The sequence below is a fragment of the Mesoplodon bidens genome, assembly GCF_964165515.1.
Source record: "Mesoplodon bidens genome assembly, chromosome: 12".
NCBI lineage: Eukaryota > Metazoa > Chordata > Mammalia > Artiodactyla > Ziphiidae > Mesoplodon > Mesoplodon bidens.
In genome coordinates, this window is record NC_138168.1 from 44,450,389 (window position 1) to 44,738,746 (window position 288,358).

General features: G+C 41.2%; 3 protein-coding genes across 3 annotated transcripts in view; 2 read left to right on the plus strand and 1 right to left on the minus strand.

The window, feature by feature from the left end:
* The window catches only part of AK9 (adenylate kinase 9), a 105,371-nt gene extending 84,510 nt beyond the window's left edge, over window positions 1–20,861 (minus strand). The window contains exons 1-8 of the mRNA XM_081251566.1: window positions 20,627–20,861; window positions 19,295–19,358; window positions 17,686–17,738; window positions 17,489–17,585; window positions 12,343–12,455; window positions 8,952–9,134; window positions 6,535–6,663; window positions 2,616–2,690 (exon numbers count right to left, since the gene is read on the minus strand). Of these exons, the coding sequence (XP_081107692.1) occupies window positions 2,616–2,690; window positions 6,535–6,663; window positions 8,952–9,134; window positions 12,343–12,455; window positions 17,489–17,585; window positions 17,686–17,738; window positions 19,295–19,358; window positions 20,627–20,743 (831 nt within the window). The 5' untranslated portion in view covers window positions 20,744–20,861. The remainder of the gene's footprint in view (window positions 1–2,615; window positions 2,691–6,534; window positions 6,664–8,951; window positions 9,135–12,342; window positions 12,456–17,488; window positions 17,586–17,685; window positions 17,739–19,294; window positions 19,359–20,626) is intronic.
* An 8,012-nt stretch (window positions 20,862–28,873) lies between these two features.
* Window positions 28,874–166,979, plus strand: FIG4 (FIG4 phosphoinositide 5-phosphatase). The gene is made up of 23 exons (XM_081251195.1): window positions 28,874–29,108; window positions 55,513–55,611; window positions 57,379–57,502; window positions 63,230–63,386; window positions 66,723–66,773; window positions 71,558–71,706; window positions 74,901–75,029; window positions 77,284–77,384; window positions 78,644–78,806; window positions 79,486–79,583; window positions 88,146–88,279; window positions 89,546–89,662; window positions 91,432–91,477; window positions 92,566–92,714; window positions 93,699–93,865; window positions 110,839–110,977; window positions 117,501–117,559; window positions 119,531–119,678; window positions 122,256–122,339; window positions 124,106–124,301; window positions 125,299–125,381; window positions 127,451–127,537; window positions 166,617–166,979. The coding sequence occupies exons 1-23, from the start codon at window positions 29,043–29,045 to the stop codon at window positions 166,792–166,794; spliced, it is 2,724 nt and encodes a 907-aa protein (XP_081107321.1). The 5' UTR covers window positions 28,874–29,042; the 3' UTR covers window positions 166,795–166,979.
* Window positions 166,980–283,144: 116,165 nt separating this feature from the next.
* GPR6 (G protein-coupled receptor 6) lies at window positions 283,145–284,242 on the plus strand (the record flags this gene model as incomplete). Its single annotated transcript, XM_081251487.1, has 1 exon — window positions 283,145–284,242. The coding sequence occupies one exon, from the start codon at window positions 283,145–283,147 to the stop codon at window positions 284,240–284,242; it is 1,098 nt and encodes a 365-aa protein (XP_081107613.1).
* Between the last annotated feature and the right edge of the window lie 4,116 nt (window positions 284,243–288,358).

A 288,358-nucleotide genomic window follows, 5' to 3' on the forward strand; every position in this document is an offset into this window, starting at 1 on the left:
GCCATGAGCTCCTATAGTACCTTGTACCTCCCAGATGATAACACAAACTGCCCTTTAAATATTTATTTTCCCCCAACATATTGGATACTGTGTGAGGGGAGGGACTCATCTGACCCCTTCCCATCTGTATCCCTAGAGCTTATCATAATGCTGCACACCTGTTAGGTGTTTAAGACATAGGTAATGTATTTTTGTATTATTTTGTATTGGACTGTATATTTTTTGCTTTTATTTTTTTATGTACTGTATATTTTTGTATTTTGTAATTTTTATGATGCATATTATTTTGTATTATTTTTCTATTTTGTACTTTTGTGTTTTCCGGTTATTTTAAAACCATGAGTGTGTATAACTTTTAAATCAGAATGCAGATATTTTTTTAAAAAGGCACAAGCTTATAGATACAGAAAGCAGATTGGTGGCTGCCAGAGGTGGGGGGTGGAGGATGGGAGGTGGACAAAATGGTTGAAGGAATTCAAAAGTATAAACTTTCAGTTATAAAATAAATAAGTCCTGGGGATGTAGTGTACAGCATGGTGATTATAGTTGATAGTACTGTATTGCCTATTTGAAAGTTGCTAAGAGAATACATCTTAAAAGTTCTCATCATAAGAAAAAAAATTCTTTATGTATGATGTCAGACGTTAGCTAGACTTATTGTGGTGATCATTTCACAGTATATACAAATATTGAACCGTTATGTTGTATACCTGAAACTAATATAATGTTGTATGTCAGTTATACCTCAGTTTAAAAAAAAAGAATGAAGATATTTACATTTTGGGGAAAAAAATGTACCTTCTCTTCCTTACATTCTAAGTGGGAAGTTATCACATGAAATATATTTAAATGATGTATTTAGTATGGTTACCATAAACAGAAGAATTACTATTATGTTTTCACCAAAAATCATGCATTAGTCTTTCAAATTCACACATTTAAAAAACCCCCTTTCCCAAACATTTTTTGCTTTTTTTCTGATCATAAACATCTTGAAAAAAATCTTTCTGTATATCTCCATGTATTTCCTTAGAATAAATTACTAGAAATTGAGCCTCTTTGGACAGATGATAGACATTTTAAAAAATCTTTTGGATACATATATATGCCCTATTATTTTCTGGAGGATTGTGCCCTGTATGCTCCTACTGAAAGGGTATAAGAGCATTTCGCAAACCCTCCCCACAATCCTGGATGTTGGATAAATTTGTTAAATCTGCTAAGAAAATGGTGCTTTATTCTTTGTGCTGTTTGCATTTCTTTGACTAATAATATGATTATAGAAGTTTAAAAAATATATTATTAGACATTTCTTGCTAAATTACCTGCTCATGCCCTTTGCCTGTTTTTTTCTATCGGGATATTTGCTTTTTTCCTATTGAAATATCAGAAGTTTAAAAATATTTATAAAAGATACTCAGCATTTGTTTATAATAAGTATGGAAACTATTTCCCCTCATTGTTATTTGTTTAATAGTGAAAATAATATTGTATTTTCAAATATGCATATATTCTGTTTTAAAAAAGCTTTATTGAGATATAATTCATATACCGTATAATTCATCCATTTAAAGTGTACAATTAAATGGTTTTTAGAATATTCAGAATTGTGCAACCATCACCACAATTAATCCTAGAACATTTTCATCACCCCCAAAACATACCCTTTACCTGTTAGTAGTCACTCCACATTTATCCTGGGATCTCCCACAGTGGTAAACCCATGCCTCCCACCCCCTGCCACTAAGGAACCACTTATCCATTTTTTGTCTTTATAGATTTGCCTATTTTGGACATTTCATGTAAATGGAATCATATGATATGTGATCTTTTGTAACTTTTCTTCTACTTAGCCTGTGTTCAAGATTCATCCATGTTGTAGCATGTGTCAATACTTCATTCCTTTTTATTGCTGAATAATATTCCATCGTATGAGTATATCACATTTTATTTATCCATTCATCAGTTAATGGACATTTGGGTTGTTTCTACCTTTTAGCTATTGTGAGTAGTGCTGCTATGAATACTCATACACAAATTTTCATTTGAACACCTATTTTCAATTCTTTTGGGTATATACCTAGGACATGAATTGCTGAGTCAGGTGGTAACTCCATGTTTAACCTTTTGAGGAACTGCCAAACTGTTTTCCAAAGTGGGCACACCATTTACAATCCTACCAACTATGTATGGGTGTTCCAATTTTTCTACATCCTCACCAACACTTGTTATTTATTGTCTGTTTTGTTTTTTGTTTTTAATTTTAGCCATCTTAGTGGATTTGAAGTGGTATCTCTTTATGGCTTTGGTTTGCATTTCCCTATGGCTCATGTTAAGCATCGTGTCCTGTGTCTCTTGGCTGTTATCTGCTTTTCCTTTTCTTTGAGGCACTTTTGGTCATACAGAGATTTTAAATTCAAATGCAGTTTTGATTTAAATATGGACAGATGAATAAATACCGCATCAAAATTTTAAGTGTCAAGATGAATTTTTCAAAAATAAATGGCATTAAAAAAGTAAATCTATTAATGATATTTATTAAAATGAGTATAATCCAGTCGATACTTTTTTGATTTTCCAAACTGTGGCATATTCTTACTGAGCATTGCACTTACCGTGAAGAGCTCCTCTGGGGGCTTATTTCCATCTAGCTCAATGAGATACTGGGAATCGTGTTCAGCCATTACTTCCTGCAGATAGTGGAAAAAGAAGCCTCATCATTCAAGATCATTGGCAAAAGATCAGAATCTTAATATACCATGAAGAAATATTTAAAGCTAAATTATGTGCTTTATACTTGACATAATAGATGTTATTTTCAGGAGAGCTTTTACAAAAGCCTAAACTAGTCTTCTTACCATGAATTTTACTCTCTTTCTGTTTTTTCCATTTTTCTCTACAGTGAAGTCTTAGAGTCTTTCCCAACAGAAGTGTTTTGGGGCATCTATCTCTCTGTATATATTCATAGAATAATTTCTACCAAACTGCTAGCTGAAGGATGGGGTTGGTTCATTTCACTTTTTATTCCCCTGGCTGTGGGTGATGTTCAGTATCCAGATATCCATCTCTGTAAACTGCCAAACCATAACCTCTGTGCAATTTTCCTTTAGACTCTTTCTTCTGCTTAACATTCATGGAGAATCTTTGGCCCTTATCTGCCATATGGTTTGTAAATGTTTTACCTTGCTATGATTTATCTTTTGACTTTGTTTATCGTATCTTTTGCAATATAAAATATTTTTATGATGAAATCTGTTCTCATTGTTTCTGGATTTCCTTCCTTGTTTAAATTAGATTTTCTCTATCTCAAGGATATATTAATATTCTTATAAATTTTCTTCCACTTTTTTTTTTACTATTAAAATCTAAAATCCAAAGGATTTTATTTTTTTACATTGGCAATGTTGAACTCTATCTGAGTCTTGTGTTCCCAGAAAGTAGGGATGGTGGGGAGATAAGTCCCACCTCCACCTTTCCTCAAAGACTCGGATAAGATCCATCTTCATCTTTCTTCATGATTCCCATAGGACCTGAGGATGGCTCCCTTGTTTACCTGCCTCCATAAAACCCCAGCCCCCTTACTTTTCTTTGAGAAAGTCCTCCTGAATGAACATTCTCCCTGTTGCAATGGTCTGAACAAAATCATCTCCTTAAACGTCCAGTACATTTTGTCTTTCATAATACTGCACAAGGTTAGGTTCTAAGTATTTCTTTTCTTCTAGACAGAAGGCTCATTATGCCTGCATTATTTATTTAACCATAAATAACCATGTTCTGAACAAGGAAGTACATTATGCTTTTCTGCATTTCATATACTTTGCTTAAGCTAGATTCTTAAGAATGGACTTACTAAGTCTAAGGGTAGGAACAATCCTAAGGCTAAAGATCCTATACCAGGTCCGACCGGGAGTCAAGCTGGGATTTGAAGACAGGCGAGAATGAGGACTTAGCCTTGGATTACTCCTGAAGTAGGATATAAGCCAGAAAATGATGCAGGTTACTTTGCTCCCACTTGCTTTCCTCATGTCTTTTGAAGGAACACTGAAGTTTGGTGGTATTGGCCTTGCAAGTGAATTGACATCTCAGCCAGGTCAGAGGAGACTGGAATTGCAGGCTCCTATCTTTGAAGGCTCTCCCACCTCCCTCCACACACACCAGCACCTTGGAATTACCTTACAAGGCAAGCTATATACTATTCAGCTAGCATCACCTAGGCCTAACGTCTAGGTTCTTGGCTTTGAAATTCTTGCTCTGCTGGCACCAGGGCACTCGATTCTTATCTATGCTTTGCTGCAGGGTTTAGAATTTTTCCACTTCTGGGCTTTTTTCAGACAAGCTTTCTAAAAACCACCATACTAATTTCTATTCCTTTCAGCAGGGTATGAGAGTGTGTGCTTTACCATATATACTTGCTAGAATTAGTAATTCTTATTCCTTCTTCATCTTTTAAAGTTTAATCATGGAAATATCTCTTAATTTAGATTAGCCTTTCTTTATTATCAGTAAAGCTGGACATTTTTCTACAGGCCTGTTACTCTTGTCTTTCATTTTTGTGAATTGTCTGCTCATGTTTCTTGCCCATTTATCATCAGGAGGGTAAGACCTTACAGGTTTTAGAAAAATCATTTCTATGACCTTTTTTTCCACATTTTTAAAATTGAAGAAGAGTTGATTTACAGTGTTGTGTTAATTTCTGCTGTACAGCAAAGTGATTCAGTTATACACATATATACATTTTTTTATATTCTTTTCCATTGTAGTTTATCACAGGATATTGGATATAATTCCCTGTGCTATATAGTAGGACCTTGTTATTTATCCATTCTGTATACACTGGTTTGAATCTGCTAACCCCAAACTCCCACTCCATCCCTCCCCCACCCACCCTCCCCTTTGTTAACCCTGTCTGTTCTCTATGTCTGTGAGTCTATGACCTTTTAGTATATCAAAGCTTTAAATCTTTTATCATAGTTGATGTGGATATTTTTAAGTTTGTTGTCTTTTAATTTGAGTGAGGTGTTTTTAAAAAAATTATTTCCAGAAGCTTTACATGTAATGAAACAGAAGCTGTCATTCTTTTTCCTTTGTGATCTCATCACTTGTTCAGCTGACCATCTGTTAAGCATTTACCATTCACCAGAATTTGGGCACTGCATTGGGCATTAGTGATGCTAGGATGTGAGACCTGGTCCCTATCCAACCCCCTGCCCATGAATATAGTTTTCTAATCTTCTGAATCTGATATTAATTATGCTTTATTTGATACCCAGTGCCAGCCACTTAAGGAATATGTAGAATATTTTTGTTGAAGGAGAAAGAATATTATAGATAGACATGTAAATTACACTTAAGAAGCTATGTTTAAAGGCCAGGGATGGAAGAAGAAGAAGGGAGGAATCAAAGTTATACATAAGAAAACAAAAGTACTGAATCATTATGCTGTATACCTGAAACTAACACAATACTGTAAATCAACTATATTTCAATAAAAAAAGTAACCAGGGCTTCCCTGGTGGCGCAGTGGTTGAGAGTCCGCCTGCCGATGCAGGGGACACGGGTTCGTGCCCCGATCCCGGAAGATCCCACATGCCGCGGAGCGGCTGGGCCCGCGAGCCATGGCCGCGGAGCCTGTGTGTCCGGAGCCTGTGCTCCGCAACGGGAGAGGCCACAGCAGTGAGAGGCCCGCGTACCGCAAAAAAAAAAAAAAAGTAACCAGTTTGGTTCTCATTTTTTGGCGGGGCAGGGTGGGCAATGGTGATGAAAATGATCCACTCATTTGTCTCTAAAAATATATAAACATTATAAAACAGCATGAAACAAATTCTTTTAGTTTCTCTACCAGATGGGAAGAGGTAATTTGAGGACTGTTTTTTATTTTCTTTGTATTTCCATTGCTTAGCATGGTATCTGGCCAAATACCAGACAATAAATGTTTGTTGAATAAATCTCCAACATAAATTGGGCAGAGTCTGCCCTGAATTTGTAACCATAAAAATATGCTTTTCAATAATCATAATTTCAGTAATCATACTTTTAAAATGCTAATTATTTTAATTAAAAATTTCCTATTATAATATATATGGCCTTATCATGTTTACAAATAATCATCTTTGAATGGGATAAACAGAGAAACCAGTCTGGGATAGCTCTTCTTTAGACTGCAATTTAACTAAATTAACAATTCCTTTTAGAATAAAAGATACACCTTAAGTGTACATTTGTTTTGATAAACCCATAAAAGCTTTCACAAAACAATCTCTTGACATGGACTTTCCAACCTCCAACCATAAATAAATTCCCCTAATGACTTTTGAAAAATGCAATTTTCAGCAACATTCCTGCTTTGTAAGAGTAAAATAATATTGTTCTGTGAAACAGCTTTTGGAATGCAACCTTATTCTGATAGCATTTTACCAAGCTCAAGAGGAGGAGAATCAGGCAGATAACACATGAAGTGAAGAAATGTGAAAGTTATTTCAGGGATAAAACACAAATATCAACATTCCCATTTTCAGCAATATATCTTGTTCTTACTTCTAAAGGGTGAAGAATTATTTCCTTATAAAGTTTAACAATGTGTTCGATATTTTCCAAATAATCCTCAGGCCTCTGAACTAGATGTTGAAGAATTTCAGCCACCACCTGCATTTCAGCAATAAATGCCTAAATGGAAAAGATGTTAAATATCTTTATGTTAATTGTTACTTTATTTACAAGTCATATCCCTCCCTCCTTATACCTAGATGCCCTTTTGGGATGAGAAGAAGGGAGAATGGGAGATTAGAAACAGGATTTTCATTTTAGAGAGATAGAACACCCCTGAAGTTCCTTTATCAGATGGAATAAAGCTTTAAATTGACTTGGATACTTACTAATTTCTTTTTGCTCCCCAATAAGTAGGGAAGAGTAAAGGAATAACATCAGATTTTTAGAGACAAAGAAATTAGATCTTTTATGAATACCTGAGCTTGTAGCTCATTCATTCATTGATTCATTCATTTAGTAAAGCTTAAGTGCCTACTCTGTGCCAGACACTGTTCTAGGAGCTTGAGAGATGACAGAGAACAAAACTGGGGAACAGAACAGAACTGAGCCCTTGGGTTCAGAGAGCACATGTCCCAATTGAGGAAGACAGAGTATAAACAAGTAGACGACTAAATACATCACAGGTTAGGCTGTGGTGGTAAGAGCTAAGAAGAAAGATGATGCAAGGGAGAGGGGATGGAGAGTGATGGGAGAAGGTGGTCATGAAAGGGTTCTCTGAAGAAGTGACATTTGAGTAGAGCCACACAGATTTCTGGAGAAAGAATATTTCAAGGCAGAGGAAATAGTATGTGTAAAAGTTCTCAGCCCAAGACCTGGTAGGCATTCAATATCATATTTATTATCTTATTATCATATTTATTATCTTAATTACAATGGTATACTTTATTCAGGCTAAAATGACACACTTTTATTCCTATTTGCTGTGAGGTTTACCTTTTTAAAAAAATCTGGTATATAGATGCTGACTATTATCTAATGCCTTATTTGCACAGGGAAGATTATTTTATATTTTTTAATGGGCTGTCTTATATTAACAGTTTTTTAAAAATTGAGATGTAATTGACATATAACATTACATTAGTTTCAGGTGTACAGTATAATGATTTAATACAGTTGATCTTTGGGCAGCGTGAATTTGAACTGCATGGGTCCACTTATAGGAGGATATTTTTCAATAGTAAATACCATACTACTACATGATCTGTGGTTGTCAGGATGTAGAACCGTGGATATGGAGGTCGGATTGTAAAGTTAACTTGGATTTTTAACCGCATGGAGGGTCAGTGCCCCAACCCTGGAGTTGTTCCAGGGTCAACTGTATTTGTACATGTTGTGCGATGATCACAATAAGTCTAGTTAACCTCCATCATCATACATAATTACAATTTTTTTCTTGTGATGAGAACTTTTAAGATCTACTCTTAAGTGAAAGAACGAATGTCAAAAATTCATTTAACCTATTAGTGAGGGAACCAGCAGGATGACAAAGCTGAAGTATCTATAATAACTGAAATCAGAGTGCAAAGTTTGATATCCTGCTTAATATCCTACAGGGCAATAAAACTGTAGCCTTTGGGGCTTATCTTTTCCACTAGACAAATGATTTGTGATGTAGCCATATACAAATTAACATCTGACTTCACAGAGTCTAGGCCCTAATAGAAATAGTATTTATTCATAATAATTTACAAATTATAGAAATTATTTTAAATTATTAAACATTATAAATAAATAAATTTATAATAGAAATCACAGGTATATTTCAGTAGGGCAAGGACTGGCAAACTATGACCTGTCCCACCCCAGTGGGCTAAATCCAACCCATCACCTATTAACAGATTTCTTTATATCAATTTTCCTCATTAAGTCATGGTAGAAGATTCTTTTGAGGCCCTATTGCATTATGCTTACTAGTACTGAATTTAGGATTGTTGTATCAACATTATATGTGCAATTGGGCTATAGCTTTCTTTTCATGTGCTCTCTCTGTCAGAGTTTGAAATCGGGGTTATGCTAACTTCATAAATTGGATTCTCACTGGGCTACCTTCTTCTCCATATTACACTTGTCTTATATTGCTCTAACTCCTCACTCTAGCTTACATAGTGCTTGACACATAGTAGGTGACCAGTAACTCTCTGTTGCTATGAAATGAAGCAGATTAGCTGTCAGGATATGGAGGGACTTCCATACTGACAAGAAGGATGACCTTAAACTTGATGACCTCTACATTATGATCTAATGGTTCTTGAAAACATGAAATATTTTTGCTATTTCCTCCAGACTAAATGAAAACTTAAAGAAAGTGTAATTTTCTCTAGTAGCTGCTATTTTTTATTATTTATACTGTCATTTAATTTAATTATAGCAGTTTAAAAGTGTAGTATCTGGTATGGGGATATTACCTCTTCTTCTTGCTCTTCTTCCTCTTCCCTTTCCTCTTCTCCTTTTCCTTCCTTTTGGGCTTCTTTCTTTTTCCTCCGACTCTCAATGACTTCAGGATCCCACTGATCTCTTGTGAATATGTATCCTGTACTACTGTGCTGCCTTTGCCCCGAAATTCTTTGGCATAAATCATAGTCAGGACACTAAGGGACAACATTAGTAATTACAGAAAACATTTTGAATATGCCTTTACTTCCTATTCACATATTATGCAGTATATAAACTCCCAAATTCCTCAAAACCCTGAGCAAATTCAATAATGTAAATGGCATTTTGAATCAGATTTTATATACCAAGAGAGGCACAAGATACAACTTTTATGCTATGACAACAGTTTTCTTTACCCAAAAGTTATACATGTGAGAAAGTATCAGAAGCTTTAAGATTAAAAAAAAAAGAGGGTTAAAATAACAGTAGAAAGAGCCAGAGAAATAGAATAGAAAATCAGTTTAGTCAGCAAAGGTACACAGGAGGATTCTGTCAGATTAGTTTGAAAAAACTGAGAATGGATGAAAATGGGGGAATAGCCACAGTCTTCTGACAAAAAATATATATCGTGTATTTATAGTATTTACTATCATTTACAGCTTTATGGATGAAGTATTTCATAAAATAGCATCAATGAGTGGGACCTGAAAGGTCATCTAGTTTAGTCTAATCTTTTCATTTTGTAAATGAGAAAACTGAATCTGGATAGTAAAAAAGGACAAAACCAAAGTCTATGAGTAATGTTCTCATTGCAAGCGCTTCCACGTGTGTAATATTTTACTCAATTCTTAAACTAACCCTGTAAGAGAAGTAATACAATATTATGATTAAAGCCATTTTGCAGATCAGAGAAGGACTGCTCTGGCAGGGTAAGGTCACAGTGTCATGAAGGGAAACTACAACTCGGGACCAGGCCTTCTGATCTGTAGCCCACGCTCTGTGACACATTATTAATGATAAACTAAGGTTTTGAGCTGTAAATCCTGCTCTGAATATTTTTCACGATAAACTCTGGATGACATTCTATAGTAGTGGTTCTCAAACATTAGAGTGTAACTGTATACAGAGGACCGTAAAAAAAAGATTTCTGCTTCCCCTGTGATTTATTAAGTCTGGAGTGAGGCTCAGACATTTTAACAAACATTGTCAGTGATTCTGATGCCAACAGTTCATGCATCACACTTCTGAGAAACAAAGGAAGCAAGAAACTTTAGAACTTTTCGTGCTCATTTTCTGATTTCTTCAGACTACTTCTATATGGAGATGGGATGGGTATTTACTGAGGCAAGACTTTTATTTAGGGTTTCTAATTTTTTCACAAAAAAAGATCTCAACCCATTCTGGTAATTTAAAAAACCACACGTATATTTGCCCTCATTCGGCAACCCAGAATACCCACATTGTGGGTCCTTGACAAAGACTATTGTCTCCTGTTTTCACTTATAGGAAGTGATTTATTAATCTTAAGGTGAATCTGAAGGTATGCCTGGGAGCAGTGATCCTCAAACTTCAGTAGCGTCCGTGTAAACTGGAGGGCTTCTCAACACAGACAGCTGGATGCTACCCCAACAGTTTCTGCAGTTCTGGGGTGCTCCCTGAGAATCTGCATTTCCAACAAGCTTCTTGAGTGCTACTAATGCAGTTGGCTCTCAGACCAAATTCTGAGAACCACTGCTGTAGTAGATCACTGGCCCTTAATGGTTTTTTTTTTTTTTTTTTTTTTTTTTTTAGTATACAGACTTCTTTAGAATATGATGAAAGCCACAGGCTTTTGCTTCAGAAAAATGTCCATACACATAAAATTTGCAGATAGTTTCAGAATGTTCATGGATGCTTAAGGATTCATGGATCCCAGGCTAAAAACTTCTGGTCTAGAAATACCAGACTCTATCCCCAAATAAGGCCAAACCATCAGAGAAGTGTGTGCTGTACTGAAGTTCTATCTCACATGAGGCCCTCTGATTATGCCCCAGCTACCTGTGGAAACTGCTGTGGACACCCACCATCACACAATATCAATGGGGTTAAGGACTTCATTCTCTACGTTAACAATCCTTATGTTGAGACCCATGTAAGATATATCTCTCATTTTGTTTTTCCTGAGGAATGGCTTGTCTTTTCATGGGCAATGTGGATTTTATATAACTGGTCACATTTCCCCTTCTGCTTTGGTTCATCAAACTTAGAACCAAATTTATGACCCAAATTTAGTGAGCATTTGGAGCCTTATGGCCTGTATATCTCTGTGTTCTTATTCCACCCAGTCTTAATTTCTTATATAATCTCTGTGTTCCATGGCCTAGACTTTATATTTGGTTTCAGTTAATTGTTTGAGATTTTTTTTTCTCTCCATTATACATATGTTCACATGGGTGACATTCTGAAGGTCACACAGGGATTTTGATTGGCCTCTGACCATGACATTGGGCTGGGGCTGCAGATGACACCACACCCATCACTGAATGCCACCTGTCTCTCACAGCTGGCCCAAACACACCACTGAGTCCCTGCGCTTGAGCTGAGGACCATCTAATTTATTTTGAGTTATCAAACCCTTTGGGGAATCAGGCAGGGTATTGTTATAAACGGTTATCATTCATGTTCATATAAACAAGTGGTCCTCACCTCACTGTATTCTTACCACAACCCTATGAAGCAGCTATCTTTGTATCATCTTTGTGAAGAGGAAATTGAGGCTCCTAAATGTGATTTACCATATTCTACAGTTGGTAAAGGAGAGAAATGGGAACAGGACCAACCCATCAGTGTTCTTTAACATTCGTACATCCAAATCATTTGTTCATTCTTTCATTTTATTTAACTGGCAGACGTATTAGGTACCACTTATTGTGCTAGTTGAGGTTTACAGGAGTGAGACATGGTTCCTGCCTCCAAGTAAGGCAGAGTCTAGAAGAAAATGGACAATTACAATACAGTGAGGTAATATGATAGAAAAGAGCAACATGAATGGTCATCAGAGAAGTATTTAACTTTCCTGTGATGAAGCAGCTGTGGGGAAGAGAGAGAGAGGGAGAGAGAGGGAGAGACAATGAGAGTTAGTTAATATTTGTGTTGTTGCAGAGGGGTTGGTTGTTGGGGAAAGTTCTGCAGAGATGATGCCTGAACTGGCGTTCAAAGGATAACTGTGATGAAGCCTGGTGAAGAGGCAAGGAGGTGTTTCCCGTGGATGGAGCTACAGGTGCAAAAGCACAGAGGTATGACAAAGTATACTTCAGACCCTATAACTGATGCATAAATTATTATTTTCTTAACTCCTTAAAACAATTAAGACCATTCCTTGAATTTAACTATCAAAAAGAATGGTTATGTATACCATACTAGAAACACAACTAATATTCTTACCTTAATATTGATTATAATATCAGGTTTCAAATTTAAATTTCTAATTAATTCTATTTGCTGAAAAACAGTCATGGCATCCTGTGAAAGTGATGGTATTTCAGTGATAATATAGCCTGTAGAGTAAAACATAATTTTAAAAGTTTTATAATATTATCAATGTCTGAGAGCATGGATTTATTATTATTTATAAAAATATCATTTAGTTATTGATGAATACTAATGCTGGTCTTAAAATCATCTGTCAACATTTAAAAATTAATAGTTAAGGTTATTGCCACATGAAGTATAACTCTGAATAATGTTTTTCTGACAATAAATAAAACCATTGGGCTAGGAGGAGACATCTTTAAAAATTCCAAATCAATTTATTTTAGGCACATGAGGTGCCTAGAGAAGGAAATTCCATGCCAATAATTCTTTAACTCATGTTAGGAAAGCTCGTATGATGAATGGTAAAGGTATATTATAGTGGGTTGCATGGCATATTATTTTTATTTCTTGAATTAATATTTCATAATACAATGGAATATATATGTATATGTTTATATAAGTTACAGAGAGTAATAAAATACCCATGTAACCCTCATACATTTTAAGAAACAACATTATCAATATGATTTTGGCTTAGTACATTTATTGGCTTGCATCCCTACCCAGAAACCTATATCTTCTCATTGAAATTCACCCTGGATACCATCATCATATTAGTTTCCTTAATATATTTCTTTAATTATGTCACTCTCTTGCTTGAGAAACCTTTCTCTTGTTAATAAATTCTTAACTCTGTCGCTGGGAATTAAAGGCCTTCGAACAATTTTTCTGCTGTTTTATAGAATATTTTTTTCTTGAAGGAACAACTGACAGACAAATTATGGTTATTAAGCTTTGATTTTTGGCAGACATTTTATAAAAACTGAATGGAGTGAGGCTGTCAAGACTGACCAGTGTCTCCTCTGGGACATGATGGCTGGCATTAACCCCTTGGTCTGACACATTGCAATTGTGGGTGCTGTGGTGAAGGGACTGCATGACTTAGCCCTAGATTGAATTCAACCTTGGATAATTCCAGAGACCAGTCAGTCCCCAGAGTTCATGCCCTCCCCTTCTAAGAAACAAGGGATTACACAAGACCTTCCTCCCATTCCCTCTGCTGCCAGCACTGCCCACATTTGTCTATTTTAAGTGGATGACAGAAAGATGCTTGGCAGTCTGTTTCCTGTGCTCTGCATCACCCTGCCCATTACTACAACCACTGCCACTGCCCTGCGAGCTTATCAGGCATTCCAAGTGCGACTGTTTGCAGGCATGCCAAACCTTGGGTGCACATGTATATTTGAATGAGTTTCATACTTGATCTCTTCCCTGGTGGAGGCAGCAGAAGAGTGGGTTGTTTCCATGGGGTCTGGCTGTCTCCTGATAGGCCATTATCTGGGTTGCCTTAATGTTCTGAGCAATGGATCTGGGGGCTCTACCCATTGAGAGGTGGCCAGTATCATCATATCCAGACCCTGGAAATCTGTCTATGGAAGAGTTGCGGCAGAGACGGTTACATCGCTTGTTTATCTCACCTTTGAAGATTTACAGTGGAATAACTTAGTTCTCTGGATCCAATTCTGGGAAGATCTCAGGGGGATACTTCTTAGAGCTGCTGAGCCCACTGTCAACCTCTCTAATCCCAGAGACATGTTGTGAAGATGGAAGCATAGGTGAGGATTCCACCCTCCGTCCCACTTCTCCTTGACACAATTACCAAGCCCTTGCACTCCATGCTGAAAACAGAGGAATGGTAGACCCCACGCCACTCCTTGCTGGAAGGCTCTGCATATACCATCATAGGCAGAATAGGCACTTGGCAGGCTAATGCCCAGCCTGCATCACCCCCACCAAGGGAAAACTCAAAGACTGTTCACACCACAGCCCAGAGGAAACCAACAGGCCCATACCGTCACTTTGTCCCCGCTTCCTGGCACAGTGAGAAGAAGAAGGTATTCCCTATAGCCACAAAACTGAAGATGGTATGCTACTGCTTTTAGATTGAAGTGTTGAGAGATTCATGGACATTGGGTAGCTTAGCGTCCAGCCTGCCCTGATAGTCATCTCACCTCAGCCCAGCCTGGCATGAGTGGCCATATTGGTGACCAGTGACTTACAGTACCATCCACAATGTGCTATACCTGGGGCAAGGACTGCCCTGACCAGGGCTGTCCATCAGTCACTGAGGAAAATGACTTTTTCTGGAATTTAGAAGGAGGATGCAGAGCAGGGCTTCTCAGGGTGCCCAGGAATTGACTCTGCCATTTTCTCTTTGGTGAGGATGCAGTTCATGGAAGCTGATTTTGGCTCAAGGCCAACACAACATGACAGGTTGTGAATGAAGGGATTATAACTGTAGATTGTGTAACTTTTTTCTAAATAGTGACAGAACCTCCAAGTATAAAAGGGCTCTGGTACAGAAAAAAATTAAGATTGGATCTGGCAATACTTTACTGACAGCACATTATCTGTCTTTAGGAATCTTGGAGTCATCAATTACCCAGCCTTACCCAGCCGCTGACACAAGTTAATATCTCTATTTTGAAAGCCCTTCACTTCCAATATTGCTTCTACCATCTACCAGGCTGCTGGGTAAGACCAAACATCAGAAAGAATCCTTGCTTAGCAGAGAGTTTCAAACTGTGTTTAGCAAAGTGCTAGGTTCCAAAGAAATTCCTTTGGGGCTGCTGTAGGACAGGTGAGGGGAGGCTGGGCAGAAGGGGCTCAAGGTCCCGCCTTCACTATAGCCTTTAAATGAGCCCAGTTGTGCATGACTAGACCGTGGCCATGCAGTTGCATGCTGATAGTGTGGCCCTCAGACTCAAGAAATCATCTATAGGGACTTCCCTGGTGGCACAGTGGTTAAGAATCCGCCTGCCAACGCAGGGGACACGGGTTCGAGCCCTGATCCGGGAAGATCCCACATGCCACGGAGCAACTAAGCCCATGAGCCACAACTACTGAGCCTGCACTCTAGAGCCCGCGAGCCATAACTACTGAAGCCCGCGTGCCTAGAGCCCGTGCTCCGCAACAAGAGAAGTCACTGCAATGAGAAGCCCGCGCACTGCAATGAAGAGTAGCCCCCGCTTGCTGCAACTAGAGAAAGCCCGCGCGCAGCAACAAAGACCTAACGCAGCCAAAAATAAATAAATAAATGTATATTAAAGAAGTCATTTATAGCGCTCTTCCTCTGCTAGCTCTCAGGATAAGTACCAGTGTACAGGAAGTCTAGGGGAAAGAGGAATACATTAAATGATAGCAGGAGGTGCAATCAGCAAAATCCAGAAGGTAGGAAACTCTAAAAGACAAACAACCAGTTTCTTCAGCATAGAAAACACAAGATGATGGAAAGAGGTAGGGGCAACTTACAGATTAAAAGGGACTTGTGACATACTGATCAGTAGCAATATGTGAAACCTGGTTGGTTGGATCCTGCTTCCAAAATCAAACAAACAAACAACACCAACTAGAAAAAAAATATGAGGTACATAGTGAAATTTGACAATAGACTGATTTAGTAGATGATTTATTATTAATTTTTTAGGTATGATAATGGTAATGTGATAAGTTTTAAAAGAGTCCTTATCTTTCTGAGATACAGACTAAAACATTTACAGATGAACTGATATGATATGGATTAGCTTCAAAATAAAGTAGGTTGTGGGGGAATGTATGCAGAGGCATAGATGAAATAAGATGAAACAACGGTTGTCATTGTTGAAGTTGGGTTTTTGACACATGGGGGGATTTTATATCATTCTCTACTTTTACTTGAAATTTTCTGTAATAAGAAGTTAAAAGGGTTATGAACACTGTGAATGGCATAGCTGAGTAGATTTATTTTTCTCATGTTTTTTGCTTTCTCTTTTTGCCAATACTTATAATTTATGCCATTTTTTGTTGCCATGTAAGTCACTCTAAATTTTCTCAAGAGGTAATGTGAGGTAAAGAATAAACAAAAAGATATTTGCCTGTCTACCTTTACATATGCATTTTCAGTTTCAATCATTATACTTTTTGAGGTCATTTATTGACCTATGTTGGAATTCCGTGATTGTCCTTTTTACCTTTTTATTCATTTTACTTCCCACATTCTGGGTGTTTTTCCCAAGTTCATCCTCTTTATTACTGATCAGTAGATAGATAAATGGATAGCGTATTTATATGAAATAAAGGAGATGATATCAGGATATATATCTATATATGTATGAATAGATATAGTTCATTCTGTACATAATCTATATATAGATCTTTCTACCTGTAGACATAGATGATATACATATACATATATATATGGTCTTCAGTGACAAGTCTGCTGTTGCTATTTCCACTATTGATTTTCATTGTACTGCACTTTATTTGTATTCCTGTATTCTTAATAGTGACAATGTCCTCTCTTAATTTACTGAGAATATAAAGCAGATCTCTAAATTTTTCTTCTCTTGTTCAATACATCCATTTCAGGTGGATGATTTTCTCCCAAACACATTTTGATTCTTCTTCCTTCTTTTGCAAATGCCATAGAGTTTGCTTTTTTCTTTTTAGTCATTCCAAACTTCAGTAGTCTTTCCTGAGAAATTATATCCAAAGCCCCTGCTCAGCATCCGTTTGAGGGCAGGGAGATTTCTTGGGTCCAGAGTCAGAGGGTAGACAGGCTACAGCCTGCCAATATCTGGAGCCAGAGGGTAAGCTGGTGTCATTCTAGTTCCCATTTCCAGCTTTATTAGTGTGGATTAATGCAGAGAAACCTAATCATTGTCAGGACTTAGTAATAAAACTCAGGGTGAATAGGAAAGCAATCAGCAGAGGCTGTCAGCACTGCATCAAGGACCACAGCAGATTTTTGATGCTTTTGCTGGATAACACATTACTAAAAGAAGATTGAATCATATAAACTTAAAATTTGAAAACAAATGTAGATTCTGAAGAATAAAAACAAGTGAACAAGCAAATAAAACTATTGGAGTTGCTCAACTGAATTCGGACTCTGGGATTCCTTTCCTATGCCAGGGCAAAAAAAAAAAAATGCAATTTCAGAAATTACTTATGCCTCAGATAAACCACGAATTTTAAGGTTGCATTGATAGCCACTGCTGTATAAAAATAAGCATACCAAAGTGAGAGACTTCTGGGGAGTTGAGCTTCTCCAACATTAGCTTTGTGACAAGTTCATCTGGAATGCTTTGGCCACTGATCAGCATCGACTGCAACTAAGAACAAACACAGATATTGTACAGTGATTGTATAATGTACCTGTGACACACAGCTTTTAAGGAAATCGTAACAATTTTGAAAGTTAGATTTGCTTACCATAGCTCCTGATTCAGTGTCACTGGCAATCTGTTCTTCCAAAATGGGTAAAGCTAAAATATGAATTCAAAATATTAGCACAAATTGTTATTAGAATTTCCAAGTTAAGAAACATATTTGTGTGTTTTTTAACTAGTAACAAAGATTAATATTTGTGTCACTTTAGAGTTTACAAAGCACATTTATACACATTATGTCATTTAAGCCTAACTAAAGTATAAGGTAGCAGAATGTATTCCACAGAAAACTTGTCTCTGACACTCACTAGCTAAAGGATCTTGGGGAAGCTAACTTCCCAAACACCTTTGCACCTTGCATGCTTGTGCCCTGTGTAGTATGCAAGGGAATACGAGGATGAAATGAGGTTGTATATGACAATGATTTGGAAATTACAAAGTATCATACAAAGTATACAGTAGCATTACCAGTCCAGATACTTTTATAATCATACGTAGTTACATCTACAGCCCATTAATTTTGCACATTGATTGTATAAAAGGAAAATATCCATCAAGAAATGTTAAAAATAGATGAATACTGAAATTTATCTAGCAAAAAGGGGTCCTGAGGCTGAAATTCTAATAACTTGGTTCCTTTTTAAGAGGAGATATTTCATTCCATGATGGAAGATATCCTGGGACAGAAATGACAGGGGTATAACTTAGGGGAGGACCCAGGAGCTGATTATGTCCCTAGCTGCTAATAATCTATGGAAAGTTTGGTACGTTTTAAGATTTCCTACAAGTGAATTTTATTTTGATTAAAAAAAGGGAAATTTTTTAAGTTGTGTGTGTGTGTGTGTGTGTTACGTGTTGCAGAATTATTCTCTCCCCCAAGTTGTACCAGATCACAATTTCACTAATGGCATGTGAAATCCTCATTTGATAACATTCTTGCCAACAATGATGGTAGAAACTTTAAAGATTCACTGCCAGTTTATTAGGCAAATATAGATCAGCATTATTTTAATTAGCATTGCTTTGAGTAACAGTGAAGTTAAACTCTTTTCTTATATTTGTCCATTTTTATTTCCACTTTTATGAATTACAGATTCATTCTTTTGCTTATTTTTCTATTAAGGCATAAATGGTTTTATTGATTAAAAGAATATTTATATACAAAGACATCAACCCCTGTCATATATATTGCAAAGAATGCAAAGCAAATTATAAAGAATAAAGAATAAAATTTATCATTAAAGATAATTAAGTCCTGGAAAATCTCCCCAAGAGCAGCTGTGAGAGTTCCATCTCTTTTCATATTTCACAGGGAGACACCCAAAACACACATATCCCCAATAGTTCTAAATTATGGAATTAGAGAATGGGAAGTAGTAGAATGGAGTCAAAGATGTTTCATAAACCTCCTAAATTCTATGACCAAAACTAAGACTAACAGAAGGGCAAAACATGTTTGATGCTATTTTAAAGATAATGTTCACTGGGTTGATAGTGATGTGTGACAAAGCAAATATAGCAAATGTTAATCATAGACTCTAATAGATAGTAAGTAGATGAGCATATGGGTGTTCACTGTACAATGCTTTACATTTTAATGCATATTTGAAAGTTTTCATAATAAAATATTTGGGAAAAAAGATAAAATTTACCTTCTACACGAATACACTTCCATGCCTGTGTTATCTGTTGGGCTAATGTTGTCTTACCAACCCCCTTAAAAAGAAAGATATTATTTAAAACCCAATAGAATAGCTATTTGCCAACAAAACAGATATTTTTAAAGATTCTATTGATGGTTACTATAATTACATAATATTATCAAGTAAAATTTTTTCCATACAATAAATAAAGAATAGACCCTAGATATTTATAGCTCCATTTTTCTCTATTAACTGTCCCATTTGCCACATTTTATGAAGCGATTTTTTTTTAATTAAGAAAATAGCCCTGAAAGCAGGAAGCTGTACCATAATGGTATTCTAGGTATTGCACTCCTCCGATTGTTAAATTTTGTAATTTTGAGTACAAATCATTTTGATTATATTGAGATTCATCATTTTATTTCCTGCCTAAAGTTTATAATTGTGAATGTCATGACAGACTTCCATTTAGTAACTTTCAAGAGCAAAAATTCCTTCTTAATGGACATCTTTGAAAAGTATCATAGTTTAAAGATAAAAGTTCACTTTAATGAAGTAACACTTGCATCTGATTGTTTCCACTGTTGACTTTTAAAATTCTATTCTGTTTTTTGAAACATAATAGAAGTTATTGGAACCATTTCTTGATCCTGTCCCGGAGTCTCTAGAAAATCAAGTCAGCCCTTAGACTCTGCTGTTTCGGAGAGGCTTTTATATTAACCACCTTAGGCCCTCTAATGGTAACTACCAACTAAGCTCAGAGGCTGAAAAAAGCTCTCATCTAGAGGTCCTTACTAGAACTGCCTAGGAAGGCGAGCTATCTTATGACAGCCATTCTTGGTTTCTTCCTGTTTTGCAGAAAGATAATACATAGGTCCACTAACACACTGTGGGTAAAGATGAAGCACATCCCCTCTCATGAGCTTTAGACACTGATGAGAGTATCCTCCATTTGTCTCTTTAGTGTCCTGTCTTCACATATCCAGAGAGCCTCACAACAAATTTCACAGAAAGTTTTATATGAAAATTGAGTGTGAACTAACCTTGGATCACATATTACTAACAATTGTCATGGTGCAGTGCTTTGATGAGTTAATTTATTCATAATATAAAGCAAAGATAAATACAATCTAGGTTCCTTTTCAATAATAGTGTACAAGAGGAGAGAAAGTTATAATTTACAACCAATACTATATCAGAGCTTGTCATACAGTGAAAGTCTAACAAACACTCAAAAAAAATTAGCACACGATGTGGTTTTCAATCTTGTATGGTAACATGAGATTATGACTTTAAAAATTAAAAAATATATTAAATAATAAGTTAGAAGAGATAACTTACTGGTTTCCCAAATACAACAAAGCAAACAGGTTTAGACAACATAAAGTTTTTGTCAGCTTCATCTTCATTAAATATATCCACAAAAGGATGCTCTTCTGTCTTCTCTTGAGAAGTCATAATACAAAATACTACAGTAAGAAAGAGTAAGATTGTTAAAGTGCCTAGTTTAGGAGGAATGGGCAGGCAGGTTAGGGAGAACTAGAATATTCTGTGAATTTACTTAGCCCAGAAGCTGTTCCATGCCACTAAGAGATGGATTTTGCCAATAATGGCAAATAAGTTAAACTGATCTATTAAAACAATAATAGGTTTATAGTTTGAGACAGAAAGCAAAAGCCAGCTATATGCTATATAAGACAGCTAAAATAAAGTATCTTTGAGAGACTAAAGGAAAAAATACATACATGTATATATCCACATGTATGTTTTGATGTGTATATTCTATTAAAGATCAAATTAGTGTACACACAACCAGCCAAACAAAAACCCAATAGCAAATGCTTTAAAAAATCAAACTAAATATGTTATATGTGTATACACATATAAATTTGTCAATGGGTATGTGTGTAGGGCCTACTAATGGCTCTAATTAGAAATCCTAATGGAAATGAGAAAATATGTAGAACTGAAAAATAATGAACATAATATATATCAAAATATATAAGCTCACAATTTAAGAAGTTAGAAAAAGAAAAATAGAAAAATATGTATTAAAAATTAATAAAATAGAAAAACATTATATAAAGAAGGGCAACAAAGCTAAATAGCGGTATTTTGAAGAGATTTACAAATAGAAAACTGTCAAGATTGATCAAGAACAGAAGATAGAAGGCACAATTAAATAATATGAAACATTGGTTTTTTAGAGGTATGTTTTCTCACATCTCAAAACTAAGATTTTCCTGCGTTTTCGTTGTTGTTGATTTCTTTCATTAATCAGAGACTGTTCTCCATATTATATTAATTATTTGAAATTTGTTGAGTCTTGCCTTATGGCCTACCACATGATAATTTTCAAAAAAATTGTCTACATCCTTGAAAAGGATACACAATTTATATTTGTTTGATGTAGTGTTCTTTAAATGTTGTTTACATAAAGTTTGTGAATTTTATTGGTTAAATCTTCCATAATGCTTACTGATTTACTGTCTACTTGATCAAACAATATTAGACATAGGAGGAAGGACCACAGAGAAAATAATGCTGCAGATATATAGATAATAAGAGGCTATCATAAAGTTATCCCAAATAAATTTGAAAACTTAGGCAAAATTGACAAATTACTAGAAAAATCAGCTTCTTAAGAAACAGAGAAAACTTGAGTGGTTCTATAACAATTAAGGAAACAATCAGTAACTAAAAATCTTCCCATAAGGAAACCAGATGGTTTTATTGAAGTGCTCCAAGTCTTGCAATCTTATAGACGCTCTTTCAGAAAAAGGATAAAGTGGAGACTTCTTACTTAATTTATGGCTCTCATATAACCTCCATACCTATACCAGAGAATAGTCCAAAAAAGCAAAATTATATGCCAACTTCATTCATGAACAAGATTTTTAAAAATCCTAATCAAAGTATTAGCAAGTTGAATCTAGCAATATATTAAGAAGATAATAACATCATGGCCAAGTTGGGTTTCCCCAGGAATTCAAGGATGGTTAGTATGAGAAAATTAATTTATCATATTAAAATAAATTTAAGGAGAAAAACTATATGATTATCTTAATAGATGTAGAAATAATATGAGACAATTCAACACCCTTTAATGTTCAATAAAAGATAAACCTCTTAGCAACTAAGAATAGAAGGGAACTTCTTTTATTGATAAAGGGTATGAATGAAAGACACCCTTATATTTAATGATCAAATATTTAAAATGTTCTTTTTAAGACAAAAGAAAAGTGTAATTATTCCCAGTTGATATGACTGTCTACGTAGAAAACCCAAATATGTCACAGATAAATTTTAAGAATTAATAAGATAATCCAATTTGCTGAATTCAAAACCATTAAACAAAATTCAGTTGCATTTCTATATATCAAAAATAGCTAGAACATGTAACCAAATATAAATATGACTTAGCAGCAAAAATATAAAATAAACAGGATTAAATAGTACAAAAGATATACAAGCCTTTTATGGAAAAGTTACAAAACCTTATGAAAATACTTTAATGAATAGACTTGAAAAATGAAACAAAACTTTGTCCCAGTGGTCTGGGACATTGTTCACAGAATAATGAAAAATGGATTGGAGGGGGCTATATACTTCCAGGTAAATGAGATATGATTACATTTCTCTGTGGAAGTTAATATTCAAATGGGCTTAATATACCAATATTATTTTAAGATGACAATATGAAATGAGATGTAGTAAGAAGTATTACTAGTATATTAAAAAGATTTGAGATGAAAACTTCAGGAACTAAAGGGCTGAAATTTCAAGGTTTTAAAAAATACCATCGGGCTTCCCTGGTGGTGCAGTGGTTGAGAGTCCGCCTGCCGATGCAGGGGACACGGGTTCGTGCCCCGGTCCGGGAGGATCCCGCATGCCGCGGAGCGGCTGGGCCCGTGAGCCATGGCCGCTGGGCCTGCACGTCTGGAGCCTGTGCTCCGCAGCGGGAGAGGCCACAACAGTGAGAGGCCCGCGTATCGCAAAAAAAAAAAAAAAAAAAAAAAAAAATACCATCAAAATAAGTAATGCTAGTATAAAATGTAGTTGTAAAGGAGAAAATGCATCTAAACCTCTTAGAGAGATCATGCATTTATTAAGGAGTCTCCATAAAGCACACTAAAACAAGGGCGATAAGGCCTGGGATGGGGATATCTAGTTGGATGTCTAAGTACCTTGAGTTTTGAACCCCAAGATTACCCCCAAATGCTCTGTATTAACAGAAGTAACCTTCTCATTTATGGAAGAGAGCAGCCTCTCCGTGCCTCACCTGAGGCAGATGCCTCAGAAGACAATGCTCGACTTTTACAAGCTTATTTCCCCTCATAGCTTCTAGAGCAGTAACTGGGGTCAAGTGTCAGCCCAGCCCAACTGGGGAGGCACTGGACAGGAAGAAAGGTGTTATGCACCTAAAGAGCTCCAGGGCCTGGCTATGAGTGTACCAACAGGAACCAGGAGAACACGCCTGGGAAAGATCTTGAGGGTGTCAGGTAAGGGGAATGCAGACTGGATAGGGGTTTATTGATAGTGGGCTGTCTCCCATGACTCATAGTTTAACATCCTAGCTAGGACACCTGGAGCAAATCCTAATTCACTGCTGGTAATGATACTTGAAGCTTGGAAAAAAACAATGAGGTGTAAATTCCAGAACTGCCTTGACAGGGCACAGAGGCAGGTGTTAAATACTCACAGAAGTGTCATGTTAAATGGATTTATTATGTTAGGCCAGAGAACCATCAGCCTACTCTGCTCTTTGGGATGGACAGAGGGCACTCTTTTCATTAAGATGTTAAGGAATGAGCTAGTAAGGGGGCACTGGCATCATTAAGAAGCTCAGTGGTGGCTGTCCTTTTTTGGGCCAGGATTTAAAGTAAGGGAGAGGCTGCTCTGATACTGGGTTCTCATGTGTCAGTGGGGATGACAGGGTCTGGAAGAGCAGAGGCCAGGTGGCAGCCCTTAACTGTCAGAAACAAAGTAGGTATAATTACTATAATGGGCAGCAAGCCCAGAATGGCCACAAGCAAGACCCACAGAGATCTGCGGTGATAGTGATAAACCATGGGCTCCCTAGGGGTGAGACAGATGAGCAGTCGATGAAAGTGTTGATTAACTTACATTTCTAAAAACGAAAAAGGGTAAGTGAACCAAAGGCTGATGTCAGCAGCCACAGTGGAAGTCATGACTCCTTGTTCATGATTCCAGAGCCCATTGAAGGGACGGCAAGGAGTCCTCGAGGATCTAGCCTACAACTCCATAGCAAGTATTTATAATAGGGATTCCCCAATCCTTCCCCAAGAGGACCTACAACAATTAACCAGAGAAATAGACACTGTGGAAACAGGAATATTCTCCTCTTTCAACAGTTATAGGACACAGGGTCTCAGCTGACATCAATACCAGCAGATCCAAAATGCCATCATAGCCTTGTATTAGAGCGAGGGCAAGTGGAGAACCAGTGACAAATGGAACCTTGGCTCAAGTCTGTCTTACAGTGCATCCAAAGGGTCTGAAGGATCACTCGGTGGTTATTTTCCTGGTCCTTGAGTGCATAATAGGGATTGCAGCTGGAAAAACCTTCACAGGGATTCCTTAACTGTGGAATAAGGGCCTCTGTGGTTGAAAAGGCCAAGTGGAAGCTCATGAAACTGCACACCTGCTCCTTAGCCTTTGCCCTAGATAAACAATAGTAAATCATCCTGAACGAAATGGAAGAGTGCTACCCCAAAACTATTTAAAAGATGCATTGTCCTGTTTAATTCTCTAGTCTGAGTTTCTGCAAAAACCAGATCATGACAGATGATACTGGACCACTGTAAATGTAACTAGGGGCAGTCCCAATTGCAACTGCTGTGCAGAGAACTTTACTAGAGGGACACAGCTTCTTATACTTGATATGTAGCTACTCAGCTGGAAAATGCATTTTTTTTCAATACACATCAAGGAGGAGGATCAGAAGCAGTCTGTATTTACTTAGAACAGTCAGCAATGGACATTTAGTCTTACCCCGGGACTCTACTGCTCTTTGTAACAAATATAGAACAAAGGGGTCTTGTTGATCCACAATATTGACAATATCAGACTTGGTGAGCGGGAAGTAGCAAGTGTTCTGGATGCCCTCATAAGACGTATGGGCAGCAGAAAGTGGGAAATAAACCTACAAAGATTCGAGGACCTGTTATATTGGTGAAGTTTTAAAAGGCCAGTGGTCTGGGACATTCTGAGACCTTCTCTCCAAGGTAAAGGACAAGTTACTGTACCTTACACCTTCTACCTCTAAAAAAGAGGTGCAATATTTTGTAAGTCTCTTTAGTTTTTGGAGACAGCATGTAGCACATTTGGGAATATTGCTCTGATCCATTTAAGGGGTGACTTGGAAAGCTGTCAGTTTTGAGTAAGGCCGAGAGCAAGAGAGAGCTCTGCAGCAGTTTCAGGCTACGGTGCCGAGGCCTTGCTTCATGGGCCGTATACCTGGCCAGATCCCACGATGCTAGAGGTAGCTGTGCTGGGTAGGATACCTTTTGGAATCTTAGAATGCCTGGCCATGGGACGTCACACAGAAGTGCCCATCGTGAGCTGGGTATGTCAGACAATCAAGTCCTCAAGTTGGGCAGGCACAGCAGTAATCCACTGAACGAGAAAAATGCAACACTGGGATCAGGCCAAATACATTTCATAAGCAAGCAGCCTAGACACCCCCATGTCACCTATCTCTGGCTCACCAGTGTCTCTTGGCTCATACCTCATATGGAATTCCCTAGGAACAGCTGATAAAAAAAACGAAAAAAAAATCATGGATGAATCATGATATATTGGTGCAAGCTGTAAATGGAATGCTTTCAGGCTTTAGTCCCACTCAGGTGTAGCCCTGAGAGATGGTGATTAGGGGAAATCCTTCTGGTGGGTAGGGCTTTAAGCAGTACTCCTAGGTCCTCAATTTGGAGAACAGTGCTGAATGGCTTGGTGCAGGGCCTGGAAGGAGCAAGACTGGATGATAAGAGAAAAAAGAGCTCTGGGGAAGAAGCATGTGAATGGGGCTATGAGAGTGGTGTAACAAACATGATATATGGTGATCCCCAATGAGTCACACCCTTGTATAAGGAGTTACTGCACTGGCAGGTGGAGGTAGTTGCTGCTGCATAATTGGGGGCAGGGAGATATCTGTATTTTTGTGCTTTTCTTTTAGAAACTGGGACCAGACACCACCTTGAAGAACCAGTGACAAGGTGCTGGAAATTTAATGTGTGGGGAGGGGAGTGACTATGAGTGGCACAGAGAGTGGAACGTAGCAGATGTTATTAGTGCCCTGCCCCTATCCACTTGATATGTGCCTTTTCCAGGGATGGCCAGCCCAACTTCCAAGGGCTGGCATGTGTGATTCTTTGTCTAAGGACTCTTTGTCTAAGGACTCTTTCTAGCTGCCAGAACTTATTCTGCCTGAGCACAGGGCAGACTAGAAGTTACAGGGAATTAATGTTCTGCCATAGCAGCCCTCAACCAATAACTGATGGGAGTTGGTGAATAAATACCCCAGCTCCCTTTCCCCTTACAAGGACTAACTGGGACAGACATCCAAGCATTCCCCAGTGAATTCAGCCCACGGAGAAATTTGCTTGATAATATTGCCTTTATTAGCTTCCTTCCCTTTCCTGCTGTTGTTCGCTAGATTATTGCCCATGTAAACGATTTGTCCTCAAATTTTGTCTCAGGATCTACTTCTGGGTGAACAAAACTAAGACCAGGTTCGAATGAAAGTGCTTAATTATAGTATAACATAATAACTGAAAACTAAATATTGGAAAACCAGAGTTCTACAGTTATTTCGAGTTGTTATCCTAAATAAAAACATTGTGCAAATACTTAACTCATGTTCAGAAGAGTTGGTTTCCATTATGAAGTGGAACAGAACTAAATATTTTTCCCAGTTAAAAGATCTAAGTCAATGCAAAATGCCAGAACTGACATGGCCATCTTTCTAGTTCTTAATAAAAAGGGTCCCAAACTATGAAAGAAAATGTAAAATAAATAATTAAATGTTAATTTAAAAATTTTGTAATTTCTCAATTTTGAATTTACAATATAATCCCTAATGTCACATTATGGATTTTAAATTTTAAAGTTTCCTTACACTTATAGCAGTTGAAAAATCCTCTAGCAGTGGGTTCTGCGGTTAACAGGGGGCCCATCTCCTGGGAAACCTAGCACTTCTACCTAGGCTGGGTTAGCTGTCACTAGAGTACATCTTACATCTCACAGTAGGTGCTCAGTAAGTATCTGTGGAATGAAGACATTGATACTTGAAAAGGGAAGTGGGTTTAAAAAGCGGAATTTACGGAGATCCCGAAGTTTTGCATGAAAAGGAACTGGTCTGGGGTCCACGCAGGAGGTGGGATTCCATTCGTGCGACACCAAAATGCATCCGAGCGGTGGACTCCGACCCCTACGTACCTGGCCGCAGCGGACCCCAGCGGACCCCACCAGCAGGCCGTAGCCGCCTCCCGGGACTCTCTGTGGAGCGGTTGGCAAGGGATCTGCTGAGCGGTTACCAAGGGAACCCAGAGCTGAGAAGAGCGCAAAACCTCTCGGGGGGCGGGGCCTCGGGAGGTGGGGCTGTGATTTATTTTCTCATTTTCAATATTCACTTTTGTACCTAATTTTGTATTCATAATTATAATACACTCCTTTTCACAAAAATGGAAGGTGATGATCAAAGAGGGTACATGCATTGTCTATTTATGTTCACGCACATCCAAAGGAAGAAACCTTTTTTTTTTTTTTTTTTTGCGGTACGCGGGAGAGGTCCCGTTGCGGAGCACAGGCTCCGGACGCGCAGGCTCAGCGGCCATGGCTCACGGGCCTAGGCGCTCCGCGGCATGTGGGATCTTCCCGGACCGGAGCACGAACCTGTGTCCCCTGCATCGGCAGGGGGACTCAACCACTGCGCCACCAGGGAAGCCCCGAAAACTTATTTTAACGCAAAACTACAAAGCCAGTGCTACACTGCACTGCATTACACTCGGCAGCTCATTTTTAGAATTTACAGATGGTTAACCTCGTGCACAAGTATGTGGCAGTTGGAAATTTCCAACTTTAGATGATTCAAAATAAATTGCTTGAACCACACACCCTCTGGACGATGTGGGTTTTGTTGACTCTTCTAAGGGTAAAATAGACAACAAAGAGAGCGAGGGCGGCGGGGGAAACACTCAGTGAAAGAACATTGTAGGTTTCCAAGAACACAAGGGCAGAAGTAGGCAGGGAAAAACAGACCAACTTGGGAATGGCTCTATCTGCAACTCGGAGAACCTCTTCAAAAGAAGCAATCCAGTCCCCAAATATCCACTTTTCTAAAGAGAAGGACCAAATAAACGAGAGATTCAACTAAATAAACCAACAGCTCTTTTCCCCGCCCACTTTTTCTCTTGCCAGTACCAAAGATGGCGCTCTTTGCTTCCTCCCTCGGCAGTACGCAGGTTCTGAGAACCTCTACACGACCTCTCTATGGTGCACCCTCCAGCCCCGCCCCCTCCGTGCCTGGGGCTGGGCTTGCCTGGAGGTGGGGCGTAGGATCCGGAAACACTTAAGCCGTATTAGCTGGTCACTATATATTTATCGCCCAGGCGGTGTTTTTTCCGGCTGAAGCTGGGGGCCAGGGTCTGAGACGTCTTCTCTACGAGTCTCCTGGGGCAGTCCACAACCTGGGCCGCGGCGTGGGGCCCTGCCGTGGGGGCCCCCATTAGCTCGGGCCATGCCCACGGCCGCCGCCCCCATTATCAGCTCGGTTCAGAAACTGGTCCTGTACGAGACTAGAGCTGTGAGTACCCTGCGCAGTGGAGCGCGGGCGGGAGGATGGCGGCCGAGTAGGTGTGGGGCAGAGGCAGCATTTCCACCCGACCCCCCGCCACCCCTATTTTCCCAGTTCCCTAATCCCAACGGCGGGGAATATGCTCGAGGAGGCTTCGCCCAGTTACCGCATCCAGGGCTTTTGCACGTAAACATTTCCACTTAAAAGCCGCTGTCGGAACACACTGGCAACAGGTGTTTGTGGTATTTCAGTAACTGTTAATGAGGTTTTATACGAGTTACTGAATTCTTTGCAACTTTCAGAAAGTCTTAAGAGTTCTACAGTTCACTGGTTACAATACAGGCAGGGGTATGGAGAATGTTTTTGACCTGTGAATCGGTAACTTGTCTGTTTTCCTATTCCATGGCATAGCATCGCTATGATTTATGTTAATTACATGCGCTTTTATTGCTGACATTTTTGGTTCTCTTTATTTGAAGGAAAGAAGAACTTATTCTGTTTAAAGACAGTTGATTTGTTGGGGTAACATTATTGTGCTTTTCACTTGACTTTTTTCCAACACATTTTATTTTGTTTTATTACTTCAAATTGCCATGAAAATAGTTGCTAGTAGAATAAGCAGATTCGTTTTTATGTTTAGGTTACTAGTTCCCTAAAATTTAGGGAATGGTGTTTATAGAAATATGTACTTTGTCATTTGTGTGGTTGGAAAATAAAGTATACTTTTTAAAATTGGGGTAACAGTGATATTAGGGTCTGTGTTTAAATTACGCTTTATGGTAACAAGATTGCATGTGCTGGAAACCTGCACAGTACTCTTCCTTGTGCTATAGAGTGTCTTACAAGGCACAGTCAGTGGAACTTGGGTTGTCTCTACTAGGTAGAAGAGTATAAGAAGGTACTTATCCTAACAGCTTCTCGGTTATAACAGGGTCCTAATAGCTTGTCTGCCTCAGGTCATCATTAGTGTAGAAACACTGTTGACCCTAAATTAGTTTTGGTGACAATTTCATTTGATTAGATCCAGACCAGAAGATGAAATTACCTAATATACTGTATTTGCAAATATCTTCAGTTGTCCTCTGAGGAGAGCTCTACAGAAGTATCATTTTGAAACAAAACCTTCTGCTTTCTGTACAAGTGCTGATAAATGTCCCTAGGTAGAAACATACATACTATATTTAAAACACAGAAATTTCAGCCCATTAATAAGCTGAACATTCATGAGGACTGGCTGAGATGCGAGTGTTCTTTCTAAAGCACAATTCGTATTATAGGGCTTTTCTGCTCAGAACCCTTCAGTGGCTCCCATTCTGAGGAGAGTAAACTCTGTATCTCGTAGTTGACTGTTTAGTTACTGGCAACTAAATAGATCCTAGGAATTAAAAAAAAATGGTAGCAGGTTGTATTAATGAGACTAATAGCTAATGCTTTTGGAAGAGTTCTATGCCAGGCACTGGTCAAGGCACTCTACATACTTTATTATTTAATCCTCATAAAACTTCTAAGGGGCAAATGTTGTTGCTATTCCTGTTATTATTTGGTGAAGAAGAAAAATGAGGCAAAACAGGTTAGCACAGTGCTGTTGAATAGTGTGGGCTGGCAGCTGGTGCCAGGCATAGATAGTTTGTAACTGGATGGCAACAAATTGCATATAGAAATTGAGAGTGATTAGAAACTTTTACAGCAATTTGACAGAGTAATTGTATTTCAGATGAATCAGCTAAACATTGGGTTTATGGTTTATGTCTTTGGCTTTCTGCTTTTAGCTTTGTTATGGAAATTTCAAGCAAATACAAAGTAAACAGAATAGTATAATAAACTCCCATGTAGCCATCACCCAGCTCCAAAATTACCAACATTCTATCATCCTCTATTATCTGTAACTTGTTCCACTTCCCACCCACAACTTATTATTTTATATGGTTCTTTTTCTTTAAAATTTATGTAAATCAAAATGCACAAATCTAAGCTATAGAATTTGGACAGAAGTATACATGTGTTAACCACACGCTTATGTTGCTGTGGAAAGTTCCCTTGTGTCCCTATCCAGTCAACTGCCCCCTTTCCCTTCCTGGCAACTAATATTCTGTTTTTTAAATGTTAGATTAGATATGCCTGTTCAAGAATTTTATATGAATGGAATTGTACAGTACACACTCAAGTCTAGTGTCTTTTGCTCAGCATAATGTCTTTGAGGTTCACCCATGTTGTTGTGTGTATCTGTAGTTTGTTTCTTCTTATTATTGAATAGTTGTCCATTGTATACATATTCCACAATTTGTTTATACGTTTTCCCTATTGACTTGACTGTTTCCACATTTAGACTGTTGTTAATAAGCCAGCTGTGAACATTCTTGAACAGTTATATTTGTAGACATATGTTTTCACTTCTCCTGGGTAAATACCTCTTAATGAAATTGCTGGTCACAGGGTTGATGTTAGGTGGTTGTGCCATTTCACACTCCCATCAGCAAGGTATAAAAGTCTCCATTGCTCCATATCACTGCTGGCATTTAGTGTTGTCAGTCTTTTTAGTTTTTCTAGCGGTGTATAATGGCATCTTATTATGGTTTTAATTTGCATTCCTCTAATGACTAGTGATGTTGAGCATCATTTCATGTACCTATTGGCCATTTTTATATCTTCCTTTTTGAAGTGTCTGTTCAAGTCTTTTGCCCACTTTAAAAAATTAGACTGTTTGCCTTTTTATTATTGATTTGTAGGAGTTCTTTATATATTATAGAATCAAGTCCTTCATGATATATGTATTGTGAATATTTTCTTTCAGTCAGTGGCTTGCCTATACATTTTATTAATGATCTTTTTTCAGCTTTATTAAGGTATAATTGACAAACAAAATTGTAAGATATTTAAGGTGTGCAATGTGCTGATTTTATGTATATATATAAAATTTTATATACATATATACACATTGTGTTAGCAATCTTTTGACGAAGAGAAGTTTTTAATTTCAATGAAGTATAATTTATCAGTTTTTTCTTTCATAGTTATTGCTTTCTGTGTCCTATCTAAGAAACCTTTGCCTACTCCCTGAGCACAAAGATATTTTCCTATGTTTCCTCTAAAAGATTTATACTTTTAATTTTACTTTTAGGGGTGTGTTTCATATTAAATTACTTTTGTGTATGGTGTGATGCAGGGATTGCATTGCTTATCTATTGTGGTGTAACAAATTACCTCCAAACTTAATGGCTTTAAACATTTCGATATTTCACAGTTTCAGTAGATTGGGAATCTGGGTGTGACTTAACTGAGAGCTTCTTACTCAGGATCTCATGAAGTTGCAGATGTCAGGTGGGCTACAGTCCTCTAGACTGGGCTGGAGGATTTACTTCCAATATGGCTCACTCACATGCTTGGCAGTTGAGCTGGTTGTTGACAAGAGGCTTCAGTTCCTCACCTAATGGACATTTCCATAGGACTCCTTGAGTGTCCTTATGATGTGGTAGCTGGATTTGTCCTGAAAGAATTATCCAAGAGAAACAAGGGCGAAGCTGCAATGTCTTTTGTGACCTAGCCTCAGAAGTCACACGCCATCATTTCTGCAATATCCTATTGTTCATGCAGACCAGCCCTGTTCTGTGGTAGGGGACTATACGAGGGCATGAATACCAAGAGATGAGAGTCTTTAAGGGTTCTTGGAGGCTGGCAACCACAGGGATTGAGGTTCACGTCTTTCCATACATCAGTTGTCCAGCCTCATTTGTTGAAAAAATTATCCTTTATTTTATTGAATTTTTTGGTATTCTTGTGAAAACTTAGTTGAAGAAATGTGAATTGATTCCTAAACTCTCTATTTTGTTCCATTGATCCATTTGTTCTTCTTTATGGCATTTCCACATTGTCTTGCTTATTATGGTTTTATAATTAGTGTTGAGATCAGGAAGTGTAAGTTTTCCAACTTTATTTTTTTCCAAAGTTGTTTTGCCTATTCTAGACCCTATGCATTTCCATATGAATTTTATAATCAGCTTGTCAATATATAATAAAAAGCCTGTTGGGATTGTGATTTGGATTTCATTGAATCTATAGATCAAATCTGGGGAGAACTGAATCTTGATGATATTGAATCTTTCAATCCATGGTGTATTTCTCCATTTAATAGGTCTTTACTTTTTCTCAGCAATATGTTATAGTTTTCAGTAGAAATTTTATATGTCTTTAAAAAACCTATTCCTGGGCTTCCCTGGTGGCACAGTGGTTGAGAATCTGCCTGCTAATGCAGGGGTTCGAGCCCTGGTCTGGGAGGATCCCACATGCCGTGGAGCAACTGGGCCCGTGAGCCACAACTACTGAGCCTGCGCGTCTGGAGCCTGTGCTCTGCAACAAGAGAGGCCGTGATAGTGAGAGGCCCACGCACCGCGATGAAGAGTGGCCCCCGCTTGCCACAACTAGAGAAAGCCCTCGCACAGAAAGGAAGACCCAACACAGCAAAAAAAAAATAAATAAATAAATAAATAAACTCCTATCCCCAACATCTTCAAAAAAAAAACCTATTCCTAAGTATTTTATGAACTTTTATACTATTGAAAATGGAATTTTAAATTTGATTTAACAATTGATCATTGCTAGTATATAGAAATTGATTTTTATATATTGATCTTATATCCTGAAACCTTGCTAAACTCACTGTGTTGAGAAGCTGGAGCTGGTGTATTGAATTAAGAATATGCAGATTATGACTTGCTGAATGAGGGGGCACAAGCTATCCACAGGGGTTTGGCAGGTAGCTCCCTCAGTATCTGAGCTCTCACTTTGGGGACGTGAAGCCATGAGCTTGTTTTGATTGAAGGCATAGTTCGATTACATCCACACAAAGGAAGTAGGGTCACAAAATTTATTACTTATATATCTCAGAAATGTGGGGGGAGGCACAATGAACCAGGGGAAGGGCAGTCCTCCATCTCAGTTCACAAGCAAACAGGAGATAGAAAGAGTAGCAAGCACCTAGTACGTTTAAGGTGGTTGGGGTAGAGGTCACTAACTTTTTGAGGGCTTAGCTCTAAGTGACTGTTTTAAAAGGTGCCCCGGGAAAAGCAAAGCAGGAATTTATGGCAGGACTCCGAAGCTTGGTGTTTATCTAAATGTCCGCACTGTTGGTATGAGCAGGGTAGAACACTGTAAAATGCCTAGGCAGCAACTCAAAATAGTGTTTTGTCTCATCACACTCACTTATTCTAGTAGCTTCTTTGTCATTTCCTTAGCATTTTTTTTTTTTTTTTTTTTTTTTTTTTGTTACGTGGGCCTCTCACTGTTGTGGCCTCTCCCCTTGCGGAGCACAGGCTCCGGACGCACAGGCTCAGCAGCCATGGCTCACGGGCCTAGCCGCTCTGCGGCATGTGGGATCTTCCCGGACCGGGGCACGAACCCGTGTCCCCTGCATCGGCAGGCGGACTCTCAACCACTGCGCCACCAGGGAAGCCCCTTAGCATTTTCTACATGAATATTTCTATCATTTAGGAAGAGGAACACTTCTTCCTTCCCAGTCTGGATGCTTTTTATTTATTTTTTTTCTTGTCTTATGACCCTGGCTAGGACTTCTCGTACAAAGTTGAATAGAAGTGGTGAGAGCAGACATTTTCTTGCTTTGTTCCTGATCTTAGAGGAAAAGTATTCAGTCTTTCACCATTAAGTGTGATGTTAGCTGTAGATTTTCATAGCTGCCCTTTATCAGGTTGAGGAAGATTTCTTTCCATTACTAGTTCGCTGAGAGGTTTTTTAAAAATTTTATTTTATTAAAAAATTTTTTTAATGAGTATACTATTTTGTTGACATTTAAATTTCACCAACAATGAGCTCAAGTATATGCTGGCCATATGTTCAGATTTTTGAAATAAAGATAAAGGAACAGACAGCTTTAAGGATGCAATGTATTTAACACTGCACAGTATATTCAACAATTAGAGACAATCTGGTGGGGGTGGTTTAACTATATAACTATACACTTAGGAGCACAAGTATAGGGACAAGCTCTGCTATTGGAGGAAAAACCCACCATGCAGGACTGAACAGAGGTCCTTGGTTGCTGGCAGAATCTCCCCTTGACTTCAGACTTGAGACAAACCAAGGAGTCTGTCAGTATACAAAAACCACTGAATTCAGGACAAACAGGATAGATTGGCAAGAGCCAGTTAGGATTGTGAGCAGGGTTAGCTGGAGGCTGGACATGTTGCAGGTGAAGTCCAGGATCTGTAGATTAGAGTAGCAGTCTTCTCAAAAATGCTTGTTTCCAAACAAGTTCCTAAGATGCTTTTCCCAAACAGGAGGAGGTCTTTTTTTTTTTTTTTAATCATGAATAGACGTTGAAATTTGTTACATGTTTTTTCTGCATCTGTATATGGCATTTCCTTTCTTTGCTTAGTATGGTGGGTTACATTAATTCATTTTCAAATGTTAAAAAAAAAAACCTTGAGTTTTTTTTGTTTGTTTTGTTTTTTGGTATATATTACTTGGTCATGCTGTGTTATTGTCTTCATATATTGCTAGACTCTATTTGCTAATACTTTGTTAAGGATTTTAACCTTTATGGTCAAGCTTTTGATTTACTGTTTTCTTTAACATCTTTGTCTGATTTTGGTGTCATGGTAACTCTGGCATCATAAAATGGGTTGAAGTGTTCCTTCTGTTTTCTGAAAGTGTTTGTGTAAGATTGGTATAGTCAATTTACAATCTTATATTAGTTTCAGGTGTACAACATAGTTATTCTATATTTTTATAGATTATATTCCATTTAAAGTTATAAAATATTGGCTATATTCCCTGTGCTATACAATATATCCTTGTGGCCTATTTATTTTATATATACTAGTTTGTACTTCTTAATTCCCTACCATTATCTTGCCCCTCCCCCCTTTCCTCTCCCCACTGGTAACCACTAGTCTGTTCTCTATATCTGTTTGAGTCTGTTTCTGTTTTGTAATATTCATTCGTTTGTCTTATTTTTTAGATTCTACGTGTAAGCGATAACATATAGCGTTTGTCTTTCTCTGACTTACTTCACTAAGCATAATACCCTCCAGGTGCATCCATGTTGTTGCAGATGGCAAAATTTCATTCTTTTTTATGGCTGAGTAATATTCCACTTTACACACACACACACACACCACATCTTTATTCATTTATTGATGAACACTTAGGTTGCTTTTGTATCTTGGCTGTTGTAAATAATGCTGCTGTGAACATTGGGGTGCATTATCTTTTCAAATTAGTGTTTTTGTTTTCTTCAGATATATACCCAGGAGTGGAATTGCTGGGTCATATGGTAGTTCTATTTTTAGTTTTCTGAGGAACCTCCAAACTGTTTTCCATAGTAGCTGCACCAATTTATATTCCCACCAACAGTGTAAGAGGGTTCCTTTTTCTCCACATCCTCACCAATTTGTGTTCTTCTTGATGATAGCCATTCTTACAGGTATGAGGTGATATCTCATTGTGGTTTTGATTTGCATTTCTCTCATGATTAGCATCTTTTCCTGTACCTGTTGGCTGTCTGTATATCTTCTTTGGAAAAATGTCTATTCAGGTCTTTTGCCCATTTCTAATCAGGCTGTTTGGTTGTTTAATATTGAGTTGTATGAGGTGTTTGTATATTTTGGATATTAACCCCTTATCAGTCATATCATTGGCAGATATTTCCTTCTATTCAGTAGGTTGTCTTTTCATTTCATTGATAGTTTCCTTTGCTGTGAAAAGCTTTTAAGTTTAAGTAGGTTCCATTTGTTTATTTTTGCTTTTGTTTCCTTTGCCTTAGGATACAGATCCAAAAAAAATATTGCTGCCTATGTTTTCTTCTAGGAATTTTATGGTCTCTGGTCTTATATATAGGTTGAGAATCCATTTTGAGTTTGTTATCATATGTGGTGTGAGAAAATGTTCTAATTTCATTCTTTTTCTTGTAGCTGTCTAGTTTTCCCAGTACCCCTTATTGAAGAAACTATCTTTTCTCCATTTTATATTCTTGCCTCCTTTGTCATAGGTCAGTTGACCATAAGTGCATGGGTTTATTCCTGGGCTCTCTGTTCCATTGATCCATGTGTCTGTTTTGATTATTGTAGCTTTGTAGTATAGTCTGAAGTTAGGGCAACTGATACCTCCAGCTTTGTTCTTTTTTCTCATGATTGCTTTGGCAATCGGGGTCTTTTGTGGTTCCATATAAATTTTAGAATTATTTGTTCTAGTTCTGTGACAAATGTCATGGGTATTTTGATAGGGATTGCATTAAATCTGTAGATTGCTTTCAGTAGTATGGTCACTTTAACAATATTAATTCTTCTAGTCCATGAATAAAAGATACCTTTCCATTACTTTGTATTATCTTTGATTTCCTTCAACAGTATTTATAGTTTTGAGAGTATAGGTCTTTCACCTCCTTGGTTAAGTTTATTTAACCCTAAGTATTTTGTTTTTTTGATGTGAATTTAAACAAGGTTGTTTTCTTGCTTTCTCTTTCTGATAGATCATTATTAGTGTATAGAAAAGTAACAGATTTCTGTGTATTAATCTTGTATCCTGCAACTTTACTGAATTCATTTATTCTAATAGTTTTTTGGTGGAGACATTAGGTTTTCTATATATAGTATCATGTCATCTGCAAATAGTGACAGTTTTACTTTCTCTCTCCCAATTTGGATGCCTTTTATTTATTATTCTTGTATAATTGCTGTGGCTAGGACTTCCAATACTATGTGGCAAGAGTGGGCATCTTTGTCTTGTTTCTGATCTAAGAGGAAAAATTTCAGCTTTTCACTGTGAGTATGAAGTTAGCTGTGGGTTTGTCATAAATTGCTTTTCTATGTTGAGATATGTTCCATCTATATGAACTTTGATTAGAGTTATTACCATGAAAAAGTGTTGAATTTTGTCAGATGCTTTTTTGCATCTATTAAGATGATCAGGTGATTTTTATCCTTTGTTTTGTTAATGTGATGTATCACATGGATTGATTTGTGGATATTGAACCACCTTGCATCCCTGGAATAAATTTCACTTGATCATGTGTCTGATCCTCTTTATGTATTGTTGAATTCGGTATTTTGTTGAGGATTTTTGCATCTATATTCATCAGACATATTAGCCTGTAATCTTCTTTCCTTTTTTTTTTTCTTGTAGTGTTGCTGTCTGATTTCAGTATCATAGAATGAATTTGGGAGTATTCCGTTCTCTTCAATTTTTTGAATCATGGAGAATGCTAGGTATTAGCTCTTTATATATTTGGTAGAATTCCCTTGTAGAGCCATCCAGCCCTGGACTTTTGTCTCCTTGGAGGTTTTTCTTTTATTACAAATTCATTTTCACTACTGTGATCCATCTTTTCAGATTGCCTATTTATTCCTGATTCGGTCTTGGAAGAGTGTACGTTTTTAGAAATTTAACCATTTCTTCTAGGCTGTCCAAGTTGTTAACATATGAATGTTTGTAGTAATATTCTCCTAAGATTTTTTGTATCTCTGTGATATTGGTTGTTATTTCTCATCTTTCATTTCTAATTTTGTTTGTTTGGGTCCTGTGTTTTTTTTTTTCTTGATGAGCCTGGCTAAAGGCTTATCAATTCTGTTTATCTTTTCAAAGAAACAGCTCTTGTTTTCATTGATCTTTTCTTCTTTTTTTTTCTTTGTCTCTATTTCACCTCTGATCTTTATTATTTCCTTCCTTCTGCTGACTTTGAGCTTTGCTCTTTTTTCCCTTATTCCTTTAGATGGTAGGTTAGGTTGTTTATTTGAGATTTTTCTTGTTTCTTAGGTAGACCTGTATTGCTGTAAACTTACCTCTTAGGACTGCTTTTGCTGCGTGCTATAGATCTTGGAAAGTTGTGTTTTTATTTTCATTTGTCTCGGGGTACTTTCTGATTTCCTCTTTGATTTCTTCGTAGACTCATTGACTCATTGGTTTTTTAGTAGCAGGTTGTTTAGTCTCCACATGTTTATGTTTTTCCCATTTTTCTTCCTGTACTTCATTTCTAGTTTCCTACTCTTGTGTCTGGGAAAAATGCTTGATATAATTTTTGTCCACTTAAATTTGTTGAGACTTGTTTTGTGGCCTAGAATGTGGTCTGTCCTGGAGAATGTTCCATGTGCACTTGAAAAGACTGTATTTTGCTAGCTTTGGATGAAAATTCCTGTGGATATCTATTAATTTCAAATGGTCTAATGTGTCATTTAAGACTGCTGTTTCCTTATTGATTTTTTTGTCTGGATGATCTGTCCATTGATGTAAGTGGGGTGTTAAAGTCCCCTACAACTAGTATATTATTGTCAACTTCTCCTTTTATGTCTGTTAATATTTGCTTTATATATTTAAGTGCTCCTATATTAGGTGAATGTATGTTAATGAATGTTATATTCTCCCTTGTGTTGATCCCTTTATCGTTATATAATGCCCTTCTTTGTCTTTTGTTATAGACTGTTTCAAAGTCTATTTTGTCTGATACGAGTATTACTACCCCAGCTTTCTTGTTTTCATTTGCATGAAATATTTTTCCAGCTGTTTATTTTCAATCTGTGTGTTTGTTTAGCTCTGAAGTGAGTCTCTTATGGGCCTCATATGGATGGGTCTTGTTTTTTAATCTGATCAGGCACCCTGTGTCTTTTGATTGGAGCATTTAGTCCATTGACTTTTTTTTTTTTTTGGCTGTGTTGGGTCTTTGTTGCTGCGCACGGGCTTTCTCTAGTTGCGGTGAGTGGGGGCTACTCTTCATTGCGGTGTATGGGCTTCTCATTGAGGTGGCTTCTCTTGTTGTGGAGCACAGGCTCTAGGTGCACAGGCTTCAGTAGTTGTGGCACACAGTCTCAGTAGTTGTGGCTCGCAGGCTCTAGAGCGCAGGCTAGGTAGCTGTGGTGCTTGGGCTTAGTTGCTCCACGGCATGTGGAATCTTCCCAGACCAGGGCTCAAACCCAGGTCCCCTGCCTTAGCAGGCAGATTCTTTTTTTTTTTTTTTTTTTTTGCGGTATGTGGGCCTCTCACTCTTGTGGCCTCTCCCGTTGTGGAGCACAGGCTCCGGACACACAGGCTCAATGGCCATGGCTCACGGGCCCAGCCGCTCTGCGGCAGGTGGGATCTTCCCAGACCGGGGCACGAACCCACGTCCCCTGCATCAGCAGGCGGACTCTCAACCACTGCGCCACCAGAGAAGCCCAGAAGGTGGATTCTTAACCACTGCGCCACCAGGGAAGTCCAATCCATTGACATTTAAAGTGATTATTGATAGATTTGTACTTACTGCCATTTTGTTGCTCGTTTCTGGTTGTTTTTGTAGTTCTTCTCTCTTTTTTTCTTTTAGTTACTTCCCTTGTGGTTTGATAGTTTCTTTAGTGGTATGCTTGTGTTTCTTTCTTTCTTTCTTTTTTTTTTTTTTTTTGCGGTATGCGGACCTCTCACTGTTGTGGCCTCTCCCATTGCGGAGCACAGGCCCCGGACGCGCAGGCCCAGCGGCCATGGCTCACGGGCCTAGCCGCTCCGCGGCATGTGGGATCTTCCCGGACTGGGGCACGAACCCGTGTCCCCTGCATCAGCAGGCTGACTCTCAACCACTGCGCCACCAGGGAAGCCCTGTGTTTCTTTCTTCATCGTTTTTGTGTATCTATTGTAGGTTTTTGATTTGTGGTTACCATGTGGTTCATATATGTTGACATATTGACTATATCTACTTGTTTTAAACTGGTAGTCATTTAAGTTCAAACACATTCTAAAGGTCTATATTTTTTTACTCTCCTCCCCACGTTTTGTGTTTTGATGTCACGTTTTATATCTTCATATTTATCCCTTAACTGTTTGTTGTAGTTATAGTTGATTTCACCATTTTTTTGTCTCTTAATCTTTATACTAGCTTATTTAAGTGATTGATCCACAGTCTTTACTATATATTTCTTTCCTATTGTGATTTTTTCCTTTCTTATAGATTCTTATTTGTTGTAGCCTTTTCTTTTCCACTTAGAGAAGACCCTTTAACATTTTTTTAGGGTAGGTTTAGTATTGATGAACTGTTTTAGTTTTTGCTTGCCTAAGAAGTTCTTTATCTCTCCTTTAATTCTGAATGACAATCTTGCTGGGTAGAGTATCCTCAGTTACAGGTTTTTCTTTTTCAGCATTTTAAATATATAATGCAACTCCCTGTGGCCTGCAAAGTTTATGCAGGAAAATCAGCTGATAATCATATCAGAGTTCCTTTGTGTGTGATTCCTTGTTTTCTCTTGCTAGCTTTAGATTTCTCTTTTTTTCTTTAACTTTTGCCATTTTAATTGTGATATGTCTTGGTGTGGGTCTCTTTGGCTTCATCTTTTTGGGGACTCTGTGATTCCTGTGCCTGTATATCTGTTTCTTCTTCAAGTTCAAGAAATTTTCAGTCAATTTCATTAAATACATTTTTTAAAAAAGATTTATTTATTATTTATTTATTTTTTAAAAATTTATTTTTGGCTGCATTGGGTCTTAGTTACAGCATGTGGGATCTTCGTTGAGGCATGTGTGATTTTTCATTGTGGCGCGCGGGCTCTTTGCGGCATGTGGGCTTCTCTCTAGTTGTGGCATGTGGGTTTTCTCTTCTCTAGTTGTGGCACTCAGTCTCCAGAGTGTGTTGGCTCTGTAGTTGTGGTGTGCAGGTTCCAGAGCACATGGGCTCTGTAGTTTGTGGCACGCAGCCTCTCTAGTTGAGGCGTGGCAGCTCAGTAGTTGTGGTGCATGGGCTTAGTGCCCCGCCGCATGTGGGATCTTAGTTCCCTGCCCAGGGATCGAACCCGTGTCCCCTGCATTGTAAGGTGGATTCTTTACCACTGGACCACCAGGGAAGTCCCTCAAATACATTTTTGACCCCTTTCTCTCTTTTCCTCTGGCATCTCTATAATGTGAATATTTGTACACTTGATGTTGTTTCAGAGGTTCCTTAAACTGTTTTCATTTTTTAAATTTGCTTTTTTTTTTTTTTACTTCCTAGATGGGGCGATTTGCATTATACTCTATTCCAGATCACTGTGTGTCCTTCTGCATCATCTAGTCTGCTGTTAATTCCTTTTAGTGTTTTTCAGTTACTGTATTCTTTTGTTCTGACTGGTTCTCTTTTTATATTTTTAGTTCCTTGTTAAAATTCTCAGTTTGTTCATCTATTCTTTTCCCTAGTTCAGTTAGCATTCTTATTACTAAAATGGTTTGAACTCTTTGTCTGGTAAATTACTTACCTGTGTTTCTTTAGTTGTTTTTTGTGTTTTTTTCCTCGTTTTTTTTATTTGAAAGAAATTCCTCTATCTTCTCATTTCACTTAACTTTCTCTGCCCTCTGAAATTAGGTGAGATAGTTACCTAGCCTGGTATTGAATGGTGTCCTTTTGTGGGAGTGTGTCCCTATACAGTCTGCATGTACCCAGTGGCTTTGGTGGGAGAGCTAGATCTGTTGTGAGCATGAGTCATGTCTTCCCCCATGGTGTGCTGGTAGCTATCACCTTGGTAAGAGGTGGGCCTGGGGATGGAGGGGTTGGAGCCACAGCCAAGTGTGAACCAGGGCTTCTCTCTGCTCATTGGCCTACACCACCCTATCGGTAGTGGGGTCAGATCCCGAGTTGCTGGAGGGTCAGGTCTGAGCTGGTTCTGTTGCCTTTAAGTGTGTGCTCTCCCCGCTCCCAGCTTTGGCACCTTCACCCCAGAGGGGAGCAGTGCTGGAGAAAGAGGGGCCAGAGTGGTGCCTGCTGTAGGCCAGGGTGCACTAGGGCAGTCTCAGCACACCGGTCAGAGTTCCATTTTGCTTCCAATCTTTTGCCTCCATGAGCACCAGGAATGGCTGCCTTTGCCCCCTTCAGATGTCCTGCTGGTCCAAGCTGGCTCTGTCCCCCAGAGTTGCAAACTGTCCTCAGTTGCAGCAGCCTTTACCCTAGTGTTCCACAGAGCAAGAGAGTCTGGAGCCAGTGCTTAGCTCAGACCAGCGCACGGTCATGGGAAGCTGGCCAGAATCCTGGTCCGTTTCAATCTGCTTCCTCTGCCTTGTTTCAGAAGTGAGCGTGTGTGTGCTCTGCACAAGTGGAGTCTAGGTTTTTACAGCCCTGCTGTCAGTCCCACTGGTTTTCAAACCAGCTAAGAGGACTTGTCTTCCTGGTGTCTGACCCCAGGGCTGGGGTGCCAAATATGTGGTTCGAACTGCTCACCCCCTGGGGAGGATATCTCCAAGCCCGTGTAACCCCCCTCCTCTTCTGTGTCCCCTCCCAGGGGCCCAGGTCCTAAACTGATTGCTTCTCTTCCCTTCCTACTCAACACCATGTGCTCTTTGGTAGAGTCTTGGCTGTACAAGAGTCTTTCTGCCAGTCTCCAGTTTGTTTTCAGTGAGAATTGTTCCACATGTGGATATATTTTTGGTGTGTTCATGGGGAGAGGTGAGCTCTGCATGCTCCTATTCTGCCATCTTGATCTCCTTCCTGTTCGATTTTTTATAAGTTTGCTAGAATTTACTACTGAAAGCATTTGGACTTGGAGTTGCTTTGTTGGGAAAATTTTGATAATGAATCGTTTTTTTTATAGTAGGTATAGGGCTATGCAGAGTTTCAGTGGGTCTTGAATCACTTCTGATAAGTTGTGTTTTTCAGTAAAATTTTCCATTTCATCTTAGTTGTTGAATTTACTGGCATCAAGTTGTTCATAATATTCCCTTATTAACCTTTTGACCTCTATAGGATTTGTAGTGAAGCTCCTTCTTTCATTCCTGACATTGGTGTTTTGTGTTCTTTATCACTTTTTTGGATCCACCTTGCTAGGCATTTATCAATTTTATTACTCTTTTGAAAGAACCAACTTTTGACGTGGTTAATTTTCTCTATTGTTTGTTTTCTGTATAATCAGTTTTTGCTCTTAGGCTTATAGATAAGCCTCTTCTTCTTATAGATTTTGGGTTGATCAGTTCATTTTTCTTAGCTTCATAAGGTACAAATTTAGATCATTGACTTAATTGTTTTCTTTTCTAATATAAAGCATTTAAAACTATAAGTCTAAGTAGAAAAATAGCCGAAAGACTATGGAAAAAGTATTAGTAGCCTGAACAATAGATAAAGCAGTATATTCTTATGTACAAAATTTTTTTTCAGGTGCTTATTTTTAATTTTTTTTACAACTTTATTGGAGTATAATTGCTTCACAATGGTGTGTTAGTTTCTGCTTTATAACAAAGTGAATCAGTTACACATATACATCTGTTCCCATATCCCTTCCCTCTTGCATCTCCCTCTCTCCCACCCTCCCTATCCCACCCCTCCAGTCGGTCACAAAGCACCGAGCTGATCTCCCTGTGCTATGCGGCTGCTTCCCACTAGCTATCTGCCTTACGTTTGGTAGTGTATATATGTCCATGCCTCTCTCTCGCTTTGTCACAGCTTACCCTTCCCCCTCCCCATATCCTCAAGTCCATTCTCAAGTAGGTCTGTGTCTTTATTCCTGTTTTACCCCTAGGTTCTTCATGACTTTTTTTTTCTTAAATTCCATATATATGTGTTAGCATACGGTATTTGTCTTTCTCTTTCTGACTTACTTCACTCTGTATGACAGACTCTGGGTCTATCCACCTCATTACAAATAGCTCAGTTTTGTTTCTTTTTATGGCTGAGTAATATTCCATTGTATATATGTGCCACATCTTCTTTATCCATTCATCCGATGATGGACACTTAGGTTGTTTCCATCTCCGGGCTATTGTAAATAGGGCTGCAATGAACATTTTGGTACATGACTCTTTTTGAATTATGGTTTTCTCAGGGTATATGCCCAGTAGTGGGATTGCTGGGTCATATGGTAGCTCTATTTGTAGTTTTTTAAGGAACCTCCATACTGTTCTCCATAGTGGCTGTACCAATTCACATTCCCACCAGCAGTGCAAGAGTGTTCCCTTTTCTCTACACCCTCTCCAGCATTTATTGTTTCTAGATTTTTTGATGATGGCCATTCTGACTGGTGTGAGATGATACCTCATTGTAGTTTTGATTTGCATTTCTCTAATGATTAATGATGTTGAGCATTCTTTCATGTGTTTGTTGGTAGTCTGTATATCTTCTTTGGAGAAATGTCTGTTTAGGTCTTCTGCCCATTTTTGGATTGGGTTGTTTGTTTTTTGTTATTGAGCTGCATGAGCTGCTTGTAAATTTTGGAGATTAATCCTTTGTCAGTTGCTTCATTTGCAAATATTTTCTCCCATTCTGAGGGTTGTCTTTTGGTCTTGTTTAAGGTTTCCTTTGCTGTGCAAAAGCTTTTAAGTTTCATTAGGTCCCATGTGTTTATTTATTTATTTATTTATTTATTTATTTATTTATTTATTTTGTGGTACGCGGGCTTCTCACTTTTGCGGCCTCTCTCCCATTGCGGAGCACAGGCTCCGGACGCACAGGCCCAGCGGCCATGGCTCACGGGCCCAGCTGCTCCGCAGCATGTGGGATCCTCCCGGACCGGGGCACGAACCCGTGTCCCCTGCATCGGCAGGCGGACTCTCAACCACTGCGCCACCAGGGAAGCCCTATTTTTGTTTTTATTTCCATTTCTCTAGGAGGTGGGTCAAAAAGGATCTTGCTGTGATTTATGTCATAGAGTGTTCTGCCTATGTTTTCCTCTAAGAGTTTGATAGTTTCTGGCCTTACATTTAGGTCTTTAATCCATTTTGAGCTTATTTTTGTGTATGGTGTTAGGGAGTGATCTAATCTCATACTTTTACATGTCCCTGTCCAGTTTTCCCAGCACCACTTATTGAGGAGGTCAAATTTTTTTTTTTAATAAAACTAAAAAATAAAACACCTGACAAAAAAGGACAAGGACCTGAACAGGTGATTTGCAAAAAAAGTATGAATATGAAATGATGTTCAACTTGCTAATAATTAAAGCAATAATGTGAAAATAGATTCCCATTTTTCACTTGTCAGAATGGCAAAGATTGGAAAGATTGACACGACAATGACGTGTCATTGTCGACACGTGTGTGAAAGAAATGGGCATTCTTGTTTTAGTTGGTGGGGAGGGTGTTAATTGGTTGTGAAGGAGTTAGGGGACACATTGAGGAACAAAAGAGACAGTGAGCAAAATAGGGTGCCTCTTGTACTGAACCTTCATTTAGAAGGGTAATTCGGTAGAATTGCCCCGAGGTGAGGTTCATATTGGCATTGTCACCTTGTGCTTAGAGGTGGATTTTGAGGACTGTTTGGAGAGGAAAGGGAGATGGGTTGCTAGATAGCGTGCAGGAGATACAATTCTGGCCTTGGGAAGGTTCTGCTTCCTCCAAAGCTTTACCTGTTCTCTCTGTCACTCAGCACCTTCATGTTGTCCTTTGGCTCCTGTGACCCAGGCCTACAGATAAACTAAGGCCAGATCCAGCCCTGATGCTCATACACCCCAGTGCAACTAGGAGTTGCCCACAGGTGATTAGCAATCTGAAGTTATCCTGGAAGAAAACTGCAGGTTACCTTAGATGATTTCCAGTTTCTAGCCTTTAATACATGATGCCCTAGGGGTCTTACCATTGCAATAAGTGATCATTGCATAACAAAGAAATGAACACAAAGCAGTTAACTTTAAAATTGGTAGCTGAACAGAACTGTGGCAGATTTTTGTGTCTGCGTGTGTTTTGTGGGAGTGAAGTTGTTAAGATAATTTTTACTTTTGCTAGCTCAGAACTGTTAGTGTGTATGTATGTATCTTTGTGTTTATTTAATTCCTGCCTCGTTCTAAAAAAGATTTAAGGAAGCTTCTCCCTCCTCCCCACCCCATCACACGAAATAGAATAAAATAAGTAAGAACCACTTCATGAGGAATGTAGCTTATTTAATTAGCCCTTGATATTAGTCTTGATTTGGGAATTAGGGGATAGGAGAGGACAGCATAGGATGTGGTTCACTAAGGGACTGTGGAACTGGGAACCAAATGATATAAACGGGAGAGAGAATCATGGTGATGATAGCAGATTTAGAAGATGTGGTTGGAGGTGACAAAGTTTCCACTTGTTTCTGGAGGTGGTTTGACACTTGCCCATCCGTAAAGCCCTGAAGCTGTGAAGAGTGAACTTGGTGACATCCCTCTCTATCCGAGGCTCCTTTCCCTTTCTGGGCTGTGTTACCCATTGTGGGATTGCAGGAATCAGAGAGGTGGCAGGCCTGCAAGATTGTTAAAGATTGTGAGGAAGGGATGTGGGGACAGATGTATATGTATGACTGATTCACTTTGTTATAAAGCAGAAACTAATAAAAAAAATTCTGAAAAAAAAAAGATTGTGAGAAGTAACTTCGTGATGATCTTTAAAAATAATACCTTTATTCTGAAAGTTCAAGGGAAGTTTAGTATTAATTGAAGCTGTCAGACAACCTAAAATGTCTCCTCTTTCAAGGAGGCTGATTTTTCTTCCCTCAGCTGAAAAGTGAGTGATTCATTAGCCTGTCATTATCAAAGGAGATGATAATGTTAGTAGATACCGAATTTCCTGTTAAGTGGATTACCTATTGTATTCCATTTGGAGTTCAGGTATATATTTTAGAAAGACATTCATCTTTAAACCAGGTCACCACTGTTAAAGCTACATATTGAAACTTTAAGCTTTTTCTTGATACTTGCAGAAGAGAGCCAGCTCAGATCATCTTCTATCTTAATAGGCATTTTAAGGTAGCTTTTGTTGGTATCCTGATTTTCCACCCCAGTTCTTGCCAAACCGCCACCCCCAACAAATCTACTAACATACACAGATGTTTTCCCCCGTGGAGTCGATTCATCTCATCCGCGTCTTATGCATGCATTCAGGCAGTCTAGCTGATGTGTGCCTGATTTATGGAAGTCTTGTACACTCGAATTACTGCTCCCTTTTCCTTCCCGGTTGCTTTTGGGCATTTTATTTACCTCCTTTTTCACCTTCACCATTTGAATTTCAGACTGCCAGTACTTGAGATGACCTTTCCTTCTTCCTACAATCTCTAGTTATTACTAAGAATTTACAATGAATTTAACCCCAACTTCCCAGATATGTAAGTCTCTTCTCAGCACTTTCACACATGTTAGGTATTCTTACTGGCTTCATCTTCTTGAAGCAGTGGCTCAAATCTGGACTGGTTGCTCCCAAGGCCTCCAGCACAGCCGCCATCCTGGATCTCCCTTGACCATCATTCAACAACCTCTCTTGTGATGATCTCCTGACTTTCCCAGAGCCTGTATTTTTTTCTCTCTTGATTTATGCCCTCATTTTGGTGGAGCACCTCCTTCAGTTGCTTCATGAGAAAGTGAAACTGTGTGACTCAGATTGGGACTTGAACGCACAGGCCGGGACTCGAATCCAGCCAAAACCCAGGTTGGGACTTGAACCCACAGTCTTTTAACTGAGATCATACCCTGGTCTCAGGACCTAGTGAAGCTCAGGTTCTTGATGTCTCATCGCAGAAAGAATTCAGGGAGAGACAAATTGATAGGTAAGAAGTGGATTTATTTAGAGAGAAACACACTCCACAGACAGAGTGTGGGCCATCTCAGAAGGCAAGTGAGGCCCCAGGGTATGGGGTTGTCAGTTTAGGGGTGGGTAATTTCATAGACTAATGAGTAGGAGGAGTGTTCCAGCTATTTTGGGGAAGGGGAAGGGATTTCCAGGAATTGGCCCACCAGCCACTTTTTGAGCTTTATGGTCGGTCTTGGAACTGTCATGGTGCTTGTGGGTGTGTCATTTAGCTTGCTGATGTGTTACAATGCATGTATACTGAGGCTCAAGTCTAGTGGAAGTTGACTCATCTGCCATCGTGGACCTATTTGGTTCTAATCAGTTTATGTCATGTCCTCGAGCTATGTCATTCTTTTAAAGGTTGTGCCCTACCCCCTTCCCTCCTGTTTCAAAAGGGTTCATGGAGAGGAAGTTTTTTGAGCCCATACATTTCTGAAAATGTCCTTATCCTACCCTCAGGTTTGATTGATAGGTTTAATGTTGAATTAAAGATTGAAATTAATTTTCCCTTAAAAATTTGAAGGCATTATGTCCCTGTCTTCAACCTTCAGTGTTGCTGTGGAGACTTTCTAGTGTTCATTCATTCATTTATTTATTTATGGCTGTGTTGGGTCTTCGTTGCTGTGTGTGGGCTTTCTCTAGTTGCGGCAAGCTGGGGCTACTCTTCGTTGCAGTGCAAAGACTTATTGCGGTGGCTTCTTTTGTTGCAGAGCATGGGCTCTAGGCATGCGGGCTTCAGTAGTGTGGCACGTGGGCTCAGCAGTTGTGCCTCACAGGCTCAATAGTTGTGGCACACAGGCTTATTTTCTCCACGGCATGTGGTATCTTCCTGGACCAGGGCTCGAACCCATGTCTCCTGCATTGGCAGGTGGATTTTTAACCACTGAGCCACCAGGGAAGCCCCAGTGTTGCACTATTCTTGATCTTTAGTTTGAAGCCTTTTTTTTCCTCTTTAGAAGCTGTGCTAGCTCCTTTTTAGCTTCAGTTTTCCGAAATTTTACACTCCTACCTCCAGAGATAAAAGATGCCACAAATTTCCGTGCCTTTGGAGATTCTGTAGTATAAATTAGATTGCTTCTTGACTTCCCACTGCTCTCTTGGGCATGCTTTTCAGTTTCAAATGATTTTTTTTGCTGCTACTTCATTCTTTCTCTTGCCCTTGGGGCTTATGTCTAAAAAAAATGACCATAAAAAACTTTATTATGATTTTCATAAGGCTTCTGGGAGGAATAGAGGTGTTCACTCCTCTGTCTTTAGCCAGAAGGCTACCCATTTGCTCTCCACCCAGCTCTCCTGTGGATTTTGCCCCCACTTCACGGAGACTGCCCCTTGCCCCTGGAACAGCCACTCACAGCTCTTATTGTCAGACCCCCTGGACACTTCTCTGTCCTCATCTCTCTTGACGACTCAGCAGCATCTGATGTGGCAGTGACCGCTCCCTTCTTTTCCAGATCATCCCCCTTTGCTTCGATGACTCCAGCTGCCCTTCCTCTCAGTCTTCCCAGCAGGTTCCTTCTCCATATTCAGCCTCTAAATAATTTTATTTAGATTGCCTCAGGCTAGGGTTTTTTTTGTTTGTTTTTTGTGGGTTTTTTTTTTTTGGCTCTGTCTCTATCTTTACTCTCCCAAGGAGGTTAATCCAGTCCCATGACTTCACTTTAAATGCCATTTATGTGCTGATGACACCCTCTGAGATCTCTCCTCTGAGCTCCACACTCAGTTCCCACTTGATCCCTTTGGGAATGTTGTAAACAGAAATCTTGTTTTTCCTTCAAACCTGCTTCTTCTCCAGTCAAGCCTACATCCGTAAGTGGTACCACCATGTAACTAGTTGCTCATCAAGCAAAAGTAATTGGATTGATTACTCCTTCTTTTCCAATTTAATCCATTAGCAAGTTCTATGCCCAGAATCTATCTTCAATTTATCTTTGCCCTTAGGTGTCTAGCCCAGTGCCTGGCGCATATGAGACATTCACTGGTAAATGGCCAAGTGAATGATATCAATAGGGAACCAGGAAAATTGGTGTTAAAAATGTGAAGTTTTAAAAATGTTCTGAAAGACAGTCTTTGAAAGTAAAGGCAGAGGGACTGTTCTAGTTTAAAAGACATTTTTAAAAAAAGACCTGGGACTTCCCTGGTGGCACAGTGGTTAAGAATCCGCCTGCTGTTACAGGGGACACAGGTTCGAGCCCTGGTCTGGGAAGATCCCACATGCCGCGGAGCAACTAAGCCCAGGTGCCACAGCTACTGAGCCTGCACTCTAGAGCCTGTGAGCCACAACTACTGAGCCTGCGAGCCACAACTACTGAAGCCCGTGTGCCTAGAGCCTGTGCTCCGCAACAAGAAAAGCCACCGCAGTGAGAAGCCCACTTACCGCAACGAAGAGTAGACCCTGCTCTCAGCAACTAGAGAAAGCCCACGTGCAGCAACAAAGACCCAATGCAGCCAAAAATAAAATAAATAAATAAATACATAAATAAAAAAGACCTGGTAACCAGATGCAATGCAGGATCCTTGATTGAATTCCATTTTGTTTTTTAAGCCAGCTATTTGGGGAAATTTGGTGGATTGTATATAGGTAATATTGTATCAATGGTATTATGATTATGTGGGAGTATGTCCTTGTTTTTAGGAAATACAAGTTGAGTTGTTTTTTTTTTAATTTATCTGTGGCTGTGTCAGCTTTTTTTTTTAAATTTATTTATTTATTTTTGGCTGTGTTGGGTCTTCATTTCTGTGCGAGGGCTTTCTCCAGTTGCGGCGAGCAAGGGCCACTCTTCATCACGGTGCGCGGGCCTTTCACTGTCGCGGCCTCTCGTTCTGGAGCACAGGCTCCAGACATGCAGGCTCAGTAATTGTGGCTCACGGGCCCAGTTGCTCCGTGGCATGTGGGATCCTCCCAGACCAGGGCTCGAACCCGTGTCCCCTGCATTGGCAGGCAGACTCTCAACCACTGAGCCACTAGGGAAGCCCCTAAGTTGAGGTTTTTAGGGATGGTGTATTATGATACCTGCAACGGGTTTTTCACGTGGTTCAGCAGGGAAAAAAGCTTAATCTCAAGAAGGAAGGAGGGAGAAAACAAATGTAGCAAAACATTAACAATTGGTGAATCTAGGTGAGTGGTATACGGGTTTTCATTGTACTATTCTGTTCATTTTACTGTAGGTTTGAAAATCTTCAAAATAAAAAAATTAGAAAAAATCAGCAGTGGAGAAGAATTTAAGGAAAAGATATTTCAGGGCAATTTTTAAGCCCCAAAATGCTGAAATTCATTTTGAAGCATAATATTAAATATCATAAAGCCTAAGTATATACATAATTATAGAGCTGATTTATTTAACAAGATGGAAATAAAACCAAGTAGAAATAAGGCCTTTCTGGAAAAGTTACTTCTTAAAAATTTGGTGTGAAGGTCGATGGTGAACCGTCCACCAGAGGGCAGTGCAGGAGAGTGATTCTGTGCACAGCTGAGAGCTCTGGTTTTCTTTCTCACTCAACTGGATCCACAAGAGGTCGCTCCTCTCGGCACAAAACATTTTCAAGATTCTTAGACCACTTTAATAGAGAATGTGGTGCATTTAATGTTGTCCCAGAGGTCCCTTGTCAAGATGTTATATATAAGCTCAAGTTCTGACCACCCCTTTGAGTTACTCATTGTTGAGTTCTCCCACGTGTAGGCACGATGCATGTGTTAATAAACTGTTTTTTTCTCCTTAAAAAAAAAATAGAGAATGTGGATGGTTGCACTGCTTTCCGTTTCTTTCTCCCCACTCTGATCTGCTTCTGAATTCTTTGGATTTTTGCCTTGGCCCCTGTGCTTCGTGGAGTAGGCTTCATGCAAGGGTCTGGGTAAGGGGTGTAGATCTGCCCTCCTGTGTGTGCTCCAAAGGCCAGTAGTGCATTTGCCCACTCGCATCCCAGGAATTATATGTCTTTTTATTCCAAGCTGCCAAATCATAGTCCTACTACAGTTCATCTTTAGATTCCCTAGGATCTATTGAAATTCTAGGAATTTCACTCCGGGGTTTTACCTCTCTTAAAGCTGTGATGTGCCTCCTTTTACTGAGTGGTTGACTTAGAAGGGCTGTCTTTCTGTGTAGGTAACCAAACAAGGTGGGTTAGTATAAATGTTGTAGAAAGTTACCCAGCAGATTAAATGATTAGTCCGTGATGAGTGGTTGTTCTTTCACCTAACATTTACCCAGTGCCTGTGGAACCAGATTGTGCTACTAGACTAGAATTAAAAACCACAGGGGTTAGGGGGTTAGCCCCAGACTCCTGAGCTGTTTATATTTAGGTGAAGGGGGCAGACCTGCCCCAAACAAATTTGGACAAGGTGCTCAGAGGAAGTGCTAAATTCAGATATAAGCAAAAGTTATTTGGTGGGGGCAGGCAGGAGGGGGTGGGGGTCATGTGCCCTATCTTGGCTCAGTACATCAGGTCCTGTCTACAGGTCCTTCAAGGCCAAACTCAGCATCAGGACAATACCAGCCTCTCTGGCTAACTTGCTCTGACCCTCCCCAAATGAGTGAAGTGCCCTTCGTGTGTTGTCATCATGTCCAGTTCAGACGTCTATTACAGCACGGTGTTCATGGTTGTTAATTTGCATGCTCATCTCTCCTGAGGACAAAGCCTGATTACTAATAGATTTGTGCATTTTCCCACTCTGGTTCCATTCTGGTTTTGCATATGCTTTTTTCCCTCTGGGGTATCTCTTTTTTCCTCTTTTTGGGGGATCTTTTTCTCAAATACAATGGCATAGACTCGCGGACATCTTAAAAAATAAAGCAAAGAAAAGGAAGTAACACTCCTTGAGTGCCTTCTTTGTCTTGAACACTGTTCACTGTGTTAGGTGTTTTATGAGCATCTTCTTTAATCTTGTTCCTCTAACAAACTCGCCAAGCTTCTTCCCCTTTCAGGTCTTTGCACTTGCTATTTCCTTTCCTGGGAACTATTTTTCCTCAACTCCTCAAGAAGGTGGCTCCCTTTTCTGCTAACAAACATGTATAGTTTACAAACCATTCTTCTGAGGTTGATTTTGTTAGGCTGGTGACCCTGTTCTCCTCTCAGGGGTGGGTAGGCTCTCAGGGAGGAATTCGCTGAGGTCAGCCCGAGAACGTTGGACGTACTCCCTCTCGCTGTGTCCTTGCCCTTCTAGCTGCTTCCCCAGTGCATCCTGGTCACTGGATGTCTCAAATTATTTTACTAATTTTTATTATAGTTGCTTTATTTCTACCTCATGATAATTGGTGCCGTCATCCAGACTCTACCTCTCCCTAGGAGATGAGGGATTCAGTATTTTGGTTAGCTTTCCCCTTAAGTCTGGGCTAAGCCATCATCTTTTTTTTTTTTTTTTTTTTTTTTGCGGTACGTGGGCCTCTCACTGTTGCGGCCTCTCCCGTTGCGGAGCACAGGCTCCGGACGCAAAAGCTCAGCGGCCATGGCTCACGGGCCCAGCTGCTCCGCGGCATGTGGGACCTTCCCGGACCGGGGCTCGAACCCGTGTCCCCTGCATCGGCAGGCGGACTCTCAACCACTGCGCCACCAGGGAGGCCCCATCATCTTTTAACATAGAGTTTTGTTCTTTATAATCTGGAAGTCTAGGTCAGATCTTTATAAACAGATATATACTTAATAATTTAAAAATCCATCTATTTCTACAGATTTAGCATTAAAACAATATAATCAAGTGCTTATATTCTGTTATACATATCTTCTGTTATAAATTCTTACTTTAAAAAATCTTCCCCATCCTTTGAGGCTTAATTCAAGTCTTAACTCCTCTGACGTTTTCTGCATCTGTAGTACCCAACATTAATCTTTCCTGCTCTGAGATCCTGTGGTCTACATACTTCAGTTTGGCCATTAACCTAGAGAATCTTATTTGTTATTTAATTGTTTTGTGTATCTGTATCTATGTGACCTATGAGATGGTTAGATGCTAGTTGATGGTGGCAATGTGTTCTCAGTTTTTGCAGTGTTTAAAAAGTGTCACTTCAGAGGACTTTTTTGAAGCAAAATATCTTTTTTTTTTTTTTTGCCGTACGCGGGCCTCTCACTGCCGTGGCCCCTCCTCGTCGCGGAGCACAGGCTCCGGACACACAGGCTCCGCGGCCACGGCTCGCGGGCCCAGCCGCTGCGCGGCACGCGGGATCTTCCGGGACCGGGGCACGAACCCGTGTCCCCCGCATCGGCAGGCGGACTCTCAACCACTGCGCCACCAGGGAAGCCCCAAAATATCTTTAAATAATTTATTTTTCCTAATGGAGTTTTACTTATTTTCTTAAGCACAATTCAAAACTTATTCATCTGGTTTAGGTTTTCTTAAAAGCATTTTCTTTGAATGTAGGATGATTATTTTTCTGTATTTTTACACACACTCCAAGGAAGTGTGTCAGAAAAGAAAGAATATTAATTATTTCCTATGGCTTATCTATAAAAAGCCATTTGGGAAAGTATACTCATTTTAATCTTTTATAGGACTTAGGGGTGGATTTTTATAGTTGTTATATTAAAGTCATTTTTAGTCTTCTACAGAAAATTTGTAAAGATTTGATTAAAATATCAATATTTGATATTGATTTATATCTATTAGCTATAATTGTCTAAGCATTCCTAATTATATGTTGAGCTTTCTAATTCTTACCAGAGCTGCTGCTTCCTGGTAAAGTTTAAACATCAGTCTCCAATCAGTTAGGTTAATCTTTGTATAATATAATTAAATTCATCTGACCTGGTTACTGGGTACATTTTAAATATCAGACTGATGCTTATCATGACACCACTACGAATATTTCAATTTTAAAGTTGACCTTTTAGAATCAGCCTTTCTTTAATCTGCCAGTTATACTTAACAGAAATAGTTCTTTTAAAATGTAACCTGACTTTACTGTATTTAATTTAAAAAACTGAAGTGACTATAAAATGTGTATAAGGCAAACTGCCTTAAAAAACTAATGACATTTCTTTTTATTTATAGAGATACTTTCTAGTTGGAAGCAACCATGCAGAAACAAAATATCGTGTTTTGAAAATTGATAGAACAGAGCCAAAAGATTTGGTAATAATTGATGATAGGGTAAGTATCTTGAAAACCTGAATACAAACAGAAACTTTTGTACTTGTTGTTTACAGGGTATGAAATATCCTTACAGCTTCTAGTGATATATACTTTTCTTTATCATACATCTAAAAATTATAATTTTTCATGGTTGGCTAGAATTTGAATCTCTTATCTGGTTTCTAGAAATTACTGATGTCGGAAAGTATGCCAGGATTACACTTTGTCCCTCATTTTGATTTGTTTTACAAAGCAAATTCTTTGGATAAGATAATGAATATATTTTCTTAAAGGGGTGCCATTTTAAGGATTCAATATAACTCTTAATATTTCATCCACCAAAGAGATTATTTATTACTCTGCTTTAATATGAAGCTACTTGAAGTCACAAAGGACTGGTAGGGTCTCTTCTGATCACTTGCTGGAGAAATGTTAAGCTCTTCTTATCCAGATGTTATATTATCCAGAGTTGGAAATACAGACTTAATTCAGGTGGCACAAAAATATAAGGCTTCTAGTCAAAAGAGAAATACAATAAGGTGGAATTGAACAGTTAATTTTAACTCTCAAATGAGAGCACCTAACTAATCCTTTGTATTGAGGTTCCTGTCTGTGAATATTTCTGAATCCATGTAGATTCCTGGTTTTTCAAATATGTTAGTAGCTACAGTTTGGAAGCCATTTTACATAAGCTCTTTGCAAAGCTATTTTCTATGTTATAATAATTTTAGATAAATTGTATTTTGTGACTTCCTGTACTCCTGGGCGTCATGGTTCCTATCCCATCCCCAACACACGCACCATCTGGGAGTTTTTATTAATATAATGTAATGATTCCTGGCTTTCTTTGTGGGTAGGAGTGGTTGATCAGGGATCTCTTTGAGAATCTAAGGAAAGCTATGGGCCTTCTCATAAAAATGCACATATGCACATTTAACCAAAACTTTGCATACAATTTTAAGGGGTTTATAGATTTCTTGAAACTTGTCTGTGGATACGTTAAATCTCTGAATCTCTGTCCAGAAGATAAGGTTTTGATACACCTTTTTAGTACAGCAGCCTGGGATCCAGGAACCACCCTTAACTGCTAACGTTAAAGAATTTGTTGGCTTTAATAAAAAGAAACGAAATTGAGTTATTTGTAGTGAGGTGGATGGACCTAGAGACTGTCATACAGAGTGAAGTCAGTCAGAAAGAGAAAAACAAATACCGTATGCTAACACATATGTATATGGAATCTAAAAAAAAAAGAAAAAAAAATGGTTCTGAAGAACCTAGGGGCGGGACAGGAATAAAGACGCAGAGGTGGAGAATGGACTTGAGAACACGGGGAGGGGGAAGGGTAGGCTGGGACAAAGTGAGAGAGTGGCATGGACATATATACACTACCAAATGTAAGGTAGATAGCTAGTGGGAAGCAGCCCCATAGCACAGGGAGATCAGCTCGGTGCTTTGTGACCACCTAGAGGGGTGGGATAGGGAGGGTGGGAGGGAGACGCAAGACAGAGGAGATATGGGGATATATGTATATGTATAGCTGATTCACTTTGTTATAAAGCAGAAACTAACACACCATTGTAAAGCAAGTATACTCCAATAAAGATGTTAAAAAAATAATAGTTTGTTGGCTTTTTTAAATTGTAGCTTAGTCATGCACTATTTTATATACTTCTCTGAAATAACTAATGATGTAAAGTTGTAGGCAACTTCTAATTTTCAGGGGTAAATAAATAATGAACCTAAAAAGCGAGCACAACCTTACAGATTAAATTTGCTTATTTCTAGCATGTATATACTCAGCAAGAAGTGCGTGAACTTCTTGGCCGCTTGGATCTAGGAAATAGGACAAAGATGGGACAGAAAGGATCATCTGGCTTATTTCGAGCTGTTTCAGCTTTTGGTGTTGTAGGTAAGAAACATGCATCCCTCTTACTACCTCTTTTTTTTTTTTTTTTCCTACATAGACTCCTTGAAGATAGTTTGCAAGGCTTATATTTATATAGGTTTATAAATATGACCCATCTTCTGTGGCTTTGGTTGTTTAAAACTGAATTATCTATCAGCCAAGTATCAAACAGCCCTTATATAGCATCTGCTATGTGCTTAGGACTGTGTTCAGTTTCATGTAGGATAGGAACAAATGTAATGATGGTTTGGACCTTTAAGGAGTCTGTCTTGTCAAGGAATGAAAAAGTAAAAATTGGCTTGGACTGTAAACATCAGCTGGAAAAACAGATACAGGTAAAACCAGCTTTTAAATTAAGAGGAATTTCTCCCAAGGATATGCTACAGTGTAAAGTGTCATAACCCCTTTCTCTGAATGGTAGTTGCTTTCTTACTCACTGAGAAACTTTGTTCTCTAAAATCACAGACTATGAGAAACTTTGCTCTTTAAAATTGTGTCAGTAAGAGAAAACACGTCTCTCTTGCCTGGAAGAGCTAAGTCATTTTGACACAGAGAAGCAGCCTCGATGGACAACTCATGCAGAGTTTCAGATAAGGGGTTTCTGGACACAACAGTCTACAGCTCTGCTAACTTTATTGCTTTCAAAGAAATGAGACCACGAGTCTGCTTCACAATCTAGACTTGATGTTTATCTCTTTACATACAGTCTTGCTTTGGTTTAAGTCTCTTTGTTTAAATTCTACCTAATCGTGTCCCCAAATCCTATAATGCCTTTATTTATTCATGAACAAGTATAGAAATGGCCTTGACCTTTAAGTAGTCTGTGGTCTGGCTTGTGGGGCATTTGTGAGATTCCCCGCAGTTCTTCTGGTGTGTTGTCCTTAGTGGGTCAGTAAACCTGTCTTTGCTCTACCATGGGTTTGTCCCGGGGAGTCTTAAGATGTTTGGACTAGGATGGGGGACAAAACCCAGTGCATATGAAAACAACTCCAGGATTGGAATTAAGAGCCCAGCTGTGTAGTCAAAGGTAAATGGTATTGGAGATTACATAAGAGGTAGACTTCTTGGACCTGGAATGACAAGGAAAGATTTCCTGAAGATGATGGGACTCAGGCTGGACCCTGGAGGAGAGGCAAGATTTGGATGGATGTGGGGAAGGGAGGAGAGAGCTCCAGTAGGGGCAACAGCAGAGGTGCCGGCATGAAGATGCCCATGGGTCCTGGGATGCTGGCAAGTAGTTGGGTGAGGCCAGGTCACTGGGACCTTGGAAGCCAAGCCAGAGGGCAGTTGTATCTCAGCTTCCCTGTTGGCAGAGCCTTATTTTGAGTCTTTTTTTTTTTTTTTTAACACTTACAAAATTCTCTCTCTGCTTCTTAAACCTACTGGACTTTATGCAATATTGACTGAGTGATTGGTGTCTATAGATGTTAACAAAATTAATATGGTCTGAACTATGCTATATAGTTTCATATTCTCTTATGTTCATTTTTCTGATTAGTACTTTCTATTTGGTGACCCTATATTTGTTGAGACTTTGATTATGCATGTTCTGCCGTATTTGAAGTTCATTTTTCTCGGTGTGCTCTCATAGCCCTTCATGTGTAATCCATTTAGGTGCATTTTGTGCCTTAGGTGGCTGCCAGGGAAAGTTGAGAGTGGTAGGTGTGATTGGTTTCCTCTCCATAGGACTGGCCCCTTCTCTGTACATTCTGCTCAGTCTTGACAAATCCCTTGAGGTTTCATGTTTAATGGGTACCTGTTTGTGGGCGTGTGCATGTCGGTGTATGTCATGTGCGTTCATGTGTTTAAATTCCATATATTCCATATGTGTTAAATTCCACTTTAAGTATTACTTATATGTTAAAGAAAAAAAACTTGTAAGTAAAATGTGTCTCAAATTCAGTAGGCTTAATTAGTTACTTAATAGGTTAAATTCACTCCTTTAAATGCTGATACTTTATTACAGCTTTTTAAAATGGAAATTTCCTAAAGTGTATGTAATATTGAATGCCTCATTAGCCAGGGTTAATTATTCAAAATTGAACCTTCCTTGATGATTAAGTATAACGAATTGAAGATCAGTTATTGAACTATGTTTAAAAATAGCTGCCCTTGGGTGTTCTGGAGTTGTATTGGGCAGTTTGCCTTTACACTAAGTGGCCTCTAGATGCTGTACTGTGTTGTTGTAATGGTACTTTCATCATTCTTCATTGTTCTGGGCATGTTTGCTTTTAGCAACATTCCTTGCCTCATTTTATTTTATTTTATTTTGAATTTTATTTTATTTATTTTTATGCAGCATGTTCTTATTAGTTATCTATTTTATACATATTAGTGTACATATGTCAATCCCAATCTCCCAGTTCATCCTTGCCTCATTTTAAATCTGTTGATAACTAAGCTTGTAAAACCAAAGCTTTGTTTTAATCAATTGATGACCAAGTTTATAAACAGATACTCATTTTATACACAAGTATTAGTTAATAAACTTTGGGTAAGGGCTGAAGGTGTCTCCATGTTTCCCTTAGGTGGCATTCTTAGGTATTGTGGTAGCAATTTCTCTCGCAATTTGAGGCCTCTTTGAGACTGTCATTGGATGGTGAAGTCACTAAAAGACTAACCTACCAGTAAAGTGACACAGTAATGTACTAAGTAAGCATTTGTTATTTTCAGGGCAGTGCACTTTATGTATTCTAGTTCAACCATGTAAATAAAGCTTAGAATCTTTAAGAGTAAATAAGGAGTAAATAAAAGGCTATGATTTGTCTAGTACTGCCTTAGAAATAATGAGGGCTACTGAAATAGCAAAACACAAAATGCTTATCTTTGAAAAATGTATAGTCTGGTTGTCAAAATAATACATGTGTGAAAGGACTAGAGTGGTTGTCTTCTGTGACTGAAATATTTTCTCTCAACTTTTTCAGCATGCCTAATTTGTGAATAGTACTTTGGCTGGGATGTTTTGGACTGTTATCGTGGTTAATTTAATTTACAATCTATAAGAATCTAGAGCAGTGCTTCTCAACTATCTGTAGTAAAGGACCAATTTTTTTTCCAGAAATGTGTCACAGACCAACACAGGATCCTACTGTGCATAGCTTGTCTTCAGCTTGGGCCACGTGTGACTCATCACATAAGTTCAGTAATACCCAAACTAGTCCTGCCTGTTCAAGGCAAGTTCGTTGATCATGAACTCAGATGTTTCTAAACCCTTACTTTCAGTTTGTTTACTTGTCTTTTCGTGGGCTGGTACCGAAAGCTCAGGGACCATTACTGGTCCCCAGACATGGATTGATCCTGTCCTGCAGCTACCTTGCCCATTTCTGACCTGCTCCATTGTTATTTGGCAGCCAGCAGGAGGCTTGGGAGACCACTGGATGGGATCTTGAGCATCCCTCACGTAGTTGTCTTATCTGGTCCTGGGGCACTCGGATGGAGTCGGTGGCTGGTGGCCTGTAGTCCTTACTACTCTCAGCTCTGTGACCATCCAGCCCCTTTTGATATATGTCCTTTTCCTGCCTGTGTCACCTGTCAGAAGATACTCTTGTAAGCTGCTACTACAATGTGTCATTATAGCAGACTAAGTGATGGACTCAGTTATTCTTTAAAGCAACACCCTTAGAAATAGATTGCAGATCCAAGGTACAGGGAAAACAACAATAAAGTGTGAGCCTCAGACTAGTAAGGGAACAGTAGATTTGGTGTTAGAGAGTCACTTTGGTCCCTTGTGGTTTTTTTTTTTTTTTTTTTTTTTTTTTGGTATGCGGGCCTCTCACTGTTGTGGCCTCTCCCGTTTCAGAGCACAGGCTCCGGACACGCAGGCTCAGCGGCCATGGCTCACGGGCCCAGCCGCCCCGCGGCATGTGGGATCTTACCGGACCGGGGCATGAACCCGTGTCCCCTGCATCGGCAGGCGGACTCTCAACCACTGCGCCACCAGAGAAGCCTCCTTGTGGTTTTTGATAATTCTCTACCAGAGTGCTGTTCTCCCTGAAGGCTTTTTTTTTTTTTTTTTTTTTTTTTGGCGGTACGCGGGCCTCTCACTGTTGTGGCCTCTCCCGTTGCAGAGCACAGGCTCCGGATGCACAGGCTCAGCGGCCATGGCTCACGGGCCCAGCCCCTCTGCGACATGTGGGATCTTCCCGGACCGGGGCACGAACCCGTGTCCCCTGCATCGGCAGGCGGACTCTCAACCACTGCGCCACCAGAGAACCCCTTTTGGGTGTTTTTATGCTGCTCCCAAGACCCTTAACTTTGTAGGTTTTAGCCTTCTAAAAGGATAACTGCTTCCTAACTTGCTTTTAATGAGATTGACATTAGCTTTTTCTCCTATCTTAAATCCTTTAGCTTTAGTCAGGGAATTTTTAGCTAGTCTCCAAGGGGAGGTGGGGAGGAGCATAAACGAACATTTTTTTAAAATGTGCTTTGTGGATCTCTCAAATATAAGTATTTTTCATGGTTTTAATAGAAGTAGCCAGGTTCATAAAATCCCTGAGGTGTCTTTTATATATTTTGGCTCTTTTATGTTAATATGTTCAATTACTAATTTTCTTTTTTGTCAGTTAAGAATAACAAGACACAGACAATGGGTATTTGCCAATTCTAGAGCAACCATTTATAGCACCAAGATCCTAGCTCAGGCTTTATAGAGTGTAACACTCAGAGAGAGAGAGAGAAAAAGAGAGCGAGTGAGTACACCCACACATGCACATAAGAAAGTTAGTTTTGAAAAATGGTTATGCTGTATATAAGATCCTTGGCTGAGTTTTTCTTTCAGTGCTTTGAATATGTTATCCCACAGCCTTCTGGCCTCTACTGTTTCTGATGGGCAGTCAGCTGTAAGTGACCGTACCTGACTCACCCTGTCAGTGAGTGGGGGTGATGGGATCCAGTATTTGTGCTGGGGTAAAGCCTCCACTCTACAAGTAGGACTGGTTAGAAGAAAGGAGCCCCCAGTTTCAGATGTGCTTGCCTGGAATAGAGCGTCTGCAGCACAGAGCTGGAAGGAATGGGAAATGCTGGTGCCCTGCACCTCCTGAGCAGAAACCAAGGCTCTAGACTGAGAGCTGGGGAGGGAGGAAGCGGTACTGTCTTTTTTGGCGACACCTGCCGGGAGTAGATATTCTGTCCCACTGAATTGGGAGAAGGGTGTAGAAGGGAAACAAATTATGGTTCGTATGTCACAGACTTGCGGTTCTTTCCAAGATCTAGTAGATTTTCTTGAATAAATGTTTCTCCATTTGCTGTATGCCATTAGGAGAATTTCCAGAAACTTTCAATGTTTTGTTTTGTTTTTATAATTTTTACCAGTTGTGGTTGTTTCACTGGGGAGAGGCTCTGCTGAGCTCCTCACGTAACCGGTTCAGAAGTGTTCCCCTCCCTCTCCCCCCAGCCAACAAGAAAGTTAGTTTTAACTCCCAAAGCAAAAGTTCTGGGAGCCAGAACATTTTTAACCAAGACTGTGTGGTTACTAGTGTGTTGCTGAAAACTTAGTGCTGCTGAACATTAATACATATGGTCTTTCTTTAATCAAGTTGTTTAGAGCAATATTTTTAAGTGAGATAAATATTTCTAGAGAATAATTGTAAGACAACCGAAAATTTGTATGGCTGTAAATCATAGAAATAATAAAGTAGGAAATGTGTCAAAAGTCTTTTGCCCTTTAAACATGTATCTAAAAGCATTACTAAGTTTAGGAAATGTATTTATCTTTCTTTTTTTGTTGTGTAGGTTTTGTCAGGTTTTTAGAAGGCTATTATATTGTGTTAATAACCAAAAGGAGGAAGATGGCAGATATTGGAGGTCATGCAATATATAAGATTGAAGATACAAATATGATCTATATACCCAATGATTCTGTACGGATTACTCATCCTGATGAAGCTAGGTATGTACTGGTGGTAACTGCTATTTTTTTTTACCTGGTAGACCAATTAGAAAATAAAACGTAGTCAAAAGATTATAAATGTTATGTTAAAATGTAAAATACTGGCTCAGAATGCTACAGCTTTTGTTCAAGGGCTATTAAAAACCCTCCGTTAAAACAATTGATTTGGGCAAGAATCAACAATGGCTCCTAAAACCACTAGGTGAGAGGTTATTATTGAGGAACAGATATTCACTCAGTCTCAACATACCATACTCCATAACTATCTTTATTATTTACAAAGAGAAAAAAATGACAAACATACTTACCAAATGATCAAACTTAGCATCACCAATAATGAGACAAAACTGACATTATTTGCCTCTTAACGTGAAGCAATGGGAAGGACACCCACTACCTGTGTAGTTTTCTTACTAAAAATATTTAACTTGAATCTAAGCATGAGGAAATAATCAGATAAATCCATATTGTGGGACTTTCTGTAAGACACTGGCCTGGACCCTTCCAAAATGTCAATGTCGTGCAACACAGGAAGAGCCAGAGAGTTGTTCTAGAGTTTAGAATAGACATGACAAGTGCAACACTTGAATTTCTGTTAGATCCTGGATTAAAACATGCGTGCATGCTCATGTACGCTGCGCGCACGCACACACACACAGAGCTATAAGGGACTCTACTGGAACAGTTTGTATATGGACTATATACTAGGGTATATTGGATCAGTATTAAATTTTGGGTGTATAATGATATTGTGGTTACTCAGGAGATTGTCCTTGTTCATAATAGATATATAATAAAATACTTAAGACTGAGGTTTCATCATGTCTGCTACTTACTGTAAATGGTTTAGAAAAATAAAATGTACATGTGTATTTAAGGAGAGAATGTATGTTTGTATAAACGTATAACGAGAAATGTTCAACAGTGAATTTAGGTGAAGGATATCCTGCTGTTTATTACACTATTTTTTCCCCCAATTTTTCTGTGGATTTGAAACCTTTAAAAAGTTTTGGGGGGAAATTACTGGAACCTTGGGCATGTGGGGAAAGGCTATTAATAAATTAATAAAATGATAGAGAAAAGACTAGAATTGGTTTATTTTAATATTATAAAGGTTAAAATGGAACAAAGTTAGGCATGCTTATAAGTTTTTAGGGAAGGTAACAGTTTAGATTTTAATTGCACTCAGTACTTTCATAGTGTTGTTCTAGATACATGAACCGGAATTTAAAGGTGGTGTGGCTCTCTTGTTTAAGACCCTCTTAGATAGTGGTTTTCTGGACCTTTGTGACATTGTCTGTGGTATTTGGAAGTGGAGTATTTAAAAAATAAGTTGTTTACACGAGGGTAAGTAGAGTTTACCGGGTAGAGTGGACTTTTGTCTTACACTAACTGAAAAAAATTATGTCTCTTGTAGCTTATAGGCAGGCATAGTATATTGAATAAAAGTGAATCAGAGAGGAATCCAAAAAAAATCATACAAATGGACTTATTTACAAGACAGAAATAGACTCACAGACATAAGAAACAAATTTATGGTTGCCAGAGGGGAAGGGAAACAAATTTATGGTTACCAGAGGGGAAGGGGGGGCGATAAATTATGAATTTGGGATTAACAGATACACACTACTATATATAAAATAGATAAAAAACAAGGACCTACTGTATAGCACAGGGAACTATATTCAATATCTTGTAGTAACCTATAATGGAAAAGAATCTGAAAGAGTATATATGTACATATATGTGTGTGTGTATATATATAACTGAATCACTTTGCTGTACACTTGAAACATTGTAAATCAACAATACTTCAATAAAAAATAAATTAATTTAAAAAAGTGAATCAGATAGGCCAGTGCATATAAATCCAAGGGATGGGGAAAAATTGAAGAGGTTTATATTATTTATAAGCCTCATCTTTATGATTCTTTAGCTGGCAATAGTAAAACAAATTACGTTCTTCTATATAGTGATATGACTATCTTTAAAGAGTGAACTTATCTTGTGATTAATATTGTGTAGTAAATGGAATAATCCAGAATAAGATACAATTATATTAATAGCTTGTTATAGGTGGACTTATACTATTACTGGATAGGTAAACTTTTACCATACTTACAAAACTATGTAATTCAATAATGCATTTAAGTAAAAATGTTTGGTATGATATTAGGAAATAAAGTACTGTAAAACATTTCATACAAAATGATAAGTAGAGGTTACCCCTCTAATGTATGGTTGTATCAACATTATAAAGTTTGCCAGAGCAGTTCACCATGTTAAAATATTGTTGGGAAAAATTATGATTATCTTAATATATGTAGAAAATATATTTGAGGGAATTCCCTGGCTGTCCAGTGGTTAGGACTCCACGCTTTCACTGCCGAGGGCACAGGTTCGATCCCTGGTTGGGGAACTAAGATCCTGCAAGTCGCACGGTGTGGCCAAAAAATATGTGTGTGTGTGTGTGTGTGTGTGTATTTATATATATTTTTTTCATATATATATATATGACAAATTCAATACCCATTTGTTATCGGTGTCTTTAAAAGGTTGAAATGAATATGAAAAAGTGTTAACATTTATTAATCCTGAGTGGTAGATACATGGACATTTTATTCTGCACTTTTTTTTTTCAGTTAAAAAAAACTTTTCAGCTTAAAAGTATGGTGACCCACAAACATTTGTGCTTGTTTTTGTTCCTCCACTCTCTCCAACCTCAAAGCATATTGTGAAAACAAGAACAGTATTTACTTCTGTCTGGCCCAAAGTCTAAGCGCCCTATGTATGTAAGGGCATGACTTTCTTCCCTCTCTGGCATAATCAGTGATGAGGAAATGGTCAAACTAAAGTTAAGGGTCTCAAGTGATGATCAGGATACTTAGAAATTGCTCCAGATGAAATCTCTTCTCCAGTTATGGATTGAATTTCTCAGTTTCAATGAGTGTATTTATAAATATAAATGTATATATATATGTATATGTTAAGCTATGAACAAATAATGGTGTTGTGTGAATGCAGTATGCTTTGGGGTTTTTTGGTCATTTTTTTCCCCAGCTTTATTGAGATAAAATTGACATACATCACTGTGTTAGTTTAAGGTGTTCAGCATAATGGTTTGACTTAGATATTGTGAAATGATTACCGCAGTAGGTTTAGTTAGCATCTGTCATCTCATATAGATACAATAAAAAGGAAAAGAAAAAAAAGAAGAAAATTTCTTTCCTTGTTATGAGGACTCAGGATCTACTCTCTTAACTTTCATGTATATCATATAGCAGTGGTAACTATAGTCATCAGGTTGTTAACTATAGTCATCATTTTTTTTTTTAGGTATCTACGAATATTTCAAAATGTGGACCTGTCCAGCAATTTTTACTTTAGGTATGTTTGAGCTGAATTTTCCTCCTTATCAGTCTCTTAAATGTTTATATAATTTTCCATAGGGTAAAAACAGAATCAGTAGTACTTAAGTTATTCTTTTTTTTAAAATAGCCAAAAATTTTCATCTAAAATAGTACAAATACAAGTATTTCCTCCTTTTAAATATCTGATATTTGAAATTTTGAATGGATAAATTTTAATTATTCTCACTATAAAAATCATCTTTATTAGGATTTTAAGGAAATATTCTTATTTTTTAGTTTTGAACTACAAAAATGAAATTTACATTCAATCTATATACAGAGTTGTAACAGTTTCACAGTTTTCAATTTAACAATCTAGCAAAATTAGGTAAAAATAAATTCAAAATAGGAAGAACTGTTGAAATACCAACATACCCGCTATTGGCATTGTAAATTACTAATTTTCCTGGAGAGGAACGTAGCATTAAGTATATAGGAAAATATGCCTGAAGGTAATAAATTAGGAGAGAAAATATTAATCCTTATTTGTAAAGGGACATTAATAGCTTCTCTATTTATCATGGCCCAAACAAGCAAACCAACCAACACGGACAACCCAAATATCGATAATTGAAAAATAAGCAAGCAAATTATAGCAGAACATCGTGATAAAATATTATACCACTGATGATGTGACCAATATGTAGGCCAGGTAAACAGAATTTTCCATGTAGCCTAATAACTTTCTATCAGCTATAATGTTCAAAGTAAAAAGTAGAACATAAATAGCATAGAGCAATAAGGACTTGAGTCATGAGACTAGAAGAGGACCCAGAGTGCTGTAGCTATTGGTATTACATACTTTTGGGGTACTTTGCATTATTTTAAATTTATTTTTAAACTGTTAATATAGTTAACCATTTCTTTATGAAATAAAGAAAAACTTGTCTACTGTGTAGAGTGGATTATGTCTTCATTGATGTGAAACCGAAGACAATTAATTTAACCATAGTGAAGGGCTCCTAAAGTAGTTTTTTCTTCCACAATTGTTTATTGAAAGTATATTTCCATTGTATTTGTTTCCATCATTTGCTTTTCAGCCTTTATTGCTTAATTATATTTATAGTCTCTGCGAGTTATTACTGAAGCTCAGTGGTACCGTTAGAAATGGTCTTCTGCTTCACAGTTTTCAACTTCGTCTGCATCCCCATACTGAGTTCTGAACAAGTTATTCCATAAGTAAATATATGAGGTTAAAGACTTCTGAAAAGGTTATACTGCATTGTTATGATTCAGCTAGAATAAAGCAGGAAGAATTGATTGTTAAAAGTAAAAGCGGGCTTCCCTGGTGGCGCAGTGGTTGAGAGTCCGCCTGCCGATGCAGGGGACATGGGTTCGTGCCCCAGTCTGGGAGGATCCCACATGCCGCGGAGCGGCTGGGCCCGTGAGCCATGGCTGTTGAGCCTGTGCGTCCGGAGCCTGTGCTCCGCAACGGGAGAGGCCACAACAGTGAGAGGCCCATGTAACGCAAAAAAAAAAAAAAAAAAAAAAAAAAAAAAAAAAAAAGTAAAAGCCCAGCTTCTCTCCACCCTCCAGCTTTATTGAGATATTATTGACATATCTAAGTTTCAGTTGTACAGTGTGATGATTGATACATATATAGATACATGTATATATTGCAAAATGATTACCACAATAAGGTTAGTTAACACCTTCATCCAATCACAGTTGTGATTGTGTGTCTGTGTGTGTGTGCATGTAGTGATAACATTTAAGATTTACTCCCTTAACAAATTTCAAGTATATAATTTAGTATTGTTAATTATAGTTACCATGCTCTGTACATTAGATATCCAGATCTTATTTATCTTATGGCTAAGAGTTTGTACCCTTTGACCAACATTTCTCTATTCCTCCCCCTGCCACTGGCAACTACTGTTCTACTCTCTCGTTCTGTAAGTTCAGCTTTTTAAGATTCCACATTGTAAGTGAGAACATAGTCTTTGTCTTTGTCTGTCTAACTTACTTCACTCAGCATAATGCCCTCCAGGTCCATCCATGTTGTTGCAAAAGGCAAGATTTCCTTTTTTATGGCCAAATGATACCCCACTATTTATATACGCCACATTTTTTTATCCATTCATCTGTTAATGGACTCAGGTTGTTTCCATGTCTTGGCTGTTGTCATTAATTCTGCAGTGGGCATAGGGGAGCAGATATCTCTTTGAGATAGTGATCTCGTTTCCTTTGGATATGTACCCAGAAATGGGATTGCTGGATCATATGGTAGTTTATTTTTAATTTTTTAAAATTTTATTTATTTAATTTTATTTATTTATTGTTTTTGGCTGCATTGGGTCTTCGTTGCTGTGCGCAGCCTTTTCTCTGGTTGCTGCGAGCGGGGGCTACTCTTCGTTGTGGTGCGCGGGCTTCTCATTGTGGTGGCTTCTCTTGTTACAGAGCACGGTCTCTAGCCACGCAAGCTTCAGTAGTTGTGGCATGGGGCTCAGCAGTTGTGGCTCGTGGGCTCTAGAGCACAGGCTCAGTAGTTGTGGCACACGGGCTTAGTTGCTCCATGGCATATGGGATCTTCCCGGACCAGGGCTTGAACCTGTGCCCCCGGCATTGGCAGGCGGATTCCCAACCACTGAGCCACCAGGGAAGCCCTATTTTTAATTTTTTGAGGAACCTCCATTCTGTTTTCCATAGTGGCTGCACCAGTTTACATTCCCACCAGCAGTGCAAAAGGCTCTCTTTTCTCTACATCCTTGCCAACACTTACTGTTTCTTTGTTTGTTTTATAATAGCCATTCTAATAGGTATGAGGTAATATCTCACTGCGGTTTTGATTTGCATTTCTCTACTGTGATGTTGAGCAACTTTTCATGCACTTCTTGGCCATTTGTATGTCTTCTTTGGAAAAATGTCTATTCAATATCCATTCAAGTCTTAAAATTGGATTATTTGTATGTTTGCTGTTAACTTGTATGAGTTCCTTATGTATTTTGGCTATTAACCCCTTAATAGTTAGATGGTTTGCAAATATTTTCTTCCATAAGTTGCCTTTTTATTTTGCTGACTCTTTTTCTGTGTAGAAGCTTTTTAGTTTGAAGCTTTTTAGTTTGTTTATTTTTGCTTTTGTTGCTTGCTCTTTTGGTGTCATATCCAAAAAACATCTTTGTCAATAACAGTGTCAAGGAAATTTTCTCCTATGTTTTCTTTTAATAGTTTTATAGTGTTGGGTCTTACATTTAAGGCTTTAATCCATTTTGAGTTAATTTTTTGTGAGTGGTGTAATACAGGGGTCCAATTTCATTCTTCTGCTGGTGGTTGTCCAGTTTTCCCAGCACCATTTATTGAAGAGACTATCGTTTCTCCATTAGTCTTTTTGGCTCCCCTGTCAAATATTAGTTGACTATATAGGAGTGGGTTTATTTCTGGGCTCTCAATTCTATCCCATTAGTCTAGGTGTCTTTTTTATGTCAGTAACACACTGTTTTGAATGCTATAGCTTGGCAGTAAGGTTTGAAATCAGGAAGTTTGATGCCTCCAGCTTTGTCCTTCTTTCTTAAGATTGCTTTGGCTATTAAGAGTCCTTTGTAGTTCCATACAAATTTTAGAATTGTTTTTTTCTATTCCTGTGGAAAATGTCATTGGAATTTTGATAGGGATTGTATTGAATCTATAGATGGCCTTGGGTAGTATGGACATTTAAACAATATTAATTCTTCTATTCCATGAACACTGGATATCTTTCCATTTATTTGTGTCTTATTTTTTTCATCCATGTCTTATAATTTTTAGTGTACAGATCTCTTACCTCCTTTGTTAAATTTATTCCTAAGTATTTTTTATGCTCTTGTAAATGCGATTGAAAAACCAACTTTTTAATACAGATTTTACCCCTGTGAGATTAGATGCTAGTAAAACTAATGGCTCTATCAAGCAAATGTGGTAAAATTTAATTTCACAGATGAAATAAATCAATTTCAAACAAATAAATAGTAAACCAATAAATTTGATAATTAATAAATTAATGAAGAAATAATTAAAATATGTGTGTGAGTCTCCAGACAAAATTGTAACCATCTTAAAATATGACTAAAATACTTTCAAATTTGTATAGACCTAAAGAATTCTAGATACTGTCTGAAATTCTGTGCTAAAATATATCTAGGGATATATATATATATATATATATATATATATATATATATATAGCTAGAGATACTTATAAAAATTGTTAATTTTGTGCAAATTTTGTTTGCACAGACTGTTACAATTTTTTGGATGACTATTATGCTTTTCAAACATATTTTACCATGATGGCTTCTGTTATTTGCTTATTCTTGTTTTATTACTAAGTCAGTTATGGTACCACCAGTAATAATTAATAGAATTCTTTTCATTCATAGGTAAACTAGAGTACAGACCATGCACTGTTGCAGTGGATATTGTAACATTTTTAATACTCCATTCAGATATATATGAGAGTGTGACCCCTTTGTACAAAGCCCTGAAGTTAGATTAATTTCAGCGTGAAGCAAAAAATGCACATTGCAAATCAATTAATGTAGGTTACTCACATTGTATTGTATATTTCTAGTTATGCAAATGCCTAAGTCATGCAGTGATTTTTAAATTTCCAATTATATTCATGGTTTACTGTGTTTTAATGTGCTTATTTGTACAGCATTGCTTCCAAGGAAACTAACAGGTGATAAGTAATTTAGTTCATAGGTTTTAATTCCTCCTGGGAGCCAAGACTATGAAATATGTTTTGCTTTTCTAATTCTTATTAAGTTTCAGTTCTTTTCTCAGTTACAGCTATGATTTGTCCCACTCACTTCAATATAATCTCACTGTCTTGCGTATGCCCCTGGAGATGTTAAAGTCAGAAACGACCCAGACTCACCAGGAGAGTTTCGACATCTTTGAAGATGAAGGATTAATTACACAGGGTGGAAGCGGTAGGTGGTTTTCAGCACATCCAATATGTGTTAATGTGGCATCTATGAAACGGCATCTCATTAAATTCACTCATATTTCCCTCATATTTCTCCTTTCCTCTTTGCTCTTTGTCCTTATGTCAGGTTGTTTCAGGTATATGAACTTGACCAATTCATTTTTATAGAGATCATGCATCACCAAATGAATTTCATTTGTGGGCAAGCCAGAAAATTGTATACTGATGTTTTCTAGCAAAATTTCATGCACCTTTTATGGAATACATTCAGTTTAGTCTTTGAATGGAGAATTTTCTTTTTAAATATTGGAGAATACACACCACCGCCATATTTTTCTTCATAGAGACCAATTGTGTATGGGTTGAGTTTTAGAAAACAGTTACCATGGCTTGCCTATTGCATCCTAGACATTTATGTGTCATATCTCTAATCCTCATAAAAACTCTGCTCAGTAGGTATAACGCTAATTTGAAAGAAATAAAGGCTAAGTAGGAAACTGAGGCCTAGAGATTAAGAGCACAAGGCCAGGGCTTCCCTGGTGGCGCAGTGGTTGAGAGTCTGCCTTCCGATGCAGGAGACATGGGTTCGTGCCCCGGTCCGGGAGGATCCCACGTGCCGCGGAGCGGTTGGGCCCGTGAGCCATGGCTGCTGAGCCTGCGCGTCCGGAGCCTGTGCTCCGCAACAGGAGATGCCACAACAGTGAGAGGCCCACGTACTGCCAAAAAAAAAAAAAAAAAGAGCACAAGGCCAATGTCTAGAGGAACCATTGCAATAGGTCAGAGGCTGTTCTGACTTTGATTGGTCTCAACTTGCCCCTCTGGTCCCTCACAAGCCCTGCTTCTGTCAGGACCATTGTGGGATTACTGCAGGACCTGTGTGTGACTAGTCTAGGATGACCCTGGACATCTGGGACTAACCAGTCACAAAATAGAATTGGTACCTTTATCCCTAGATTTGGGCATTGGTCTAGAAATCTAAAGCCAGAGACATTGCTAGAGTTAATGTTGTAAAGGAATAGCTTCAAACTTAAGACAGTTTAGCTGAATTGGGCTTACTATGGAAACATAAAAAGTCAGTAGTGTCTTTGGGTGCCTTCCTCAGTGTGACTTCTATATAGTGATGGAGATGTGAATGCAGAGGTAGAATGTAAGTTCCAGAAGGTCTGTCCTTACAGGACACACAGAAAGAGGCTGTACTCTGTTAGCATTTTGCCAAAGGTTCTGGTCTACTCTAAGAAGACTTAGACTGTTACTTAGACTGAATGCCATCTCTATTATTGCCTTGACTCTTGTTAGTTTATTAGATTGAATGTCTTTTGAGCTAAGGCCAAACCCAGTGCACCCTCCCTACCCCAAAACATCTAGATCACGTAAATTTGCCATGGTTCAGACATCTGGATTGTAACCTGTGCCACTAGAGACAGGTGGAGGGTAAAGTAATGTGTGCCTGAATATTTGTCACATCATTTCTTCTAAATATCATACTTAGTAATAGAAAAGCTAAAAGTATTACTAAATTTGCACTGTGTCTCATCTCACATCTGAATTTGAATATCTGTTCTGGGATCTGAATTAAGCCTCTGAAAGCTACTTAATTTTTTACTATCTGTCAAGCAGTTCTACTTGATAGATATGAATAACTGTGTATTGGGTTTTTATAGCTGCTATAAGAAATTACCACAAACTCAGTGACTTAAAACTGTACAAATGTATTATCTTATGGAAGTCAGAAGTCCAAAAGAGGTCTCAGTGGACTAAAGTTAGAGTGTCAGCAAAGCTGTGTTCCTTTCTTGAGGCCCTAGGGAAAAATCCATTTTCTTGCCCTTTTCATCTTCAAAGCCAGCAATGGCCGGCCGAGGGTTTTCCCACATTCCATCACTCTGACACTCACACTCCTGTTTCCCCCTTTCACTTATAATGACCTGTGATTACATTGGGCCCACTTGGACAATCCAGAATAGTCTCCCCATCTTAAGGTCATCTGATTAGCAACCTTAATTCCATCTGCAACTTTAATTCCTTCTTGCCATTGTAACATAACATATTCACAGGTTCTGGTGATTAGGACATAGACATCTTTTCTGTAGGGGAGGGATGCATTATTCTCCTACTACACAGGGGGAAACTGATAGGAAAGAGAGGGTGAGGGTAATAGGTATCGGGGTAGGTAGAAAAGGAAAATAATACATTTTTAAAAAATCTCTAATGTGTCACGCAGCATGTTAGTCACTTTGCATATATTTTTTTAATCTGAATAATATCTCTGCGGTGAGTAGTACCATCATTTCACAGTTTAGAAAATTGAGGTTCTGAGATGTTAAGTAACTTGCCAAAGGTCACAGAGCTGGTAAGTGACAAAGACGGGACTCCAATCCATTATTCATGCTCAGTGTAATGTCATTGAAGGGGTAGAGAAGGCTTCGTTTTTATGAATAAAACCAAAGTGTTTGTCATAGTGTATAAACACTCTTAACATACATGTTTTGAGAAGAAAAAGAGTATTGACTGCCTCTATCCAGAACTGTTAATGATCTTTTAAGCCATTATCTTTTAAATATACTTGTTTCTTATTTTGTACTTTATGTAAGTTTTGTAAAACTCATTGATGTTTAATAAATTTATTTGGATATCCTGAAATCATGCTTGATGGAATTAGTTTTGTTGTATAGAAAAAGCTTGATATAACAACTACCATTTATGGAAGTATCAGTAAGACACCAGACTTGTTCTGAGCACTTTATGTGCATTATCAACTTACCTCATCTTTATAACAATCCCATGATACAGGCGCAAATGAGGAAACGGGCACTGGGAGTAAGTGACCCTCTTGGTCACACCCGTCACCCTGCTGATGGGGCAGAGCTTGGATTCGGACCCGGGCACTCAGACACCAGAGCCATGCTCCCAGCTGCTGTCCTTGCTGTCTCTCGGCCTTATTCATGTATTTGTACACGTCTCCTTAAGTTCCCAGCTGTTTTCTTCTCTCTTAGGTTAAAAACTCACAAATCAGAAAATGTGTGTTTTCTTTAACTTTGTACAGAATCAGCACAGTGTTCTGGGCAACGAGATGAGTTGTATCTACTGAAAACAGCAATGATATTAATCAGGCATTTTGAAATTAAAAACAAAAGTTTAAGAACTTAAAAACAAATGTCAACCAATTTCCTTATCTTTCTGATACCAACTCTTATTTTTCAGGTGTATTTGGGATCTGTAGTGAGCCTTATATGAAGTACGTGTGGAACGGCGAACTTCTGGATATCATTAAAAATACTGTCCATCGTGACTGGCTGCTGTATATTATTCATGGGTTCTGTGGGCAGTCAAGTATCCTTTTTTAAAAAATTAAGATACATATTATTAAACTTATGCTGTACCAATTTGTAGAAAGCTATGTATGAATTATAAGATTACAATTATCTATGCATCCAACAGAACCTGTGCACTCCACGTAGTTGAAATACAAACAGGAATGCAGATCTACTATGTATACAGACAAATAACAAGGAAGAAAACACTACGTGCATAGGAAGTGATACAGGTAGTAGTATCATTCTTACCGGAGAGAAGGAGCAGAATCCCTGACAGGTGGGGAGGATGGGGCAGGCTCCCAGGGAAAGTTGAACTTGGCCTGGCCTCAGTCAAAAGGCAGGCCTTGGCAGTGAGATTGTGGATTGAGAAAGCACCATGAATGTGGAGATGGAAACGTTCATGGGAGTGTACTTGTGGTTTGTATATATCGATAAAACCCCTGGGAGGTACAGGGTAGTGGGAAGGAGATCGTTTAGGGGGAGTCAGACTGCCAGTCACCAGATTGCTTTGGTAGTCGGACCAAGGACTTTGGGTTTGGTGCTAGAGCTTTTGAAAGTTTTTTTTCCAAGAGGGTAACATACAAATTAGTACTTAGGAAGCTTGAGTGGATAGCTGTTTTCAAGGTGGATTAAGTAAAATGAGACTAGAACAAGGGACACTTGTTAGGAAAAGATTGCAGTGGTTCAGGCATAATGTAATGAAGGTCTGGATTAGGGCATAATAGATTAAATAGACATAGGTTGAGCCTTGGGTTAAGCTGATGAGTTCAATTTTATAAATACCTTTTGTCCTTGTATTTAATTTCACTATGATGAAACCTCTCAAGAATGTGCTATTATGTTATGAGGTTTAGGAAGGCAGTGTCTTCCTTCTAGAAGTGGTGTTTAGGTTTTTCCTGTCCCCTTTTGAGATCATGTAGGGCATTTGTGCACCCAGCCTGCTTTCTAGTTGACATTCTTCCTTGTGTACTAGGTTTTTTAAAAACTTAGAGTGAAAACTTTAAAGGAGTGGTTGTTTTGAGACCATTAAGTGGGTGAATGTGATGAACCAATATTATGCTTTCTTGCATCAGCACTTTTGGGAGGAGTGGAGTCAGGGGGTAGAGCTGGAGAGATTAGCCTTGATGAGGACCTGTGCTGCCTTCTTTGTGGCAAATGAGGGCAAGGAGAGGCTAGATGTAGATGCAGAGGACTTCTGGAATGAAGATGAGTGAGATTTGTGTGCTACACTTGAAATGGCTCATTACTTTATAATCATTTTCAACCAGTGGGTGGTATTATCTGCTTGATCATTCACTGAATAATGAGATTTGGCTCTGAATTACTCTTTCTGCTTCCAAAAGTAAAATCAACCTGTAAAAGCACACAGTTTTCACCACCAAGGACAATAAAAAGAATGTGCTACAGTTTCTAAGGACAGTTTCTAAAAGGTAATTCTAAACTGTTTTGTATTTCTCAAGAGCTAACTCAGGGCCTGGCATATATTAAGTACAATAAATGTTTTTTTTTAAAGTAGTGAATAGCAGCATAGATTATAATTGTAAAGCTCGTTAGTTGAAATGTTGACTCCAGTCTCCCAGTTATCAAGCATTTAATGAATTCTGGAAGTCTATAATGAGATCACAATCATTGCTGTTTACTGAACGTTTGCTATGGGCCAGGCAGTAGTAACCATCATACACATTACCTAACCTAGTCTTCCTAACTTTTTTTAGTACTTACACCATTTTACAGAAGATGAAATGGAGGCTCAGAAAGTTAAATAAGGTGACATAATTAATAAACTATTTTGATTAAACAATTCCCAGTGTTCAGTTTTGCAGTTAGGTGACAAATTTGGGTACTCTCACTGTATTATACTAACTCCATTCCCTCAGAGTTACCTATTGCTTCATAATTCAAACACCCTGTTAAGTGACATTTGCTCACTTCGACAGGTATATGGTCTCTGAAGACTAAGGAAGGATTAGTTGTACCTGTTTACATCCATACTTGGCTATAAGGAGGGACCACAGGTCTTCCCTTGGCCGATAACCCTACATCTGGTTACCATTTCCTCTGAAGTTCATGGAGACCACTCCTTAGTGAGGTTCGTTTTTGCCTTAATACCTGCATAATTGGAAAGAACAGTTAGACCCAATGTTGTTCCATTCTTGGGTGGAGCCTTTTGGTGTTCTTTAACCTACTGGACAAAGTATATTGGGTATAATGATTCTCTTGGTTTGGTGTGACAGTCATGAATGGTAAACAGCTTTAACTTGATTTCCAAGAGCTGTTGATCTATGGACGACCTGTGTATGTCACTTTAATAGCTAGAAGATCCAGTAAGTTTGCTGGGACCCGTTTTCTCAAGAGAGGTGCAAACTGTGAGGTAAGATGGGAAAACAACAACACTGCTGGCAATTTAACTTTTTACATCAGCTTTGCTGGCGGGTGAAGGAAAGTGGAATTTTAGAAAGTGGAATTTCTTAGTTTGGGACATTATCAAGAGAATAATGAATTCTCTAGAGTATCGGAAACTTGTGAGAAATATGACTAATGTACAGATATTTTGAAAAATCAACTGTCTTAGAGTTATGCAATACCTTAGGGGGTTATGAAATGTCTAATGTTTTGGAGGATGAGTCATTTCTGTAATATATGAAAAAATGTAGTACCTATTTAGTGGAGAGACTAAAATAGCAAAGCACCTCCACCCAAGGAATAAATGGAAGGGAGCACTCATTGGGAATGCATCCTTGATCAAAAGACTGAGCAGAGCAAGGCATGGGAGACCCTTTACCCCCTTCCCTCTGCTTTAGTTTGGCTCAAGACAGACTCCTTCTCTACTCATCCCTAGAAAATAACAACAAATTTATCTGTCCTGCCTTCAGTCACGTAATGTCCTTTTGAGTGTTCCATCTCTCTTTGCAATAGACAACTTGAATCTTAGGCAGATGTGTGATTGAGTAGACAGATTGAGCAAGACATTGGGTTTTGATCCTGCCTTAAAATAGCAACATTTGTTCTTAAAATTATATCAACAATGAACATAGTTATAACTGGTGCTTTAAGAAAAAAGCAGAATTTTGCAACTCTATTTTTTACTTTTGAATATTTCAAGGGTAATTAAACAGGTACATTATTAATGCCTCTAAAATTATTCTTTGTCATATCATTCATATACTTTTATAGGTAAAGCTATCTGAAGATTTTTTTTTTCTCTCCGTCAGGCATCTTTTATTTGAATCTCACTCTTTCTTTTGTCCTTTTATTCCTCCTTGGTCTTCAGAATTGAATTTTCATATTTCACTGGTCTTCCTAACCTCCTGGATAATTTCATGTGATTGTTTTTTTTTTGGTCTCCTTCTCTGCCATTTATATCACTCAAGCTGTTCTCTATCTATTTCTTGTATTATTAGCTATTTAATTTGATTTTTCCCTTGTCTATTCTCTGCTATTTTTAATTGCTTCCTTTATTGCATTTTAATGATTTTCCTTTTTTTAATATGCACATTGAATGTTGATCAACATTTACCTCTTTTAAAACATTCTAAGACTAGGAATTATATTTTCATTGTGTACTTGACATTTTTTCCATTAAAAAATTCTAAGGATATAAAATATTTTTAAATGCATGTTTCTTTCCAGGGTGATGTTGCAAATGAAGTGGAAACTGAACAAATACTCTGTGATGCTTCTGTCATGTCTTTTACTGCAGGAAGTTATTCTTCTTATGTGCAAGTTAGAGGATCAGTTCCCTTATACTGGTCTCAGGACATTTCAACTATGATGCCTAAGCCACCTATTACATGTGCGTGGAACAGTCTTTTTTATTTTATTTTATTTTTTTTATTTTATTTTTTTTTGCGGTACGCGGGCCTCTCACTGCTGTGGCCTCTCCCGTTGCGGAGCACAGGCTCTGGACGCGCAGGCTCAGCGGCCATGGCTCACAGGCCCAGCCGCTCCGCGGCATGTGGGATCCTCCCGGACCGGGGCATGAACCCATGTCCCCTGCATCGGCAGGCGGACTCCCAACCACTGCGCCACCAGGGAAGCCCCAGTCTTTTTTAATAGTAACTCTTCTTTACCCAACATTTAGAGATAGTGAACTACTATCACAGAAATCTCATAAATGCTTGGGTTTTAATGAAGTTTTAGTACTGAAAATTAGATCATTTAGAAGAAGGACTACTAATATTTTTATGCAATAACTTATATATGTATTTTAAATTTTGGCCACTAGTAAATTATTTATATTATAAAATATAAATGTAATTATTTATATTCAGAAATGTAAGAATCATTCAAATTCAATAAATACATGAAGAATGATTGATAAGCTCGAGAGGAATTTGAGACATGAAACTACCAGAAGATTAGTAGAATTGCATTTCTTTAAACATTATAATGCAAAACAAAACACTGTACTTCTTTTATTCTTTCCTTACAGTTTTCATTCTGGTACTCACTCATTTTTTTTGTCCCCCCAGTGGATCAGGCAGATCCATTTGCCCATGTGGCTGCCCTTCACTTTGACCAGATGCTTCAGAGATTTGGCTCCCCCATCATCATCTTAAATTTAGTGAAGGTATGACGTGCTGTTTGGTTATGAAATTCGGTTACACTGGACAACATGGAGAGGTTTAACAAGCCTGCTTTGCCTCTCCCCAGAGGAGAGACTTGTGGATTTATCATGCTGTGATGGCTCATGGTGTCTGAACTGTCTGAGCCTCTGTCCTTTGGCCTCTGATTCCATGTGGCCTCTTCCCTGGGTACGTGGGAGAATCCGTGGTGTGTTCCCTAGGGAAGAGAGCAATGAGCATGTCAGTCTCCTGATTTTCTGGGGTGAACTAGGTGCGGGTGAAATTCTGCCTCAGCTTCTAGGACAGCTTGAAGAAGGAAGCATGGAGATGAAACAGCCACAGCCTAGACTTGATACAACCACTTCTGTTGACCATCCACAAGATCTGCTGGGCAAGATAATATGTGGTAATGGGATCTAAAGACTAGATTCAGAAATTGGGTGTGGTTGTAGCTCAAGGATCGGGTTCACAGAGTGGTGGTCTGGCTTCATAATTCTGTGCTTCCTTGTCAGAGTACACTGTCTGGTCAACGTATCTTGTGTATATGAGTAGGCAGTCAGGTCAAAGGCCTGGGGTAGAGGGCAGGGCGACTAGATAAGAAGAAATAAAAGGAATCCAAATCGGAAAAGAAGAAGTAAATCTGTCACTGTTCGCAGATGACATGATACTATACACAGAGAATCCTAAAGATGCTACCAGAAAACTACTAGAGCTAATCAATGAACTTGGTAATGTAGCAGGTTTCAAAATTAATGCACAGAAATCTCTTGCATTCTTATACACTAATGATGAAAAATCTGAAAGAGAAATTAAGGGAACACTCCCATTTACCATTGCAACAAAAAGAATAAAATACCTAGGAATAAACCTACCTAAGGAGACAAGAAATCTATATGCAGAAAACTATAAGACACTGGTGAAAGAAATTAAAGATGATAGAAACAGATGGAGAGATACCATGTTCTTGGATTGGAAGAATCAACATTGTGAAAATGACTATACTACCCAAAGCAATCTACAGATTCAGTGCAATCCCTATCAAACTACCAATGGCATTTTTCACAGAGCTAGAACAAAAAATTTCACAATTTGTATGGAAACACAAAAGACCCCAAACAGCCAAAGCAATCTTGAGAATGAAAATCGGAGCTGGAGGAATCAGGCTCCCAGAGTTCAGACTATACTACAAAGCTACAGTAATCAAGACAGTATGGTACTGGCACAAAAACAGAAATACAGATAAATGGAACAGGATAGAAAGCCCAGAGATAAACCCATACACATGTTGTCACCTTATCTTTGATAAAGAAGGCAAGAGTATACAATGGAGTAAAGATAGCCTCTTCAATAAGTGGTGCTGGGAAAACTGGACAGCTACATGTAAAAGAATGAAATTAGAACACTTCCTAACACCATACACAAAAATAAACTCAAAATGGATTAAAGACCTAAATGTAAGGCCAGACACTATCAAACTCTTAGAGGAAAACATAGGCATGTACACTCTATGACATAAATCACAGCAAGATCCTTTTTGACCCACCTCCTAGAGAAATGGAAATAAAAACAAAAATAAACCAATGGGACCTAATGAAACTTCAAAGCTTTTGCACAGCAAAGGACACCATAAACAAGACCAAAAGACAACCCTCAGAATGGGAGAAAATATTTGCAAATGAAGCAACTGGCAAAGAATTAATCTCCAAAATTTACAAGCAGCTCATGCAGCTCAATAACAAAAAAACAAACAACCCAATCCAAAAATGGGCAGAAGACCTAAATAGATATTTCTCCAGAGAAGACATACAGATTGCCAACAAACACATGGAAGAATGATCAACATCACTAATCATTAGAGAAATGCAAATCAAAACTACAATGAGGTATCACCTCACACCAGTCAGAATGGCCATCATCAAAAAAATCTACAAACAATGAATGCCGGAGAGGGTGTGGAGAAAAGGGAACCCTCTTGCGCTGTTGGTGGGTATGTAAATTGATACAGCCACTATGGAGAACAATATGGAGGTTCCTTAAAAAACTACAAATAGAACTACCATACGACCCAGCAATCCCACTACTGCGCATATACCCTGAGAAAACCATAATTCATAAAGAGTCATGTACCACAATGTTCATTGCAGCTCTGTTTACAATAGCCAGGACATGGAAGCAACCTGTGTCCATTGACAGATGAATGGATAAAGAAGATGTGGCACACATATACAATGGAATATTACTCAGCCATAAAAAGAAATGAAATTGAGTTATTTGTAGTGAGGTGGATGGGCTTAGAGACTGTCATACAGAGTGAAGTAAGTCAGAAAGGGAAAAACAAATACTGTATGCTAACACATATATATGGAACCAAGAAAAAAAAATGGTTCTGAAAAACCTAGGGGCAGGACAGGAATAAAGACACAGACATAGAGAATGGACTTGAGGACCCAGGGAGGGGGAAGGGTAAGCTGGGACGAAGTGAGAGAGCGACATGGACATAGATACACTACCAAACGTAAAATAGATAGCTAGTGGGAAGCAGCAGCATAGCACAGGGAGATCAGCTCCATGCTTTGTGACCACCTAGAGGGGTGGGATAGGGAGCGTGAGAGGGAGACGACACAAGAGGGAGGAGATACGGGGATGTAAGTATACATATAGCTGATCACTTTGTTATAAAGCAGAAACTAACACACCATTGTAAAGCAATTATACTCCAATAAAGATGTTTAAAAAGTCACAAACCAATAATAAAATAATACTGAATTTTGTATTTTAAAAACAAACAAATCATAGCCGTCTCTGTTGCAATGAAATGAAATGGAAGAATCTCATTCTGTGGCCAGGAAAGCTCTGAGTGTATGAAAAGCAAGGGTTTTGTTATATTATGTTTGTGGCAGTTGGCCGACAAACTAGTACTATCTGAGATTATTCTAAGAAGTTGGTTAGTAAGTATAATTCAATTTAATTAAAAACCAAGGAATCCTATATCCATTTAGTCCACCATTTGACAAGCAGTTTTGAAGGTTTCCTTTGTGCCAGGGCAATCATAGAAGCAGTGGCTGCCTTCCCAGGGCTACCAGTCTAACAGAGGAGATGGTGAAGTGATGCAGAGGTACCGACACTGGGTTACGATGCTATGAGAGCTTATAAGGGGAAAGAAGTCTTCCCTGAGGAAGCGATGAGTCAGCTCAGCCTGACCGAAGAGGCATTAACAAGGCCAAGAAGAAAGAGAACAGCAGGTACAAAGGCCCTGAGACAGGAAGGGATTTGGTGGATTTAAGGAAGAAAAGGCTTGTCTGGCTGGGTCCCAGAGGATGAGGGAGTTATGCCAGACATGCAGAGCCTTGTAGGGTGTGTTAATGAGTCTGGTCTTTATCCTGACTTTCCAAAACGATTGAAGGTTTTGTATGGCTGAGAGGATGGTGATCAGATTTCTGTTTTGAAAAGATTGTCCTGACCTCAATCTAGAGAATGAATGGATTGGTACAAGGCTAAAGTCTATGTTGGAAGACCACAGGCTGTTAGAATTTTCCAGAAAAGGGTAACTGGCCTAAACTCGGGTGGTGTGGTAGAGGTGGAGAGAAGTGGACACAGGCAGTAGACTCAGTGATGAGCTGGGTCTGAGATGAGGGAGAGGGAGATGTCAGGCTTGATTCCTAGGTTTCTGGCGAGTATCAGGTGGATGGATGGTGATGCCATTCACTGAGCCAGGGACCATGGACTCAATCTGTGAGGGAAGATGGTGAGTACGGTTTGAATGTGCTGAGGTTTGAGATGGATTGAGTCCTGTCAGAGGAGCTGGCAAGTGAGTGGCCGGTGTGTGAGATAGAAGCTCAGGAGAGAGGTCTGGGCTGAGATGTGATTTTGTGGCTCATGTGTGTCCCAGCGATATTTGAAGACATGGGCATGGAGGTGATGCCCATTTAGAGGGTTCAGAGTGGGAAGAGGGAAGAGCCTCCAGTCTTGTCTTGAGGACCCCCCAGCTCTTAATGTCCAGTTAGAGCAGGCAGAGTCTGTAAAGGAGCCTGGGAAAGAACAGACAGAAAAGTAGGAGGAAAACCAGGTGAGCGCTGTGTTATGACAACTAAGAGAAAGCATGTTTCATGATGAAGTAAGCAACCAGCAGTGGCAAAGGCTGCTGACAGGTCAAGTCAGATGAAAACAAGAAATATGCTCCTTGGTGTTACCCACACTGAGAGCACTGACTGAAGTGGACTGAGCTGTACGAGGACTTCCCTTGTCCTGGGGAAATGAAGTACCTAAAGAGAAATGAAGAAGAGTTGGTGTTTTCATCAGTATGTTGTTGTTGTTTTTTTTTAAGAGAGCATAATGCTGTGTTTAAAAGCCTGTGGAAAGGATCCATTTGGGATCCTTGAGATGTATAAAACACAGGAGAGAGAAAGGATGATCAGGGGCATTATGTGCTTCAGAAAGGAGGAAATCTGAAACATGGAGGGAGGAATTATTTTAATGGGAGGACAGAGAATAGTAAGGGTGTGTGTGTGTGTGTGTGTGTTGTGTATGCATACATGCTCCTTCCTGATGACTTTAACTTCTCCTTGAGGTAAGAGGGAAGGTCACCTGCTCAGAGCAGAGGTTTGAGGGTGGTGGAAGTTTCACAGCCTTCATGTATGTGCGAGGGTGGATTGACCAGAGACCTCCAGGCAATGCTAAGGGCTAATTTCAGGTTGGTGATCAGGATTTCTTTCTTTCTTTCTTTCTTTTTTTAAATTAATTAATTTATTTTTGGCTGCGTTGGGTCTTCGTTGCGTCACATGGGCTTTCCCTAGTTGCAGTGAGTAGGGGCTACTCATCGTTGTGGTGCGTGGGCTTCTCATTGCGGTGGCTTCTCTTGTTGCGGAGCACGGGCTCCAGGTGCGTGGGCTTCAGTAGTTGCAGCACACGGGCTCAGTAGTTGTGGCGCGCAGGCTCAGCAGTTGTGGCTCGCAGGCTCTAGAGCGCAGGCTCAGCAGTTGTGGCGCGTGGGCTTAATTGCTCTGTGGCATGTGGGATCTTCCAGGACCAGGGATCGAACCCGTGTCCCCTGCATTGGCAGGCAGATTCTTAACCACTGCGCCACGAGGGAAGTTCCCCAAGATTTCTTAAATTCTGCTATTGCCTGACTTTTCCTGGCAGGGCTTGTGTATGGCTGTGAGCACAGAGGAAGTAGATAATTGGGTTCGTTCAGTTCTGCCAGGCAGGCGTGATGTAGAAAGACAGATAATAGGAGTTTTGGATGTTGGCGGAAGTCTGATTGAAGCAGACCATGAAACCTAAGCTGGAGGAGGGGGAGTAATGGAGAGGGTGATGGAGAAAGCAGTGCTGTCGGTGGACTGGGGTCCTGGTGAGGTGGGCTGTTTAAAACAAGCCATCTGAAAATAAAAGAGGTTCTGGATAAGAAATGTTGAAGGCAGAGGAGTTACCTGTGGTGATGACTTGATCTGAGATGTGAGGGTGGGAAGGATGGCTTAGCTAGAGTGGAGGAGGAGCAGGTACTGGGAGCTGCCCAGGCCGGGGGCACAGACCGAGATCCAGTTGCGGGGAGAGGACCCTAGAACTAAGTGCGAGGGTTCAGAGGAGCAGGGCGTGTGTGTGCCTGCGAGCGTGTGGCTCGGGGGAGGGGAGTGGGGAGGAGGGGCTGGGGACAGTGAGGCAGGAAGCTTTATTTCTTCCTTTGTTGCTCTTTGCTTTATGAAATTATTGCATCCTATCAGGGATTGACTTTGTAAAATAAATCATTCAGGTATTAAATACATCATTTTTTAGACTTTTGTTCACATCAGTTCAGAAATTTCATTTTCACGTCTTTCCCCCTATCAACTCAGAGTAATATAAGGCAATAGGTGGATGATCCACAACCTCAACCTGATATTGAACAATAGCTATAAGAGACATAATCAAAAAATTCAAAAAGGAAAACTCTAGTAATAACCCTCATGAACATTTTTCTAGTAAACTATAAGCAATAAGAGATTGTTAGTATAGAAATAAATTATTGCTGAAGCACTAAATTACAAGGTTATCGCTAGAACATAAACATTGACCTTAATTAGTGAATTTTCTTCATATTTTACAGAGTCCTTATAGTGTGGTTAAAAGCTATGGTTAAGTGGAAATTCAGTTTATGATATTTGAAATAATCTATTTCTCTATTAAATACGCAGGTTCAAAATATAATATCAGATACGTGTGGTTGTAAAGTGTTCCTGCCCAGCTTTCTCAAATGAACATTTATTTCTTAATATTTAAAGGGCAGTCAGTGGATTTTAAAATTGTCCTTGTTTGTTGTTTCATTGCCATAAAAATCCTGGCAATGACTAGAAAATTGTTTGGAGATTAAGTTGCTGTTTTGTAGAATAGAAAAAAATGTTCTGTTGTTTTTGTCATTAGTTATTTTATTCATAGGATAAAAGAAGATGTTTATTCAGTTCACTTAGAACTCATTAACTTGTCAGAGAATGTGTGTATGTGTGCGTGTGTGTGTGTAGCATGATATCAGCGAATATTCACTCTTTATTCTGCCTCCATATGAAGTGTCTAAAGTGGAATACTTTTCTTGATTTCTTTTCTCTTTTGCCCTGTGCTGTGCACTATCTCCTGCCCTCCCTCCGCTCCACCATGTGGAGGTTTGAGACACTGCTTGTCAGACATTTTGGAGCAATCCTTATACTGTCAGTGCTGCTACTGGGGATCAATAGGAAGCCAACCAGGGATCTGATGTCATTGTACATCAGAGGACTTTAATCTGGGGTCCATGGACGGCCATTGGGGGGGTGTCTCTGAACCCTTTGAAACAACCACTTGCATATGTGAAGTTTTCTTCTGGTTGTTAAAGGGGTCTGTGACCAAAGAAGGTCGATGAAACAATCCACTAGCTAATCCACTGTGGGCAGACAATGCATAAAGCAGATTCTTTACGTAGAGATGATTGAAAGTTGATGAAATAACCTTATCCCTCTGTCTCATTAAATGTCAGATTTGATATAAGAAATTCAAAAACTTTTTGTTTCTCTAGTTGGCTTAAAGTGCTTTTGAGAAAGTTACAGGTATACAATTTAATTTTCTCAGATGTAAAAATAAGCTAAATATTTGTTCATCCCAAACTGATTTAATGCTGTTCTTAATCAGTTCTTATCTAATTCCTCCATATATACAGCTGTGCAAAATAGACACCCTTTTTCTGTTTCTCAGTGATTATCTAATTAAATTCATGACAGTTGAAAAGTAATCACCATGGTTGAAAACAGTGTAGACCTATTTTGATGCCAGCAATAGTACCTCAGTGCTGTATCCATATTGCTGAATTAATTGTTTTTTGTTTGTTTCTATGTGAAGTCCTGATCAGGATAACAATAAAGTTAATTTTTATTAATCCTTACCATGTGTCATATGCTCTGATAAGAAGCTATCATGTTTCATCTCATTTAAACCTCACATTAATCCTTTAAGTGAGATACTACTGTTACCCATTTTACAGATGAAGAAATGGAGGCCCAGGAAAGTTGAGAACCTTGTTCAAGGCCATGTGGCTGGTAAGAGGCAGAGCCAGCACTCCAACCACAAAGCTGGACACTATGCACCAGCTCCTCTTGAATGGGGGGCAGTATGATATCTAAGGAGCTACAGCAGGCAAGGAGGTGGACAGCCAGGTTTAGTTCCATGAACGCCTCTCAGCCTCAGTTCATCCAGCCACAGTGTAAAAGGGGAAGACATGGCTGCCTTGGCTACCTCATGGGGATTTTATGAGAGTCAAGTTTAAAAGCTCATGAACAGGACTTCCCTGGTGGCCCAGTGGTTAAGAATCCCCTTGCCAGTGCAGGAGACACAGGTTCAAGCCCTGGTCCGGGAAGATCCCACATGCCGTGGAGCAGCTAAGCCCGCGTCACAATTACTGAGCCTGTGCTCTAGAGCCCGTGAGCCACAACTACTGAGCCCGTGTGCTGCAACTACTGAAGCCCACGCACCTAGAGCCCGTGCTCCACAACAAGAGAAGCCACCACAATGGGAAGCCCACGCACCGCAATGAAGAGTAGCCCCCGCTCGCCGCAACTAGAGAAAGCCTGCACACAGCAACGAAGACCCAACACAGCCAAAAAAAAACAAAAAGCCTATGAAGCCTGCGAAAGCGTTCTCCACTCTGCCAGTTTGGGGATTAGCCATCTAGGCCCAGTTGATTTCTCTCTGGTCCTTAGCTGGCGGGTTGGAGGGTTGGAGGTTGGAGGTTCCTTTCTTCTGGTCCTTGGGAAGTTTTCCTTTGCCAAAGTGGAGTGTGCGGTGTGGAGTGTGTAGGACGGGCCTGTGTAGGGTGAGCTGGGCTTCTTGGGACTGTAGGAGGTTATGAGGAAGAAATCTGATCTCCTTGAGTCTTTAATGTTCATTATCTGTTGACTATAATTCAGTGATGCATTTATTTCTTTGCATTTATATTTTAATTTGAGTAGGTAGGTTTCATTTTTGTATATTTAGCACTTCAGCTTTTTGTGTTAGTGGCAAAGTTATGTTAAAAGTCTGTTCCTCTGATTTAAGGTAGTTAGAACACTGAAAATGTTTAATTTTTGGTAAAGGAGCGAGAGAAGAGAAAGCATGAAAGAATTTTGAGTGAAGAACTCGTAGCTGCTGTGACCTACCTCAACCAGTTTTTGCCTCCCGAGCACACGATTATTTATATTCCTTGGGATATGGCCAAGTACACCAAAAGGTGAGCAGATGCTCATACGTCTGGTTATATTTTCCTCTTCTTGTGATGTAAAATAGCAGGAAGCTGATCTCTCTGGTAAAGTGAATGTTACTTTTTTCATTTCCTTTGTGAACCGGCTTGAGGGGCTGTTTAACTGCTGGTGTATAATTTGAGGGCTTAAATTAGTTGACCAAATTCTTTTTGCCCACCATTTTTACCATTTAGAAATTCTCTTTGAAGTATCTAGTGACCTCAGAACATCTTTACTCTGCTGCTTTTCCTTAAAGGCATTAGTTTCACTTTTTTCTATTTCATTCTTTCTCCCTGTTTAATCACTTTCTCAGACACCGCTTTCAGATTATCTCACGCATGGATGAACCAGCACTAACTCTTGACTGTTTATAGTAAATCCAAACCCCTTAGTGTAATGTTAAAGCCCCATCACCTGGTTGGTTCCAGAATGCATAACTTCTTCTTTATTCCCAGGGCTGTTCTGTTCCTGAAAAGCTAACCTTCACGTTCTGTCCCCAGTGCAGCAGCCAAGGTCCAGTTCTGGAACCTTTGTTCCTGTTGTTGTTTCCCCCTGCCCTCCGCTGGCTGCTTTCCCACCTCTCTGTCAAGATCTGATTCAAAACTCATCTCATCCAAGGAACTTGCATTCATTTACGAGGGGTCATACAAACATTAGGCTCATATTGAGGTCTCCGTTATTTTTAAATGTCACTGTATTGTTTTGCACTTGACTCGTACTTTTTTCTGAGTCATTTTATGTAGTTAGATACATGCATGTGTGCGCACACAGAAACATACACACACACACACACACACACACACACATACTTTCCCATAGTATAAGCCTGGTTGCAGGTTGGTGCCATTAGTAGTAATTTATTTTCCAGTGTTTTCTTCCCTTTCCACTGCACTGTGCATTGTGCTCTCTTCACATTTCATGAATCCATATTTAACTGACTGTACTCTTGGGGAGTGAAAGGCTTTGGGAAAAGCTCTTGCAGGGGGATGTCATGCGCCCGAGTTTAAGGCTTGCCAATAGTTGCTGTCGAGTTACAGGCCCTTCATGTCTCCTTGCGCCAAATCTTGCTAGTTATTGAGTACACATTGCATTCTAGAAATTAATTCTTACAATGTTCCTATTGAGTACAAACCAGAGATTTAAAAAATTAAATCCCTGAGTGTCATTACCGTAGACTTTACTTTAGATGTGAGAATAAATATGTATTAAGACGTGGGCTCTTCTCACTTCTCTTCATTCTTCCTCCTTGCCCTCAGCAAGCTGTGTAATGTTCTGGATCGCCTGAACGTGATTGCAGAAAGTGTGGTGAAGAAAACAGGCTTCTTTGTAAACCGCCCTGATTCATACTGTAGCATTTTGCGGCCAGATGAAAAGTATGTATGGTGTTTTAAAACCTAAAAGAAATCAAGAATTTTGCTCTTACAGATAAAAAGTATTCTAAATATGAGCAGTTTGACTCCTTGGAAGATGGATGATTTTATTCCTTTGGGGAGACAAGACACGCAGCCTATGGGACTGTGGAATGAACATTCTTGATGGCATGCAGTTTCCTCTGCGGGTATATACCCTGAGATGGAAGCCATGGAATCTGTTGCTTCTTAGAATAAACATTACATAAAATATTTCTGTAAAGTAAAATTTTCTGTAATGAATTCTATTCTTCAGTATTAAATAGGAGCAGGAAAATTTTTCTAATAAACCAGTGTATACATTAGTATTTAAACTAACATTTTAATGAAAATGTATCATTGTATTATAGTTAGTTGCTCACAAGTCTTTCCTCATTACTACTTTGTGAGCTCCTTCAGATCAAGCAAATGTGCTTTATTTATCTTTTAAGGGACCAATATTATATATTTCCAGTATTTTATTTTCAGTTAGTAAAGTTAACTATAATGGTAAACACACACACACACACACACAGAAAGCAAAAACAAAAAACAACCAACTACTAATGTGTACGTCTTTGCAGGTAATCCTTTTGTTATAGTTTGAATTTCGGGGCACCTGTGACCAGGGTCCCCAAGACCACTCCCAGGCTCAGTGGTTCACTAGGAGAACTCAAAGGACCCAGCATATTGTTGTTCTCTTGGCTGTGATTTATTACTACCAAGCAAAACAAAGCAAAAGTAGCCAAGGGAAAAGGCACATGGGATGAAGTCCAGAGGAAATCAGGGTCATGCTTCCAGAGTCCTCTCCTGGTAGAGGCACACAGCGCTAATCCCCCCAGCGACTTGTGACGGTGTGTGTGTGAAATGTCGCCAGCCAGGGGAGATGATGAAAGGCTTGGTGCCAGGGTATTTATTGGAGGTGGTCCTGTAGGCAGCCTCTGCCTGGCAGCTTCCAAAATTTCAGACTCGCAGAAGGAAAGGATGTTCAGCAAACCATGGTGTTTCTACAGATGGCTTAGGCACATTGATCCACTCTTGTCTGCTCTGGGAATGGTTGGAACTGAAGTTCCAGACTCCGGCCAAGGGCCAGCCTTGTAAGCAGGCCTTTCTGAGGATAGCAGTCAGGCCTGCTGTGTTAATTTTTTTCTTCACTGCACCTTGTTTTAAATAATTAAAATATTTTAAATAATTAAAATAGTAATATCATTATATAGTACTTACATAATAAGAACATTTCCCCAGGCATTCATTAGCACGTGGAGAAATTATGTAGGAAAGAAAATAATAAGGAAGAGTGTAAAAACAACCGAAGGACTGTAACAAAGCTCCATGAAGAAAAGCTGGAGGAGGTGGGGCCTCCTAACGTTGAGGGGAGAAGAATCAGGCTTGGAAGATTTTATTATAAAATTGCCCTGCAATTATTAGTCATGTCTGTAGAGACCAAACAGGAAATGGGCTTAAATTAAAGCACGAGAGATTTTGGTTGAACATGGGTGACAAAATGCTAAGAGTGTAGGGCTGGAGCAGGTTAAGATGCTCCTTTCCTGGTCTCCCTTTAGAGCATGGATAGCATTCCATCTCTGTGACTTGCATATTCACTTTCCTGAGAGAATGAAAGTAAACTGAATCAGCTGATTATTCAGGGGCATTCAGCCCTATTACTTTGATTCTTAATAAAGAGCTAGTACCAAATATGAATATAGATTATGTTATTAAAATTTTTTAATTAAAGCATGTATTTTTAAACACAGGTGGAATGAACTAGGAGGATGTGTGATTTCCACTGGTCGCCTGCAGGTATAGATGACATTGTATTAATAATGAATAGAATCTGTATCCACAGTGTATGATGTTTTCTGAAAGCAATCATGGAGAGAGATACTTCTTACTGAATGCAAAATTATTAACCATTTGAAAATGAGGTTTTTTTTAAATATGTTTATTTATTTATTTTTGGCTGCCTTGGGTCTTCATTGCTGAGCACTGTTTTTTTCTAGTGGCGGTGAGCAGGGGCTGTGCTTCATTGTGGTGCATGGGCTTCTCATTGCGGTGGCTTCCCTTGTTGTGGAGCACGGGCTCTAGGCGTGTGGGCTTCAGTAGTTGTGGCACGTGGGCTTCAGTAGTTGTGGCTTGCAGGCTCTAAGAGCGCAGGCTCAGTAATTGTGGTGCACGGGCTTAGTTGCTCCGCAGCATGTGAGATCTTCCTGGACCAGGGCTGGAAGCCGTGTTCCCTGCATTGGCAGGCAGATTCTTAACCACTGTGCCACCAGGGAAGTCCTGAGAATGAGGTTTAAAAGCCTTACTGCTAGTGTTTAACTCTTGCAAGGGATGTGTAGCTGAAATAATAATCGCCCACAGATTTTTTCTATATAGTATACATTTTGTTATTGGAAATAGAAACAGAAATGTGAAAAGAATAAATGAAAGAATATGAATGAAATATGAAATATGAAATGAATGAAATGTGAAAAGAATAAATGACTTTGGAAAATGAGTCAAATACAACAGTATATATATTAATTATGCTTTAAGAATGAAATGGCCTCACCCACTGAATATTTTAGTTTGTATAGTAAAGGAGATAGATCAGGGAAAAAAGCACATATTTTACTAATTGATACATGTGGAAAATGTTAGCTGTTTTTATCTTGTTAAACTAAAGAAAATAATTCAGATATAGACTAGAGGGTGCAATGATGCTGTTGCGGCAGTATTAAGTGAACAGCAAATATAACCTTTTATAATGAAAAAAATGTTCTTCATTATTTGTTCAGGAATAATACCCTGCCTACAGCTATCTTCTACTGCTTAAAGAAATCTAAAGTAGGATGGAGGTAGTTTTGGTGACTGAATAATGAATGACAGTTCAAGGTGTTTCTCTTTAGACTGGTATTCTTCGAACCAACTGTGTGGACTGTTTGGATCGCACCAACACAGCACAGTTTATGGTGGGGAAATGTGCTCTGGCTTATCAGCTGTATTCCTTGGGCTTAATTGACAAACCGAATCTACAGTTTGATACAGATGCAGTTAGGTAAGCTTTATTTTCTGCCTTTCGAATGCCTTTCATATTGACAGAAAGCAAACCTGATTAATAAGGACTTTTATGAACTTGTTTCTCCTTTCAGCTTCTTAAAAACTATGTTGTTAAAAGACATTATTCAAATTAATTTTGTAATATATATTTCTATTAAAGCCTTGTGTATTGTTACCATGGTTTTTATTTTCCTATTTGTGTTAATTATCAATAAACATTATGTACTTCAGATAAATCCAAACTGGTGGGTTTTTAAAAAAACAAATCCAGACTGCATTAGGAAAAAAAAGTAATAAGGCTTCATATATTTTGAATTAAACATATAAGACAGATAAAAGATTGATTCTTCAGTAAGGAATACTGTTTATTCGCTGTCCATTGGGTCCATGACATTGTGTGAAGTACCATTTCTTGAAAATGCAGTGATCACTGTTATAGGTCCTCTGAGATAGTCATAAAGGCTCTGTCAAAAAAAAGTGATGAGCTTACAAATGGCCAAGTCCTCAGATATCACTGCACTAAAAGGTCTTTAACAGGCACTTGAAGAAACATAAGTTTCAGACGTGTATTTCTAGGAAATAATATGGTTTATTTGTGACAAGAGCATGTCCTTTTTTCCCGAAGGCAATTCAGAGAGAACAGAAAATTCTGTCGTGGGAGGTAAATTGATTTGGCAGGCTGCAGAAAGTTAGGATTCTTTTGATAGAGTTAAAACCACCTTGGTCTGGCTTTGATGGGTTATGCTTTTGGTGCCCCTGCTTTTTTTTTTTATAGCATTTTCTTTGACTTTGTTGCTTATTAGACCATTACTGTAAAATATATTTTGCATGTGCATATATCTTCAAGATGTTGAAGAGTCTACTTGAAAAGAAAGGCCTAGAGGAATTCATACAGTAAAATACTTGTTTCGAGTCCACGGCTAAGTGAATACGTGTGTAATACTTTGGGTGAAATTCTTTAGTGTTTGTGTGTTTTGCTCAGGTTATTTGAGGAACTCTATGAAGATCATGGGGATACCCTGTCCCTTCAGTATGGTGGTTCCCAACTTGTTCATCGTGTAAAAACCTACAGAAAGATAGCGCCGTGGACCCAGCACTCAAAAGACATCATGCAGACCCTGTCTAGATATTACAGCAATGCCTTTTCAGGTAATTCTGGAGTAATATGCATTTGTAAGACTTATCCTGATGTGCATTTTTTTCTTATACTTTTTTTTTAAGCTAACTGGATAAGTAAAGTCAAAATTAAATGTTTTAAAAGTTTAAATAAAACAGTCTGTCACTTAAGAGGTACTCAGTAAATATTTGTTCAGTAAATGAATGAATAAACTTTGTTTTTTAAATAGGGCACTTTGGCCACCCACAATTAGAGCTTTTACGTACTTGAGAATATTTGATTCCTCGGCTTCTGCCTTGTTCTGAATTTCTGCTTGCAAGAAATAGATAAATTTGTTCAAGAGTGTTGAGTAATTATTTTAAATAGAGTTCATCATTTTAACAATTGTCTAAGAATGTAAATATCACTGATTCTTTGAAATGTCAGCTAGAAATGAGTTGTAACATTAACACTAAATTTTACTCTTTTCTTATTTTATGACTTGGGAATACTAAAAGAAACAGGTGGTTAAAATGGCACTTTTCCTGCCTCCATTCTGATGGGATTTCCAAAACAATATATATCACAGACCAAAGTGATTGTGAGACAGATCCCAGGCACAGAATTATAAAGGAAGTGCTCAGGCTGATTCCATGAGTCTTGGACTCTTGAACCAGATCAAAGATAAAGATGTTTACAGAACGTAGAGAAGAGATTGGTAAACAGAGTCTTCGGAGTGCACTGTTGCCATGCAGTGACCGTCACCCACCCCTACTCCTTCACCTCCAGCCTAGAGAGAACTAGGACTCTGGACAAGCTTAATGTAGTGTTCTATTGTTGGAGGGACCCCATGGAGCTGTTGGCTTTGGACTGCTGTGTAGCAAAGCTGAAGCAGAGGGATGGGCTGAGGAGAGGGCTGCCATGTTGGGAATGGCCTACCCTCCCAGAGTTGGTTAGGCCAAAGGATCCTTGAGTGTTTATAGGTGCCCAGAGGCAGGCCTCATGGGGGAGAGTGCTGGCATGGTGTTGGCCTAGGTCCTGGCCAGAGGGACCGTAGCAGCAGGAACCAGGAAGTGATCACTGGATTCCCAAGGAAGGAGTAGCAAGAAAATGCCTGATGTGCTCACACCAAGGGAACTGCAGGAGAGTCCCCAGTGTTGGGAACCTCAGAAGAGTGCCTGAAAATATCCATAAGAGTCAGCTTTCAACATTTCCTATGCCCAGAGAGAATGCAAAGGCTAAACTACTACTAACAGTTTGGTATACTATGGTTCAAGTGTATTAGTTTTCTATGCTATCTAACAAATTACTAAAAAGTTAGCAGCTTAAAACAACATGTATTCATTATCTCATGATTTCTCTGGGTCAGAATTCCAAGCACAGTTTAGCTGGGTTCTCTGCACAGGGTCTCACAAAGCTATAGTCAAGATGTCAGTCAGGCTGTGGTCTCAACTGGAGGCCTGATTCAGGAAGAATCCACTTCCCTGCTCATGTGTTTGTTGGTGGAATTCAATTCCTTGCAGTTCCACGTGGACTTGTTCCTTGTAGGACTCATAGCGACTTGCGTCTTCGTAGCTGGCATGGGGAAGATGGTCTCTAGAATGAGTCTGCTAGCAAGACAGAGTCTTGTATAACATAATGTAATCATTGGAGTGACATGCCATCACTTTGCCATATCTCGTTGCTCAGAAGTAAACCATTGGTCCCACCCACACACAAGCAAAATCTGTATCAGTTTCCTAAGGCTGTTGTAAAAAAATAATACAAACTAGATGACTTAAAACAATAGAAACTTATCTCACAGTTCGGGGGTAGAAGTTCAATATCAAGTTGTCAGCAGAGCCAAGTTCACTCTGAAACCCATAGGAGAATGCTTCTTCCTAGATTCTGATATTTTGCCAGCAGTCCTTGGTGTTCCTTGGCTTGCAACTGCAGCACTTCAATCTCTGCTTCCATTGTCACATGGCCTTCTTCCTTTGTATGTCTAGGTCTGTGTCACATTTCCCTCTTCCTGTAGGGACACCAGTCATATTGGGTTAGGGTCTACCCTAATTCAGTATAACAACATCTTTTTTTTAATCTTTTTTTTCCTGAAGGTGAGACTTTTTTTTTACATCTTTATTGGAGTATAATTGCTTAACAATGGTGTGTTAGTTTCTGCTTTATAACAAAATAATCAGTTATACATATACATATGTTCCCATATCCCCTCCCTCTTGCGTCTCCCTCCCACCCTCCCTATCCCACCCCTCCAGGCGGTCACAAAGCACCGAGCTGATCTCCTTGTGCTATGCCGCTGCTTCCCACTAGCTATCTACCTTACGTTTGGTAGTGTATATATGTCCATGCTTCTCTTTCACTTTGTCAAAGCTTACCCTTCCCCCTCCCCATATCCTCAAGTCCATTCTCTAGTAGGTCTGTGTCTTTATTCCTGTCTTACCCCTAGGTTCTTCATGACATTTTTTTCTCCTTAGATTCCATATATATGTGTTAGAATACGGTATTTGTCTTTCTCTTTCTGACTTACTTCACTCTGTATGACAGACTCTAGGTCTGTCCACCTCATTGCAAATAGCTCAATTTCGTTTCTTTTTATGGCTGAGTAATATTCCATTGTATATATGTGCCACATCTTCTTTATCCATTAATCTGATGATGGACACCTAGGCTGTTTCCATCTCCAGGCTATTGTAAATAGGGCTGCTATGAACGTTTTGGTACATGACTCTTTTTGAATTATGGTTTTCTCAGGGTATATGCCCAGTAATGGGATTGCTGGGTCATATGGTAGTTCTATTTGTAGTTTTTTCACCTTTTTTTTTTTTTTTTTTTTCTGTATGCGGGCCTCTCACTGCTGTGGCCTCTCCCGTTGCGGAGCACAGGCTCCAGATACGCAGTCTCAGCGGCCATGGCTCATGGGCCCAGCCGCTCCGCGGCATGTGGGACCCTCCCGGACCGGGGCACGAACCCGCATCCCCTGCATCGGCAGGCAGACTCTCAACCACTGCGCCACCAAGGAAGCCCTATTTGTAGTTTTTTAAGGAACCTCCATACTGTTCTCCATAGTGGCTGTACCAATTCACATTCCCACCAGCAGTGCAAGAGTGTTCCCTTTTTTCCACACCCTCTCCAGCATTTATTGTTTCTAGATTTTTTGATGATGGCCATTCTGACTGGCGTGAGATGATATCTCATTGTAGTTTCGATTTACATTTCTTTAACGATTAAAGATGTTGAGCATTCTTTCATGTGTTTGTTGGCAGTCTGTATATCTTCTTTGGAGAAATGTCTATTTAGGTCTTCTGCCCATTTTTGGATTGGGTTGTTTGTTTTTTTGTTATTGAGCTGCATGAGCTGCTTATAAATTTTGGAGATTAATCCTTTGTCAGTTGCTTCATTTGCAAATATTTTCTCCCATTCTGAGGGTTGTCTTTTGGTCCTGTTTATGATTTCCTTTGCTGTGCAAAAGCTTTTGAGTTTCATTAGGTCCCATGTGTTTATTTTTGTCTTTATTTCCATTTCTCTAGGAGGTGGGTCAAAAAGGATCTTGCTGTGATTTATGTCATAGAGTGTTCTGCCTATGTTTTCCTCTAAGAGTTTGATAGTTTCTGGTCTTACATTTAGGTCTTTAATCCATTTTGAACTTATTTTTGTGTATGGTGTTAGGGAGTGATCTACTCTCATACTTTTACATGTAGCTGTCCAGTTTTCCCAGCACCACTTATTGAAGAGGCTGTCCTTTCTCCACTGTACATTCCTGCCTCCTTTATCAAAGATAAGGTGACCATATGTGCGTGGGTTTATCTCTGGGCTTTCTATCCTGTTCCATTGATCTATATTTCTGTTTTTGTGCCAGTACCATACTGTCTTGATTACTGTAGCTTTGTAGTATAGTCTGAAGTCAGGGAGCCTGATTCCTCCAGCTCCATTTTTCGTTCTCAAGATAGCTTTGGCTATTCACGGTCTTTTGTGTTTCCATACAACTTGTGAAATTTTTTGTTCTAGTTCTGTGAAACATGCCAGTGGTAGTTTAATAGGGATTGCATTGAATCTGTTGATTGCTTTGGGTAGTATAGTCATTTTCACAATGTTGATTCTTCCAATCCAAGAACATGGTATATCTCTCCATCTATTTGTCTCATCTTTAAGTTCTTTCATCAGTGTCTTATAATTTTCTGCATACATGTCTTTTGTCTCCTTAGGAACGTTTATTTCTAGATATTTTATTATTTTTGTTGCAGTGGTAAATGGGAGTGTTTTCTTGATTTCACTTTCAGATTTTTCATTATTAGTGTATAAGAGTGCCAGAGATTTCTGTGCATTAATTTTGTATCCTGCTACTTTACCAAATTCATTGATTAGCTCTAGTAGTTTTCTGGTAGCATCTTTAGGATTCTCTATGTATAGTATCATGTCATCTGCAAACAGTGACAGCTTTACTTCTTGTTTTCTGATTTGGATTCCTTTTATTTCCTTTTCTTCTCTGATTGCTGTGGCTAAAACTTCCAAAACTATGTTGAATAAGAGTGGTGAGAGTGAGCAACCTTGTCTTGTTCCTGATCTTAGTGGAAATGGTTTCAGTTTTTCACCATTGAGGACAGTGTTCTCTGTGGGTTTGTCATATATGGCCTTTATTATGTTGAGGAAAGTTCCCTCTATGCCTACTTTCTGGAGGGTTTTTATCATAAATGGGTGTTGAATTTTGTCGAAAGCTTTCTCTGCATCTATTGAGATGATCCTATGGTTTTTCTCCTTCAATTTGTTAATATGGTGTATCACGTTGATTGATTTGCATATATTGAAGAATCCTTGCATTCCTGGAATAAACCCCACTTGATCATGGTGTATGATCCTTTTAATGTGCTGTTGGATTCTGTTTGCTAGTATTTTGTTGAGGATTTTTGCATCTACGTTCATCAGTGATATTGGCCTGTAGTTTTCTTTCTTTGTGACATCCTTGTCTGGTTTTGGTATCAAGGTGATGGTGGCCTCATAGAATGAGTTTGGGAGTGTTCCTCCCTCTGCTATATTTTGGAAGAGTTTGAGAAGCATAGCTGTTAGCTCTTCTCTAAATGTTTGATGGAATTAGCCTGTGAAGCCATCTGTTCCTGGGCTTTTGTTTGTTGGAAGATTTTTAATCACAGTTTCAATTTCAGTGCTTGTGATTGGTCTGTTCATATTTTCTATTTCTTCCTGATTCAGTCTTGGCAGGTTGTGCCTTTCTAAGAATTTGTCCATTTCTTCCAGGTTGTCCATTTTATTGGCATAGAGTTGCTTGTAGTAATCTCTCATGATCTTTTGTATTTCTGCAGTGTCAGTTGTTACTTCTCCTTTTTCATTTCTAATTCTATTGATTTGAGTCTTCTCCCTTTTTTTCTTGATGAGTCTGGCTAATGGTTTATCAATTTTGTTTATCTTCTCAAAGAACCAGCTTTTAGTTTTATTGATCTTTGCTATCGTTTCCTTCATTTCTTTTTCATTTCTTTCTGATCTGATTTTTATGATTTCTTTCCTTCTGCTAAATTTGGGGTGTTTTTGTTCTTCTTACTCTAATTGCTTTAGGTGCAAGGTTAGGTTGTTTATTCGAGATGTTTCCTGTTTCTTAAGGTGGGATTGTATTGCTATAAACTTCCCTCTTAGAACTGCTTTTGCTGCATCCCATAGGTTTTGGGTCATCATGTCTCCATTGTCATTTGTTTCTAGGTAATTTTTTATTTCCTCTTTGATTTCTTCAGTAATCACTTCGTTATTAAGTAGTGTATTGTTTAGCCTCCATATGTTTGTATTTTTTACAGATCTTTTCCTGTAATTGATATCTAGTCTCATAGCATTGTGGTCGGAAAAGATACTTGATACAATCTCAGTTTTCTTAAATTTACCAAGGCTTGATTTGTGACCCAAGATATGATCTATCCTGGAAAATATTCCATGAGCACTTGAGAAAAATGTGTATTCTGTTGTTTTTGGATGGAATGTCCTATAAATATCAATTAAGTCCATCTTGTTTAGTGTATCATTTGAAGCTTGTGTTTCCTTATTTATTTTCATTTTGGATGATCTGCCCATGGGTGAAAGTGGGGTGTTAAAGTCCCCTACTATGAGTGTGTTACTGTCGATTTCCCCTTTTATGGCTGTTAGTATTTGCCTTATGTATTGAGGTGCTCCTATGTTGGGTGCATAAGTATTTACAATTGTTATATCTTCTTCTTGGATTGATCCCTTGATCATTATGTAGTGTCCTTCTTTGTCTCTTCTAGTAGTCTTTATTTTAAAGTCTATTTTGTCTGATATGAGAATTGCTACTCCAGCTTTCTTTTGGTTTCCATTTGCATGGAATATCTTTTTCCATCCCCTTACTTTCAGTCTGTATGTGTCTCTAGGTCTGAAGTGGGTCTCTGGTAGACAGCATATATATGGGTCTTGTTTTTGTATCCATTCAGCCAATCTGTGTCTTTTGGTGGGAACATTTAGTCCATTTACTTTTAAGGTAATTATCGATATGTATGTTCCTATTCCCATTTTCTTAATTGTTTTGGGTTCGTTATTGTTCGTTATTGTATTTTCCTTCTGTTGTGTTTCTTGCCTAGAGAAGTTCCTTTAGCATTTGTTGTAAAGCTGGTTTGGTGGTGCTGAACTCTCTCAGCTTTTGCTTGTCTGTAAACGTTTTAATTTCTCCATCAAATCTGAATGAGATCCTTGATGGGTAGAGTAATCTTGGTTGCAGGTTTTTCTCCTTCATCACTTTAAATATGTCCTGCCAGTCCCTTCTGGCTTGCAGAGTTTCTGCTGAAATCAGCTGTTAACCTTATGGGGATTCCCTTGTGTGTTATTTGTTGTTTTTCCCTTGCTGCTTTTAATATGTTTTCTTTGTATTTAATTTTTGACAGTTTGATTAATATGTCTCTTGGCATATTTCTCCTTGGATTTATCCTGTATGGGACTCTCTGTGCCTCCTGGAGTTGATTAACTATTTCCTTTCCCATATTAGGGAAGTTTTCAACTATAATCTCTTCAAATATTTTCTCAGTCCCTTTCTTTTTCTCTTCTTCTTCTGGGACCCCTATAATTCGAATGTTGGTGCGTTTAATGTTGTCCCAGAGGTCTCTGAGACTGTCCTCTGTTCTTTTCATTCTTTTTTCTTTATTCTGCTCTGCAGTAGTTATTTCCACTATTTTATCTTCTACGTCACTTATCCATTCTTCTGCCTCAGTTATTCTGCTATTGATCCCGTCTAGAGTATTTTTAATTTCATTTATTGTATTTCTAATCGTTGCTTGATTCATCTTTAGTTCTAGGTCCTTGTTAACTGTTTCTTGCATTTTGTCTATTCTATTTCCAAGATCTTGGATCATCTTTACTATCATTATTCTGAATTCTTTTCAGGTAGACTGCCTATTTCCTCTTCATTTGTTAGGTCTGGTGGGTTTTTACCTTGCTCCTTCTCCTGCTGTGTGTTTTTCTGTCTTCTCATTTTGCTTATTTTACTGTGTTTGGGGTCTCCTTTTTGCAGGCTGCAGGTTCATAGTTCCCGTTGTTTTTGGTGTCTGTCCCCAGTGGCTAAGGTTGGTTCAGTGGGTTGTGTAGGCTTCCTGGTGGAGGGGACTAGTGCCTGTGTTCTGGTGGATGAGGCTGGATCTTGTCTTTCTGGTGGGCAGGTCCACGTCTGGTGGTGTGTTTTGGGGTGTCTGTGGACTTTTTATGATTTTAGGCAGCCTCTCTGCTAATGGGTGGCGTTGTGTTCCTGTCTTGCTAGTTGTTTGGCATAGGGTGTCCAGCACTGTAGCTTGCTGGTCGTTGAGTGAAGCTGGGTCCTGGTGTTGAGATGGAGATCTCTGGAAGATTTTCGCCATTTGATATTATGTGGAGCTGGGAGGTCTCTTGTGGACCAGTGTCCTGAAGTTGGCTCTTCTACCTCAGAGGCACAGCGCTGATTCCTGGCTGTAGCACCAAGAACCTTTCATCCACACGGCTCAGACTCCTCAATTTCGGATGATTTGTTGTCTATTCATATATTCCACAGATGCAGGGTCCATCAAGTTGATTGTGGAGCTTTACTCTACTGCTTCTGAGGCTGCTGGGAGAGATTTCCCTTTCTCTTCTTTGTTCTCACAGCTCTCAGGTCTCAGCTTTGGATTTGGCCCCACCTCTGCATTTAGGTCACTGGAGGGCGTCTGTTCTTCGCTCAGACAGGACAGGGTTAAAGGAGCAGCTGCTTCAGGGACCCTGGCTCACTCAGGCCGGGGGTGGGGGGAGGGAGTGGCACGGAGTGCTGGGCGAACCTGTGGCGGTAGAGGCCGGCGTGACATTGCACCAGCCCGAGGCGCGTCGTGCGCTCTCCCGGGGAAGCCATCCCTGGATGTAACATCATCTTGACTTGATTATGTCTGCAAAGACCCTATTTTCAAATAAGATTACATTAATGGGTTTTGGGGTTTAGGGCTTCAATATATTTTTTTAGGGAGACACAATTCACTACACAGCACAGATTATGACACTAAGGCATGAACAGCAGGAAGTGGGGAGCATGGGGTCACTTTGGAGTCCACCACATCAAGTAAGACCATCTCTACTTACACACTATGGAGGGGTCGGAAACTGGTTGGCAGCCTGGCGGGCGTAGGAAGGATATGCAGGACAGACCTAGAGGTTCTGGGTGGTCTGGCCCCGCCTACCTTGCCATCCTGCCTTTCACGCCATTCCCATCCCCCATCACCGCTCTCCAGACACACGGACCTTCTCACTGTTTCCTGAGTAAGTTAGGCTTCTTCTGCCACAGGCTCTTGCTCCACCCATTGGAACACATGACTGCAGTCTTTTGAGCTTTAAAGCTCACTCTCCTTTCACTTCCTCAAGGAAGGTACTCAGTTTCTGTTCTTGTAACATTCTCTACCTTTGTAGCACTTGGCACAATTGCACTTAAATTGTTAACTGTGCTATTAGTCGTGTTGTGTGTCCCCCCAGCCCCTACTGTGACACCCAAGAGCTCCGTGAGCATCTCGTTTCATATGGTGTCCCTAATGCCTTGCTCATGGCACAAGAACTATTTATGGAATGAATTAATAAATTAATCCATTCCCTGTGTCCTCTCAACTTCCCCTTTTCCCTGAATTAAAAAATTGACAGGACTGTGTATGTCAACCTAATAACATGTAGCCTATCAGTAATGCTCTTAGGCTGCTCAGATCATGTCTTTTGAATTCACTGAGAATTACGCCCATTGAACAACTCCGGGTCAGCTCAATGTATAACATAAACAACAAAGCCACTATAGACCTTGAGAGTATTTAGGTATTCCTCTGTATGCATGACTCGTGAGCTGGACTTACGAACTTTACAATCGAAGTATATTAATCCAAACAAAAACTAAGAGTTAGGAAAGTCAGATTTAGAAATTCAAGCCAGTGGCATAACTTTAAATTCTAGATTTCTAAAGCAAAAATGTTAAAGTATTCCCATCATCCTTTGTTATACCTACTGCTGTGGTTCTCAATGAAGATATTAATATTTATTGATGTATTCCTATTGGCTATACCATGTATTGCAAATAATTATTATAAAAATAACACATGGTTTCACTTGTTTTTATAAATTAGGATGGTTTTAAGATGATCTCTCTAAAGGCATCTCACTGGCTATGCTTCATTGTTTTACTAGTTTCCTAGGGCTTCTGTAACAAAGTACAGCCACAAGCTGGGTGGCTTAAAACAACAGAAATTTATTGTTTCACAGTTCTGGAGGCTTGGAGTCAGAAATCAAGATGTCAGCAGGGCTGTGCTCCCTCTGAAGTCTTCAGGGGAAGACTTGCTTCCTTACTTGCTTCTTAGCTTCTGGTGGTTTGCTGCTGATCCTTGGCTTGCAGCACTTTAATTTCTATCTCTGGTGTCACATGACATTCTCCCCTCTGTTGTGTCTTTGTGGCATTCTCCTACCTGAGTGTGTGTGTATGTCTCTTCTTATAAGGACACCAGTCATACTGGATTACGGGCCCACCCCACTCCAGTGTGACTGTATCTTAATAGGATTATATCTGCAAAGATTTGATTTCCAAATAGGGTCATATTCACAGCTACTGGCACTTAAGACCTCAACATATCTTTTGGGGGGGACACAATTCAACTTGTAACAGTTGTGTAAGTTATGTGCCAACAAATACATATACCTCTCGGTGTGTGTTACCGTGAAAAAGGTTTAAAGCTGCCCTGATGGAAAGGGTCGTCCACTCTTCTGCCCTCTCCTGTCATGGTTGTCCCTGAATTGGGAGTCATTATTGACACTTAAGGATCAAGTAATGTGGTTTTATTTTAAATAAATTTATTTGTTTTATTTATTTATTTTTGGCTGCACATGGTCTTCGTTGCTGCGCGCGGGCTTTCTCTAGTTGCGGCGAGCGGGGGCTACTCTTCGTTGTGGTGCTTGGGCTTCTCATTGCGGTGGCTTCTCTTGTTGCGGAGCATGGGCTCTAGGCATGTGGGCTTCAGTAGTTGTGGCTCGCGGGCTCTAGAGCGCAGGCTCAGTAGTTGTGGCACACGGGCTTAGTTGCTCCACGGCACGTGGGATCTTCCCGGACCAGGGCTCGAGCCCATGTCCCCTGCATTGGCAGGCAGATTCCTAACCACTGTACCACCAGGGAAGCCCAAGTAATGTGTTTTTCAGTAAGATTAGAGCACAAAGAATGAATGTGTAGCTGTGCATGATTAAAAAAGAAAGGAGAACCATTAAAAGACAGAAGAAGGTCGTGAATAAGTAACATGCACCTGATGGAAAGGTAAAGCAAAATTATGCACAACTGAAAGAGGAACTATTATGAAAGGAATTATTTTATGAATAATGTGGCTAAAACAGATATCTTTATTTTGAGAAGCATGGTGTCATTGGGGTGTACAACTTTTAAGTTACAATGGATATTATATAATGGTAATATAGTAATAGAACCATTTTCTTTAAAGCACTCAAGATAACTTTGTAGAAGTTAACCTCCTCATGTTATGCTTCTTGGGTAGGCGGGAAGGTACTTGAAATTAGGTTGTTAGGAATTTTATCCTTGGTTCATACAGACAGATTGATGCTATGTGGGTCACTCACCTGACTCCCTTTCACGCTCATTTTAATAAAACCCGTTCTTGAGGCTTCACATATTACCATCTTCTGGGGTTTGTCTCTAAGAAATGTCCGTTGGTTTCTAATATAACTGGCTACATAAGCAGTTATGGGACGCCAACAAGGATAGAATAGGTACCTAGATACTCCCTTTGGATATTAGGAAGAACTTTGTCATTATAATTCACTGAAGGACCCTGTCAAGCTCTTTCTAATTTTTTTTTTTTACATTTATATTTGGGTAAGCCTGACTTTTTTTTCCCCTGAAGCTTGTTGAACTGAAATCCTATTATAAGAAAAAAATAAAAAGATAAGATACCTGCAACGGTTAATAATAGACCAGCTGTATATATATACACACACACATATATATACATACATACATGCACACAGGTGTAATTTAAATGTGTGAATGTGTGTGCATGGAGGGGAGCCATATTCTCCTCAAATAGAGATTAAAAAAAAAAAAAAAAAGCTCGTGGGGTAAAGACTTCAAAGCTCACCATGCATGGAATGCAGTGATTACAGAAAACAGTGTCGAGATGGCATTGCCAGCATTATGGTAGTGCCGTGAGGTAATGGAGCGGTGTCTTCTCCTTTCTGCCCACCCATGAGAGAGGGACATGCAAAGGAGCATCTGAACACATTTTTGTTTATCAAGAACACTGAGCTAGCCTTCCAAGGTCATCCTTCTAACAGCAGGTTTAGAGTGAGTAAGCTATATTTGGCTATAGCAGAAAGAAGACATTTGGAAAATGTTATGTTTTAATAACATTTGAAACCACATTAATAAAACTCTGGCTAAAACCCAACTGTCCACCTGTTCTGCAACCAAAGCAGTTAAACGTGGCAAGAGAAAAAGCTGGAGTTATGACCCTCAGTTTAAACTGACTGCAGTTCTCTGAAGGATACTCAAAACAGCCTGACAGTCCTGCTGAATTTCCCTAATACGTTCATTCTTTCACTCTCCAAAGTGACCATTCATACCTTGTCCTCTCTCTCCCTAAACCACTCTCAGCTGGTATCTTTGCTTCATTCTTTGCTGAGAAAATAAGTCATTGGGGGGGAACTCCTTCTTAGCGCCAAATGCAGAGCGTGTCCTTACCTGCACCCGCTGTTTCTACCTTACGTCGCACAGCTCTCTGCCATATGTGTCCGTTGCTCCCCTCTGCTGCCGCATTTCCATTAGCATAAAAGCACACCTTATGTTCTTCGTCTGATCTTCCCTCCTGCCCTTAATTCCCCACCCACCACTAGCTAACGTCCTAGTTCTCTGCTCTCCGAAAGCAAAACCTCTTGAAAGAGTTATCTGCACACCTGTTTCCTCTCGCCTATCCTGTTCTCTCCACCTGCCTCACTGGGCCTCTGCCCTGTCATGCCACCGAACCAGTGCTTGTCAAAATCACCAACAATCCCCCGTTGCACAAATCCAGTGATTCCTTTCCTGTCTTCATCTGACTCGGGCTTTCGGCAGCTTGTATCACAGTTGAGCGCTCCCTCTTTCTTGAAACGTACCTCTGTGTTGTCTCACTCAGTCTCCCTGGTGACTTCTCCTGCCCTATTTCTAAACCCTCCTCTTCTCTTTCTATACTTTCACCTTTGGGGCATCTTACCCAGCTTTTAAGTACCATGCATTTGACACTCAAATTCATATCTCTTTCCTTGACTCCTCCACTGAACTCCAGACTTATTTATCTACATGCCTACCTAGCAGGCATTTCCTCCAGAATACTGTGGTAGTTTTCTATAGGTGCTGTAACAAATTATCACAGACCTAGTGGCTTAAAACAACACCTGTTTGTTATCTCACAGTGCTTGTGGTTCAGAAGTCTGGGCACAGCATTACTCAGCTGTGTTCTCTGCTTAGGGTCTCACCTGGCTGAAGTCAAAATGAAAGCAACGAAGTCAGATGAAATCAAAATCAAGTCAGAATGTGGATGCTGATCCAGAGGCCTCCAGGCTCCTTCAGGTTGTTGGCAGAATCCCAGGCGGTTCTAGGGCAGATGTCCCTGTGGCTGGGGCTCGTTCTTGGTTTCGAAAGGCTCCTTGGCTTGTGGCCCACTCCATCTTCAAAGCCAGCAACGGTGCATAAACCCTTGTGCTTCGAATCTCTCTACCTTCCTCCTCTGCCTTTAGAGGATTCCTGTGATTACAGTGGGCCCACCTGGATAAGACAAGGTAATTTCCCTATCTTGAAGTCAGTGATTAGTAATTTCAGTTACATCTGCAAAGTCCCTTTTGCCATGTAATGTAAGATATTCATGGGAAACGAGGGAGGAAAGGTCATGGGGCCAAGTTTCTTCCTACCGCAGATATCTAAGAAGAATCTCAAACTGATCATTTCTGAGACAGGAGCTCTTGACTCTGCCCAGACCTGTTTCTCTACTTGTTTCGTTTTTTGTTTTGCTTTCCACCTCAGCTCCCGCTGTTCAGTTCAGAATCCTAGGAATCATCCTTGATTTCTTTATTCTCCTTATCCTCCCCCATCTCATCTCAGCAGATCTTTTTGGCTTTAGCTCCAAAATATATCCCAGACCCTTCTGCTGTGTTTCATCCTTACTCCTGCCGGGCTGGTGCGCACAGCTGTTGGCTCTCATCTGAACACCTGCAGTGGCTCCTGATTCCTCCCTCTGCCTCTCTCTTCTGCCCTTGCCCTTCACAGCAGCCAGAGTGATCTTTTCAAGACTTAGATCTTATCACTCTGCTCTCAGAAAACCCTTACAGGGCTTCTGATTGCATTTAAAAATCACACTCTTTACCGTGACCGACTAGGCTTTGTGTGCTCCGCCTTGGCTGTCCCTAGTCCTGCTCTTCCCTTTGCTCCCTGCCCTCCAGCCCCCTGGCCTTCGTGCTGTTCCTGGAGCTGCCCAGCCTCCACCCACTTCCCTGACCACCCGACCTAAGTGTCCCTCTCCTTTCTCATCACTCTCTCGTCACTCTTATTTTTTTCATAGAACTTACATCCTCTGGAAGTACCTTGTACATTATTTACTTGTATATTATTTTTGTTCCCCACTGTGGAACATAAGCCCTACGAGAGCCAGAAATCAGTCTTGTATAGACTGTATCCCTAGTGTGGGACATAGTAGGCTCTTGGATAAATGAATGAATGGTGTATTTTTTAAATTATGAAAGTAATATATGTTAATTATAAGAAGTATAGAATAACTCACAAATCATGTAATCCTCACCTTTCAGAGATAGCAACTTGTTCATATTTAGCAGAACGTGATCCTTCTAGTTTTATTATACAGGTACTGTGTATCTGTTTTTGCCCTTTTAGATAATGTGAGTAATCTTTATGACCCTAAATATTCTTTTACAACATGATTTTTGGTAGCCTTGTAGCAATCTATCCTTTAGAAGCACCATAGGGAGGTTATTTGTTTTTAGTGTGCATTTAGGTTCCTTTTAAACAAACATCTTTGAACGTATACCTTTTTTTGCATATTTTTTATCTTATGAAAATTTCAGAAGCATATTTATTAGGTCAGAGTATAGATATTTTCAGGACCTTTAAAAAATATATATATTGCCAAATAGCCTTACCAAAAGGATATAGCAGTCAAGTCCCCCTCAGCAGAGTATAGGAGAGCCCATTTTGAAAAGTATTTGCCAGCTTAAAAGGTAGAAAAGATGGTATATTGTTTTCAGTTTGCATTTGTTTAATAACTAGTACAGTTGAGTTTATGTATGTTCATTGTCTATTTGTTTCTTTTAAAAATTGCATGTTTTTCTTTTTCTGTGAGGGTGTTGATCTTTGTTTTTCTTACATTTAATTGGTATTTGTTTCAACGTACAGTGTGAGGTAGGGATCTAACGTCACTGTCCACTCCCCCACAATGGTTAAACAGTACTGTTTATTGAATAGTGTCCCTTTCCATTACTGATTTTAGAGGCCACTTTATCACGAACTTAATTTAATATTAGGTCAACAAACATTCTAGTTTCCAAGTTAAAATTTTTGGCTAATTAAAAAGAATTGTTATATTCAAGCCTGACCTATTTAAATACAGTGCATAATAAAACTGGTTAGTGTTTAACCTGTTTGGATGGAGTTTGAAAGGTGCATATTCTTTTTTCCTTTAGAGCATGATTGATTATAAAAGTAGATAGTCATTTTGCCCTCTTGTTATCGGCAACTGCAGAGAACCTACCTGTTTTAAGCTTTTGTCTGTGTCCAAAGTACTGCTGTCTTCCAGAAGGTGATAGCCTTATTTGCAGTCAGAAGTAGCCAGGAAGATTCTCAGGCTCATTAGGGCTGGCCTTAGATTCCAAGCTTAGTAAGTGACCATAAATACTATGGATATATTTTAAGTTATAATAACAGCAGGACATTCAAGAAGTGTCCAGTATGATCCTTGGAAGGAATATCCTTTATTTGGTTATATTTTTCAACCTTACATTTTATCATACTTGCTAAAAATTAAAGGAAGCTACTAGTAAGCTTAATAAGGAATAAAAGAAACTCCTTGAAAACATGGCTGAAAATGGAAAGCTTCTTTAGATAGTATTGATATTTTGGGGTACTGCATAGTGTGAATTATTGTGCCATTAAGGCCATTCAAGAAGCATAAAGAATATAATTACTATAAAAGCAGTATGTTTACTTTCGTATTGTGTTAAGAGGGTGAAAATTGGAGCAGTAGTGCCTGTATCATTTAGTACTTTGATGTTTTCTCTCAACAAATGGAAAAAAGGCTCCAAATATATTGATCATATAAACACATCCCTTTTATATATTACTTTTAGCCTAAAAGGTAAGTGCTGTTTTAATGGAATGCTTCCCGTGAAAATATATAACTGGAATACATGTTTGATGTACTGTATTTCATTTATGCTTCTGCCAAAATGACCAAATAGCCCAATGAGAACAATGTTGCTAATTTCAGATTTTTCTGTGTTTCACTATAGCTGTTGGAAGGAAATTGATTTTATGACAATGTTATCCTGTTTCAAAGAAATTGATTTTATGATAATGTTATCCTGTTTCAAAAGCAGTCATTTCTATTGTGCTGTCTTTTTGGTTCTGTGCGCATTTTCAGAAAGAGGTTATTATTTATATTGTGGAAGCCTGCCCCAAACTTGAATATACAAGGGAGCGGAGATGAGAATGGAAAGAAGGAAATGAGGGGAAGGAGTGAAGGATGCTGGGGAGGGGACAGTGCAGAGTGGGAAGGATGGCTCATGAGGCTGCTTCAGTGCTTAGCATCATTTTTACCAAAATATAATGGGGAAAAAGAAGAGATACAGCATATATATATGTAGTCGATTTTATTAGTTCATAGTATATTTTGAAAAGGTAATTTTGGAGTGGTTGAATGGTTAGAAGGAGGCTGTTTTCCACGTGCTCACTCTGCCTCCATTATCAAGCACAGCTGTAGGAGACAGAAAATGTAAACATTGTCTCTGCTAAAGAAATGGAGAATGTCTTTCCATGGATTAAAAGCAGAAACTTGGAAGCTGACTTGTTCAAGGTTGTGCAACAGAATATGGGTAGAAATTGGGTCACTTTATTTGTCTCTGACATCTCTACTTGTCTTTGCAATAAAGTGAAGATGTCCTTTGTTTCAGGTAAACTAACACACAGTGAGAATGTTTTCTAAAAATACAATCACTAAGGTACTCTGGCAATTCTTCAAGATGTTTAAGAGTCTCTCAAAATTCAAGAAGCAGTTTATGTTCACTATCCTCTGTGTTATGAGAGGTACAGAGTAAAAAGGAAACATTTTGAAGCAAGATTTTAATTCTCAAAATATTGGTTGTTTTAGATTTTGTGTATGTGTGACTTTTGAAGTATAAATGCTATTATTTTCAGAGGGTATGTTCTATGAAATCACAGTTGTACCATTATCCTCCTAAGAGAACATTCCCCTGAGTTGTTTATGTCAGTAATGGATTTCCTGAAATACATATTTTTGCTTTTTAGATGCTGATAGACAAGATTCCATTAATCTCTTCCTGGGAGTTTTCCATCCCACTGAAGGGAAACCTCATCTCTGGGAACTCCCGACAGATTTTTATTTGCATCATAAAAATACCATGAGACTTTTACCAACAAGAAGAAGGTATTTGTTTTCCTAGTCTACTATGTAAACTCAGATTTGATGTTATTATGAATGTGAGATAGTTTTCTTTTTGAGAAATGGTCATATAGGCTAACATAGTCAGTCTGGCTACATGTTTGCCATGAGGAATTTAGTATTGTCGATGTCCTAATAGTAGGTTTGGGAAATCATCATTAACAAATGCAGTTGTTTGGCATTTTCCATAAGATATAAAGTTTCAGAACTTAACCATTGATTGTAAGTTGAAGCTACACTCGAGCAAACCATTAACATCATTTTTGACTGCTTCCCACAAATGTGGAATGATAAAGAGCTCAGCATTTCAGGAGTCAGTCTTTGGTTTTTAAGTGTGGTGTCTAAGCAACCTCACTTTGGAATTCCAGCGCTCTTTCCTCCAAGAAGCACAAGGAACTCTTGGTGACACTAGGGAGGACAGGAAACTAGAGCGGTGGTGCTAGTGGCAGATACCACTCCCACCACCCCTACTGCTCAGTCTGAGCTTTCTAGAGTCATTCACCAGTATCGGTTATTTTGATGACAGTTAAATTGGTAGTAATAGTCCCCAAAGAAATGAACTGTTTCCCTGAGGTATTTTGACAGAACGCCCTGTGGCCCAGGCCTCAGGGTCAGGTAGAATTGGAGTCTCTGCAGTGATGTGACCTTGAACTAGTCATTTAACCTCTCTAAGCCTCAGTTTCCTCATGTACAAAAAGTAAATGACAGGACACACATCACGAAGTCATTGTGAGGATTTAATTAGAGGACTCTAGCATTTTTAATTGAAGAGTCATGTACTAATAATGGGCAGCATTTTTCACATATGAGGTTGGAGCCTGGTGCCTTCTGCTCAAAGGCCTGTGATGTCAGGTTTGCTCCTAACGCTTTCCTCTCACAGGATCGGTGTGATGTAGTCCTTATTTTGCACAGCGATGCCTCTCAAGCACTACAGGGGTCATTGCCAGTCTGGGCTAACTGTGTGGACAGACCACAAATAACTGGTGAATTAGCAAGTGCTGATGTTACAGCTGTTACCAAATTCTGTGTTACTTCAGGAATATTTACAATATTAAGGAAACGTCAGAGTTTATATGTTTCTCAGCTTTGTACTTTTAAGTACATATATTATTGGAATAGCCAGCTTAATACTTGAGCTTACTTTCCCTATAAATGAAGCAGTGCTGGTTTTTCCACTACATCTAAGATTAATAAATGATTGCTGTGAATTTTTGCTGACAAAAAATCTGGAGCTAATTATGTTTATTTGATGAGAGATAAGTGTAAATACCTATATTTAGCTTTGTTGATGCAGCTGACTATGGGTAAATGTGGTTGACTTTCTAAAACTTTATATTAACTTAAAGTATTGAAGCTATTCAAATACAACTTGGGAACAAACAAAACTCGATTTTCTGTTGCTGAAATTAGCTAGTAAATTACAAGCGTAAGTTAAAACCACTTGCTTACCTTGAGTTACATAACTGAGGCAGGCGGTGTTGGCGCTTATTTGTGGGAATAAAAGGAAGCTGATGTTACGTTCCCATTTAAAAAAAAAAGGAACTGAAGTGCGGAGAGGATGTGTCTTGACTGAGATTATTCAGCTGGTTAGATCGTCAGCAAGAATCAGCTAAAAGTCTCCCACTGAAAATAAACTTTTATCAAAGTAGATACTGTGTCTCTCACAGTTGACTTGGTCTCCTGGTTTGTTTGTTTGTTTTTATCTAGAATGTCAAAATTCCAAAAATTGGTTTTTGGCATCAACAATTGACTCCTCATCCACAGTACTTATAAAGACTGTCAGATAAATGTCAGTGCTTTATTTTGGACTTCCTAGTGTCACCACCTCTACCAGTTATTTTGATGACAGTTAAATCAGTATTATAATTCTCAGAAGGAATGAACAGTTTAGCCAGAGGCAGTAACCAGACAGGAGCATGGACGTCAGGGTAGAGCTGAGTTGGAATTTCTGCAAGTGTGTTACATCTGGAAAACTTGTTTTCTAAACACCTGGAAAACTTGTTCTCCCAACTGTAAAATGGAGATGACCATACACACCTCACAGGTCATTTTGAGGATTAAATCAGAAAATGGGTGGGAAGTACCTAGTACTGGGTCTGACACACAATCAACACAGTCCTGAAGCAGCCAGGCTCTAGAGAGACTGCCTGCAGTTAATACCTGTGTGACCAGAGGCAAGTCACATAACTGGTCCAGTTCTCAGTTTCCACATCAGTAAAATAGAGATAATGGTAGTGTCTGATTTGTAGGTTTTTCTGAGAATCAGATGAGATCATATAAATCCTTAGCACATAGTAAGTCCAACAGATGTTTGTATTGTTATTATTTTTTAAAGGGATTACATTCCCTAGTTGTAACATTTATTAAAAATCATATAGGATGGCCATAAAATCTAGAAACTTAGATAATATTATTTTATCACTTATTATAACATAATATCAATGAACACTTTATTATGTATTCGCTTGTGTTTCCAAACTTGGTGACCATCATGTATTTTATACTGTGTTTACCAGTGATTTATTCTGAAATAACATTTTTATTGAATGATAAGGGAAGGGGGAATAAACGTAGCTCTGCCTAAAGTTTGTCCAAACCAATCCTCTTGAGGTAACTACTTTTGTGACTCAAAACCCCATGTTTATTGATCTGTTCAAAACCACCAATTGAAGCTTTGTTCTGAAATAGGTTAATATGTCATATATCATCTCAGATGCCATTTATTGAATGAGTGTTGATAATGTCACCATGATATTTTTAGACATTAAGCATTAATTATCTCATTGACTCAGAGTTGGGAGGTTTCCTGGCTCGATTCTCTGTCTGATATGTGAGCTCCCTGTGTATTCCCAGACTATGCTTGTCTGGCCCTGGTTTGTCAACAAGGGCGTGTCTTGTTGAGAGGTAGTTGTTTTCGGACAGTTCACTTACACGATTCTTCCTCATATCATGCCGATATCTGCTTCTCTATAACTTTACCTACTAATCTTCGTTCAACCCCTGAGACCTTGAGAACACAATTTCCTCATCCACTTGATAGTCTTTTAAATAGATGAGGACAAGTTAACACGTTCTCAAAATCTCTTCTTCTCCAGGTTAAATATGGCTCCACTTTCTTAGCTGTTTCTCTTATACTGTAGTTCTAAGTCTGTTTAGCATTCGGAAGGCTCTCTTCTGTATTCCAGCCTAAGTCAGTGCTCTTTTTAAACTCTGGTATCCAGACCTGGGTCCAATAGTAGTCAGAGTTTGGTCTGATTTGTGCCAACTGTTATGGGACCATTGGTACCATTATTCCCCTTGTCCTGGATAATCTGTTTTTTAATCATTAAGTGTAAGATTACATTAACTATTTTCAGTAATGCCATTGTAATGTTAATTCCTTGGGCTTCCTATCCAGTGGGGCTCCCAAGTCTTTTTAACATGTCCTATGCCACGCCTTATCTATGCCATCTTGTCATGCTTGTATATGCTTTGCCTGCTTCCAAAAAAAGTATGTAAATATATATCCTTTTTATTAACTCTTTCCTCGAGTTTTGTAGCTTCTTCAGAATTAATCAGCTGGCCATCTTGATCCTACAAGTCCTTGATGACATAGGGTAAGTCCTTGAATAGAATAGGGTAGATGGCAGAGCCCTGTGGGATACCATCCCACAACTCCTTCCACCTTAACATTGTTTTGTGATGTTTGGTTGGAATCATTTAAACAGCTGTAACTTACTATGCTGTCAACACTTGACTATCCTGTCATCCTGCTCACATTTCTCTGTATTGTTCACATGTATCAGTTGCTTTGCTCAAGTCCATATATATTATTTCAGAGGGCTCTCAAGTTTACTAGGGGAATTAAAGAGTCTTTTAAAATCTTCCTAACCTTTGTATGTGAGCCAATGGAATTGAACACTCTTAATACTGGGGACTGAAAAAGAGAAAAGAAGCTGACTTACTAGGTATTTATGCAGAGGAGGAAGTGGCACCAACCTGCACTCTCCTGTCCTCTGATACCTGGTCCCAAAGCAGATTTCTGTCCCAGTGCAGGTGCTCTTCCTCTGAGTGAAAGTGCCTGGTGGGTCGGGTGATGGAGGTCCCCCAGTCCTGGGCTCAGTCCTCTTAGATGCCCTCCTCGTCCATCCATCTCAGCCCAGCTTCCCCAGGGCAGGTATTTCTTTGGGCTTCTTTGCTTGAGACCCACTCAGAAGAGTTGGACCTTTATTATTTATTTGTTTGTTTGTTTATGCCTCACTGCGCAGTATGCAAGATCTTAGTTCCCTGACCAGGGATTGAACCTGTGCCCCCTGCACTGGAAGCGTGGAGTCTTAACCGCTGGGCCGCCAGGGAAGTCCCAGAGTTAGACTTTTTAAAAAGTATTGTTAAGTTGCTTTATCTTGCTTAGGGAGATACAGTTTAGTCATATTAAAAAAAAATGTATGGCCTGGTCTCAAAGCACTAATACTAAAAAAAAAGCACTAATTAAGATGATCCTCTTAATTCTTTTTCTCCACATGGTACATTCTGAGTTAAAACACCTTCTTTATAATGTTTACTTCTTTTTCCTAAGTAAGCTCATCGTGTGCACCATTTTTTAGGAATTACTTAACGCAAGCAGATACCTTCTCTTGCTCATGTGCGAATTCTCTCTCTCTCTCTCTCTCTCTCTCTCTCTCACACACACACACACACACACACACACACACACACGTCTTTTTCATTCCCCTGATCTTCTGATAGTCTGAGTAGCCTGGTGTGGCTTGTTTTTGTGAATATATGTGGATTCATAGAAGCCACTGGTCATCTTTTTAGGTTACTCACAGTACGTCTCTAGTAAGTATTTGTTTCGTTATCTCGCCTGCACTGACATCACACTTATTGCTCTACAGTTTTTGGAATCTTTCACCCTCTCACGTTTGAACATCAAGACTGCATTTGCCCATTCCCATTGTCAGTTCTCTTCTTCACTGTTCCTTAAAAGATTATTGATCTCAACTGTACCAGGACACTTGAGTGCTCTTAGGGATGTTCTGCTGCTTGCTTCCTTCTACCTCTTGGGCTGTGCACAGTTCCCTCTTATCTTGTGTATTTCTCTTTCCAGCATGAAACTTACTATGCCTGGTGAAGATGGAAACAATACTGGAACTAAGTAGCTCTACACTCTCCGTCATTATTTTCAACATGGCATTTCTAACACATAGAGCAGTATTTGATACACAGTAGGTGCTTAATAAATGTTGAAAGACTGAATTCTCTGTAAGCAGCAGACTTACCCCTTTTCTGTTCTTTTCATGCTTTTAAAGCCTTGCTATTCAAAAAGTAGTCTAAGGACCAGCCCCTTTGGCATCACTGGGAGCTTGTCATAAATGCAGAATCTCAGGCCCCACCTGCTGAATCAGAATCTGCCTTTTCACAGGATCTCCAAGTGATTTTTGTGTGTACACTGATTTTGAGAAGCACTGCTCTAAAGCGTAACTTCAGTCTCAAGCAAAACTTTAGGAGTCTTTCCTGTTATCACAGTACTACCCACCCTACCCCCACAGTTCACTAGGCTCCCCGGTTCTTTTGTTGGTCATCCTTGGTCATGTATCTGCTTGCCATCTCTAGGAGAGTTCTCTACGTTGCCTATTTCCTTTAAATACTCCCCATTCATCATAATTGGAGTTATTCAAGGTCGTAATGTCAACATTTTATTTTTAGAAAGCCTTTCATTTATTTTAAACGATCTTTTAGCATTTTTGGCTGTAGGCTCTTTTTTCTGAACCTTTTGAAAATCTGTTTTTTTTTTAAATTTGATATCCCATTTTACATCATTCCCCTTCCTAGCTCTCATTAACTTTGATATAGCATTTTCCTCGTAAATATCCATTTCATCGGAATTTGATTTAGAATTCAGTGTTCAGAGAAAAGGCAGTTCAGGATTCTTTCAGATTCTCTGAGTTTTCTAGCAGAAATCCAGATGATTGAAATTCCCAGCCTTACTCTGACTGGCCTCTATAATCAAGTAGTGAATGTTTATAGTTAAAGATTAACAGGGGCTGTACTATTTTTTAAGGAAATTTGTTCTTTAGGCTTATCCATTTACTTAATGATTTTGCTGAACTGTTTAACCATATACACAGACCCAAACACATAGAGCAGAGTAGAAAAAGTAATCTAACTCTCAGATAACTACACGCAGGAGAATCCTACTTGTAGGACTTGGGTCACAGTCCCGCTGTTCACCGGGTGGCAGGGTAATAAAGTAGGCACAGTAAACAGCAGCTCATAGAGTCTGGCTTAGTATACCCGAATCATTTTTAGCTAAAAGTAGGTAACATCACAGTTTTGTAGATCTATGATGTAGTTGAAACAAGAAGGGGTTGGGAAAGGAGTGAACATGTTGAAGACCTACTGTGCCAAAAGCTTCACAGCCATGTTTTTAAAAGCATCTTACTCTAGACCATACACCCTTTTATCCAGTGAATTGTAGAAAATCTACATTTACATTTGGGCCATCTTATCCCTTTTTTTTTTTTAATAGTTATACTTACTGGTGGACGCCAGAGGTAATAAAACATTTACCACTGCCTTATGATGAAGGTAAGTCTATTTTATATATAGTAGTGATATATGTCAGTCCTAATCTCCCAATTTATCCCTCCCCGCTACTCCCCTGGTAACCATAAGTTTCTTTTCTACATCTGTGACTCTACTTCTGTTTTGTAAATAAGTTCATGTGTACCTTTTTTTTTAATTCCACATATAAGTGATATCATATTTGTCTTTCTGTGTCTGACTTATTTCATTCAGTATGACAGTCTCTAGGTCCATCCATGTTGCTGCAAATGGCATTTGTTCTTTTTTTATGGCTGAGTAATATTCCATCGTATATATGTACCACATCTTCTTTATCCATTCCTCTGTTGATGGACATTTAGATTGCTTCCATGTCCTGGCTATTGTAAATAGTGCTGCAGTGAACATTGGGGTACAACATCTTAGCTTTTTTTTTTTTTTCTCCATCAGAGGCATAGCATTTTACTTTCAATCAGAATTCAAAGCTAGTACAGAAACATTCTTACCAAAAGGTAAATTTGTTCAAAAGGTAGAAATTTAATATAAAGATCATTTTGGAGGTTGTATACTCGACAGAGGAGCCACCAACTGCATTTGGAGTTCCTTACATGCGCTCTGTGTACCATTCATCACTGTCATGCTCTGAGGAACTCCTAATCTTCCTCCTAAAGCCTTCCTCCAGCCTCACAGAGGAGAGGAGTGAACTACTCAGAGGGAACGCGCTCAAGATTACAACTCCGGGCCACAGAATTTCCTCTGATCTTTCAGGAGGAAAACAGTAAATAGAATTAATTAATGAATTAATCAAAATTTTGAATTGCCTCCCCAAATCGCAAGCATTTATAGTTGGGAAGTTCTAGTGCTAATTTTTTTTTTTTACATCTTTATTGGAGTATAATTGCTTTACAATGGTGTGTTAGTTTCTGCTCTATAACAAAGTGAATCAGTTTTTAAGGGCAGAGATTGTGTTATACTTTTATCTAAGTAGCCTGATACGTTATATTGTATCTTACAGTTATTAGGTATGTCCCTCAACAGTTTAGTGGATATAATATGTTAGTTCATCATTTAAAATTAGTACTTGATGTATGTCTAGATATTTGGGGGGAATGGGGAGGAAGTGAAGACCCATTCACAAGGAGAAATAAAAACTTTTCCTATATCTAAGCAGTGAAAAAAAGTACAGATGTGTGTGTAAAAGTACATTTTAGTCACTGAAGTTTAAATTTTCAATTTGTCTGAAAGGCAGGAAAATTTTTATATTAAAAGAATATAATTTGTTTCCAAATAAATAATTGACCAGTTTGCAATAGAGTTTATTCTTGATTCTGTTACTGATTCCCCTGACCACAGGCAAGCCAGTTTTCCCAGTTGTGAAAGGATATTAAGATCTATTGCCAATCTGGAACATTCCAGTTGAGGACTCCATCTAGTCATGGTTGACCATCCCAACTTTGGGTGGTGAAGGCCATAAAGTAAAAAAGGTTGCAAATGACTTTTGGTTCTTAATAAATTATTAATTAACTTTTAAAAAGTATTTATTACCTTGAAATTCTGGGCAAAATCATAACTCATATTGCTAAGATTTGGTTGTTCTGGGAAAAAGGATGGGACTTCAACAGCCTAATATTGCCCATAAATAGGATTTGAAATATAAAGGAAAATTTAGTGAAATTGCATAATTTTTATCTAGAAGGCAGAGGGTATTTATTTAAGAGCAAAAAGGAATTTAAAGAACTGAATAATTTGATTTCTAAAATAATTCCCCACTCCTACCCCAGCTTCCAGAGGTCCCCACTTCCTTAGAGCTTGTCATGCTCAGCTTTGCAGTATACATTCTGTGCACATATCTTGTTCCTCTTCCAAGCGTGAAAGTGCTAGAGGCAGGAGCTGAACTTGTTCAGTGCGTTCTCTGTGAACACAGTTGATATTACAGAAACATTTGAGAGATGTAATCTAAAGGCTTTAAGAGTAACAGGCAGTATCTCTCTTCAGTTATCTGTGCTGCGAACTTAAAGAAGCTGATAGTGAAGAAGTTTCACAAATACGAAGAGGAGATTGACATCCACAACGAATTTTTTCGACCATACGAGCTGAGTAGCTTTGATGACACCTTTTGCTTGGCTATGACGAGTTCAGCGCGGTATGTTGTGAGTTCTCTGAAACTGGAAGAATTGGGGAGCTATAGTTTTCCTAGTTTGTACAGCTATATCTTACTTTACTCGGAATCTGTTAGCCTGCTAGCAGGTGGTTTTCCAGCCTCTGAATTCCTCCTGCGATTGGGAGCCTGCTACTCAGGAGGCTGTCCTACAGTTAGACAAGTGGAGTTAAATTCTTGTCTTAGATAAGTTGAAATCTGCCTCCCTTCAGTCCTAATTTGTCATTTGGAATAAACTCAGCTTTTTAAGTTGAACTTAGAAATTGAGAGCCAGCATAAATTAGTGGACAAAAAGCATAGTCTTTGGTATTAGAAAGGCCGGAATGTGAATCTTGGACCAGCCATTGCCTACCTGTGTGACCTTGAGAAAATTATCCAACTTATGTGAGTCTGTTTCTTCATATAGAGAGGGGTGTGTATCACACAGAAACACATGCACCAAGTGCCTAATGTAGTACCTGACACAGGTGGGTTACTAATAAATGGTGACTCTTATTATATTACTATTTTTATTAGGCACAGGACAAGTCTAGTTCCTCTTCTGTGTGACAGCCCTCTAGATATTTGAGAAAGCAATATTAATTTTTTTCAGGGTAAATATCCTTCTTTCTTTCATAACTCATATGACATTGTTTGTAGACATCTCTCCACCTTTGAACATACTTCATTTTTCTGTCTCTTTTTGAGTTTGGCGGAGCCTTTTAGGAAGATGATGGTACTAGATTAAAAAAATTAGGCAAAGAAAATCAGTTTTTGATCACTATGTTTTATACTAAAGTTTACATTTTTGTATTTACATTTTGTATTTTTCATTTACTTCTAATGTGATATATGTATGCCTAAACTTAACATGGTACATGTAGAAACATATTCCATGGTTTGTTTCCTAGAAATCACTCTACATTTTGCTTCAGTTTCAGATAGAAAGTTTGGAATTTTCACTTGCTTGATTTTCAGTTACACTTGTTAAAGTTTAGCAGTTGTAACTGTAATGTTATTGTCATTTTCCAGAATTTTTCAGCTCAGCAAAGGGTGAATGATATTACGTATATGTGTATGTACAGATATACAAGCGATTTTATTTATTGGCAGCAGTTACGCTCTGTAAAGTTCCTACAAACACTGAGTTAGAGGACACTGAACCATTGCTCTTCGGAGAAATACAGGGTTAGTTTCCTGAAAACATCTGGTCATAACATTTTCCTCAACCAATCAATACGTAATCTTATTTTGTATGCTTCTGTTAAAGATACCTTGTATAATATATATTGTCAATTCATTAACATTGATCTCACAGCCAACAGCACTATAACTCATGCCTGAATGAAGCTTCTCTAACTCATGTATTTTCTCTATAACATACAACTTTCTTCTGCTTAGAAACACCAGGCAACTTCCACACTATGCCTGGGGGCCATTGTAGACAGTGAAATCTCCAAAAAGCACAAAAATGTGAAAAACATGGCACTAAATAGACTGTGAAAAGGACACTTGTTTTCAGTATGAGAGCTAAAGCAAGAAGGCAGAGGGTCACCTTGTTCTCCCCCGGTTGGGAATGTGAGCGTTGGGTTACTCTAATTTTTCACTGCTCTGCACATGCGCTTGTCTGCGAGTGATCACAAAAGCTCTGAGTGTTGCCTTTGGGGTAACAAATAAATTTTAGTGAGTAAGCAGATTCTCAAATATGGCATCCACAAATAATGAAGATGGACTGTGTATGTTCAAAAAGAAAGAAAGAAAAATTAAACCACTTGCATTTTGAAAACAACATTTTCAAACTGTTAAGTAGGCATTTTGAGTCAGATTCAATATTACTTTCTTTTCCTTCAAAAAATGTAATATTGAATCACACACTTGGAGCAGTATCCTTGCCAGAAGTTATGAGTCTTATCTGCATAAATCATGCAACTGTTGCCTTTTTGGCATCTAATATAGGGTTTGGTCTGGCTTCAGTGGTAATAATAAGGTAGGCCCTGTATCATGAGGAAGTAGCTTCAGCTTATCTCAGTAAGTGGTAAATTAACAGTTTCTATTTAAAGTGTTCCAACAGTGTTTTAATGAATTAACCCCAGCCTAATGAGGTAGGTGTTGATACTTCAATTCATACCACTGCATTTTTGATCATTATGTCCACCTCCTTAGGTGGTATTGTGTTATAAAAACATTGTCCATAAAACTGAGCAGCTAAGTGTCTTGCCATTGGTTTTATGAGTTTAATTTTACCCGAAAACGAATTCGTGATGTACAACCAGAGGGTATGCATCTTAGCAGTAACTCAGATACCAACTCTTCTCCAGTAAACAAAATCTTAAATTCAAAACTATTGGGTCTCTTAATCAGAGAAAACTCACAGTGAGGACTGCTAACATTGAAGTTACTGAGTACCATTAGTTCATGGGGTTTTATGGCCCAGATTACCTAAACTCCCCTGATTATTTGGCTTAGAATATATATACCTCCTAGGGCTAAGAAGGAATCGTGTAAGAATGTGAATTGAGATGGAAGTGGACAGTCATCTGGAGGGACAGTGATTCACATGGAATTTTTTTCCCCTTTTTTCAGTGACTTCATGCCTAAGACTTTTGGCATTGATCCAAGTCCGTTTACAGTGCGTAAGCCAGATGAAACTGGAAAATCAGTATTGGGGTAAGATTTGCATATAGAATGAAATTTTAAAGATTCATGTAAAATAATATAGCGCTTACAATATAATTTCCACCAAAAACTAATAACTTCAAGTCACATAGTTTGGAGCAGTCCATTCACTGCATCTATACAGGTAGCTTTTTTATAGCACTGGGATCATTAAAAAGTGTTAGACACTGAAAGTATAATTCATGGGAATTCCAGCAACATGACGCATTTACTGTTTTAAATCAGGAGTTTCACAGATGGCATAAAGGCAGGTAGCAGATATTATGTATGTCCTTTAATAACTCAGCATCCTCTGTTTCCCACAACATAAAATGCTTAGGTAAAAATTTATATTAGTTGTATTTATTTTCGTTGGCATCCTGAGGCAACATTAAAGCAAATGCTCAGAGGACTTAATAGATTTTCTGTGTATTACTGTAACATTGTTTTGGGGATGACTGTTATTATATGCAATAATATGAGGAAGAGAACAAACCATGTTTACAGTCTTTATGCTTTGAGACTGGAATGAAATGTGTTCTAGCGTTAAGAATCTCTGTTACTGCCACTGACCTGAATAATCCCAGTGGTAAGATTTCTCCTAGGCCCTGGCCAGAAACCCTGGCCAGCCTGTAGATTCTGAGTCCTAATTGTATTTGGGAGTGTGTACAGGGGCCTAATTGGATTCTAGCTACGTGTGATTTATGCAATGAGATATATATTACTGTTTTCCAGATACACCATTTATGTGGCTTAAATATGTGGCCTTATATAGCTGCATGTTAAGCCCTGGACCAGATGCTAAGAGGAATTTAAAAGAAGGTTAACATCCTCAGGACATTTAGAATTTAAGGAGTTCCTGGGACAAATACATAAATGATCAGCTATATTAGTGTATAGTACTGAAAAGTATCAACTTTAATTTTTAGTTGCAGAAAGTTAGAAATGAATTTATTTTCTGTAATATCTAACCCATGGTTAGATAGTATTGCATGTTTCTTTCCTAGAAAATGCAGAATATTATGGTATTTTAAGTCCCTTGCAGAAAATTTTTTAAAGTAAGAGTGAAATATTAAATATTTTTCATAAAAGCCAAAAATATTACCATAAAATGTTTTCTGAATTAAAACAATATTCTTACTACTCTCAAATTTGGCACTAAAATAAAAGTAAATAAGTGTGGGCTTTTTCTATGTTTTTCCCCCATCTACTCCCTATTAATAGAAGGAATGTTCAGAAAATATAGTTATTTAGTAATAAAACAATTTAAAATCTTAGTTTATGTTCATCAGTTGCTCATTACTTTGGTACAAGTAATCAGCTGCCACTGTGATTGCTAAAAATTCATAGGAGGGACAGAAATATACTACATGGATTTGGCTATCGACCCTTTCTTGAAGCTTCTACAAATTATAGGTAATTTTACTAATATCTCAAACATAATAGTCTTCTATTATGGTATTATAAATTTTGAAAATACTGATTTCACTTACCAAAGGAAGACACAGTAGCCAAGCGGTGAAAAGACTTTTCTGCACACTACAAGCACATACTTGTTTATTTCTGAATTTATAACAAAGCTTAAATTCATATAAGGTCAGCACATACATGATAAAATATTAAACTTTTCCCTTTAGCACAACTTGATCCAGAAGCTGGCTTCTCATGGTCATTTTCTTATGCTTCACCAGGACTAAGGCTTTGGGACAGAGCGATACACAGTAAGCGTTGAGGGTTCGGTTTACAGATGGTTCACATCCGTATTCATCTTTTTAAAGAAACAAGAGCAACAGAGAAGAAGCTGTGTTACAGCGGAAAACGGCCGCCAGTGCCCCACCGCCGCCCAGCGAGGAGGCCGTGTCCAGCAGCTCTGAGGACGACTCCGGGACCGACCGGGAGGAGGAGGGCTCCGTGTCCCAGCGCTCCACGCCAGTGAAGATGACTGACACGGGCGACAGTGCCAAAGTGACGGAGGTCAGGGGCCGAGGAGAGTGTGCAGTCCGGCATGAGGCTCATCTCCAAATTCCCGCTTTCAGTTAAAAGGCTGAGAGCAAGAAAAAGTCACATTACCTCACTCACACCTTTCTAATGCACAGTGTTGCAGGAATACATTTGACAAAGACATTACTGAAAATGGTTTCTGAAACTGGTGTTTGTGCTTCCATGTGTAACAGTAAATTTCTTGTCACTCCAGAATTCTTAAGAGAATCCTGTCCCTCTTTGAGCAGCCCATCCACTTATTACTTTGGTACAGTAGCCCATCCGTTTATTCCCTTGCTCAGCACATTGTTGGAATGCAGGGTTTGGATCTAGGCCTCACAATCTTTGCATAACCCCAGTGGGAAGTTCATCCTGGTCAATTTGACATTACCAATATATTGAGGGGAAACAAAAGGCAAGTAAACCACAGAAGAACCAAATTTAGCTTTTGGGAAATTTGCTTTCTAGAAATGGCCAAAAGTCATTAAAGCTAGACACGTTGCCATGGCTTGGGGTTGGCAAACTACAACCTATTGGCCAAAACATCCTGCTGCCTGTTTTTGTAAATAAACTTTTATTTACAACCAGCTGTGCCTATTTACAGCCATACCTATTTGTTTATATATTGTCTATGGCTGCTCTTGCCCTATAACAGTAACAGAGTTGAGTAGTTATGGCAGAGACAGTATGACCCAAAGAACCTAAAATATTTACTGTCTGGCCCTTTACAGAAAATGTTTGCCAACTTCTACACTATACAAAAGCAATTAGTAATTACCTAATAGTTTTTTACCCTAAAATAAACTATTTTAGTGAAAATGAAGTCAGATTTTTAAAAACCATTAACTGAGAAATTTAATGAACCAGGTTGAAGAAACATTGTGATTGCCTTTGTGGGAAAATTCACAGGTTCATTTTCTTCATCTTTGGAAATTATTAATATTCTAGATGTCTAAAACTTCTTCCTGGTCCCCTTTTCTTTTGACCCTAGAATGTGGTCCAGCCCATGAAAGAGGTGTATGGAATCAACCTCTCAGATGGCCTCTCAGAAGAAGATCTCTCCATTTATTTAAGGTAAAGTATTTTCATGAGAGATTAAGGACAAATGCAAATGTAATACAATACCTTATATCTAGTGTAACGTTTAAAAATTGAAAATAGCAATACAGAAGGAAGTGAATTCCACTTGGAATAAAAGAGTAGCATTTAGGTCAAATTCTGAAACAATTTATATTTGGAGTTAAAAGGCCTCCTTACTGCCTGAGACTCTCAGGGCCCCTCAGTGATAAAAATTTACGATGCTTACATGTATTTTCACTGCCCATAAGCTGCAAACTGAAGTTCATATACATCTCTGCATCCCTGCATTAACAAATCCTCAAGATCAAGTACCTTCTTACAAAATGAACTTGGGATACAGACAGTTGAGGACCTTGTATTCCCTTCGGCTTGGGGTTGGGATGGAGAGCTGCTGGTGGGAGTGGAGGCTGAGGAGGGAGAAGGAAGCAGTGATGTAGGGGCACCAATTCAGAATGTTATCGACCTTTATTAGGAAGACGTAGCTAAAAGGAGGCGATCTACCAAAAGGTATTCTCTGAAATCACGTATATAATTTTGTGTGTCTGTGTGCACTTGCAAAGATTCATAGTTATCAGATTCTCAAAAGAACTCCTCAGCTAGAAATCCTTAAAACGCTGACAAGGCCACTGTAAACGCCCCCTCAACCTAATGCATTAAGACGACTTAATTATTGCAAGTGAACATGGACCCACTTCATCTAAGTTTGGCTTATGTAAACTAATATACATGAGCACTAACCTCCAGGTCTTTTTTAAGGAGGGTGTTTGTTTTGCAGAATCCATTGAACTGGATATTTTCAGCTGTCTGCTTCAAACTAGTAAGATCTGCTGTAGAATATATGAAATATAAAAATGTATAGCATTTCTTGACTACAGAAGCACTGGTATGACTGTGCATCACTGTCTTACTGGAAGCCAATTGAGTCATTCAGAACTCAGCCACACCCTCCTCACTCCTGGATACACAGACACGCAGTGACATTCATATAGCTGTCACACTCTGTAGCTCAACTCTTTAGTAGTTAGTTGAAGTGGGCCTTCATAAGCAACATGATCTGGAAGAATGATTTATCTGGGGTTAATGACTGAGTAATATGACTTTATTGCAGAGAGCATAAGTGTACATGTCAAGGCTGTTCACTTGCTGAAGATAAAAGTTTGGATAAGAGTAATCTAAAAGTTTTTCATAGTGCTGTACTCATTTAATAATTGGTAGTTTCTTCGGCACTTTTCCTGACTTTTAAAAAAAGCTCATAAAAACTACAAACTGCATCCCTGAGGGGAAGATGGGTGCATGTAGCACAGGGCACACTTCAGAGGGGTACACTTGAGAAATATCAGTGGCCCATTGCCAGGCATCCTCTTACCTTGCCGAGCTGGCCTGGGGCGAGTCCCTTTGGCCTTAGCTGCAAGTCTGGATTAGTGTCATTGGAGGCTTCTCTGAGGGGGATGGGGGGGCAGTGGTGCTCAGCAGGTGGTCTCCTCAGTCCCCTCCAGCTCAGATGAAAGTACTCTTCTGAGCGGCTGGCATATGTATACCTGGGGATTCCTGTGGTCCTGAGGAAACCAACTCCATGCCCTGGGTGCTTAGCATCCTCGCTCCAGGAGATGGATCCCTAGCCCGGTCTGGCGTTTCCTTGTTGTCTGTCTCACTGCAGACGTCCCCGTCCCGGCCACGGCCTCGTGTTGCCCCATGCTTCCTGCCGCTGTCACCCGTAGGTACGCGAGGCCTTATGAGATCATCTCCCTGGCTTCAGGAACAGTTTGGCTCAAGTTCTGTATCACGTTTGAGTAAACAGGATGCAACGAAGCACACGTTTTGTTTCATTCCTATGTCCATGGTTACGACTTACATTTTAACCCATTCCTCCTCCTCTTCTTCTCATAAACCCGCTCTAACATCAGGCAGTCATTTACAAATCGAGTCTTGTGTCACATAGGGTACTCTTGTGTGCTTTTCTGACGTAAGCATAGAAGTGTCGTTTGAAGGCCCATATCATTTTGCGCGACCTACTGAATTTGTGGCAGGTAGTTCTTTAGCTTTGTATCTGTTATACTTTGTAGATTTGTGCAGCTGGGGCAGAGTCAACATAAACAAGACAAGAGCAGCCAGCAGTTCTGTTCCAGGTGCCCAGATGGAGTTACAAAATTGTAAGTACTAGATTAGACCTTGTAAAAAAAATTGTATTCATGCCATTCAGGGTGCGTTTTTTTAAGACTTTATGAGAAAGACATTGTCTTGTCCCCAAATTAGTATAAGCACTAAAGCGTCTCCTCCTGGTGTAATACCGTATCCGAGGAAAACTGGGTAGCTCTGGGGATGGGGAAAAGGTTGGGAGCCTTGCCTGTGCTTGAAATGCACCCTTTGGAGGTGGGACTGGAGTTGGTGGGGGTTTTCCTCCAGAAACTCTGCTCTCCAGTGGATAGCAGTGAGATGAAAAAACAGCTCTGACCCTGGAGACAGGCTCCTCAAATTCAGTGCAAGACCCTTGAGGGCAGGAGTGGTTTGTCTTTTCTAGCTCTATATCTTCACCAGTTCTATTAACTTGCTGTTTAGTGAATAACTTGGAGTTTAGTACATTCTTAAATAAATAGAACTAGGTTCATATCCTGACTTAACACTCTGCCACTTCTTTTTTGTTTTACCTTGAGCAAGTAATTTAAGTCCTGTGGGGCTCAGTTTATTTATCTGCAAAATGGGTTAATGGTAGCACCTGCTTCATAGGAGGATGGTGAGGCTGAAATGAAATCATGCATACAAAGTGCTGAGATCAGTGTCTGGAATACGTCCTCAATACGTTGTGATCATCACCATTGACCCCTTCTTCTTCATATTTATCATTGTTCTCTGCTTGTTGGGACCAAACAAAGCAAAGGTTGTGACCAGGAGTAGCTCCTGATGCCATATGCTCAGCTGAGTTTCTTCTATAAAAAGGGGTCACTGTGGTGATTAAATGAGGTAGGATATGCAAGGCATCTAGATCAGTGTCTGGCACAGAGTTGACATTTAGTAAATGTTCTCTTCCCTTTTCTTGGTACAACTTTATCAGTTTGTTTAATAAATTATTTGATGGATACTGACTACCTGACTTCTCCATGTACTACATCTGCATGTTCCTAATTGTTAAGAGGCTACTATAGTGATCCAGGCAAAGACTGGTGCCTTAGAGAACAGTGGCTGGGAGGATTTTGGAAATGGGATGAATCTAGGAAATATTAAAAAGTGAAATAGTTGGATATGGGGAAAAGGCCTTACCAAGGATGGCCGTTAGGTTTTTTGGAAACAACAGGTTTGATTCATTCATTCATTTAGCAAATGGTATTGAATACCTATTTGGACCTGTGTTAGGACCATGGACAGGTGCCATTTATCAAGGTAAGAAGCACTGTAGGAGGAACCCGTTTGCCTTTCAAGGGGGATCAAAGTGGCCATGGTTAGGAGGCAGTTGAATCAACTGATCTGGAACTCAGAAAAGAGCCTCTGGGAATGTGAATGCATGTTGGTGATAATTAAAGCCTCTGGTTAAAGATGACACCACTTAGGAAAAGAGAATAACAGTGAGAAAAGGTCTACAGCTGAGTGAGGGGATCTGAGTTTAATGCTGAGGAGAGAGAGACAGAGATGGCTAATCAGAGAAGGGGAGGGAAACCAAGACTGTTTTATCACAGCCTCCAAAAGGGCTATTTATCCCTTCTTTCTCCCCTTCACTATTTTTTTTCTTCTTTTTTAAAAAACATATGAATGGGCTTCCGTGGTGGCGCAGTGGTTGAGAGTCCGCCTGCCGATGCAGGGGACACGGGTTCGTGCCCCGGTCCGGAAAGATCCCACATGCCACGGAGCGGCTGGGCCCGTGAGCCATGGCCGCTGAGCCTGCGCGTCCGGAGCCTGTGCTCCGCAATGGGAGAGGCCACAACAGTGAGATGCCCGCATACCGCAAAAAAAACCAGAAAACATATGAACTCCTATTAACTTAGAGACAGTTTTTCTTTCGTAGGTCTAATTAGCATATGGAAGTATGAGCTCCCAAATGAACTAATAAATATGTGGCCAAAGAAGGAAAGTATTTCAATGTGTTAGTAAAGTAAGAGACTCTGTTAACCAAATTGTATTATTCAAATGATTCTTCCATTAAAATAGTATGGCACAACTCAGGAGGAGCAGGTGATGAAGTGAATATAGCATTACAAAATAAAAGGAAAACATGTTCCCGCATTTCCTTCAACACTGTGTCTACTTTGATCTGTAATTAGTCTTGCTGTTAAGTTACTTTTAAATTCCTTTTCTTAAAACAGTGTTTGCTTTTCTGAGTCTTAGCACAGATGAAAACCATGTGAATCTAGGATTTTTTTTTTTAACCTTTTCCACTTAATTAGTAAAGAATCGAACATAAGTGTGTCTTGGTGCAGCATCTTCAGCAGGATAACTAAGAGCTTGGTAGGCTCTGCATTATGTTGTCATGGCAACTGCCCGAGAGAGTTGTCTTCTGGTGTGTGTGCACGCGTGCTTTAAATTGAAACTGTAACTAGGTTCTTAAAATGTCAGCTATTCAATTTTAAATTTCTAAAGCTATGCCAAAACCAAGAGAAATTAGATTTATATGAGATCCTGGAAATTCTCATCTTATTATGTTTTGGGTTCTGGTATTTTTTTAAATATATTGATAGTAAGTTTATTTTAAGTTTATATACATATGTATCGACTCATCTCTGGACAATTCATAATCTTACCAGTTTTTCTTGAAATTATGAGGCAAACCAATACTCCTTTTCTAAATATGAGGTATACAACAACCAGTGTAAAATATACTGACAGTAAACAATAGGCAAAGGAGCCAGTGGATTAGGGGCTCCTGAAGCAGAGGTGTGGAAACCTGCATGGGGAGCTGGGCACGGTCACCCAGGCTCTTGCAGGACATTTCCTAGAAGTGGATGTTAAACCCCAAACTAGTCAACGTCTGCACCGGCAGCCCAAACACTCATAGCTGTATTCTGTGTGTGACCCTCCCTTCGACTCATGCCACTCCCTAAGTGTATGGGTGGTGATTAGGGAGAAATGACATCAGCCAACATTTCCTGAGCAGTGTGTGATGGGCACTATGCTATGTACCTTAATTTATATTAACTCAATTCTCACAGTAACTCTAGGAACTAGGTCTTAACTATCATCTTCATTTTACAGATGGGGAAACTGAAGCACAGAGAAGTTATGTAACTTTCCCAAGGTCAAACAGCTAGCAAGTGGAGGAACCAGGATTCAAACCCAGACGAGCTGGCTGTCCATCACTAAGCTATAAATGCCTAGTGTTACCAGCTGCTCTTATACCCACAGTGGTAAAAATACTGGGTTATTAGTGTGAACAACCCTCATTTTGATCTTCTGACATGATCTGGTTTGTAGGCAGCTCTGTATGCAGACATAATGTTTCAGCCCCATTGAGCTTGAAAATTGTTTTTAATATTTAAAGAGAATATACCTTTACTCTTTTCCTGGTACCCAGCATATTGTCCCAAGTGTAGACATGCTTCCTGGGCAAGTATACTTTGCTTGACTCATCCCATGATGTGGAGGTTGTTTAAGCCATCGTGAGAACGGTGCTACTGCTCTTTAGAGTTACTGTCATCCTAGTAAGTTGTAGGTTCTTAGAGGGCAGCCCAGCTTTGTGTTCCCTGGTGCCTCCTGAACAGTACCTAAATTGAGCGCTCAGTAAATGTTTGTTGAAATGTACTGACTCTCACCCCCCACCCCTCCCATGACCATCAGAGCCTGCATGGGGCCCCAGGAGCATCCCTAGAGGCCCACCTCAGCCATCCTTGAACACCTTCTAGTTCTTCCCCTATTCTATGTCCTGCTCATAAACCCTCTGCCATCTCCTGCCTTCTGATAGAGGAAAAAAGGAAGCACACCAAGGTTTTAGCATTTTTTTCTCTCTGTCCTGCTTCCACTTGCACCTGTGACCAAATGCAGAATGAGAAGGGCCTGCATGGAAGGACTCGCTGTGCCAGGGCGGGCGGGATGCTGTGCAGCCCAATGGTGATTTGCTGTATTCATGCCAGACCACCCTGCCCTCATTGTACACTCCCACCAGTTCTGAGGAGTTTGTAACTAAGCAGCAAGTGCCAATCAGTGTAGGTTAAAAAGAACATGAACTCCTATTATTAGAGCCTGCTATTGCATGGTTCACCTATTCTAAGAACATGTCTCACTTGTTTAAAATTACCTCTAAGAAGTGGTTCAAAATGTAATACATAGCGTTTGGGTAAAATGTGTCTAATTTAGTATTCTTCCAATGCAGGATGAGCTAAATAAGTGTATTTACTGTTTTAGGACCGTAAGGTTGAGTTTATTCCCTAAGTACATCTCACAATAAGTAGCATTTACTGACCTTAGAGGGAATGCCCCTGGGAATGGGCTTCTGCTAGGGGAAGCATTTCACAAATCAGAGATGCTGTTACACAGAATTAGGGCACCTTTTCACACCGATGAGGGGAGCATGACACTAGGCCATGATTAGCTCAACTTTGTTGACTTTTCACAGTATCGTTTTCAGTGATGAGTCCCTACATAAAAGTCACTCTCTGGGGTTCCCCACCCCCACTCCTGCCTCATTGATTTCATCTAGTCCTCTGCAGATAGCGCTCTCTTCTCTGCTGCAGGCTAAAGAAGTATTTCTGCCTTAATGGCCTTGTTATCTTTCCCAAACACCCGGGAGTACAGTCTTTAAAGGTTTAAGGATTAGAGCAGTTGGGAGGCAGTGATCAATGATTAATCAGCTAATTCCCTCCACAGGTGGGAGATGGTAGGTGACAACAATTCCTCAGCCCAAGGAAACTAGGCTGTGACCTCTTCCCTCACCCCAGAAATTACCATAGAAGTCTGTCTTTCTCTTTGATTCTGGCCTTTACTTTTCTCTCTTTAACCCTCTCGGGCTTTTCTTATAAATACTTTTCTAATTATCTCTTTCTGCTTTCCCCTTACTCCCTATTTCTTTTACTTTTACTTCCTCTCTTTTCCCCTCTTTTTCTTTTGCCATTCTCTCTCCAGCCCCGCCAGGGTATTTTTAGCTCTTTTTATTTTTAAATACAGTAATCTCTCCACAACACAAATTTCCTTCCTGTATTTTCGGACAGTGCTTTTCAGATTGTAATCCTGGACTCATTAGCGGGCCATGAAATTAATTTAGTAGGCCTCCACGTAACAAAATGAAAAAAAACTGAACTGAATCCAATAGAAGGCTCCAGTGCATGGCACATAGTATGGTTAAGTCTTGTTTCATGAAATTTTATTTCTATACATAAATACAGCATTGTGTACCAACTGGCCATGCAAAGTGCATTTCTCACTGTGGATAACAGTCACAGGTTGGATTTATATGAATGCACCTTTTCTGAAACCACATAAATTAAAAATCTTAACTCTGTTCCTTATATCTAGGCACTTAATGAATGTTGATTGAATGAAAATATGTGTGAATGATTCCTGTTGAGAATAATTAGGCAAAGAGAAGAGAGAGGTCACGAAGAGGGGTCAGGGACAGATGAGAGGTTTCTGTGGTGTATCCAAAGTGGGTAAAATAAATGCAGGCCTTGGAAAATACACTCTTGTTACTCACAGTGAATTGAGAGCTGGGATGACTAAAACAAGGGAAGGAGGGGGCAGGAAGCTACAGCTGAAAGTCAAAATGAAAAGCTGTTAGATGGATAAAGGAAAAACAGAAAAAAGTTGAATGCCTCTTTGTTTGAATATTATCTACAGTGGCACTATGTATACTGTGTAAAACAAGAAAACTTAATGGAACAGGGTGAATTTTTTTTTTTTTAGAAAGTTTTTTTTTTTTTTTTAAGAGTATCTGACCATTGAAATTGGAACTCTTTTTTTTATTTTTATTTATTTATGGCTGTGTTGGGTCTTCGTTTCTGCGCAAGAGCTTTCTCTAGTTGTGGCAAGCGGGGGCCACTCTTCATCGCGGTGCGCGGGCCTCTCACTATCGCAGCCTCTCTTGTTGTGGTGCACAGGCTCCAAATGCTCAGGCTCAGTAATTGTGGCTCACGGGCCCAGTTGCTCCGCGGCATGTGGGATCCTCCCAGACCAGGGCTCGAACCCGTGTCCCCTGCATTAGCAGGCAGACTCTCAACCACTGCGCCACCAGGGAAGCCCCAGGGTGAATTTTTTGCATCTTTCATAGTAGGCTATCCTGAAAGGTTTCTAGCATATAAGGAATAATAAATGGAAATTTAATTGTAGGTACTTGTGTAATTAATGTATCTAAAATGACTTTGATACTTTAAAAATTTGATATATTGACTTTGTTTTTGGTGACTACAAAGCATACCATTTATGGGGATTCTGTAGGTTCACACGAGGACTTGAGTACCTCCCCTTAATATGGGTTTTTCTTTTTTTCCAAGAACCTAGCTAGCACTTCTATAAGGTAAGGTATACTTACCTTCTAGGTAAGGCATTATAGGCATTAAATGACACGTATTTATTGACAGTTCACTATGTTCCAGGTTAGGTGTACGTACAGTAATACACAGTTGAGTGAGATATAGTCCCTGCCTCTGAGGGTTTACATTGACCCGGGGATGGGGTGGGGGCGGTGTCAGTGATTCCAGACGTAGGAGGTGCTGTGAAGGTGTTAGCAGAGGAGGCTCTGGGGGTGCAGAGAAGAATCCAAATCAGACAGATTCCTGGGCAAGCTGACCCTCAGGCTAGATTCTAAGGGAAAAATGGAGTTGCCCGGTTGAAGAAGGCAGAGAGGGCAGAGGGTCAAGACCACACACCGCTTTTGGAGACTCATATGGAATTCTGTGTCTAGTGCAAGGGGATTGTCAGCAAGGAGGCCAGAGAGACAGACCGGCAGGAGCAAGATCAGAAAGAGATGCTAAGTGAGAGAGAGTGACCCTTGTCCTAGAAGCCTGTTTTAATCAGGGAAGTGATAAAGGTCACTCTGTATTGAAATAGCTTGGAGAATGGATTGGAGAGAGAGAAACAGCATATCTGTTGGAAACATCAGGACAAGAAAGTGATTGGAGTCTGCTTGCTATTGGCAGTTGAAATAAAGAAAGGGATTTATTTTGTAGGCTCTGTAGGGCTTGGTAAATTTTGGTAATGGATTAGATGTGAGGAATGTGTTAGAGGCACGAGTTTTCTAGCTTAGTTGAGTAGGTCTGGTTACCAGGATTGGAAGTACATGACAAACGTAAGTTTGGGAGCTAAGGTCATTCGTTTGCGACGATTATAAGGTCAAGATGATATGTCTGGGGCTCAAGAGGTTTTAGATTAGAGAGATTCAGTAATTTTGTGGATTTTTTTCTGCTCTTGATTTAAAAAGCGAGTAAGTTAAATTTTGTATCTCTCTGATGGGGGTCTGAGTTAAATAGGTTATTATACATGGTTTTTAAATTTTCTTGAGATCCACGGTCTGACTAAAAGGAAAAAAATCCTTCAATTACTGATAGAGATGAAGAATTTATTAGGGTTTTAAATGTATTTTTAGCCCATAAAACACTGACTTGTTTTTTTTACATGAGCAAGCAGGTTAATCCTGGGGGAACAGATTTGCATATCTGATATGGCCATGTGAGGGTTATTACTCATTGGTTTTCTTAGCTCTGCATACAAGAATCACATTTTGTAACTGTTTAACCTTTTATTATTTTGTTAGTTTACCAAATTATCATCAGTTCTGTGTATGGAAGGTGAGTGGGATGGTTTCAGGCAGCTGGAGTGGCCACCATACCTTCCTGACAGCCTTTCCTTTTGCACAGTGATGTTGTATGCCCAGGTATGATGTGTTCATTGCCCTTGTCTCCTCTGAGCTTATGCAAGAAGTCTTTCCAGTTAAGATAAAATCTGGGTTGAAATACAACAAAAAACATTTTAATTTTATATTTAAATGTAGGTCTGTCATCCTGCGTGTGACTCAGAACCCCTTGGGGCTTTTACACATGATTTTAAAAATAAAGTACATATCCCATCAAGTCCTAATTGTGTTCAAAATCCACCAACAGGCATCACTAGTCTTTTAATGTTGTATCATAATTTTCTGTGGTTAACATTTTAGTATTATTATTCATTTCCCTTATGGTTTTATGAAGAAATTTGAAGAATACTACCATGCAAATCAATTACATTATTTTCAAAATTAAAGATGCGCTCATATTTTGTAATCACCCTTCTTCCATTCCTCCCAATTTACGGGAACAGAAAGTCCTTGGTTAAAAAAAAAAAAAAAAAACCCACTATGTGGTATTTTTAATCTGAAATTAATCTAAAAAAAACTGTTAGTTACTTGAGGCAAGGCTTAACTGCCTTTGGGTCCCCAGTCCCTAGCATAATACCTTGTGTGCAGTAAGCATTAAATAAATTATGAATGAATAATATTTGATATTCAGTAGTTTTACCTCTTTAAGGAATATCATGCAGTAGTTAAGTGTGAGGGAGAAAAAGGGAGAAATGTCAGTGTTAACAAATTGAAGCAAACGGCAAGACAAATGATAAATATTTGTAAGTTTTTATTTCACTATAGTATATTTTCAGTTTTAGATGTAACAACAGTTCTTGGCAGGTCTCTCATGATTTTCTCAATTGACAAACCATTGATGTCCTTATTAGTTAATTTATACATTATGTTAGTAGGACAGGCTAAACTAGGATCATGATTTTCTTTTTAAATTTAATTTTGTCCAGCTTTATTAAGATATAATTGACATATAGCATGTGTAAGTTTAAGGTGTACAATGTAATGATTTGATATCTGTATATACTGCAAAACGGTCACCATAATAAGGTTAGTTAACACATCCATCACCTCACCTAGTTAAAACTGTGTGTGTGTGTGTGTGTGTGTGTGTGTGTGTGTGTGTGTGTGGTGAGAACTTTTAAAATCTATTCTTAGCAACTTTCAATACACAATACAGTATTATTAACTATAGTCACCATGCTGTACATTACATCTCCAGAACGTATTTATCTTATGAGTTTGTACCTTTCGACCACCTTCACTCATGTCCCCTATCCCTCACCCCCTGTCTCTGGCAACTACCTACCAATCTGTTCTGTTTCTATGAGTTCAGTTTTTGTTTTTGTTTCGGAGGGGGTGGTTAAGATTTTACATATTAGTGAGATCATATGGTATTTTTCTTTGTCTGTCTGACTGACTTCACTGAGGCATAATGTCCTCAAGGTCCATCCATTTAACAAAAGGCAAGATTTCCTTCTTTTGTTTTTTTATAGCTGAATAATATTCTTTGTGTATATATAACACATCTTTATCCATTCATCCATTGATGGACACTTAGGTTGCTTTCATGTCTTGTCTATTGTAATTAATGCTGCAATGAACAGGGGGGTACATATATCTTTTTGAGTTAGTGTTTTTGTTTTCTTCAAATAAATAGCCAGAATTGTGATTGCTGAATCAGATGGTAGTTCTATTTTGAATTTTTAGGGGAACCTCCATACTGTTTTCCATAGTAGCTGCACCAATTTATATTCCCATTAATATGTACAAGGGTTCCCTTTTCTCCACATTCTTGCCAGCACTTGTTCTCTCTTTTTTTTTGATATAAATTTATTTTTGGCTGCATTGGGTCTTCGTTGCTGCACGTGGGCTTTCCCTAGTTGCAGTGAGCGGGGGCTACTCTTCATTGTGGTGCGTGGGCTTCTCATTGCAGTGGCTTCTCTTGTGGCGGAGCACAGGCTCTAGGCACATGGGCTTCAGTAGTTGTGGCTCACGGGCTCTAGAGCTCAGGCTCAGTAGTTGTGGCACACGGGCTTAGTTGCTCTGCAGCATGTGGGATCTTCCTGGACCAGGGCTCGAACCCGTGTCCCCTGCATTGGCAGGTGGATTCCTAACTACTGCACCACCAAGGAAGCCCTCTCTCTCCTTTTTGATAATATTCTAATAGGTGGGAGGTGATATCTCATCATGGTTTTGATTTTCATTTCCCTGATGATTAGTGATGTTGAGCACCTTTTCATGTTCCTGTTGGCCATTTGTATGTCTTCTTTGGAAAAATACCTGTTCGAGTCCTTTGCCCATTTTTTAGTTGGATTATTTGTTTTTGTGCTATTGAGTGGTATGAGTTCCCTATATATTTTGGCTATCAACCCCTTATGAGATAACGTGGTTTGCAAATATTTTCTTATTCCGTAGGTTGCCTTTTCATTTTGTTGATCACTTCTTTTACTGTACAGAAGCTTTTTAGTTGGATGTAGCCCCATTTGCTTATTTTTGCTTTTGTTGCTTGTGCTTTTGGTGTCATATCCACAAAATCATTGACAAGACGGGTATCAAGGAGCTTTTCTCCTATGTTTTATTCTAAGAGTTTCATGGTTTCAGGCCTAACATTTAAATCTTTAATCCAATTCTGCTTTTGTGTGTGATGTAAGAAAGGGGTTCATTTTCAATTTTTTTTGGATGAGAATATCCAGTTTTCCCAGCATTTTTTATTGAAGAGATTATCTTTTCTCCATTGACTATTCTTGGCTCCCTGGTCAAATATTACTAGACTATGTATGGATAGGTTTATTTCTGAGCTCTCAGTTCTGTTCCATCAGCCTATGTGTCTGTTTTTATGCCAGTACCATACTGTTTTGATTATCAATAGCTTAGTAATATGGTTTGAAATCAGGAAGCGTGATGCCTCCAGTTTTTGTTTCTGTTTTTTTTTTTTAATATTTATTTATTTGGCCGTGCCAGTTCTTAGTTGCAGCATGTAGGATCGTCATTGCTGTGTGGGGGATCTTTTAGCTGTGGCATGTGAGCTCTTAGTTGCGGCATGTGGAATCTAGTTCCCTGACCAGGGATCGAACCCGGGCTCCCTGCATTGGGTTCCTGGAGTCTTAACCACTGGACCACAGGGAAGTCCCGATGCCTCCAGTTTTTTTTGTTTTTAATTCTTCTTTCTCAGGATTGCTTTGGCTTTTTGGGATCTTCTGTGGTTCCATAAAAAATTTTGAATCATTTATTTCTATAAAAAATGCCATTGGGGGCTTCCCTGGTGGCGCAGTGGTTGAGAGTCCGCCTGCCAATGCAGGGGACACGGGTTCGTGCCCCAGTCCGGGAAGATCCCACATGCTGCGGAGCGGCTGGGCCCGTGAGCCATGGCCTTTGAGCCTGCGCGTCCGGAGCCTGTGCTCCGCAATGGGAGAGGCCACAACAGTGAGAGGCCCACATACCAAAAAAAAAAAAAAAAAAAATGCCATTGGAATGTTAGAGATTGTAATGAATCTATAATTACTTTTTAACATTATTTATTCTTCCAGACCATGAACACTGGATACTTTCCATTGAATTATGTTTTCTTCAGTTTCTTTCATCAGTGTCATATAGTTTTCATTGTACAGCTCTTTTACCTCCTTGGTTAAATTTATTCCTAAGTACTTTATTGTTTTTGATGCTTTTGTAAAGGGGACTTTTATTTCTTTTTCAGATAATTCATTGTTAGTGTATAGAAACTTAACTGGTTTTTTATATCTTGATTTATTATCCTGCAAATTTACTGAATCCATTTATCAGTTTTTTCCTGGAGTTTTTAGGATTTTCTATCTATATATCAGCTGCAAATAGGAGTAATTTTACTTCATCCTTCCTGATTTGGATCCCTTTTACCTCTTATTCTTGCCTTATTGTTCTGGCTAGGATTTCCAGTACTGTGTTGAATAGGAGTGGTGAGAGTGGGCACCCTTGTCTTGTTCCTTCCTGATCTTAGAGGAAAATCTTTCAACCTTTTATCCTTGAGTCTGTTAGCTGTGGGCTTGTCGTATATGGTCTTTATTATGTGGAGGTATGTCCCTTCTATACACAACTTGTTGAGAGTTTTTATCATGAATGGATGTTGAATTTTGTCACATGCATCTATAGAGATGTCATGTGATTTTTGTCTTTCATTCTATTAATGTGATGTATCACATTTATTGAGTTGCACATGTTGAACCATCCTTGGATTCCAAGGATGAATCCCACGTGATCATGGTGTATAATAACTTTAATGTACTGTTGAATTTGATTTGCTAGCATTTTGTTGAGAATTTTTGTACCTATGTTCATTGATGATATCGGCCTGTAGTTTTCTTTTCTCGTAATGTCCTCATCTGGCCTTGGTATCAGGGTAATGCTGGCCTCATAAAATGAGGGAGTGTTCCCTCTTCAATTTTTTAGAATTGTTTGAGAGATTGATATTAATTCTTCTGTAAATTTTTGGTAGAAATCACCAGTGAAACCATCTGGTCCTGGGCTTGCTTTGTTGGGAGGTTTTTATTACTATAATGAGTAAAAAGATTCAATCTTTTTACTCAGTATTAGTACAAATTTTCCATTTCTTCATGATTCAGCCTTGGTAGGTTGTATGTTTCTAGGAATTTATCCAGTTCTTCTAGATTTTCCAGTTTGTTGGTGTATATCAGTTGTTTATAGTTGTCTTGTATGAGCCTTTGTATTTCCGTGATATCAGTTGTAATGTCTCCTCTTTCATGTATAATTTTATTGATTTTGGTCCTCTTTCCTCCTTGGTTATTACAGCTGAAAATTTATGTATTTTGTTTATATCTTCAGAGAACCAGCCTTTGGTTTTGTTAATCTTTTCCATTATTTTCCTATTCTCTATTTCATTATTTCTGCTTTAATCTTTATTATTTCCTATCTTCTGCTAACTTCTGGTTTAGTTTGTTCTTTTTCTAGTTCCTTGAGGTGTAAAGTTAGATTGAGATCTTTCTTTTTTCTTGATAAATGTGTTTCTCTCTGTAAACTTGCCTCTTAGAGCTTCTTTTGCTGCATCCCATGAGTTTTTTGGTATGTTAGTTTATATTCTTGTTTGTCTCAATATGTTTTACTTCTCTTTTGGTTTCTCCTTTGATCCATTGGCTGTTCAGGAGTGTGTTTATCACAGTCTTTTTTGTGTCTACTACAGATTTTTCCCTGTGGTTACCACGATACTTACAGAAGATATATTTGTAGCATCCTATTTTAAGGTGATAATAACTTCAATAGCATGCAGAAACTTTATACTTTTACATCTCCCCCGCCACCCGTTATGTGGCAGTAGGTTACTGATGGTATGATTTACACCTTTTTAATATTATATACCCAATAACAAATTATTCTAGTTATGGTTATTTTTAATACTATTTTTTAACTTTTAAAGTAGAGTTGCATGCGAACTATGCACCACCATTACAACATTAGAGAATCTAACTTTGACTATATATTTATATTACCAGTGAGATTTACACATTCATATGTTTTCAGTGTTAATTAGCATCCTTTTATTTCCACTGCCCAGCAAGCTCCCTGGACAGACAGGGCCACCAGCTCAGCTCTGCAGATGCAAAGAGCCTCTGGCTGGGATCTGTGTTCAGTTGTAGCTGCAGGGAGGAATATGTTCTGCCAGGATTTGAGTGCTGATTACTGTAAGCCCTGCCCCTCTTCTCCATTTCTCTCTGATTCTCCATGATCAAGCTCCAGAGATTTCCCCAGTGATCCCTGTGAGGTGAGACCCAAGTGGGCCCCCTGGGAAGTACCCTGCAGGACTGGGGGAGCTGGATATTTACTTTGGGCTCTTTTTCCCCCCACTGTAGAAACTACAGACCTGGGGGCCCTCTTGTGTGGCCTTGTGACTATCCAGGGGATGAGCAGTGCAGTCAGAGTGTAGCCATTCCTCTTATTCTTCTAATGCTTTCCTTCTTGGTCTCTGTGGGTCCAGGGGGGTGCTTCCACTTCACCCCCTGGATTCTGGGATTTTCACAGTGGTGACTTGTCTAAGGATAGTTGGTTTTCTTGTGAGGGAACAACCTACGTTGCCATCTTGATGCATGATTTTCTTATTTTCAGTTCAAATTGCTGAAGCTCTTCAGAAGAATCCCTTGATCAACAGGCCTAGAACTGAATCAAGATTTCTTGATTTCCATTTGCCTATTGTTTCTAAATACATGAAACCCTAAAAGTTTTGCTTTTTGTATTTAATTTACTCTTAGAATCTTACAATTTAAAAAAATTATGGCAGTTTGATCTCAGTTGGAAAGAAGGGAAATTTTTACATTAAAAAAATCTTCCTTCTCAAACCCACTTTCCATTTGCTTGCAAAAACACTCTTTATAAGATGGTTTACATCCATTAGTAAAGGGTCACAGTTTCTATTCTGTATGTGTGATGTCACCAAAACACTAATTAAGCCCCAGAATATCTGAATAAAATGTATCCTGTCCTTATGCTGGAAAAAAGAGGACTTGAGACTATCTTGACTTTCTTAACCATTTTGTTTTACTATTTATAATTGTGTTAGAAGTTCATTACTTAATGTCAAAATTAAGTCAGTGCTTTTTAAGCATTGTACATCAAAGTAGTATCTCTTTAAAGATAAAACTTTCAGGCTTATTTCAAAAGATGAATAGCTAAATTGGTAGTTCCTTTATCTGTGGTTAGAAGATAGGAAAGTAAATTGACTAAATAGTTAATATGTTCAGATACATTTACTTTCAGTAATAGAGTAGAGTTAGGGAAAAAAACTCTGATATCTTTTTGGGAAACTCTAAAATTATATTTGAAGCTTCTCAAACCAATAACTTTGTCCTTTATACTCTCTTCTACTCATTATTACTCTTACTTGTCCAAAGATTTTGCTTTTACTTGTTTCAAACAGTTTTAACACAGTAGGTATTATTCTTCTTGGATTTTCTCATGCTGTAACAAAATCAGTTATTGGTTTATATCACGTAGATGGTATAATTAAATTGAATTGTTTACTAGTTTATTTTTCATTTTAGCATTTAATTTCTGTTTTTACATATGGAATCTTGGATATTTCCCAACAGTCTCATATGAGAAAATCAATTGGTGTCATCTGAATTCTTCACATACTTCTTTCCTCCCAAAAGCCATCTGTAATGGCTTCTAGAGATCCATAGTCAGTCAGATTTGTGTGGAAAGGTGCAAGACAGCATTCTCAGAATGTCCCATTCGTGTACACATGTGTGTTTAGCATGTTTGTTAGGACTGTGAAATTTGGGAACTGGAAGATGTATAGGGGTCACTGGACTCAGTCCTATGATTTTCTAAGAAAACAAGGCCTGGAGAGGGTCTGCAGCTCATTCAGAGTTACAGAACTCTTAAGTGATAAAGCCGGGACTCAACTTCATTTCTTTGGGACTTAAACCCAAAGTCCAGTAACATGATAGCCTGAGCCAGGCAGCTGGAATTCCTCCAACCCCATACTCCTATTGGGTAAAGCTAAAAGTGGGGGAGCCTCCCACAGGCAGCATGGACAGTAACAAATAGTGACAACTAGCACCTTGTCACCAAAGGAAGAAAAAGAAAACAGTAAAAAGCATAAAGCAATGAGGCTCAAAATGTGGTTTGCAAACTCCTGGGGAGTCCTCCAGCCCCAACTGAGTCAAGTCCTTCTCTGGCCTGGCTCCTATAATGAATGCACCTCCATCCCAGGCAGGCCTTCAGCATTGGAAGGGCCATGAGGGAAGGGGCAAAGGCCTGGGAAGGCGGGGGCAGGGAGGCAGGCCAGTTACACTTAATAATTTTTATTGCTTCATTAAGTATCAACCCTTGAATGTATGTCTTTCTAGTATTCTTTGGGGCAGAATGGGAGATATACAAGAGAAGTCTTTTATGTGTATCAAAATATGATGGTTGTCGAGGAAAAGCACATGTGAGAGCTGAACTCATCACTTTTTTCACAGAACACCAATTAAAATAATGACTGACAAACTATGGTTCTTCAGACGAGTATTTGGCAGACACTTTTTCAAAAATGAACAGAGTAAGCCTGTCACTTCAAGAAAAACAATTGAAAGTATTTGTTACAAGTGATAAAGTTAGATATTTCAAGCCAAAATCAGAATTTTGGAAAACTTGTATCCACCATCATTAGCAATACTTAAAGGTTTTTCTGGTGAGATTGGTAACGATCTTAACAAATGTGATTTTTTTTGATATTGTGTATTGAAATGCCTTACATTTGGAGGATCTTCATAACTCAGTGAGTCAATATTGCCCAAATGACCAATGCATGCTATTAAAAAAATCATCCATGAATAAGAAAACCCATTCCAAGTGTAAGACAGACCAATGGGTTTTAAGATAAAAGCATATGAAAAGTTCAATGACATGATTTCAGATTCTACACTGCAACTAACCTTTAAGAAATTTGTCAAATTTTGATGTAGCATCAAAGAAAAATATCCTCAATTATCTGGGAAGACTATTAAAATACTTCTTCCTGGGCTTCCCTGGTGGCGCAGTGGTTGAGAGTCCACCTGCCGATGCAGGGGACACGGGTTTGTGCCCCGGTCTGGGAAGATCCCACATGCCGCGGAGCGGCTGGGCCCGTGAGCCATGGCCGCTGAGCCTGCGCGTCCAGAGCCTGTGCTCCGCAACGGGAGAGGCCACAACAGTAAGAGGCCACAACAGTAAGAGGCCCACATACCGCAAAAAAAAAAAAAAAAAAAAAACTTCTTCCTTTTCCAACTACATGTCTCTGTGAGGTCAGATTTTCCTCATTATACTTCAGCCAAAACAATGTATTATGACTGACTCAGCCAGAAGCAGATTTGAGAATTCAGTTGTTTTCTATTATACCAGACATTGAAGAGGTTTGCTAACATGTAAAGTATCACTTCCTTTTAAATTTTCTTTTCTTTTGGAAAATATTTTTCATTAAACTATGTTAATATTTATTAGGTTTATTATTTTTAAATTTTATTTTTATATTTATTTTTGGCTGCGTTGGGTCTTCCTTGCTGCACGTGAGCTTTCTCTAGTTGCAGCAAACGGGGGCTACTCTTCGTTGTGGTGCACAGGCTTCATATTGTGGTGGCTTCTCTTGTTGTGGAGCATGCTCTAGGTGTGCAGGCTTCAGTAGTTATGGCTCTCAGGCTCTAGAGCACAGGCTCAGTAACTGTGGCACATGTGTTTAGTTGCTCCATGGCATGTGGGATCTTCGCAGACCAGGGCTCAAACCCATGTCCCCTGCATTGGCAGGCAGATTCTTAACCACTGTACCACGAGGGAAGTCCCTATTATTGTTACTTTTTTTTTTTTTTTTTTGCCATACACAGGCCTCTCACTGTTGTGGCCTCTCCTGTTGCGGAGCACGCGCAGGCTCCAGACGCGCAGGCTCAGCAGCCATGGCTCACGGCCTAGCCACTCCACGGCATGTGGGATCTTCCTGGATCCGGGCACGAACCCATGTCCCCTGGATCTGCAGGCGGACTCTCAACCACTGCACCACCAGGGAAGCCCTATTGTTACTTTTAAGTGAATTAATAGATTTTAAAAATTTCTCATACCGTAAATATCAGTAGATATAACCCAATAAACCAAAGCTTTTTGGGATCCTAAATAATGCTTTTAAGAGTATAAAGGGGTCCTGAGACTAAAAAGGTGTAGAATATTTGACCATTTATGTCAGTATGCAGCACTAAGGCAACCAAGGCATTACTACATTATAGCTTTGTTCAGTCCTTACCAGAGTGATATTCCTGACCGGTTGAAGAAATGTTTCTTTTCTATAGTCTTTTGTTTAAGGAATTAAGGAAGCAGATAGTTCTGAGACCCTCTGATTCACTGGTTCCTTATTCATTTGCTCACTCCTTCATTCAATGGCTTTTTTCACAGAAGTAGAACAAAAAGTTTTTAAATTTGTATGGAAACACAAAAGACCCCAAATAGCCAAAGCAATCCTGAGAAAGAAAAACAGAGCTGGAGGAATCAGGCCCCTGACTTCAGACTATACTTGCAAAGCTAGTTATCAAAACAAAGACATATAGGTCGGTGGAACAGGATAGAAAGCCCAGAAATAAACCTACACATCTGTGGCCAATTAATCTATGACAAAGGAGGCAAGAATATACAATGGAGAAAAGACAGTCTCTTTAATAAGTGGTGCTGGGTAAACTGGACAGCTGCATATCAAAGAAAGGGAATGTTCTAATTTCAAACACCATACACAAAAATAAACTCAAAATGGATCAAAGACCTAAATGTAAGACTGGACACTATAAAACTCCTAGAGGAAAACATAGGCAGAACGCTCATTAACATAAATTGCAGTAATATCTTCTTTGATCCATCTCCTTGAGTAAACAATAAAGTAAACAAATGGGACCTAATTAAACTTAAAAGCTTCTGCACAGCAAAGGAAACCATAGACAAAATGAAAAGACAACCCACAGAATGGGAGAAAATATTTGCAAACAAAGTGACCGACAAGGGATTAATCTCCAAAATATACAAACAGCTCCATATCAAAAAAACAACCTGTGGCTCCATATCAAAAAAACAAACAACCCAATCAAAAAATGGCAGAAGATCTAAATAGACATTTCTCCAAAGAAGACAGATGGTACAAATGGTACAGATGGTCAAAAAGCACATGAAAAGATGCTGAACATCAATAACTATCAGAGAAATGCGAATCAAAACTACAATGAGGTATCACCTCACACCAGTCAGAACGGACATTATTTTAAAAATCAACAAATAATGCTGAAAAGGGTGTGGAGAAAGGGAACCCTCCTACACTGTTGGTGGGAATGTAAATTGGTACAACCACTGTGGAGAACAGTATGGAGGTTCCTTAAAAAACTAAAAATAGAACTAGCATATGATCCAGCAATCCCACTCCTGGGCATATACCCTGAGAAAACCATAATTCGCAAAGATACATGCACCCAATGTTCAGAGCAGCACTATTCACAATAGCCAAGACATGGAAGCAACCTAAACGTCCATGGACAAAGGAATGGATAAAGAAGATGTATATATATACCATAAGTTTGTTTTATTACTCAACCATAAAAGAGAATGAAATAATGCCATTTGCAGCAACATGGATGGACCTAGAGATCATCATACTAAGTGAAGTCAGATAGAGAAAGACAAATATCATATGATATCACTCATGTGGAATCATTTTTTTAAAAATGATACAATTCTTTTTTTTTTCTACAAAACAAACAGATGTATAGAAAACAAATTTATGGTTACCAAAGGGGAAATGTTGGGGGGAGGGAAAAATCAGGAGCTTAGGATGAACATACACACACACTGCTATTTATAAAATAGATAACCAGCAAGGACTTACTGTAGAACATAGGGAACTCTATTCAGTATTCTGTGATAACCTATGTGAGAAGAATCTGAAAAAAATGAATATATGTATATGTATAACTGAATCACTTTGCTATACAACTGAAACTAACGTAAATCAACTATATTGTAATAAAATTTAAAAATTACATAGATTGCTTACTGTATTGCAGAAGTCACAGGGAAGGATACAAATATGCACTAGAATGTTGCCTGTTTAATCACAACAGATGGTCTTCCTCCTGCACTACACACACTGAAAGCCCCAAGGGGTGTAAGAGCCAAACTGTTTTTTCACTGGTAGAATAAATTGCTTAATGCCTTCGGCAAAGAGCCCTTGCCACAAAGCTCATTAGTGAACAGTTACATCATGAAAGTTCTCTCTCATCTCATTAAAATATAAAATTGATTCAGAAGTGAGAACATATACTCACAAATACGTTCTGCAAAAGATAAGTCTTTGTCTCAGGGAAGATGCTTGTGGGCTTGGCTGTCTGTGATTGTTGCAGTTCCCTCAGTATCAGAAAGAGTGTGATGCAGAGAAGCAGTCTGTTAAGAACAGAAAGAGCCATGAGAAATGAGATCATGTTCTCTGAATACCCAAGGGCATGCTTACATTTTACTTTTCAGATAAGATGCTTAGAAAGGTTTTATTTACTTAAACCAAGCTGCTAAAATTTTGCAGACCTTTCTCATGTGCAGACTTGGTTAATTTTTCATGTCACATGAAGTGTTGAGATAGCTGGGAGTATTTATCTCAGAGCTTAGAATCGTGATCATTCCCTCAAGTAATACTTGAATTACTGTCCAGTGAAGCAGGGCTTTTTCAAGTTGTTTTGCGATCAATAAGTGGAACATATAGGGAGGAAGATTTGGGGTCACTGAAGAGAAAACCTTTCCAACAATTAGAGCTATCAACAATGACATGTATGGATGGACCTAGAGACTGTCATACAAGTGAAGAAAGTCAGAAAGAGAAAAACAGATATCGTATATTAACATATATGTATGTGGAATCTAGAAAAATGGTACAGATGAACCGGGTTGCAAGGCAGAAATAGAGACACAGATGTAGAGAACAAACGTATGGACACCAAGGGGGGAAAGTGGGATGGGGGTGATGGTGGTGGGATGAATGGGGAGATTGGGATTGACGTGTACACTAATATGTATAAAACAGATAACCAATAAGAACCTGCTGTATAAAAAATAAAATAAAAATTCCAAAAAACAATGACATGTAAACATTCCATTATGAAAAGTCATGAGTTCTTCTATCACTGAGAGTCCTCAAGTAGAGGCTGGATAACCTTCTACCAGCAGTGTTGTAGAGTTTCTTCTTGTAATCTGAGGTTGGATAAGATGATTTGGAAGGAAGGTCATCTCTGGGATTCTGTAATTATCATTATCACAGCCATGAGACATCTGCTGGGTGGGATCATTAGCAGAAAGTACGTGATTTATTCATCACATATTTATTAAGCACCTACTATGTGTCAGACACTGGACTAAACACTGGACTAGAACACTATGTGTTCTAGACACTGGAGATACAGTAAAGAACAAGACTGACAAGGTCTCTCAAGGCACTTATGTCCTAAGATAGGCAGACAAGCACTGAACTAATAAACAAGACAATTTCATATTAGGATAAATGCCTTGAAGAGCACAAACCAGGATGATGGGAGAGAGTGGTTGGGGCAGGTAAGAGTCAGGAGCTGCTTTAAATTAGGTTTTGAGGAAAGTCTCCTTGAGGAGTTGAGGTTTGAACTGAGACCTGAATGCAGAGGAGGTATCTGTCCTGAGATGACTGGGGAAGAGTGTTCAAAGCAGAGAGAACATGCGCAGAAGACCAGGGCAGAAATAAGCTTGCATATTTAAGAAGCAAACAGAAGACACAGAGATGGCCAACAGACACATGAAAAGATGCTCAACCACTAATTATGAGAGAAGTGAAAATCAAAAATACATTGAGGTATCACCTCACACCAGTCAGAATGGCCACCATCAAATGTCTACAAACAGGGCTTCCCTAGTGGCGCAGTGGTTGAGAGTCCGCCTGCTGATGCAGGGGACACGGGTTTGTGCCCCGGTCTGGGAAGATCCCACATGCTGCGGAGTGGCTGGGCCCGTGAGCCATGGCCGCTGAGCCTGCGTGTCCGGAGCCTGTGCTCTGCAACGGGAGAGGCCACAATGGTGAGAGGCCCGCGTACCACACACACACAAAAAAAAGTCTACAAACAATAAATGCTGGAGAGGATGTGGAGAAAAGGGAACCATCCTACACTGTTGGTGGGAATGTAAGTTGGTACAGTCACTGTGGAGAATGGTGTGGAGGTTCCTTAAAAAAACTAAAAGTTGCCATATGATCCAGCAGTCCCACTCCTGGGCACATATATGAAGAAAACCATATATACTTCAAAAAGATACATGCGCCCCAAGTTCATTGCAGCAGTATTTACAATAGCCAAGTCATGGAAGCAACCTAACTGTCCATCCACAGAGGAATGAATAAAGGAGATGTACATATATACAACGGAATGTTACTCAGCCAGAAAAAAAGAACAAAATGCCATTTGCAGCAACGTGGATGGACCTAGAGATTATCATACTAAGTGAAGTAAGACAGGGAAAGACAAATATCATATATCACTTATATGTGGAATCTAAAAAAAAATGATACAAATGAACTTATTTACAAAAAGAAAAAGACTCATAGAAAACAAACTTATGGTTACCAAAGGGGAAGGTAGTGGGGGGAGAGAAAAATTAGGGGTTTGGGATTAACAGATACACACCATTATATATAAAATAAACAATAAGGTCCTACTGTATAGCACAGGGAACTTATATTCAATATCTTGTAATAACCTATAATGGAAAAGAATCTGAAAAAGAATGTGTGTAAGCATAAAACTGAATCGCTTTGCTGTACACCAGAAACTAACATTGTAAATCAACTATACTTCAATTTTTTGAAAGCATATAGATTAAAATACAGCAAAAACATTTCACTAAAAAAAAGCAAACAAAGCCAAGTGAGAGAGGCACAGAGGAATGTGCTTTGGGATGGAGTGAGGCATAGGTAGGGGCCAAGTCTCGTAGGAGCTTCGCCGTTATTTATCCAGCGGGAAGCATGGGGGGTTGGCGGGGGGTCGTTTTCAGAGAGGAGTGGCATGCTCTAATGCACTCTCTAAAAGATGACTACGGGTGCTTTCTGGAGGGTGAACTGTGTAGGGCCAAGGATATAAGCAAAGAGGGGAATAGGAGGAAACTCTTGAGAAGTGTGGTTTCACAGAAGCCAAGAGAAGAAAATGTTTCGAGAAGGAGGGAGTGGGCAACAGTCTTGAATACAGAGAAATTAACAGGGAGGGATTGATGGCCGTGAGGAGCAAATGTTTATGGGTGGTGGCTTTGCAAGCCCACTGCGGTGAATTTAGGAAAAAATGGGAAGGGGGTAAGAAAACATGGGGAGCAGAAGCCATTTCAAAAATGCTGTGGAGGGATGCAGAGAGATGTGACATTGGGAGGAGGGTATAGGGATCATTTCTAGGATGGAGCTACTACAGCAGTTCTCTGTGCTGACAGGTGGGGGTCTGCAGAGAGTCAGATACTGGGGGTTCTGGACAGAGTAGTTAATTGCAGGAGAGAGATCCTTGAAAGGGCCCTGTGAATTGTTTTGCCGCTTTATTGGAATCCAAAATTTCATTATCTTTGATGTTGATTAGTTTGTCAGAATGTTCTTGTATTAAGTTGAACCATATGAAGTTACCAATACTCATACATTTTTGACCTACGAAAACAGCAGTGGCTTATAATTCTACCTAATAGAATTAGGATTTTCGACCTTAACTTAGACAGTTTCTCCCATAGGTCTTTATAGTTTCTATACATTCTTAATTTGGAAACAGTCTCAAACTTATCTCAAAGTTGCAATTACAGAACAAAGAATGTTTCCCTCCCCGACCCAAACCATTTGAGAGTAAGTTGCAGACCTGATATTCTCTCTCCCTAACATTTGAGTAGGTATTTTGTATAAATAAGAAGATTCTCCTATAAAATCCCAGTACAATCTAGTAAAATCAGGAAATTAACAGCAATACATTGCTGCCAACTAATCCTTCAACCCCATTCAAGCTTTTGCTAGTTGTCCCAATAATGTCCTTAATCTCAAAAGGAACTAGTCCGGCATCTCACATTGCAGTTAGTTGTCATGTCTCTTTAGTCTCCTTCATTCTAGAACAGTTCCCCAGTCTTGATTTTTCATAACCTTGACACTTTGAAGAATACAGTCTAATGACTTTGTAGAACAGCGCCCAGTCTGAGTTTGTCATGGTTATCTTTGGCACTTTGGTAGCCAGCCTTCAAATTGGCCACACCTCCTGTTATTCAAACCCTCATGCAGTCTCCTCCCACACTGTACCAGAGTTGATCTTTGTGACCAAGAGCATAGAGCAGAAGTGGTTAGGTTATAGAAGTGATCTCTTGGATCACTTGTTCTGGGGCAAACGTCCTATGGATAGGCCCAGATGGCAAGGAACTGAAGCATGTAACCAGCAGCCAGTGAGAAACTGAGGCCTGCCAACCATGTGAGTGAGCATGGAAGTGGATTCTCCAGCCCCAGTTAAACCTCAAGATGACTGTTGCCCCAACCAGCAGCTGGACTTAAACCTTATAACACACCTAAAACCAGAATCACCCAATTAAGCCACTCTCAGATTCCCGACCCCCAGAAACTCTGACACCATAAATGTTCGTTGGCTTAAAGTACATAACGAATACAGGCAGGAATATCACAGAAGTGATGGTGAGTTCTTTTTATTGCATCCAATCAGGTGGCACAAAATTTCAATTCATGCCATTACTAATCATCTTTATTTCAGTCCCTTGATTAAAATGGAATCGTCTCGGCTTTTCCACTTTTTGCTCTTTTTCCCCCCCCTTTTAATTAATGAATATTTTGTGGGAGATACTTTGAAATGATGTAAACATCCCTTTCTTCATCAAACTTTCAATTATTTCATTTATTTATTTTTCTCAGTATGAGATCTTGGTTTTCTGTTTTATTCGATGGGATATAGTCTGTTACTGTCATTATTTATTTTGATACTCAAATTGTTCCAAATTTCACCTGCATCCCTTCATCCTGGCTCCTGTGTTCTCTGGACACATCCTCATCATTCTTTAAGTATACCCTTGATTTCTGGCACAAGATGTTCTAAGCTCATCATATTCTTTGCCTGCCCCAGCCCTGAAATCATTCATTTCTCCAAGGACCTCAGGTTCTTTTTAGTGGAAAATGGTATTAAAGCCAAGGTGTGGGCACTATTGCCATTGGAGTGTCATTGCTCCCAGGCCCACTCAAAGGACATATATATATACTTACATATACTCATAGATGTAAATATATACAGACATATGCAAATATATACATATATGTATATACAAATATATACTACATATATATCATATAATATAAATTATATATTTGTAAGTATAATACAAATAAAATATAGATATATATCTTTAAATTCATACTGATGCCTCTAATTGGAGGGTACTCGGGGGTTATTCCATCCGTCTCCCATTCCACATTAGTGACCTCCCTCTCCAACAATGAGAAACATGGCTCCGTTACCCTCATTATATTTATCTGATTCATTCCCTCGTATATAACCAGTCTTCCATCACCACTGCATCCACCCCTTCCCCCACAAGGATGCCCCCTATTCAGGCACTGACACCTTTTCAGAGACACCACCCCCATGAGTGCCCTCCTTATCCCCTTGGGCCCCAGGCCGCCGCTCCACCTGGATGTTCACACCCACTTCTCCCTGCTCAGCCTCTGACATACCGCCTCAGGCTGCCCCTACACGTGGACGCCCTCCTCACTCAGGCCTAAACTCCCCACGCTGAATCTGCCCTTCTCACCCCACCTGGGCTCCAGCACCCCACAGGCTGTCACAGGCTGCCTCTCCGTGCTCTGCCCCCATCGAATGGCTTTAGGGCTGACTTGTTCGGGGGAGGAAAGGGAAGAGCAGGGCTTTGTGATTTCAGAAGGATGCCAGCAAGGAAAGGGACATTCTCCTCCCCCTCAGCTCAGTTGTGAATTTCGTCTGTACTAGTGGATTCCAAATGTCTGGTTACACCAGAGTATCTTGGGAAGCTTGCTGAAATACAAATCTCAAGCAAACAGAAGACAGTGCTAAAAACGGAGCAATCAAAGCGTCCTTAGACAATGGTGAAGTAGATTATAGGGAGGCAATTCAGTTTTCATTTTAGACTCTTGGTTTCTCTTTACATTTTCTACATTTATACCTTTATGTTATTAATACTAATGGATTATGGGCCATGTTTTATAATTTTCTATATTAAAAACATAATTAGCAAGACTGTTGTTTTTTTTAAGCAATACAAAATACAGACTTCCAGACCCTATTGCTGGAGATTGATTCAGTACACCTGGGCTAAGACCTGGGCATCTGTGCTTTGTAAAATTCTCCTTTGAATGTAGTGATCAGCCAAGTTATGGAACCCCCGCTCCATCAAATCCTCCACAGGAGTTCCCTGGGCAGCTGTGTCTGAGTATCCATGGGGCAGCGTGCCCAACACCCCATCACAGATGAGCATTGACAGAGATGAAGCCATATGAGCTTTCTGAAAACTCAGGACAGGTAGGTTGTGGTTTGAAGGCTTATGATCCTACTGATGGCTCCTTCCAAAAGTCAGTTGTGTCTGATCCTTATTGTTATTAAAGGGAAGGATAACTCTGAAAAGATGCAGGTTAAGTACTCTTCAAAACTATCAAGGTCATCAGCGACAAGGTCAGTCTCCTGTCACCTCCAAGAGGACCCTAAGCGGAGATGACAACTAAATGTAATGTATCCTTGATAAGTTCTTGGAAAAGAAAAAGGACATTAGGTAAAAACTAAGTATGGATTTTACTTAATAATAATGTGTCAATATCAGTTCATTAATTGCAAGAAATGTGCCATCCTAATGGAAGACGTCACTAATAGGGGAAACTGGGGTATGTATGGGGAACTCTCTGTATAATAGTTCTATAAATCTGAAGAGGTTCTACAATTAAAAGTCTTACAAAAAAGATGCAGGTAACAGGAGATGTAATGAAGTGACATGGCAGACTCAGTGATAGCACTCTGTAAATCATCAGGAAAAGGTGAAAATATTCAAATGGGCGTGAAGAATCTAAGTAGGTGTCATTACTTCCATGTGGGAGATAAGACACAGGGCCATTACTGCAGCCCTGCGTCTCCAGGAGTGACAGGCCACTGCTGCTGCTGTTCCAGGAAATTTGAGGACAGCAGGGACAGATTGCTCCCAAAGGTCACCGTGGAAATGGCTGATAGATGACCAGTTGCCCTGAGGGAGTCTGGGCCTGCATACAGGCGGGGAGAAAGGATGACTCTGGGAGGGGCAGTTGTATTCTTTGCCCTTTGAGAACAGCTGTTACAGGCTTGGTGTGCAACCTGTCCTTTACTGGCAGAACAGACCCAGTGCTGTGCAGGGTAACCAGTTCCTGTTGCCTGTGGCTCAAAGCCAAGCTCGGTGCTTTGTGACCACCTAGAGGGGTGGGATAGGGAGGGTGGGAAGGAGGGAGACGCAAGAGGGAAGAGATGTGGGAACATATGTATATGTATAACTGATTCACTTTGTTATAAAGCAGAAACTAACACACCATTGTAAAGCAATTATACTCCAAAAAGATGTAAAAAAAAAAAAAAAAAAGCCAAGTTGTGCTCTCATTAAACAGCAGCTGAAATGTTCACGTTATGGCCTACAAAACAGTGCAGCCAAATATCATTGGGTGCTCTCCTGGTGTTTGTAATACTAGACACAGCTGAAACAGGAAAAATTGCATTTCTTTTTATACTAAGGCAATATATCCTACAACTTATAAATTGCATCCTAAATTGGAGGCATTTTACCTGTTTCAGGCCCAAAAATCATCTTACTTTGTCTAAAACCAAAAGTCCTTTTAAAAATACAAACAACATTTTAATTTTACAGTTGTCAGAGAATATAGAAGAGTATCATTCTGCCATATATGGACCAATAAAAATACTAACAGCTATGGCCCAAACATCAAAAGTACCACCATTGCCACTCATATATGTGCTTGTAGTAGACTGTCCCTTCTGTCTCCTAGGGCAGTGAACACAAATGTGCCCAACTGCTGGAAGTATCCTCTTGTTGCTAGAACCATCCAGGAACAGGGTTACCTAGGTGCCTGTGTGCTTGTTCCCGGCTAACGCAAGAAAGAGCTGGAGCTTCCTGTGCTTTTGCACATTGGCTGGCTATGTGGTCAGAGTTCAGTTGCAGAAAACATAATCCACTCTAGGTAGATTAAACAGAAAGTGATTATGGGATTTTCAGTGGCTTTCAGAATCACCAGAGGGCTAAAGAGACAGACTGTAGACCAAGCTGCCAGGAATGACTCCTCAAAGCACATGGCAAATCATCAGAGTGGCTGCTGCATCTGCCTAGGTCCGGAAGGTATCACAGCAGCTGCTGGCTGCAAAACCAGCCACCTCAGCTATAATCAGGAAGCTGCCACTGGGGTGGCCAACTCGAGAGCACGTTGCCCTTGCCAGAGTCTGCAAAAAGGACACCCTACATGTTGCTTTTTCGCATATGAGTCAGTTCCAAATCAGACTCCTGTGAGTACAAGTGGTGGGTAGAACCTAAATCACATTTTGAACCCAAATTACAAGGGAGTCTGGGACGTTATTTTTTGTTTTTCAGCCTCTGCATGCAGGAAGGGGAGTTCAGATGGATACTGAGGAATCTAATTTATGTTATCTGTCGGAGTCTGCCCTGCTAGCTACCCAGTTACCTATGCATATTCCTCTTGCTATAATTAGAACCCACTCCCTCCCCCATACATCACCGCATCCCACTCAAAGTCCAGGATCTCTGGGTTTTGTGCAGCTCTCTTTAAGTCCAGATGAGGCTTTTTGTGATCTAGTGACCTATAAATTAAAAGACTGCCTGTCTGCTCTCAATATACACTGGTGGCAAAGGAGGATTAAAACTCTCCAGAAAGGGAGAGAATAGAAACATACAATTGCCATTTGTATTAGCAGTCATAAAATGCCACTAGGCAAGAATGGTGAAAGCACCCTGGCTCGCATGATGGAGTGAGGTCCTTGAGTAGCCATCGGAAGGACTCCCTTGTTCCAATGACCCAAATCTAACTGACCCATGACCCAAATCTAACTGATATCCTAGCCATCTCCCATTAGCTGCAATAAAAGTAAAGCTGATAGGCAGTCATTTTTTAATTTTCCTAACTTTACTTGTATTTCTTTCTGCTGCCATAGTTGTAATAATGCTTGATTAGCCAGATGTAAGTGAACCCTGAGATTAAGGGCTCTACCACATTCTCTGCACTTCCCCCAAGTCTCTGCATCACTAGGATAGCAGCCACATCTGGACCCTGTGGTATTCAGCTGTCTCTGAGGAGACCAAGTCCTGATGGAGTAGAAATGGGAGTTGAGCTGGAAAAGAGTTTCTCTGAACAAAGCCCTGGGTAAGGAGAAGTGGTGTGGCAACGCCTACCTCAGCAGCAAGGACAGTATAGCCATGCAGGCAACAATATGTCACATTTAGGGACCGTCCAGCTTTGGGGATGGGTGAAAAATATACTTTAAAAACAGACATGCCTAGATGGTTCTGGGAAGAAGACGGCAGCAACATAGTTTTTAAATCTCTGAATCATCACATAAAACAGAACTAGGGAGCACAACCAAATACACACGGGCAGCATTTACCTCAAACCGCGTAAGTTATCCACAAATCACAAAATATAAGCAGGTGGTGGAGGTAAACCGCCAACAGCCACAAGACCTGCATGATATTCGTGCTGTACGAGAGGAAGGAGTCAGGAGGGCACAGCAGGGCATCTGACAGACCTGAGACCAGGAGAGCCCCAGAGTAGCTAACAGGAGTGCACTGGAAATGACTGTGGGCTAATCTGAGCACAGCAGCTGAAACTGGGAGGGGTTTTACCCAATTCAGTGCCAGGTGAATGCAGGGGCTCTTGGTGAAAAGAGCTGAGGCAGTCTGGGCCAGATTAACTCCTGAACCCGAAGGCCAAAGCTCCCTTCCAGGCCAGGGCACCTGTCTGAGGAGAAAGTGCTGACAGTGGAGTCACAACTGGGCAGGATAGTGGCAGGAGGCATGAGGGAAAGAGAAAGTCCAGATAGAAGAGGGGAAAGAGAAGAGGTAAAGGAAATCTCAGAAAGCAAGCTGCCATGTTTTTAAACAAGTTAGTCAGATTTTCCTGAACTACACTCCATTCTAAAGGTTCAAGAAAATTTAATTTTGCATAATGAGCAACAGAAAAGTATCGAGGTCCAAACCCATATAAAGTTATTAGGAGAATGAAGGAACACAGCAGAATAACATCCCTCCGATGAAAGCATGCCAGAAAGACAACTTGATAAAAGAGGTCAAAACTGAAGCATACTATTTCAAAATGAGCTTAAAATACAAAACTTTAAAATTCAAAAAGAAATGAAAAAAAGATTTAAGAGAAAGTGTCAAATATTGGCAATAGGCAAGGAAGATTTAGCATGGATAGGAGGAGTCTTGATGAAGAAAAAGCAAGGGAACAAAAAAACTAAAAACAGTAATGCCAAATTTTTTTCTGAAATATAAAACTACGTATTTGAATAGCACAACACATACCTGAGAATAGCGACCAAAAATGATACAGTATAGTATGTTAACTGGACTTTAAAGGAAAAAGATCCTTTAGACATCTAAAAAGAGAAAGTGACTTTTAAGGGAAAGAAAATTAGATTATTCTCAGGCTTTATGTCAGAGAAAAAAAACTTTATGTCAGAAAAAAAAAAAAAATGGAGCACAGATGGTCCCCAACTTACAATGGTTCAACTTAACATTTTTGGGCTTTACGACAGTACAAGAGCGATATGCGTTCAATGGAAACCATACTTCAGATTTTGAATTTCGATCTTCTCCTGGGCAGTGGTACACAGTATGATACTCTCTTGTGATACTGGCTCCCACTGAACAAAGATGGGAAAATTTGCACTTCAATAGGATATTAATTACAGTAGGATGGGACTCATCAAATATGTTTAAATCCATGAGTTTATGATGATTTTTTTAAAATCTGGTCACCTTAGAAGGATGATAAGGAACTATTTCATTATCTGGAAAACAGACAAAGAATCAAGCATATGACTCTGAATCATATGAATTGTACCGTTGGGTAACCAAACAAGAGATGAGAAAAAAAATCTTTTTAAAAAAGTGTGACAGGGCTTCCCTGGTGGTTCAGTGGTTAAGAATCCACCTGCCAATGCAGGGGACACGGGTTCAAGCCCTGGTCCAGGAAGATACCACATGCCGCAGAGCAACTAAGCCCGTGTGCCACAACTACTGAGCCTGCGTTCTAGAGCCCACGAGTCACAACTACTGAAGCCCACGCACATGGAGCCCATGCTCCGCAAAAAGAGAAGCCACCGCAATGAGAAGCCCGCACACTGCAACAAAGAGTAGCCCCCACTGGCCGCAACTAGAGAAAGCCCGCGCACAGCAACAAAGACCCAACGCAGCCAAAAATAAATAAATAAAATAAATATATATATATATTTTAAAGTGTGACAACTGATAAATGAAAAAAATAAGATAATTATCATCTGGCAATCCCCAGTGAATTAATGGATCTAGGCATTGCATATCAATGACTGTGGGCATCAAAAAAGATAAACAACTAGACACTGTGGCCCTCCTGATGACACAGCACTCCACCGCCTGTGGTCTCGCCACAGCAACTGAAGCAAATTCTCACCAAGCCTCTGGATCCAGTTGCTGGCTTGCAGGAAATATAAAGGACAGAGGGACATTTTTGAACTGCGTCATGAATATGCCATCAGCAAAACCCAGACGAGAGAAACTCTACAACCTGGTTTCTTCGACAAATTGTAAGGAAAAGATAGGAGGGAGAATCTGTAGATTAAAAGGCCTATCACACTTCTAAATTATAGGGATGCACATTTGAATGAAAAAAAAAATCTTTTTTTTTTTTTTTAAGTGCAAAGAAGTGATTACTGTAGAAGTCAGGTTGATGGCTACTTATGAGGGGAGGGAGGGGTTGTGGTGGGGATGGAGCACATAGAAGGGGCTTCTGGGTTGGCTGCCAAAATTTCTGTTTCTTGACCCAGCTTGTGTTTGCCTTCTAATAACAGTGTGTGTTTGTTTTGTGTGGTTTTCTGTTATCTGTCTTATTTTATAATAAAAAGGTGAAAAGCATTGATAGATTTGAAGCACAGTAGTTTTCCATGATAAATATTAGGTAAGCATTGTTAGTTTTTTTTTTTCCAATGTATATGTATGGCAGTGATGTTATGACATTTTTAACCAAAAACTTTACTTTTACTCTCACAAGCTTGTAATAGTCTCTAAGGCTCTTATGTATAACAGTGTAAAATAGAAAGTCACATGTTAAAAGCAACTGTACTTTTGTTTCAATGTCTACACAGTGGAATGGACATTGTAAAAATGAGGTCACATGGACTCATTTGAAGTATATCACTGGGGAGTGTTGAAATATATATATATACACACACACACACAGCCCTTCCCTTAGTGTTATGTTTAAAGAAAATATATGTATATATTAGTATATATAAGCATAACTGTTACATATAAATATATGTGTATATAACATACATGTGTATGTGTACGTACATACATACACTTTTTTCATCTAGTTGATCCGATGAAAAATAAGTCTTCACAAGATAGTTTTTTGTCAATCGTACCTCAGTAAAGCTTAAAAAAAAAAAGTTTAGCAGCCTGAGACATTCACGTGCATGGATTTCTTTGAGATATATTAAGGTCATTGTGTACTTCAATCTATACATAACTTTTCTCTCTTGTTAATGTGGCTTAGGCTTAGGCATTAAATCCTAACTTTTGTGAGACTGCAGAGCCTTTCTGGCTGGCCTGTCACTGACGTGGCTGCCTGACACGTTGAAGGCAGATAAGTGTTTGAGAAACACACACAAAAGAGTTTTGCTGTCCTCACACTCCATAATCAAATGACATACTCCTCTCCTATCAAAATCTATAAAGACCTAGTCTACAGTAAGCAGTTGAGATTCCTTGCTGCTGAGCCTTTGAAGGGCCTTATATACAGACAGGGCTGCCTGCACCCCTGGTCTACAAGACTGTACATTTTATGTTCCATCATCACCGATTATATTGTTTAGTTCCTTCTCATCACCCCTTTTGCTCCTTCTAATGGTGGGTTGTTTAGGGACTGGCATTATTGTCATATTTGCTTTAATGCATTTTAACCTGCTTGTGAAATTTCTAACCTCTCTTCCAGTATCTCTGCTGGAGGACGGTTCAGTCATCCCATTGTAATAGCAGCTGTTCAAAGGATTTGGAATTTGTTTGGATTTGAAGGAATCAGATTTATACACTATTCTGTATCTCGCTCATTAGCTCTCAATGGCATAACAAGACTGAAAATTTAATTGGACTTTGGGGAAATCATGCATTAGGTTTGTAGCATTTTGTGTGTATTATATAGACTTGCTGTTTTAGCAGGAATAAAAAGTAAATTTTTTTTACCTTGATGTTTAGAATGTCATTAACAGCTAATAGCATGGTTTCATGTCCTAATACATGGATAAGTGTTTGCCCCTCAAGCCTGTTGCCTTTACTGTGATGTCATGTATGTCTACCCAAAGACACATGCAAGTGCCCTTGGTTGGGGGGTTGGGGCAGTGCGTATGTGCGGAAGGCAGCAAATGTGCTTGCCCATATCTCCAACACTGAAACTGGCTTGACAGGGTATATGAAAGCAAATTACATAGGCAGAGCCTGCTTTCTAGAATCCCAGGATATAGGGACTATTTTGCCTTTTGTTTCGTTTTAGTAGAGGTGGTTTGAAGATTGACACATTCCTCTTAATTTCAGCCCATTTAGTGAGTTTGTTAATCTGAGTCATTGTTTTCTCACCTCTAAAGGGGGATTAGAACGCACCCCTCCTGCCTCACCCTTGTTTTTTGAGCTACTTGGATAGTTTTGCCCTGCTAGAAGGCACCTCAGCTTCCCCTCAGTGCCCCTGTCCACCTTATGGTTTTCTGAGGAAACGAACTTAGAAGCCAGACTTCTGCTGGAAATCCTACCTCCCTATCATCTAGACTCTAGATTCTAGAGTAATCCAAATCACACTGCTTTCAGGTTTTACCTTGGATTTAGAAATCCAAGGTAAAATCATCTTCCTTAAACAGACGCCATTTATTCATTCAGGGAGTAATTATTGAACACTTACTAATATGCCAAAGATTCTTCCAGGCATTGGGGATAAAGAGGTAAGCAAGATAGAATTCACATCCTGGAAAGTATATAAACAGATAAATAAAAGATCAGATAGTGATAAGTGCTATGCAGGGACATTAATATTAAGGCAATGAGTTTAGAAAGAGATACTCAGAATTTCTGAGAAAAAAATAACAGGAAAGAGGTTCTAGAACAGTCTGTCCAATGGCACTTTCTGTGATGAAGGAAATGTTCTATACTGCACTGTTCAATGCAGTAGCCACTAGCCACATGTGGTTATCAGGAACTTGAAATGTGGCTAGTGCTACTGAGGAACTAATTTAAAATTTTATTTAATTTTAATTAATTTAAATAAATATAAATTTAAATAGGCACATGTGGCTAATGGCTACCATATTGGACAAGCATGATTTGAGAGCTACATTTTGGACTTAGGTGTCTATACTTGTACACTGAATGGGAGGAATATGCAGCATTATCTTGATTTTTTAACATGAAGACGCAAACACATTCTCACCGTATCATCTTGGTAAAATAGATTCGTGACTAGGCTTCAATGTATGAGTACTTTGTTGGAAAGATACAAGCAACCTAATAAGGGAACTAACGAGAAGCAATGGATGGTCACAAAAAGATGTTAGAATGGCACCCACAAACTGAGGGCTAAAGGCTCTGAGCAATATTAAAAGCTAGAAAGAGAGAAAATCATTGCAGGGACTTCCGTGGTGGTCCAGTGGTAAAGAATCCACCTTCTGGGCTTCCCTGGTGACTCAGTGGTTGAGAGTCTGCCTGCCGATGCAGTGGACACGGGTTCATGTCCCGGTCCGGGAAGATCCCACATGCTGTGGAGAGGCTGGGCCCGTGAGCCATGGCCGCTGAGCCTGCGCATCCGGAGCCTGTGCTCCGCAATGGGAGAGGCCACAACAGTGAGAAGCCCACGTACAGCAAAAAAAAAAAAAAAAAAAAAAAAAAGAAAGAAAAAAGAATCCACCTTCCAATGCAGGGAACACGGGTTTGATCCCTGGTTGGGGAACTAAGATCCCACGTGCCGCAGGGCAACTAATCCCGCGTGCCACAACTACTGAGCCTGTGTGCTGCAAACTACAGAGCCCACATGCTCTTGAGCCTGTGTGCCGCAACTAGAGAGAGAAAACCCACATGCCACAACGAGAGAAGCCTGTGCACAGCAACGAGGAGCCCGCACACCACAACAAAAGATCCCACGTGCCACAACTAAGACCAGACGCAGCCATAAAAATAAAAATAAATTAAAAAAAAAAAAAATGATTGCATGGCAATGTGTGCCATAGGCCCCTCTGCCAGTTAGGAAATAATAGCCCTTATTGCTTAATAGAAATTACGAAGCTGGCAGAAAGACAAATGGGATAATAAAGGGCTTGTGCTATTAAGACATTTAGCTGAGGTTTTTACCCCACTGAGACTGGAGCATCTGATCAACTTTGATCCTGCCCTAATGATTGTTTTCTCCCAGAAGGTAGAGGAAAGTAATGAGAGGAATGACCTAATACTGACCATCATCTGCAAATAAGGCTGTTGGTCAGGGTCTTCCATAAGGGCCTCTTCACCTGTCATATTCTTTGGATTCTGTCACTCAGTCATGAACCAACAGAACCATTTGGTGATGTGAAAACAGCAACTTGGGAGACCTTGGAGTTTGTGGTAGCAACAGACGGGATCACCAGGAAGGGAAATATATCCTGTGATTAGAGCGATTCCTGAATTTTCTGGAAAAGCCAAATGGGTTTGGTGTGTGCCAAAATGCTCATCATAGGAAAAGTATAAGATTTTAACATATTGGAAAAGTATCACATGTATAAAATTATTGAAATTATACAAGTATTATCTAGTTCTTCTATCACCAACCAAAAATCGTCATATCATTACCAAATCCAGAAGACATATTTCAGTCTGACCAATTAAATATTTTCTTGTCAAACCAACATATGCTTATTGGGTATTCAATATGTATAAGTCAGAAGTACCCTCAATGGGAATTGAACTTTTAAAGGGACTCAAACGTTCGTTATGCATCCAAGTGTAAGATACCATTACTATAGGACATGGTCATATTATAACCAAACGAGTAATAACACACTTAAGAAAGAGCATAAAAGGGCACCAATAAGGATCTTCTTTAAAAACATGTAGTGTGTCTAATGAATTTCTGCCTAAAATGTTTCTCTTCTGTGAATGGGAACTGCAGTTAAGGCTAAGTGTCATCAATCCTTGGTGTTGAGTACACTGAGCAGCCCATAAATGAACTAAAGGCGAACGCAACATTCCTTGAGAGGAAATACAGAGGCTTCCTTGAAGATGGGACTAGGTTTTGTAGATAAAAAGAAATGAGCCTGCAAATTTGTAATTATAATAATTCATCTCCAAAAAGACTACTAGCATTTGAATTAAGGGCAATAAGTCTTATCCCTTTGAGGACTGTGGGGAGAAGCTGAAAACAAAACTTCTGTTTATGGACAGGAGAGAAATGTCGGACGTTTTTTCCACCATGAAAGTGCAATAATGAGCCATCTCTCTCTACTGGAATGAATAAAAGAAAGTAGCCTTACAATTGCCACATCATTTAGTGTTTAAACACTGGTCTTTTCACCCAGAAACAAATGCCATCTAAGCTAATAAAAAGACTATTACATGTAGTGTTGGAAGTGTTATTGGGGTTACCTCCATCTCTTTCCAGTGCCCTTCAGAGACAAGGTGCCCACCAGCAGCCCCTTGTGAGGGTCTTGGATGTTCTTGTATTTCTTCCTTGCCTTGCATAAGCCAACAGGGAAATCAAATGTGAGAACATTAGGAAATGTAATATTGCTACTCATGTCTTTACAGTTAAGTGTTAAATGACGCCTGCTCAATGTAGGATTAGTGGTAGTATATCATTTAAGAAGAAAGTTTCTACTTAAGAATGTTCAATGCTGTTGACTGACCACAAATAAGATTTTATTTAGCATTTTAGATTACAGTTTGGTCTCCTTAGACCAAAGATTCTCAAACTTTAGCGAGAAGCAGAATCAACACCACAGTGAGGTGGTGTTGAAGCCCTAAACCTACCTGCCACTCAGTCTGATACCATTTAAGGCTGATGTTGACATTTCACATTTAGAGTGTTTGTAATGGTTTTTCATTACTCCACAGGGCATTGAAGCAGTTTACTGAGAAGTAGAGTGAGGACTCCTGATTGATTTACTGATAAGAAACCCCAGGCAGTGGGTGGAAGTGGCTGGTCTGTGGCCCTGTTCATGGTTGTCCCAGCCCTGCTGCTGTTCCCCCTACAGCCTGCCCACCTGTGTATTCAGCTGAGCTGCTGAAGGACAAAACAATGACTTGATGACTTGGATTCTCCTTTTCTCCTTTTCTCAGTTGCATTAAGGTTTAGTTCCCAGATGGCATCTCTCTGGTGTGATGCCTGCCGGGAAGCTCTTGGTTAATGCACACAGGGTTGCAGGCAAAGGCCTGGCTTCAAAGCACAGAAACCATTAGTCCCATTTTTAAATTGACTTTAAATGTCTCATCTGTGAAATGGAGGGTGTAGACACTAGACAGGTGTGGATGGTGTGGTCCAGGAGTTGCTGTGGCCAGCACTTTGATGACAATCTCTAAAACCACTAATGAAGCCTCCTTTTTAAGTGTTCAGGTTAAAATGGTTTGACCCTGAATATTAACAACCGTTAAAGAATTCTAGCATCTTGCTTTGAATTATGTACATGACTGAAGAGTTGCTATGATTTTGTGAGGGAAAATTGAGAAGAAGAGTTCATATATTAATCATCCTAACCATTGTCATTATAACGTTACTTTTGTATTTTGAAGAAAAGCACTGCTGACAAGCTGGAATTCAAATTGACTCAGCTCAGGATTCTTTCACCTGGGTCTTTTTTTTTTTTTTTAAACTTCAAGTAAATCACTATCCTTTGGTTTTTCTTTATTTAAATAAGGGTGTAGTCTAAGATCACGTGAAATTATTAGAGTGCTTTGGAAAAATGAGAGTATTTCATAAGCCATTTACCAAATTTGAGTTTAAATATATTACCCCAAGGTCAAAACAATTGAGTTTGACTTCCAGAAAGAATATTCCACCTTTAGTTGTATTTTAATTCACAGCGATTTTAAGCAGAGTCTCCAGCCAAGGCAGGATGTGTTAGTTTTCTAAAGGCAAAGTACAGGGAGCTACCTTGACTGTTTTCTAGGAGAGTAAGAAAGACCTAAGTGTAATTGTAACGCATCCTATGAGGATGGAGGGTTTTACTGGACAACTCTCGTCTCCCTTTGTGTGTCGCTCACTGCACCTTCCTAGTGTCCCACAAAATGCTGACGTTGCAAGTACAGTCCTAGCTGGGTCTGAGGTTCAGTTCTGCTTCTGACTGCAGGGAATCCCCCCCAGCTCCAGGGCCAGGCGTCCAGGATGCCTTTCTGGTCCTCTGATAAGATGTACATGAGCAAGACTGAGGTCCCAGCCCAGCAGAATAGATTCTCCAGATCCTTTCTCTTTGTGGTCTTGGTACCCTGATGTGGAGAACCAACCCCCCACTCCTCCGCAGGGCCAGCCCTGGGCTAAGTGGTGGAGTGTGCTGTCGCTGTACCCCCAGTCCCACAGGGTATAGCGTACCATCCTCGCCTACCCATGGCCTGCCTCTTCTTGACCTTCCACACACACTCACTCTGAAGCACACCTGACTTGGTGGTTGATTCATCCCTAGAGGGCCTGCCCCCAGCCAAGGAGCTAATAACTAGCAGGTGCTCACGCTGCGATGAGTTACGCGTGTGTCAGGCACCCAGCTGCATTTTGACAAGGCCTTTTTTGGAGACAGCGCCTTCCCCAAGGGTGGATGGAAATTTCAAGCATTATGACAGTCTAGGTGGGGTGGGAATGGAGGGATATTTTTGAATAGAGAAGTTCTTGGGTGCTTTTCAAATCACCCCAGAAAGGAAGGAAGCTGCCTATTACAGATTTACAGTCTCTCATCCAAAAGATCTGAAGCCAGATGTGTTTCAGAATTCAGAATTTTGGGGATGTTAGCATATACCTTATAAGAACATCCCCAGTGTGATCTGAGGCTGATAAATAAACACGTTAATATTCACATGAAGTGGGCCGAGTATTGTATGTTGTACCACCAGATGAGTTTCAGTTGGGTCAGGTTTTGCTGGCAAAGTAACATTTGGTTATTACAGCTTTTAGGATTTCAGAATTGCAGCTAAGGAATTATGCACCGGTAATTACTAACAATAGTACACTTTTTTGAGCACTAATAGTGTGCCAGGCACTATGCTAAAGGAACACTTTACAGATATAAACTCATTTACTCCTGCCATCAACCTATGAGGTAGGAATTATTAGTATCCCCTACTTCACTGATTCCTATTAATAAGCCCTACTTAAGAAAACTATTGAGTACGTACCAGGTACCAAGGAAAGAGAGCAAAGAGTCTGTACAGCCCCTACCTCAGGTTACTTAAGTCATGCGAGGGAGGCAGATGGGCACACAGACATGGGTGTGCCCAGGGCTGCGGGAACAGAGGAGGGGTGCCCATCCAGCCTGCATGCCAGGGAAGGCTCCCTGGGCAAGTGCTGGTCCTGCTCTTTCAGGCAGAGGAGGTAGCCAACCGAGAGGGAACAGGGAGGTCACTACCACCACTTGTTACTACTAAGTTCACTCGTTCAAGGTCAGTGGCTCTCAAGAGCTTTTGAGGTCAAGGTCCCTATGGTCCTTTATTTTCTTTAATGTAGCTCTGTCCTCGCTTCTCTTCTATAGAACACCCATATCAGCTTTCTCCCAAGACAACATCTATGAAGTTCAGCCTCCACAAGTAGACAGAAAATCTACAGAGATCTTCCAAGCCCACATCCAGGCCAGTCAAGGTATCATGCAGCCCCTGGGGAAAGAAGACACCTCCATGTACCGAGAATACATCAGAAACCGCTACCTGTGAAGAGACAGCGGGTCCCCAGAGTGGCCCAGAGGGGGACCAACAGAGTCCCATTTACTTCTGCTCTAACGTGTTTGTCTCATCTTAAAAAGGTAATTTCCCGTCAGTCCTTTACATCAGAAGGCTTTTACTCTTTTTGTAACTGGGGAATTACAAATCATTGGTAGTAAAGAAATGACTGAATATTTTGCTGTCGTTGCCTTTGCTTTATTTTAGAAATACTTTGCTTAGAAATGTGGTTAATCTAGTATCACACCATCATATTAAGATGTTAACAGGTATTTATTGAGGACCGGCTGTGTGCCAGGCCCTATGGTAGAGTCTGGGAATATCACAGTAAGCAAAACAGGCCAAAATTTTCCTCCTGTGTGAAATGAAGGCAGAGTATTTTTCTTTGTAGTTAACATTTTTAAAAATTTATTCTGATGGATATGTTAACTTTATGTCTTGATTTTAAAAATGTGTTATTTTGAAAGCCCTCATTCTTAGGAAATAAACACTGAAATATTTATAGATAAAGAGACAAGATGTCAACAAAATGCTCTCCAGTGGTTCAGGAAAAAAGAACACAAGATAAAGCAAATGCAGCAAAATATTAATAAATGGTAAATCTGGAAAATAGTAAACAGAAGTTCTTTGAACTTCTGTGAATATAAAATTATATCAAAATAAAACATTAAAAATGTATTACTGGGCTTCCCTGGTGGCGCAATGGTTGAGAGTCTGCCTGCTGATGCAGGGGACACGGGTTCGTGCCCCGGTCCATGAGGATCCCATATGCCGTGGAGCGGCAGGGCCCGTGAGCCATGGCTGCTGAGCCTGCGCGTCCGGAGCCTGTGCTCCGCAACGGGAAAGGCCACAACAGTGAGAGGCCCGTGTACTGCAAAAAAAAAAAAAAAAAAAAAAAAAAAGTATTACTCTGCATAGCTTTTGTGGTGAGCAGTTGCATTACATAATTTGATATTTGATGTCTAGTCAGGGTTGACATGCCATGTATACGTATGGTTTGCTCTCCACATAGCCAAATATAATGTGGACAACTTTCTGCATTTTCTGACAGTTTTACAGAAAGGATTTGATCTTATTATGTCTATGCTTTTTTTTGTTTTTTAAGTAAAACAAGTTGTCTCGGTTTTCCCTTCTCACAAATAAAATAGAGAAGAAAACCAAGCCATCTAAAGGGAGGACGAAAATTGATCAGCCTAAATTAAGTGACCTTTAAGGTATCACCAACCCCGAGATTCTGGGATTCTATGCAGTGTTCTGTGTTGCAAGTAAAATTCACAGATGGTTTTGATCGATGCCATCGTAAAGTCAGGATTAAAGAATGATGAAACAGTTGGCAAGAGGAGTTTTGGTTGGCACCGTTTGGATATTGTTGGGCTGCACCCCGCAGGCCTGCAAGGCCTGTATAGGCCCAGCTTCAAGACTGAAGAAAGAGCCTGGAGTCAGCGACAGAGACGTCAATGATTTCACGGATAGGGGGAGGTTACACATCTGAAGCAAGGTCCCAGAGTGACACCCCACCATGTGGGCCTGATGGCAGGCAGGACGTGGTGGCAGTCTTTGCTCCCAGGGAGGGGGGCTGTTACCAGTTATAGGGGGAATTGATGTCATGTGGCTCATCGGTTACCAGAGAAACGAGCAGAGGGGCAGGCCCCTCACCACCCCTTTGATAAGCTGTCAGGTGGAGCTGTCCTAATCTAAAGACTAGAACAGTCGCCGGCTGCGGGGTTCGGGGGGCGAGTATGTAGGAAGGGTGGTCGTGTGAGTAGGGGGTAGGTGAGACAGGCACTGGTGGAGCGGGGGACGTACAGAGAGCAGGAGATCAGCCACCTTGGGCGGCCTGCTCGTACGCTCCGCCTCTGCATACCCTGCACAACCCTAAAAATCTTGGTCAAGCCCTCTTCTGCGACATTCCTGGGGTCAGGTATGTGGCAGGGGTGGGGGCAGTGGCCGGGCGGGGGGGGCCTGCAACCAGATACCACGATACAGTACAGGCAGCGGCCGCCAAAGAGAATCGAAAGCAAGATAGTACCTAGTATGCTAAGAACAGTCATTCGCCAGGATGTGGGCAAATTTTGGAGCCAAGCACTTACCAGGTCAATGGAGAGGGAGTCAGTGTAGCTGCGCCCTATCCAGTTACCAGGAAGGTAAGGCCACCACTGGTTTTCACAGACCCAGACGCACCCTCATGGGGAGGGGAAGGCCCACTCTAAAACATTCCGGTGGCCTAGCTGGGAGTCAGCACAGTTACAAGTGTGCCACCCCATGTTATGTTCAGTGCCACTAGGGGTGGACCCATTAGGTCTTTCCAAACAAAAAATAATCCCACTAGTCGGACTTATGCGTCCAAAAGCCAGCCTATTCCACTCCACACTGCACAGTCCAGGGAGGCTCATGGGCAGTCACCCTGGTAAAACGTCTGATTCGTGGTATGGTAACATTTACCGACAGGGGTCCTTCTGACATACTGGCGTGCAGGACAGGAAGATGGTCAGTCTCCCCCCCTACCATTGTCAGTCATCCCCACACGGTTGCATTAGCTGGGTCAGTTTTTCATGGAAGTCCAGAGGAAGACGACAACAGTATCTCACTGTAGACCCAGCAATTAGACTCATGTCACAGTGAGGCCATTGTTGATGCTCAGCCCTTGAGCAGACTTCCTCTGCTCAGGACGAAATGTAAGCCATCTAACACACAACGGAGATCATGACAATTAAGCAATATAAAAACAGTAACTGCATTCTGAGCGCCTGTGGTTTCTGTCTTGGTCTGCAGTACAGTTCAGAAAACTCAGGTTTTCAGTAATACAGGAATGAGTCTAAAATCATGTTCACAATAACCACCTAGTTTTACCCTTGTTGTAAGAACCACAGCTACTCCATTTTGACTTTCAAATGCATTCCCCTCCTTAGTGGCCAAAGTAGCTGTGCAACGCATGTTCAATAGGCCACAAAACAGGCCACTGTGTTCAGTAAAGTTTAAGTTAAACCATGTGTAAACCAGAATAATTTCCCCATACCTCCACATATGAATATTTTTCCAAAATTTCCCCTTTTGATTGCAGAATTTTCGGTAGCCCAAAGTACATATCCCACAAAGCCAGGGTGAATGCTGCCTGCCTGCCCTAGGTCCAGATCATGTCCCTTTGTGTTAGACCTCCTTTATATTTGCCTAGTTATCCACGTTGGGGAAAAACTGATGAGATATCACAAATGAGATATCATTTACCAATTACTGAATTGTTACACAAACAGACTTAAAGCAAGCAGTGTTACACATCATGAGTAATTATACTCTGTAATAACTAGATAATTTTCTTTTCCTCCTGAACCTCAGGACAAAAGTGTGGCTAATGCAATAGCTTTCATAAATCTAGACCTCAATTAGCAGAACTAGAATTTAACATCCACTGAAACATAATATTTTTCTCTCTAAAACTACCTTATTTCCACCAAACACAATCAAATCAAGACTAATTTGCTTGCAAAATAAGTCTGGTCAGTTGACCACATAGGCTCCTCCAAACTGGCTGTGGTGGAACTCCTCAGAAGGAGTCTCAGACTGAATTCCCAAAAGGCTTCTCAAAGCCAGGAAAGCCATGCCAAAGGCCTGCCATCAGACTCCACCTCAGTGGATTTCTCTCTTCTAGAGGTCCCCAAAATACCGAGATTCCTGCACATGCCAGGAGACAGTCTTTCCCATTCACCTGATTAGGCTGCTCCGAACTACGAGTCTCCAGTTTCTGGAGGGATCATGCAGAGAGAAAAGAAATGTTTCAATTCTACCCACAGGTGTAGTTTACCAAATTGCTGCAAGTCATAACTAACTTGAGGGGAAGGGTTTCCCTATATCTAGAAAACAGAGATCAATCCAGTAATATTCCAGACAAAACCCATAAGAATTAATACGATATTCACCAGTTCACTCAGTAACCAATCCTTTCGTTAACTTTTTATGAAGCCATCAGGTTTTCCATTAGGATTCTCTCATTTCTTAGCCAGTTCAGCAGTATGATCTGAAATTTATCAGAGACCTCTACTTGTCAAAAAGTTCTTCTTATGAACTTTCTTGAAGATGAAGCACTTTTTGCAAAAGCATCAGAGTACAACAATAACTGTCTATAAACGACAAAAGACTTAAAAAGGCATGGTTAAACACCCGATTACAACGTAATTGATAAAGAAACTTTATTACAGTAACTAGAATTATAACTGATTGTAATCTTAACCCTGAAAAGCCTTAATCTCTGGCAAAAACCAAGAAGCAAGTAACTGTGAACTGTTTTGTCATACCCACATTTCCTGATTGCAAGACTTATGCCTTAGTCTTCCTCTCCTAAGAAGGCAAAAGTAGGTAAACTTAGACTCACCCAGCAATTAATGTTCCAATACTTTACCCTATTTGAAATGACCCAGATAGTCAATGAATTCTCTTCATTTAACTTAGTTTAGTTTTAAGATACCCAAATCTGGAGAGACTATTTTAGACAGACATTCCGAAAACATGATTATTCCTACAGAGTTTACCTAAAGGCTCTTACCTCATTTACATTTGCTTTAAATTTCGTCATATCAAGTTATTTTACCTACTGACAAATTCGCAACAGATATAAGGTCTTACTTGACCTGTAGTAAACCTAGGTACAACCACATTATACTTAACATTCATAACTCTAAAGACAAGTCTATATTAATGAAACCAACAAGCTTAAACTAATTTTCAAGTCTATATTAATGAAACCAACAAGCTTAAACTAATTTCAATACCACGTATCCATTCAGTACTGAATATTTCCCAGATCACGTGTACCTGAAATTCATTATGGCTAGTTTCCTTTATATCTCTGAGAATTTATATAAGTGCTTATTTTCTTTTAAGCCAAATAAATAGAGCTCATCCACAAACCAGTCTTGGCAATGCCATTTGGAGGCAGAGACACATCATATTTATAAGGTACACATGACATATGTATATCTATATAGACAGATCTCACAGTTTTCCTTCTAGCATTTAAAATGGTCTCTTTTCTGACAAAGGATTAATCTCCAAAATTTATAAGCAGCTCATGCAGCTCAATAACAGAATAACAAACAACCCAATCCAAAAATGGGCAGACCTAAACAGACATTTCGCCAAAGAAGATATACAGATTGCCAACAAACACATGAAAGAATGCTCAACATCATTAATCATTAGAGAAATGCAAATCAAAACTACAATGAGATATCATCTCACACCAGTCAGAATGGCCATCATCAAAAAATCTAGAAACAATAAATGCTGGAGAGGGTGTGGAGAAAAGGGAACACTCTTGCACTGGTGGTGGGAATGTGAATTGGTACAGCTACTATGGAGAACAGTATGGAGGTTCCTTAAAAAACTACAAATAGAATTCCCATATGACCCAGCAATCCCACTACTGGGCATATACCCTGAGAAAACCATAATTCAAAAAGAGTCATGTACCAAAATGTTCATTGCAGCTCTATTTACAATAGCCCGGAGATGGAAGCAACCTAAGTGTCTATCGTCAGATGAATGGATAAAGAAGATGTTGCACGTATATACAATGGAATATTACTCAGCCATAAAAAGAAACGAAATTGAGCTATTTGTAATGAAGTGGATGGACCTAGAGTCTCATACAGAGTGAAGTAAGTCAGAAAGAGAAAGACAAATACCATATGCTAACACATATATATGGAGTTTAAGGGAAAAAAGTGTCATGAAGAACCTAGGGGTAAGACAGGAATAAAGACACAGACCTACTAGAGAATGGACTTGAGCATATGGGGAGGGGGAAGGGTAAGCTGTGACAAAGCGAGAGAGTGGCATGGACTTATATACACTACCAAACGTAAAATAGATAGCTAGTGGGAAGCAGCCTCTAGTGGGAAGCAGCCTCATAGCACAGGGAGATCAGCTCGGTGCTTTGTGACCACCTAGAGGGGTGGGATAGGGAGGGTGGGAGGGAGGGAGATGCAAGAGGAAAGAGATATGGAAACATATGTATATGTATAACTGATTCACTTTGTTATAAAGCAGAAACTAACACACCATTGTAAAGCAATTATACTCCAATAAAGATATAAAAATAAATAAATAAATAAATAAATAAATAAAATGGTCTCTCTCTTTTTTTTTTTTCTCTTTACTCTCAGGGATCAGATGATTAAAGTTCCTGAGAGCCCAGATAGATCATTTACATCTCAAAGGCACAAGAAATATCAATTCCTTCTAGAAAGCTAACTTCCTCTAAGGGCATATGAAAAAAAGTTTTAGAATGTCAAAAGAGTCCCATCTTGGACATCTTCAGGGATTTCTTTCCCTAAATAGCCAATTCAGTTTCAACAAATGACAGTAATAGACAATAATACATATCATTCACTCACATTCACATGCCTCACTTTCAGAGGAACATGAATCAGCATTCAAGTTAACCTTCACTTCAGCTGTTAGCTCAGCCTCTGTGGCTTTTCTTAATATAAAAAGCAATAGCCAACCCCCAGCTTGCAGCCACCATCTTATTGTCTAACCGTTTTCCCCACTGTAGTTGTTGCCAGAGCTGCTCCAGGTCTTTGCTCAAAACCCATCAACTCCCCTCCCCACCTTTAGCAGGAGTGTCCTTGCTCACAACCCTTCAACCCCTGCTTTAGCAAAACTGTCCTTACTCAAAACCTGCCAGCCCCCCTCCCCACCTTCAGCAGGAGTCAACATAAATCTTTTAAGTTAAAGGGTACAGAGATAAGGAAGCTACAAACAAAAAAACCCAGATGGAACCAGCTGATACCAAGATAGCAATGAATCTGACCTCCAACAGACACTGAGTCTCATTATATGTTGATTTTACTACATTAGTGTATTAAATGACATCTACCAGAGACCATGACTGGACATTAAGGACCAAAAAAGGATAAAGAGGAGGTGGTACCCCATTCCTTCAGAAAGAGCCATGCCCCGTCCCTGGAAGACTAATGCATATGCCTCCCCTTTATTAGCCTCACTCCTCCTCCCTTTGTCTTTACTCTTTAAAATTAAATAATTTTTGCCAGGTGGGTGAGAAGTTGACCTGTGAACTAAGTTCTGCTTCTCCATTCTTTGGCCACTGAATAAAGCTTATGCTGTGTGGACCTCAGCTTCAGATTTGTTATTTGCCTATTCGAACCCGAACAGAAAACCCTCCCTTGCCAAGACAGAGAGCCTCAGCTGGGCTAAAGCTCAAGCAGGGTCCATACAACTTAATTTGGTAACAAATGTTGATGCCCAACGTGGGGCCCATTCCATCAGGTAACTCAGGGCTTACTCGCTGACTCCGGGCCAACAAAGCTGGCTAAATAACTGGGCAGTTGGCCCCAATTTGCGACCTCTGGGCCAGTGAGGGCTCCTAAATTTAGCCTGAGATCGAAAAGCAGCCAAGGATCAAGTGGAGTGCTCCCCAGGTAGACACCCCCTCCCCTAGCACATCTATAGCAAGGATGCTTGCTACCGATTGAGGTAGTGTCCAAGGAACACCCGACACAGGGGGCCCTGACCACACTTTGGCTGATAAAGCCAAAATTGGCTGTAGGGATTAGCTGGCTAAGGGAAAGCATCTTGGCCATCTGGTTGGAGCCAGACCTCTGTCTAGAGAACTGGACTGGGTGGGTGGTTGTCTAAATTGAGCCAGTCCTCTGGTGAGGGGCGAGGTGACATACAATTGGTCACCTGGTTGTACCAGTTCCCAGTAAGGGGATTGCACTGGACATGAAGCCCTCCAGAGGGCATCATGCAGTAAGAATATCTCTTTGTTTTGTGTGTGTGACCTAAGCCCTAGTCTCTGTTTTTGATGCAAGTGAATCTTGGATCTCTGTTCTATGTGGTTTTGTTTGTCCTAATGCTCTTGGCAATACTTGGTGCATCTGTGGGCATAGGCTGGGCACTTAAAGGCCACTAGGAGACTCACCATCAAAAAGACTCCCGTGAGGCAGGAATGTACAGTGGAGAAAGGACAGCCTCTTCAATAAGTGGTGCTGGGAAAACTGGACAGCGACATGTAAAAGTTTGAGATTAGATCATTCCCTAACACCATACACAAAAATAAGCTCAAAATGGATTAAAGACTTAAATGTAAGGCCAGAAACTATCAAACTCTTAGAGGAAAACATAGGTAGAACACTCTATGACATAAATCACAGCAAGATCCTTTTGGACCCACCTCCTAGAGAAATGGAAATAAAAACAAAGATAAACAAATGGGACCTAATGAAACTTCAAAGCTTTTGCACAGCAAAGGAAACCATAAACAAGACCAAAAGACAACCCTCAGAATGGGAGAAAATATTTGCAAATGAAGCAACTGACAAAGGATTAATCTCCAAAATTTATAAACAGCTCATGCAGCTCAATAGCAAAAAAACAAACAACCCAATCCAAAAATGGGCAGAAGACTTAAATAGGCATTTCTCCAAAGAAGATATACAGACTGCCAACAAACACATGAAAGAATGCTCAACATCATTAATCATTAGAGAAATGCAAATCAAAACTACAATGAGATATTATCTCACACCAGTCAGAATGGCCATCATCAAGAAATCTAGAAACAATAAATGCTGGAGAGGGTGTGGAGAAAAGGGAACACTCTTGCACTGCTGGTGGGAATGTGAATTGGTACAGCCACTATGGAGAACAGTATGGAGGTTCCTTAAAAAACTAAAAATAGAACTACCATATGACCCAGCAATCCCACTACTAGGCATATACCCTGAGAAAACCATAATTCCAAAAGAGACATGTACCAAAATGTTCATTGCAGCTCTATTCACAATAGCCCAGAGCTGGAAACAACCTAAGTGTCCATCATCGGATGAATGGATAAAGAAGATGTGGCACATATATACAATGGAATATTACTCAGCCATAAAAAGAAACGAAACTGAGCTATTTGTAATGAGATGGATAGACCTAGAGTCTGTCATACAGAGTGAAGTAAGTCAGAAAGAGAAAGACAAATACCGTATGCTAACACATATATACGGAATTTAAAAAAAAAAATGTCATGAAGAACCTAGGGGTAAAACAGGAATAAAGACACAGACCTACTTGAGAATGGACTTGTGGATATGGGGAGGGGGAAGGGTAAGCAGTGACAAAGCGAAAGAGAGGCATGGACATATATACACTACCAAACGTAAGGTAGGTAGATAGTGGGAAGCAGCCGCAGAGCACAGGGAGATCAGCTCGGTGCTTTGTGACCGCCTGGAGGGGTGGGATGGGGAGGGTGGGAGGGAGGGAGATGCATGAGGGAAGGGATGTGGGAACAGATGTATATGTATGACTGATTCACTTTGTTATAAAGCAGAAACTAATAAAAAATAATAATATTAAAAAAAAAAAAGACTCCCGTGAAAGTATAAATTGGTCATGGACCAGGGTAGATGATCATTAGGCAGTCTGCTAGCCAGAAGCAAATGTCCGTATAAGTAGGCACACTGTAAAACACTCACAGCCCCAACCCCTGAGATGTTCCCACCTCTAGGGTATAGTAAAAAATGCAAGAGCATGTCTTCTGTGTTGGTTCATCTTGCCCTAACTTGCCATCCCAAGGCAGGGTATATGTCTCTGTCAGATAGGTCTCTCCACACTACTCTTCATCACAGATGCCTAGGGATCCCTCCTCTGAGACACAGATCCTTTAAAAATCCTTGTTTTTGCTAGATTTCAGGAAAATCACTTTGCCTGGCTGGGGAAGGAAGATGAGGACCCCCACACTGTCCAAAGTCCGTGGATCCTTGTAGCTGAGAGTGTAGAGAACTGGACACATGCCAAATGTGCATTCAGTCTCCCTACCTGATTACCCGTAACTGAGCAGGGACAAGCCCTTTTTGAACAAGCCTCCTTGACTGCCGGAGAGGCTCTCTGGGCAATTTATCTAATTAGAGAACCCTTATTTCCCACTCGCCCTTCACCCTATCTCTGGGGGCTGCTCACTGAAAGCACTCACCCACAGCAGGTATCTCCTCCAGCCCCACAGTGGGTCTGGGAACATCTAGTTGCTGACTTAAGAGGGGACTTTATAACTAAGGCCCTCTTAGGCAGCGTAACCCCTTTCAGCCCCTGCAAAGATTTGGTTCAGATTTCAGTTAAAGCGCCTAGACAGCTTGGTGTGGGCCAGATCTTGTGGGATCCGCATTGCCACCAACCCTAGGGAAGAGATCACTGGGAAGTTGGAAACAGACTAAAAATAACAACTCCCCCATATGGGTAACCAAGCCTCTATCATGGCTAAAGAGCCACTAGGGTGCATTCTCCGTAAATAGAAATTATTCAAGTACCACCCACTAACAAAGAGACAGTTTATTTTCTTTTGCAGCACCATATGGCCCCAATGTAAATTGGCGGATAGAGAAAGTTGGCCAACCAACGTCTCTCTAAACTCTAAAATGGACCTCTATTGCCAGTGTTTAAAGAAAAATGGGATGATCAACACCTATTTATGATAAAAAGTCTCCAGAAAGTGGGCTTAGAGGGAACCTACCTCAACATAATAAAGACCATGTATGACAAAACTACAGCTAACATCATACTCAATGGTGAAAAGCTGAAAGCATTTCATCTTAGATCAGGAACAAGATAAGTATGTCCACTCTTACCACTTTTATTCAACATAGTGTTGGAAGTCCTAGCTACAGCTATCAGAGAAGAAAAAGAAATAAAAGAAATCCAAGTTGGAAAAGAAGTAAAACTGTCACTGCTTGCAGATGACATGATACTATACATAGAAAATCCTAAAGATGCTACTGGAAAACTACTAGACCTCATCAATGAATTTGGTAAAGTTGCAGGATACAAAGTTAATACACAAAAACCTCTTGCATTTCTATACACTAACAACGAAAGATCAGAGAGAGAGATTAAGGAAACAATCCCATTTACCATCACATCAAAAACAATAAAATACCTAAGAATCAACCTACATAAGGAGGAAAAAAAAACCTGTACTCAGAAAATGATAAGATACTGATAAAGAAATCAAAGATGACACAAACAGATGGAGAGGTATACCATGTTCTTGGATCAGAAGAATCAATATTGTGAAAATGACTATACTAACCAAAGCAATCTACAGATTTAATGCAATCCCTAACAATTACCAAGGGCATTTCTCACAGAATCAGAACAAAAAACTTTACAATTTGTATGGAAACACAAAAGACCCCGGATAGCCAAAGCAATCTTGAGAAAGAAGAACAGAGGTGGAGGAATCAGGCTCCCTGACTTCAGACTATACTACAAAGCTACAGTAATCAAAACAGCATGGTGCTGGCACAAAAACAGAAATATAGATCAGAGGAATAGGAAAGTCCAGAGATAAACCCACACACCCATGGCCACCAAATCTATGACAAAGCCAAGAATATACAATGGAGAAAAGACAGTCTCTTCAATAAGTGGTGCTGGGAAAACTGGACAGGTACATGTAAACGTATGAGATTAGAACACTCCCTAACACCATATACAAAAATAAACTCAAAATGTTTTAAAGACCTAAATGTAAGGCTGGATACTATAAAACTCTTAGAGGAAAACATAGGCAGAACACTCTGACATAAATCACAACAAGATCTTTTTCAATCCACTGCCTAGAGTAATGAAAATAAAAACAAAAATAAACAAATGGGACCTAATTGAACTTCAAAGCTTTTGCACAGCAAAGGAAACAAAAAGACAACCCTCAGAATGGGAGAAAATATTTGCAAATGAAGCAACTGACAAGGGATTAATCTCCAAAATATACAAACAGCACATGCAGCTCAATATCAAAAAAACAAACAACCCAATCAAATAATGGGCGGAAGGCCTAAATAGACATTTCTCCAAAGACATACAGTTGGCTAAAAAAAAAAAAAACACACACTTGAAAAGATGCTCAACATCACTAATCATTAGAAAAATGCAAATCAAAACTACAATGAGGTTATCACCTCACACCAGTCAGAATGGTCATCATCAAAAAATCTACGAACAATAAATACTGGAGAGGGTGTGGAGAAAAGGGAACCCTCCTACACTGTTGGTGGGAATGTAGATTGGTGCAGCCACTATGGAGAACAGTATGGAGGTTCCTTAAAAAACTAAAAATAGAGCTACAATATGACCCAGCAATCCCACTTCTGGGCATATATCCAGAGAAAACCATGTAATTCAAAAGGATGCATGCACCCTGATGTTCACTGCAGCACTATTTACAATAGCCAGGACATGGAAGTAAACTAAATGCCCATAGACAGAGGAAAGGATAAAGAAGATGTGGTACATATATACAATGGAATATTACTCAGCCATAGAAAGGAACGAAACAATGCCATTTGCAGTGACATGGATGGACCAAGAGACTGTCATACAGAGTGAAGTAAGTCAGAGAGAGAAAGACAAATATCGTATAATATTGCTTATATGTGGAATCTAGAAAAATGGTACAGATTAACTCATTTGCAAAGCAGAAATAGAGTCACAGATGTAGAAAACAAACATGATTACCAAGGGGGCAAGGGGGTGGGATGAATTGGGAAATTGGGATTGACATATATACACTACTTTATATAAAATAGATAACTAATGAGAACCTACTGTATAGCACAGGGAACTCTACTCAGTGCTCTGTGGTGACCTAAATGGGAAGGAAATCTAAAAAAGAGTGGATATATGTATAACTGATCCACTTTGCTGTACAGCAGAAACTAACATTATAAAGCAATTATACTCCAATAAAAATTAATTAAAATTTTTTAAATTAAATAAAATAGGATGAGATCCCCTATGTCCAATTTTTCATGGCATTTAGCCAAAACAAGGGCCTCCATAAAAATTGTGAGGCTAGCTCAAATATCACTCTCCCATCATTGGAATCTCAGCCTGAGAATCCTCTTGACTTCCTCCCTCTGCCAAGGATAGCTGCCTCACCTTCCAACAGTTCACCCAAGACTCCTGAGTCATCTACATGTACCCCTACCTCTCCTGAATCCCCAATGTCCTCCACTCCCTCAAATTCACCACTTCCCTACCTGGTGCCCCCTCCTCCTCCCAACAGGTGAGCCCCCCTCCCCTACTCTCCCACCTTCATCTCTCAGTGGGCCTCCCTCAGGGACTAGTCCAATGCACACCCACAGCAGCGTTCAGTACCAGCCCTCTGGAATAAATAAGCTATCCCCCTTCAGGAGGTCCCCGGTGGAGAGGGCAGACTCACCACCATTTATGTACCCTTATCTTCTTCAGATCTACACAACTGGAAGGATCGATCCAAGGGTTTACAGGAAGACCCTGAGGGAGTCCTTAATTTAGCCCAGGGAATATCCCACTCATTTCCCACTTGAGCAGATGTCCAAACCCTCCTAAGCATCTTATACTCGGGGGAAGAAAAGGCACTGATTATAACTGATGCAAGGGAGGAAGCTGATAAGACCAATCAAAATGATGTGGGGCATGTTGTAAACCAGCCTGGAGTCCAGGCCATTCCTGACACGGACCCTGGGTGGGACCATCAAGAGCAAAGCGGTCAGCAGCACCTCACACATTTCAGGGATTCTTAAGGGCATTCAATCAGCAGGAAAGAAACCCATAAACTGGAGTAGGTTCAGGGAGTCATCCAGGGATGGAAGGAAAATCCCTCAGCCTTTCTTGAGTGCCTAAGAGAGTGTCTCTGAGCTACACAATGTAAAGCTGGAGCCAGGGGAAGGGCAAGCCATTTTAAGTCCCATTTCATTTCCCAGAGCATCCCAGACATTAAGAGAAAACTACAAAAGTTGGAGACAGAGCCCACCACGTCCACTTCCCGGCTGGCAGAATCAGCATCTTGGGTGTTCAACAACCGGGATCCAGAGGCTGATGCAAAGGGAGATACACGAGAGCAATGAACTATCAGTCCTCTGGCCTTAGTGATTCAGGGTCAGTGGACCTCCCAAGGATGACGTCCCCCCTCCCCAAAGGACCCTGTGATGTCTACGAGTTGCCCCAGGTTTTGAAGACCCATATGCACAAGGGAGAGAACGGCTTCAAGCCAATCAGTGGGCACACTGCATGGAGGAGGGCCAACGGAAGGGGAATGCCCCAAACGTCTCGGAAGGATACTAAGTGGACCATCATGTCCTGGTCCATCCTCACTGGTAGCACACATAAAAGAGGAGGAGGACTGAAGGGCCCAGGATCTCCTCAGAGTGCCCTGGAAATTACCCCCGAGGAGCCCTGGCTGACCCTGACTTAGGGGGTAAAAAGTCTGACTTTATAGTTGACACAGGGGCCACCTACTCAGGCTTGAATACCTGTCAAGGCAAAATGACCAAAGATAAATGTAAGATAATGGGAGTGGAAGGGAAGCCATGGGAGCACAATTTTATAGAGCCCCTTGAGTGAGATTTGGAAGGGAAAATGTTATCTTACGCTCTCTTATGTGTCTCGGAATGCCCAACGCCTCTAACAGGAAGAGACTTACTATATAAATTAGGAGCTACAGTTTATCTCAGAGACAAAAACCTTACCACTGAAATACCTAGAACTCCCTGCCATTCTGTAGCTCTGGCGCTACTGCCCTCTGCCAAGAATAATGGCTCAATTAACCTTGGGGAGATTAAAACCTCCATTTGGGCCCATGACACCACACTGTAGGCAGAGCCAGGAGAGCACCAGTAATTGTAGTCAAGCTGGGACCTGGCTACAATCACCCAAATAAAAGACAATACCCCTTAAGCAAAGAAGCCCTAGGGGCATTAAGCCTATAATAGAAAGCTACTCAAACAAGGGCTCCTTAGACCCCACCAGTCCCCTTGCAACACTCCTATACTGCCGATAAAAAACCAAATGGAAAACACGGGCTAGTTTAGGACCTCTGAGCTGTAAATGAAGCTATGGAGGAAATTCACCCCCATGGTGCCCAACCTGTGCACATTACAATCTACCTTAAAACCCTGAGAGGATCTGGTATTCAGTATTAGACTTAAAAGACACCTTCTTTTGTGTGCCTTTAACCCTGAAATCTCAACACATTTTTGCACTTGAATGGCAGGATCCTGGAAACCTGAGAAAGCAATTGTGCTGGACAGTTCTGCCCCAGGAATTAAAAATCTCCGCCACCCTTTTCAGAGAGGTTTTATCTGAGGATCTTGATGACCCTGAGTTAGAACAGAGGTCTGTACTTCAATACGTGGATGACATTCTAATCCCCAGCCCCACCAAAGAGCTTTCCCACCATAACACAGTTAACGTCTTAATTCATCTGGCTGAGAGATGATGTAAAGTTTCAAAGGAAAAGGCCCAGATCTCCCTCCAGCAGGTAGAATACTTAGGAATCATAATAGAAAAGGGGCACAGGACATTATCCAAGGAAAGAATTGATTTGCCAGGTGTCACCCCCTTGTATGAGAAAACAGCTCCGAGATTCCTTGGGGATGGCTGGGTTCTGCTGCATATGGATCCCCAACTTTGGATTAATTGTTAAACCCTTGTATGATTAAAAGGGAAGGACCTTGAGCCTTTTGAGTGGACCCCCAATTGTGACCAGGCATTCCTGGAATTGAAATACCATCTCACGGGAGCCCCAGCATGAGCTTTACCCATCCTGAGCCACTCCTTCCATTTATACGTACATGGGAGGGAAGGAACGGCCCTTGGGGCGCTTACACAAAAACTGGGACCTCTGACTCAGGTTGTAGCCTATTTTTTTTTTTTTTTTTTTTTAAATTTTATTTATTTATTTTTGGCTGTGTTGGGTCTTAGTTTCTGTGGGAGGGCTTTCTCTAGTTGCGGCGAGCGGGGGCCTGGTGCGTGGGCCTCTCACTGTCGCGGCCTCTCCTGCTGCAGAGCACAAGCTCCAGACGCGCAGGCTCGGTAGTGTGGCTCACGGGCCCAGTCGCTCCGCGGCATGTGGGATCCTCCCAGACCAGGGCTCGAACCCGTGTCCTCCGCACTGGCAGGCAGACTCCCAACCACTGCGCCACCAGGGAAGCCCTGTAGCCTATTTTTTTAAACAATTGGACCAAACTGCTAAAGGAGGGCCCCCATGCTTACAGGCTGTAGCTGCTACTGCTCAGCTTCTCAGAGAGGCTAACACATTAACTTTCGGACAGCCCCTGACCATCTGGAGCCCACACTACCTCCAACCCCCCATGAAGGAAAGGGGAGCAGATTGGTTATCCCCTGGTCAAAGGCTCCAAGTCCAAACCATGCTTCTAGACAACCCCCTGTGACTCCGAGGACCTGTAACATCCTTAACCCCACCTCCTTGCTACCTCAGAGAGGTCCAAAATTAATTCATGATTGTGAGGAAATTAGAGAACAGGTTTACTCCAGCAGGCTTGACTTAAAGAGCTCCCCTAGAGAGAATGCAGAATTGGAATGGTTCACTGATGGAGGCAGTTTTCTGAAAGAGGGAAAACTAGAGGCAGGATGTGTGGTGGTTTCCATCACTGAAGTGGTGGAAGCTAAAGCCTTGCTCTCTGGCTGCTCTGCGCAGAGGGCCGAATTAACTGTCCTAATCAGAGCACTAGAACTGGGGAAAGGGAAAGTCGTCAATATCTACAGTGACTCTAAATAGGCCTATTCAATCCTACATGCCCAGGGGGCCATCTGGCAGGAGAGAGGAACGCTGACCTCAGGAAATAAACAGATGAAAAGGGGTGGGGGGGAGCTGGAGATTATGCAACACGCCAAAGTAGGTGGCAGTTATTTACTGTAGAGGCCATCAAAAGGGAGAAGCAGAAATAATAAAAGGCAATAACAGAGCAGACATGGCAGCTAAAACAAAGAGCAGAGGGTGGGGACAGGCTTCCCTCCTACCGGCTCCCCCAGACCCTAAACTCCTACAGTCCCATATACACCCCAAAAGAAAGAAGAAAGTCTTTGAGATGGGGCTATCTTAAAGGCCCAGGACACTTGGGATGGATGGTTAAGGATCACGGGCGGCCGTTCCTTCCGTCAGCTTTTGCACTCCAAGCCCTCCAGGAAGCTCACCAGAGCACGCGTTACGGGCAGGAGGCCCTATATCAATGGCTCATCAAATCCAGGACTACTCCCAGTTTCTGAAGTCTCCTTAAACAGGTGGTTGAAGCTTTCCCTATCTGCCTCCAGAATAACTCCAACACTCACCCCCCGCAAGGTCAAAGGAGTGACCCCCACCCAGTATAGAGGCACATAACCAGGTCAAGACTGGCAAATTGTTTACAGTCATGCCCCAGGCATGAGGAAATTTTGGATATTTGCTGATTTTGACTGACAGCTCCGGCTGGTTGAAGGCACTCCCCATCCGAACTGAGACTGCCTTGGAGGTCTCTAAGGCCCAAGAAAATAATCCCTGGATTTGGACTCCCTAAATCCATTCAAAGTGATAATGGGCCCGCCTTTGTTTCTCAAATTACTAAGGGAGTCTCTAGAACCCTAGGAATAAAATGGAGTTTACACTCTGCTTAGAGACCACAATCGTCAGGAAAAGCAGAAAGAACACATCAAACTCTCAAAAGAAATTTAGTCCCACTACGACAAGAGATTCATCAGCCCTGGGTCTCCCTTCTCCCCATAGCACATTTGAGAATGCAAACAGCCTCTAAAGGAAAGCTCAGGTTAAGCCCATACTAGATCATGTATGGGAGGCCCAATCCCAAAGGACCTGGCACAAAGCACTCTGAAGTGCCATGGCTCTAACCAGTCTTGCTGCCACTGCCCCTATCAAATGCCCCTACCTAAGGGAGGAAATGGCAATAACACACTGGGGCTGCACTGGATTCTGAGCAATGCTTCTTCTATTACCCCACAATTTAAGTGCCCTGGGATCGACTCCTATGGAAAACTCACCCATTGGTGCCCTCTGGACCAATTCCATGGATACACACAAGAACCAGATGGGAGATGTACTTATTGGGGAGGGAAAATGCCCGTCGTCTGGCGTTTAGTATGTGGCCCTCCTGAGGCCAGGGGAAAAGCCACTGGTTAAGAATCCCCCAGGGACCCCTGCTATGCAGGTGGGCCTTTCTCCCCACACTGCAAGGAAAGCCCCCCTTGGGCTAGCCACTTAGGGAGGTGGTTCAACTCCTCAGAAGTGCACCAGGCATGTGCTCCCCCTGGGTACCTGTTCCTTTGTGGCCCGAGAATAAACCAACTGCCCCGTGAGAACAACCCCAACTCCTCCTTCCCTTCTCCAGGATGGGGTCTAGCCTGTCCTTGTTTAGATAATGCCCAATGTGGGGGACAATGCATGCTAGGCCAGCTAAGTTCTCGGAACCTAGGTATAACCATTCATAATATCACTCAGCCCCGATATAAAAGGGCAATAGGACTCATTCTGGCAGGAGTAGGGATTGCTCTTGCACTGGTGGCCCCCTGGGAGGCTTCACTTACCATGAAATCACTTTACAAAATCTCACACGGGGCCTTTGAGGACTTGTCTAAAAATAGAGGGGATGCCTTACAAGGACTCTGAACTTCTTGGACTCACTAGCAAACGTTGTCTTTTTTTGCGGTATGCGGGCCTCTCACTGTTGTGGCCTCTCCCGTTGCGGAGCACAGGCTCCGGACGCGCAGGCTCAGTGGCCATGGCTCACGGGCCCAGCTGCTCCGCAGCATGTGGGATCTTCCCGGACCGGGGCACGAACCCGTGTCCCCTGCATCGGCAGGCGGACTCTCAACCACTGCGCCACCAGGGAAGCCCCCAAACGTTGTCTTGATAGTAGGCTAGCCCTTGACTATCTCCTGGCTGACAAACGGGAGGCGGGAGTGTGTGTTAATATGCTGCACATGTTAATCACTCTGGTCACATTGAGGTAAACATAAAAAAGATATATGAGCAAGCTCAGTGATTACATAGATATAACACACAAGGTCCAGATCCAAGCTCTGTCTGGAATATGGTCAAACAGAGCCTCTGCAGTTTACCTTGGTTTCTTCCATTTCTTGGCCCACTAATTGCTATTATCCTCCTGCTTACTTTTGGGCCTTGCCTCCTTAACTGCCTTGTCAACTTCATTAGCAAACAGTTTGAAGCCGTCAAACTTCACATGATACTAACACAAGGGTACCAGCAACTGGGACTGCAGCTGGGTGACAATCAGACATATTTTAGGCTAGTGAGATAATAGTTCTGCTCCTCTAATCCAGGGGGAAACTGCACCCATGTTCAACAGGAAACAGCTTCAGAAGACAGACTTTCGCCCTCAGTGCCCCTCAAGAGTGAGGAGCAACAACAAGGAAAGGGGGTATTTGTTGCCAGAGCTGCTCCAGGTCTTTACTCAAAACCCATCAGCCCTCACCTTTAGCAGGAATATCCTTGCTCAAAACCTGCCAACCCCCCCTCCCCTCTTTTAGCAGGAGTTAACATAAATCCTTAAGTTAAAGGCTCCAGAGATAAGGAAGCTACAAACAAAAAACCCCAGATGGAACCAGCTGGGACCAAGATGGCGACAAATCTGACCTCCAACAGACCCTGAGTCTCATTATACATTGATTTTACTACATTAGCATATTAAATGACACATGAGCATATTAAATGACACATCTACCGAAGGCCATGATTGGACGTTAAGGACCAAAAAAGGATTAAAAGGGGGTAGCACCCCACTCCCTCGGAATAAGCCCTGTCCCTTCCCTGGTAGATTAACACATATGCCTCCCTGTCATTAGCCTCAATCCTCCTCCCTTTGTCTTTACTCTTTAAAATTAAATCCCTCTCTCCAGGTGGGTGAGAAGTTCATCTGTGAACTTAGTTCCAGCTTCTCCATTCTTTGGCCACTGAATAAAGCTTGTGCTATGTCCATCTCACCTTCGGTTTTGTTATTTACCTACTCGAACTTGAATGGAAAAAGAACGCTGCCTTGCCGAGGCGGAGAGCCTTGGCCAGGCTAGGGCCCGAGCAGGGTCCCTATGACTTAATTCGGTAGCATAATGGCTGCCAACATCTCCCCAAGAGCGTTGGGGTGGCTATGAGCTCTCTGTACTCACTTGGCGCACCCCTCTCATCAAGGACAGCTACCACGGGGCCCCACAAACTAGTGGACGGCCACCCAGGATGCCTCCTGGAACTTTTGGGCACCCGCGCCACACCCCACGCCCCCCGCACCCCCGCGCCCCCACCCTCCCCGGTTAGTGGACGCTCCCACAGGTTTCCAGTCCCCGTCCTTATTTCCCAACATCTCGGCACTCACAGGAGTTTCCTCAGCCCCCTGGCTGCTCCACCAGTTGCTGGGCTGGACTCCACAGGCCTGCAAGGCCTGTACTGGCCCAGTTTCGAGACTGAATAAAGAGGCCAGAGTCAGCGACAGAGACATCAGTGGTTCCATGGATTGAGGGAACTTACATGTCTGAAGCAAGTTCCTGGAGCGACACTCCACCCTATGCGGCGAACAGCGGCAGAACAGAGCAGAACAGGGCACGACGTGGCGGCAGCTTTTCCTCCCGGAGGTAGGGGGAGGTTACCACTTATAGAGGGAATTGATGTCAGGTTGGCTCATGGGTTACCAGGGAAACTAACAAAGGAGCATGACCCTCACCACCCCTTTGAAAAGCTATCAGGTGGAGATACTCTAATAGATTAGAACAATCACCAGCTGGGTGGGGGGCAAGTATGTAGAGAGGGCAGTAATGTGAGAAGGGAGTAGGTGAAGCGGGCCCTAGTCAAGCAGGCCCTAGTGGAGCAGGCGAAGAACAGAGAGCAAGAGAACAGCCACCTTGAGTGGCCTGATCATACAGATATCTATAGCGATAGCTTGCTGCTATGGTGTGGGATCTCACAAAGTCTTCCCAAATCCAAGAGTACTCCCAAGTTGCAGGGGAGATGTCAGGTTATAGATCAAATGTGGATCTTCATTTTTAAAATTTATTTTTAATATGGCTTCTCCAAGGTCCATCTCCTTATGATAAGAACAGAATCTTCATGAATACCTGGAACCTAGGTCTTCTTTCATAACCTTTTTTTTTAAGCTGTAAAGTAAGGATAATAATCCTAATTTGTTGGTGTATTGTGAAGTTTTGAGGTAATGTGTGTAAAACAGTTAGCTGTGGTTCCTGGCACATAAACAACCTTAGCTGTGCAAGGAAAGCCTTACAAACTGATAGCAAAGCAAATATAACATTTAACCTCCAGAAAGAGGTTAATGACCTCAAGGAGCATGTAAATGAAGAGAATATATATTACATGGAAGCACTGAAAAGCTAATATGTGACAGAAAGTATAGAGGCTGCTCTAATTTTCAGACCCAAAGAGGAGAAATATGTAACAGTTAAGAGCATGAACTGAGGCCCTCATCACTTACAAGTCACCATGGGGCTTTGAACAATCACTCACTGTCTCTAAGCCTCAATTCTCTCATCTGGTCTAGAGAGTTGTTGAAAGAAATAATGTAATACCTGTAACGCATTGGGCATGGTCTACCACACAATAAATATTCACTAAATGTTGGCTTAAGATCACTGATAATGTATAATCACCAGCACTTGCTAACCTGGTACCTGAACATCATCTCAAACCAGGGCCATGTATGCACCCATCATGCCCTAGTCACTGAGAAAGGAGAAGCCCCCCTACTACAGCTGGGCATTGTAGATTTTAATTCTTGAAAACGAGCAATCTGAATGAAACTTGAGATGTAATAGATAATAAATATCAGCAAAAAATGAGATCCTATGAAATAAAATTTTGTTGACCATGCTATCACACGTAAGAGCAAAGTGCAAATGTTCACATTAATTTGAGTGTGACCCTCCTAGGGGTGTGCGTGTGATGGTGAGAGGACATCCTTTTTTTTTTTTTTTTTTTCTCATTAGGACATGCTTTCTTAAAGACCCTTTGTATAAATCTAGATGCGTCAGAGGAAACCATGTTTCATTTTGTCAAACCTAGAGATGCTTTGGTCTTGGTTGGACTTTTCCATCCTGCATGCCGCTGCCATGCTGTTGGGAAGGCTGGAAGCATCTGGCATGAACGGTCTGGCATGAAAAATCCTTTTGTTTTGCGGCAAAATTCACATGACTGTAATCTGTCCTCAGAAGAGCTTTATTTTAGATTTTGTAGGTCCAAATTGAAATTACTTTACATGAAATCCATTTCTCCATAGAAAACTGACTCCTCTCAGGATTAAAATAGACTTTGTTCTTTCTTACATGTGCATAAATTAATTGCCACTTGAAGATGAGATTCCGACTTTAGTTCTGCAGGTGGAGAGTTCGAAAGTCATCCTGTATCTTACCATGTCTCACCGTAAAGCCTTTCTTCCCAACTCAGTTTTCTCCTTCCTAGAGTTTACCAGATGCTGAGTCAGAAGTATTTTCTCCTTTTGGAAAACAACGTGCGTCACAGCTGTCCTCACACGTGTCTTTGGGGTTGGCTGCTCAGAATGAAATTGCTAGAGTGGCCAGAGAAGGCGAAGCTGGCCTCATGTCCCAAACATGTTGTTCCTGAAATCACGTTTTGCTCTTTTAAAATCAGTTTAAAAAACATTCCCTTTTACCGGTTTACCCCCGTGGCATTTTTCATTTGTTATGTTGAGATAAGTATGCTTGTCACAATCTCTCCTGCCTGACAAACAATAAAGCTAACTGATGATTGTTATGGTTAAATAAATCCTTCATTGAAAGAAGAATGATCTGTTTTACCTCCTTATTGAGACTTAATTCCCTCCCTTTGGAAGAGGTGATGGACTGTTTTGGAAGCTGCACATATTGCCATGTGCTCCCAGGTAGGTCAGGTGTCTCTGTCTGCACATGAGCAGCTTTCTTCAATAGACTCTTGATCCCCTCATCATTTCCAGAAGCTGGAGGGCCATTAACTAATAAAGAACAGCGAGCTATCATTTAACTCTTGCTACCCCTACACAAAATATTTTTATGCATTCATTTCTTCAGTATATTCATCTGAGTGGACTCCCGTGTAACTGCCATCCAATTGGTAAATAAAACTGTAGTCTGAATTGATCCTCGGTAGTTGAAGAAGACTTGCATCACAAAGAAAATTACAAAACTAAACCACTTGTATTAGTTTATAAAGAGAGAAAAGGACTGGAAAATAGGATTTGCTAAACTAGGCAGCAGCCAAGATGTTGGTCAAAAGCAAGAGAGACATGACATGGATGATGGGGAGAGGATCAAAGATACTGTTGCCTCAAGATTAGTTGCAGAAACAAGGAAAGTGCCTCAGTCTGCATTTTCTTTACTGCTAAAAAGCAAGTCATTCTGGCACTCCCTTAACACAATCATTTTTTCTTTTAAAATGGGAATTATAATTTGAAAACCAAGTTTTCTTCTCTCCCTTGTCCTTCTCCCCGTTCCCCATTGTATTTTAGAACTGTCTGGGATGATGATAAAATGAACTGTCTGGTCCCAGGGTAGCAGAATATCTAAGACAGGCACATCCCAAAGATCCTGCATTCAGGCAGCAATGGCGCAGTGATATCACCTCTGACTACAGTAGCTGGATGGGGCTCTGGGTGATCTCCTGTGGGGAGGGAGTACATGCTTAAATTTGTTTGGGAGATATCTGGCTTATGTCAGAAGATGCTTCTGGAAGTGGATGGAGGAAGGAAGGTTTGTGTGTGTGCTGGGCAGCTAGTATGTGCCTGCTGTTTTGTCTAGTGTATCCCTTCTACTGAGGGGTGCCCACCCTCCACACCAAGCACCTCTATCCCTCCTTCTGCCCTAGAGTCGACAGGTCAGGGCAGGGGAGTGAGATGAAATTCCACTCCTCCTTTCTTCCTTTTCTTGAATTTATTGAGCACCAGCAGTGTGCTTGGAGCAATGCGAGCTGCTGGAGTTTAATGAGTTAAGGGTGAGGAAGGCCGTTCCTTGTCCTGAGAAGACAGATGTGTAAACAACCTCGTACAAAATGATTTCTCAAAATCATGGCTCTGCACCAAGCTGCTGGGGTCCAGAGAAGGGTGTAACTAACTTCTAGGGTAATGAGGAAAATTTCCCTGAACTTGGTTTTAAGAGAATAAGTAAGGGTAGCAGAGAGGGCGTTCAAAAGAACCATGGAAATAAGGAGTACAGCCTATTTGGGGGGCTGGAAAGTCATGAGGCATTGCGGGACATGGGGATGGTGGTGGAAGGAGGGGGATATAATGGGAAGGGAGAAGGCAGGAAACAAAGTTGGAAAGATAGGTCAGGTGAGATGGGGAAGGGCCTGATAGGCTAATGCAGTGGTTCTCAAACTTTTGTTCTCAGAACCCCATTACAATCTTAAAAATTACTGAAGACCCCAAGAGCTTTTGTTTACATGACTCCTATCTATCAGTATTAACCACATTTAGAAATCGAAAGTTATAACTTTTAAATATGTATTAATTCATTAAAAATAACAAACCAATCCCATGATAACAAACAGCATATTTTTATGAAAAAAAAACTTTTCTGAAACAAAAAACCACAATAATAAAACCATCACATGTTAACAGAAGTAGCATTGTTTATAAAAAGTAATTTTTCCAAAACAAACAAAAAAATGTTTAATGAAGATTGGCATTGTTTTACATTTTCAAATCTTTTAATGTCTGGCTTAATGGAAGACAGCTGGATTCACCTGTTTTCTTCTGAATTCAATCTGTTTTTTTTTTTTTTTTTTTTTTTTTTGCGGTACGCGGGCCTCTCACTGCTGCGGCCTCTCCCATTGCGGAGCACAGGCTCCAGACGCGCAGGCTCAGCGGCCATGGCTCACGGGCCCAGCCGCTCCGCGGCATGTGGGATCTTCCCGGACCGGGGCACGAACACACGTCCCCTGCATCGGCAGGCAGACCCCCAACCACTGCGCCACCAGGGAAGCCCTTCAATCTGTTTTGATATGTTGTTTTGGTTAAAGCTTATGAATAAAACTGATCTTCATACAGATAAGAAGTTGGAAAAAGGAGGAGTATTTTAAGTCTTTGCAGATAATTGTGGATATTCTTTCTTACTGCACCAAAACTCAATAACTGGTAGTTTCTTAAAGGATTAGTTGCACTGTGGACTCTGAAACTGTATAATTGAAATTTTCAGCCTGTGACATTAAAATCCGTTGGTATATCTTGCACTTAGGATGGATCTTTTACCCATGCTTGATTTTATAACACCATGCACTGGTTATTTGGAAAGTACTGGCTCACTGAGTTAGGCAGATCTTCCAAATATTGATACATTCGTTTACAGCCAACCAATCCTCTAGAAAAGCTTTTAAGCGCTGGGAAATAGCCAAGCTCATAGTGTAGATGTAAGTTTCCCAAAATTCTAATGTTTGCTTGAAAGCTCAAATCTTATCAGTGGCAACAAATACTGCCAGTTTTCCAAGTAATGACAGGCAGGCTCCCTTTGTTCATTTTCCAAAAAAAAAAAAAAAAAAGGAGGTGTGTGTGCCAAATACTCAAGGCTCATAGTTTGTTTGATAGTCCCTCTTTCAAGTAAAAATGGTCTTCCATGAAAAGAGTGGCTAGTTCAGCTCACAACTCAAATCACAACTCAAACAATTGCCATATTCCTCAAGGCAACCACAGTACTTTCGGTATACTTTCCATATCATCACATGGAATATTTCAGAAGACTGTATTCAAGGGTGGAGATTTAATAAAATTAATAATTTTTGCTGCTTTATTGGGGACATTCTTAGGTGAAGCTGGTGGTTTACTGAGAGTGTGCGGTGGTGAAGCCCACTATCCTGCAGATACAGATAGTGTCCCTGCTTTGATTGGTGCTAAGATTCCAGCAGTTTTACCCCCATCGCATTTGCACCATCAGTGTCAATGTTAACACAGTGAGAAAGGCAGATAATATCATATCATTATGAGAAGAGTTTGACTTGGCTGACTCCTTGAACGGGTCCTGGGAACTCCAACAGATCCACAAGCTACATTTTGAGAACTACTACGCTGAGAGATTAGAGGCTTCAAGTGGTAAGTAGTGGACAGTTCGGACCCACTGAGGGTCTTGAAGAGAGTGCTTTGGTTGGACGTGTTCCCCTCTGGTCACTCACAGCACTTGGGCTTCTTACAGCACTTACCACACTGTTCTGTAGAGTGTTATGTATCTGTCTCCCCAAGAAGATCGTACACTGAGAGAGAGCCACGTCACACTCACCTGCACCTCCCAAGCCCAGAGGCCCCTAGCTGGGACTCAATAACCACCGTTGCATGAATGCTTTGAGGGTGACTCTGGCTGCACTGTGACACTGTGGAGGCTCAGGACCTGCAGGTGACTTGAATCATCCTCTTGCCTATGAGGGTTTAGCCCATTTAGAAAAATGTGAGGCCATTCCTGTTTTTTGTTTGTTTTTTTAAATAAATTTATTTATTTTTGGCTGCGTTGGGTCTTCGTTGCTGCATGCAGGCTTTCTCTAGTTGTGGCAATGGGGGTCTACTCTTCATTGCAGTGGCTTCTCTTGTTGCGGAACATGGGTTCTAGGGACATGGGCTTCAGTAGTTGTGGCATGTGGGCTCAGTAGCTGTGGCTCACGGGCTCTAGAGCGCAGGCTCAGTAGTTGTGGTGCACAGGCTTAGTTGCTCCGTGGCATGTGGGATCTTCCTGGACCAGGGTTCAAACCCGTGTCCCCTGCATTGGCAGGCAGATTCTTAACCACTGAGGCACCAGGGAAGCTCCCATTTCTGTTTTAAAATCTGTCCAAGGAAGCTTTGACTGTACCTTCTTTTAACCCCTCACTTTCCAACCTGTTTCAAGACTATCTGCTGCCAGCCAGGGGTGTTCTAATTACAAACTATATGCCTTGTTTTTCTGGAGAAGAGATTTATGTGACTATAGAATTTGCTTTTATTTATCACATCCAAAAGGATCAGCTAGTGCAGCACCTTCGTTTTGTTGGATTTGGTCGTTGTAACATACTAAAAGTTGTATTGACAATGTTAAAAATTCTTAACTATGTACTTTTTCAACCCTTGTTACTGACTTTTGATGGCTTTTTAGCAGGGCAAGGTAGACTAGAAATTATATTAATGTGCCTTTTTTTTTTAAACTATTCACTTAACTGTGGAGAATCATAGTGTAACTTTCCACTTCCAGATGAACTAGCTGCAGGGGTCTGTTTTTTTCCGAAATATGGATGACCGTTTTGTTAAGTTTGGTTTTGCCTCAATAAAACCTAAAGCCTCTGGAAAATCAATTTGAGAACAGACACTGCGTGTTGGCAAATCATGTGTGCTAAAAGCTTTATGAATCTCTCTTCCCTGATTATGAAGTCATCTCTCACTCAGTTCAATAAAACATTTAATTTTGTCTGTATCTTCAGAGACAGAAATTCACAGGTCAGCTTGTTCACAGAGAACCTTTAGTAGATGGAAGTATATGACCTTTCTAATCATCATTTCAGGTCAATTAAGGTTGTGTAAAAAATTCTGTTTTATCTTTTCCTCGTGACATTTTTGGGACAGAGATCTGGGTCAGAACTGGCTGCAAGTGGCAATGTCCCATACCCGCATTTACCCTGGTGATTTCATGCACTCTAGGGGGCCAGGAGCAACCCAGGGCTATACGGAACTATTTTTTAATAGTGGCACTAATCTCCACCTTATGTTCTGGGGTGTAATATTTTTTGATTCGCGGCTGTGGCCACTGAGAACAGGTTTCCACTTGGCCATCCCCACTCTGAGAACTTCTAACTCACTGTCCAAGGATCTAATGTGGAGGTTACTCCAGCTACCAAGTATATCTGTTCCAATGATATAGTCAAGGTCTGGAGCAACATCCGCCATGGGCCCACTGGGCCATCCAGTGAGCTGGATGGTAGGCTGGCCTCCACTTACGACCTGGCCCCTGTGGTCCTCACTCTAACGGGGAGAACGTGACAGCACTTTGCGTCTCCAGGGATCGCTGTCAGCTCAGAGCTGTGTGTAAGAGTCGTTGAAATGTCCGAGCAGTTCCCTTTCCCCAGTGCCCAGTCACTGATGTAAATGGCCATAGGTCACTTTGGGGAAAGTCAGGGGGAATCACCACAGGATACACAGCTGTGCGTTGCAGCACTTCTTCAGTTGGTAGGTGCTTGATCTGAAAATTGCTCATGTCTGGGGACTGAGCGAGGGAGTGTGACTTTTTATTGGGGTGTCCTCGGCCTCCTGCGCCTTCCTTCTTTCTCGGATTGTTAAGCAGCATTCTTTCTGGTTGCCCATTTTTCCCCCAGGGACACCACACTCGAGAAATTATCCTCACCACCTTGTGGGTCAAATTCCTTGGCTGCTTGTCCCAATTTAGTGCTCGTTACAGCATTTGTAACCTCCTGGCTCTGGCAGGTAAGTGCTGCGGCCTGACCTCTGCAGTTTAGGTCCCCTCCCTCCCCTTGTTGTGGTTATCAACAAGCTTAGCTCTGCAGCAACCTCGCCTGTGTACACTAAATCCTGGCCAGCAGAGGAGACCTCCACAGAGCTTCCTAATGTTGCCGGTGCCCCCCTCAGCAGTGCGTTCCTGACGCCCTTGCTGAAGGGTATGTCTTTGGGCCTCACATCATAAATCCGTGCCAGCGTTCCCACTTCCCTCAGCCTCTTTACCGCTTCCTCTAACAGCTGCCAGAGCAATTCAAGCATTTCCACTTTGCTCAGCACAGACCACCACGCCCCTGGGCTTCTAAGAGCCACCCCAGCAGTAACTTTGTCTCATCCTATAGGGTTCTTGCCAGGGTGTTAAATCCTATATTTCAAGAAAGTGTCCCCAAGTCAATGTACCGAGTCTACATTCTGGCCTCTTGACCAAGCCCCTCAATAGAGGTGAAACCCTTGTAGATGTGATGATTTAGGCATCAAAATCCAAACCTAGGGCATTCTCCTGGCTCCTGCCATGCACGCATGCTAATTATTACAGCTCCTTTGGTGTAGAGTCCCATTCCTCTCTTACCTGCCTAGCACATGCCCAGCCAGGTTATGCTGGGATTTGACCCTAGTTGTAGGCCTGGTGACCAGGCCAGAAACTGTAGGGACAGCCCATGAAGGGTTCCTCGTTGCCCTGCAGCACCTTCTAGCATGGGTAAGTGCTAGCTCTTACCACGGAGAGTAAGTTCTGCAAGGCCTGTGAATTCAGGGGTCTTGCAGAGCCACTATCTTCAGGGGCATCCATCCATATGTCCCTATCCCACCATCCAGAGTCCCAGATTTTCTCAATGGGGATTCTGACCTTAGCATAACAAACCTGCCCTGACTGAGCATTTAGGCATTTCTGGAGCTCTGTGACTCACCTCAGCTCTCCAGTCCTCAGAAGGCTGCTCAGCTGGGTCTACTCTTCACAGCAGAAGAGAAGCTCAGGCAGCAACAGCTCTGCTCAAACAGCCAGGTCACATTGGAGGTCATGATGGGAATCAGACAATCACTGTGCTATGTCGTGATAAGGTTTGTTTTGCAAAGATTGTTGACCATTTTTTCATTGTTTTCATCTTTCGACACTGGCACATATATCACCAAAGGTTTTGGTATTAGAATGTTATGATCACACACACAGAAAAAAAAATGTTGAAAATTGCTGCATTATAGTCTAAACCTCAGAGAAGCAAAGGGGTCACATTTTCTGCTTCCAACCTCGGTAACAACAACAACCCAGCCTGAGCCCATCACACGCCACTGTCTTGCTCTGAGAGGGTAAAGCTCACCAACGAAAGGGATTAATCAAACTTTGCCTTTTGTGTAAATGACAAGGCGATTTCTCTACACATTTTTTGAAAAATTGTTTTCATTATGAGAGTTTAACTTCACTCCCACTTTCTGAAGAAAGGGCAGAGGAGATATTAACAGAGTCTTTGGCACTGCAGGTGACAAATTATCCACAAAAACTTTCAAGGCGGTGCAACTCTTCGTTGCGGTGCGCAGGCTGCTCATTGCGGTGGCTTCTCCTGCTGCGGAGCATGGGCTCTAGGCATGTGGGCCTCGGTAGTTGTGGCTCGCAGGCTCTAGAGCACAGGCTCAGTAGTTGTGGTGCACAGGCTTAGCCGCTCTCTGGCATGTGGGATCTTCCCGGACCGGGGCTCAAACCCATGTCCCCTGCATTGGCAGGCAGATTCCTAACCACAGCACCACCAGGGAAGCAGTGCAAACACAACCCAGGACCACAGCCTCCTCACAGATTAGCTGCCTGAGGACGGAGAGGCAGCTCCTTGCCAGGGGGGTTCTTATGTTCCTACACTTCTGGTGTAGAGTGCTTTGAAGATTCCACTCTTTGGGGATCCAGACACTGAATTTGAAAAAGCGCCACTCACTCTGCACCAGGCTCGGCAAATGCCCCCAAAGCGAGCTTCCCCTCAGGTCACACAGATGGTGTAGTCTGAAATGAGGAGCTGCCAGAGTGACTCTGGGGTGCTGGGAAGCTGTGAGTGGAATGGCCTCTGAGAGCTGGAGAGGCAGTTTAGAGCCCTAAAGGGCCTTAGGAAATCGCTGTTCCCTCTCCAGATGCTCTTAAAGGACTACTTAGATATCTCCACCATCAAGTCCAGGTTTATCTTAATTCACTCTCCTCAAGTCAACCCTGCCCAGCGACAGACAGCAACTCAGAGGCTGGGCCCTGCTGTGCTCGGGGTTGTCCCTGCAGAGCACAGGCAGACAAGTTCAAGTGCAAGTTTGATTGACAGGGCTTTGCGTCATCATTCACTCCTTTGCTCTCCCTCTTCCCTCCAGCCAGGCCATTTAGGGACGACAGCCATGACAAAGGAAACGAGAGGAGCCTTTCTATACTGGTTTTCAAGAGCCAGTGACAGGGAAGAAAGGGGAGGACTAAAATGTTTGAAGATTTTTAAAAAGGGGAAATTCTCTTTTGCTCCCCTCCCCCCACTGGCCTCAACCCCCCACCCACACACACACGGGAAAAATGATGGGGAAACAAGAATAGACTTTGGAGGGTCCTGGAGAGAGGGGCTGCAGTAGGTTAGAGTTTCCAAAGATATCCCCCATAACAATGTCCCCCATCCCACATGCTGTCCTTACGATGTGACTGTGACAGTTTTCCCAAAGAGAGGTGGGGTCTATGTCCCCTCCCTTTGAGTGTGGACAGACTAGAGACTGTCCAGATCTCTAGGTCCTGTCTGATCGCTGGGCCCTGCAGAGTTCCGCCACCACACCTAGCCCATATTCTTTGCAGATGTCTCTGGTGATAGGTCTATTCCAAGAACAGGTCTTCTATTTAAATTTTTTAGGCAGTTAGAAGGAAGGTTAAAGGTTCTTCCTGAGTCTTTTGGGTCTTGATTGTTTTCTGCTCAAGGTAAACTCTGTGGCATTTGGGGCCAATTTTGTGTGGCCAATTTTGCTCCCCTATAGTCTTCAAGCTTAACTCTCTAAATTTTTCATTTGAAAATCATATTGTGGGGACTTCCCTGGTGGTCCAGTGGTTAAGAATCCACCTTTCAATGCAGGGGATGTGGGTTTGATTCTTGGTTGGGGAACTAAGATCCCACATGCTGCAGGGCAACTAAGCTTGCGTGCCGCAACTACTGAGCCTGTGTGCTCTAGAGCCTGTGCACCACAACTACAGAGCCCGTGTGCTATAACTACTGAGCCCGCGCACTCTGGAGCCTGTGCGTCACAACTAGAGAGAAGCCTGTGTGCCGCAACGAAGAGCCCACCCGGTACAACGAAAGATCCCCACATGCCGCAACTAAAACCCAATGCAGCCAAATAAATAACTATTAAAAAAAGATAACTATTAAATCATATTGTGGCTGTCTCTAGTCAGAGGAATTGTGGGTGAATCTGTTTTGAGATGAACTTGGTGAGCCTCTCTAGTTCTGATTGGGACAAAGCCGAGGGGAATGTTTTATTTGGTTCACGTCATTAACAAGAGAAAACAAAGCAAAACAACCAGAGTAGAAGGTAACACAAAAGTTGGTGTTTGATTCTGACCTTGGACAGCTCCCTGGGCGTTCAAAACTTTATACAATAACTTTCCAACTCTGGCTTCACTTGGGAAAAAAATTTTCATATGTTGCTTTAAAGCGTTGGATCAAATGAGGTAAGACTCCTTTAGGGATTATAGTTAAAATGTTATTATAGTTAAAATGTCATTGCTTTCCCTGATTCTTATAATTAAAGTCTGCAGCCTCATTCTGGGGAAGATGAGGAGTTTTAATGTTTTTCCATGAATGATGCAGTGTGTGAACCAATAAATATGGAGAAGGATGATATTAACACACATTTACTGTGCCCACACGGTTACTGATGGACAGAGCTCCCTTCCACAGAGCACACCACGTTTTCTAGAATCAGGGAAGTATTTCCAAGAAGGGTGATACAGCCCCTGACGTCCCAGCACTGGGGGTGGGGAAATACAAGGTATAAAATTATAGCTGGCAGGTGTGGTAGAAAAGACAAGAGGGGGAGAGAAAAAGGAGAGGGGCAGGGTCTTGTGGAGAGTGGCCTGCAGCTGATATTCCCAGGAGTGACTGCCTGTCACCCAGAGCACTTAGCTCTAGACATGACAGTGGGCACATTCCTGGGTGGGAATAGGAACTATACGTGCAGTGAAATTCTGCCGTACACGCAAGTGGGGTATGAAAACTTCAGCTGTCCAAATGCAACCAAGCAGGACCCTATGGGGCCTTTCTGGAACAGACCCCTCCCCCATATCCCCTGCTTTAGCTCCTCTCTGAGGTGCACAGATAATAGTATCTAATGCACATTTCCTGAGTTGTTTTACAGATGCCGAAACCCCGATCAAATGGAAGATGTTAGGGGCTTCCCTCGTGGCGCAGTGGTTGAGAATCTGCCTGCTAATGCAGGGGACATGGGTTCGAGCCCTGGTCTGGGAGGATCCCACATGCCGCGGAGCAACTGGGCTCGTGAGCCACAACTACTGAGCCTGCACGTCTGGAGCCTGTGCTCCGTAACAAGAGAGGCCGCGACAGTGAGAGGCCTGCGCACCGCGATGAAGAGTGGCCCCCGCTTGCCGCAACTAGAGAAAGCCCTCGCACAGAAACGAAGACCCAACACAGCAAAAATAATTAATTAATAAACTCCTACCCCCAACATCTTAAAAAAAAAAAAAAAGGAAGACGTTAACTACTTGATGACCATGAGCATGTAGCCCCCAGACCTACTGGAGCCTGAGGATTGATAATGTTAACCCCTGTGACCCCACCCTGTTACCTCACCATCAACCAATCGGAGAATTGTGCGCGAGCTAATCACACACCCTGGGACTCCCCTCCCTCACCTGGCCTTTAAAAACGCCTCCCTGAAATCCATTGGGAGCCTGGTATTTTGAGCGCTTGCTGCCCTGGACTCCTTGCTTGGTGCCTTGCAATAAATGCTGCCCTTTCCCTCACCACAAGCTGGTGTCAGTAGATTGGCTTTACTGCGCATGGGCGAGTGGACCCAAGTTTGGTTCAGTAACACAAAAGCAGGGTGAATAGGAAGCCTTTTTCTATCTGTATTGTCACATAAAGCACAGAAATAGAGAGCGAAACACACACAACTGACTATATAAGGAACTTGAAGTCCCAAATGACTGAACGCATCTCTTCCCAAGACCCTCATGCCCCCCAGCCCAGGCCCTTTCTAACCTTCCCGTCCTCCAGGAAAAGGGCTTGATTCCACCTTTGAGAACAGCGCTGCACAGAGGATGGGGAGCAGTCACAGTAGAGCCAAATCCCTGTCGTATCCAAGCTGGCGTTGCCTTCAGGAGCATTCCCGGGGGGTGGTTACTGTATGCAGTTCTGCTTGTCCTGTTCCCTCCTCTCCTCTCCCAGGAAGCCGTGGAGGCCTTGGAGCCTTTCTGGCAGTGGCACCACAGTTGCTTTTCTGGTTGGTTGTGTAGGGAAGCTGAATTTGCCACCTCGCTTCCCCTCCACCCTTAGCCCCCAGTGTATAAATGAGGAGACTGAGACCTGGAGACACTGGGTGACTCACATCACATGATGAGGGTGTTTGACAGCCAAGTCAGGACCCCTTATGTATTTCCCTGTGCTCTTTTGTCTGCTGTTATATATCACCAGACTATAAACATGAGGGTGGGATTATTCCTTACCTTTGTGCTGTCGAACCCAAGTTCTTGTACCTGATGCACAGTGAGACCAAACAGACTGAAATGTCAGAGTTTGGAGCTGAGAAAAATTTGTTGCAAGGACTGAGCAAGGAGAACAGCAGGCTTGTGCTCAAAAAGCCCGAACTCCCCCATGGATTTTGGGGAAGGGTTTTTATAGGCAAAATTGGGGTAGGGAAGGGCTGCAAGGGTGTGTGACCTTCCGCTGATTGGTTGGTGGTGAGGTAACAGGTTCCAGGAATCTCAGTCATCAGCCTCTGGTTCCAACCAGTCTGGGGTCCACGGGCTCGTGCTCAGCCTGAATTTTTCACCTGGATGGGGGCCTTAGTTCCTGTATAAGAACTCAAAGATACACTGTTATGTATATCCCTTGAGGAGGAACCAGGACCCTGCCCCAAGTCTGCACTATTGTTTGACTGCTCTTCCCTTGTCTCTGCATCCCATCCCTTCTGTAATTAGTAACTGTTTGAACCTGCCCTTTGGAACTCAGGGAAGTTCTAGGAGGCTGAAGCCTTTTACCTACAAACAAGAAACGGGGGACATGGAAAGGCTTTTGTACCCAGGAGAGCCCCACGATCTCAATCCCCCTTTTCTTAGATACTCCTCAAGTCTTGTGGGAAGCAGGTACAAGAATCATAAACTCAGCAGAGGAACTTGGTTTTAGGGGGACTTGGCTTTATTTCTTCGCATCTACCTCAGTACCTAACGCATGCCTGCTACATAATAGGCCCTCAAGGAACGTGTCTGAACCAGTGAAGGACCAGTGGTTGTTCTAGATGTGCAGCTGGAGAGGCAAGTGGATGTGGGCTGAGGGCCCAAACTCCCACTGGTTCCCAGCATGTGTGTGTGGCTGGCAGGCACGGGAGCAGTGGCTGATCCACAGGTTTTCTCTGGCTGGTCTTCTAGCCACTGAAAAGATCTCACCTCCCAGAAGAGTCTGATTTAGCAACTCACCCTTCACTTTTTAGGAAACTTTTCACCAAAGAAGATGGCTTCAACCTCTGAGATTAGTTGGATTTGCTCTTCATTTATGGTTTAGAGTTTATTCTTCAATTTCAGCACTCCCTTCAAGACCTTCTTTTCCAAAAATAGCCCATCAGTTCAGCAGTTTGATTTCTGCTGTCCTGTTGCTTTAATGCATGTCTCTGTAACCTAAATAAAAAACCAAAAAACACCTGTCTTAGCTACTGATCTCAGCTGTGCTCTCTCTGTGGGAGCTAGATTTATTTTTGTTACAGAGGTGTTTTTCCTCCCCTCCCTGTTTAGCAGTTTGTTTGCTGCCATTAAGAATAGTTTTGTGATTTTGGGTTTTTTAAATATTTTATTCACCCAAGAGCAGTCAGTGCTGGGAGGAGGAGCTGGCAAAGAATCCCTGATACCAGCCCAGTTGCACCATGCCAGATTCATGCAAATCCCCTGGCTGAGGACAGAGATGGCAGCAACCCCCATCCCACTGCTAACAGGGTGCTTTCGCACCTGAGCTGGTCCTGTGCGACATCCACCTGGCCAGGCCACTGTCCACCTTGGCAGAATGAGAGAGTATCTGCTCTCCTGACACTGCTAGCTGATTGTGCATGTGAGAACCACCTTGGAGCTCTGATAAAATACCGCAGCCCTGGCTCCGCCCCAGGACTCTAAATTAATTGGTCAGGGGCTGGGCCTGGGCACCAGCATTTCTGAGTTTCCCAGGGAATCCTTAAGGGCAGGAACTGGGGAGCTAGGTTAAAGCCAGGACTGAATGAGGAATACTCGTTGCCTGTAGCATCAAAACTTCTCACGAAGGTTGAGAGTAGTACAGAAGTTTGGATAAGCTGCTAACCTGGAAAGTCTCTGACTCAGTGAATGATGATGGTTTGAGCCCAGGAAATTCAGTGGGGAAAAGAAAAAAAGAAAGCCTTGATCTATACAGCTATTAACAGGCTCTCAGCCAGATGCTTAAAAAAAAAAGTTAGAATTAAACCATCGCTTTGGAAACAACCTTCATGTGAAGTTAAAAATAACCACCACCACCACCACAACAAAAACACCAGTTATGTTTTAAGACATTAGCAGGGATAAAGGATCCTTAAGTACAAAAAGTAGAATAGAAGTTAGCGGCCCTGACCTCAGTCTTTCTTACTTACAAGGTGGCTTTCCAAGAAATTGCTCCATATCTTTGTCAAACAGCCTCATCTCTGGCCTCTCGATTTGCTCTGAAGATCAGCCAGTGAGAGGCTGGAGACATGGTGGGCTAAATTGTACCCACCCCTCAGCCCAGACCAGGGAAGAGTGTTCTATCCTAGGCTCTGAGCTTTAAGGGACCCAGCTCTGGCCCGAGCCCCACCATGCTCCTCCCCATGGACCAGGAATCCAGTGGGTCAAGGGGAGGTGCGCGCTCAGAGTTGTAGACCCTCTCCTTCTGGGCCAGGCACCAAGTATCCAGAACTCAGTATACCCTCCCTCCGCTATGGACTGAATGTTTGTATCCCCCCAAATTTATATGATAAAACTCTAATCCCCAATGTGATAGTATTAGGAAGTAAGGCCTTTGGGAGGCAATTAATTGGTCATGAGAGAGAGAGACCTTGTGATGGGATTAGGGCTCTTAAAAGAGACACAAGGGGGCTTCCCTGGTGGCGCAGTGGTTGGGGGTCCGCCTGCCGATGCAGGGGGGCACGGGTTCATGCCCCGGTCCGGGAGGATCCCACGTGCCGCGGGGCGGCTGGGTCCGTGGGCCGTGGCCGCTGGGCCTGCGCGTCCGGAGCCTGCGCGTCCGGAGCCTGTGCTCCGCAACGGGAGAGGCCGCAGTGATGCGGGGCCCACGTACTGCAAAACAAAAAACAAAACAAAACAAGAGACACAAGGGAGATGATCTCTGTCTTCACTGTGTGAGGACACAGCAAGAATGGGGCCTTCCATAAACCAGGAAGAGGGCCCTCACCAGGCACTGAATTAGCTGGCACCTGGATCTTGGACTTCACAGCCTCCAAAAGTATGAGAAATAAATGTCTGTTGACCAAGCCGTCCAGTCCATGGAAGTCTGTTAGAACAGCCCAAGCAGACTAAGACGATACCCCAGTGTTCCTGAGCCCTCTGCTGGGCCCTGAGTGGGCCTCTCCCCCAGGCCATTGTCCCACAGTTGACTGCTTTGCTGGCACTTGTCTCCCGGGGCCTGAGGAGTGGCCAATGGTAGCTGTTTGCAAGGATATGGACATGTAGGCTGGGGTGCCACTTGTGTGGAGATGGAGCCAAGGGTGGGACAACAGGATGAGGTGTGCCATAGGCTGGCTTCGCTGTCCCACTGCACTCAAACATTGCACTGAGATCCTAAATTTGAACCTGGTCCTTCCAAGCCATTATGAAGACATATTTGTCAAAATGGGAGGATAGAACATACTTTTCGGGGCAGTTCATGAGCCTGATTTATAGTTTCTACAGAGTTAGACCTATGGAGTATGGGCCTTCCTTTGTGCTCCTGTGTGGAGGTTCATAATGTAATGTATACATAGTGCTACATGTACGAAACACACAATCCAACTGTCTTGGAAACACACAATCCAACGTGTCAAGGGCCTTTCTGCATTTTTATTATATATTATGAAGAACCTGTATATAGAGGTCATTTCTATTAGTCAAGTGTTTCTATTCATCGTGATCAGATTTTCCGCCCCTTGACTTGCAGATGCATTGTGCTCCTACAGTTGTGTGAGAAGCAGTTACTTTATGAGGAGTGGGCCGACGATAAAACCCCTACGGCAGTCTTCTGAACAGTTGGGCGAATGTTAACAAGTAAATAATTTCTTCTTCAGTGGAAAAACAATTCCACAAGCACCTGCTTCCTAGCTCAAAGTTAGTCACTCTTCCTTTGAGTTCCAGTTGGTGCACATTTCACAGTCCTTGCAGAAATGTGTTTTGTTCCTGTCCTCTCCACTAGGTTCAGATCTCCTCAAAAGCAGGTATTGCACCTTCCTCCTCTTTAGAGTCCCAGCACCCACGGTGCTGGAACACGGTGTCCTTGCTTCTGTAATGGTCAGCTTTCTAAAACATTTTTTCTTTAGTATGAGTGATTCTATTTATTATTAGCACTGTGGTATATTGCAACTGTATATAAAAATTAAACCATCAGAATTTTGTTAACTGTTATTAAAAGAATAGATAACTTTTTTTTTTTTTTTTGTGGTACGCGGGCCTCTCCCTGTTGTGGACTCTCCCGTTGCAGAGCACAGGCTCCGGACGCACAGGCTCAGCGGCCATGGCTCACGGGCCCAGCTGCTCCGAGGTATGTGGGATCTTCCCAGACCAGGGCACGAACTCGTGTCTCCTGCATCGGCAGGCGGACTCTCAACCACTGCGCCACCAGGGAAGCCCATAGATAACTTTTTAACATAAAAACTTATGTTAAAGGATGTGGGGAAATATTTTACATACATGGCAATTCTCTTACTACGTAAATTTTTCTACATATCTCTGATTATTCTCTTAGATAAATTCCTGAAGGTGGATCTGCTGGGTCAAGGAACATGCATATTTTAAAAGCTATTATTGATTCACATGACCAGGCTACTGTATTGACTGTCTAACTCAGTGCCCTCCCTCCTCCAAGGCTTGGGAACCCACCTGCGGAGAGGGCCTGAGCTACTCTTTGACGCTTCCTCCTCCCTCTCATTCTGCTGCTTCCAGGTAGCAAGAGGTGGGAGAGAGAGAGAGAAGGGGCAAAAGCCTTAGCAGCTGGTGTGGTCTTGTCTGGGATGTGTGTCCTCTGGGTATTGGGCATCCAGATGCTTACTGTCTTGTGGAACATGTGGTTAAGTTCTTCAAGACTCTGGGGGATGCCTCCCCTCAACAGTTATGCTACATGGAGATGTGCTTCCATTGGACCTTGCCCCCCCGCCCCCAGTTCCAGCCCACATTACAGCACCCCACAGGCTCTCGCTGCTGCTTGTCCCCTGGACAGGGAGCCAGAAAAGCAGCACAGCCTGGCTTCCTTCCATGGCACCCACTTGGCCCCAGGCAACTCATGCCCCCTTATCACACCAGATGACAGTGGTGGGGTGAGAGCAGGCTGCTGCTTCTCTTTGTGGAGCCATCCCTAGCCAGTTCCTTTTTTCCTGCTCAGTACAGAACACAGACCAGTAGTTGCACTTTAAGCAAATGTTCAGGGGTTGAGAGGCCTTTCTCCCCTCAAAGACACTCCCAAACTCTGCAATCCGTTCAACTGGGATGTGGGGACAGGGGAGCGCTCTCCCCTGGGTCAGGAACTCCCTATGCCACATCTAATTTCCTCGTCTTGGGCTTATAGAGATTTGTGAGGAGGCGGGGGGATAGTAGGCATGGGGTTAACAGAGTCTGTGGGGACAGGTCTGGGAACCCTCTGTAGGATGGAGAGATAGGAAGGCTTTCTGCACCTGGCTTTTAGCCCCAGAAATCAGACGATAGGAAAAGTTCCACTGGAAATTCTCTTACAGTGATTGGTTAAGTAATCATGATAAAATCTCTATGAAGGAATAAAATATGGCTGTGATTTTGTGATTTGAAGAAACATGTATTTGCTAATTTAGAGGACTAAAACATATTTCTCATATATATTTGGTCTTTGTCTACAGTTCCTGGCTCACAGCTCCCCAAACCCTTGAAATTTCCTGAGTGATAAGAGCAAGGAGAACACCTTTTGTTATAATATTTGGTCTCTTGACTTCAGTTCTTGAAGTGCTTCAGAGCCATAGATGTGAAATGGGTGTCTTGTTATTCATAACAAGCCCCTTTCCACTGCAACTGAGTTTATGTTAATGAGGTAACTTTTGGAAAGCATCTAAGGATGGGGGCTGGTTGCCCGGGCAACCAATCAGGAATACAGGGTTGGAACTTTCAGTCCCACACCCTGATTTCCAGGGAACGGAGAAGAGCTGGAGGTTGATCAGTCACCCATGGCCAATGATTTAATCAATCATACCTATGTAATGAAGCCTCCATAAAAACCCCAAAGGAAGGACAGTGTTCAGAGAGTTTCCTGGTTGGAGAATACATGCCATTATGTCAGTCTTCAAACATCGCAAGGACAGAAATTCCTTTGCTTGGGACCTCATCCTGTTTCTCTTCATTTGGCTGTTGATTTGTATTCCTTAATATCTTTTGTAATAAATCTGTAATCTATTGAGTAAACAGGTTTCCTGAGTTCTGTGAGCTGCTCTAATAAATTAATTGAACCCAAGGAGAGCGTCATGGGAACCTCTGATTTATAAGCAGTAGGTCAGAAGTACAGGTGAAAATCTGGACTTGTGATTGGCATCTGAAGTGGAGGGCGGTCTTATGGGCTGAGCCCTTGTGGGGAATCTGTTGCTATCTCCAGGTAGATAATGTCAGAATTGAGTTGAATTGTAGGACACCCAGCTGGTGTCAAAGATTGCTTGCTGGTAGCAGGGAACCTCCCCTGCTTCCCCCTGCAACTACACATTGGAATTGGGGATTGGGAACAGAATCCTCTTAGAAGCCATTTGAAATCTGAAGACTACTTAATGGGAAACATTTATTGAATGCACTTATTGATATACATTTAATGATTTTTGCTACACGAAGAACTTAAGCTCCAAAACCACATAATCCCATGTTTGTAAAATACATATTTTATATCTATAGATGCACAGAAAAAAATCATTAGAAGAACATTCACTACATCATTGTTTGCCCAGAAGGACATAATTATAAGTGATTCTCTTCACTGTCATTTTGAGGCTTTTTACATTTCTACGAGCACGTTACTTATTTTGATAAGTTAAAAAAAATTATTTCTGAAAAATAAAATTAAATGTTAACCTCCCTCCTATCCACATCCCCCTCCAAATGTTCTTTTTCCTTATTAACTTTTGAGTTTTCAGTACCAATGAAGCTGTTCTCCTTCCAAGCTAATGAAGGAGCTGAAATAAAAGCCACAAGTGCTGATGCTAAATTCTCAGCAGTCAGCAAGAGCACACGCATGCAGGACCTGCTTCAACAGAGGCCAGTGGAGCTCAAATACAGCAGCCTCATCAGCAAGTGTTTGAGGAAGAGTGCCTGGAACAGAGGTCTGCATCTGGATGCACATTGGAACCACCTGGGATGCTTTAAAAACAACTGATATGGGGGCAAAAGGAGTAAAAACCTGGAGTGATTCCAATGTGCAGCCCAGGTTCAGAACCCCTGCCCAGGGGTGGGAGCCTCACCTGCAAGCCTGTTTGCCCCATTGTCCAGGCACCTTCTCTGGGAGTTTCCTGTGTCTTTTCCTATGTCAATTGTCTGAAAGTATTTGATTACAAATATAGTCCCCAAAATTATAACTAAAAGTAGGAGGCAGGAAGGTAAAGATTTTAGGCTGTATGCTGGATTGATTAATGTCCCCCAAATATTCATGTTAACCTGGAACCTTTAATGTGACTCTATTTGGAAATAGGGTCTTTGGAAAAGTAATCAAGTTAAGATGTGGTCATACCGGCATTAGGGTGAGCCCTAAAGCCAATGACTGGTGTCCTCATAAGGAGAGGGAGATTTGGAGATACAGAGACACACACAATGGGAAGAAGGCAATGTGAGGGTGGAGACAGAAATGGGAGCGATACAACTATAATGCCAAGGAGAGCCAGCCACCACAAGGAGCTAGGAGAGAGACAGGACATGGAGTCTCAGAGCCTCCGGAAGGAGCCAACCCTGCTGACAGAACTGTTTCAAAATTCTTCCCCAGAAGCAGAGAAATGATGCCCCATTACACCTCTGTAAGAGGGAAAGTGCTCTCCTCAGCACAGTTCTTTTCTGGACCTCAAAGGTCTCACCTCTGCGTGCCCAGTTCTCTTTGTGTGCATGGAAAAAATGCATCTTAGATAATACCTGTCAATTTTCTTTCAATTATGCGTAGCACAGGAGCTATTTGGTTTGCAAGGTGGGAAAAACCCCCACTATACATTTTTGTACCATTGCTTTTCCTAGCTCAGTCAGGAGACTTTTCTTATTAAGAGTCACACTCACCTGGTAACTAATGAGAATTGCCAGCCTTTGAAAAGCAATTACTTCTAAGTAAAATAAGCACTTCTCTGAAAGAGTCAGAAAAGGCTGTACCTATTATAAACAAGGCACTATATGAGCAGGAGTTCGTTATTTCTGCTTCAATCTTGAAAAAATTCTTTCATCAGGATTATCTTTAACAGAGAATGGGAGGATGGTGAGGGAGGCCTTAGGTGGTCATGTATTTCCTAGCTTTTTGGGCAGCACCAACTATGTAAATTAAGTTCCATTCAACTGGATGAATAATTACTGCATGCCATCTATGTTAGGGGCTGGGGATGCAAAGAAACTGCTGCCCTCAGGAAAACCATAGTCCACAGGGAAGGTGGACAAGCCACAAAGGATTAGAGCACAAGGGTAGTGCAGCAGCATCTATGAGCTAGAGACATGGCAGGGAGTGACCTTCTAACTAAACACGGTGAATTGAACCTGGATGTTTACCTCTGCTTCCTCCTGAAACTGCACACAAACGAGAGTAAAGGAATACAAATAAATATGCATAAACCCCAAAGGACACAGAGAACTGGGGAGGAAGCCACAACCAATGTGAAATATCATCCAATTTGGCAGGATGGAAAATAGAGGCAGGAGAGAAAGAAATCTGACTACCAAGTGCCTACAGAGGATGGAGAATCGGAGACACCTGAACTATGGGGTGTGACGGTGGGCACGACGTGAAACACAAGAGGTTTGGTTGAAATTCTGTTTAAGGAGAGATTAGATCCCAGGTCACTCGCCAACTGGAGTAGCTAAGAGGCTATCCCTCTCTACCCAAGTAGGTAGGAGACTTATTGTTGGAGAGCAGGACCTAGAGGGGCTGCAGTCATAGCAGAGAGTGGGGCAAAGTGCTGTTCTGAGAGTGAACATCGACATCTGAACCATGTGACTCTCTGCCCTCTTCCTCTGTCCTCACTTCCAGGAGGCTGACACCAGGTGTACAGTCCTCAGGCAGACTAGTAGATTCTGGAAAAGATGAATGGCCCCAACAAAAAGACATGCCTACAATGACAGGTGGCGCTTCTGGGGTCTGGGGAATGGAAAAAGAAATCCAGGTCCTTCCTGAATCATCTCATAATCCTACAGATCTCCAGCCTAAAGTCTACACATACATGGACAAGCCCCTCCCCTCATGGCCACAAAGAGCTTCAGTCAACCTTTCAATGTTTAGTGAACAGTGTACTCAGGGAATTCCCTGGGGCTCCAGTGGTTAGGACTCTGTGCTTTCACTGCTGAGGGTACGGGTTCAATCCCTGGGTACAGGTTTAATCCCTGGTCGGGGAACTAAGATCCTGCAAGCCTCGCGGCCAAAAACAAAAAAACAAAAAGTATACTCAGACGTTAGAGGAATGTTTTTAACGTGAAAAATAGAAATCAAAATAAATAAACAGCAAAATAACCAAACTCAGAAGAAAGAGAAAGGAAAACTAAAAGCAAAAAGTCTTAATAGCCTTGGAGAGAATGTATCCCCAAACCAAAAAGAGCCTGCTATTAAAAAGGAATGCTATTCACACTAGCCAAGATGTAGCAATAGAAGTAACCTAAATGTCCGTAGACAAATAAATGGATAAAGAGAATGTGTTGTATACTACATACAATGGAATATTTTTCAGCCTTAAAAGAGGAGGAAACCCTGTCACATGCTACAGTAGAAATGAAAATTGAGGACATTATGCTAAGAGAAATAAGCCAGTCACAGAAGGACAAATATTGCATGATTCCTCTTTCATGAGGTATGTAAAGTAGTCAAACTCATAGAAGCAGAAAGGAGAATGGTGGTTGCCAGGGCTGGAGGGAAGGGGAAATGAGAGGAGTTGCTGTTCAGTGGGCACAGAGTTTCAGGCATGCAAGATGAAAAAGTTGTACAGATTTGCTGTACAAGATATAGACGTGGCTAATAATGCTGTACTATACACTAAAATTGTTAAGAGGGTAGAGTTCATGTTTTGTGTTTTGTTTTTTTTTTTACTAAAATTTAAAAAAACAGGTAATTCCCTGGCGGTCCCATGGTTAGGACTCCGGGCTTTCACTGCCAAGGGCCTGGATTCGATCCCTGATCAGGGAACTAAGATCCCACAAGCCACACAGCACAGCCAAAATAAATAAATAAAATTTAAAAACAAACAAACAAGAAAACAAAGCAAAACTCTGCTCTGGTATATACCAGCTGTGTGACCTTAAGTTAGTTACTTTACCTTTCTGAACCTCCACTTCCTCATCATTGTGAAGTGGGGATAATAACTACCTTGCAGAGATGTTGAGAGGATTCATTGACAGAATGTACATAAAGCACTAAATCCAGCAGCAGAGGACCAAAAAGAGAGGAAAAAAGGAATGTTGGGAGAATGCTATAAGACTCATTGGCATTAAAAATATGATAGCAGAAACAAATAATGATGTAAGTGATGATTTAGTTATATGGAAAATAGCATTCAGAGGTGTTTTATAGCTCTGTTGAAGAATTTGTGATGATATAAAAACCAAGCTAGAAAAAGAAAAAGGCAATTAATATCTGGGAAAACAAGAAAACTGTATAGGAAAGGAAATGGAATTGTATTATATGTTTGCGTTGGCAGTGAAGGACAGTCTTGTGATAAAAATAATATAAACACTGAACATTCACTGAAAATGTGGTATCACTGAATTGCAAGGTTGCAAGCCGGGAGAGTGATGGCAGGGTAACAGAATGCTAAATCCTCATAATAGGAAGTCAATAATTACTGTATAAAATTGATAAATCAGGGAAGAGTGCTGTAAACATTACTTGGAATCACTGAGTGGGCCCCCAGCTTATAAGAAATAATTGGAAGAGTTGAGAGTGCTTTTTTTTTGTTGGGGAGCTAGGCTCAAGCTAGGAATTTGGGGAGAGCCATAGACTACTATTTTTTTTTTTTTTTTTTTTTTTGCGGTACGCAGGCCTCTCACTGTTGCGGCCTCTCCCGTTGCGGAGCACAGGCTCCGGACGTGCAGGCTCAGCGGCCATGGCTCACGGGCCCAGCCGCTCCGCGGCATGCGGGATCCTCCCGGACCGGGGCATGAACCCGTGTCCCCTGCATCGGCAGGTGGACTCTCAACCAATGCGCCACCAGGGAAGCCCTAGACTACTATTTTTATTATATGCTTTGTAGTATCATTTGACTTTTAAAACTATGTAAATGTCTGACTTTGGTGAAAGAAAGTTTACTAAAAGGAGGTAATACCAAGGAGGATGTGATTACCTTTATTTGGAATGTGCTCACTGTACTAGTCAGTTTGGACTGCATAACAAAATACCATAGACTGGGTGGCCTGAACAACAATTTATTTTCTCACAGTTCTGGAGCCTGAAAGTTGGAGATACAGGTGCCTGCATGGTTGGGTTCTGGTGAGGTCTCTCTTCCTCCCTTGTAGATGGCCACCTTCCCCCTGAGCCTTCACATTACCTCTTCTTTGCACATGCTCAGGGAGAAAGAGGGGGCAAGAGAGCAAGATCTTTGGTGTCTCTTCTTATGAGGGCACTAATCCCATCTGGAGGGCCCCACCCTCATGACCTCATCTAATCCTAATTACCTCCCAAAGGTCCCATCTCCAAATACCATCTATCTGGCATTAGGGCTTCAACATATGATTTTTTTTTTTGCGGTAAGTGGGCCTCTCACTGTTGTGGCCTCTCCCGTTGCGGAGCACAGGTTCCGGACACGCAGGCTCAGCGGCCATGGCTCATGGGCCCAGCCGCTCCGCGGCATGTGGAAGCCTCCCAGACCGGGGCACAAACCCGTGTCCCCTGCATCGGCAGGTGGACTCTCAACCACTGCGCCACCAGGGAAGCCCCAACATATGAATTTAGGGGGAACACAATTCAGCCCAAAGCACTCAATAAAGACTTCTTAAAGGGGGTAACATTTAGGCTGGTACAGAGGGTAGGCAAATAGGAAAGGGTGAGCTTTGTACACAGACATTTCATAGCATGTGGTATGGGTGCCTCTTTCCACTCACGGTGTTCTGCAGGAGAAATTTTCCTTAAGCACAAACCTATATATTCTCAGCCCCTTTTCCTCCCGACCTCTGGGGAGGTGCAGTCTCACCCTCTGGTTGACAGACCTGAACCACATCCTCTAGCTTAGCTTCACTCAGCAATAGGTATTTGTACCTTTATCTGCCACTTCTTTTATTTCTTAATTCTTCCATTTTCCAAATTGTTCCCAAAACGAGAAAGGAAGAGGAATGACACTTTGTGGGGGCCTCCCTAGAGACCTTGATAAGGTATTTGGGAACCTAAAAATAGTTCAGAATTGTTGGAACAAAGGCTGGGTAGGGAGTGCAGTGGAAAGAGGGAGTGCAGTAGGAGATGTTGCTGACCTGAGAGAGCAGCACGGATGGTGCACATGAAAGCCCCGCCAACAGCCAGGCTTCATTCACTTTGCACCTGGCTGAGGTGGGAAGGATGGATTGGAGGGGTTCTACTGCAGGTTAGGAAGTGACACAGAAATGCAGACAAGGAAGTCAGGACTTTGGGAGAGGATGTTGAGGGGAGGGGATGAATCTGAGTTTTAACTAAAAGTAGAATCAATAGAATTTGGTACTTAGTTGAGTGAGTGAGAGATTGGAGTTGAGAGTGACTCCTGGATTTCTGGTTCCAGTTTCATGGAAAGTATCTTTCTCCTCTCAGAGATCTCACTGCTCACCTGGATGACTCAATCCAACACAGCTGGGGGACCAGGTCCCCGGACACTAATCTGGAAAAAAGGTCTCTAGTCCCTGCTAACCCTCCCTCCCAGCCTAAATCCTTTGGCAATTCCACACCTTATATTGTACTCTCTAATCCTCACTTCTCCAATAGAGAGGTTAGAGAATCAGAAGACTTTAAAATATATATATTTTTTTATTTTAAAAAATATTTCAAACACAGAAAAGTTGCAGAAATTATAGTGTCTTCCCATATGTGCTTCACATTGAGTTACCAATTATCATCTCTCTAATTGTTATGATTATTACTGCTAAACTATTGATATATGAAAGGAAATTGCATGATTTTTGCCTCTTTATCCCTAAACATTTCAGCATATATCTCTTAAAAACAAGAACATTCTCTTCACAACCACAGTATAATGGTCAATTTTAGGCACTTTAACATTAATACAATATTATTATCTAACATATAGTCTATATTCAAATTTCACCAATTGCCCAATAATGTCTTCTGTGGCAACTTTCCCCCCAATCCAAGATCTAATTTAGGATTATGAATTACATTCAGTTGTCATGTCTTTTATTTCATTGAATCTGGAAAATTTTTGGAATTATTTTATCTTTGCCTTTTATGACATTGACAGCTTTGATGAACGCAGGCCAGTTGTTTTGTAGATTGTCCCCAATTTGGACTTGTCTGATGCTTCTGGATGATTGATTATACTCAGGTTATGCATTTTTGGCAGGATTACAACGTAAGCAATGCTGTGTCCTTCTCAGTGCATCACATCAGAAAACACACCAATGTGGGTGTGTTCCATGTTGGTGATGTTAATGTTGATCACTTAGTTAAGGTGGTGTCAGCCAAGTGTTTCCACTATAAAGTTACTATTTTTCCCTTTGCAATTAATAAGTTATCTCTGGGGAGAGACTTTAAGGCTTTCACTGATGATGCTTACCTGAATCAATTAGTACTATGATATTGCAAAATGTTGATTTTTGAACTCTGTCATCCATTCTACGTCTATTGGTTGGCTTTCTATTCTAAAGATGAGCCTTCCCCTCTTCCTCATTTGTTTATTTAATATAAATATGAGTAAATAAAATTTTTCATGGTTGAAATCCATCATTAACCTTATTTATTTTGATGCTCAAATTGTCATAGATTTGGACACTAGGAGTCCCTTCAAAATGTTTCCTGTATTCTTGCAACATACTGCCATCATTTTATGAGCATTTCTTACTTTCAAGAATAACACTATGCCCATCCCTGGAATCAACAATTTCTCCAGGAAGTCCTGGCTCCTTTTGGTGGGAAATGGTATTTAGAAGGCAAGATCTGTGTTTATTATTACTGAGGTGTCACTGCCCCTTCAGTGGTCAGAACCAGCAGTACCCACTAATCCCAATCCAACACCAACCACGAATCCCAATCCAAATAACCCTTTTGCTTCTCCCTCGTCCATATTTGTGTCTTCCTTCTCACATAGTGATAGTCCTGAATCCTCTGCCCAAATCAAAATATTTATATCTTTGCTGATTTCTACAATATCCACAAAATAATTTCAGAATTGCCACATCCTTACCTCTACCAACAACAAGCATACTGAGAGTTTAAGATTTTTTTGTCTTTATACTGAGGATGTATAGTTAAAATACTGCCTTCAAAAATTAATTGAATTAGTTTTTTATTTCTCTTCTGTGTGATTACATTACTCACTTGAAACCAGTCATTTGTTTCCATTTGAATTCAATTTTCCTCAACTCCCATCCTTGTCAGTTTAGTTAAGAATAACATTAATGGGCTTCCCTGGTGGTGCAGTGGTTGAGAGTCTGCCTGCCAATGCAGGGGATATGGGTTCCAGCCCTGGTCTGGGAAGATCCCACATGCCGTGGAGCAACAAAGCCCGTGAGCCACAACTACTGAGCCTGTGCATCTGGAGCCTGTGCTCCGCAACAAGAGAGGCCACGACAGTGAGAGGCCTGCGCACCGCGATGAAGAGTGGCCCCCACTCGCCGCAACTAGAGAAAGCCCGCGCACAGAAACGAAGACCCAACACAGGCAAAAATAAATAAATTAATTAATTTTAAAAAATAATAATAACATTAGTACATTTTCAAAATCAAAACTAGGTAAAACGTTATTCTCAGAGAAATGTTACTCCCTCCTATACCTTTTCTACTCCTTCCTACCTTTCTCTCAAAGGTAACCAATTTCACTAGTTTTTAATTATTTTTCCTATGTTTCATTTTGCAAAATACACACACATGTGCATGCATGCACATGTTTGCACACACACACATATACATTCTTATTTCTCCCTAGTAGGCAGAGTATCTTTATTCAACAACTATCTTGAACAATATCTGAGAGGTACTCTATGGACACAAGAGATCAAAGACAGGGTTGTGATCCTCAAAGACAAACAAAAAAATATACAGAAGAAAAAATAGAATGCAAGGCTTCACATGAGAGAACAGTTAAATTGGAGAAGAATTTAAGCATCTCTTCTGTCCATCTCTGGTCACCCCTTGATCGATAGTCATCCCTCTACTGCTTAAGTACCTCCAGAGAGGGTTAGGGAGGCAATAAAACATGGTGGTAAAAAAGCAAACACTCTGGGCTTCCCTGGTGGCGCAGTGGTTGAGAGTCTGCCTGCCAATGCAGGGGACGCGGGTTCGTGCCCCGGTCCTGGAGGATCCCACGTGCTGTGGAGCTGCTGGGGGCGTGAGCCACGGCCGCTGAGCCTGCGCGTCCAGAGCCTGTGCTCCGCAACGGGAGAGGCCACAACAGTGAGAGGCCCGCGTACCGCAAAAAAAAAAAAAAAAAAATCAAAGCGCTTTAATTGGATGGCTCAACCAGAAAAGGAAGTAATTCAGTGATTTACATGGCAGATTGCCATAGATAATGCTTTGTGAAGAATCCCCAAATTAAACCTTTTGCATTAGACAAACCACATTTAGAAAAAGTTTTAAATTATGGTAAAATATACATAACATTAAACTTTCCATTTTAACCTTTTTTTCTTTTTTTTTTTTTTTTTGCGGTACGCGGGCTTCTCACTGTTGTGGCCTCTCCCACTGCGGAGCACAGGCTCCGGACGCGCAGGCTCAGTGGCCTTGGCTCACGAGCCCGGCCGCTTCGCGGCATGTGATATCTTCCCAGATCGGGGCACGAACCTGTGTCCCCTGCATCGGCAGGCGGACTCTCAACCACTGTGCCACCAGGGAAGCCCCATTTTAACCATTTTTAAGGGTACAATTCAGTGACATTAAGTACATTCACAATGTTCTGCAACCATCACCACCATCCATTTCCAGAACGTTTTCATCATTCCAAACTGAAACTCCTCACCCATTAAACAATAACTCCTCATTTCCCTTCCCCCCAGCCCCTGAAAACCCCTGTTCTACTTTCTGCTATACGGATTTGACTATTCTAGATACCACATCTAAGTGGAATCAGAAAATATGTGTCCCTCTGTGTCTGGCTTATTTCACTTGGCATAATGTCTTCAAGGTTCATGTTGTAGCACGAGGAGCCACATGTTATAAAGACAAGTCAATGTCCCAAAGATGACTAGGCAGGAAAAAAAAATCCTTCCCACCTGATTTCAACCCTCCACCTGTACTTTGTTGACCAGTCTTACTGAGGCTTATTATTCACCTTAAGAGTACAGGGGTGGACTTTGATTTCCTTTGTGGCATTTTCATTACCTACTTCATCAATCGATGTTAAGAGAGGCCCTTCCTTTCACCATTTATTAAACTCCCTTATATTCCCATATACTCTGGGGTCAGGGAAAGGGCCGTGGACTTTATGTAACCTTGGGCAACTCGGCTAACGTCTGTGACCTTCAGTCATCAGTGAGATGGAGATAAGAAAAGTCATGACCTGACACAGTTGTGTGAGAATTGGAAGGCTACGTCAAGGTGCTTTCCAAACTGTAAAATACTGTGCAAATAACAAGTCAGGCTGATCAGAGGAGGTCCTTGTGGGGCACACGAGTAAACCACTGTCCTTCCACAAAAAGCCGCCCAGACTGTTTTTAAATACAATCTACCCTTTAGTCCAGCATAAGACAACAACTAGGATGGTTGTGGTGTCTGAGTTACATGAGATATTTTTCCTCCTGCAGTCTCACCGTTACCTTGAGGATCACAATATTGGCAACTCACTGAGTTATTAAATAAAGTGGATAATACTTAACAAAAAATACTGCCTTGCTCATTGCTCTGTGAGACTAACAGACAGTCAACTCTGGGTGACCTGCCGACGGCGAAAGGACTAGAATGGATAACTGTGCCCTCCGAGAAGCAGACTCTCATTTTGCCAATAGCTTCAGTCTTCCCCCCACTATCTGTCCAGAGTTGCTAAGGAGCGGCAAAATTGACTGTTCTCACCTCCTCGAGAAGCAAGGGCTCGCCTCTAGTGCAAGTGCTAATGGGCCCGGACTCTGTCTCAGCAGGAGGCTGAGGAGGAGAAGTAAGAGTCCTGAAGAGCCCACGCACTGTCACAGAGTATTCCAGAGCCAGCTATCAAAGGGGAACAACCATTCTCTCCCCAGCTTCTCCTGCTTGCTCAGAAGTCTCCAGATTCTGCTTTTTGCACCAGGGTCAACACAGGTATCTCACTGTGTCAACTCTCATGTCTTCAGCAAGCTCAGATCAGCCAGGGACTCAGCGACGTGATGTATTTGATCACAGGCCCCTCAGAGAATAGAGAGCACTGACCCCGGGAGCCCATCCCTGGACTGGATCTCCTTCACCACTTTCCATCCTCTTTCCCCAGCAGATGGGATAATAGCTGCTCTAGAAATGCTGAGCACATTGGACATGCATAGGATGAAGGAAACGTTAAAAACTTGATTTCAAACTGGGAAGTTTGGAGATGTCCACAAAAAGAGGTAGACTGACATCCATTGCTGCTCTGATGACTGTGTGCTGGTATGTATGTGGAAGCACTTTGAGAAAGACGTGAAAGGACGCACAGCAGGCTGGGATGGACTTTACCACAGGTGATGATGGGTCAGGTGGAGGTGGGGACCCAACTGTCAAAAGGCAGCTTCCTCCCAGTCTGCTTCATAATAAAAAGCATGGGGGGGCTTCCCTGGCGGCGCAGTGGTTGAGAGTCCGCCTGCCGATGCAGGGGACACGGGTTTGTGCCCCAGTCCGGGAAGATCCCACATGCCATGGAGCGGCTGGTCCCATGAGCCATGGCCGCTGGGTCTGCGCGTCCGGAGCCTGTGCTCCACAATGGGAGAGGCCACAACAGTGAGAGGCCCGCGTACTGCAAAAAAATAAAAATAAAATAAATAAAATAAATAAAATAATAAAAAGCATGGATAACTTTTGTATTAAAAAATTCAATAAAGTGAAAGAGAATAAACAAGGCTTTTCTTGTTGAACAACGGTTTTTCATATCCTGCAGAACACTTCATTTTACAGTGGAGATGAATCACTCCCAGTCTCCTGAGAGCCTAAACCACAAAATGTGGGTGTGTTTGCCCCTTCCTAGGTAAAAACAATGAATTTCAAAAGAAAATTGGTTATTTCATAACACCCCAAGGCCCTGGTTATCTAAGAAGAGGGTGTTGGAGATGGGAATCCTGAACGGCTTAGAAAGTAAAGTGATGTGTGGCCCGTGGTTATAGTTCCCGGTTGGCCTGGCCTGTCAGCCCAGAGGCATCACGAGGACACTGAGTTCACTGGCTCAATAACCCAGGCAGTTACTGATGCAGTTAAGTTGCTGTGGCCTTTTGCAGCCACTTTACAGCTGGAAGACACACTGGGAGCCAGCAACGACTTAAGCTTGGTTCACTCTGAGGAAGCAAAGTGCCCATTCTAAAGTTCTCCCTGCCTGGGGCTCCCTGTACCTGGAAGACACAGCCTCAGAACCTGCTATAAATTTAGCTATAAACTAAGCAGTGTGCACATATCCTTTGCCTTGAAACCCATCTCCTCTGGCCTGCTGGAATCTCATAGCCCATCTTACAATCTTTTCTATTACATGAGTTTCATGAAATTCTGCAGGGAGAAATAATGGTCAGAAAAGTAATCTTCGTAACAGAAATTTTTACGATTTAGGGAAGGAACTCATTAATATTGTTGGATGAAGCATCCCTTATTCAAGGATGACAACAAATGCAAACAGAATAAAATAAAACCTATGCCTTCTGTCACATGGCTCTAGAGAGTCCTGGGTCAAATTATGCCTCTTAGAGTAGAACAGCAACATCAGTTTTGTGCTATAACAGTCAGCCCTGTCTCCCAACAGCAACACCAAAGGAGTCCTGCCATAGATGTCAGATCAAGAAGATAAAGAATGAGGGACTTCCCTGGTGGTCCAGTGGCTGACTCCATGCTCCCAATGCAGGGGGCCTGGGTTTGATCCCTGGTCAGTGAACTAGATCCCACATGCCGCAACCAAGAGTTTGCATGCCACAACTACAGATCCTACATGCCGCAACTACAGATCCCACATGCTGCAACTAAAAATATCCCACATGCTGCAACAAAGATCCCACATGCTGCAACTAAGACCCCACACAGCCAAATAAATATATATATAACATATATGTATGTATGTGTATATATATATATATATATATATATATATATATATATATATATATATATATATATATATATATAAAGGATGAGAAAAGAAAAAGCAGAGACTCCAAGGACACAGAAGGAGGTTAAGTTGTATATAACAAGGGATTAAGTTGATATAACAGAAGACCCTTCCTGAGGGAAAAATTATCAACTGTGGACTGGACCCCTAAGAACCATTAGAGGCCCTCTTTTTCTTGGCAGTTAGATACCTCCTTCTTTTTCTATGCTGCTATAGATCACTCCTTCCCTGCAGAGATTAAAGACACTGGGGCTTTAAGGACTCTTCTTGTTTTGTTCCCTAAGACTTTCTCCCTTTCTGGCTTCCCAGAATTCATCTTCTATTTGTCATCAGTGATTTGAATACAGCCTTGGCTTCCTACACGGGGCAATGCATGCTCTGTCCTGCTCTGAAGATTTATGAAGGGATATAGATTACTCAGGGTTCCAAGAAGGTCTCATGATTTCTTTTATCTCCATCCACAGGGGTGAGTTACCAAGATGTAGTATATTCAAATTTATCATTCCCTTTCCAGCTTTTCCCCAAAATACATTTTTGCCCCTTGTAACCTGCTTGGCCTGACATCACATGTTGAATGAGTCAGAGCTGTCTCACTTAAACGCAGCTAACACTAAAATTGCGTTATCGATTTCTGATGCTCTCTTTACTTTTCCTTGGTGTTGGTTTGTAAAAGTTGGTTCAACTAATATTACTCTAAATATGTAATGCTGGCATTAGCCCTCTTTCCTCACTTGCCTTGCTTACCGTCATTTATTAGAGTCATTTTTACGTCAAAATATTTTTTCTTAAGATTTCAAATAATGGATTTTTCCATTCTAAAATAGTTCCAAATGTTATCTAGTCTTCCTCTTTTTTTTTTTTTTTGGTCATAACAGGACACATCTATGTTGATATGGTATATTCCTTCTGACATGCATAGGGTATTAGTAAACCAGTATTGATAACATACAGTATTGAGTATTGAAAACCTACTTGAAATCCTGGTTCCATTTCTTACTACCTGCATGAGTTTAGACAAGTTGTTCAGCTTCTTTCAGCCTCATTTATAAATTGTGTTTCCTCATTTATAAATTGAGCTCTTTGCCTTTATCACACAGGGTTTTGTGAAGCTCAAATGAGGTTATGTAGATAGAGGCGTTTTGTTAATATCGTTCCTACTACTCTCTGACACTACTACTCTCTGACACCCCTACTCAGCTCTCTTAAGTTGGAGACATAACCCAATAAGGGCAGAATGGTCATATGGAGGAGACCATGAGAAAGACCAGAAGGTGAAAGAGGCTATGATGTCTGCTTCTTTGTCTCCTGGCTAATGTCATCTCATCCTTCAAGACCGAGCCTAAAAAATCCCTCCTGCAAAGACACCCTTGAATTCTCCAGATAAACATGGACTTGCCTTTCTTTGTTCTCCAATAGTATCTACCATAAAATTCTCTCCAACTCTGTAACATAGGTGCCAGAAACCCACAACCCCTAGAAAATTCAAGTGTTAGGAAATTAACACCTTATTTGAAAATGTAGATTGAGTAGTGGAGGTTATAAGTGACTCTGTGACACTATTTATTACATTCACTAAAATAAAATAATAAAGGTGGCATCTTAATATTAATAACAGTCTGCATTAATAGTAAAGTACATTATATGATTAACATCCATTTAAGAGAAAAGTCTTTAAGCTTTCTCTTCCTCAGCTGTTTCAATGAAACATTTAAAAATGAAAATTTTACTTTCTCATAGATAGTATGCCCAATAAAAGGGATTCTCTTTTGTGTCTGCTTTGACACCCAAATGTTCAAAGCTTTTCTGATTTTATATCTTGGAGTTGTTGGCTCCTGACTTCTAGTTCTCACTAATTCAGAATAGCTTGGAGAGTTGAGAGGCTTGGCTGCACAGAACTATCTCAACTCCCCCACTCTTACACAGGCTAAAGTCTATGCTCTGTCCATGATAACTTCATGCACTTCCCTTCTGAGAGCCAACCTGGTAAACACCTCCACTGCTCTCTCTCCTGAGGGACTTTCCCTGTTTCTTTGCTCTCTCTCTCTCTCTCAACGTCGTGATAAAAATGTCTCCATTTCAACTCTGCCATTCACAATATCTCCCTTGTCTGCTCTCAGCCTCAAGCTCTATCCTCTCCACTTCCTGCATCTAATTACCTCAAATGGGAATGATTTAATTCATAGATATTGGAACTGGAATTCTAATCACCTCTTTAGCACCTGTCATTCCCACGGACGATGAGCTTCTTGAGGGTAGGGCATTTTCTTATGCACCATTTTGTCTTTTGCATCAAGTACAAACTCTGAGGCAAGTACAGACCCTTGATTCATGTTGATTGAGGGGACACATACTCGCCAAGAGACCACTTTTTTTGCCCTGGTCTACTTGTCAATTTCACTCAGATAAAGTAAACTTTCTTTAATGTCCTCTTCCCAATTATAATTTCAGTTTCTAAATTAGAAAGCTGTAAAAAAAAAAAAAAAAAGGAAAAGGAAAAAAAAGAGCTACAGAAGGGTAGGAGGAAAAGAAGGTAAAGGATATAAAGAACAGTTCTACCTAGTTCTAGGGGTAGGTGGAGAACCAGGTTGGCAGGGAGTCTTTGTAGAGCAGCCCAGGAGGTTGGGAAAGGCTTGGTACACTTCAGGGGAAAACTCCAGGAATGTGCCACATGTCTCCTGCTATCTGCTCTCACAGTGAGGACTGTCTGGGATTCTGACCCTCCTGCAGGCTGACCTAGCCATATTGGATACCTGGGATGTGGCCTGTATATGGGGTTGGAAGCCCAGGACCAGTGCATCTGCACAGATTGTTCTACCATATCCATCCCCGACCCTTCTTAAAGGTCCAGTCTTATAGCTTCTTACGAAGCCATTAATATAAGAGTTCACTCCGAGTACTGATTTACCCTCAGCTTGGGTACTATCCCGGACTGCCCAGTGCCAAGGTATGCACAGTTACAACCTCTCTGCTCAGCATGAATGCACTCTGGGGGTGGGAGCAGGCTGTCTTTATAGGAACTAAGCAATACTCTAATATTTTTTCTCTTGCACATGAAAAAGAGGAAAAAAGCTCAAAGAAGCCAAGTTTTCAGGACAGAGAAGCCAATGCCATTCCATCACTAGGAGCAGGCTGTGTTAGTACAGGGGTGATGTGCAGAGAGGGAAACAGATGTACTGAGACTCTTGGCACTGGGGACAATGGGTACCAAGCATTCAAAGAGAAATCACTTGTCGTCACTATCACAGGTTGTAAAAACTTCCCAGTTTACCAGTGCAAACTTGTGGATATTTTCACAACAGAATTAACACACAGAGTCATGTTAGTCAAAGGACCTAGAGAAAAATAATGTTCCACAGGTTACAGTTACTCCAAGACCATGCCAAAATACTGGATCTACTTTTTTTGAGAAGTCAACTCAGTGAAACAATTGGTTTGACTCTTTTAAAAAAAATTAATAGACTATTTTTATAGCAGTTTTAGGTTTACAGAAAAATTAAGCAGAAAGTAGAGTTCTCATATAACCCATTCCCCACTTCCCCACACACAGTTTCCCCCAAATTACTCTCATCTTGCATTAGTGGGATACGTTTGTTACAGTTGATGAGCCAACATTGATACATTGTTTATTATTATATATTTATATGTTTACTGTATAGGTATATACATATTTATTATATATTATATATTTATTAACTTTTATTATTACATTAATTAAGATCCACAGTTCACATTGATTCTCTCTTCGTATTGCACATTCTATGAGTTTGACAAATGTATGATATCATGTATCCACCATTACAGTATCTTACAGAATAGTTTCACTGCCCTAAATATCCACTGTGCTCCATCTATTCATCCCTCCCTCCCTCCCCGCCAGCCCCTGGCAACGATTGATTTTTTGCTGTCTTCATAATTTGCTTTTTTAAGAATGTCAATCATATAGTATGTAGACTTTTCAGAGAGTCGTTTTTCACTTAGCAATATTCATCTAAGTTTCCTCCATGTCTTTTCATGCCTTGATCACTCATTCCTTTTTACTGCTGAGTAATATTTCATTATATGGATGTATCACAGTTTGTTTATACACTTACCTATTGAAGGACATCTTGGTTGCTTCCAAGTTTTGGTAGTTACAAATAAAGCTGTTATAAACATCTGTGTGCAGGTTTTTGTGTGGACCTAGTTTTAAACTCCTTTGGGTAAACACTGAGGCGCTCTATTGCAGGACTGTATGGTAAGAGTATATTCAGTTTTGTAAGAAACTGCCAGCCTGTCTTCCAGAGTGGCTGTACCATTTTGCATTCCGCCAGCAATGAATGAGAGTTCTGTTGTTCCACATCTTTGCCAGTGTTTGTTGTTGTCAGTGTTTTGGATTTTAGCCATTCTGATAGGTGGGTAATGATATCTCATGATTTTTTTTTTTTTTTTTTGTGGTATGCGGGCCTCTCAGTGTTGTGGCCTCTCCCGTTGCGGAGCACAGGCTCCAGACGTGCAGGCTCAGCGGCCATGGCTCACGGGCCTAGTTGCTTCGTGGCATGTGGGATCCTCCCGGACCGGGGCATGAACCTGTGTCCCCTGCATCAGCAGGCAGACTCTCAACCACTGTGCCACCAGGAAAGCCCTCATGATTGTTTTAATTTGCAGTTCCCTTATGACATATGATGGTGAGCATCTTTTCATATGCTTATTTTCCATTTGTATATCTTCTTTGGTGAGATATCTGTTTGGATCTTTTACTCATTGACTCTTTTTCGTTTAATTGATATTTTAACTGAATGAGCTAACTGGCAGAATTGCCTAGATGTTGTCTCCTTATAAGTAGGGATTTTCAGCAACTGCAACAAATGATTGCTTTAGAATAGGGCACTAAAACCAGACCTGATCCATTCAGATATGTGGTTTTTGCTTTGTTTTTTGGTAATTGTAACACACCCCAAACTAGTTTTTCTAGAGGTAATCAAGAAACATTTCCTTTTCTTAGGGAACCCTCCTACACTGTTGGTAGGAATGCAAGTTGGTGCAGCCACCTTAGAAAACAGTATGGAGGTTCCTCAAAAAACTAAAAATAGAGTTGCCATATAATTCAGCAATCCCACTCCTGGGCATATATCCAGATAAAACTATAATTCAGGGCTTCCCTGGTGGCACAGTGGTTGAGAGTCCGCCTGCTGATGCAGGAGACACGGGTTCGTGCCCCGGTCCGGGAAGATCCCACATGCCGCAGAGCGGCTGGGCCCGTGAGCCATGGCTGCTGAGCCTGTGCGTCCGGAGCCTGTGCTCTGCAACAGGAGAGGCCACAACAGTGAGAGGCCTGCGTACCGAAAAAAAAAACAAAAACTATAATTCAAAAAGATACATGAACCCCTATGTTCATAGCAGCACTATTCACAATAGCCAAGACATGGAAGCAACTTAAGTGTCCATCAACAGATGAATGGATGAAGAAGATGTGGTACATATACACAATGGAATACTACACAGCCATAAAAAAGAATGAAATAATGCCATTTGCAGAAACATGGATGGACCTAGAGATTATCACTAAGTGAAATAAGTCAGAAAGAGAAAGACAAATACCATATGATATCACTTATATGTGGAATCTAAAATTTGACACAAATGAACCTATCTATGAGCAGAAACAGTCACAGACATAGAGAACAGACTTGTGATTGCCAGCAGGGAGAGGAGGTGAGGGAGGGATGGACTGGAAGTTTGGGGTTAGTAGATGTAAACTAGTATATATAGAATGAATAAACAACAAGGTCCTACTGTATAGCACAGGGAACTATATTCAACATCCTGTGATAAACCATAATGGAAAGGAATATAAAAAAGAATGTGTATATATATATATATATATATATATATATATATATATATATATATAACTGAATCACTTTGCTGTACAGCAGAAATTAACAAAACACTGTAAATCAACTATACTTCAATAAAAAAAGAAACTTCCTTTTCTCTTTTTTCTGACATTTTAAAATACCACTTTTTTTTCTCATTAATAAACTAATACATTTTATGAAAGAGAAGGAAAACTCAAACCATTTTTGAGCAATGAATGGAATTTTTACTTGCAATAACAAAGCATAAGCCAGGTTCTGTTCCAGCTATCAGAACAACCGGTTCACAAAACAAAGAGGGAAATCTTTATAGTTCAGGTTGTGTGTCCTCAGCAATACTGATGGGATACAGCTGGGTCATTTCGATAAAAGCTAGATGTTCCTGACCTTGAGGCTAACTCAGGATACAGAGAACTGTCCCCTTCTTGGCCTTCAGGAAAACTGTTATTTGAGACTTGTGCCTGAATGCAAGGTTTTCCATAATGTAAGCTCCCTCCATCACCTTTGTTAACACTTAGATAAGTATTTCCAAAATCTTCCAGAAACATTGATTTAATTCACATGCTTACCAGGCAGATAAACAGTACCTGCATCCTTATCCAAATAGTTTAATTGTTTAAAATCTTTGCTAATTTGACATATGAAAAATTGGCACCTTGTTTTAATTTTCATTTTTAATGACTATGTTGAACATTTTCCTTTCTTTCTCTCTCTCTCCCTCCCTCCACCTTTCTCCCTTCCTCCCTCCCTCCCCTCTCTTCCTTTCTTCCTTCTTTCTCTTTCTCTTTTTCCTTCCTTCCTTTCTTTTTCTTTTCCTTTCTTTCTCTCCCTCCCTCCCTCCCCCTTTCTCCCTTCCTTCCTCCCCACCCCTTCCTCCCTTTCTCTTTCTCTCTTCCTCTCTCTCTTTCTTTTCCTTCTTTGTTTCTCTTTCTTTCTTTCTTTCACCACTGGAATATTTCTTTAGAGAATTGCCCACGTAAGACCTTTGCCTATGACAGGTAGCTAGGGCTTTGTCTTTTGTGGCTTCCTGCAAGGGGAGAGGTGACCATAGCAGGTAGGGGGGTTGCTGGTGCATCACTGAGGTAGGATATAAATGATCTGCCAGAGAGAGCATCCTCCACACTGGAGTACCCTAGAGCAAGAAGGCGCCACCTTACAAGGGTCTACAAGGTCTACAAGGGTAGATTCATTATTTGGAGTGACTATAATCTGTGCCCCATAGACTTCGGACATCTGGCTTATATTTAGAGAATCCGCCATCTGATAATAAGTGCACACAGATAAAGTCTCTTTTGTTCCCAGTTTCTTATTTGCCCCCTTGCTCCAACCCTGGAGGCAAAGTGAGGCGGAAGGGAGGTGGCCTGTCAGGTGGGGAAATAGTGAAGAAGCCAGCTATGCTGTCTTGTACTACTGCAGGTTTCTGAGCTTGACTTAAGGATACAATTGGAAATGAAGACTGAAGTTTTGATTTTAGACAGAATTAGACTGTTCATATCTCAAAAGACCAGAAAAAAAAAAGGGATCTAGAGATTTCATCCAGGGATGGGAATGAATGGTCTAGCAGTGTGGCTATGGAAAGGCAGTAGAGGAAAGAAAATAAAATTGGTTTTTGTTTATACCCCACAGAATCCATGTATTAGTTTCCTTCAGCTGCTATAACATAGACATCCAAAACCAGGGTGTCGGCAGGCCCTGCCCACTGTGAAATCTCTGGTAGGGGGGGACCCTTCCTTGCCTCTTACAGCTCCTGGTGGTCCCAGAGGTTGGGACTACCTTGGCTTGTGGCAGCAGAATTCTGTTTTGTTTCCATCTTCACATGGAGTCTTCCCTCTGTGTTGGTATACCTCTGTGTCTTCACATGGTGTTCTCCCTGTGTTTCATGTCTAATTTCCCTCTTCTTATAAGGATGCAGTCATATCAGATTAAAGCCTATTCGAATGACCTAATCATAACTTGATTAAATCTGCAAAGACCCTATTACCAAATAAGGTCACATTCACAGGTACTGGGGAGTTAGGTCTTCAGTATATCTTTTTTTTTTTTTGGTGGGGGGACACAATTCAACCTACAATAGTCCCCACTGTCGATAAAGACTCCGGCTGTGCTGACTTCTGAAGCCATCTCCATGTGATGGTGCTTTGTTTTCTGCTCACGAAGGGGCTCACTGTTTCATTCTCCTTTCCTTTTGTCCTTCCTCTTGTCCTCTCAGGCTGTCCTCTGCCTGACTGTTCTCTGAGAGAGTAAACAGGGCAGAGACTACTCTGAGCAACTTTCAGTATCAAGTCCATCGCAGAGCTTCCTGTCCATGGGGCCCTAGTAAATGCATTTTGGTTGTGATATGTGTGTTTTATACATATCTCCCTAAAACTCTCATAGTTAATCAGGTAAGTGAGCATGGAAATGTCAGCCCGGAGGCAAGATCAGACACAATTTTAAAATTTCAGTCTATACTGCACAATATCATTCAGCAAACCTTAGGTTCTTACCATTGCAACAAAAAGAATAAAGTACCTAGGAATAAACCTACCTAAGGAGACAAAAGACCTGTATGCAGAAAATTATAAGACACGGATGAAAGAAATTAAAGATGATACAAATAGATGGAGAGATATACCATGTTCTTGGATTGGAAGAATCAACATTGTGAAAATGACTCTACTACCCAAAGCAATCTACAGATTCAATGCAATCCCCATCAAACTACCCCTGGCATTTTTCACAGAACTAGAACAAAAAATTTCACAATTTGTATGGAAACACAAAAGATCCTGAATAGCCAAAGCAATCTTGAGAACGAACAACAGAGCTGGAGGAATCAGGCTCCCTGACTTCAGACTATACTACAAAGCTACAGTAATCAAGACAGTATGGTACTGGCACAAAAACAGAAATATAGCTCAATGGAACAGGATAGAAAACCCAGAGATAAACCCACACACATATGGTCAACTTATCTGTGATAAAGAAGGCAGGAATGTACAGTGGAGAAAGGACAGCCTCTTCAATAAGTGGTGCTGGGAAAACTGGACAGGGACATGTAGAAGTATGAGATCAGATCACTCCCTAACACCATACACAAAAATAAGCTCAAAATGGATTAAAGACCTAAATGTAAGACCAGACACTATCAAACTCTTAGAGGAAAACATAGGCAGAACACTCTACGACATAAATCACAGCAAGATCCTTTTTGACCCACCTCCTAGAGAAATGGAAATAAAAACAAAAACAAACAAATGGGACCTAATGAAACTTCAGAGCTTTTGCACAGCAAAGGAAACCATAAACAAGACCAAAAGACAACCCTCAGAATGGGAGAAAATATTTGCAAATGAAGCAACTGACAAAGGATTAATCTCCAAAATTTACAAGCAGCTCATGCAGCTCAATAACAAAAAAACAAACAACCCAATCCAAAAATGGGCAGAAGACCTAAATAGACATTTCTCCAAAGAAGATATACAGACTGCCAACAAACACATGAAAGAATGCTCACCATCATTACTCATTAGAGAAATGCAAATCAAAACTACAATGAGATATCATCTCACACCAGTCAGAATGGCCATCATCAAAAAATCTAGAAACAATAAATGCTGGAGAGGGTGTGGAGAAAAGGGAACACTCTTGCACTGCTGGTGGGAATGTGAGTTGGTACAGCCACTATGGAGAACAGTATGGAGGTTCCTTAAAAAACTACAAATAGAACCCCCATATGACCCAGCAATCCCACTACTGGGCATATACCCTGAGAAAACCATAATTCAAAAAGAGTCATGTACAAAAATGTTCATTTCAGCTCTATTTACAATAGCCAGGACATGGAAACAACCTAAGTGTCCATCATCGGATGAATGGATAAAGAAGATGTGGCACATATATACAATGGAATATTACTCAGCCATAAAAAGAAACGAAATTGAGTTATTTGTAGTGAGGTGGATGGACCCAGAGTCTGTCATACAGAGTGAAGTAAGTCAGAAAGAGAAAGACAAATACCATATGCTAACACATATATATGGAATCTAAGAAAAAAAAAGTCATAAAGAACCTAGGGGTAAGATGGGAATAAAGACACAGACCTACTAGAGAATGGACTTGAGGATATGGGGAGGGGGAAGGGTAAGCTGTGACAAAGTGAGAGAGTGGCATGGACATATATACACTACCAAACGTAAAATAGCTAGTGGGAAGCAGCCGCATAGTACAGGGAGATCAGCTCAGTGCTTTGTGACCACCTAGAGGGGTGGAATAGGGAGGGTGGGAGGGAGGGAGACGCAAGAGGGAGGAGATATGGGAACATATGTATATATGTAACTGATTCACTTTGTTATAAAGCAGAAACTAACACACCATTGTAAAGCAATTATACTCCAATAAAGATGTAAAAAAATCATAAAAATATTTTTAAAGTAACATTTCCAAATGGCAGAGCCATTTTTCTGAGAAAAGAAAGGGAAATCTCCTCCCCCAAGAAAATCCTCTGACAGGGGTTTGAATGATGGGGAAAGGAAATTAGAGGTAAAGGGCCACTAAAAGCAAAGTCTCAGCACTTCTCTCCTGGGAACAGCGAGTAGATGGAGAAGGGCAGCCTCATCGTATGTGTGCTGGAACCAAACTGAGCTTCTTCCTCCAAAACTGGGAAGGTTGGGGAGGACACAGAAAATAAACCATTGAGGGCATGACCTGTGTGCAAAAATTAAAATTAGCAATCATCTGATTTTGTAATTTTATCACTGAAACACATCAAAAACTGTTACCAATGTTGGAATTTTAGAGATGATGAGTACTGAACCCAGACGCTGGAGTGAAAAGGGCGTGGAGAAGGAATTGCCTTGCTGAACTTAGAGAAAATGTTTATCTTCAGACAAGCATAATATCTTGCAGACTTCCCACAGCCTCCTGCATCAATTTCCAAGTTCATTTGCAGTTTTAAAAACTCTTCATTTATTCCCAGGTCCCATCCATCCATCTGTCCCTCTATTTATAAATCCACACATCAACAGTGTTTGGGTTTAAATATTGGCTCTACCTCTGAGTGACCTTAGACAAGTAAAATAATCTCCTTGTGCCTCAGTTTCCTCATCTGTAATGTGGAACTATACTTATATGGATCTTATAGGGTTTTGTGAGTATTACGTCAATTAACAACTATTTGTCCCTTAATAAGCTCTCAATAAATTTTAGCTATATTGTTGATTGTAAGAGCAGACAAATTAAAATTAAGAGGCTTAATTCTCCTTGTTGAAAATAAGGGAAGATATTTCTCTTCCCCTCACGTTTTTGTTTCAGAATTTCTTTCTCTTTCCTTTTAAGTGTACATAAATCTTTATTATGACTAAATAAGTTGTTTAGTAAGGTTTGTTCTGTAGATTCCTCTGGTGCCATCTCTGGGCTGGTAACAGTCTAAAGTTGTCTCCCGTGATTAAAAATTGTTCTACATTTCCTGGTAGAAAGGGCACAGAGTTTTTCTTGTGTCTCCTCTTTCTCAGTTGATTCCAGCTCAAGATAATCCTTACTCCAGAGTGGCATATTTTGGGGTGGCATACTCTGACCCCCTTCAATGTACATCACATCCTGGTTTAATGCTTATTCAACAATAAAACTTTTTTGTCTCTACTACCTCTGTAGAGCGGCTTTCTGGGTTGAGAGGAGGATTTTGTTTGTTTCACATTTCCCCAATACTATCCAATAAGACGCTATTAAGGACTTGCTCTGTGCTCTTTCCTTTTCATTGTAGCAGAGAGCTGGGAGCACCATGGGGGAATCGCCTCAGCTCTTTTTTGGCCAGTCTCTGATGGACAGTGATCCACTTGCTTTTCAGAGAGCAAGTGTTGTAAGGGGTCCACTATCTCTTAGTACCCTCATAATTATATTATTCCATTAGTTTAGTTTAAAGATTCCTCCTCACTAATTCTAGTTAATGCTTACTAAATGCTTGCTATGCACCTGCTACTGTGCTGTGCATTTACCTACATTATCTTATGTAATCTTAACTATCACCCTATAAAGTGGGTACTATAATTCTCACTATTTTATGTATATGGAAACTAATAAAAACAGATTAAATGACTTGCTCATGGTCACAATGGTGATGGAGCTGGGATTCAAACCCAGGACCCTCAGGCCCTCAACATCTGTTAGGACGCAGCAGCTGTGAGACATGAAGGAGGAACAGAGCGAGGGGAGGCTCTTAGAGGAGGGTGGTGCCCAGGAGATGGGCCAAAGGGGGGACAGGGAAGTGGGGCTTTCAACAGTCAGTCTTCCTCCCACCCCAGGTCCCAGTGCCCTTCTCCAGAGAACCACAACTCAGAGATCCTCTTATCTTTCCACAGCTGGAGGAGGGAGTATCCAGTTGTCCCTCCCCAGGTATCCAGGTCCCACCTACTTTTCTTGATTGTACTGGGACACTGCAGGGGCATGAGGGAAACTTGGATACATTAAATTGGTCAGAGATGGAGCCAAGTCATAGGGGCACAGCCAGGAGCTGTTGGGGGTGGAGGTTGCACACCTGGCTGGGATGTAGTGGAGTCCTGTTTCTAGGCTACTGGCCTAAGGGGTAGCTGTCGTGGTTCCTGATGGGTGTTCTGGGGCTGCTGGTTCTGGGCAGAGTCATCATTGGCTCCCCCAGGGCTCCAGGGCCTTGAAGTCACCTCCTGGTGGGGAGCCTTTGCCAGGTACAACACTTGGCTCTTCCACCTGGCAGGCCCAAGGCAAAGGAGGAAAATACAAGGGTGCAAAAGGCAAGTTAAAATCTCAAATTACTGCTCAGCCACACAAGCACACACATAGCCCTATACCTCCTTTGATTTTATACAGGAAGGAACGTGCTACATTAGTCTGCTGCTGCTGTCCTCTCCTCTTTCTCTCTCTCTTTGTTTAACAAGATCCTTTAGAGCTCTTGTCATGTCGGTACATATAAGTCTGCCTTGTTCTTTTTAATCATGGCTAATTTATTGAATATTTATCCTCCTGACAAACTCATGAGGTACATACTTTCTTATCTGTATTTTATAGGTGAGGAAACCAAGACTGCAAGGGCTTGAGTACTCAGTCCAAGTCACAAAGGCTATGAGTTCAGGACAGTAGCACCAGCACAGGGGCCACAGGAGACGATGCTTTCAAAACTTCCAGCCCGGTGTCTGACACCAGCAATGCTCAGTAGTTGCTCCTTCTCACTCTCCCTGAGGAGCACTCTGTGAGGCCCTGGACAAGAACTGAATGGGATGTGGGGCACCATGTCTCAAACTTGGGGCAGAGGAGGCCTTGGGACAGCCTTTCCTATTATGCCCCTGACCCCCATCGTGGCCCTGTTCTTGCCAAGTCAGCAGAGCTTGTCCAACCCTCTCAGCGCCCCCTACTGGCTAGAGAATGAAGGCCCCTCCTCGTGAATGGCTCCCTTGGAAAGATCTGCCTGGTGCAAAGATTCTCCTCCTGAATGAACCACTGCTGACAAGCTGGGAGCCACCAGCTCCAGAAGGGGGCAAATGAGGCTGTAGGGGGCCATCTGCTACCAGCACACCCCTTCTCCGTGCTGTCCCACAGAGGGATTAATGCAACAGAGGCCAGGCCCTTGATGGGAACTGCACTCTTGCTTTCTTCCTTCCACAGAGATTTGCTTTCGTCTCTTTGGCTTTTCTCTTGGGATAAAACGTTAATGAGAGGAGGCTGCCACAGCCCTCTTGTCTGACTGCCCCCTCTCCTCACACACACTGCCATTTGTCTGAAGTCCAGTTGCCTCAGGTAGGTAGGGGCCAAAGTCGTTTTGTGCAGGAAGGCAAAAGCAGCTGGGAACTTCTTGAGTGGAGTGTATTCAGAGTCTGACATCCTTTCATTCGGAGTGACAGAGAAAGATTAGGCATCAGAAAACCATCAGTGTGGGCAAAGCAGCCGGACCACTGAGGACATGTGCCAGGCTGTGCAGGGATCTGGAGGGATCCTGAAAGTGCTCTGAAGAATTCTCATAAGAAAAGCTAACATCTTACATGTGACCAAGACTCAAATATTCATTAAGTAAAAATAGACTGTCTTTTCTTTCGAATGGAATCATTTTCAGAAGCCCTGCTCAATTTCCAGTAAAACCCTATGGGTTTGGATGTTCATTATTCTCACAATAGTGGGTTTTTTTTGTTTTTTTTTTTGCGGTACACGGGCCTCTCCCGTTGCGCAGCACAGGCTCCGGACGCGCAGGCTCAGCGGCCATGGCTCACGGGCCCAGCCGCTCCGCGGCATGTGGGATCTTCCCGGACCGGGGCACGAACCTGTGTCCCCTGCATTGGCAGGCGGACTCTCAACCACTGCGCCACCAGGGAAGCCCTCTCACGATAGTGTTTGAATTAGGCCCACGGCAGACTGGCTGCAGGCCAGTCAATTACACAGTCGGTCCTCAGTGCACAAGGCACAGAGAGCCAGGGGACACGGTGGCAGCAAACAGGCATTTGAAATCTAACCATGCAGGGAAACTCAGTTTGAGGGTATTGCTTTGTCTTGCAATTCTATGTGAAAACTCGTATAAGAAATATCAGGTTGTTTTAAAATAAATTAAACTGAAATCTGCTGAAATTCCTCCACTCTGAGAATAACCACTAGAAGCATATCCTTCCAAACTTTTCTCCACTGTTTTAGTTTGCTAGGACTGTGCCATAACAAAGTACCACAGACTGGGGCTTAAATAACAGACGTTTATTTTCTCACAGTCTTGGAGGCTAGGAGTCCAAGATTAAGATGCAGGCAGGTTTGGTTTTTTTCTGAGATCCCTCTCCTTATCTCGCAGATGACTGCCTTCTCTCCATGTCCTCACATGGTCTGGCCTCTGTGTGGACGCATGTGTGAGTCTGAATTTCCTCTCCTTCTAAGGACACTAGTCATATTGGATTAGGACACATCCTAAAGACCTCGTTTTAACTTAATTACCTCTTTGAAGACCTTGTCTCCAAATACGGTCCAAATACAGTCCAAATATGGTTCTGAAATATGGGGTTGGGGCTTCAACATATGAATTTTAGTGGTATGCAATCCACCCCATAACATCTACTAATCTTTATGTAAAAATATTCATTTTTTCCCCAAAATGGGCACCATAATGAAATTACTATTTTTTTTGCGAAATTACTATTTTATAACGTGCTTTTTAAAAACTTTAATATGTGTTATTTCTATGCCAATAGTTGATGACTAGGTTCTGATTCAAGATTAATGGTCTTGAATGAGTAGATGCATTAGCTTCCCACTCCCTCCTAAGACTGAATTAATAACAATAGCTCACATTTACTGGGTGCTTATTGTGTGCCAGGCGCTGTTCTGACTACTTTGTGTGTGTTCAATTATTTAATTCTCACTACTCTGTGAGATGGGCATTATTATCTCCATTTTTCAGATGCTGAGGGGTGAAGAGTCAGTGCTGTCTCGAGTGAGGAATTAGGAGGATTTTTCTTTCCTGCAGGGAGGGCCTGGAGTGAGTTAATAGAAACAAGGAAGGACCAGAGAGGAGAAGGAGCCGAGGTGGCTCCCCTATGGTAAGGAGGCGACGGCATCCACACCCTCCAGCGTGGTCCTGTCCCACTGCAGGTACCTGAACGTTTTGACTCCCACTCTAATCCCTGGGTGCCCTTATTCCCAGCACCCAGCAGTGCACCTCATGCTCAATAAACTTGTATAAATATTTGTTGAAATTAAATAAACACTAAGATGAGCATCCTGAAAGGCTCTCTTAGAGAATCATTCTTATGTTTTTAAAGGTCTTTAAAATATTTAAAAACTTCCCAGGGGTAGGGGGCGAGCATTCTCAGTTCAGAGAGTTCCATTTCTGGCCATAGTTGAATGTAACACATTTTTATTATTAAGTGGGAGAAAGGAACTAAAGAAGGGCAGAAAATCCCCCTGTGCTGCTTCAGGAAAAAAAAAAAAAAAAAAAAGCTTCAGCTAAAGGCAGCAGCATGAGTATGATTTCACTTGACCTTTTTCTTTTTTAAGTTTTTGTTGTTGTTGTGGACCACTTTTAAAGTCTTTATTGAGTTTGTCACAATACTGCTTCTGTTTCATGTTTTGGATTTTCAGCCGTGAGGCATGTGGGATCTTAGCTCCTGGACCAGGGATCGAACCCACACCCCCTGCATTGGAAGGTGAAGTCTTAACCACTGGGCCACCAGGGAAGTCCATCACTTTACCCTTTGCAAAGCATTTTCAAGTGGTGGAGGTACTCCAGGCCTAAAATGGAGATACTTGCTCACCTAGTATGAATGACAGTGCTTTCACTTTCCCCCATCATCATCTAACTCCGTTTCAGACATACTTTTCCCACAAGATCATCATCAGCCTGGATCTCTCATTCCAGCCCAGATAGCTTCATACACTCTTCCCATTATAGTGCATCCCAGGATGCACGCCCAGCCTGAGTACAAGCCAAGAAGCCTTCCCCTCTTCTCTACACCAGCTCTCTCCACTAAAACCCTACAGAAAGGTCACTTCCACCAGGAAGCCCTCCCAGACCCACTCTCCCAGCTCCTCTCACTCAGCCCTTCCTTTGCCCCATGAGTCCACAGATGCCTGACACAGACACACAGAAATCCCATACCTGTGTCACCAGCCCTGATGCAGTTATATTGCCAGAAACTCCTGAGTCACAGTCCCAGTGCCACGTCTACACACTGCAGGATACTTTGTCATGATGACAGATGACCATTGTCAAGGTTGGCCAGTCACTGTCCCTGTCCTTGCTTTCTGTTTTACCCATCAGCTTTCTAAGAGTTCGGAATCACTGGAATGGCTGTTCAAAGGGGACATTACAAACATTCACCACCCTCATCTTAGTGATCAACATATACTGATGCTTAGTTATATATAAAACATTTACAGTGTTATTATAAAGGACACAGCTCAGGAACAGCCAGGTGGAATAGGGCAAGGTCTAGGGAGTGAGGGAGTCCTGAGTGCCAGAGCTTCTGCCCCTGTGGAGTGGGGGAAACCTGATGCTTAGTTAAAGTTTAAAAGCCATTTTGTTGCCTTCTTTTCTATCTGTCTCCTTATTGCATGAAATAAGAAGAAATGAAGATGTGGAGAAGGAATGGTTGGCTGTGTCCTTTGGCAGCTCGTCCCTCCTATTTTTCTATGCTACCCAGGCTGGATAGACTGATCTCAGTCATAATTGTGAAAAAAACAATCCTAATCACTCCACCAGCAATTTCCCATCTATCTTACCAAAAAGATAATTCCCAGGTTCTGAGTGATTTTTCCTCTCTCTCATACACAAAATATTTGCTAAGAGAACAAAAAAATGTGCATAATCTTTATTTGTATGGCTTCCCTGTGTCCCCTGAAGAGGACACACTGTACAGGAAACACAAAGTACTACACTTAGGGGAGTATAAACAGGCAATTCTGAAGAAATGATTTTAAACAAATAATTGCTGAAAAAAATAGAGCTTGAAAGTATTTTTAAAAAGGAAGAAACTGAAGAGACAACGGATTGCCTATTGTCGTATGTTGCTTGTCCTTCAAGGAGGAAACAAGTTCAAACTTTCCTTCTACTGCTGTTCAGTATGTGCATGATGGCCATAAGCCACTCTTCTCTCCTCACTGCTCGGCTTTCTTCCCTTGCATTGTACAGGTTCTCACAGGGTGAGAACACCCTGGGCGTCCACAGAATGACACAGCCTATAGGACACTGGGATGCAAGATAAGGGGTTTTCTATCTACCTGATAACTGGTCTGAACCAATTACAAGCCGTGTGTGTGGAGCTGGCAGCTTCCCAAACTTCTGAGAAATAAAATGGTCTCTTGCTCCTCCAAAGTCGGGGGTGTGGAGGGAGCAGTGAGCAATGGGCAAGAGCTGCTACCAGCACCCCCTGAGCCAGCGGTGGGCAGTGGGGTTCACTGAACCACCCGCCTTCTAGGCATCCTGGCCAATCACAGCCCAAGAGGCACGCTGGAGAGGGAGCCAGCAGAGAGGGCTGCCTGCCAGGGGCTGAGATTCAGCCCGGGTGAAGGAGTTCTCTTCCCAGTCAGGAGATCTGTGGTCCAGTCTGGTGACCTTGGGGAAGTCACTTTAGCTCTTGGAGTCTTGATTTGCTAAACCATTAAGTGTGAGATTTACCCAAGTAACACTAGAAATTTACTCTGAGGATAAAACCAGAAATGTGTATTAGACACTCATTAAACTAAACACACTCTTACCATATGATCCAGCAATCATTCTCCTTGGTATTTACCCAAAGGGGTTGAAAACATGTCCACACAAAAACCTGCACATGAATGTATATAGCAGCTTTATTCATAATTGCCAGAACTTGAAGAAAACAACCAAGATATCCTTCTGTAGGTGAATGCATAAATAAACTAGGAGATCCAGACAATAGAATACTATTCAGCACTAAAAAGAAGCGAGCTATCAAGCCATGAAAAGACTTTAAATGTATATTGCTAGGTGAAAGAAGACAACCTATAAAGGCTACATTCTGTTTTATTCTAAAAATGCATGACATTCTGTAAAAGGCAAAACTATGGAGACTGTGGGAAATCCAGTGGTTGCCAGGGGTTTGGAGAGAAAAGAGTGAATACATGGAGTACAGGGGACTTTTAGGGTAGCAAGATTATTCTACCTGATACTATAATGGTGGATATGTGTCATCATACGTTTGTCCAAACCCTCAGAGTGTGCAACACCAAAAGTAAACCCTAATGTAATCTGTGGACTTTGGGCGATTATGATGTGTCTATGCAGGTTCATCAAGTGTAACAAATGTATCACTCTGGTAGGGGATGTTGACAGCGGGGTAGACCATGGCGGGTGGGTTATGTAGGAACTCTGTGCTTTCCTCTCAGTTTTTCTGTGAACCTAAAACTGCTCTAAAAAAAATTAAGTCTAGGACTTCCCTGGTGGTGCAGTGGTTGAGAGTCCGCCTGCCGATGCAGGGGACACGGGTTCGTGCCCCGGTCCGGGAGGATCCCACATGCCGCGGAGCGGCTGGGCCGGTGAGCCATGGCCACTGAGCCTGCGCGTCCGGAGCCTGTGCTCCGCAACGGGAGAGGTCACAACAGTGAGAGGCCCGTGTACCGCAAAAAAAAAAAAAAATTAAGTCTAAACTATAAAGTCTAAAAATATGCCTGGTAGCATTACTTATTTTTTTTTTATTACTCCTGATTGGTGACCTCAATTGTAGAGTCAAGCTGGTACTGCTTGACTAAGTAATTAAACACAGTCATATCGTCAAACTCATTTTTCCTATACTGGAAACTTTAGAATTAACAGTAACACCTACAGGAATAAATGACTATTACTCACAACATGCCCCGGATTGAACTGAAGACAGCAACGTTTGGAAGCGACTTGAAAAGTGAACTTCTTATCACAGCTCTCAAATCTCACATTCACATAGGACGATGGTGGCTGGAGGAGTGGGTGTGCAGGTTCCTGTAGGAGACCCCAGGCTTTGAGGGTGGGCAAGCTCAGGAGGCCACAGGCCAGTGTACCCTGTACATCTGCAGTGACTCTGCTTGAGCTCAAAGCAGGCCCTCTGCCTGACACACCCGTGAAAACACCAAGGGACCACCCAGTGGCGACGAAGGGCAGGGAAGGAAAGCTGAGGTCAGGTTTTGATCTGGGAGGCAGGGGAAGAAAGCCCAGGCAGGGGAAGTGCTTGCTGGAGCCAACTGCTGCGGCACAGGCAGGCGGGCAAGAACAGGGAGGCTTCTGTAGCGACTGGAGCAGGGCCTGGGGAGGGTGGGTGCAGGGGAGACAGCCTGCACCCCTGCTCTAAATGTACACTGCGGTTCTCACTGACCTCCCAGGCCTGCCCCTGCCTTGTGCACAGCTCAATATTGGCTTCTGCTGAGGTTTCAGGTGAACGTGGCCTTTTTCCAGCACCACAGATAAAGCCGCTGGTCCCCACTTCTCGTGTTCAAGAAATCTTGAGGCCTTTTCTTGCCTCGTTGCTGCCTCTTGCCACACTCTTGTCCCTCACTTTGGCTCGACCGATCCCCTGCCTACAGTTGAGGCCTGCCTGCTGCAGCCCCTGTCTGTTTAAAAGGCCACATCTCAATCCAGGGGTGTGGGTGAGACTTTTCTGTTACAAGGGACAGAGGCACAGCTCAAACCCGCTTATGCCAGGAGGAAATTACAGCAAGAAGTGGCAGGAGTATCACCGAGGGCCTCAGGACCCCCTGGATGGAGGGGCCCAGAAGTCCGGGGGACTCTTCTACCTACTGACTTCTGCCTACTTCTTTCCTCTTGCCTCATGCTATGTCTTGCTACAGACTAGCTTATCTTCATGGCAAAACAAACACGACTTCAATAAAACTGATGAAAAAGCATGATTTCCATAAAAGTTTCCAAGTTTTACTATCTACAGATTCAGCTTTCAAAGTCTCTCTTAGTCCAAAGTTCAAGGATCCCATGAAAGCCCTTCATAGACAACTGGGGTTATATACCCATCCTAGACTGATCCGTGATGGCCTCAGGGAAGACTTATACATTCCTGGGGCCAAATTTCGTAACCCATTGGTATTTCTGACCTTTCCTGTCTTCTCCACCTGCCCACCAAAAAGACTGTTGCTTTACCCAGAATTATTAATTTATGCAGAATTAAATTAGAAGTCAAAAACTGATAATATATGTTAAGGTACTATGTACATGTCCAGTGATGTTATTTTTACTATTTTTATTCATTGGGGAATCCCCCAGGCTGCTGCCTGAGGTGAATTCTCTCTTGCTAACCAGCTCTGGTCTACATCTTTTATGAGAGAGAATAGGGTTCAAATGGATTGTATGGAGAGGCTGCAGAGGTTGAAAAAGAGACAGGGGTGGGAGGGAAGGAGAAGGGAGGACTAACTGGCCACAGAGGCAAGAGAGTTAGGGGGTGGGTTGCTTGGACGAGGCTCCGGAGAATCTGGGGGTGGTGAGGGAACTGGGGGCGAGCAGGAAGCAGGGTTTGCAAAGTACTGGGGTGGGCTAGGGGCTGGACCATATTTAATGTTCTTCAGGAAATGTGAATAAATATTGGAATACCTCTATATTTAATATTGGCTCCTGAACAATATATAAGTGTATGCAGAGAAGGGGCCACGTGTGGCTTTATTAATGTCAGATAGAAAAATGTACTGACTTCTAGGGCTCATAAAAATGCTGATGGTGGTGATCACAGTGGCGGTGACGATGCTGATACAAAACATTTATTGAACATTTCCCATGTGCCAGGCTCTGTGCTAAGGGCTTTAATGTATTTGATGTTCCAAACAACGCTAGAGGGAAGGAATATCCTAAAAAAAAACATGAGGAAAATGAGGCTTAGAGACGTCAAATAACAAGTCCAAAGACACACCTGTTAAGTGCACTTGGGTGGTGTGACTGTGGCTGTGAAGTGGAGCCTATGTGAGGTGCTGACAGGGTGGGGTTTCTGCATGGTAAGAGATTTGTCCATTTCTAGAAAATGGGTACTGGACAGAAAACCCCGCTAAGTCAGGTAACTTTAGCCCCGGCAGGTTTATAGCTTCTGCTGGACTTCTCTCAGCTGTCTGGGTCATATTAAGATGTCCTTGTGATGTTTTAAAGTCCTTCCTCAGTCCCCATTGACCTCTCTCCCTGAAACCCAAGCCCTGATCTGGCCTCCCCAGTCACCACTGGCAGTGTGGCCCAGTGCCTCCTGGACCTAGCCATCTCGCCATCTTACCTGCATGCCCTCCTCTAAGTAGTAACCAGCTGGCAGCAACACCCCTCACCTGAACTGTATCCTTGTTAATTTAAAGCAAAGTGATATGGGAGGATGGGGCAGCATAGAGTTAGGCCCCAGGGGAAGCAGGAGAGTAATCTTCGGGAGGCCTTACAGTAACATTGGACCTCTCCCTTGCCCCACCACAGTGAGCAACAGAGGTCTCGCGGCAGAATCGTGGGGAGAACCCAGAGAGAGAAGAGGCTATCAATGGTCACCACTCTGCCAGGAGGGCTAGGATTGTGAGAATGTGTAGGACATAGCCTGGGAATGCAGCAGGTTCCGGGGGGGCTTAAGTTCCTGCAATTTCAGGTTGAGGTAAAGACAATGGAATGTTTTACTCCAAGGTGGCCCAGGACCATAGGTTCACTGTGAACCTGTTTGTCTTAGGATGCTTTACTGATGTCGCAAAGTCCTTACACAGGTCACATTTCTAAGTCCACAGTCCTTGTTTGGATCATCTCCAAGCCCAAAGTTCATTCATAGAGCAACTCACTAAGTACATGTTACACAGAGACTTAACACTATGCAGCCCATCGTCAGGGGAAGAATTTGAAATGATAGAAATCTCCTCTCTAGCAAAAAGGCTACAAGCTGGCAGACTTCCTAGGGTGGTAGTTAGCCCAGGCCCTTCTCCAAGAACTTCTCAGGGTATTAGCTAAGGACTCGTGTCTCTATCCCTGATTACCACCGGCGGCAAAGAGGGCCAGGCTTCCCTTGGAGCAGTAGGATGAGGCTGGAAGGAGGACCCCATGGGGCCATCGATTCCCTCATCATTATGGTCAAGGCAGTTGTTAACTATGACAGCCAAAGACCCATTAGTGATAATGCAGTCAAAATGGAAACTCAAAATGGCTCAAGCCCAAGACAAGGGCAGAATCTGTGAATTAAGAGATTGAGTCATCCTTTCTAAGCCTAGGAAAAATATATCAATTTATAGATTGCCACCTCAGTACCTGAGAGGGAGTTCAGAGAAACAGAAAAAGAGGAATTTGAAGAAGTTGAAGTTGGCTTGTATTCTGCTAGGTCATTATTACTATTACTATAGATTTTATAATATTATCATGAGCCAGGCACTGTTCCAAGCACTTTACATGCATTAACTGATTTCATCAGACCACTATATGACCACCTCGCTGATATGGCCAGTATGGGACTGCCCATTCCTTCAATTCTCTCCTTGATTTCTGCCCTTTACAGTATAATGCTTTCAGGACCAGTAACTACAGGCAATATGGGCTCATGTGATGTAAGGAATACCTTAGTCATTAGCCTCTAGTGAATGCTTGAAAATGTATCGCGAGACACTAGATAAAGATATTGACATTGGTTACATGCAAATCCATCTGTAATGGATAACTCTGCATTTTTTTAAAAGGCTGTGAAGTATTAATTATGTGTTAGGCGCACCTTAAACATTATTTTATTTAATTTTCACACGAGGCAGGTGGTATTTGGCGGAAATTAAAGTTAAGAGAGACTCAAGAAACTCATGCAAGTCCTCCTAGTTAAAAGGTGGAGGGAGCAGGATTTGAGGCCAAATCCTCTAACAACACCCAACATGTTCTTGCTCCTGTACCTTACAGCCTAAGCTCTGTATTAATACGTTTTCATTTATTACTACTTGATTATATATTTTTAATAAATAATGACTTTTTAAAACATAATGACGTACAATTTTCACACTCAACAAAATTAACAATAATTTACAATAAAGCACATGTTCCATTTTCCCTGGTTGTCTCAAATATGTCTTTTTAAATTAGACTTGTTCAAATTAGCATTCAAATGTGTGAGGTGAGCTACACACCTCATTTGGCTAATAGGCTTTTTTCCCCCTTTGATTTCTAAAAAAATTTGAACTGAAAAGTGGAAAGAATACTGCAAAGAACACCTGTATATCTTTCAAGAAGAGTCACAAAAGTTGGTATGTGTCTTAAATCTCTTTTTTATCTATAATTGTTCCCCTTCTCTTTTTAAAAGAGAGTAATTTATTTCTGAATTAAACTACATGATTTGACCTGTAGAATTTCCCACATACTTAATGTTCCTGATTAAATTACTCACAGTGTCATTTAATGTGTTCCTCTATGTCCCATATTTTCTGAGAACTGGGAATTACATCTAGAGTTTGATTACATTCAGGTTTTCTGCCTTGGGGGAGGGGGAGGATAAAACTTCATAGGTGATGTTGTGTACTTCCATTTGTATCACATCAGGATGTACATAATACCTGGGTCATTTAGCCTTGATCTTTGCATTTAGATGGTGTCAGCAGGATCCATATATCATTTAATTTCCCATCAACTTTTAAATTAATGGCTTTAGCTGCCATTGGTGATTGTTGCCTCGAACCATTATTTTGTTAGGATTTGCACATTGGAGAGAGCCCAATTTTATCATTCCTACTGCATTTATCAGTTGTGTTTCTTACATAAAGAACCTCCCCATAGCAAATATTTGGTTGCTGCGAGGTACAAACCATGAGGTTTGTTTAGGAAAGGCAGGATAACTACTTGATTCCTTTTCTTTCTTTGTCAATTTTCAGAATGATGAGTTGGTGTTCTGGCAACTTCCAAAGGAACTAAGGAGCTTTTACCTACTGTGGTACTCGGGCGGCGGGGTGGTGTGTGTGTAGCGGATATGGAGTACCATTATGAACCCAGAGAATTTTACATATTGATGTAGCTCAATCCATTGCAGTGTTTTTTTGTTTATGTTCAAACTGTCTTATCTTTGGTAAATGGGGGCCCCTTCAAGTTAGCTACCATGTCGTTTTGATGTGACAAACAGTCATCTCTGACAGCTTCCTTGTTTTCAGGCGTGACAAGATGTTCCAGCTCAAGAAGGCCTTGTTCCTTTTAGCAGGAAATGGCATCTGGAGACTACAATCTGGGGACTAGGGGCGTTTGTTGTTATTGAGTTACCATTGCTTCTAAATCTTTTCAGTGGAAGTCACTAGGAAATATCAAAGTTTTAGAAAAAGAAAAGTAATCATGAGTTAATACTGATATTTTCAATTTGAAGAATTACAAGGTTTCATTTAAACTTCCGATTTTATTCATTTATATGTCTATGTTTTATATTTTTACATAGAAATTCTTGGTTCCCTCCTAGTGAGATTTGGGCAAACATACTTGTTTTAGCCTATTTTCTGGTTTCAAAATAATATTGCGTTGACCAAAAAGTTCATTTGGGTTTTTCTGTAAGATGTTATGGAAGAACGAGAACGAACTTTTTGGCCAACCCAATAATATCAATATTACCACTGCTAACAAGACCACTGAATGCAGAGTCAGGTTTCTTGACATCTTTGTGGTTCTTCTACATCCTTGTGATAGATCCTACTAGGGGTGTGTAATGAAAATACTGTGGCTTAAAGTCATTTGAAATAAGCCTCCTATAAGTGGTTATGCCATCCACTAGATACACAAATACTTCTTTTTTCAGTTTACTGTCCATGTTTAGGGGATTCTTTTTATTTAGTTAATTAAAAATTATATAAAATATTTACTGGTTCTAAAATCAAACTATAAAACAAGGTGCATTCAGAGAGGTCTAGCGACTATTTGACTCCCTTCCCTCCTGTTCTCTCTCCTCTCCAATGATAACTTTTAAAAAAATGAGTGTGTGTGTGTGTGTATGTATATATATGTGTACACCCATATTATATGTATATATATACACACATATCATACATATACTATTATAGTTGACACCTGAACACCACGGGGGTTAGGGGTACCAACCTTGGGCACAGTCTGTCTATAATTTATAGATGGCCCCCCATATCCACGGTTCCTCTCTATCCAAGGTTCTGTATCCTGTGATTCAACCAACCACGTAATTACTATTGTATTACTGTGGAAAAAATTCACATATAAGTAAACCCTTGAAGTTCAAACCTGTGTTATTCAAGGGTCGACTCTGTGTGTGCGTGTGCATGTGCGGGTGTGTGTGTGTCCTAGAGATCACTCCATAGTAGTTTATGGAGATCTTTCTCATTGTCTTTGACAGCTGCATTGTATTCTATTATAAGCATATTCATAGTTCATTCAACAAATTCCTTGTTTATAGACATTTGGGTTGTTTCCAGTCTTTTTTTTTTTTTTTTTTGCGGTACGCGGGCCTCTCACTGCTGTGGCCTCTCCCATTGCAGAGCACAGGCTCCAGACGCGCAGGCTCAGCGGCCATGGCTCATGGGTCCAGCTGCTCCGTGGCATGTGGGACCTTCCCGGACCGGGGCACGAACCCGTGTCCCCTGCATCGGCAGGCGGACTCTCAACCACTGTGCCACCAGGGAAGCCCTGTTTCCAGTCTTTGGCTATTACACAATGGGCAGAGCAAACAGTTTTATGCGTATATCATCTAGTATTTTTTCTAGTGTGTTTTGAGGTAGAATCCTAGAAGTGGGGTGACTGGGTCAAAGGGCAAATTCACTGGTAGTTGTGCTAGATATTGTCAAATTCCTGTTCCTAGGAGTACCATTCTAAACCACTCATAACTAGTGTGTCCTGAGTGCCTGCTGTATGTTCAACACTGTGGTGAACTGTTTGAATATTAACATCTGGGAGATTGTGCTGCACTTGATCTTTGGAAAACATGACTGCTTTGCTAACCAGCTAAGTTTTCAGTTAGCTTGAGCCTCCTGCTTTCCTTCTCCTCTTCTTTGAAATGATACTTCAGTTTGGTGTTATAAGCATCAGGGCTATGGGTATGAGCAGAAATGTTCCCCTCAGAGTGAGCTCCAACGCCTTGTGAAGCTGCACCACCTGCAGTGAGATTTGATCTGTAGCTGGAGATAATATCTATATTGTGTCAGGCCTGATAGACAGACGGTTCCAAGCATAAAATCTATCACACATGTGGGACTTATCCACAGCAACCAAGAATGAAAGAAAACCACAAGCGAGTCAGTATTTCTGGGCGCAGATTCTGACAAGGCTTATACTAGAGATCTGCAGTTAGGAGGGGATTAGAGGTATATAGTCCTTACAACCCAACTCCATAGCCCCCAGCTCCTTCCTGCACTTGCTTTACAAGTTCCTCTTCTATTGTATCATTAAAAACTGTCCTAGGTAGGCGCTCCTATTTTCCATTTTTTAGATCACCTTTCCATACATGAAGTTGTTGGTGGGAATGGGAATCTTCCCCTATACTTTACTTATTTAATCCTCATAGCAATAATTATATGAGACAGGTTATCTGCACTTTCTAGATGAGAAACACAAGGTTCCAAAAGGGTTGGCACAGGCCCACACTTTCAAATATTACATAAGTAGTGAAATAAACCTATGCCTTTAACCACTGCACCGAGATTGAAAGCCTGTGAGGGGGACACACAAGGAGGCCAGCTCCAAGAGCCTGGTAATCGTTGCACCCTCTAATTTTCATGTATTTCTTACTCTGAGGAAGTGGACCCCAGAAAGGCCAGATAATAGCCTGCACCATGGGTTCATTTTTCTCATGAAGTCCCAGAGATCATCATTTGTCCCTGTTCACGCTGTCCTGCTCAGCCATTGATACTGATATCCAGCCACCCATAGACGCAGGCCTCTCCTGTTACTGAATCCAGGGGAGACAGGCCAGGCTGGCCAATGCCCTCAGTGGGCAGATGCTGGAATGCATCTTCCATGGCAGTCATATGGCATGGTGTGAGCACCCAGTGCACCTTCTCTCCCTTACTTCTTGTCCCTTTCCCCATGCACTTGTTTCTGATCAGATTCTTGATCCTCATCATTCCCAACCAGAAACGAACCCCCAAGCAACTCCAAGGGCCTCTGATTTGAACTCTGTGCTAATCTGGACAGCCAGTCCTAGGACTAGGATGCGCCCACCCACTTCTAAGTACAGAAGCCGACCACAGTGTCCAGATGCTGGGTGCCTCCACATATTTGGCCGATATTCAATGAATGTCCATTATTACTATTATTGGCAATAGTATTCAAATTCTTAAGTTTGGCATGTGATTATTCCAGGTGATAACCGAGACCTACCAACTTAGCCACAGGATTCCATAGATCTATGGGAATCCTGGGGGAAGGGAATGGGTGATCAAGTAACATCTGGAAAAACCACTGCCTCATGGATTTTGGTGGTCATTAGGTCCTATGTCACTGACCAGGAGATCCACCACAATTATAGGGAGGCTCTTCTAAGCCAAGGATCACATCGGCCTCACCTTCTCTTGGTCAATGGTGCCTTCCAAGGTTTTGGAGCCTAATAGCATCTGGATCATTAACACTTGCTATTCCAAGTGGTATGACTTTACCAGAAACTACAAGTGTGCAGTGTGAAGGCTCTGCAGACCCCGATTTCACAGCCCAACCCTTTGGAGGGATATCGTGATAGTCTTCTCCATTGGTTTTGTGAAAGACTTATAGGAATGATTCTAGCTGTGGTGCTGGACCCAAGCTATGGCTGGGACACATTATAGAGGAAGAACCTGGAAGCTTGAACCTGTGGACTTAACCTTCTACTCGGTGTAACAATAAGCTCTTTTGGGAAATTGACAGGAAAAAGCCAATAAATAATCTGTCACACAAACCTGTCCACCATCATGAATCCTGGTTAATGATGAAATGATCATATAGCCATCTAAGCCAAAGACCAAAAAGTCATTCTACATTCTTCCTTTTCTTTTTCTCCATTCATCTAAGCAGTCACTAAGTCTTCTTAGTTTCACCATATTAACATTTTTTCAACTCACTGCCATGGCCTTAGTTCAAGCCTTCAATATTACTCAGCAGCTTCAATTATCTCCTAACTGTCAGCTGTCCTAACCCTTCCATCCAGCCACCAAACCTGATCATGTCACTCTCATTTTTAAAGTACCTTTCACATCTCCCCATGGCCCAGAGTATCCAAACTCCTTAGCACAGAGAGAAGCTGCTCCCAAATCCCCCTCCCAAGCTCTATCCGCTGCCAAACTCTCCAGCCTCATTTCTCATCACTCCCCACATGTACTCTACGAGTCAGTATAAGCTGGGATATACTGTAGTAACAAACAACTTCCCAAATCTCTGTGGCTTAACATACCAGAAATTTATTTCTTATTCATGCAAAGACCACTGTGGGACCACATCCTCACAAAGGAGATGAGAAGTATAATCTTGCATGTGCTCAGGAAAGAAAAGAGAACCAGAAACTGTTAAACAGTAGTAATGTCCAACTTGTGCTGTGGCCTCCTTAACATACCCTGCCCTGTGAGGCCTCTGTGCCTTTGCATATGCTGTTCCCACCCTCTGGAATGCCTCTCTTCTTCCTCCTTTCCCATCTCTTTCTGCCTTTCTTTCTCTGCCAACATCTCCTGGGAAACTCTCCTACTTGGTTTATGGAATCCAGACTTTGTCTCCTCCATGAAGCCTTCCCTGACAGCCCTCAGGCCCAAGGATGAATGGTTTGCACCCTCTTCAGTGCCACAACATTCTTAGAATATGGACAAGTTATTGACTTCCCATGTTGATGTGGTTTGTTGATGTGTTCTTCCTGCTTCCCAAGATCCTAACAGAGTCCCTGGCAGTGGCAGTTGGCCAATAAGTGTGTATAGAACGACATTAAGTGAGTGAATGTGGCCCTTACTGGGGAGGGCTCAGGTCTTTCTCGTGGACCTCATCTCCATTAGACTTTCCAGGTCCAAGCAGGTTGGACGCAGTGGTCCATGTCAGAGCTGGTGTCCTCGTGTCTCTCTAAACCCTCCACCTGTAAGTCAGAAGGGCCTGTTATCTTCCTTGGGCCTAGCAAGCACTGCTAGGAGCAAACAAAAGGTTAGGTTAAATCTTTGGATTTCTATGAATATTCTTCCCACTCATTCTTGAGGCCAGGCCCAGGGTTAACAGAAGAGGGAAATAATACTAAGAGGGTAGGAGCTTTGGAAAAAGGAAGAAAAGGTGAAAAGTAGCTTAGGTCACTCAGGGGGTAAAGGCATTTCTGCCCTTTCCCTCTTAGGCATAATCACCACACATTATGTCAACCTCTGCCCAATGAGACTCCCATTGACCACTTACCCCCAGGACCCTGAGAGAAAGAGATACTACATCAGTTCTTTCCTGGAGAAAAGGGAGCCCTTCTACACTGTTGGTGGGAATGTAAATTGGTACAGCCACTATGGAAAACAGTATGGAGGTTCCTTAAAAAACTAAAAATGGAGCTGCCATATGGCCCAGCAATCCCACTCCTAGACATATACCCGAAGAAAACCATAATTCGAAATGATACATGTACCCCAATGTTCATTGAAGCACTATTTACAATAGCCAAAACATGGAAGCAACCTAAATGTCTATTAACAGAGAAGAGGATAAAGAAGATGTGGTACATATATACAATGAACTATCACTCAGCCATAAAAAAGAACAAAATAATGCCATTTGCAGCAACATGGAAGGACCTAGAGATTGTCATACTGAGTGAATAAGTCAGACACAGAAAGACAAATATCATATGACATCGCTTATATGTGGAATATTAAAAAAAGGTACAAATTAACTTATTTACAAAACATAAGTAGAGTAACAGATGTAGAAAACAAACCTATGATTACCAGGGGATAAGGCAGGGAAGGGGTAAGGGAGATTGGGATTGACATATACATACTACTGTATATAAAATAGATAACTAATAAGAACCTACTGTATAGCACAGGAAACTCTACTCAATACTCTGTAATGGCCTATATGGGAAAAATCTTAAAAAAAAAAGAGTGGATATATGTATATGTACAACTGATTCACTTTGCCATAAACCTGAAACGAACAAAACATTGTAAATCAACTATACTCCAATAAAAATTTTTTAAAAAATTCTACTTTCCTTCAATTGCCTCCTGGACTTCCCCACTAAGGTGGGCTGCTTCCACTGGCCTCTACTTCTTCTAGTAGGGCTCAACCAACTAGACCTCAACAACCCCATTCTGTAAACTTAGTCTCAAACCACCTGGCTTCCTCTTTCCTGTCCTTGAAAACTAATTTTCCAACTAATATTCCAGTCTTTTTTCTTTTTTAACATCTTTATTGGAGTATAATTGCTTTACAATGGTGTGTTAGTTTCTGCTTTATAACAAAGTGAATCAGCTATACATATACATATATACCCATATCTCCTCTCTCTTGCGTCTCCCTCCCACCCTCCCTATCCCCCCCCACTAGGTGGTCACAAAGCATGAAGCTGATCTCCCAGTGCTACGCAGCTGCTTCCCACTAGCTATCTATTTTACATTTGGTAGTATATATTCTCTGGAGATCCAGTTTACGGGCAGGGCCATGCTAACTCAGCATTCTTGGTGAACTATAATGATAGTAATTGGCATTTCCTTCTTATTATTATCTTTCTGATAGCCTGTGTGTCTAGGATATTTTTCCCCTCATCTTCCTTCTCTGTCGTCAGAACTCATTTTGCTGTTCTCATTCCATGTACTTAACAGCTCAGAGTGAGTTAGTGTGGCATCTGTGCTTTCCCCCTGGCTCGTTGTGCCTTCTCGATTAGTATCCACAGTAGGTTTAATTGGGACAATATTTACCTCTGCTTCTTGCTCATTAATAAAGATATCACAGCAAAGCAGACTCCTGTGACAGCCCTCCTAAGCCATATCCAGGTGTATGAATGTGAGAAGAGGGCCATTTGATTATTTGTGTGATAACTGACATAATAATATGTTCATAACCTTCTCCCCGAGGCTCAGCAACCTCTTCAGAAGCAACTGTCATACAATTATTAGCTACTTTCAAAATCACATTTTTTAAATCAATAAAGCACTTAAAAGATCTTTAAAAAATATTCCCTTCACTGTTCCACCCTCTCCACATCTTCTCATTGATCCAGAGCCCCTAAAATGGAAGAATCTGAAAACAAGGTCAAAGGTACAGAGCAGGAAGAAGAGAAGAGGAATGGTGAGCAAGCCTTTTGTGGGGTCACCGGTGGCTCCCTGACATGGGTTGGAACATATCTTGTTTGCCCTGCCTTGAAAGGTGACTGTTGAGGTGTTTTTGGTTACCTACTGATTTTCTCATCTAAACCAACTGGAATTCATGTTTGAGCAGGGAGATTTCATAAATCAATTTAGAGCCCTCTATCTGCAATATTTACTGTGAACTCTTCAGTTATTAACTCCAGAGCTCCAAGGGTATTTGGACAATGCAAAGAATACTTGTATGTAAAATATCTCAGTAGGGTCACTGAACATGATTGTTATACATTACCAGTGTAACTGGTGATAAGAACATAAACTGTCCTCCTACAGAGATGTCCCTAAGACATATGTAAAAAGGGTAAAAGTGACACAGAATATACTTGGGAGGGGGACACAGAGGTATTAGTAATAGTAACTTACAGTTGGTTACATAGAGGCTCTTAATTAGGGAGGTGTCAGAGGTTTTTCAAACACCCCAAAGGTTTGCATCCAGTTGATCAGGGGCTGAATCCACATGTGTATTTTGAAAAAGCTCTCCTTGTGTACCTCTCCCTTTGGAGAAGCACCCATAGCACCTCATGGTTTTCAAAGCTCTTTTCCATCCTACACAACCGCTTGATGAGACTGCCTCCACATTGTCAGGTTCAAGGTCATTTTTCTTATCTTATCACTTGGCCTCTCAGTTGACCACTCCCTCCTTCTGGTCAGACACTCCCTTCTTTACTTGCCTTCAGGGACACCACATTCTTCTGCTTTTCCTCTGACCTAAGTGACTTGTTGTTTCTGTCTCTTTTGCTGGATCCTCTTCCTCACCATCATCTAAATGTTGAAGAGCCCCGGGGCTCAGTCCTTGCATATCCTCTCTCCTTAGGTGACTCATCCAGTCCCATGGCTTCAAATACCTCTTTTACATTGCGAATTCCTCATTTCTATCTCCATCTCCTATCTCCTCCTGCATTTTGGACCCCTATATCCAACTGCCCGGCTAACATTTCTCCTTGGATATTTAAAGGACATTGCAAACCTAAAGTGTCTTTAAAAAAAAAAAAAAGAATTCTTGATCCCTCCAACTCTGCCCCTTTCCTAGGCTTCCCCATTTCACTCAACCAGCAACTCAAGCCAAAAATCTGACCTAACCTTTATTCTTCTTTTCCCCACATATCCAATCCATCAGCAAGACTCATAGCCCAGAAGTGTGCTTTCCTCTCCATCTCTCTCTTATCGCTCTGGGCCAATTCACCATCATCTTCTACCTGGACTCATGCAACAGCCTCCTAACTGGTTGTCTTCTTTCCACTTGGTTTTCACTTTCCTCACAGTGACCAGAGAAATCTTTTTTTTTTTTTTTTTTTTTTTTTTTTTTTCTTTTTCTTTTTGCGGTATGCGGGCCTCTCATTGTTGTGGCCTCTCCCGCTGCGGAGCACAGGCTCCGGACGCGCAGGCCCAGCGGCCATGGCCCACGGGCCCAGCCGCTCCGCGGCATATGGGATCCTCCCAGACCGGGGCACGAACCCGTATCCCCTGCATCGGCAGGCGGACTCTCAACCACTGCGCCACCAGGGAGGCCCCAGAGAAATCTTTTTAAAACAAAAATCAGGGCTTCCCTGGTGGCGCAGTGGTTGGGAGTCCGCCTGCTGATGCAGGGGACACGGGTTCGAGCCCTGGTCTGGGAAGATACCACATGCCGCGGAGCAGTTAGGCCCGTGAGCCATGGCCGCTGAGTCTGCGCGTCCGGAGCCTGTGCTCCGCAACGGGAGAGGCCACAACAGTGAGAGGCCCACGTACCGCAAATAAATAAATAAATAAATAAAACAAAAATCAAATCATGACATCCCCCTCTCATGAAAACATTCCTTTGGCTTCCTACCTCTCTTAGAATAAAATCTCAATTTATTACCGGGTTTACAAAGGTCTGCAGGACCTGGCCCCTGGCTCCCTCACCCCTTTGCTCACCATATTCCAGGCATGCTGCCCTTTTGGTTTCTCGAACACTCCAAGTTTATTCCTGTAATAGACCTTTGAACTACATGTGTCTTCTACTGATTGACCTTCCCCTTCAACTTTGCATGGCTGGTTCCTTCTTGTCATTCTGATCCCAGCTTAAATGTTACTTCTTCAGAGATGCCTGCTCTGACTGCCCCCACTCCCAGTCTAAAGCAAATGCCCAGTCCCTTCTTCCACACTCCCATGTTTATTCATCTGCATACTATTTACCCCCTATTTATTATTTTTTCATTTATGTATGTACCTTAGAATGAGAGGAGAGATCTTGTCTCATGCTCATTTGAAATATCCCCAGCCCTAGATAATCGCTGAATGAATGAACCAATTTAACTTAACTGTAACAACCCGGCTGTGAAGGAGGCTTGATCACCCTTTTCTACAGATGAGAAAAATGTCATGCATTTGGGCCAGATGACTTGCTCAAGATCCCACAGCTAGATCAGTGGCAGGACAAGTCTTTCAAGTCTTACTCCAGCCCTCTTTTCTGCATATGTTGAGTCAGCCTCTATATGGGGAATTCCACCTTGCAAAAATGTCCTCATCTTCCTTTAAAAATTAAATGTCCAGGGAATTCCCTGGTGGTCCAGTGGTTAGGACTCCACGCTTCCATTGCAGGGGGCACAGGTTCAACTCCAGTTCAGGGAGCTAGGATCCCCAAGCTGCTTGGTGCGGCCAAAAAAAAAAGTTAAATGTCCTGCACATCAATGCAAAATAAAAATGGTGTGCAGACTGTGGATCTCAGTGAAAGGAAAAGCAACCTTTGTTGGAGTCCTAAGGTTCGGTGGATTTCTTCTGACCAAATGTGACGTGACCTCCAGGACGGGAACATAGTAGAGCACAGAACAATTACACTGGGGCTCTGTGTGTGTGTGTGTGTGTGTGGTGTGAATGAGTATGTGCACACACCACTCCTCATCTGCAGCTTCTTTGTGCTTGTACTGAACCAAGGCTCCGAGGATGATTCACAGTCACCAGTATGCATTCCTTGAACTGAACCTGCAGCACCTCCTTCACCAATCACTGCTCACCTAGGAAACAAGCCCAAGGAGAAAGTCTGAATGCACCACAGGGCAGAGCCTGTAGGTACCCCTATGATTAGAAAAATGGGAATGTCAATTCGTTTTCAAGTTGTGAAGAAAGTCTTCAGGTTCTGTCTTTGGTAGGTGATCACCTGGCCATTCTTTTCCCAGTTGAACCAGTTGAAGTACATGCATTGACAATTGGCAGCATTTACCCTAGCCTGAGTGTCTCAGAAAATGTGTAGGAAATTGTCCCCATAGCAACGAGGAGATGGCAGTTCAAGTCTGCTGTTCCTGCTGGGTCAGAGAATGCAGCAGGTGAGTTCTTCTTCAGACCAAAGCTCTCCTTTATAAGGAAATGTTCTTAAGCATACCTTAACCTCCACGTAGCTTCCAGATCTGCCAGTTCAGAAAACACAGCCAGGTCCTCACAGCCGTATTTCTAAACTCTTCCATAGACATCCAAGGAGCAAAAGAGGTTTGAAACCTGCTCACTCCTGATGGCTTTTCTTAACCCTCTGATTACTCTGGGCTCTCTGGTCTGTTCTGTTTGCCAGCTAATTGCAAGTGTTAGCACCTGGACTTGAAACCCCAGCTGCTACCCTCCATTTCCTTTGGTCTCCATGCTTGAGCCATGGAGAATAGCTGGCTATGAATAGCTATAAGGATTAGCAAACCCCTGTTGTTCTGGGGACTCTACCCTGAGTGGAAAAAACTGACTGAGGAACAGAGCAAGTTAGCTGGAGGTTCTACCAGCTGTATGACAGTGAACAAATCCCTTAATCTCTTGGAGTTTTAGCTTCCTCTTTTCTAAAACAGGATTTACACATTAGAGGATTGTTGAAAGGATTTAGTACAAAAAGTAGAGAAAGCCCCTAGTGCAATGCCTGGCCAGTTCCAGCCCCCCATAAACTCTGGTTATCCTCCCCTTGATACTCCACTCCTAAGACCACACCTTCCTCAGAAGGACAGACTTTCTAGACAGAGGCAAAGAATTTTGGGAGGAGAGAGCTTCCTTGATGGGCAGGGAGGGAGAGAAGAGGGATGGTGGGCACTAAAGGATGTTGTTCTTTGCAGTGGAGTTGCGTGGCGTGTGCTGGGTGACATCCAGCCAGAAAAAACCCATGAACGTGTTTTGGGATAGTTGGTAGAAATCTTTCAGTTGGTTTTTTAAAGGCTGCTGAATAGCACTTTCTTGGTTAATCGACATTTTCTTTAATCCTGTATTGCATATGAGTTCCACCAGAGCTGTGCAAACAAGGTTTGAAATCCAGGGGCATAGGAGGACACTGAATAAAGACTGATGAGGAATGCAGCAGCACCAGGCAATCTTTGCAGACCCTCCTGATGGAGTTGCCACATGCCTCCTATTCATGAAGAGTAAGAAGACCGGGGTGGGGTGAGTGTGGTTTATTTAATATTTCACTTCCTAATTCTGTAACCTGTTCATCTTCAACCACACAAGTGAGAAGCCTTTTATATCTATCTATTTATTTATCTATCTATCTATCTATCTATCTACACTCAATAACACATTGTCTCCTGTAAGGGAGGGAAAAAAACTTTTTCCATTGCCCTCCTGGGTTCTCCATCTGGGGCCCTGGAAATTAAACTGACAAAAGACAGACTAACATGAGAAAAAAATTTTTTTAAATTATGTGCAGAGGTGATTAGGATTTGGGGGTTTATATACCACTCCAAAGGGCAACAGAGGCTGGAGAGGAAGTTAGGCAAAGGAAAAGGGATTTGGGGCTTTTTTTTTTAGGTATACAAAGGTATACCTATTCCAGTTTTGACTCAAAATCAAAACCAATAAGCCTTTTCATTGCTTAAACAGGGACATAAGAGAAATTCCCCAAGACAGTGCAAAAGATGCAGTTCTCATGGTCCACAGCCACTTGCAAAGGTAGCTGAAAGAAAGACTTATATGAACCCTCTGGAACAGGCAACTGTCAGTAGGACATCAGCCACATTGGGGCGCAGCCCACATCTCTGTATGGCCATCTACAAATTCTGAGGGCTCCCAACCTGATGGTTGGCCACCTACAGATGCAGACCTACCAACCTGTGCCCTCTGGCAGGCAGAAAGCCAAGCCAAGCTCTCAGGACAGGAAGCAGGACAAACTGTAAATGTCCCTAAGAAGGAAAGGACCAATAACCAGTGAGCACTCAAAACCAAATTCACAAGAGTCACAGCGTAAATAAGTAGTTCTTACTAATGTTTTTCTCCTGATAATCTAAATTTGGAAAGGAAAAGACAAAGAGACTCTTAACTGCCCTCTGTCGATTGGACCCTACAGGTAGAAACCTGGGAGGCTGACTCAGTGAGAGTTTTCACCTTTCGCAGGCTTTGTCTGACATCCCAGGATTCCAGCTGCAGCCTCCAGAGTGAGTGGGGTATTCCAGTCACCCCTCTGTGGTAGAAGGAAAATATTCTTCCTCAACCCTCCTCGTTCAATGGCTGGGGCCCGCGAATCAAACTGATAAAAGATTAACAAGAGAAAAAATAGATTTAATTACGTATGTTTGATGGAAGTTCACAAAGAAAAATGTGGCTCAAGGAGGAGTTTAGAATTTGGGGACTTACCTACCACCCTAAAGGGCAACAGAGTGTGGAGAAGAGGCTAGACAAAGCAAGAGAGGTTTGGGGCTTCTGGGCAGTGGAGGCAAGGTATAGAAAGGTAATCAGGAAAAGCAGGTAAATGAGGGTTGTTTAGTAAGGTTTGCTATGCAGATGTAGGTCCCCGCCTTCTCCACTGATGAGTTATCCCTGCCTTCTCCACTGATGTGTTATTAAGAGTCCTTCTCTTCCTACTTCAGGAGAGGGAGACACCTTTACAAACTGGAATTGCATTTATAAATGTAAATTTCCCTTACGGAAGGGAAACATTCTCTGTTTTTAGAGCTTTTCCTATGTCTGCTGTTCCTCAATTGCCTTCAGCTCAAAATAATCCTTAAGCCAAGGAGGGGTATTTTGGGGTGGCATGCTCTGGTCCCTGACAGTCCCAAACCAAAATCATGGCACATAGGTTACTCTTCTGTACCCAGAGACCTCTGACTCCTAGCAGAAAATGGCCAGAAAATAACAGCATGAGAGAGAAGAGGAAAACTTTCAGATAACCCATGGATGAACTAGTAAACCCTTCCATAATGAGTTGCCTCTGGAATACACATATTTTAATGTGATATAATGGGAACACTAGCAACATTGGAAGGTGGAAGCTCCTAAGGGGCAGTGACTAGTTCTCAGGGAGGATCTTCTTGGAGGGAGCACCCAGGTGTCCCACACGAGTCCTGCAGAATCTCTGGTCCGGGTCTGGCCAATTCTGCTGCAGGGAAGATGGACAGAGACGGGGATCCAAGTGGTGAAGTCTAGAAACCACAAGGAGGATGTCAAGATGGCTTGTTGTCTAGCAACTGCTCCAGGCTCCTGTAGGTACTGCCCACAGGTGAGGCAGAGGTGAGGAGAGCAGAAAGAGAAAGTCAGGGAGACCCTGGGACTTTTTCTGAGGGAACTCTGCACACAGAGCTAAGCAAAGTTCTGCCTGTCCTACACAAAGCTACCTTTAATTTGCAGTGATAGAGCACTGAACTGGTTTACCAGTTGCCATGACCAAAAGGCGGCAGTCCTGCACCTTCACTACCTCACAGGTTGCCTGCTACCGCAGGAATAAGACTAAGGCTTGGCCTACCCTGAACTACAGATTCCAGGGACCCTAAGCTTCCAGCCGGGTTCTCACTCCCAGGCCGAGAGATGACTGTTAGATATAGAGGTGGGAGCAAACACAGTGAGGCTGAGGGCCCAAGGATCTACAGCATCCTCCGGGGTTGTTAGTCACTGAAGAGCCCATCTCTGGTCTCAGTTCACAGATGCTTCAATCCCAGAACCACCAGAGATCCTGTGCCCACTCAAGGGTGTGGAGGCGATTTAGGGACACACACTGTCCTCACCCTAATTGGTTTGCTCCAGAGAAAGCAAATATTTGGCTATATTTATCATTGCTGATTATTACTATTGTTACTGCTCATACAGAATTTTGCCAATCAATCCTTATCCTAAAAGACTTTCAGCCCCCAAACTATAAAACTAGCAACATTCAGCCCCATTCCTCCCTGGCCCCAACCCCAGTACGTGTGCACATACGAAAAAATTAAATGAAATGGTTAAGCAAGTGGGTTCTGAAACCAGCCTGGATTCAATTCCTAGATCCTTACTAGTTGTATGATTTTGAATGAGTTATTAAGTCTATGTGTTTTTTTAATGTAATTTGTAAAATAAAGATAATCAGAGTATCTCCCTCATTTTTTGGAACTGATTAAATTAGATGACGTATGTAACTTATGTGCATGCCGAGCTCATAGTTATTGTGGGTGTTATTATCGTTATTAATATCTGATACACACTGCGCCCAGTGAAATAGAAAAGAGTAGCAGCTTTGGTATAAACTAGTCCTGGGTTCAAACTCTGGTTCTGCTACTTATTAATGGTGTAACCTTAGACAAATTACTTAACCTCAGTTAGCTTCAATTTCCTCCTGGAAAAAGGAGATTAGAGACGTCCCAGGGATGCAGTCATCCCCTAGGGAGGTCATACAAATAAAGCCTCTGGCCATGCTTGGCACCTGAAGATGCTCCATAGTCATCAGCTAAAGTTCCTTCATTTCTTCAAGACCAGCTTAAATATAACCTCTTCCTCAAAGTCTTCCAGACCCCATAGAAGAAATGCTTCTCTCCCTTACATTTCCATACCATTCACTTATTTGTACAGTAAAGCCCTGTATTAGTTTTCTAGGGCTGCCATAACAAGGTACCACAGATTAAGTGACTTAAACAATAGAAATTTATTTTCTCACAGTTCTGGAGGCTGGAAGTCCGAGATCAAGATGTTGGCAGATTTGGTTTCTCCTGAAGCCTTTCTCCCAGCCTTGCAGATGGCTACCTTCTCTCTGTCCTCACATGGCCTTTTCTAGTCCTATTGGATTAGGACCTCATTGAACTGATTTAGGTCATATAACCTCATTTAACTTTAATTACCTCTTTAAAGGCCCTATCCTTTAAATACAGTCACTTTGTGGGTTAGGGCTTCAACCTATGAATGTTGAGGGGACACAATTTGGCCTTGACCAAAGCCCTGCCATAGTGCCCGGCACAGTCCACAGAAAAGATGGAAGGGAAGCTGGCTAGACTGAGCTTGTGACTGTCAATGCCAACTACCTCCACTCATGGACACACAGCTCAGAAGTGGCCTCGTCTCAACCAGTGAGGTCTGGACTGCCATGCTAGTGAAAGAGGAAGTTAGTGAAATGCTAGTGAAGAGCATTTTATAATGTGTCATGATGAAGAATTTCATAAAACCCTTCCCCTTCCAGGAGCTGCCAAGGCTGCTTAACAACATTTATTCAACACATGACGTGTCCCAGCCTCTAGATACAACAGACATGTTCCTTCCTCGTGCAGCTCAAGGTCCAGTGGAGGAGGTATGCAATAAGAGAAGACTTCAGATGTGTCTTGCAAGCTCTGGTAGTGCTATGGAGGAACAATACAGATGTGAGAGGCCGTGGGTGGTGTACCTGACCTGGGTTGAGGACAGAGAGCTCCCCTGAAAAGCAGTCAGAGGAATCCGGAGCTTACTGGGGGGCCAGATGACAGGCCGGCTTCCCTCTTCAGAAAGCACCCTGAGTCCACGACCCTGAGTCCACTCCAGGACAGCACAGCTTTAGTGAAATCGGTCTGGACAAGTCCTGGCTAGGGCTACTGCTTCCACACGGGTCATCAGGGTTGGTCTGCTGATTACCCCTCCCATCTCCCCAGAGCTGTGTGCGGGTCCAACGGTCACCTTCTTAGAACCTTAGTGAAAATTCTTTAAAGAGGAAAATTGTTTTTAAATAGCAAGAACAAAAGCTATCCTACTGACACAATTTCTGGCAAGGTCGACTGGGAAGGAGAATCAGCCGGCTCAACTGCACCTCCGTTAACAAAGCCCCCTTCCTAGTCACGTGTGTACCGTGGGCAAGAGGAAGATGGTGGGTACATGCACTGCGGTCACCGCTCCTCCGCTCACACGCGGCAGGGCCACGGAGCGCCCCCAAGGAAGCATTCTAGAGCTCTTTGTGATCAGTTGTGTCTTGTGAACACTCTCTCCCAAGAAAAAGACAATTCCTAGGAGAAACAATTAGGCAAAGGAGGCAGGCAGAGAACAATGAAATGCTCAAGTGGAATTCAGCTTTGTTTAAAAACAAGGAGGAGAAATCTCTAGTTCTTGTGAGAATACTGGCCAAGTGGGCTGTTGCCCTTCTGCTAATAAAGCAGCACCAGCCTTGGGAGGGTTGTGAAGCCAAAAAAGCCTTCTGACATTTCCCTGCTCTCCTTTCCTGGTGTATCTGGGCTTCTTAAAACACACTTCACCCTCACTCCTGCCCACCTGAAGGCAGGACAATACATCATCATTCAGCTGGGGTAGGAGTTTCCCGTGTACCACACTTCAAGAAGTATCTGTTGTGTGCCTACTATGTGCCCACCATGTGCCAAGTGCTGGGGAATAAGTAAAACATGGCCCGACCCAGGGCAAGACAGTCAGAGACTGAGAGTCCTGCTGTGGCCTGTGCCGGGGCCAGGGGGTGCATATTCCCACCCTGTGGTGGAAGAAAGGCTCTCATGTGCCTGGGAGAAGCCCGGACAGGCTTTGGAGGAGGGAGGTTGCCCGGCTGACAAGTAGGGAAAGTGTCTGAGGCAGAGGGAACAACATGGGCAGAAGCTCAGAGGCATGAAATTGTGTGATTTTTTAAACCACAAGTAGGTGTGTATTGCTAGAGTGGTAAAGAATGAAGAAGAGAAAAGTCATACTTACAGAAGCAGAGAGAAGAACAGTGGTTGCCAAGGGCTGGGGATTTGGGGTGAGGAACAGGGAGAGGTTGGCAAAATGTTCAGTTATAAGATGAATAAAGTCTGAGGATCTAACGTATAACTTGGTGACTATAGTAACTATAATAAAAATAAATTTAACTACAACTGAAATTTGGTAAGGGAGTAGAACTTAAGTGCTCTTAACACCACACCATCCCCAAAAAGGTAACTATGTGAGGGGATGGATGTGTTAAATTAACTCGTTTGTGAGTCTTTTCACAATGTATACATATATCAAATCATCACGTTATACACTTAAAATATATTACAATTTTATTTGTCAACTATATGTCATAAAAACTGGAAAAAAAAAAGAATGAAGGAGAGAAAGAAAAGAGGCAGGAAGAAAGTGCTGGGGAAAATTCTGGATAGAGAGGTGGATCACAACGGACCATAGGTGCTGCCATTAAAGGAATTTGAGAAGAAAAAAAAATTGTATGATCAAGTTTGCAAATTTAGAAATTCTCTGTGATTAAATATAGAGGCAGGGAACTCTATAGGAAGATCATTATAAAAATCTAGGCAAGTGATGAGGAGAGTCTGAACCAAGGTGTGGTGGCAGGAAATGAAGAAAAGGTGAACAGATCCTAGAGATTTTTCAGCCTATAAGTAACAGCCTAGGGAAAACCGAAGTAGTCAGTGTTGCAGGTAAGAATGTGGAGTCAGCTCACTTGGGTTCAAGACTCAGCTTTGCTCCTTATTAACTGTGTGTCACTGGGCAAGCGGCTTCATCTCTTAGTATTTCAGTTTCTACATCTGTGAAATGGAGATGAAAATATTACTTGCTTCACAGTGTCCTGGGATGAAAAATGAATCAACAAAAGTAAAACACTTGGAAGAGCCAACCTGGCACATAGTAAGCCCCCCATAAATGCTGGCTACTATTAGTTTATTAGATGTAGAGAAAGAGGAAGAAGAGGAAGCTAGGAGAACAACTGAGTTTGGGGAATGGTCATGTCTGTGTCAGGTTTGTACTTTGTCCTCAGGGCAGAGTCCTTACCCTTGGAGGTGGTCCTTTCTCTTAAGATGTAGCCTTTCTTAGGTCTCACTTGAATACTTGTCATTCTCAGGATGTTTTCTCTGTTCTGACAGAGCCCGAGCTCCCATGTCTTCTAGCACTGTGAGCCTTGGCCTCCCCACTCAGCCCTCAGCCCCCGAGCACAGGCCTCTCCAGGCCTCATGATGGCTCACCCTGCACCCTCCAGCACTGAGTGGCCAGGGCTCAAGGGGATTCCCCCTGTGTGCATCTTCCCACATATTCCGGCCCCACTCAGCAGCCCCCAGCTCTGAGCTCAGCCTCCCCCATCTAGACAAACTGTAGCTTTCTACTTGGCCTGCACCTCTCTGCACCGAGGTCTAAAAGCGCCCAGGAGGAAAGTAGGGAGAGGAGAGGGGAGGGATGGGATGTGGAGCTAACTTTGGGTATTTCCCTTTTCTCCAGGGGCATGAACTGTGCTGTCTGCCTGAACACAACTGTTTCCTTTCTCTTGTCCAGTTGTATTGTTGTTTAGGACTAGAAGATAAGCCCATTGTCAGTCACTCTGTCATGGCTGGATACAGAATTTCTAGTCTCAGTCCTTCAGTGAGGAGGTGTGGTTAATCCAAGGAAAGGACTAAAGAAGATCATTTATATATCAGTGCATAATGTGGCATTTGTTACAAGGTGGATGCACTATAAATGTGATTTCCTTTATTCTCTAACTCCATATTAATTGATTATGATAAAACAAACCAAAAAACCCCACACTTAAGCACATCATAATAAAATTCTTGAAACCAAAGATAAAGAGAAAACCTTAAAGGCAACCAGAAAAAAAAAAGATTTGTTATATACAAAAGAACAATAATAATAATGTTGATTGACTTCTCATCAGAAACAATGAAGTACAGAAAGGCAATGGAAACAAAGACTCAAAGTTTTTTTGTTTGTTTGTTTTTGCGGTACGCGGGCCTCTCACTGTTGCGGGCTCTCCCGTTGCGGAGCACAGGCTCCGGACGCACAGGCTCAGCGGCCATGGCTCACGGGCCCAGCCGCTCCATGGCATGTGGGATCTTCCCGGACCGGGGCACAAACCCGTGTCCCCCGCATCGGCAGGCGGACTCTCAACCACTGCGCCACCAGGGAAGCCCCTGACTCAGAAAGTTTTCATAAAAGCATTCTGAGAGAATTAAGCACCAGCTGAACTGTTCTGTAAGAAATGCTGAAGGAAGTTCTTCAGACTGAAAGGAAAAGATAGCAGATAAAAATTCAGATCTATAAGAAGGAATTAGTGGAAAAGCAAATATGTGGGTAAATGTAAAAGACCACCCTTTTTTATTTTCCTTTAGAAGACAAATGACTACTTAAAGAAAAACTATAATTTTTTTGTAGAGTTCAAAATATAAGTAAAATATATGAGAACAATAACAGAAAGGACAGGAGGAATAAATCAAATACCTGTTGTAAAAGCCTTACATTGTAAGTGAAATGAAATGATATTAATTCTAAGTAGTCTGTGATAAGTATGGATGCATATTTAAAACTACCAAGCAACTATTAAGAAAATAATATAAGAATGTATAGCTAACACATCAATAGCAGAAATAAAATGGAATACTAAAAAACCCCAATTAACCCAAAAGAAGGCAGAAAAAGGACAAAGGCACAAACACCAACTAGGACAAATAGAAAACAAATACCAAGAAGACTGATTCAAACCCAATCCTATCAATAGATACATGAAATATTAAAAACCAAGATAGTCCAATTAAAATCAAAGCTCGTCAGAATGGATACAAGAGCAAGATAGAAGTATATACTATCCCTAAGAGATACATTTTGAATTCAAAGACCCAGATAGGTTGAAAGTAAAAGGATGCAAAAAGATACACCATGCAAACAGTACAGCATAAGAAAGGCAGTGTGGCTATGATAATATCAAACAAAGTAGATGTTACAGGCTGAATTGTGTCACCTTCCTCCCCCCAAAAATCCCCTCACATACTGAAGTCCTAACCCCCAGAACTTGAGAATATGACTGCATTTGGAGATGGTCTTTGTCGTTAAGGTGGGCCCTGATCCAATCTGACTGATGTCATATAAAGAGATTAGGACACACACATGCACAGAGGGAAGGCCATATGAAAACACAGGCAGAAAACAGCCATCTGCAAGCCAAGAAGAGAGACCTTAGAAGGAACCAACTCTGCTGACACCTTGACTTCTAGCCTCGAGAACTGTGAGAAAATAAATTTCTGTTGTTTAAGCCACCCACTCTGTGATACTTTGTTAACGACAGCCCTAGTGAACTAATATAGTAGACTTCAAGATAAGTGTGCAACAAGGGATAAAGAGAGATATTTCATAATGAACAAAGGGACAATTCATCAGGAAGATATACTAACACTAAATGGACATGCACCTAATAAGAGAGATGAAAATACATGTAGTAAATGACAAAACTGAAGAGAGAAACAGACATATTCACAACCACAGAGATTTTAACACTCTTCTCTCAATAACTGGTAGAACAAGTAGACTACAAAGTATCAGTAAGAATATAAAATATTTAAATAATACTAGCAACCAACTTGGCAAAATTAACATTTATAAACATTACAAATCAACCACTGCAGAATACACATTCTTTGAAGTGTACATGGAGTCTTCAACAAAACAAATCAATTGCTGGGTCACGAAATAAGTCTCAGTAAATTTCAAAGGAATGAAACGGTAACAGACTATGTTTTTTTTTTTTTTAACCACAACAAAATTAAATTAGAAATTAATAACAATAAATACCTAGAAAATCTCCCTAAATATTTGAAAATTAAGCAACACACTTCTAAATAATTTACCCCTTTCCTCTAGGCCAAAGAAGAAATCACAAGAGAAATTAGAAAATATTTCAAACTTAGTTAATGAAAACACAACATACCAAAATTTGTGGTATACAATTAAAACAGTGCTTAGAAAAAAATTTATAGCTTTAAATACTAGTATTAGAAAAGAAGAAAGCTTTAAAATAAATAATCTAAAAATAACCTAAGCTTCCACTTGAACTCAGAAAAAGAAAAGCAAATTAAACCAAAAATATAAGAAGGTAGGAATAACAATGGTAAGAGCAAAAATGAACTGGAGAACTGACAAAAATTAATAAAGGCCATCAAAGCCGAAAGATCATATTTAAGTTTAATACAGTTAGTAAACCTCTAGAAGGTTGATAAGGAAGAGAGATAAAGATAATGAGCAAGAAGCAGAACACAAATTACCTGTATCAGGAATAAAAGAGGGACATCACTACAGCTGGTAAAAGGATAATAAGGTAATTTTATGAACAATTTTATATCACTATATAAATTTGACAATTTAGATTAAATGGATAAATTCCTTGTGTAATATTTTCCAAAACTGACACAGGAAGAAATTTTTAAAAAATGGAATATCTCCTATATTAAGGAAATTGAATTTGCAACTACAAACCTTTCCACTAAGAAAATTCCAGGCCCAGATGATTTCAGTGGTAAATTCTATCCATATTACTAACATTACACAAAATCCATCAAAAAACAGAGAGGAGAAAACACTTCCCAATTCATTTTGTGGGACCTCCATGATCCTGATACAAAAATCCAATAAAGATATTGTAAGAAAAGAAAATTACAAGATCAATAATCCTCATGGACACAGATGCAAAAATGCTTATAGTAAAATATTAGAAAATAGAATCTAGCAATATATGAAAAAGGGGTATATCCCAGGATATCAATTCATGCTCATCAGAATGACTGAAATTAATAAGACTGAAAATGCTAAGCATTAATGAGGACATGGAGAACTGAAGCTCTCATATATTGTTCTGACAACTTTTTATAAAGGTAACATAAGTACCATATGATCCAGTCATTCCATTACTAAGTATTTACTAGGAAAAATAACATGTCTGCAAAAATTTATACATGAATTTTTATAGTAGCTTTATTCATAATTGCCCAAAACAGGAAACAATCCAAATATCTATCAAGAGGTGAAAAGATAAATAAATTGTAATACATCCAGTCAATTACTCAGCAATAAAAAGGTACAAACTACTGATTTCAAGCAATGGCATGAATGAATCTCAAAAACATGAGGCCAAGTGAAAAAAGCCAGAGAAACCAAGGATGTGCTGTATGATTCTATCTACAGGAAAATTATGAGGAGGTGAAACTAACCAAGGATGTGCTGTATGATTCTATCTACAGGAAAATTATGAGGAGGTAAAACTAATCTGTGATAGTAGAAATCAAGGAGTGGTTGTGTCAGAGGGCAGGGACTGTTTATAAAGGGGGCCGAGGGAACTTTCTTGAGGGTGATAGAAATCTTTAATGTCTTGACTGGAATGTTGATTACATGGATGTATTAATTTGTCAAAAGTCAATGAATCATACACTTAGTATTTATGCATTTCCCTCTAGGCAAATTTTACTTTAGTTTTAAAAGAATAAGAAAAATGAATCACAAAACCAAACCAAAACAACCCAGCAAGCAATTCTCTCCAACTGAAAAATATCTTAAAAATTTACCCAAAGGAGTTGAAAACTTATGTCCACACAAAAACATGCACACAGTTGTTTGTAGGAAACTTATTCATAATTGCCAATACTTGGAAGCAACCAAGATGTCCTTCAGTAATGGACAAATAATCTGTGGTACATCCAGACAATGGAATATTATTCAGTGCTAAAAAAAAAATGAGCTATCAATCCACGAAAAGACACAGAGAAACCTTAAAGGTATATTGCTAAGTGAAAGAAGCCAATCTGAAAAGCCTGTGACTCCAAATATATGACATTCTGGCAAAGGCAAAACTGTGGAAACAGTTTAAAAAAAATCAGTGGTTGCCAGGGGTTTAAAGAGAGGGAGCAGTGACTAGATGGAATACAGGGGATTTTTAGGGTATCAAGACTATTCTGTATGATACTAAAAGGGTGGATACATGTCATTATACATTTGTCTAAATCCATAGAATGTACAACACCAAGAGAGAATCCTAATATAAACTGTAGACTCTGGGTGATAAGGATGTGTCACATTAGGTTCACCAGTTACAAGGGTACCACCCTGGCAGGGGATGTTGATAACGGGGGAAGCTATGCACGTGTTGGCGTGGGGGGTATGTGGGAACTCTCTGCACCTTCCTCTTAATTTTGCTGTGAACCTAAAACTGCTCTAAAACAAATACAGTTTAAAAAAAAATAAGAGAAAATAAAAGAGCAGAAGTAATCTCTAGGTGGATCAATGTAATGTAAAACACAGGAATTCAGCTTTCTGTCTGTTGTGTTAAGTGCAGATGATACAATGAACAGTGTAGCACAGACTGCCCACAGGGAATGTTCAGTCTGGTAGAGAAAGACTAAAATTGATTATGCAAATAATGGTCGGCAAGTTGGACCAGTGCTGTATGAGACAAGCTCAGGAGGTGTAAGATTAGAAGTGGGGCACCTAGGGACTTCCCTGTTGGTCCAATGGGTAAGACTCCACGTTCCCAATGCAGGGGGACCAGGTTCGATCCCTGGTCGGGGAACTAGATCCCACATGCACGTCTCAACTAAGAAGCCCGCATGCCGCAACTAAAGATCCCGCACGGTGCAACAAAGATCCCACGTGCCACAACTAAGACTCAGCGCAGCATACATACATACATACATAAAGTGGAGCACCTAACCTAGTTTGAGGACCAGGGAAAGATTCCTGAGGAAATGACACTTATGCCCTAGGGAGATGTGTTAGCAAATGCAAAGAACCAGAAGAGGACTCCAGCCAGAGAGCGCTGCATATGAGCAGACCCCAGGTGGTAAGGAATGTGGCCAGTGTGCCCTGAGCACAGACAAGAGAGAGTGTCAGGAGATGGGGCAGGACAGCAGGGCCTCCTCTCAGAGCCTTATGTTAAAGATGTGGTGTTTTATCTTAAAAGCAGTGGGGAGTTGCTGAAGGGGAGAAGCATGGCAGTGACATGGTCAATTTTGTCCTTTTAAAAGACTACCGTGGGTGCAGCATGGAAAATGGTCTATCCCAGCACTATCCATTAGAAATAACAAGAGCCACAAATGCAAGTCACATATGTAATTTAAAATTTTCTAGCAGCCACATTTTAAAAATGTAAAAATTTTAAAACCCAGGGATAATCTTAATAATATATTTTAACTCAAAAATCCCAAATTATTATCATCTCAACATGAAGGAATGTAAACAATTACTAGCGAGCTAGTTTTACATACTTTTTTTTTTTTTTTTTCCTCTCTAAGTCTTCAAAATTCAGCACGTACTTACAGCACATCTCAGGTCAGGCTGGCCACGTTTTCAAGTGCTCAGTAGCTACGTGTGACTAATGGCTACTGTAATGGGAAGTGCAGGTAAAGGCTAAGGCAGAGGTGGTTAAGGGACTTCAGCAGTTTTAAGGCAAGAGAAGTTGGTGACTTGAAACAACAGGGTGAGTAGCAGGGGTTGATTTGAGAGAAAATTTTGAGAAGGAACACGAGGGCTTGGTGACTGGTTATCAAAGTCTCAAATGAACTCCTTTCTCTAGTAGTCAGTCCCTGCCTTACTTAACCCATTTGATGTAGCTGATCATTTCCTCCTTGAAACATTTCCATCAATTGACTTCAAGCACATCACACTCTCCCACTTTTCCTTCTACCTCACTGACTCCTTCTTCTTAGCCTCCCTTGTTCTTTCTTCTTCACCTCTCTGCCCTTGAACACAGCAGGGCTCCAGGGCTCAGGCCTGCACCAGTTCTCTTCTCTATCCATATCCATCCACTGCCCTGGTGATCCCATCTAGGCCTGTGACCTTAAACACCATCTACATGCTGGTGACTCCCACATGTATATCTCCAGCCCAGATCCCTTCCCTGAACTCCAGATCTATAAATCTCTCATAACTCATGTCCAGTTTTGTTGGCACTTTCTTCCTTCAAAATCAACCTCTCCACTCAATACTCTGTAATGACCTATATGGGAAAAGAAATCTCAGAAAGAGTGGATATACGTATATGTATAACTGATTCATTTTGCTGTACAGCAGAAACTAACACAACATTGTAAATCAACTATACTCCAATAAAAATTAATTTAAAAAAAAACTTTAGTGTTCTCTGTTCTACTGCTATCAGCCTAGTCTAGGCTCTTGGAATGTATTAGTGAGCAAAACAATGACCCTTGCCCTCAAAGACCTTACATTCTAGTGGGAGGGGGGACAATAAACAAGAACATAATAAATAATTAAATTATACAGTATGTTAGAAGTCAATTAGGACCAGGGGAAAAGATAGAGCAGGAAAAAATAGGAAAGGGGAAAGCAGGGGGTGGGAGTGCTAGTTGCAGTTTTAAATAGAGTAGTCACAGTGGAGGAGGGGCAGAATCTAACTTTCACCTTATAGCAGCTTCTTTCTGCCTTCAGTGTTGAGAATGGAACGAAGGTGGTCAAGGGTTAGCCATGGAGGAGGTGAGAAGTGGTCAGTTTCTATTTCTCTTTTGAAAGTAGAGCCTAAAGGATGTCCTGATGTTTCCCTCATTACCTGTGAGAGCTGAGAGAAATTCTCTCTAGAGGGCTACGTTTCTCCCTCTACTACCAGTCAACATTTTAAACACTTTCCAGAAAGAGAGAATTTTCTTCAGTTCACAAGATTATTCCTAATAAAATGAACATCATGCCAGTATGCTGGGCTGTTGGCCAAGTTCACTTGAGCTAAATAACAGGTGTCAAATCTGTGCCTCAGTAAAGCAGCCCCCATCTCCACATGGCTCCTGCATGGGCAATGCTGCAAGTGTTCAGGAGGGGAGCTAGAATTAAGGGCAGAGTTCTGAAAGCAAACTGCCTGGGTTCAGATGCCAACATGGACACTTACTACATGTGTAACCTTGGACAAGGGAAATTCAACGGCAGTTTAAACTATGGGTAATAGTCTGTTTCTCCTAGGGTTATATGCATAATGCGTACATGCTAATGATCCCACGTTTGCAGTCTGGGCACATTCTCAGATGTGCCCAAAACCAGCCAGGAGGGACAGCAGGCTCTAGAAACCCTCTAACGCCTGCCTGCAGGCTCCATCTCCTCCTCATATCAGTGTGGCAAGTGCCCCTCCCAGCCAGTGCTCCACAGCACCACTTAGGGGTAGCCTGGCCCTTCCCCAGCACAGCATGGAGATGCAGAGTCCGGGCATCCTCTCCTCGCAGACCTCCAAGGCAATGGGCACCTTCACATTCTGTGTGAGGAAAACTTCAGGAGGTCAAATGATCTGTACAGTCAGGGATCCCTAGGTACATAGAGATGTAATCTGTAAATACTCCCACAGGAATGTGGGGATTTTTTTCCCTTTTAGAGGGTCTCCATGAATCCAGACCTGCTCAGGAATGACAAGGCACAGTAGTGAGTGAACCAGAGAGCAGAAGACGATGCATTCTTTGTGGAGATAAAGTGGTGACGTGCGAGGCGCCCAAGAATATTTTTCACACCAAATGTGTGAAAATAGCTGAAATGTCAACACTGTATTTCGTTAACATCTGTTTTTCTTCATCCGATATCTCCCTTTTATTTTGTTATTTTAAGTATTCCTTATGTTTCAGGATAATTTTCCCTTCACAGTGTAAGCAAATGCCTGGGAAAAAATTTTTTTTAATGACTTTAAGTCATTTGGAGCAGCAAAAGCAAAAGTAGCAACTGAATCGAAGCCAGCTTAAAATTAAATTGCTGGTGCTTGCCTGCAGTTTAGATAACCAAATGTAATGTAAACCTTGCACTATTATTAGGAATGAATGGGGATGCCTGTGATCTAGAAATGTAAGAGGAGGAGGAGTGGTGGAGATGGGGGCTCTTCCATATGACAGGTGCTGGCATGGCTCCTAAATCAACTGCAACCCCCCTCAGGACCCAGTAATGCAAGGTTTCTCCTCTGTCACTGTTACATAACAGGACTACACATGGGTGTGTGCAAGCATGAGCTCACACATCCAGACACTGCAAACACACACCAACGTGATATGTGTGCACACATGTACACCCCTATGTGGCACAGGAGCACAGTATACATTCCCACTTACACACACCCCTATACAACACATAAGCTCCACAAATATAGCTCACAAAACACACATGAACATGTGAACACCTATGAACATGTGTGCATCACCCACATGCTAAAACCACACAGGACATGAGCAACACCCACCCACATCAAGCATGTGTAACACATAGCTGCAACACACAGACTTTCCTCTTGGTCCTCACAGGCCACAGTCTCAATATGTTGATAGAAGCAGCTCACTTGGGCAGGGAAAGTGTTGCCTAAACCATCTCAACTTTGGTTTTGCCTCAACTTACAAGTCTCTAATAACCTAAAAGGCTGCTACAAATATCCCCAAATCATTACGATGGAGCCACGTCAATACTTTATTCCCAGGAGAGTTGTGAAAACTTTTGAATTAAAATCAAGACAGTCTATGCACTAGGGATGGGACAATGTGCTCTTTCTATTAAAAAACTGAACACAGTGTTAAGTGCTGATACAATGCAATTATTTGAATGGTGTATGAGAGCAGATATGAGTGAAACTTGGGACAAGTGGTTTCAATGAAAAATTTTGCAGCTAGAAAAATCACCCCATGTATAAGACTTGGACTAGAATTTTCAATATACCCCTATGTATTTCATGGCTTTCAAAAATATACAAATGTATTATCTAGAATTTGGTTCAGCTGTCAAGTGACAGAAAATTCAAAATAGTAGTGACTTACACAAGACAAAGAGGAAAAATAATTCTCATGTAGATATAGGGTATCCATGCTTGGTATGAATGGTCCATAACCATCAAGGACCCAGGCTTCTTTTCTCTATTGCCTCAACATCTTCAGCATTATGGTTTCCACTTCAGGATCCAAGATGGCTGTCCCAGCTCCAGCCATCATGCTTACATTCCAGCCAGCAAGAAGGAGGAAAGAGAAGAAAGCATGCTTCTTCCTTTCAAGGACACTTTCTGGAAGGTGCCATACAACACATCCACTTATATCTCACTGGTCAGAATAGTTACTGTGACTACATCTAGCTGCAAGGGAGGCCTAGAAATATGCTATTTATTCTAGGTGGCCATGTGCTCAAATAAAATTGGAGGTTCCATTACTGTTGAATAAAGAAAGAATGGATATTGGAAGATAGCTATTGGTTTCTGGCACACATTAAAGAACAAAAAAGGATAAAAATAGCCTCCATTCCAAGGTAATCACTGTTAACACTTTGATATATAGCATATATATGTAAATATATGTATATATATAATTTATTTTATAAAACTGAATTCATACAGTATACCGTTTTTTTGGTTTTGTGTTGTGAATATCTTTTTATGTCTATATGTAGACATCTATCTTGTTTTTAAAAGCTCAAAAGAAAAATTTAATCCACCTCCACCTATAAAATAAGCATATTATACAAGTCATTTAAATCAATTATTCTTGCTTGAAGAATCATTCAGTTTGGGGTTCAGGGTAGGGTGTAAATCTACATCAAGTGAAAAGCCAGGGGAGTTTGAGAATCTATGAGAGGGCAGGGTCCCTGGCTGAAGGAACTTTGGGGCTGTAGACATCCTGAGAATGCAGGTGTGAAGAGGACTCTTGGTGAGGACTCACCTCTGTGCACATGGGAAGAAAGTCTAGAGGGAGGAAGGGAAAGCAGATCCCTGCTGGCTCCCTCCTCATCTCCAATCAAACACTCAACTGCTGCTGGCTGGAGAATTGAGCTCATTTGGGAAAATTATTTTATGGATTCTGCTGCTTATGATACTTAGGCTTTATTCCCTTAGCAACCTCTCCTAGGTTTCAGAATCCTTCTTAGAATATGAGGGGATTACAGTTCAGAGAAGCATCCAGAGGGGTGACTTATCTTAGCAGCAACTCAGAGATTCCCGCTTGCTCTCATTGAATAGGCTGCTTTATCTACTTGGTGCCCACAAGTATGTCATAGAAAAACAGGCTACTTTCTGCTCTCCACTCCCTGCTGTCTTCCTAAAGCATCGATTCAAACCACTCTCTGCTCAGAGTCCTCCCCTGGGTCCCCATTTCCTCTTGCACCAAATCCAAACTCCTCCACTTGACTTGCTGTGCACTCCAAAATATGTTCACTGGCCAGACTGATCTCCCCTCCCCAGGACACACACTGTACTGATGCCAATACCATCTAAGGTGCCTATCTCAGAGCTGAGACATTGTTTAGGAAAGTGAGACTTTGAGAACCAAATGGACTCTCTTATAAGCTGCGTAACACTGAATGTTAGTTAACCCCTTTGACCCTCTGCTTCTGGTGTGTTAAATGGGAATAATAAATACAGTCCCATGGGGGCAAAGTGGGTAAAACTAGATCATGCATGTAACGTGCCTTGCAGTGGGTCTGGCCCCTGGCAAGGGCCTAAGTGATTGTGACTTTCCTCTCCCCATCCCCTCTGTTTAGGGCTTCTTTTCTCTCAAAGTTTGCAGCAGGTTGTGTTCCAACTGGATGCCATCGCTTGGGCTGGTCTGTACCTTGCTCCCTCTTGGCTGGGTTATTCCATTGCCCGGAGCCTACTGGCTTCCCTTGCAGCTGAGGCCCTAACCTCTGACCCCACCCGGGGAGGTCTGTGCCAGAATTTGAGAGCCATGACCTCCCAGCTCTGCCCAAAGGCTCTGCTGTCCTCATGTGCCAAACCCTCCTCAGGTAGATCATACAGACCTTGGCCAGAGAGTGAGCTTCTGACACTCAGATGAGACTGCAGCCTGCCTCAGGTCCCATTCCCCTCCCAGAAACTTTTGTCTCTCCAGAAGATCTCTGTCCTCTCTCTTCCCTAATAAATGACAGGAAAACTCTACTGCAAAGCCATGTATGTGCCTTTCTCAGGCTAGAAGCCAAAGTATACATTATCTTTCTTTTAAAAAAACAAACTTTATAAAAATGTAATATACCTAAACAATCAAAACTAAAGTAAAAAAAGGGAAAATGGGAGAAATTTCCCTCAACTCGGACACACAAACAATTTTTGTGTGGAAACTTTGTCAGCTATATAAAAACAGCATTAAGTCCTAACAGATTGAGGTTAAGAATAGATAATTCAAATAAAAGAAAATTCAGATTGTTTAAAAAAAGAGAGACAAATGGTCAACCTTAGTGGTCATCAAATAAATATAATTTAAGTCATTAATGAGGTACCACTTATGCCCATTGAATTGAAATAATGTTTTAAAATAATAAAACCCAGTGCTACAAAAGCTGCAGAGAAACTGGTATGCTCACAGAGTGCTATTGGCATTGTAAACTGTTACAGTCATTCTGAAATGCAATTTGGCTGAGCATTTCAAGAGCCATGAAAATTTTTCTGCCCTTTGGCTGACAATTTTTATGTCAAGATAATCACACAACTAAAAATAATTATGTGCATGAAAGTAATCTTTGTGGGGTTATCTACAATGGCACACATATAAACAATCTGAAAGTCTAACATTAGGAGAACTGGTCAATTAAATGTTGCTCTATGTCCTCAATGTAATATCGTGCAGCCATCAAAATGATAACTGTAAAGTCCCTTCCATTTGTCAACTCACTATTAGCTGATGTCCTCCTCCCCAAGTTTCACAAGGAATTTGAAGGCAATCCCTTGATTTCCTGGTTCCCCACTTAAAATTTACATGTATGGCCCCACCTGCATTCCTCATCCTTCCTGTCCCTGTCCCTTTCTCGGGTTAATCTCTCCACCTGTCTTCAGACCCTCTCTGTCTTCTCTACCATCTCAGTCCTTCAAATAGCTACTCTCTCTGAAATCAACCTTGGCCTCTCAGCCACCTCTTTCCCTTTCAAATCTCTTCCATTTTAAAAAGTAAACTCTCCCTTGAACTTACATCTCTATCTAACCACTGCTCTATTACTCTCTTCTCCTCCAAGCCAAACTTCTTAAAGACATCACACTCCCCTTTCTCACCCCTCCTTTACAGCCTGTTCACTTTCTCCTGGCTGCCTGCCATTCCTGCACTTTTACTGAGGTCACCTATAAATTCCTAGCTAGATTCAGCTAACACTTTTTCTTCCTTGACCTTACCTCATTTGACCTCACCTCATTTGACCTCTCTGGGTATCAGCTGACTCTCCTCCTTCTGAAACTCACTCTTCCTTTGATTTCCATACCCACTCTCTTTTCTCTGACTGAGGCTGGGTTTCCATGATAGGTCCTGCCTCTCTGACTGTTCTTCTCAACTTCCTTTTTGGTGATCTCTTCCTCCATCCATGCTGCAGGGACCGCCCCTGGTCCTCTTCACTTAGGTTTATCAGTTCCCTTCAACTGGAGTCAGAGGAATGGCATTCAGATTCACTTCCCAACCATGTAGAAAAGTCACTTCACCCCTTAATCCTCAGTTTCTCTTCTGTAAGATGAAGATAGTAATAGGGTCCACCCCATAGGGTACCTTAGCAAATGGCACACATTCAGTGAATGGTAGCCTTATTAGTAGTAGTATATGGCACCTTAATCTGCTTTCCCAATCTAGATTCTCTGCTGAGTTTCAGAACAACCCCTCTATTTAACATCCTACTGGAGATCTGCGCTGGATGTCCTACCTCAAACTCAATATGTCCACAACTGCATTAGCCATTCTGCCCCTCTCCAGTCCCATTCCTCTCCATACCTGAAAACTGGAAGTCATCCTTCATACCTTCTCTCCCTTTATCTGTGTCTGTCTACCATTCCACTTCCAGGAATGTCCCATAAGATACTCCAAGTTCATTTCCCAATCACAAGAATGGTGAAATGTTGAAATGGTGAATGCTGAAAACTCTGAAGTCCTAGAGGAGGCTAGAGCTAAGATGGAAGGAGCTGGGTCCCTGATTGATCATGTGAAAGGCTGTCTACTGCTCAGGAAACCTGTTTTGGGTTTCATGTAAGAGACAATCCTCCAGTATGTTATGCCACCAAAATTTGTAGAACTATCTTTAATAGCAGCTAGATATGCTTTAATATAATGTCCAAAACATGTGAAGGATCCATCAGCTTCTCCAGTCGCTGCCGTCACTACCCACTGTTAAGCCTTCAGAACCTCCTGTACAGGTCACTGCAAGAGCCTCTTAACAGGTTCACCTAACCTCATTCTTGCCCTTCTCTACTCCATTCACTGTATAGTTGTTGGTGGGGCCTCCACGGGTTGTAAGAGGGACCCAAATCTGATTATATCAACCACCTTGCTTAAGAACGTCTGTCACTGGCTCCCCATCACCTTCAGGATAAAATCTCACTTCCGCCATGACATAGGAGGCCCTTCATGAGTTGGCCCAACCTATCTGATGTACCTATGCTCCTGCCCTCTTCATCTGACATGCCAGCCACAATCAACTGCCCACAGTCCCAGCGACCTGCACCAGCCTCACCTGACCTCATGCCTTTGCACATGCAGCTCCTTCTGCCTGCAACACTTGCATGTCTTTCTTACCTTCCATGACTGTTACTCATCCTTCAAGATTCAGCTTGGACATGATCTCCATCATCTCCTCTGAGAGGCCTTTCCTGATTCCTTTAGGTTGGGTGATAGCCTTCTCTCAAGTGTCCCCATTACTCCTGTGATCACCTCTTTTTATTAGTATGTACCACACTTTTCTCACAGAATCCATTTACTTGTTTCTGAGGACAGGCACCTATTGTGCCATCTTGATTTTCTAGCACAATGTTTAGCATGTAGTAGGTACTCAGTAAGTGTTTACTGAATGAATGAATGGCTATGCAAAAGTATGAAAAATAATTATAATACAACATATAGAAATACTGACAACATACCCTTTATTACAAAGTGAAAACTTAAATTGTGCACTGTACATATAGTACATGCATACTATGCAATATACCTACATCAAATATATATGCGTGTGGATAAATTTTGGAAATAGTCATTCACTAGACATGTATTGAGCACCTCCTCTGTGACAGATCATACTGATGAAAAGGTTAATTAGAACTTGTCCATCCCCTCAAGAAGTTTACAATCTTGGGGGAAAAAGCAATCCTGGTTAGCTGATGGGAATATGGATGAAAGTTTTTCTTTCAAAATTCCCTTTAATTTTTTTTACAATACATTTTAAAAGCAGCTTACAAAACAGAAAAAAAAGTCATCTATCAACTGCTGCTCATAGTGATTTTGAAGTTATAACATATAACCTCCATCTTTTGGATACATCTATCCAAGGTAAGGCCTCTTTGAGTTTTGGAGTCTACATACCTTTGCATACATTGAATCCATGTTTCTTTTGCTTTCCCATGAGATTGTTGCTATCTTGTACACAATGTACTTGCTGGTGACCTGTGTGCCCTTGGACAACTCATTTCACCTCTCTGAACTTCACTTGTCACATCTGCAAAGAAAATAACCCCAAACTCCATGTAATTGTTTCAAAGAATAAAATGAGGTAATGATTCAAAGCTTCAAAGCACTTTGAAAAAGTAAGGCACAGCAGATTAGAAGACTACCTCCTTGTTAATTTTCAAATATACCAATAGAACCAACTTTATCATTCTCATATTCAGCTAGTAATATAAATTGTAAGATTATACATACCTCCACAAAAGTCAATAAAGTTATTTTCACCCTTTATGAACAAGAACATGTCTTTAAATGTTATTATTTTTCCTGATTTGTTTCTCATGCAAAAAAAGAGGTGTTGCTCACCAAATGAATTAAAGAAAAAATTTCAACTGTACTGCACAATGTTCTGCATCATGTGGACATGTAATAATAATAATGTAGTCTGGTCCTTTTCTAAAGTTGGTGGGAATATCATGTGATGCTGACCTCCCAGGATAACAGCCCTTTGGAGTGATGACTGCTCACCTGGCGTGAAGCATAAGCATCCCTGATGTGTTTGGACATGCTGAGGAGGTAGGCACCTTGGACATTATGACCTATCATTGATGCTTTAGGGGGAGAGGAAACCATGGGGACAGGTGGAGGCAGAGAAAAGGAGACATTTTTAATATCATTTATCTGCCTCAGCATGTGTCCCCAGAAGATTACCTCCATCCAAGACCCTGGTTCTGGCCATACAATTTAGAGTATTCAATGCCCCTTGTGATTCCTGCCTCTTTCAGCAACAACCTTTCTTAGTAACGGCTTCATACATCTCGCTAAGCACCTGCTCTCTTCCTGAGCTGTCAGCATAAGTATCTGTATACCAGCAAATAGACCTATACTTCCTGGTAGAAAACTGTGTTTTTTATTTCTAAGAACCAAGTAGAGGGAGTGTGTGTGTGCACATGAGTGTGTGTGTGTGTGTGTGTGTGTGTGTGTATGTAGATGCCCAGAGAGAGAGGCCAGAATTGCTGGTAAGGGTCTTTCCAACCCAGTTTTATAAGGTCTAGACAGTTTGGCTGACTTCAGCTCTGATTTTGTAAAATAGAATTGATTTGCAAAGATCTGGGCCAGGAGCGGGCACACCTGGGAAGTGGCTGTGAACTCAGAATAAGGAACAGGGAAAATACCTGAGAGCTACAGAAAAATAGAGGGTCCAAGGCAACCAGAATTTAGAGCTCCTTGATGGGGCTATTGAGTTCATCAGGGCCAATAGGGAACCAAGCGTCAGCTTTCGTCTTGGGCCATAAAGAAGGTTCTTGTGAGCATGGAAAATTAAAGGTCACAGAGGACTGGTCAGTGTCCTGAATCTGAAATTACACTAAGTGATTTGAAGCTGGATTGTTGCTAAAATTTCCTTATTGTAACTATTCCAAACTCCAATCTACAATTTTCAGGAGTTTCACTGCATGCTAAACTGACAATGAAATGGTATGATTGCTAAGATGAGTGTTCTCAACCCTGGCTTTCCATTAGAGTCTTTAGGAAATTTGGTGCCTGGTCCTCACTCCAGGACAAATGAATCAGAATCTCTGGGTGAGAGATCCAGGAGTCGGTAGTTTTAAAAAGCTTTCCAGGTAATTCTAATGTGCAGCCAGGGTTGGGAACCACTAGCTGAGCCTGAGGTGGGCAAGAGATAGCCAGGGGAACAAGAGAAAGAGTTGTGGTTGAGAGGTTGTGATTCCTGGGCATAACCTCAAGAGAAGGAAAGTTTCCTTGTGTTTATGCTTGGATAGTACTGGAATATAAAGGCGCCAGAGGATATGTTGGGTGTGTCACAGGGTTGGTAATGAGTTTAACCTGTGCCTATAATCCAGAAACCAAACTCTGAACATCCCAAAACATAACCAGGATCAGACAACCTGGTGGATGAATAATACATTAAGTTGTGTGTTTCAGTCAAGTATCAAAGATTCACAGAGTAGAAACCCACTCAAGAAACCTCAAGATTAGGAAGGTTTGTAGTAGAGACTACAAATACTAATTTCAAGGGATCCAGGGATCTAGACTTCCAGAGCTGGCAACCAGATACTCAGGGACTGAGGTCATTCCCTCCATCTCTCACTCATTTGATCTCCCTTATCTCTGTTCCTCTCTGCACATCTGCTTCACTCTTCCATTGCAGCTGTCTTCCTCTGATTCTCATTTCACACAAGGCTCAACATGAGTGCTGCAGCCCTAACTTATCATGATCTTTCAGGTCCAGAGCCCAGCACTGCCTGACCATTGTCACAATGTTTCTTAGTTCAAATTTTCAGGAAGGGAATCTGGTCACTGTCCAGCAAATGATGGTTGGTCTTGTCTAGCCTTGGGTCAAGCATCAGTCTCTTCCCATAAGCTGGGCTGGGGGTGGAAACTGTCACATGGTTCACAGGCTGAACATTCTAGGAGACCATTGGAAGGGCAGGTTCTTGTGAGGAGCTGTGGGCAGAGTGGCAATGAACTACATCTAATACCCATCCATAACCAATGAACCCATACCTTTCTTCTTTCCCATCTTCTGCTTCCCAGGAGATAGGTGGGTGTGGGGGAGATAAGGAGGAGCTTGAAAGAATGTGCCTGTCTGCTGTCAGGATCCAGTCTAGCATCTGAGAGAGGTAACCACAGACTGGCACAACCAAAAGACAGTCTACAAACCCTCAACCAGCATTTATGTACATGATTATACAGGTGTTGTCTTCCTCCTGAAACTACTGAAAAGTCAGCCCCTTCTTGGCAATAGTGAAAGCCTGAAGATGTCTGAAACACAGGATCTCTGTTTGCTCAATTTTAATCTCATACTTTCTACTGCATTGTGACATGTAAAAATGTAACACATTCAGACACTAAGAAGGATTCTCCTTCCCTTGGGCCTTTATCTAATTGTTTGAAAAATTTGCGATTAACATGTGATTACAGTGGTTTGACAGTTTGCTTGACAGCTCTGAAATAACATTCTTGGCTTTTAGTTGACAATCTTTTACTGAAACTCAAAATGATACTTTCCAGAAACTTAGAACTTCAGTCAGTTTGAAGGTTCATGAGAATTTTATAAACTCCCCAAATGGAGAAATTGTATGTAAACTCATCTTATGGGCCAACACTGGCTATTGCAGCAAAGAGCAGCAAAGAATTGAGTGGTCCTATAGTATTCCTTCTTTTCTTTAGTTAAGTTCAGTTGCACAGGGGCAGGAGGGCAGGAGTAGTCTGGACTTGGGGGCCATTTTTAGAGGGAGAAGGCCAGGATAAAAATCCCCCTTCCACTCCAGCCTGTAGACAGTCCGAACATATTTTTTTCTTTTTGGGCCCCTGGGTGTAGAGGCAAAGTGAAGCCAGGAGAGAGAAGAAGGTATACAGGGAAAAGTAGAGGAAGGACCAGTAACAAATGTCTATTTTCACCTTGCCCAGAGCATGTGGTCCCTGAAAATCACGTCTGTGGCTCTGGCATAATACCATCATGCCAATATGCAATCATTTATTCTAGAGTCTTAGATGGTGTCAATTATTTTGGCTTTTTCCCCCAAGTACAGCTATTGGAGATTCTGGATAATTAAAAAAAAGAAGAAGAAGTCTAATACTTGTATTTTACTGACAAAACAGAACGCCTTTAAACCAAAAGGATGATTTATTGGAGCTGAAAATAAAACTCCTGCCTACTGAAGTCTGGTGCAGCTGAGTTATCACTATTTTTGTCCTGTAATTTGTTTCATAGGGTACTAATTAACAGGGCAAAGTCTGTTGCCAGCAAAGTAAATCACATTTTGCTGTTTTCTTCTTTTCTAACAAGACCCAGACCTGGTCTTTAATTAAAGAGCAAGTTCCAAGAGCACTGTTAGCTAGTGCAGTTGGGAAACATTTGACTGGGAAGATCATGGTGAAACATGCTGTGTAGAGTTCAAGAAAGATAGTGAGAGAGAGAGGAAGAAATGGAGGGAGAGAGAGGAATTGACTGCACAGGTAACCTTCAAAAGAAGAGACTGTTTTCCTCAACTGTCCCATCTTTTCTGTTCCCCACAACTTGGCTTTTCTCCTCTGGCTCTACTCAGCTGACACACTGTACCAGAAACATCCTTAAAAAAAAAACCTCATCCTCCCCCACCACACACACACCAGTTCATTCCTGTCCCCCAAACAGTACTTTTCCTTTAAGGTAGCAACTCTGCGTGCGATTGGGCCTCTCTGCCCCCAACCTCCTCCTTCTCCAGGCCTTTTTCTTCAACCTTCCCCCTCAGTGACCTCTGACTCAGGGCCCTGCAGCCTGGCCAGTGCAACTCATCCCTCATCGCTCCCCTCCCATCTCACCCTCCTTGCCTGCCCTTAGTCTTCACTCTTTTCTCCCTTGCCTCTTTCTTCCATCCCATTCCTGGAGGCTCTGGGCCGGCGGCGGCCCTCTGGTTTCTCCTCCCTCCTTGAACCCTCTGAGACATCCTTTGGAGAGGGTATATGGTGAGGGAGCTTGCTGATGGGCGGGCGAGGAAAGCGAGTGCCTAGCTTGCACCCTGGAAACAGGAGTCTGACGTCACCACGCCCTGCCTGTCAATCTCCAGCGGGCGCGCTGCTCGTAACCGCCTTTTCTTGTACTGACTGTCTCTGTAACTCTCGGCGGCGCCGGCACAGCTACCAGCGCCCCGCACTCCTCTGCGCGCCGTCCCGGCCACCTCCTTCAGGCGTCGGCTCTGTCCGCGCGGGCAGCGCAGCCTGACGCCCAGCCACAGCGCTCATGATCAGCGATTTACTGAAGCCCTGACTCCCCAGGTGAGCAGCCCGGCTCTCTAGAGGAACTCTGAGGGCGTGCAGAGGGGAAGGGGTGAAGGATGGCCAGGGGATGGCTCCTTCCTGGAGCCAAGCATGACGCCACACACCCTCCACCTACACAGACCTCCTAGCTTCTCTCCCCCGAAACCTCTTTCCCAGGGGTCTCTGGCCTCCGGGGTCCGCTGTGCTCCACGGTCGCAGAAACTTAGCTTTCAGCACCGCGGACAGCTCCTCCGCCTCCCAGTTGAGGAGAGCGCCTGACCGAGCTGGTAAGAGCCAGGGCGGCACTCGCTGAGGCTGACACTACTAGCTTGGTGCGCAAGATGCGTGTGCAAATACAGGCATACTTACGTGATCTGTGTGTATGCGAGTGCGTGTTATTCGTGTGTATATCTGTACAAAAACTCAGATATCAGTGCGGGCATCCCTTGTGCATTGCACTCACACGCTCACTCACTCACTCAACAGGTATTTATTTTGGGCTCTCAACCACTGCTTCCTCGCTCTGCTCTGGGGTCCCGGGGTGGGATGGGCAATATGAGCGGGGGAGCAGCGCCCGGCGGAGTACGCTGGCGGCGCAAACCGCACACCTGACGCTTGTTCTCTCTCCACGCAGGGTGTAGCTTCCCGCCGTGATGAACGCGAGCTCATCTTCGCTCAACGACTCCCAGGTGGTGGCAGTGGCGGCGGAGGGTGCGGCGGCAGCGGCCACCGCAGCAGGAGCGCGGGACACCGGTGAATGGGGGCCCCCGGCAGCCGCAGCCGCAGCGGCGCTGGGGGGCAGCGGCGCAGCTAATGCGTCGCTGGAGTTGTCTTCGCAGCTGCCAGCGGGGCCGACGGGGCTGCTGCTGTCTTCAGTGAATCCATGGGACGTACTGCTCTGCGTGTCTGGGACGGTGATCGCAGGCGAAAATGCGCTGGTGGTGGCGCTCATCGCGTCCACACCTGCGCTGCGCACGCCCATGTTCGTGCTGGTAGGCAGCCTGGCCACCGCCGACCTGCTGGCGGGCTGCGGTCTCATTCTGCACTTCGTATTCCAGTACGTGGTGCCCTCGGAGACTGTGAGCCTGCTTACTGTGGGCTTCCTCGTGGCCTCCTTCGCTGCCTCCGTCAGCAGCCTGCTGGCCATTACGGTGGACCGCTACCTGTCCCTCTACAACGCGCTCACCTATTACTCGCGACGGACCCTGTTGGGCGTGCACCTCCTTCTCGCTGCCACCTGGACGGTGTCCTTAGGCCTTGGGCTGCTGCCGGTGCTTGGCTGGAACTGCCTGGCAGAGCGCGCCGCCTGCAGCGTGGTGCGCCCGCTGACGCGCAGCCACGTGGCACTGCTCTCCGCCACCTTCTTTGCGGTCTTCGGCATCATGCTGCACCTTTACGTGCGCATCTGCCAGGTGGTCTGGCGTCACGCGCACCAGATCGCGCTGCAGCAGCACTGCCTGGCGCCGCCCCACCTTGCCGCCACCAGAAAGGGTGTGGGTACGCTGGCCGTGGTGCTGGGCACTTTCGGTGCCAGCTGGCTGCCCTTTGCCATCTACTGCGTGGTAGGCAGCCATGAGGACCCAGCTGTCTACACCTACGCCACGCTGCTGCCGGCCACCTACAACTCTATGATCAATCCTATCATCTATGCCTTCCGCAACCAGGAGATCCAACGCGCCCTGTGGCTCCTGTTTTGTGGCTGTTTCCAGTCAAAAGTGCCCTTCCGCTCCAGGTCCCCCAGTGAGGTCTGATGGCTCCTTCCATCCTCTAACCAACACCACGCCCCCAACAAGCCAGCCTTTGGTGAGCTTCTCCGTGCCTGCTGATGGACTCTGAGATCCCACAGTGTGACTCTGACTTTGGAAAGAGAATAAACATAAGCACAACAAACTCACAAGGACAAAGAGGCTTGTTGGAACTTTACATATACAGTGTATACATGTGTACATATATATACAAATATTTGTATCTTCTGGAGGTGTTCAGGATGTGGAATTTCCTGTTCTGTGAAAAAACTAACAAAAAGGTGGTTGTATACTCAAATTGTACATCACACTTGTCAAATGAAGACATTCCAATACTGCTTAATTATAGCACTTTATTTTTAGCTGCTGAACTGCCAAAACAGTGTTGCCATTTTCAAGGGCAGGGGAAGGGGGGTAAAAGTGTATTTTTGTTGTATGTGATAGAATATTTTGCTGCACATGCATCAGTAAATTACAACATATTTTGTACACAAATAAACACATTATAAAAATGTAATTTTTGGCATGTGACTGATGATAGAATTACTATTTAAGAGACGAATTATTAGTGTATTTACTTTAAAAGTTTATTTTGTGTTATCTCCATCCTGTGAAAATCTTAATGTAAAAAATCACACACATTTGCACATTATTCATAAATTGTCACTGAAACACCTAATCCAGATTATTGGGGAGGTCCAGGAACTGAGTAATATATTCACATAACAGTATTCACAGGACACTAACGGGTTATTTGTGTATCAGTGCAAATTAATCTACTCCCTTGGTTACTGGGTTTGGAAGACAAGCTCCAGAGGATGTCTGAAACCATTCCTTTATCTTACCACATGGGTACTTGTGAACCCTGAAACCACAAATTTTAGATGTATTTTTTGCCGTTTGGAAAGAATTTTAAATGTTGAAAATTCATACTGACTGAGTATACTGTTACTGGCCAGGTCTTGTAGCAAAATGCACAGCCTTATAAAATAAATAAATTCATCAAAGACAGGATTCCAAGATATACTGTGTTCATGAGGTAAATTAAGATAAGCCCAGTAGCCCACTTTGAGGCACTCTTATCTTCAAAGTACAGGACATTAAACTAATATCCTCAAGAACTAAATATTCCCATTCGGAATTGTTAAATTGTTCCCCTCCTTCCTTCCTTACAGGTCATGTGAGGATAAATAAGATAACATATATGGACATATTCTGAGCACCTGTGAAGACATATGCACACAAGCACAGGTAGTTACTGGTCTTAGGCCTTAGGAAAACATATACAAGTAAATTTTTTCATACAGTCCACAAATATTTATTGAATGCCTACTATCTGCTAGACACAATCCCAGGGCTGGGAATACAGATGTGAACTAAATAGAAGAAAGGTCTCTGCTCATAGTGTTATCCTCTAGTAGGGGAGATGGCCTACAAGCAAATAAATATGTATGAAGAGATTTATTATGAAGAATTGGCTCATGCAACTGTGGAGGCTGAGAAGTCTCAAGGTGTACAGTCAGCAAGCTGGAAACCCAGGAACGCTGCTGGTGTAGTTCCAATCTGAGTCTGAAGTCCTGAGAACCAGGAGAGCCCACAGGTTCAGGACCCAAGAAGAACTGATGTTTCAATCAGAAACCAAAGGCAGAAAAATACCAATGTTCCAGCTCAGACCAATCAGGCAGCAGGAGTTACTCAGCTCTTCTGCTCATTTCTGGGCTTCAATTGATTGGATGAGTCTCCTCTACATTAGGGAAGGCAATCTGCTTTACTCAGCCTACTGAGTAGGCGGACACACCCAAAATAAGAAACACCCAGAATGTTTAACCAAATGTCTGGGCACCCCGTGGTCCAGTCAAGTTGACACATAAAACTAACCATCACACCAAGAGAACACAGTAATCCAAAATAAAGGAGAAAAAGTGTTCCAGGAGGGAGGAGTCAACCGGGTCAAACATTGCTGAGAAAATAAGTAAAATGAGGATTAAAAACAATGACTCTAGATTTTGTAATGTGAATGTCATTGGTGAACTTGACAAGAGAAACTTCAGGAGAGGGGGGGTGGGGGGGGAGGGAGGATTAACTGTAGAAGGTACAAGAGAAAATGCACCAGCAATCAAGTCTCCAACATCTTGCAACAGAGCTGTGACCTTTTTATCAATATAAAACAAGCTAAGTTTTATAGACTTATAGTTTTATAGTGGCTGTAAATTTAGATCCAGTAGGATCAGTGTTATTGCTCATTCATCAAATTAACATTTTCTAACAAACAACCTTTATAGACTATTCAGCAACATCAGACACTCTTTCAGGCCCTATTAGTATCCAGGATGCTTTCAAGTGGACTGAAATAACAAAAGCTCTGGCTGTAAACTTTTCCAAACATGTGGTGGGGAAAACAACATGATTTCAGAGATGGAACAAAGAAGTCAAATTATTATACATGTTATAATTACAGAGAAAAATTTCTTGCAATCAGCAAGTTAAGAAAGTTCAACACTAAGACAGTAAGACAGACTATGGATCTGACTTCAGTCCACTTGGTATTAATATTCAATATCTCCCCTAGTCCTAATCAAAACGTTTGAGAGAGCCAAGAACAAGAGGATACTAAACAATCAAGCTGTTAATATCCCTGGCTTACACAGTTGGCCAGGCTGTGTGATGTCAAGGGTCTGGATATTAACCTACCTGATGATGTAAGGATAAAAAACTGTGAGTATATCTTGAAACATTTCTATGAAGGAATGTCACATATTCACTTGACCCATCAATTATTAATAATCTCTATTTTAAGACCCTATGCTAGTTGCTGGAAGCATATAGTCTTTGAGAAAAGCAAGATTCACTCAAATATCCAACCACTTACCCATTTTGCTATCTAATAGGCATCCTAAATTTAATACATTTAAAATAGAGCCACTAATCTTTACCTCAATAAGTGCTCTTTCTCCCTTCTTTATCATCTAAATTAATGGCAATGACATCTTTCTAGTTGTGCAGACCAGAAACCTTGGAATCACACTTACACTTCCCTTTCTCTCATACCTCCCATGCAATGTGGATGCCTATTGCCTTTATTTTCAAAGTATACCCAGAATCTAGCCACTTCTCACATCTCCACCACTGTCATCATCTCTTACTTGAATTACTGTGGTAGCCTTCTCTCTGGTCTCCTGGCTTCAGTTCTTGTGCCCTTCAGTCTATTGTCTGTACAGTGGCTCATCCTACAAACAGTTGCTCTTTTGACTACCCTTCAGATCAAAGCATGGGTCCACTAGCAGTACAATCTGTCTCAAAAGAACAAACTTGGGGAAGAGTTATTTAGGCTCAAGAAATAGGCCTCCAGGAAGAATTTTTTTCTTTTTCTTTTTTTTTAACATATTTATCGGAGGATAATTGCTTTAAAATGGTGTGTTAATTTCTGCTGTAGAACAAAGTGAATCCGCTATACATAAACATATATCCTCATATCTCCTCCCTCTTGCGTCTCCCTCCCACCCTCCCTATCCCACCCCTCTAGGTGGACACAAAGCACCGAGCTGATCTCCCTGTGCTATGTGGCTGCTGAGGAAGAATTTCTTGAGTCTAGAAGTGAGGACATAGGCTCTTTACCCCCACAGCTGGAATAAGAATAGAGCAGGGGCCTCTGCAGCCTGAGGCCCAGGGCAGGGCTTCACTTGGCCCAAGGTATTAGTTTCCTATTGCTGCTGTAAACAAATGACCACAAACTTGGTAGCTTAAAACAATACATATTTATTCTCTTACAGTTATGAAGATCAGAAATCTGCAATATATTTCATTGGGCTGAAATCAAAATTTAAGCAGGGCTGCACTTTCTTTGGAGGTTCTAGGGGGAGAATCTGTTTCCTTAAAATTTTCAGCTTTTAAAGTTGCATTCTTTGGTCTGTGGCCCCTTCCTCCATCTTCAAAGTCATCAGTGTATTATCTAGCTTAAGTGGTTACACTGCCTCCTTCTGTAGTCAAATCTCCTTCTGCCTCCCTCTTATAGGGACATTTGTGATTACATTTAGGACTTGCCCACGTAATTCAGGATAACCTCCCCATCTCAAGATCCTTGATTTAGCCACATCTGCAAAATCTCTTCCGCCATATAAAGTA

What these genes read in the sequence shown, in the direction of transcription:
- FIG4 (XM_081251195.1), top strand. Translation starts at nt 29,043, where the DNA reads ATGCCCACGGCCGCCGCCCCCATTATCAGCTCGGTTCAGAAACTGGTC. An exon ending in ATTTTGCGGCCAGATGAAAA is followed by an intron (nt 89,663 to 91,431) that starts GTATGTATGGTG and finishes TTTTAAACACAG; the next exon opens with GTGGAATGAACTAGGAGGAT. An exon ending in TTTGATACAGATGCAGTTAG is followed by an intron (nt 92,715 to 93,698) that starts GTAAGCTTTATT and finishes TGTTTTGCTCAG; the next exon opens with GTTATTTGAGGAACTCTATG.